General features: G+C 37.0%; 1 protein-coding gene across 1 annotated transcript; it reads left to right on the plus strand.

Moving 5' to 3' along the window:
- Positions 1-15,392: 15,392 nt before the first annotated feature.
- On the plus strand, positions 15,393-196,630 carry LOC150091873 (proline-, glutamic acid- and leucine-rich protein 1-like). Its single transcript, XM_090377263.1, has 17 exons — positions 15,393-15,577; positions 26,871-26,935; positions 33,603-33,708; positions 41,602-41,757; positions 51,146-51,226; positions 55,891-55,950; positions 61,793-61,940; positions 67,440-67,575; positions 83,734-83,827; positions 93,851-93,945; positions 117,384-117,494; positions 121,078-121,216; positions 124,261-124,408; positions 137,271-137,326; positions 150,011-150,217; positions 171,899-172,885; positions 196,509-196,630. Exons 1-17 carry the CDS (start codon positions 15,473-15,475, stop codon positions 196,584-196,586), a joined length of 2,772 nt encoding a protein of 923 aa, XP_090233389.1. The 5' UTR covers positions 15,393-15,472; the 3' UTR covers positions 196,587-196,630.
- The last annotated feature ends 91,728 nt before the right edge of the window (positions 196,631-288,358 follow it).

The raw sequence follows: 288,358 nt of genomic DNA on the forward strand, positions 1-288,358 counted from the left end.
ATTGAATAAAATAGTATCAAGATGAATTACCATATCTAGAAATACATTGGCCAAAATTAAGTCGATATTCAGAAACAACTGCTTAAATAGTATAGATAGTTTTCTAGTGATTATCAGTAGTAAATCATACTGAAGGGAGGGGGCGGGGATTGATAATGGAGATTTATCTGAATTTAAAAAAAATATACTTCCATGTTTTCTTAGAATCATCAACAGTTGCCTTAGATTGGGATTGGAGGAGGGGGGGGGGGGTTGGATTTTTTTTATACTGTCCTTCAGTGTTTAGTCTTTAATGTAAATGTTATTTAGTGATTTTTGGGTTTTCAGTTCTCTTCTGGGGCATCATCTAACATCTTGCATAGAATGTAAAAAAATCTAAGAGCAGGAGTATATTAATGTAAATTGTTATTTCTTAGCCTCTAATTGAAATGTTAACAGGGATCTGATAAAATTGTCTGTGAGAGTTGTTTCATTTTTAAAACTTTACCATTATTGTCAAATATGTGTTGCTGTCCAAGGATGTTGCACTTTAAAGAAATGTTTAATAGTACATACATTCATTTATTCTCAGTGAATTTCTCTTCAGAAAAAAAATTGATTAAGGGGATAAAAACAAAAAAGTTTTCATTTATTTAACCTTACAGTAGTAGAGAAATAACTTGTGCACTTATGACATCAATGATATTCAATCATGAGAAACTGCTTTAGGGAATTAAAGTCTATTACCTGTCAATTTTATATATATATATATATATACAGTGGATCCCGGTTAATCGGGGCCGCCGTTTATTTGGGGCAAATCTTAAAAAACAGAAACGAATCGAGAAAATAGCCAGGGTTTACTTCGCTTAATTGGGACAGCATGCCGTTTAATCGGGGCAGGAGACTGGAGATTACCCTATGATTGTCTCCGATGGTACATGGTTCAGTCGAAATTCTGGAAGTCACAACCATAAAACAATAAAAACAATTAGCAGTCACCTGTTTATTGGGCTTTTCTGTTAGTGAAATCTATCATAAACGGACAGTAAACTCGATCTTACTGAATTTGCGATAATACCGACAGCTGGAATTCTGTGGGTTATTATGGTGAGATGTGTTTACACTTCCATGAAATCTTCAATCATATAAAAAAATTAATTTTGGGATCTTCTCTTCATTCCTATTTTTAAAGCTTTGTAACTTGTTACTCTGTTCTCACTTGCATGTATCGTGTTACTTGCAATTTGTGTGTGCCATGTTCTTTGTTATTGATTGCTTATCTTTTTACTGTTTTAAATTTTAACCCCCACCCACAAATGTCAGTGAACAGAAATGTCAACTAGTTAGTATGTACGTATTAATTATTCCAATTATCACGTATATTCTTCCGATTTTCACGTATCATTTAATTTTTTAATTGGTAAGGTAATAAAGGGTAAATTTTTGCTAAATATATCTTTATAGATATATTATATCTAAACATATCTTTTATAGCCCGTGGATAATATTCCTCCTATTTTCTCTAATTAGAATCGCTGTTTAATAGAATTAAAATTCAATTCACAAACGTGATCACAATGACCGGCACTTACTACACATCGTATAGTGAACAGTACTTTACTATGGTGAGTTCGTCGTAACGTGATTTGATTGTACAGTGAACTAATTGTAAAGGGGTGGGTACATTGTATTTTTCACTGTTTACGTGAAACTTCAGATAATTGGGGCAGCCGCTTAATCGAGCCAAAATGCACTAGTCCCAATGTGTCCCAAATAACCGGAATGGACTGTATATATGTTTGAGCTTTAGAATATATATTTATTTATATATATACTCTGAAACCAAAACTGCTTCAATAGTTTGGTAATATAACACTAATGCATTTTGGAAATTTTTTTTTTTATTCTAACTAAAAAAAAAAAATACTGCTTTGCCAAATACTAGTTTGTTCTTTTATATCATATTTTTTTAAAAGAAATGTAGGGTAAGCTAGTTAGCTATTTATTGAAAAAAATAATGTAACATAAGAATTGCTTGATATAATGAATTTCATTTTTATATAACTCGATTTCTTTAAATAATAGAAACTAATGCTATTGTGATGTTGGGATCCAGAATCTTCGCAACCAAAAATTTGCTATTCGAAAAAAAAAATCATTGTTACTATGTTTATATTTTCAATAATTTAATTAATTTAAAAAATTATATATGGAATATGTAATAATATGCCTTCAAAGTCTTGTTGTATAGAATCGCTTTTCCTTTCACTATTTTTAGTGTGTCGTTAACCAACAGAGAATGCTATATTTCACTTTTCAAAATTTTGAAAAATTTGCACAAGTTAAAATCAGTTGGTAACATTTTATTTTTATCCATAAACAAAAAATCATTAGGTCTGTGCTGGAACTAAATGACTCATAGTTTCAAAAGATTTCAAAAATCTTTTGAAACAAATTTAAAAAACATTTACATATTAACTTAATTAAACAATTTTTGTTAATAAGAACCCCCTGACTAATCTAGCAACCATATTTATCAGCTGGTAAAAACCATTAAGCAAAATTGAAAAATTAATCTGGTTGGTGTCTTTATGATGGTATCTGGCACTTTACAATGTAAAGTGCCAGATACCATCATGCTCCAGTGATGCACATAATTTAGTTATTTATATCAGAGTTAAAGGTACATTATAATTTGTTCCAAATACTCAAAGTTCAACTTACAGGCCATTCAACTTACAAACTAATAAACTATAGCATATTTTATTAGTTTATGGGTTTTTTTTTTCTCTCACATCTAACGTGATCACGATTTTGATTGTTTACAAGTTATGAGTTAACTAACCTTCTCACACTAAAGCATTTCCCCATGCTTGTAAACCTATGTTCAGTGGTAGTTGTCTTCTGAAATGAGGTAGTAAATGGGACCACACTAAATTAAGTTTAAACAAAGACCAGAAGTAAGTCAGGAAGTCGACAAGCAAGAAAAGACCAGTATAAAAATTGTGAAAGAATCTTCCCCATGCGTGTACGCCTTTGTTCAGTGGTGGTTGTGTTCTGAAATGAGTTAGTAAATGGGACCACACTAAATTAAGTTTAAACAATGACCGGAAGTAAGTCAGGAAGTGGATAAGCAAGGAAAGACCAATATAGAAATTGTGAAAGAATCTCTGTTTGCTACATACTTAGTGCCAAACTGTACTAGCAAACAAGAAATATTCACATAAAAGACTGCCAACATGTATTTTTGACTTCATTCCCTTTATTATCATTGTACCCTGGGCAGTCAACTATAATCCTATTTAAACTAGTCACATTTTAATTTTGGTAGGAAAGCAAGATATATTTAAGATATGATTAAATTGGTCACATATTGAAAGTTTTTTTCCTTTAAAGAGTACAAATTAAGAAAGGTTAGTAAGAATGGTTTACCACTTCCATTTCGCAAAACAAAACCCTTTTTATTTTTCAAATGGTTAAACTATCCGTCTTCACATTGACTTAATTAAAATAAAAAATATTAATTTTAGTCAGAGGGATTTTCTTATTTATGTTGTAGTAATAGATGTAAAAAAAATTCTTTCCAAGTGAAATTAATAAAATTACTGTGTCAGCAGTATTTTACATGTGAATTTGTATATACTATTCCTAGGTGTGGAAGGAAACAATAGTTCAGACTTTTGTTTCTGTCATTATTTTTGGACCTCTGAATTTTTAATTGAGAGCTTCCTATGTACAGGGTTATTACAAGCTAGCTTTAAAAATTTGTATGCTGAAAGCAATTTGCATTAAAACTTAATCAAAATATATTATTGTGGAATGAGATCACAATTTTTTACACACAATTACAGAATTCACCAATGCAGAGAAAGCACAATGTGTTGTGGTTTTAGCAAACTAAGTCAGCAATGCAAATACAGACTATTTCACAATTGATGCAATGGATTCTGCAGATCTGTGTAGAAATGGCAGAAATTCTATTTACTTGATGTGTGACCTTCAAGGAAAGCAGGTAGGCATAGTGTTATGATGGCAACACTTGAAAATGAAAACTGTTTGCTGGAAAATAATTTCAGTTGCACTCCATGTCAAAATTAACAGAAATCCATGTGGGGAACAGAAAAGCCAAATGCACTATGCTTGAAGTCAATGCAATCTGAATTAAAAAAAAAAAAAAAAAAAGTGCTTTTTTGTGAAAGTAAGTTTATTGAAGTTTGTGGATTTCCTGCTACCACAAATGAATGAGATGACCTTAATGGACAATTGATTTTTCCAGTGTTAAGGTGCACCTCCCCATATTGAGCAGGGGAGGGGGAGGAGACGGCAACAGTGGATCAGCATTTCTGTTGCTACGTGAATTAGTTCTGGGTGTTTCATTTTTTGGCATCCATGGTCATTAGCCAACACTGCTTATTCATCTTTGGTTGTGAAAGATGTCTATCAGCTACCATTATCAAGGAGTGTAAAAGAATGGAAGGCCAGGATTGCTGCTTGTAAGCACAAGTTACCTGAAAACACCTATAGAAAGGTAAGGTGCTTGAATTTTGATGGGATACGGTTTGTTGAATAACCAGCTGTGCCCAAAATTGAAATTTTGTAATCCATTAAGAACATAAAAGTGTTCCTTTTTTAACTGAATGCTTTTTTTGTCCCTCCACTTTCATAAATGGAGCTTATAATCAGCACTGTAACTACTGTCTGCCCACCATGAAATGAGCCCTGTCAATCATTCTGCAGCCATTGAAACAAGAGTTCATTTCAGTTTCGGTAAGTGTACATTTGTAAATAAGAGCAGCTAGTACTACCGAATAGTTCTGTTTCTGCTACAAGTATGCATTTAAAGTAACTCTGCGTTGTGAGTACATTGTTGTAACACCCAAACAAAAATGAACTCCATTTTCACGGGAGCACAATGACTGACGGAGTTCTCATGGTGGTTGGAAAGTAGGTATTTTTGCATCTGGGATGAAATACTAATCCCCCTTCCTCAATTATAGAATGCTTATAGCTATAATTTTATATGGATTGTGCCTGGTGCAAATTTCCCATCTCTCCTGCCCTTGTTCTAGATCTGCTGACATTGGTCAAAGTTGCAAAACTACTTTAATTGTATCTAAAGTTTTAGAACAAATAGATAAAGCTCATATGAAGAATGAATGCTTTTTAATTCCGTTTATTACATGTAAAGTGTTTATAATGAGTTTTTTTAAATTTTTCCATAAGTTATGTATATGTAAGATGTTTTGCATTGGATAATATATATGTGTTGCGTTTTATGCAACAAAGCTGAATTCTCACATTTAAGCAATTTATGTGAGATGTGTCATATTTGACATTTCATTTAAAATTGCATACAAATGTTGGGACTGTGAACTTGTGAACTTTCATTAAAGGTTGGTGTTTGGAGAGCAGAAATTTTTCTTTGTAAGTGTGAAAAATCATGGACACTTTTTTTTTTAATAAACAATCTAAGAGTATCATGAAAAAAAATTGGTGTTTAGACAAAAATTTTGTTTCAGAAAAGTCCCAAGCCTTAAATCTACCTAAAGCTTGCATTCTATATAGTACCAGTGATAACACAATTGCAATTATCAATGCTTAAAATAAAACTATTTCCCTGCAGCTAATATTTCCTTATAAAAAAAAAAAAAATGACTGAAACTGGGTAGTGTAAGTAAGGTAGTTTTAACTATAACTTTTAGTTATTGTTTGGAGTGATAGGTGAAAGTCACAGTACATCTGCTAAATATCATATATTAATATAAAAATTTAAATATTAATATGGTAAGTATAGTAAACAGATTTTCTGTGAGACTTAATGTATATAGTTGCTATTATAGTTCATTTTGAAATTTCAGTGTAAGGAATAATGGAATACATCACATAGCTAGGGACAACACGTGTCAGTTATTTAAATTGTGTGCATCTAACGATGTCTTCACCCGTGACCAAACCATTCAATAATGTTACAAAAAAATAAATCCTTAAACAAAGGGCGATCTCAATTGTTATTTCTATTTGTGCCCATCCACAGTTCTAGGCATTACATGGCAGATAAATTTAAATTTAAATTGCTAGGTTGAATAAATATAAATTACTTTCATTAACATCAGCATGGTGTTTTGATATGTGTTTACGTATCATACATGTGATATGTGACACATCAAAACATGGTGTTTTGATATGTGTTTTAAACCATATAAATGTTGCTTTTGTGATGAATTATATTTGCTTTCAAGCACAAAGCAAGTGGCTATTTTAGTCGATTCATGTTTCCTTAATTTCCACGCATTTAGCTATTAGCTGAGAAATATTTAAATAAGATGCTTTAAATTTTGATTCTAAAATTGTGTAAGCAGTCATTCTTGGAAACTTCGAAGAAAAGTTGCCAAGAATGACTGCTTACATGAAAATAAGGATAGGAAATATTTTTATAAACAAGATGAGAATACAGTATATGTTTCGCTGTTCTTAACGGAATTTTTGTACAACTAGGCTTTTCAAAAGAAATTATTTTCTAGCCAATAATGTCTCTGTCCCTGTTTTTTAATAAATTATTTAAGTATGTTTTGCACATCTTTCTTACCGTTTACCTTATCCACGCGGTAGCACAGTATAATCACAGTCCTCCCCATCAGTGTGAAAAAGGTCCCCGTTTGAATCCTGTAGCTGGCACGAAGACCTTTTGTCGGTTTTTTTCCACTCTGCGGCTGAGTTAGGCGGTCTCAAGTGTGTATTGCATCAATTGAATAATTGTCCATTCTTATCGCCTGCATAAAAGAGTCAAGTTATACCCTAATTTAGCGATATCCATCATAGCGTTAAAATTAGCAATGGAAAAGTGCAAGCACTGAAAAAATTGAGTATTTTCAAATAGGCATAACAGTTACTACCTTGTACTTGCCAAATCAATGTGTGTTGCATTTATAAGGAGAAAAAATACACAAATTTAAAGTATGTGGGCTTACAGTAACCAAATTTCCACTCTGTGATCACTGTATTATGATCAACCCATCCATAATGGACTACCACAGCTCTCAGTATAAAAAGATGAACTGCTTCCTATGATAGTGGAAATTTGCATGTAGTTGTGCAAGTCAAACTGGTAAAAGTAGAAGTTATGGAAGAGCACGGTATTTGAAAAGAGCGTGACTATTGGAGCTCGTGCATCAAGTACATATTGGAAACTGCACGTTAATGTAAGATGCTCACATCCCGCTGTGGTTAAGGCATACAAAGAATAGTGTCAAACCACCTCACACCGACAGAACTGTAAAGGACTATGCATGGTGGATGTTCTTGGTGACCAAAGGGTGCACATGAGTTGCTGCCCTCATTATAAGAAGGATCTGAGTTGCTGTCATGCAGGTGCAATGCATTGTACTTGCTCGACAGCAACTCACTGTGCTACTGTTGACATCGCAATATAAGTAGCATTAGTAAAGGCACATGATGCAAGCTTATATAGCAAAAAAAAAAAAAAAAAATTTCACCCATCCACTCGTTCCAAATGCATGCCTAGTTCTGCCTTGAATCTAAATTATCAGCTTCTACTACGACAGATGGAACTTTGTTCCAGCAATCAACTACCTGCTGGTTAGGGCAAAATTCCGCACATCTATCCTCAATTTGAATTTATGCACTCTCAGGTGATTATTCTGAGCAAGAGGAAGAATCCCATCAGCATTGAACATGCTCAAACCAAGGCTTTATACGCCTCAGTCGGATCACCTCACTGATGCCTAGTCTCCAGACACGGTAATTTGCAAAACTTAAGCCTTTCTTCTTACGAAGAAAGGTTTAAGTTTTGTAACTCCACCCTACCATGGAATATTGTTCCCACAACCGAGGCGGTGCCCCCAAACCCTCTTTCAATCTTCTAGATTCCATTCAAAAGAAAGCAGTTAGGTTAATTCATGAATCCTCTCTAAAAGAGTCTCTACTCTGTCTTATAGATGTACTGTTTCTGCTGCATGCCTTTTCTACAGCTACATCCATGGACACCGTTCTTCTGAATTGACTTTATAATTCCTGCTCTCTGTCTCTTTCAAAACATTCCGACTACATGTCGCCAACATCCATTTTCATGTCCAACTTCAAACACAACTAATTTTTCATCTTCCTCTTTTATTCATTCAACTGCCGTTTTCTGGAACAACCTTTCTATGTATTTCCTGAAAATTACAATCTACAGAAGTTCGTCTAATGTCAACAAATATATTCTTTCGTCTTCTCGAGCTCCAACCCAAGCACAGTAGTAAGTGCTATAGATTCTAATACTTCTCGTGTTTGGGGTTTTCATAAAAAAAAAAAAAAAGAAGAAGAAGAAAACCTTAAGTAAGAACAACCCTTTTTCCATTCACTAGTCGTTGCTCTGCTCTGTACTTGTGCCAACAGTTCTACATCCTTAAAATGAGGCCCCAAGACCGGTATGCAGTAGTCAAGGTGTGGCTTGACCATTGCCTTATACAAGGGGATATTTACCACCTCCTTGCTAGAAACATTCCTGTGTATCATTGACAAGACACCATGAGCTGCTCTTACAGATACAAAGGTTGGCAGGGTTGTTAATGACAGTAATGGTAGTGTGCTACTGCAACAGGATCTAGATAATTTGGGCAGATAGGCTAAGAAGTGGCAACTGAAGTTTAACCTTCACAAATGCAAAGTACTACATATGGGTAGAAGTAACCCCACAGAAACGTACGAACTGTGTGGTACTACACTTAAGGTGGTAGAAAATGAAAAAGACGGGAGTAATTGTGCAGTCAGATATGAAGTTTTCTGAGCAATGCAGACAGGCTGCCAGAGCAGGTCATGGAGTTTTGTCAAATATGTATAGGAATATTGCTAGCAGGGAAAAGGAGGTGATGTCCCTCTGTATAAGGCAATGGTCAGGCCATGCCTTGAGTACTGCATACAGGTCTGGAGGCCTCATTTTAGGAAGGTTGTATATTTGCTTGAGCGTGTACAGAGGAGGGCAACAAGATTGGTGAGGGGAATGAAGAGATCCTCTTACCAAGAGAGACTTAAGTTCTGCAAATTGCAGTGGCTGGAGACTAGCCACCGGCATGGTGATCTGATTGAGGTGTATGGGTTGAGCACGCTGAATTCTGATAGGATCCTTCCACTTGTTCAGATTCCGAACCTAAGGGGGCATAAATTCAAATTAAAAAAAAGGCAGATGTAGAATAGATGTGCGGAAATTTACCTTTAGCCAGCGGGTGGTTAAACAAACTTCCATCTGTCGTTGTGGAAGTTGATAGGTTAAATAAATTTAAGGAGGAACTGGACAGGCTTTTGGAGGGAATGGTGTTTTTTTTTTTTTTTTTTTGTTGGCTGATGCCGCATAAGCTCATACACTTGCTTTCTTGCATTACATGCCACTACTACTACAACCGTCTGCACTGCTAAGAGAACTTCATATCTGCCTGCACAATTACCTGAAGGTTATTTTCACTCTCTACCGCTCAGTGTAGTAACACAGTTGCTACGTTACTCTGGAGTTACTGCTTCCCATATGCAGTACTTTACATTTGTCAATGTTAAACTTTAGTTGCCACCTCTCAACTTTTCTCCATCCTGTTGCTGAAGCGTACTCTCATTAGTGTCAATAACAAACCTGCCGACCTTCGTATTGTCTGCAAACATGGACTTTAAGCCTGATATACCATAATCATTAATAAATACTGAAAACAACAATAGACCAAACACTGAACCCTGGGGGAATCCACTAATAACATTAGTCCACGAAGAGCAGTGTCCATTGATTACCGCTCTCTGCCTTCTCCCACTCTACCGTCCCTTTATCCATAGCAGCAATTTGACTAAAACGCCATACGGCTCCATTTGTTCAGCAGACTTCCATATTCAACAGTATCAAAAGCCTTTCTAAGATCCAAATATATGAAATCAAAATTATTCTTTGCATCCAGTTCCTTTGTGACCACATCATAGTATTCAATCAAATTGGTAAGCTAAGACTTCCCCTTAACAAAACGATGCTGTGTCCGAGCTATAACTGAAGACTTGTCTAGATGATCCTGCAGGGTTTCTTTAACAAGTGCCTCCATTAATTTCCCTGTAACAGAAGTTAAACAGGTCTGTAGTTACTTGTGTCACCTTTTGATCCTCCTCTGTGAATTGGGGTTACCTTTGTACAACTCCAGTACATGGGTGTCTTCTTTGAGTCCAAGGAAATTCTCATAATTATGGCTATGGATAAGGGTTTGCTTACTTCCTTTGCTGCCTTCTTTAATATAACTGGTTAGATCCCATCCACCCATGGGTGCCTTGATCCTCCTCTGTGAATTGGGGTTACCTTTGTACAACTCCAGTACATGGGTGCCTTCTTTGAGTCCAAGGAAATTCTCATAATTATGGCTATGGATAAGGGTTTGCTTACTTCCTTTGCTGCCTTCTTTAATATAACTGGATAGATCCCATCCACCCATGGGTGCCTTTTTTATGTTTATATTCAACAATTTCTCCTCCACTTTCCACTCAGTTATTACAAAATCATCTAGCTCACTGCCAGAGTTTAATTTACCTCTGCCATTTTCCCCTCCCTGAATAACTCCTCGTGTGAATGTAGAGGAAAAATGCTCATTTAGTTTGTTAGCCAAATTAGCAGGATTGTCAACAGTGAACCGTCAATATCCAGTGGACCAGTCTGATTCATTCCTTTCCGTCTAGAGTTTACATAAGTAAAGAACTCTTTGCTGTTTTTCTTTGCATCATTTTCTAAAGATTTCTCATAATCTGCCTAATCTCCTCTGTGACTTGGTTACAGACCCGCTTATGTCTATAATAGGCTTCCGTGTCACCCATTAATTTATATGTACCCCATGCATTTTTCTTCTCTGTTCCATGTCTAATTAATTCATCTGACCACGATTTAAGCCAAATCTTGAACAATATTTCTTAGTTGGAATGAAAGGTCTAGTAGCTTACAAGATTAATTCTATGAAAGCTTCCCATTTTGAGTTTGCTGTAGGTAACATCATCAGTTGGTTCCACCGTATAGAATTTAAATACTGTCTCAGACCACCGTAGTCACCTTTACGAAAGCAAAAACTCTTCCCTTTACCCCCTGATGGTAGTTGCCTCTTTGATTAAACCTCACTTCAGCACACTGTGATCACTGCCACATAATGGTTCCTTTATCTGCAGATTCTTAATGTATGAAGAATCACTGCTCATTATCAGATCAACAGTATTACTCCCTCTAGTTGCCTCCTGAACATACTGCTGTAGAAAACAATTATCCCATAAATCCACAAAAGCCTTGCTATTGTGAAAGTGACCATCCCACATTTTCCAGTCAATATCTGGGAAATTAAAATCCCCTGTTATAAGACACTCTGATTTACTGCCCACTTTATTTCTCTGTACAGTAATTTATTATACTCTTCAGAGCCATTACGTAAAAACACACTCCTACTCTTAAATTTGCTTTCCCAGTTCTAATGTCACCAAACTGATTCGAGACCGCACTGTCCAGCCATTTCGACTGGCTGTACTTCCTTGGATTTTATGTGTTTCTTAACCAGTAACAATCCTTTCTATACACATTGTCTCCCTAAATGTCTGCGCGGTAGCACAGTGGTATCGTCACCGTCCTCCCCACACCGTATGGAAAAGGCTCGTGTTCGAATCCCGTCGATGAAGCGAGGAACTTTAGTGTGTTTCTTTTACTCCGTGGCTGAGTTAGTCGGTCTCAGGCGTAGACAGCAGGGTTTTTCTCCTATAAAACTGGGGTTTTTTTGTCCTTGAGGCCTGAGACCGACTAACTCAGCCACGGAGTGAAAAAAGCCCATTAAATTTCCTCTCGTCATCGAGGACCTTCGAACCCGGCCCTTTTAACTGTGCTACCCACGCAGACCCGCGGATTGGTACAAGATATTATCTTAATTGTCGCCATCTGAATCTTCTGTGGATTTCTCCTTCTCGAAATGCTCTTCCTTGAACTTTACACACTTTCGCGTCCGTCCTATCCACGCATTAAATGCTTCTTGCTAGCTATTTTTCGAAAGACTGCGAAGTGCTTCAGCTGTGGTTCTGCAACCATCGTTGTGTCAGACGCGAAACGCTTGTCTTTCAGAGCTTTCTTCAGACGTAGAAACAGGAAATCACAAGGGGCTAAGTCCAATAAAAAAGGGGGATATGGCAGAACCTTGGCACCTATGGCAGTGATCACGACCCGCACAATATTAGCCGTATGGAACCAGGCATTGTCTTGATGGAGAAACCACTTCACACCGGAAAGTTCGATCACTCTGGAATATGGCCGTCCTATAAGACACTTATTACGATTGCTTTATTTATCTCTTTAACTGTTTCCAATGCATTTAAGCCCCATCTGACACAAAAAAGAATCACATATCGCTGCTCAATCTATACGTCCGACATGATATTTGCTTAAAAACAATCGTCAGTGACAAGCGGCTAAAAAAACTATCTTCATGCAATACTAGCTCGAGAAGTACGTGCTAGTAAATGCTATTTTTCGAAAGACAGTCTGCTCGGTCACGATCAGAGGGAGCACATATAGCGGAAATTTTGGAAAGTTCGTGCGGTAAATAAAATATTATTATTATTATTATTATTATTACTAGCCATATAGTGCAAGGAAGCCTGAGGCTTATGCTGCACCAGCTAAAAAAAAAATTTCAAGTTACCCTGTGAGAGAGAGCACAAAAGTCAGAAGTAGAAGGGAATCACGAAGAAAGAGAAGAATGCTGATATCCAGCTCAGGACCCTGGGTATGCCAAGTCCATACTCACCAGATGTGAAACCCTGGGGTTGCACCAGTCCGCGAATTACATGACTACCCCTGGTATTTTGAGGCTGACCACAATGTGTCTTTCATCACTTATCGATATAGGGATCCAACGTACCAAGTTAGCAATGCATCACAGTTTTATCAACCTGCAGCTCTTCATAATGTTTAAATTAATATATCTCTCTCCGAAGTTTTTGACAGATCTCGTATTTGGGTGGTTCCAACGGGATCACCACCTGCTACAGTCATCAATGTCCTATGGTATGTATGTTTGTTTGGGTGTGTCTGTGTTTGTTAAGTACCGAAGCAACTAAGGTGAACTATTGTATTTGTACAGTATATTACTTGTATTCTGTGCTCGATTTACTGAATGAAAACCACTAGTTTCCAGGAGAAAAACCATGCGACCCCGCATGAGACTGACTAATTTACCACTGTGAAAAAATAGCAAAAAAGTTCTTCGTGTCATGAATTCTAACCCAGACCTTTTCCACCCTATAGCCTTTCCTCTAGATGATCTGTTCCCTTAGGTTATTTATTTTTTAGGGCCCCCCCCCCCTCCCGTAAATGATCACATATAGCCGTTTATGTATTGTGTCTGTAAATTGCTTGTGCTCTCTGGTCGATTTTCCTGCTTTGCTGGACGAAATAACTCCAGTTTCTCGGGAAAAAACCTTGCTGTCTACTCCTGAGATTGACTAACTCAGCTACGGAGTGAAAAAAGCCCATTAAAGTTCCTCTCATCATCGACGGAATTCAAACCCGAGCCTTTTCCACTCGGTGTGGGGAGGATGTTGATAATACCAGTGTACTACCCGAGCAGACAAAGTCCCTTTAGTTTAGGTCAGCTGTGTGTTAAGCATCAAAGCAACCAACCCATCTCTCTATATGTGAATGTGTGTATTCAATTAGCATTTGCATTAGTAGAGGCATATGATGCAAGAAAGCAAGCTTATTCAGCATCAGCCAAAAAAAAAAAAAAAAAAAAAACACAACCACTACTCCCATTTCACCCCTCCGTTCGTTCGAAATACCTGTCCAGCTGAGCCTTAAATTTGTTTACGCTATCAACTTCAACAAGTGATGGAAGTCTATTCCACAAACCAACTACCGGTTGCTAAAGACAAATTTCCGCACATCTATCCGACATCCGTCCTTCCTCAATTTGAATTTATGCCCTCTCAGGTGATTATTCTGAGCAAGAGGAAGAATACCATCGGCATTGAGCATGCTCAAGCCATTCAAAGCCTTATACACCTCTATCAGATCACCTCGCCGATGCCTAGTCTCCAGACTCTGTAATTTGCAAAACTTAAGCCTTTCTTCGTAAGAGCAACCCTTTGTTCCATTCATTAATCTTGTTGCCCTTCTCTGTACTCGTTCCAGCAGGCCTACATCCTTCTTGAAATGAGGCCTCCAGACCTGTATACTGTATACTCAAGGTGTGGCCTGACCAATGCCTTATACAAGGGAATAATCACATCCCTGTCCCTGCTAGAAAAATTCCTGTATATCATTGACAAGACACCATTAGCTACTCTTGCAGCTTGTCTGCACTGCTCAGAGAACTTCATATCTGCCTGCACAATTACCCCCAGGTCCTTTTCATTCTCTACCATTGTCAGCGTAGTACCACAGAGTTGATACGTTGATCTCGGGTTACTGTTTCCTTTAGTTTAGGTCAGCTGTGTGTTAAGCATCAAAGCAACCAACCCATCTCTCTATATGTGAATGTGTGTATTCTCCGGTTGGTTCGCTGCTTCCTGGATAAAAAAAAAAAAAAAAAATGAAAACAGGAAATTGAAGAATGGAGACTGGGAAGACAGAAAAGAGTGGAGGAACAAAATTAAAATATATTTAAAAAAAGTTAGATCGTGGATATCCGTTGATATAAAAAAAAAAAAAAAAAACATAACTCCACTTGAAATAACTGTGCAATCTTCTCCTGAGATTCATTAACTCAGTCACATTGCGAGAAATTCTCATAAAAATGCTTCACACCATTCGGCTGGTTCGAACTCACGCTTTTTCCATTCAGTGTGGGAAGAATGATAATTATAGCCACTACGCTACCTACAACAGCCGATATACCTGCATGGATAGTAAAGTGGTCAGTGGCACTACTCCCTCATACTCTGTGTAAACGCACTGGTATTAACCCGTAGTCTGGGCTTATTGAATGTATTTATTACTATCACAGCGAAATAAATATATTGTTTAGGGCCTGTGCACAAAAGGCATCAGCACTATAATAATTTTTTTCCCAAAGTATATAACATTTATTTCTGAAATTCTTAACACCTCTGCTTTATTACTTCCTCAGTTACTTTACCACATCTGTGTGTGTTCCTGAAAAGGTTAATTCGAGGTTAATTCGCATGGCTTTGGCTAGAAATCATTTACATTAACCTCGCATGGCTTTGGCTAGAAACCATTTACAATTATTTCAATTACTAATCTTGTCCAGGGCTCACTCTACTCATCGGCCCATTAATCCTACCAAACCATCTTTCCTATAATCATTTAAATTATTATTACTGATAATGATAGTTTATCAAAATAATATTTTAAGATTTTTGGACACACTTAAGTTCCTTAAGATGGCGGCAGTGCTGTTTACACTGATCGACGGGAATTTTGGCAGTTACAATTGAGTTCGGTTAAATAAAACTTAACTCGTGTTTTTGCGCAAGGATTAATGGAAGAATGATGTTGAATTTGTTTGATATAGCATTTGATAAAGGAAGATCATTAAAAGATAAATTGCAATATTTAGAATCATGTACTCATCATCAGAGCTTTGTTACTGAGGTACGATTTATTTATACTTTTATTAATCATTAATACCCAACTTGTAAAAAAAAAAAAAAAAAAAAAAAGATAAACGCTGTTCCAGACAAAAATATGTTTTGTTATAAATTCAGAAACATGTTTTACAAAATTATAAACTTACGAATTCTTATTTTTAAAAATGAAGAGAATCGCATAGATGCTTTCTAGAGAAGATGCCTCGATAAACCGCCATCGTGAAAATTAAGTGTGTATGTGTATAATGTGCTTTGCAGTAGGTTTTCTCAAGTACATCGTTGAAATTCTATATACCTGCTAGATTCATGTTAAATTAAGTAATTCAAGAATGGTATTGTGCTTGGGAAAAGAAAAAAAATAAATCATTACGACACCCATGAGCGGAAAAATTAATTGCATCTGCATCATTTACATGAACATGTTAAAATATAAACGGTAAAGCCACAGTTTGTGGGGAAGGGGTTATAAAACTCTCTTAACATTTTGAAATATAGTAATAAGCTACTGAATGTTTTAAGCAATAAAGAGTATTTAGATATTTATGAATTTTGAACACCTGTCTGGCGTAAATATTGGTAAATTACTTTTCAGAGTAGTTTATATCATTTTAAAGATTTTCAAATAAAAATTTATAAAACTCCATGGCTGAACTCCGGATTATGAGTACACCTTGTCACCGCGTTGTGGGCATGGCCAAATTCGGGACTTGTTCAATCAAAAGATGTATTAGTTTCTTAATAGACTTTCGTTTTTGCCTAGTGAAAAAAGGTTAGTTAGCTTATGGCAGTAATTTGGGACAGATTCAAGCAAAAGAAGCGACTTCCTCCAGAGTTGTACCCATAATCTGGATATAACCAAATGGATTTGGTTATATCCAGATTATGGGTACAATAATCGGACGTATATCTGGGGTATAACCAAATCCATTTGGTTATACCCCAGATATACATCCGGAGTATAACCAAATCCATTTGGTTATACTCCGGACATATATCCATTTGGTTATACTCCGGACATATTTGAATTTAAAAAGAGAGAGAGAAATTGATATTATTGTATACTAGAAGTTCAGACTCACAAAAGTTATTTGATGATTAACAATGTGTTATGTTTACTGGGTGGTGGTATGATACCTTTATGATATGAAAACCTTTTCCATGCAGAAAACAGTTTGAGGTCAAGCTGTAACCTCCAGTTCTTACTGCATTTCAGAAGCATAGTTGGGCAACAGCCAGTGGCAGAACTTACTGCCTGGTCTACCACCATGGTGGAGGGAGGGGAGGGGAGGGGAGGGCGTTATCCATTTGGTGGTTTGATATGGTTGTTAAGAGTATAAGATGGTAGAATTTATAGTTTTCCCTAATATTGGAATGGTTAGTTAAAAGTTGAAGCTCCTATTCCTAGTGACTATGTATAACTTTGCAAGTTAAATTTCAGCTGTTTTTGGTTTCAATGCTGTAATGTCAGAACCAGTAAAATGAAAAAAGCATTAAATTCCTGTAAATTGAGTGGTTAGGCATGCTTAGATTTGCTTTGTGGCTTTCAGAGAAAAAGTCCACTTAATTTTTTCACTAACTTGGATTCCCATTCTGATGAGGGCTAGCCAAAGATTCGTTTGTGGTCTTTCCTACTTCTCATGTTTTGATTCATGGTTTAACAAAAGTATTATTTTAAGCCATTGTATGTTGTCTGTTTATGCACAGTGTTTATAGACAGTGCATGCAGCTAGTGGTCATTTTATTTATTATGTTCAGGTAGTCCCTGCCAACCTTTATTAATCCTGTCATGCGATATATGAAGATATTGTACAGATAAATGGCAATCAGTGAAGTGGTACTTATATAACATGGTGTGGTGTTAGGTTGTGTTATTTGTGAGCGACTTGGCTCAGATTGTTGCAGAATGTGCAACCACCTGGTTTCCATTCTTGTCCCATGGAGGCAGGCCAGGGTCTCTATTCTAGGAAACCAAAACAAATGTATCAGTAGTGCTTTCTCTCCCCATGTTGAAAGTGAGGAATATATTACCAAATGATGACTAGGTTTTTCTAAAACTCCTAGAGAAGGTACTTCTCCCCATTCTAACTAAACAACTTCTTCCACATCAGCCTCATCAAATCCACTTCTCTCTTCCTCATAGATCCACTGTGACTAATCTCTTTCAGGTTGAAAAGTCCTTAAAAAATAGCTGTCCAAACTAAGTTCAGTATCAGCTTATAGTAAAAAGTCAGCCTCATCTCATATATTTATTTGTACCTAGCATATTTGTATATAGCTTGCTTATATTTGCCAATCTTAATTCTTAACATCATGTCCCCATTTGTTGAGTCTTAATTATTAACTGGTCAGCAGATATGTTCCGGATCAACGTAGCACTTGCAAATTAATGTGATCACACAGAGAGAGAGAGAGAGAGAGAATCTTTTTAAAAAAAAAATATTTATTTCATAATTATACAAATCAAAGAAATAAACTTTTTAATATAACATTCTTTGGCCATTTTGACCATCTTCACGATTTTTTGGATTTTCCATAGCACAAATCATCTTTTTCGTTGTACTGTCCATTTTTTTTAACCTGTTCTTACAGATAGCTGTAGATTTTCAATGGGATTGGGGTCAGGGGAAGTTTCCAAGCCATTTTGAGCACTATATTGTTTTCTCTAAAAAACTGCATGACTTTTTGAACAAATGGCAGGGCAAGGTCCTACTGAAAAATAGCATTCCCAGTTGCATCTAGCTTAATGCTTCTAGCTTAATTCTGACAACACCTTTTGTTGCTAAAATTGTATGTATTTGTCACTATTCATTGTGCCATCTGTAGGTACAGAGGATTCAGTACCTTGATTATTGCACTTACCAAAACAAGTTAAATAATTTAATCCCAAAACATTTTTTTAAATATGGTTTTTAGTAGCCTGGTTCATGTGCTTAGCAGACACACTTTCTCTATATGACCTCCTTACATAGTAGTAGTTTGTTTGTTTGTTATTTGATTTTTAGGAGCATTAGCAACTAAGGCCATATTGCTCCGGGAATAATACCTTTCCGCATCCTCCATATTTGGTGGGGCGAGCTCAAACCCCGGTCTAATTAAGAAGCGTGTGCTGCACACTGCTGCTCCTTCCCACCTGGCTACGGAGGCGCCTAGTAGTAGTAGTGGCATGTGATGCAAGAAAACAAGTGTATTTGCTTATGCAGCATCAGCCAAAAAATAAAAAATTTCACACAACCATTCCCTTTAAATGTTTGTCCAGTTCCTCCTTAAATTTATTTAACCTATCAACTTTCAAACGACAGATGGAAGTTTGTTCCAGCAATTAACCACCTGCTGGCTAAAGGCAAATTTCTGCACATCTATTCTACATCTGTCTTTCCTTAATTTGAATTTATGCCCCCTTAAGTTCGTAATCTGAAAAAGTGGAAGAATCCCATCAGAATTCAGTGTGCTCAACCCATTCAAGGCCTTATACACCTCAATCAGGTCACCACACAGGTGCCTAGACTCCAGCCATTGCAATTTGCAGAACTTAAGCCTCTCTTGGTAAGAGGATCCCTTCATTCTCCTCACCAATCTTGTTGCCTTTCTCTGTACACGCTCAAGCAAATCTACATCCTTCCTAAAATGAGGCCTCCAGACCTGTATACAGTAGTCAAGGCATGGCCTGACCATTGCCTTATACATAGGGACAATCACCTCCTTTTCCCTACTAGCAAAATTCCTATATATCATTGACAAAACCCCATAACCTGCCCTGGCAGCGTGTCTGCATTGCTCAGAAAACTTCATATCTGACTGCACAATTAATTACTCGCAGATCTTTTTGATTTTCTACCACCTTAAGTGTAGTACCACACGGATGGTACGTTTCTCTGGGGTTACTTCTACCCATATGCAGTACTCTGCATTTTTCAATGTTAAACTTCAGGTGCCACTTCTCAGCCCATCTGCCCAAATTTTCTAGATCCTGTTGCAGTAGCACACTGCCATTACTGTCATTAACAACCATATTTGTTTTACATACATATTTGTATGTAAAAAAGAAATTCATAAATTAAATGTAGTTTTAATGTAGTATTGTGTTAGCTTTAGACAGTCCATGCAGGCTTCACATTGTTATGTAAGACTTGTGATATAACTTTGAACTATACAATGGAAAATACTAAATGCCATTCTAAGAATTTTATAAATGTCTGTAATTCATTCCACTCTCTCTCTCTCCCTTTCGTTTTATATAAAAACTCCAAACATGAATGGCATTAGAACATGTACTGTTCAGAACATATACTTAGCATTCAACCCATGCTGTGCATGGGTTGAATGCTGAGAAGACAAAAGACTCGTTGACATTAGCTTGAATTTCTGTAGATTCAAAAATTTTTTGGGAAATACATGTGAAGAAAGGTTATTTCAAAAAATAGAAATAGAAAGGATACATGAGTAATAGGAAAAGTTAGTTTTGTGAGTTTGGAGTTGGATAGGTAAATGGATGTGTTCTTGACTGGTTTGGAAGAAAGTGAGGAAATTATAGATTCAGATGCATCCCTGGAAGTATTTATAGAAAAGCAGCAGAAACTGAGCATCAGTGAGAGAAAGAATGGAGAGACTTTGTAGGAGATAGGGCATTAATTACCCTCTTTTGAATGGAGTCTAGAAGCTTAAGAGAGGTTTTGTGGGTACTGCCTCAGACATGGAAAATACTCCATAGTAGGATTGATTTGGGATTTGTACACAGTTTAGAGAAAAAGTAACGACAAGAGTGAAAAAGAAAACCTAGTTTTTATAATGCAGAGAAGCAGCATTTTTGATGCTTATGCCAAAAGAGAGTAGAAGACTGGGTAATTCTTAATAGAGATTTGCGATTTTACCTAGAAATCTGAGTGTTCTCAAAGATTAGAATAGCAGCAATAGACTCTTTTTTTCAAAAAAATAAGACAGGACTAAATTTTAGAACAATTGTAGTTAACCAAATTTTCCTTGTCCCATTGGGGAATTATATGCAGATTGGCATTTAAGGAATTGGATATTCAAGAAGTTGAGGCTGTTTATGTGCAGAGAAAGTTTTCTCAAACTGGAAGGTGGAATGTAGTACACTATTATCAAAAAACAATGGATAGGATTTTCATTCAGGGGAAGAATCATTAACATACACGAGGAAAAGTGTGGGAGAAAGAACTGAACCTGAGTGCATCAACATTAATGGAGAAATTTAAAGATGGAGAGGAGATCATCTACCACTATCCACCACGGGCATCCAGAGAGACTGCAATTGAACCATTACTTAATGGTTCAATTACAAAAAACTGACTACAATCCACAAGATGGGAGCTATTTATATAGCCTTTATGCCAAACACAATCAAAAAGCCTTAGAAATGTCAAGAGAAACTGCTCAGATTTCACCAAACTTTTCCATTGAATTTGTCCAAAGATGAATAACATAAATCATTGTATCACCAGTAGATCAGTATTAGCCATGTGATGCAAGGAAGTATCTTTATCTATTGGCAGTGCATTATCACTTCTCCAGTCCAGTGACACCCTCATATTAACTTTAATGGTTCAATAGCTCTCTCTTGCTGCCTCCCTCAAAATTACTGGGTATATACCATCAATTCCAGGTTCCTTACTTGCCTTTAGGTTTGAAAGTTTTTCTAGTGAATAATGTTCCAAAATTTCAATATCACTAATTTCATGCTTTCCAGCTTTACTTACTTACTTGCACAGTTTTTCCTGATGAAGGTCTGTTTTCTGTAAATATCAGCACAAAGTACCTGTTCAATTCATCTGCAACATCAGTTGGGTTAACTTTCCTGTACCCATTACACAAGGATATATTCTGATTTGTTCTTCTCTTCTGTTTATTCACATAATGCAAAAAAACTTCTTGTTCCTGCTTTTTGCTCTTCTAGTGAGCCTAACCTTTTCTGTGGTATTATTACAGATCAGTGTAGTTGTTTATAAGCTGCAGTACTTTTTTATTTCTCTGTAATTTTTTCATGCCATTTTTTTGCTGCTCTATTAAACTGCTAGTTATTATTTATTGTTCTCAGAATCCTCCTTGTTCTATATTTTCTTAACAGTGTATACACATTCAAGGCTTCTGTAACTATTACTAAGTATACCATAATTATAATGTACTTGCACTCTGTGAGCCGGTGCATTATGGCCTTTGCTGCTCTTGTGCCGTAAAGCCTACAAACAAACTCTGTGAGCTATCTCCCCAGTTTATAAAGGCCATTTAGCACTTTAAGTTGTCATAATCTTATTTCCTGAAATTAAAACCCATTATTTTGTCTTAAACAACTGCTACCTCTCTCCCCATCATCCATATCTAGAATATTGTGATCACTCCATGCTAATGGTTCCAGTACTTTGATCACTATGATGTCATTTGGTTCATGGTTGATGATCAGATCTAGAATATTTTTTCCCTTAGTACTTTTACTAACATGCTGATACAAATAACATTCATTTAATTGATTTAAAACTTTTGTTCCCCATGGGGAGCCCCCTCCTTGCTCTAATCAGGGGCAAATTGAAATCACCCATAAGACACTCACACTTGCTAGCCCATTCTATTTGCATGTAGAGGTCCTCATCATAATCTTCACAGTCTTCTAGTATGTCGTCAAATTTCCAGCAAAAACTTATTATTTCAGTACTTACCTCTCAGAGCTAAGTAATGAAATAATAAGCTTTTGCTGGAAATTTGATGAATAAATCGACAGTACTTCAAGCCAGCAAAATTACTTTGAAATTTTAATTTTAAAATTTTAATCAAAATTACTGCAAAATTTTGCAGTGCTTCAAGTACTACAAAATTATACAACTGTCTTCTGGTATGTATATTACTTCCATTCTTGTTACTTCTTTGCTTCCAACTGTCTCATCCCACACAGATTCTATGTTAGCACAGGTAATTTTTGAAATTGGGAAAACTTTGTCATGCTCAGGCTGCTTTTGATAAGAAGCATGACCCCATCACCCCTTCTATTTTCCCTTTCCTTCCTAAATATGTTGTATGTCACAGTATGAAACTCATTATTCCCAGGTGTCACCACATTTCTGTTAGCCCTATTATGTCTATTTGTTGTCTTAACTAGGAGTTTGAATTTTCTTATTTTATTGATGACATTACTGTAAATACAGTTAAGACTAAGTGTTACTAACCATTCTGCCAACCTTTTTATCATCTGCAAACTTAGACATTAAACCTGGTATAAATGAAGGCATATCAGGTTTAATGAACAAAACAGCAATGGACTCACTGAACCCAGGAGTATTCCACTAATAACATGTCCAAGAAGAGCAGATAACCACTCATCTTCTCCCACTCAGCCATCCCTTTATCCATTGCATCAACTTGCACCTAATACCACACTACTCTGTTTTGTACATCAGGCTTTCGTGTGGAACAAGAATAAGAGCTTTTCTGAAATCTAAATATATGATGTTCAAATTTTTTGCATCTAGTTCCTTTGTTACTGTGTGATAGTAACAAATCCAATCAATTGGTCAGACAAGATTACTATTTAACAAATCCATGCAGTGATTGCCATATAACTGCATTTCTGTGTAGATGGTCTTGCATCTAGATAGTCATCTTTTAACTAGATCAGTCACTTTAATGCTTCCATTGTTTTCACTGGAATAGCTTGCAAGTCTGTAATTGTACATTTCACACATTGATTACCCTTTGTAAATTGGAGAGACATTTTGCAGATCTCCAATCCATGGGGTCCAGGGATGCTCTTATAATTATGACTGAAAGTTTGCTTACCTCTTTTGCTGCCACTTTTAAATCATCGACCCAGGTACCTTATTTACTTCTAGCTTCAACAGTACCTCTTTCATTTTCTTCTCAGTTATAACAAAATTATTTTGATAATTTTACCAGGGCTGAATTGATTGACAGGCTCTGTTTTTGTAATCCTTCCTGGGCAGAATTGCAGACATTCCCAAATTTAAACCTAACAACTTTTTCTCGGTATTAGGAGATCTGAGAACTAAAAAAATCCTCAGATCTCTTATTTTTAATATCATTACTACCAATGTTTATAACATTGGTAGTTTATGTTATAAAACATTGTTATAAACATTGTTATAAACCAATGTTTATAACATTGGTTTATAACAATTTTTATAACATTGGTAGTAAGAAGAACAAAAGAGAGAAAAAATTTGCACATTACCAGTCTGTGGTGACTTTCTCAAGATGCTCTCATTACAGTAGCTAAAGATTTGGTGATCTCTCTCTTTTACTGTTCATTTTAATGTAATTGAATAGATTCCATTAGCCCCAGGTGTCTTTATTTACTTTTAGCTGCATCAATTTTAGCATTCTTTGAATTATCATAAAATTATCTAACTCACAGTCACTAACACAATAAACATGGACTTTTCTTTCTTTTTTTTCCTATTAATTTGATTTTGTCTATTCTTGTGATTGATGCCTTTCTCTTTGACCTTGGGATAGAATAAATGTTTTAAAAAACCTGGACAACGTGTGACGCTTGGCTGTCAACACTACAGTCTGAAAAACCTCTGTTTCTCAGAAATAAACATGTAGTATTATGCAAAATATTACAAGAAAAAATACTCAAAATGCAAAATATTACTTCAAGAAGAAATACCCATGGAAAGCATCAATTCCATTGCTAATAAAATTAATAATATTTTTAAAAAGGGCAGCTAAATCATAAGGTACTTTTTTTTAAAAAAAATTTGTTCTGATCATAAATTACAAGTGATAATTTAACATTAATTTTTTTTTTAAAAATATATACCAATACATATTTTGCAATTTATATTTTGTTTACATTGGCAAAAAAAAGACCATGATATAATACAGATGGAAACAGGGCTTTTGTGAGGAAGCTCTGTACCTTTCTAAGTGGATACTAGGAGTTTACCTATACTCTTTCGATCTAAGTTGACAGGCTGAAATGTTATAGGTGGACTTCTAGTATCTGTAAAAAATGCATTCACGTGTGAATGTCGGTACAAAATATTTATACATTCAGTTTGTCAGTAGCCTGTACAGGATCATCAATAATTATGTCATAATTGTGTTGGTGGTTTTTGTAAACACAGCAGAATGAAATTAAAAATATAAAAATATTAGTATTAATGGACAGATTGCCCTCAAGCATGTGCTCATAACTGTAAGCATATGTCTGTAGAAATGCGTGTTCATGGGCTGATTTGCACATTGTGAAGGCTGAAAAATCTGGAAATAGATGATATATGCATATTACCTCATGGGGGGACCATATGTCCTCTGCAGTTGGCTGACTGCACCCTGGAATAAAGAGGATTTTAGCTTGATTCCCATTGACTAGCTGTTGATGGGAATCGAGCCCAGACTTTTCAAACAAGCAGTAGTGGCGATTTATTGTGCTGATAGGTTTGCCATGGAAGGCTAATGGTACAGAATGGTTCTTGACCTTAAGGTGGGTTGAGTTTCCTTTGAACACATCTTCTCTGGCATGTGTTTGTCTTTTGTTGTTTGCCTGGCAAAATAGTTCTTTGAAGGTGGTGAGATCAATGTAACTCTTTGTTTTCTAGCTAGGTTTTCCTTGGTCATCCTCTTCCTCTTTTCCTTAAGAGTAGTTTTAGCAGTCTGTCCTGAATCATGCATACATATCCAGACAACTGCAGTTATTTTTTATCCTTATAACTTCAGTAATGGACTTTTGCAATTTATATTTTGTGACTAGCTGAAATACATAGAACTGAAATTCTATGTATTTCAGTTCTCTTCTGATTGTGCCATTAGTTTTCCTCTCTGTCTGTCAGGTTTTCTTTATTGTTCTGAGATATTTCATCTTGAAGGTGGCAATTTTGTTTACTTATTTTTTTTTCATTATCCTGCATTCTTATTCCATAGAGTATAAACAGTAATGCAACTGAATCTGTAGAATGTATTATTATTATTTTTTTCTGTGGTTATTTTAATGAACCCTGTCCAGTTCTGTCTTTGGCAGACTTCACGTTGTCAGTATTTTCTTTTATTAGAATTCCTAGGTTAGTGAAGTTATGTTGGTTCAAGTGATCCTCTGTTCCTTGTTTTATAATATTTCCTAGAAAGATGTTGAAAAGGTAGGGGGGGGGGATAGAGGGCACCCCTGCATTACACCTTTCACAATTGGAATTTTATTGGATTCAATATTCCTGAGCTTTACTATTGTGTTAGTGTCCCTATAGAATTCATTTAGAAAGTTTGTTATTAGTGGTGTCAGTACCATTATCTGCTGAGTTATTTATTAAATGATGGCTTTTCATGGAGTCAAAGGCCCGTTTATAATGTATGAAGCTGTAATACAAGTCTTTGACTCTGTCCCATGCTTGGTCTGCCAAACTTAGGTGGATGAAGGTCACATGATTCACACTGTTTCTTGTTCTGAAGCCTGTCTGTTCTTCTTCATCCATGATCACCTTCATTAAAAATACTGCATATCAGTTTTTATTTATTTTAAGGATCCTCCATTGGAAACCACTTGTAGAAAGAATATATGTTACGCATATTATTAAATTTTTAAAATAATGTAAAGTAATATGAAAAGCGTATTTTGTCCAATATTTTAAATGATTTTTTAATTGGTTTATTGTATATGTGTATGAAACTTACTTATAGGGCTTATTGTTCTGTAATATAAGTTGCTATAAATATGTTATGAGTTCAGCTAACTCTTAACACTTTTGCCACTGGCTTTTCTGGTGACCCCTTTGACTGGGATGGAAAACCATGGGATTGAATTAATCTGGATTGGAAAGGGCAGAAACATATTTGGGCTTTCTTCTCACTACGATTGAATTGTATTGTATTGATCAGCCTCCAGTGAAGAGTACTTGACAAAAATATCTAGTTTTTCTTCTGTCAAATTGGAAGAAAAAGTTCTAAAAGTAGGGCAGTTCCCCTTCCAAGTGAATTAAATTTGGAGCTGCATATTAGTATTCAGAAAGCAGTGAATGTGTTAAACAAACTTCTTTTGGTAATTCAGAAATTTTTTCAGCATAAAGCATAAGGTCTTATGTGGAGTACTTAGAATTTTGTTGGAAGCTTTGTAAACATTGCATAATTATACTTCATTAAAAGTACCAAATATTAGACTTTTCTTTTTTATTTTAAGAATTCTCAATTGAAACAAATTTCCAAAAGAAAATGAATCTTTTTAATTTGTAATGAAAATGAATATGTGCATTTTGCTTAATTTTTGTAAAATGTTGTGCTTAAAAAAAGTAAATTTTTAAAAATTTATATATGCTCAATTTATATTTACATTTTCATTCTAGAATTCAAAAAATTTGGAAAATGTACTTGGGACACTTAACGTTCTTCTTGGTTCTCACCAAACAAGGTAACTTAATATATTATCTGCTAGATGTAAGTCTTCTGATTTAATTTTCCATTTAAAATAACTCACACACTATTGATAAGCATGTTTTGAGGATCCTGTGAGGCTTGTCACAGATGTTCTTCCAAGTATGATAATCTAGAGTTACTACCTGGGAGTATAAAATGCCAACAGAACCAATATTTCAGTTTCTGCTTGATAGTCAAGGGGATCAAATTTCAGTAGATTCCAATCATTCTCAATCAGGTTCTCTACTTATACCATTACAAAGTTGCAAGTAAAGGATTTGGTTGAGAATGATTGGAATTTGCTAAAGTTGGGACTATTAGTAACTCTGAGTATACCCCATATGCAAGATCAGAAACTACACCTAGTATACAGGAAGTGACTGCCCTTATAGTGAACCACTATAAGCAGGGATCGAGGTGTGACATCCACATCACACAGAGGAATGACCAAATCTTTATGTCATTAGGCAAATACCAGATAGGAGATAACTGTCATCACTCATTGCAACACTACCACTTTGTTTACTGGAGACTCAAGATGGTAAAGATATGTTTGGTCTCCAGAGCAAAGTTCTAGAATCTCTGCATCCTTTCTATCGTGCAGTGAGTGCTGTCTTTAGATGTTATGATGGACATGAGGCTGAAATCCAGTATTCCTTACATTTCGAGGATACAGCTTTAAAATGGTTTTCACAGGATGGCCATGAGATGATCCACTGGGCCAAACTTGTTGGTAATTCTCTAGGAGGCATCTGGATCAACTAATGTATAATGTACAGGTCTGGAGGCCTCATTTTAGGAAGGATGTAGGACTTCTGGAATGAGTACAGAAAAGGGCAACAAGATTAGTAAATCGAACAAAGGGCGGCTCTTACAAAGAAAGGCTAAAGTTCTCTAAATTGAGACTAGGCACATGTGAGGTGATGTGATTGAGGTGTATGAGCAATATATATTGGTTTAATGGTTTAATAAATAATGGTTTGAGCAAGCTCAATGCTGATGGGATTCTTCCTTTTGCCCAGATTAATTTCCTGAGGGGACATAAATTCAAATTGAGAAAAGACAGTTGTAGAATAGATGTGTGGAAATATGCCTTTAGCCAGCAGGTGATTGATTGCTGGAACAAACTTCCATCTGTTGTTGTAGAAGTGGCCAGCTTAAATAAATTCAAGGCAGGACTAGACAAACATTTGAAGCAAATGGATGGTTGAAATGGGAAGGATTATTATTATTTTTTTTTTTTGGCTGATGCTGTATAAGCTTTCTTGCTACTAATGCTGTAATCATACTGCTTTTACTCTGCCAGTTAGTGCCTGGAGGGAAACTGTGTAGCATGTGTGTGTGGGAGACACTATTGAATCCATTTTGTGTGCCAAGAACCTAGTTATATTCTTGCTGTGTATGTGTACACCATATCCAAAAATTTCATTAATTCATACATCTCCATCACTACTTTTATATCTGGTCAACATGCATCATGAATAGCCATACTATCGGTTGCCTCAACCACCACCCATTTCAGTTGCCCTAATTATTTACTCTGTGACTCCTTTCACTTCAATTAGACCATTTGCCTTGAGCCTAATATCTATTTTTATTTTTTTACAGGTTGAAGAAAGGATATTAGTCCAAAACATGACTTTCAGCAAAACTGAAAATAGAGGGGTTTAGGAAATACCCATTGCTACATGGGGAAATGCCAAAGGATCATGCCGATATGTTTACAGTGTCAGGAGAACAGTGTCTGCGCTGTTCAGCCATCAAAAGCTGGGTTTCAAAATTTAAAATAGATTTTTTGGCAGTGAGGATGTGGAGAGAACAGGGAGACCAATTTCTGAAACAGTGCCTGAAAAATGTTGATGCCATTATCACCATGATACTGTCTGATAGATGAATTTCTACTAAATGGATAACTGAGACTAGGTATGTCCAGGGAAGAATGTGTTGAATATGTTATTCATGACATTTTGGACATGTGGAAGCTTTCTGCAGTGTATCCTGTCTTACTCAAAAACCATTTTGAGCAAGGAGCCAATGATTTTTTGGCACATATTGTGACCATGGATGAAACATGGTTATTTTGTTATGATCCAGAGACCAAAGAACAGTCAAAAGAGTGTAGGCACAGTGTCATTGCACTCTCTTTCCCTGGAATATTGCTGTGCACTTCAAATGTTGTGGGCGTTACCCACTAGAAGGTGTGCTAGTGATTTGTGCCATCAAAAAATATTAATTTTAATTCAATTTTCTAGTCAACTGCAATTTGCATTGCTTACTTTCAAAGGAGTGGTCTTTGATTTAAGCTGACTTTTAACTGATAGCTGTAATTATTGAGAAAGTGGTTGAATTGCTGGCCAAACTGGCAATTTTGAAATCTCTGTTTATTGCCCCAAAAGTTATATTTTGCATTAGTAATTTACATGTGTCAGTTTCTGTTGCTTTTACTGGAATAAGTTTCCTGTCTCCATGTTTGTAAAACACTATGGTCATTCATTGTTTTAGGTTGAAAATATATCAAAGCAGTCACTGCACCATTTTTTGCATGTCACAAAAAAAAACAACACTTTATACATTCTCCTGCCTGGCAGTGTTATGGGAAAGGGACCATACAAGGGGTCTAATTAACCCTGTATTGGTAGTGCAAAAATGCAAAATTCCTCTGTGCCTGCAAAAATTTGAAAAATCAGCAAAAAAAAATTCAAAATTGTTAATCTTTTTTGATGGCATCTCTAATTTGAAGCTTTTATGAACACACCTGTGAAAACATAGTTTTAATTCATTTTAAAAAATTAAAACTCATTTTAGACCTATCAGAGAGTGAATGCAAATTTAAAAACAATGCACTTTAACTTATGCTTTGACTCAAAGAGCCCAGTCACTAACAGCAGCAGCATTTGCTACATGAAACAAATGCTGCTGCTGTTGTTAGTGTTACCAATTGGAGGAAAGCCCACAGCATGAATTTTTGCAGAAAAGGAAAATTAATATCAGTATCTCTTCCTACCACTTGTCAATCAACACATGCATATAATTATGTTTAACATAATCATGAATTTTTACTAATTTTGTGATGATTAACAGATATTTTTAGAATTTTTTTTGACCAATTCACAGAAACCATTTTCAACAACAGGTATTAAGAAGTTTCAGCTGTGTGGATGGAGCACAAATTGCTGTCAGTTGTATGGGTTTAATCGACTACATGTGACAAATACAGGGTTAACTGAAGTTTATTGAAGTGTTGTTTATAAAATTTCTCTTTGGGAACTGTCATTTTCTAACAGGGAATTCCATTTAGTTGCAAACTGTGCACTGGCACCACTTAGTAATGCTGTTTTCGATTTAGTTCTGGTTTTCAATCAGTTGTAGTTTTAAATATTTTACAAAATCATTAAAGACTAATGCAGAAGTGAGTCAGCAACTAGCTGACTCACTTGATCTCTTTGAGGCCATTGGTAATGATGCAAAGAAATTGAAAGCTACGATAATGTAATTGTAAACTAAATTGGATATTCTAAAAAGACTGGATTGGGAGAGTGCTAGGTTTACACCTCATTTCATGATTTTGAGTGATCTGAATATTAAACAGTATTCATATGAGGTTCATAATTTTAAGGTAAGTTTTCTTGAAGATACTCTGTATATGTTTTATTGCATAATTTATCTATTTGAAGTTTATATTTAAAGATTTAAGTGTTTTTGATATGTTTAATCCAAAAATACTAGTCACATCAGCCATTTAAAATTATTTACATTATATCCTATGGATAAATCTTTTCCACTTGATGTGAATTCACTTAATGCTCTGTTTTTACGACTCCAATTAAGTGAGAGAGGGAATGCTTGTGTGTATGTATATATATATATATATATATATATATGTGTGATAATTAAAATAAATATGATATTTCAATAAAATCATCAGCCAGTAGTACGGCAATAATGCAGAGCGAAACAAAACGCAAAATAATATAAAATAAACAAACAGGGAAGGGAAAGTAGAGATAATAGGACAAAAAGGTAGTCGATAATCCCCTGTATAATTTAGTCAACTAAGTCATTAAACCCAATTAATAAAAAATGATATAAATTTAAAATAATGCCAATTATAAATAATTTAGCGGTACCCCCCCTCGAAGTTACCAGTTCCAAAAGACGTGAAATATCACCAAAAAAGGGTTAAAGAAACTACCAAAAAACTAAAATATCAAAATGATAGACTGACCATCATGCCCCATATCGACAGAGGACCACGAGGCCAATAATGGTCATGGAATCGCTGCATTTCAATCGTCATACAAATCATCGCAAAGGCAGAAATATCGAAGAACCAAACCACCCCTCCATTCTCCGATAGATCAACCAATGCAGAGGATTTGCATGGTGGTGGTCCTTATGCAGCGAAAAATAATCTATAGAACAGACAGCACTCTTGATCAGAGCCACACCACTGACATAATGCAAGCTTAACCAGCATATATAATAGAAAGGAAAAGAATAGATGGCGGCACAGGCGCTGCTTATTTAGCATATCAACCCACTACTACCACTAATTTAAAATAATAATAAATAAATATGGCTATGTAGCTATCATTAGAGGCAGCATTAGATTTGCTGCCTCTAATGACTACATAGCCATATTTATTTATTATTATTTTTATTACTTTTGCCTAATTTTTACCTCACATAATATATATGTGTGTGTGTGTGTGTGTGTGTGTGTGTGTGTGTGCGCGCGCGCGCGCGCGTGCGTGTGCAATCCTTAATTAAAAATATTGAATCTTGTATGCAAATCATATCAGTCCAGGTTTTTTTTTTTTTTTTTTTTAACCATGCTTTGGGATTTGCTTTTTGAATATAGTTTCCCTGATAATTTAGATGTCATGAGTGGGATATCATGTGATAAATTTCAAGGGTATAAGAAGGCTGCACAAGAAACAAGAATTTTGGTTGACAAAAACAGTATATATATATATATATAAATAATAATAAAAACAACTATGAAAATCGTAAAGCTAACATAAATTTTATATATATATATATATATATATATATATATAAGTTAAGAGATATAAGTAAAAGAGTAAAGAGATAAAAATTAACTAAGGCAATATATGTAAAAGAGTAAAGGAACAAATGAAACCATGGTATACAAAAAAAATTTACATATAAAAGGTATATGAATAAAAAATAGAAATTTATTTTGTGTGATACACCCACCCACCCACCCACCCACCATTGGAAGAAAGCTACTTGTGCTTTAATTTTATTTTGTTGTATATTTTATCAGGCTGCTTTATTAATATATAAACCAATATTTCAATTTTTATTCAGTGTGTGGGTGTGTATGTATGTTTAACCTTTCTAGAATATTATAATTGAATATATTTTATTTGATATAATTTTATTTATTATTATTTTTGTGTGTGTGTGCATGTGCGCGCAGTTGGAAACATCAAGAATAACTGTGAATTACTTGCATGACATAATGGTGTTTTTCAAGAAATTATCTTCAATGTCTTGTGTTAAAGACTAATGCAGATTAATGAGCATAACAAAATCAGAATAAAGGTGCAAGGTGTCTAAAATCTGTTGTTTGTATTGTGAGAATAATGCACTCTAACAGAGTGGTGTTATAAAGTTCAAGGAAGCCATAGACTTTTGCTGTACCAGGAAAAAAAAAAAACTAGCTATGTATTTTCCTCCTCACATAGGTAACTACCACTTGAGGGAAATGCAATATGTAATATACAGTATATGAGGAGGGAAATAGGGTGTATAATATGTGATCTATTACTGGGTTGTGTTGGCCCAATGCTGCTTGATGTAAACAAGTAGTCAAATGTGAAGGTGCAGAAGCGTGTGTTTAAATGAGTTATGGTTTAAGCTATGTAATTGCTAAATACAGTTAATAGTTGAATTCATTGTTGAAATAATTAATTGTAAACTGTTTTGATATAATGGTTTTGCTAGAATATAAATTGAGCAAATTAGTAAAAAAAAAAAAAGACGTGGAATACTATTTCAACACAGGTATTGACACAGTTTGAGAAATGAACACTCTCTGCATTGTGTGCACTGTCTTTTCTGCCTGGAGACTGTTTTTCATCCAATGAGAGAGAAATTGATCTAAGTTGCTGATATTGTTTTTAATTAAATAACATTTCCAGGAAAGTGCATCTGTTATTCATTAAAACTCAAAGCCACTATTGCGACCAGTTTCAGAGTGATTTAAGGTAATCTCAGTTTTCAAATATGTTGAATGGTGAATAAATGTATAGAATCTAAGCAAGTATCCAAATGGTGTGTGGAAGAAAGACTTCCAATGGAAATATCTCAAGCTATTTCATTAAATCCACTGAACTAGTACCCTGCATCTGTACTAATTTTATGCATAAAAATATTTCTTCTGAATATTTATTGTTAGGTTTTAACTAGTCTAAATTTGATTTTCAAGTTGCTTGAATGCAAAGGTTATGAAACAATATTTATTGTAATTTTAATTTTCCTGTAGTTGACTTAATACTGATCACTGAATGTTTTCCTATATTCAGATTAATTGATCCCCCCCCTCCATCTTTACACTGACAAAACTGAGTGAGTTTTGCTATTAACAAGCTTTTATTTATTTGTATATTAATTTCTTGGTAATTTATTTGTAGGACGGAGGGCTTGTTGTTGTTGCATACCCTTCTGGGCCAGTGTTCGGTAGAAGTTTTTCTGGAAAATGCATTAATTTGGGCACCAGCAGTTTTGAAAACCCTTCAGGTAGTGGCATTAAAATTATTTCTTATTGGGAAAAAAAAAGTTAACTGGTCTTATTTCATTTACATAAATGTGTCTAGCAACAATATATATAAAAATTGATTGGATTATGGAGTTCCGTTTATTTAAATAAATTTTTCACCTTTTCGCATTTTTTTGCAAATGCCATTACATTATATCATTGAAAGGTGAGTATTTTAAAGAATTGAAGTTATTCCATTCTGTGGTAGTTACAGTTCAACCATTGAAGTAATCTCTGTAACATTACAATATATTAAATTTAAATAAATGATTTTGAATCTTATTGGTCTAATTTGTATTTGTGTGCTTGTGTTCTATAGAGGTAATTATTTGAAGGAGGTATTTGTAATTTTATGTTTAAAAACGATATATTTTTTATAATGTGTGCCTATGAGTACAGTGCAGCTCCCTCAGTGGTTTGAGGTTGGACAGCCCTAGTTTATATATATTGCAAAGATATATAAAATATTAATAAGCAGAATTTACAACTATTACAGACCATTGGATATGCTACACGACAAAATCAATAAATATGTGCTAAGTCAAAGTAAGCAAACAATAAAAAATCACCTTTATTTTATTTTTAAGATATTTTCATAAAGCATAACTTTTCTCTTAATTAATTGTTTGATAAATAATCAACAGGATATACTATCAACCTGTCAATCAAATTTGACAAGATTGGGGTTGTGTGCGCACACTTATTTTCAGCTCTGATAAGCTAGTGAGCTTTTGCTGAATTTGTATGTATTTGTGTGTATGTTCTACATTTTATTCATCTTATAGCTTTTATAGCACCGATAATGCAGTGGGTTTGCTGTTTAAATCAAGTCAAGCATTTCAAAAGTAATATATTTTTTTATATAAACAGCTGTTGCTAACAGTACCAAACAGTCTCTAGTACCAAAACCAAATATTATATTGTATTTCTTTATTGAATTATAAATAGTATATTTAGCTGAATATAAATAGTATTCAGGTATTCATTAGTATAAAAATATAAATAGTATTCAGGCCTGACGTAGCCCAGTGGTCAGGCGTGAGAGTGCATAGCACGCGTTCCTTGAGTGGACCAGGGTTCAAGCCCGTGACTACTAAATACGATAAATATTTGTATTGGCGATTTATTGTAAACTCTACTGACTTGGTTGTCGTGCGGGAGTATAAACAGGAAGTTTAATTAATTACAGATAATTTTGTATTTGTTTTATGTATTGGTACTGACTGTTGTTTAGTAGTTCTTAGAATCATTAAATCAGAGTAGTTTCTATTAATTGTGATAATCAGTAGAGAGAGAGAGAGAGAGAGAGTCGTTTTATTTTCATTTGATAGAAAATTGTAAAATAGGATATTTCTTATTAGTACAGTATATTCTTGTTAATTCGATATCAGGTTATTTGAAATGCAATCTATTTAAAACTCTCTCTCTTTCTCATTCTGTCACCAGCAGTATAGGGTTCTATGTGGATTTTAGTGCAGATTATTCAAAATATGTTGGCAGTGAAATTTGAAGTCTGAATTGGGTCTGGCAACTTGTGAATAGCTTGTATAATTCAAAAAGACTGCTGAAACCTTTCAAGCAATCATCGTTATGATGAAAATTTAGTACCATTATTCAGTATGTGGCTTATTTAAATTTTATATTTCTGTTCACTTCCCTAAGAATTGCATGCAAAATCATGACGAATCAGGGTAAATGTAACTTGTATTATGAGTGCACATGTAATCCAGTTTGTTTACACTGTGGAAAATAAAAATAAAAAAAAAAATGCACTGATTCTAATGATACAAAATGCATGATTTCCGAACACAGGTACTGTGCATTTCCAAGTGACCGAATGTATGCACTCAGTTTGAAGGGAATGATAATAAATGTACTTCAGAGGAAAAAAAATAACTTTTCCATTGGAGAATTTACAAAAAAAAAAACTTAAGGAATTCACAACAAGGTATATGAAGTCTTTTTCAATTTCTCGCAAGTAATAACCAAGATTGCTGAGTTTTATTTTTGCTGCCATGATAGTCGTGCAGCACAATGTATATAAGCTGTACTTTAAAACAAGCATTGTATTATTTATTATTCATAGTTGCACATACCTTCTAAAGAGAGAGAGAGAGTATCCATATTTTGGGATATTATTTGCTATTTAATACTTTTAATCTGAAAAAAAAAAAAAGGTCACACCTCTCTTCTGGCACTGCTGCTCATTCTGTAAACTTAATAATATACCACTCAGCTACTCTGTGATTACAACTATGTATGTTAGTCACAGAGTGCTTGCATGAACCATTAAACCATTGACTGGTTTGACATTACTTTAGCACAGCCGAGCAAGAGCCCAAGTGGAGCATTAAAAATATATTTTTGATTACAGTTGTAAAATTTTACCTTGTTTAGTTGAAATTAAATCTATTTTTTGTGTGCATAAATTGTAATCACTATTTACAGAAGTGATTAACCATGGAACTTCAGGGGCATCTCTCCTGTTTTTGATACTACTTTACTTATACAGTAATACCCCGACTTACGCGAACTCGGAGTTACGCGGCTCTTGATTTTTTCGATTGGTGTATATCTAAAATTAGCTTACCAGTGATTTGGAAGTCAAATCATAAAGCTTGGGTGACAGCTTCCGTTTTTGAGAACTGGTTTGGTCACCACTTCATACCCGAAGTCGAACGTTATTGCAAGTCTAAACATATTTCATTTAAAGTGATGCTTCTTATTGACAATGCACCCAGTCACCCTCCTACCACCCTAATTAATTTCGACCCACTTGTGAAAGTTGTGTTTTTGCCTCCAAACACAACCAGCTTGCTTCAACCGATGGACCAGGGAGTCATCAAAACATTCAAGGCTTACTACACGAGGCATTCGTTTGCACGTCTGAATGAAGCTATGAGACAAAATAGTGAGATATCTGTTAAAGACTTCTGGAAACAATTCAGTGTTTTAGATGCCGTAAGAATCATTGAAGAATCTTGGGATGAAATTTACAAAGAAACATTGAATGGTGTCTGGAAGTAACTTTGTCCATTTTTTTTTTTTTTCAAAACCGAGACGAAAACAACTCCAGAAACTGATCATGTCACTCATGTGATAGACGAAGTTGTTAATCTTGCCAGGCAATTAGATTTGGAAGTCAATGGTGATGATGTCAACGAGCTGTTGGATTCACATAGTCAGGAGCTGACAATGAATGAGCTCATAGAGATGCGTGAGCAAAACGTCACTGAAATATCCGACACTTCAGACCCAGTTCCACCAGAAAAGCACATGACAATTGCAAGCTTGACAGGTCTCAACTCAATTGAAAAGGGCTTAAAAATTTTAGAAAACATAGGCTCCAACGAAGAAGCGTTATAGCTAGCAAGGAATAAAAAATTATTAGCTTGCTACGAAGAAATTCTGCATGAAAAAAAAGAAGGCGCTGTGTCATCAGACGAATTTGTTAGATTTTATGAAGCCATCGACATCGAAATAACTTTTTTATGTAACTCATTTATTTTTTTAATACATATTTTGTATTAATATGTATAAAGAACTGCAATTTTATTAAATATTTTTCTTCTAAACTAGTGTTTTTGTTAGTCCTTGGTCCCAATTAAACAAAATATATATGTATTTATATGCAAAGTTGTACCCTGACTTACGCGAATTCAACTTAAGCGATTTTCGTCGGCCCCACCTATCGCGTAACTTCGGGGTATTACTGTACTATAAAATTTCCCTAAATAAGTATTTAGGGAAATGAATGTGTAAATAGAATTATTCAATTTTTTTATCTCGTGCGCAGGAAAAACGACAAAAGTGTACAAAATTACAACAATTTCAAAATTATAAAATTACAAAAAGAGAGAGGAGACAGGCATAACATTAGCAAGTTTTACCTTTCAGGCTTTGTTGCCAGAATTAACTCTCCAGCTGATGAGCATGCCACTGCGGAAGTTGAGGGCTGTTGGAGACTTAGAAGGGGTTTTTACCAACAGCTGCAGAGAAATTTTCTACAGCTGCAGAGAAATTTTACCAAATTTCTCTGCAGCTGTAGAATCGGCACTGGCGACTTCACTGCATACTTTAATGTTTTCGAAACCAGCTCGATTTAACCTATTAAACCACCTGTTGCTTGCTGCGAACTTGGCTTGGGGTTTGCCCTATTTATCGTTATCTTCATAAATACTTCTTGCTTGAATGGCTGTTAGATTCAGAGGCACTTGCTTCTGAATCTGATTTCCATCCATATTATTAATAGCTTTTCCATCTTCGATATAGCACCTGAACACTGTTTTGTGATCACTGTTGGGGCGGACTGGCCCCTGTGTGAAATATGTTGATCCTTGTACATATTCTTTTATATGTGCACTGTCCCTTAAAATAGTATTCACTGTTGAAGCAGCGAGACCTAATTCCATGCAATAGATGACAAACTTTGTCCTGCTTCATACTTCTTAATTAATCATCTTCATTTCTAAATTAATTTTGTTTCGTTTTGTTTCCTAGCACTGCCAGCACTTGCACTTTCCATTGGTTGCTTTCCCTTCATCATTGTAATAAGTAAATAGGAATGAAGAGAAGATTCTGAAAATTTATTTGTTTTTTATATGATTGAAGATTTCAGTGAAGGGGGAACAATTTCACCATAATAATGTAAAAACCCACACAATTCCAGTTAGAGATTATTGCAAATGCAATAAGATCGAGTTTACTACCTGTTTATAATAGATTGCACTAACAGAAAAGTCCAATAAACCGGAAAGTGCAAATTGATTTTATTGTTTTATGGTAGTGACCTCCAGAAACGTGTTTTAGAAAAATATCACAACAGTGTTCAAAATTGATTCTTATAATGGAACATATTAAAATATTCCATTATAAAAATGACCTTTTAGAGAGATAAATAGCTTAGTTATATATTCAAGAAAATTAATACTCAAACACCAGCCAAGGATTTAATAAAATAGAATAAAATAAGATGATACAGTAAACTGGACTATTATAATAAGTACTAAAAATATATACATAAAATTAGTATAATAAAACAGTTAAAAACAAAATACTAAAATCGTTAAAATAAGTTAAAATACTGGAAATCCGAAGCTTTCGGAGACAGCTGTCTCCTTTCTCAACAGTTGAGTATTAATTTTCTTGAATATGGAATTTCCCAGCCCCATAGGCCTGTTTGAGGATATAGCTTAGTTATATAGCGAAAATTTCAACTTCCAAAGTCTTGGAACAAATTACCAAAAAAAAAACTGTGTTGTTATTGGGTTCACATTATGATATTTTCATGATATCTCCATTTATTCCTACAAGATGCAAAATATGTTTCCATGATTTTTTTAAGTTTGGACTGGCTGGCAAAAACTTACATAAAGTCGAATTTGCATAACTCAAGTATATGTAAGTTGGGGAGTTCCTGTATATTGTAATTTTTTTTAATTAGAAATTTAGCCATGATTATTGGGAAAACTAGACCTAGCGACGACACTGTGACTTAGAATGGCAATCAGGGGATTCACTGAAGTGCCAACTCAGTGCTGGAGCATTCTGACATGCATCTGACTGCAGGGAGAGAACATCAGGAACAGGAGGCACTGATTTCACAGGAATTTGCAATTTTCTGATTCAATTGTTAGAGAAACTGGGAATATATTATATAATAAGGACAGGAGGAATAGTTCCAAGGTGTATATATCTGAGGGGGACCATGGTTAATGATATAAAACATTTATCTTTTAAGAGAACAATAGGTGATATTATAATACTTCTAGACAGTAGTGTTAAGCATAGGTAATCCAAGGTCTTAGTTCGAAGTTCTGAGTTTGAGCAAAAGCCACGAGTTAGGACTTGTGTGATGGTACTTGGAATTTTACTCAGGTATGATAGGAAGTTTATGACTGAGCCTGATCAATCAATTCTAGGTGTGTGACAACACTTAACTCTTCCTTCTTGTTTTGTTTTGTCTTGTCTTGTCTGTTTTACCCTACAATTAAAATTGTTGACTATACCACTTGTTTTATTGAGGAGAGGAGAGGACATGTAACTAAGTAAGTTAAGACCACACTTTTTAAAATATAAGTTAAAACTGTAAAAATGCAAGAACTGTCCTGAAAATATCTGCAACTGATACTCCTGAGAGAGAGAGAGAGAGAGAGAGAGAGAGAGAGAGAGAGAGAGAGAGAGAGAGAGAGAGAGAGAGAGAGAGAGAGAGAGAGAGAGAGAGAGAGAGAGAGAGAGAATTTTCTTCAAAGAATTTGTAGAACACAATACGTATGTATTTTTTCTTCTCGGAGTACAATTTAAAATGTTACTATCACATACTGGATTTAATAGTTTCTAAAGCAGAAATATACAATGTATTGGTGGCAATCTACCTTCTTCACCAGATACAAAAGGCACTGGGGGGAAACTTGAGCTAGGTATGCTGCCACCTATATCAGTATCCTTTGAGACTTATAAAACTTCAAAGAGAAATTAGCACTACTAATATCTGCTGACTTATTTTGTTTTTATAATAGTTTTACTAAACTTCTGCTGTTGTTTTTAATAATTATTTTTGCTACATATACGCACACTCAGTGATTATCGAATTGTGACCACCCCCATCCATAATGAAATATTTCACGTAGCTTGCAGTATAAAAAGCCAAACGGCTTCCTACGATAGAACGGTGGTAATTTGCATCTGTTTGTGCAAGTCAAAGTGATAAAGTAGCAGTTATGGGACGTAGTAAAGAAATAATGGAGTTTCAAAAGGGCATGTTTGTTGGAACTTGTGCATTAGGTACTTCCATGGCCGAAATGGCACGTCCTTGTTAGTTGCTCATGGCTCACTGTGGTTAAGGTGCACAAAGAATGGTCAAATGGGTCAAACCACCTCTTGCAGGCAGAAATGTGCATTGTGGATATTCACGGTGACCAAAGGATGCAGTGCATTGTGCCTGCTTGACGGCAAGTCAGTGTGACAGTTGATAATGCAAGAACAATATCCCAAATGACAATATGCAGCACATTTAAATGACTCAAGAGATACCCCTACTCGGTGCTGATCATCATCGATGGCGAATACCGTGGTGTCAACAACACTGATTGGACACTGGAGGACTAGAAATGAGTGTACTCATTTATTTATCACCAGCTATTTGGCAAAAACAAAAAAACACAAAAACACACAAAAGTGTCTGTCAGTGTGCTGGTGCAGCACACTGACAGACACTTTTGTGTGTGGCTCAAGTAACACAACTCCATGGACCCATTGAGTGCGTGGTGCCCACTATCCAGACAGCTGGCAGTGGTTGCTTAATATGGGGCATGTTGGTGAGGTCGGACCAATATTTCACTGGTGAGGTCAACTGGCAGCTCTTAGGAGACCACGTGCACCCTGCCATGTTACATTTTTTCCTGGACAGAAATGGTCTTCCAAGATGATAATGCACCATGTTTTAGTCAGGCCTGCACTGTGCGTAATGTTTCTAGGAATGCAGTGAAAATATTACCCATCTTGATTGGCCTCCAAATTCATCTGACCTCAATGCAGTCGAACATATCTGGGATGTTTTGAACAGGAAATGAGGCATATGGACACGCAACCGTCATCTATTTTGACACTGTGGATAGCCTTGTGGGCAGCGTAGATACAGATCCCTATGGACATCTTGAGACATCTCGTGGGGGCAAGGCTTAGGTGAATAGTGACTTGAATAGTGAATCTATGCAAATGACAACCATCACAGTATTAGGTAGGTGGTCATAACTCAGTGATCACAGAGTGTATATGTTTGATTTGATTAAAGGAAATCAGTTTTTTTAATCATTGTTTGTGCACTTTAAGTACCTGAATATTTTTGTGCTTAAATTTATTTTATATTTTAATAGGGAAGAGACAGCTGTGGTAATAAACAGCTATCTTACAATATTCTTATATCTATCATCAAACACATTCAGCCGACCTCAGATCTTTGGAGACAGGCAGCTATTTCTTTCATTCCATCTCTTTTAGATGTTATTTTGAAAACATCTCCAGAAGATGAGGTAATGTGTCATTTATTTTTAGTAAATCATAATCAATTTTCAGAAATTTTTGTGCACACTTATTAAAAAGTATTTTAAAATAATTTCCCAATAATCTACACTGATAAACAACTGGTCTGTCTTATATTTGAAAGTCAAAATTGCCCATGAAGAAGCAGCAGCAGCAGCTTTGAAAGTGATGAGAACATTCAGAATGGCTCTTTATTATTAGAGAATAAATTATTTAGAAAAAAATTAGCTGATTTTTAAAACTACCATCTGCATATAATACTTGGAAGAATTGGCATAATTCGAATAATGCATGGTTGTATCTTCTCCATTTTAGAAAATTAAGAATTCTTAGACAGCAACTTTATATTTACATAAGCAGGCTATGTGAGTAATAACTGATAAAAAAAAAAAAATCTGTGTGTAATGAATGGTAAACAATATGTGAGTAATATTCTGCAGTTGTCCAGTGTAGATGTGTAAAAATTTTTCATTATTGTTAAAATATATTTTTAATAAATCTAAAATAATATTGATTTCTCAGAAAATGAGCTACTGAAGAAGGTGGATGCATATTAGTTTATCCTAAGAATCACAGTCCAGTACAAATTCAGTTATATTCCTGCTAAACTTTCCATTTTAATTGAGATCATAATAGGTCTTATTTTCTCTATAATCTTCTTATTGGCCTCTTTAAATATGCCTTCCTAGTGTTAACTCCATTGACATTATAGTATAAACAGTTTAAATAAAGACATGCTCTTTATCAAGTAAAAGGTGATAGCACTGGTTTTGAAGTTTTGCACAAGTGTCAGATTAGTTATGAATTTAGTTTCATTTGTTTTCACTCAGTAACAGCCATTTTCTAATGCTAATTTCATTTGCTTAAACTGTCACTTTGCTAAAGATGACATCTATTTATTTATAAACAGGAACATCTGAAGGGCAAGTTTTGCACAGTACTTTACCACAAGTTCACTCAGATAGTCATGTGATGGTGAGTCTTTGTTATATTATGCTATCTCTTCTGTTGAACACGAGAAACAGTGTTTGGTATCCATACTGCTATCTGATTGCTTTTCAAATGTTAATTTCTCAGTAAAGCAGAATGCTGATATGGAAACTGGGAGGGATATATATTTCTAATATTCCATTGCCACGGGAATGAATTTTGTTAATTCACACAATATAATACTGATGATTATCACATCCACTGTCTCCAGAAATTAATTTGAAGTATCCAACTTCTTTGTAATAAATTTTTATTGCATTGCATTGTAATTTTATGCTGTTGATGGTTTTCAGATAATTGCAGATTTTAACAAATGGTTGATTAGATAAATTTATATTACTGTGTATAGATAAGTGTGTAGTAGCAAAATTGCAAAATGCTCACTTGTTTCTCTTTGTTAATATTGAATGGTTTAGTGATGCTTCTTTTTTTTTTTTTGTATGTGTTTTGATTTCAGTGTAGAAAAGTTTCATCTTGATCTTGGTAATAAGTTTGAGTCTTTCATGCCTCTTAATGGTCCAGAAATTTGAAAAGAGCATTCCTAATTATATCTTTTCTGTAACTTTTCTACTAATTGATTTACTAGGAAAGCATTTTTATAAGAAGTGATAAAACTAAATAACATAAATAACTAGTTTCCACTTTTAGATTTTGAAATCATTCATCAGCATGGAAATCTGAGTTATTTGGTAGGGAAAAAAAATCATACTTGAATTTGTTGCTCTACTTATGAGAAGAATGTCAGGTGATGTTTCTTTTAAATATACTGCGATTTATTTTTTAGCAATAAATCAGTTTTAATTTTGCAGACATGATTAATTTAATTTTAATATTCTTTGTTAATATTCTTTTGTTATAAAATGGCTTCAGACTATCAGGGAATATGATTGACACCATGATAGATTTTGAAGCAGCAGCAGCATCTACTAAAATTTATGAGATTTACTTTGGACTTGATCATAACTTATGAGGAAAGGAAGTATATAACTGTACAGGTATCCCTCATATAGAATGATAGACATGTTCCAGAAAATTGTTTTGCCAAATGAAAATTACTTTTCAATAAGAATACATGATCATAAAAAGTTGTCACTCTAACATTTTTCATCCTTAGCATTATTCTGTAATAAATGGATGTCTAGAACTTTATAGAAATCAGAAAATAATGAATTTTTTCTAAAACAATTTATTTCTATTCAGGGTGGGAAGATGTTTTGAATTCCTTTTGGCTGAGCATTTCTGGAATATGGGATACCCATTTGATCCTAATCAAGTTTTACATGGTTGTTTGTGTCAGTCAGCCATATCACTTCCATCATTTAACTGTAACTCATACCTTATTAGAAACTGCATTTTTGACCAAGTTATGTATAAGGAGTGATGATGTCATAAAATTTTGCGCAAGCAGTAAATGGTTTATGTGATCTTCCCATCTTGCACTGTTACCGTTTCATTCATTTATGGGGCGCCTCCGTAGCCAGGTGGGAAGGAGCAGCAGTGCGTAGCACATGCTTCTTGATTAGACCGGGGTTCGAGCCCGTCACCACCAAATACGGAGTATGCGGAAAGGTCAAGGAATGACCACCGCATATCCCGGAGCAATATGGCCTTAGTTGCTAATGCTCCTAAAAACCAAATAACAAACAAACATTCATTTATGTATTGTGGCATTGCCCTTGATTTTAAGGTTGACAAAGACATCCTGGGATGTGCTTCCTTTTGTTTTATTCTTTTTTTATCTGAAGAAGTTTTTATGTAAATATAAATATATATATTTTTTTTACTGTTATTTTTATACAGTGTTTCAAAAATGGTGGTCAATAATTTAAAGGTGAAAAGTACAAACTAAAATAAGCAAAAAAGTCCCAGTGAACATTGGGTCGCATATGAACCATTTTTGAGATAATGCACATTTTCTGTTAAGATCCGCCACTGACTATGGGAGCACTAGTTTAGCAAAAAGCTGTGAATTGTTTGCTAAGGGTGGGGCGCCTCCGTAGCCAGGTGGGAAGGAGCAGCAGTGCGTAGCACACGCTTCTTGATTAGACCGGGGTTCGAACCCGTCACCACCAAATACGGAAAGGTCAGGGAATGACCACCGCATATCCCGGAGCAATATGGCCTTAGTTGCTAATGCTCCTAAAAACTAAATAACAAATAACAAACAAGCTAAGGGTGGTTTTATTAAACAGAAGATAATACATTTTTAATTTTTGGTTTCAACACCACAGGATTTTACAGATGTTACATGTTACAGGATATTCTTTCTAACACCCTTTCCTCAACATCAGGTGTTATGCTTCTGGGCCTACCTGCTCATACTCCATGTGTGAAGTGCCCATGTTCTCTAAGGCATTGAGAAGGTGCACATTCATCTACCCTGATGAATGTGCACCTGTTCAGCTGCCTTCGGCGGGGAAATGCTTCTTGGGACAAACGTGCAGCCTTGAGTGCACTGTCGTTGGCTTTACCATACATAAGTGCATGTCCGCATGCTCTTCATTGTTGTAACATCTTTCCATGTTGACTATCTTTTGACAAGTACTAGTATGTCTGCTGCTTCTCAGAGCATTGATAGAGGGGAAATGGAGAGAATGAGCATAACCTAACCTAAACAAACAAGTCAGTGGTGGATCCCAACTCTGTACAGTTCACCTTTTTGGTGGTGGATTCCAACTAGAAATGTGCAATATCTCGAAAACGATTCACTTAAGGACCCATGTTGCATATTGTAGTCTGTACAGTTCACCTTTAAATTATTGACCATCACTTTTGAAACACCCTGTATTTTAGTTGGTTGGAAATAAAAAAAATTCCGTTGATGGATCACATTCATCAGAATATTAGTTCACATAAATGAGGAACCTTGTCGGATTATTTGATTTCATGAAATATTTTTGCATTTTATTGTGTTTTGGTTAAATTTACTTTTTAGTGTTATCTATATTACTTTTTATTGTTATCTATATTACTTTTTATTGTTATCTATATTACTTTTTATTGTTATCTATATTACTTTTAATTTATTTTACTTGGGTGAAGTAATTCTTACTACTATAGCTTTGTATCAGTGCTTTTTTTTTTTTTTTTTTTTATGTTATTTGCATTTTAGTTTGTCATTTATGCAGTAATTATTGTGCACACAACCAGTTCATCATACAGTCACTTTTAACCAAGTGTATTTGACTATTACAGAAATTTGAAGGTAGAAGTTATGAACGTGTTGTATTTTGTATGGATAATGATGGCAGAGCCCTCCCCCCCTTATCCTTGGCTGTTAAAGATAAAACGCTCTACACTTATAGCAAAAATTTGAATATGTACTTTGGGATCATACTGCTAATATAGAAGAAAATTAAATGAATTTCAAATATTAACAACTATTCTCTAACACAGATTTTTCAGACATCACAGAATTAGCATTAGCAAGGGCACATGATGCAAGAAAGCAAGCTTATTATAGCATCAGCCAAAAAAAAAAAAAAACACCCTTATTTCACCCATCCCCTTGCTCCAAATGTTTGTTAAGTTCTACCTTGAATCTATTTAAGCTATCAACTTCTACAATGACAGATGGAAGTTTGTTCCAGCAATCAACTACCCGCTGGCTAAAGGCAAACTTCCGCACATCTATCCTATAACCGTCTTTCCTAAATTTGAATTTATGCCCTCTCAGACGATTATTCTGAGCAACATTAAGTGTATTATGGTCATCTTAATATCAGGGTGCAATGAAGATTTGTGTTAACCCCCCCCATTTGCTGTGAAGTGTTGTGCTACAATCAGTTCATCTATCAAGCCATGTGACACTTGTGATGTACCTCTGTATTCTTCTCTCATTCATCAATAACAAGAGAAGGCAGCATTTACTAATTTGTTAACAGATGAGGTCAGTGTTTTGGCACATATTTGAACTTCTGACACTATCAGAAGTTCAGAAATGGGTAACCTCAACTTACCTCTTAATGAATGGAATACATAGACGAGAAATACACTACATGGTAATTATGTTTTGAACAAACTGGAAAATTGCTACTTATCCCTGCATGTACAAGAGAGCACAAGGGGTCTCTAATATCCTCGATTAGGTTCTTACTAAGGATCTTAACTGTATCAAAAACTTGACAGTGGGGGGGCCAACAGCAGGCAGTGACCACAATACCATAATATTTTTACCGATACTCAAGTTCCATTAGTGTAATATGCTAAAATGGATAACAAGTGAGGTTAAAGGTTCAGTTGATCAAAAGAAACAAGTATGGGACAGTTATAAGCAATCATGTGATTCCAGTTTATATGAGCATTCAAAGAGAATATGGAAGAAAACCACTGATGGGATACGAAGGCTGAAAGTAGATTACAAGAAAGCACTAAGAGCTAAGAAACAGGTACAGGGAGTTCTTCTCATATGTGAATAATGGAAAGAAGAGAGAAAATCAAATAGGTTTACTAATTAGTTGCGGTGTAAAATTCATAGAAAGCCCAGCAGAAGTGGCAGATGAGTTGATGCATATTTCTCAGTGATAGTTACAGTCAGAAGCAAGTATGAATCTGAAAGTCAGATTACTATAAAATAAGCAATTGTTAACAGAGGCATTTTTTTGGAAAAGCTACCTGAGGTTAAAGGAGTGCAAGGGGAAGATGGTATATATTCAGTTATAATTAAAAATGCTGCACGTGACTCTATCAACTATTAATGTGAGTACCATTAGGCTCTGAGAAGATCCTCTTGGACTGCAAAAATGCTACCCCCCCCCTCCAAAAGTCTGTTGCTAAAGATGAGTTGGGTAACTATAGGTCAGCAGGTTTAACTTCTTTGATAGGGAAAATATGGAGTCTGTGGTTAAGGATGCAATTCAGTACTATTTTGACATGACTGGGAGGCCACGGCTATGTCATTAGCATTAGTAGAAGCATACAATGCAAAAAAGCAAGCTTATGCAACATCAGTCAAAAAAAAAAAAAAAAAATCCCTCCCATTTCACCCCTCCATTCGATCCAAATGCCTGTCTAGCTCAGTCTTAAATTTATTTAGACTATTAACTTCCACAACAAAAGATGAAAGTCTATTCCACCAATCAACTAACCGCTGGCTAAAGGCAAATTTCCGCACATCTATTCTACAACTGTCTCTCCTCAGTTTGAATCTATACCCCCTCAAGTTCTTAATATGAGCAAGAGGAAGAATCCCATCAGCATTCAGCTTGCTCATCCCATTCATAGTAATTTGCAGACTGGTCAGACAATTGGATACAGGTAGCAATTTTAACATTACAGTATAGGCTATAGTAAAGTTTTTTTATATATCTATACTTTGTTAAAGCCTTTCATATATATAGACTTCAGTAAAGCTTTTGATGCTGTCCCCCATGGAAGGCTGCTATGGAAGCCTCCAACTAGAAGAAGTTGGAGTTACTGGTAAGCTTCTACACTGAATCGCAGGCTGGCTAAAAGTTAGGAGACAGAGGGTTGTTGTAAATGGCCAATCTTCAAGTATCATAGTGTTTTTTTTTTTATCTGTCTGTTTTTTTTTTTTTTTTTTTTTTCTTCTTCATTTTTGATTTCAAGGGAATTTGGTAATCTGAGAGTCATGGAATGCTTTCCTGCAGCTGCCAAAGTAGTGGGAAAGTGTTCCATGCCAGTCATAAGAAAGGGGATCCTTTTATTCCTAAAAAAAAAGTATAACAAATCATCCTATAAAAAATATCCTGATCATTATTTATTTATTTTTATTTTTTTTTTTGTTCTTGTTACTTTTTATTTTTTAAATGGAATATTACTTAAATGATATTGTAGGTGATTGCTTGAGAAAGAAAATATCAAAAAGTAGACAACTTTGCTGCTGATGCATTTGCCCTTTGGCTGTGCTTGAATTTCATGTTTGATTAGATTTATTTATTGTCCAAAAACTGGCAGTCCTCCCCAGCTCCTGAGGTTTCCAGATTTCAGACATTGTACCTGTATTATCAGTTATATTCCCGATGGATAGCATTATACATTTGTTCCATATACAGTATACATCACTTGGCTCATACCAGTGGTCCCTAGTGTCTGCTTTCTTGATGTGATATTTGATCAAAAACTCACCTTCCTGGAACATATAAAAACACTCAGGATTACATGTATTAAAAAGCTAAACATCTTAAGAGTTCTATCAGGCACAACATGGGGAGCTGACTATTACATGCTACTACAGTTGTACCATGCGTTAATGTCACATCTAGACTATGGTTCTGTAGTTTAGCTCTGCTAGACCAAGCACTTTACGTTAGCTTGATCCTGTGCACCACAGTGCTCTTCGTCTTGCACTGGCGGTGTACCATACATCACCGGTCCAGAGCCTATGTGCTGAAGCACATGAATCCTCCCTGCAGCTACACAGACAAAAGCTTTTATTACACTATGCAGCAGAATTCAAAGGGCATCCAAACCATCCCACTTGGAACGGACTTTTCTCTCCTAAATGGGAAAACCTATACCGAGCCCATCCATCAATAAATCCACCAACCAGGATATGTCTTTGCTCATTGCAGGCCGATTGGCAAATTGACCTTAGTAAGATACAGTCCAGTCTCTCATACAGTCCCACCTTGGACATACTACATACCACCATGAGACTTTTCATTGACAGCATGGGGAAAACATACTGCAAATATACGCCGCACTGAGAACCCAGCAGGCCATTACACACCAATTTACACAGATGAGTCTAAAACTGACAATTATGTTGGTGCAGCAGCAGTATTTCCCAACACAACTATATCCGAGACACTCCCTACTGAATGTAGCAGCTATACTGCAGATCTTTGTGCTATCCACATAGCCTTAATCTATGCACTCTCAAAAACCATATTGCACAGTGTTATATATATACAGACTCCATTAGTGCTATCCAAACTATACAACAGAACTCAAAGGATGATAATCCCCTACTTTGACAGATCTGGAATACTCTAAGTTAAATCAAAAACAACATTCTGTTATGTTGGATCCCTGGTCATGCTGGAATTTCTTGAAATGAACAGGCCGACCTATCTCCCAAAACTGCTACCGATCCTATAGCCCAAGCCTTTACTACTCCTGTATATGACTACAAGTACATTATAAAGAAACAATGTCTTGAACAATGGCAACACATCTGGCAGAGTCAGGCCAATAACAAATTATTCGGCATTAATAAAGATCTCAAACCATGGAAGTCCAGTATTCATGAGAACCAACATGAAGAAGTTGTATTAGCCCGATTACGAATAGACCACACACACTTTACACATCTCTATCTACTTACAGCCACTGACCCACCACATTGCACAAACTGTAACACCCAACTTACAGTCCAGCATATAATCATTGATTGCCCGATTTACAACAGTGAGCGACAAACTCTCTTTGCCTCATTTTCAGCAATGAATACTCTGAGTATTGCCCATCTTTTAGCAGATACACCACATGTGGGCAAAATCTTCACTTTCCTTAAAGAGATAAAACTGTATAACACACTGTAAACTTTAACTGCAATCCAAATTGGAAAAAAAAAAACAGCACTAAACTTTATGGCACTAAAGCATTATGGCGGTGTTGTTCTTGCGCTGTAAAGCACACACATGTATAAATAGCAGAATGCAGTACTGGGAGGCCATGCTTGATGATGCTCCACTTAGGATTTTTAAATATTTTGAAAAGAATTTAATATAAATATAGGTATTCTAGTTTAAAATACTAGATCATTTTTTTTTTCTTGTCCTCTACATTGGTTTCACATAAATTCCAAACATAGACAGACTTTCCTATGTCATAAATAAAAATTATAGTATAGCAACAGAAACTGCAAATATAACTTTCTGTGCAGTATTTCAGAAACAGTTTTGTGACATTGTCTTCAATGATAAGTGTGTTATGAAATAACACTTATCTTTGAAGACAGTACATATTGTCTTTGAACTAATACATATAGAGAGAATATACAAGGTGTATGTGGGTGGAGTCTCTTATTTCCTTAATTGATTTGGATAATCCATGTTTTGATAATTGAATTAATATTTTATATCATAGCATAATTAATAAATACAGGTTTCTTATTGTAGTCTCTGTTTTAACAATTACATTGAATCTGATTTTGATTATGACAACTGAATGGAATTAAGGTGAACATGTTGCAGCCCATCTTACCCTGAAAATCTACAGTGCATGTTAGATGGCATCCCTTTCTATAATTTTAGCCCCCCAGTAGCTATTTAGCAATTCCAGAAGAAATTGTATAATCATCTTAATACATTAATGAAGACTATTTTTATTCTCTAATGATTCATATCATATTGGTTGATTATTATTTCTTGTGCAATTCAGTTTGTTTTAAATACATAATATTAATGTATATTTTTTATATAGTGGATAACTGAAGCTTTGGAATGCCTAGCCCAGTGTATGAAAGTGTTTCCAGTATTACCTTCTGCTTCTGGTCATAACTCGGTAAATATTGTAACTTGTTTTTAAATATCTACTCTATATTCATGTAGAAGCTTTTATGTTATATAGTAAAAATAAAAGTGCTTATAATTTTAATCTTGAGGAGCCAACTAACTAGTTTTGAATTCATTCTGTACATTTGTGTTGGAGTAGAGCAAGTAGCTTTGGTAATCTCAGGATTATTGAGCCTGGTCACCACCAAGCTTAGTAATCCTGAGAGCTGCACAAAATTGTCTTTGAATGCTTCAGAGCCTCATAGGTTACTTTTATATGGCTCGAGAGATGCAAGCCTTAAAGTCCATATATGACTGATTAAATAGAATTCATGTACATGGCAATTTTACTTTTCAGATCGAGTCATTTGAAAATCATGATAAATAAGCTTTTTTAACTATATTTAACATGCTTGCTAATAAACAAAGTAGCATATTATGAAACTGCTATCATATAACTTTGGAAAATGACAGGGAAAATATTCCGATTAAAACAAACCAATTGAATTGAATTTTTATGGTAATTTTCATATACAAGTTTCATTAAGGACTATTTAAGCCATAAGATTTGTTTAAAAAGTAGTGCAATGGGTGTTGGGGGAGAACTATACCTTTTGCAACAGTGAAATATTTATTTAAAAACATATGTACATAGTAAAAGAGGGGTAGCTAGAGAAAAGAAAAAAATATATATAAAAAATTTTGGCAACTAAATCCTCTTTCTCACCTAAGTTAGCTCTCTCAAGTGTGAGAGGACTAAGATATGTGTGAAAGAGGCTAAAGAAATATCTCAGGAAGATTTCAGAAAAAAGATGTGGAAAACTAGTATTAGGAAGTTAGAAAAATGTTCTGGTATTAAGTTAAAAATCTTAGAACAGAAAAATAAAGTAATTAAAAAATGATGAGTAAAGTTAAAACAGAAGGGAAGAATATTGTAAAAGTGTAGAGTAAATAGTTTGTTGATTTGCTAAATGAAGGAGTTGAAGACTGAAGAAGTAGAAAAGATTGAAGTGGCAAAAATTTTAGAATATTTGTTTTATCAAGGTAGAGAAGCTCATGGAAAATATCAGGTATGGAAAAACAGCAAGTGCATACATGGAATTAGATTTGAAATGATGATAGCGGGAAGGAAAATAATGTCATATCACATAGAGTTTGTTTTTCAGAAGGTAGTAGTAGTAGTGGCATGTGATGCAAGAAAGCAAATGTATGAGCTTATGCAGCATCAGCCAAAAAAAAAAAAAATCACACCATTCCCTCCAAATGCCTGTCCAGTTCCTCCTTAAATTTATTCAACCTATCAACTTCCACAACGACAGATGGAAGTTTGTTCCAGCAATTAACCACCCGCTGGCTAAAGGCAAATTTCCGCACATCTATTCTACATCTGTCCTTTCTTAATTTGAATTTATGCCCCCTTAGGTTCGTAATCTGAACAAGTGGAAGGATCCCATCAGAATTCAGCGTGCTGAACCCATTCAAGGCTTTGATTGTTTCAATATACAAAAAGGGAAATACAGCTGAATGTGGTAATTAATTTGACTATCTCTCCTTATTGGTAAAATATATGCAAGTAAATTCCCCATAAAATTTATGTAAGTATCTTAGAAGAGGCAAGAAGTATTGTTGAATGTAGCTCTTGGTGAAAAAACAGTCAAGTGTTAGGTGAAATAAGGGATTCCAGGATCAAATATTCAAACTAAGGCAAGTTATAGAAAAGGCATGGGGATATAACAAGAACTTGTATTTTTGATTTGTTGATCTTGAATATGTGCATGATAAAGTAGTTAGAAATCTGCTCTTTCAATGGCAGCATAAAAGATTACGTTGCCATGTTTTTGCTAAAATTCATGAAAGATCATGAGGGAATAAAAAGTTTGTATGAAATAAATTTTGTAGTGAGTTTTGAAGAAAGAAATAAAAAAAAATAATAATTAAAAAACTGAATAACGATGGTAACTGAAGCTTATTTAAGATGGTATGATGTGTAAAAATGATGGCAGAAGGAAGATAAGAGAGTTGAATAAATATGTGAAGCAAAAATTGAATGGAATACAAATTTTTAGGCATACTTTCTTCCTGGCCTGTCCACTGGCAGACCAGGAGAAATTCAGATCGCTGGGGTCAAGCAAGCATTATAAAAAGAGGGCTTAACTCTGTCTAGAGCTGAAGATCCAATAGGAAATAGGATACATAAGGGGAGGCTGATAATCTAGGACTTATATTTGTACTATCATATCATAGTGATGTTCTCACCTATTCAGTGTAATGGTTTTGATGATGATGTTAATTTGAGCTATATTTGTTCCTTTTCTGAAGATCCTCTATAGGGACAAATGAAAGGGATTTTTAGCAAAGGTAGAAATACTGCTCACAGGAAGGAGAAATACTGCCCAAAGGAAGGATTAAGACATTTTAATATGTCCATTTGGAAAAAACAAGGTAAAAATAACTGATAAATACAGCACATTTTATTTATTATATTATATCAGTGGTTCCCAATTGGTGTGCCACGACCATTTTCAAATATAAATATGCCATGAGATTAGGAAAATTTCTGTTGAGTTCAATGACAATAACTATTTCGGTGTGTAGTTAATATTCACCTTTTTAACTGAAAGTGTGACTTGAGTGACAAAACATTGGGAACCATTGTTGTATAGCATTACTTTTACAGTCCAGAGAAGAAAGTGAGGTGCTATTATAGCGTGCAGTCTACTGCATCTACCGATGCTAGAGTGCCACAATACACTACCAGCATTATAGTGTGCAGTCTACCGGACGCTATAGTGGATGCTAAAAATATATATGAATAAATATGAAAAATACGAATGTGATAAAAATCCAAAATTATGTGCTAAATGATTTTCATTAGTTTAATCATTAGCTACTCTAATTTTATGTAGTGCAGTATTATGATAAAAACTCAAAGGTATGTGCTGAATGCATTTCTACACGAACACCATCTTCTGGACATACACCAATATGCAGGGCCTTGTCATCGATGTGGTAGCATCATGCAAGAAAAAAGAAAATGTGACAGAGGTGGAGAATATAGGCCTATACTTCGTTATATGCTTAAAGGGTGCCAAACTTCACGTTGTATCCAGAAAGGCAATGCATTCTTCTGTTATAGGGACACAAACAACAAATTAAACTGCAGTCTGAGTTTGTGCAAAATTTTAGAACTGGTGTTCTTTTTCGTACTGGAAATACCAATGGACATGGCAGTTACTCTAACAGAAAAGTCTTACAGTACTATAACTGACTGGTATAATATGTGCAAAGAAGTGTGTGGGGCCACTGTTTCTCTCATACACAAGGTAAGACCAGGTGGGCAGGAGCAGCAGTGCATAGCACATACTTCTTGAGTAGACCAGGGTTTGAGCCCATGGCCACCAAATACGGAAGGTGCAGAAAGGTCAGGGAATGACCACCGCATATCCCTGGAGCAATATGGCCTTAGTTGCTAATGCTCCTAAAAATCAAATAACAACACAAAGTAAGATGGTTGGTACAGAGCTTAAAACCATTCAAATTGAGGAAGCAAGATTTGCTGGTCAGTGGAAATATAATCGTGGAAGAATGCTAAATGGTGACTAAGCTCCTCTCTCCGAAGATAGTAATGCAGTTGTACAAAACAACAGGCACTATGGACCCAGAATTGATGGGCCTTGGGTTTTTGGTCTCAAACAAGGTCTTATTGTTGGTATTTTTATGTGCAATGGCCTGACAGAGGCACTTTGATCCCCATCATTGAACGGGAATGTGAATCTGGTTCAGTGATTCATTCCGATGAATGGCCTGTGTATAGCAGGCTAAATGTCATGGGTTACTGCAATTTTATAGTGAACCATCAAGAAAATTGTGGATCCAGTGACAGGAGAAAACATGCAAGCAATTGAATAGTCATGGTTGGATTCCAAAACACGTATTCTAAAGAAAATGAGTGGCATTAACAGTAAGTTTTTTTCAATCTTACTTTGATCACTTTTGCTGGAAAGTTCTAAGAAAAGATGCAGACGATTTATTTGTGACATTTTTAAATGATATTCAAAGTGTATATCATTAAAAAGTATAAGAAGTGTAAGTATTAATTTAAATGTACTATTGAACCTATTTGTGTATACATCATAAAGGATATCATTTAAGCTAATATTTAGTCTTTATTAAAAATCATTTAGCACATAATTCTGTATTTTTAACCCATTCATATTTATTCATATATCATATTTTTATCATCCACTATAGCATCCAGTAGATTGCATACTATACTGCTGGTAGTCTGCATGCTATTCTCATGCTGGCAGTCTGCATGCTACTCTCTGTATTCTCACATTATAGTGTCTGGTGGATATGGTAGACAGCACACTATAGCAGCACTGAAAGTGAACCGGTGTTCTGAGGCACACTGGGGTTCCCCCATTGTATTAAAATTAAAATTTAATGCATATACATATTATTGTTTTATTGGAAGTTATACAAAAACATTCTGATTTGCAAAAAGATTTTACAGCTTGTGAGTGGTTGAAAAGCATTAGATAGACATAATTTATGTCAGCTTTATGAGGAGACAAGGTCTAAAGCTGCTGATATGCCTTATAAACATGGAATTTGACTTTTCTATAATTAACAATCTGTTTACTAATTTGAAAATAATTTTTCTTCATGCAGGCTAGTATAGAGAAATTCCTGTTTGAACAGCTAGCAAGTTCCCATTTTCATTCTCTAGAGGTGAGTTTCTGCATCCACATTTCTAGTTAATTGTTTTACTAAGTCTGTGTGTTTGCTTAAATTTGTAAGGTCCACCAACTTATTTTTGATGTCCTCACCTAATATTGAAATAATAAAAAAAAATTGTAATGTGTCATTGCTTTTGAAAGTTAAATATACAGGCAGTTCTCGCTTTACGAGTTTCCGGGTTTAAGAGTTTTTTTCCCCACGTATAAAGTATCAACAAAATCGAAAATATGAACATTAATTGCAAAAAATGAATGTTAAACATTCATAAATACCACATTCCAAACCACGTTCGTAGCTATACAATACAGTGTATAGTACAGTTAATCATTTCCAGTGACACCATCGTATTGTTAAAATATCGTAATGTGAACCAAATAACATATTGTTTTTTGGTAATTTGTTTCAAGATCTCGGAAGTTTAAATTTTCGCTGTATAACTAAGCTATTTATCTCTCTAAAATGTCATTTTTAAGGTCATGAGCATGACCTTAAAGCCATATAAAAGGTCACAAGCGTGGTTTGTAAATTGTATTAGTTACCAATTCAAATCATTAAAATGCACTACACTTTGATCGTTATCATATGTTCCGTTATAAGAATCAATTTTAAACGCCTTTGTGATATTTTTCTAAAGCACATTTCTGGAGGTCACGACCATAAACATTAAAAACAATTTACACTTTCCGGTTACTGCAAGCAATTATAAACAGGTAGTAAACTTGATCTTCTTGCATTTGCGAAAATACTGATAGCTGGAATTGTGTGGTTTTTTACTTTATTATGGTGAAACGTGTTTCCCCTTTGCTGAAATCTTCAATCGTATAAAAATCATAAATAAATTTTCAGAATCTTCTCTTCATTCCTTTTTTTTTTTTTTTTTTAAGCTTCGTAAACTTGTTACTCCATGTGAATCATGTTAGTTGCAATTTGTGCGTTAAAAAAATGCTTATGCATGCAATCGTGAAATTTATAATTAAGAGAGAAGATTATCTTGGAAACAGACCCTCTTTTGAACATTTCTGAATAAGACGACTCCTTGTGCAACAAACCAACGAGTGCCGAGTCAATATGAGTGATCGACGAGTGTGCATTTAGGTGATGATGATGAATAAATATTCTTTAACATTTGTAAGTTGTAAATAATTTCTCTATTATTATAATTTGCTTGATTTTACAGGCTACGTTTTCATTTCTTTTGATAAATCAATCATTGTTTAAACATAAAGTAATTAGCTAACTAATTTCATTGTTGATAACATAACCCCCATTTTTAACTTTATGTCTATGGGAAATAAATTCTCACTTTACAAGTGCGCGCTAGGAATGAATTAACTCGTAAAGGCGAGAACTGCCTGTACAGGGAAAGCTTGGGCAAATTTTATTGTTAAAACAGGATGGTTCAAAAGTAAGTAAAGCTTTGAAAATTAAATAAAATCCTCATTGAACAATACACATTATTTATGTATGTTTCCAATTCCCTTAATTTAATGTTTGTATTCCATATTTACAGTAGAAAATATGTAATTTTTATTTCTCTTCATAAAAGCTGCATCTTTATTTCGTTAATTTTTGATTTGTGTGTCTTCACTGTATGAAAATAGGATGATTTTATGAGTGGTGTTTCTGACTCAGTTTTGAGTCAGAAACACCTAAGTATGCTATAAGTAGTGTACTTGGTGCTTTTTGGTATCAGTGAATTTGTAGTAAGAAGTTGGAGATCACCATTTAAAACCAAAGTTGTTTGTGGCAACCAAAGTAACATATGGCAGAGTTTTAAGTGACACATAAAGTACCTTGACTTTATTTTAAGTAATTCATTTCATTGTGCAAATAGCTATTTTTTTTAGATAACATGTTACTTTCTGTATGTACCATACATATCAAGTGTTTATTTTGTTTGCTTGTCTTTGTTGTGTAAATAAATATTTTTAATATTTGTATTTATATAAATATTGTTCTAATAAATAGCTTGAATATATTTTTTTAAATGTAAACTCCTTGAAGTTTTGTTTTATTGTTTTTATTCTTATCATATGTATCTGTTAAAATTCCTTTCATATTTCTTTTAAGTTTATTTTATAGTGACAATATTGCTCATTATATTGTATTGGCAATTTTTATGTAACTTTACTTTAGATTTAAATTTTTTTTTTTTTTTAACACTGCCAAAAAGTACCTGAATGTGTTTTGTGCTGGGCCAGCCATGGACCAGTGGTTAGTGTGCAGAGCCACAAGTAAGGAGGTTGTGGGTTCAAGCCTCTACTTGACTGTGAAAATGCACAGCCCTTCATGAACTGTGGCACCTGAAAATTCTGGCTGTTCATGCTTGAATATGTATGTGGCCATAGTAAATATCTAAATTCTTCTGGCTTTGTCTTGAGAATAAATAGAAATTTATTATTATTTACAATAAAGTTCAGTAATAATTTTTCTTTACAATAAAGTTCAGTAATGATTTTTTTTCCTCAGTAAAGTTTGATAATAATTTTTTTCCCCCAGATATGCCTGTACAAGATGAGTAATAAAACAATTGAAGAGAATCATATTATAATTGTATGTATGCACTTGTGAATTTCGTCAGGTTAACAGGGCAATGGTGATCAGTAAAAGGGTTTACAGTGTTTATCCTAATGCACTAGATCATTGGTGGCCAACCATTTCCTGCATGCCACATATATTGGAAATATGTCACGTGCCACCTAGGGATGGATCTGGATGCCACTTAAGCCATATCAAATTCATGTTTTAACCATCTGTCTGAGCCCTATACACTCAGGCAGATTTTATCCGACGATGACAATGTGTCAGATGTATTCAGGTTTTTAGAACTGATTAATCTACATAGTTTTATTTAGACTGCCCTCATGTTTAGCATATTGTAAATGGTCTATGCCATATTTTTGTGTATAATATATTAACTAGATATGCTATTTTATATTTTATTACCCTTGACTTGGCGCATGATAGCCTTAGTTGCTGATGCGCCATTAAACGTCCAATAACCAACCAACCAACCAGCCATATCAAATTTGGAAGGGGGGAAAAATAGTCACAACTACATTTCAAAATTCACTTACTACTTTTCCATAAATGCTAAATACAGAAGCTTTTAAGGTTGGTCTGTTGAAGGTATTCAGTCAACTTCCCCCCCCCCCCCCCCTATCATCTTGGCCCAATCAAATTTTCTTGTTAACTACATAAAAGAATTTTATGCCCAAGCACTTTAAATAATGGAAACAGTTTTATTTATATAAAATTAATTTATAGATTACTTAAATAATAAATATATAAATATTCATCGTTATAGTAGTGGAATTTAAAATGTATTTGCTTGTATTCACATCTTGTTTTTCAAATCAGTTATGTAATTTTTATGTAATTTTTTCTGAATTGGTAGGCATGCCACAGACAAGAGCTGCATGTGACATTTGTGGCACCTGGGTTGGCCACCCCTGCACTAGATATCTGCATATGCCAATGTTGGCCCACCAAATCCTATCAGATGATTTTATACATTCTGATGCTCATTGTTTGGGTGAGCTAATGGAGCTGGACAACAACCTTCTGCACACAGCTGTCAAGGCATGTCCTTGCAAACTTATTCTTCATAGTTTATTGTAGAAAAGCCTCTTCAGCAGAGTGAGAAGGTCAGCAAACAAGGAGTTTGGGTTCTATGTAAACTCAGCTTATAATAGTTAAATATTCAGCAGTCTGCACCATTTTTCTGGCCATACAGGAAAACAAACAATTTCTTCATCAAATTGCTACTGGAGATGAAAAATGGGTTCTGTATGTTAATAGAAAATACAAGAATCAATGGCTCTTTTCATGTCAGAAGCCAGTTCCTACACCAAAAATTGGTGTAGGAACTGGCTGTTCTTTTGCACTATCTGAAAGAGACCTTATCTGGATTCAAATTGAATTGTCAGGATTGAAGGAATTTTTCTGGGCCGTTTTGTTATGATAAATTTAATTGGTCTTATGCATTCCAGGATTGCTTCTTCCCATCAACTGAAGTTTTTCTTGCAGAAAACATGCAAATCAAATGCTAAATGGTTTTTGCATCATGACAGTGGTTGGCTGCATATGCAAGCACAGAATATGTGTGCAGTTTACAGACATAACACATGGATACCTCACAACTTTAATTGTCTTGGCACAAATACTCAGTTAGACAAACAAAATACTCTCCCCTGACCTTAAACTATATAATATCTTATTCCTAAGGTTGAGGAAAGCTAAAGGGCTGGAATTTTGGTTCAGACACGAAAGGACAAGTATTTAAAAATACTTGCAAAAGGCTTTGATATAAAAGGTGTGGCCGTAAAGTTCCTGGACAGGTGCAATAATAAGAATAAAAAATGAAAGAGCTCAAAAATGGTTTTATTTTTATTCACAGTAATTTATTACCTGATTGAATGCACTTATTATATCATCCCATTCTAAAAGTTTCTGAAAAGAGTCAGCAAAGGCATCCAAAGAGATGATGCTCAGTTTGGTGGTAATGTTTTTCTTTGTCTGTAATAACCCGAAATCTCTTTCCTTTGAGGACAGTTTTCACTTTGGAAAAGAGGAAGAATTTTGCCAGTGTAAGATTAGGAAAGTAGGGTAGATGGTTGATATGTACAGTGCCATATTTCTTCAGAAATGTCTTTACAAGTGTGGAATGTGTGGAGGCATTGTTGTGCAACATGAACCAGCTGCTTTTCTCTTAAAATTGTGGCCTAACCTGGAAAATGCACTTCAGTAGTAGCATCTTCAGTAGATGCAGCTTTGAAGCATCTGTGCATAGCATGCAGCATTAACTCTCCCCTTCAGGTACAAATTACTTGTGAATCATACTGGTTGTCAAAAAGCCTGATCAGCATCATCTTGATACTGGACTCTGTGAAAAAAAACCTTTTTGGGCCTTGGCGATGATTTAAGTCCACTGCATGCTCTGATGCTTCATCTCTGGGTCATACTGAAAGAACATTGCTCATCTCCATGAAAATACAGTCGAGGAAATTAGGATTGACTTAACAATTCATATGATGACACCCTTCATTGCTTCTTCTCATCTGAGGTTTTGCGGCACAAATTTTGCAGCACAGACCTTCCTTTTCCATAAATCTTCATGCAGAAATTCAAGCATTGTCTCCTTATTCATATCCAACTCATTAGCCATCATTCTGTGGGTCAAATGACAATCTCTTGCCACAAATTTTTGGACTTTTGTAACTCTGTCCTCATTTTGAGAGGTCATTTCTTGGGTCATCACGAACATTCTAAAAGTTTTAACCACTTATACCATTCAAACACACTGGTATGACTTAACATTTCATCACCATAAACAATTTTTACATTTCATATGGTTTTGTTGCAGATTTTCCCAATTTAAAGCAAATTGTGATATTGGTTCGTTGCTCCATTGCAAAATTGTGGTATGGAATGTTAATGTCACTAAGAAAACTGGTTGTTACTTGGAAACTGTCAGCCTACTGGATGATCTCTGTACCACCATCTGTTGGAGGAACTTTGAATTACAATATGCCACTTCCATTTATTTTCAAACTCATTGAACATGACTGCAACATAACCAGTCTGGGAACTTTATTGCCACACTTTGTATTAATGGTTCAAGTGTATCCAGTTTTATGGAGAGCATTTTGAGAAAGAAAAGGAAATGAACCACATTGACAGTTAAATGTTGTGGTAGTTCTGGTATACAAATTAAATGAGTAGCTGTTATAGAAATAAAATGTTTAGAAAAATGTATTAATACAAAGAGTTCTGTTTTGTTTGATTCATCCTTAAGGTGATTCATTTTTAAATATTTTTCTTTATTTTTCAGCCTGTTGCACTATGTTTTGCTTTGTTTCCGTCATGTAGTGAAGGAAATAAGTGTTTGAACCATGCAGGTGCCTGGCAGATTCAACTAGAGAAATTCCTTTCTACTCTTCACAAGGTTCTAGATGGATTATATGAAAATATTGAGTCAGGTATGTTCATAAAACACTGCCATGCATGGGCGCACACACACACACACACGCGCGCGCGCACGTTGACAAAGGGTGCTGACTCTCTTTAAAAATTACAGTTGTGAATTACAAGCTCCGAAAAAGCAATAAGTGTTTGCCATTTTATTTACCTAATTGTTATTTTATATTGAACTTTATAAGTAGCCATATAGTTCTAGATACGCTGATTATTTTTATTTTAGATAAGAGTTTTTGTAGATTACTACTTAATATACATAAAACCTCTGTTTTGTTTGAATCTTACAGCCATTGTTTTTGTATAGAGTGGTAGGGAATTCAAATTTTTAATTGTGGTAACTAGGTAGCTCTAACGTAAAATTATATAGCGTAATTCGCATCCCTGCATTTAGGTTTCTAATAGATAAGATCAATAAATTTAATTAATTAAATTTATACGGGTACAAAGTGACAGGAGTGCTGTGACTTGGGGGGAACTGAGGGGGGGGGAATTCTTCAACGCATCACAGCCTAAAAAAATGTGCAACTTGTGAAATGTTTGCGGAACTCTTTGGAATGAAACATGATCTAGCCAAGGAGGATGTCTTTTGTGTGTGTGCCAGGTGCAGAGAGTGTCTAGAAATTAGGTGTCAACACAGCGTTCTGATGGGCATCTATGAGAGCTTGAGGTGTAGGGTAGATGCCCTCAAAGAAATTAATATGAGGGGCCCGTCAAGCTCTCAGCTGCCCAACTCAATGCCAGAGCTCACTCCTGGGCATCAGGTAACACAGCGGCAATCTCCAAGGCAGAATGCGCTGGTCCCACAGGAGTTAGTTATTGTCCGTGACTCTATTGTCAGGGAGACGGGGAATATATTGTGTAAAAAGGATAGATGGAATAGGACCAGGGTATGTCTGCCAGGGGCAAAAGTTTATGACATTGTAAAGCATGTATCATCTTTTAAGGGCACAAAGGGTGATATTGTTGTACACGTTGGCACCAATGATATTAAGAGTAGGATATCTGCAGATTTACTTAACAAGTACAGGTCAATGTTGCAAAAAATTCGTGAGTTAGGGTTAAATTTGAAAGTGTCTGCAATTCTGCCCAGACACGATTTGAGGGAGTACATGATGAGAGTCTTGTCAATCAATTCGGCCCTGGAGGAAATGTGCAAAGCTCAACGGGTAGAGTTTTTTTCAGCCTTGTCTATGCTTGTTAACAGGAGAGACTGCTTCTACAGGGATGGAATACACTTAAATAGAAAGGGTGCAAGAATATTTGCTGATGCTATCGAGGCTGTGTTAGGTGGGTCGGAAAACTGCTAGCTTAGGGGGATTCACAGACTAAAAGGTTAAAAGTAGCTGCAGGCAGAGGTGTAGGTGATTCTTGCAAAACTTCTATTAGAATAAGCAGTGGCCTGGAGCAAGTGGCGTTGGGGGTTTCAGGGACTGATGGCAGTCATCGTGAAACAGGTAGGTATATGGGATGTGTTAGGGTAACTAATAATAAGAATAGGTACATGTATACTTGCTTGTATACCAATGCTAGAAGTATAGTAAATAAATTTGATGAATTTGAAGTGTTGGTCAAGACCTCAAAGGCAGATATTGTTGGGATAACAGAGACATGGCATCACACAGATATAAGGAATGCAGAACTGGAATTTGGGGAGTACAATGTGTACAGAAAGGATAGACAGGATAGGAAGGGAGGAGGTGTTATGCTGTTAATTAAGAAAAACATAAAATCAAAAGAAGTGCATCCAGTTGATATAGATGAACAGTGCACTGTTTGAGGCAGTTTGGTGTGACATAAACACTGCGAAAGCAAAAATAAGAGTAGGAGTGTGTTTATAGGCTTAATGACGTGAATGAGTACAAAGAAAAATTGTACAGAGAAATAGAGTGGGCTAGTAAATCAGAATGTCTTATAATGCGGGATTTTAATTTCCCAAATATAGACTGGAACTTATGGGTTGGTCACTCGCACACTAGTAAGACTTTTGTGAATTTATTGGATGATTGTTTTCTGCAGCAGCATCTTTGAGAGGCAACCAGAGAGGGTAATACTCTTGATCTGGTTATCAGCAGTGATAATTTGTGTATTAAGAATTTGCAGATAAAGGAACCATTAGGTGGCAGTGATCACAGTGTACTGATGTGGGATTTACTTAAAGATATAATTACCATCAGGGATAAAGGAAGGGGTTTTTGCTTCCGTAAAGATGACTACAGTGGTCTCAGACAGTTTTTAAATTCTGTACAGTGGGACCAACTGATGATGTTACCAACAGCAAATTCTAAGTGGGAAGCATTCAAGGAATTAATAGTGGAAGCTACTAAACGTTTCATACTTATTAAAAAATGTTGTTCAAGGTTTAAGTCTAAATGGTTGTCAAATGAACTAATGAGACTCGTGGCAGAGAAGAAAACTGCATGGGATGCATATAAATTATCAGGTGACACAGAAGCCTATGATATATATAAGCTAGTCTGTAATCAAGTCACAAAGGAGGTTAGGCAGGCGAAGGCAGATTACGAGAAATCTTTGGCAAAGGATGCTAAGAAAACCAGCAAGGATTTCTTTACTTATATAAACTCTAAAAGGAAGGGGATGAATCTGATTGGTCCACTTTGTATCGATGGTTTGACTGTTGATGATCCTGCTCAGATAGCAAACAAACTGAATGAGTATTTTGCATCTACATTCACTCACATGGAGTTATTAAGGTTTGAAAATGCCACAAAGTTATCATATTGTAACAGGGTGCTTAATGATTTTGTAATAACGGAGAACAAAGTGGAGGAGAAATTGTTGAAGTTAAACATTTGAAAGGCACCTGGGGTGGATGGGATCTATCCAGTTATATTAAAGGAGGTGGCAAAGGAAGTAAGCAAACCTTTAGCCATAATTATGAGAGCATCTTTGGACTCAGGGGAGGTCCCCACGGACTGGAGATGTGCCAATGTGTCCCTAATTCACAAAGGGTGATCGAAAGGTGACACGAGTAATTACAGACTAGTTAGTTTAACTTCTGTTCCGGGTAAAATAATGGAGTCACTGGTTAAAGATGCATTGCAGGATCATCTAGACAAGACTGCAGCAATAATTCAGACACAGCATGGGTTTGTTAAGGGTAAGTCTTGTCTGACAAATCTGATTGGTTATTATGATGTGGTTACAAAGAAACTGGATGCAAAAAATAATTTTGATATCATATACTTGGATTTCAGGAAAGCTTTTGACACTGTTGCGCATGGAAGACTGCTGTACAAATTAGAGCAGAATGGTATTAAGGTGTAAGTTGCTACAATGGATAAAAGGGTGGTTGAGTGGGAGAAGACAGTGGGTGGTAATCAATGGGTGCTGCTCTTCGTGGACTAATGTTATTAGTGGTGTCCCACAGGGTTCGGTGTTGGGTTCACTGCCAATGTTGTTTTGTATATTTATCAATTATATTGATGAACGTATATCAGGCTTAGTATCGAAGTTTGCAGATGATACAAAGGTTGGCAGGGTTGTTAATGACAGTAATGGCAATGTGTTACTGCAACAGGATCTAGAAAATTTGGGCAGATGGGCTGAGAAATGGCAACTGAAGTTTAACATTGCAAACTGCAAAGTACTGCATATGGGTAGAAGTAACCCAAGAGAAACGTACCAACTGTGTGGTACTACACTTAAGGTGGTAGAAAATGAAAAAGACCTGGGAGTAATTGTGCAGTCAGATATGAAGTTTTCTGAGCAATGGAGACAGGCTTCCAGGGCAGGTCATGGGGTGTTGTCAATGATATACAGGAAGTTTGCTAGGAGGGAAAAGGAGGTGATTGTACCTGTGTATAAAGCAATGGTCAGGCATGCCTTGAGTACTGCGTGCAGGTCTGGAGGCCTCATTTTAGGAAGGATGTAGATTTGCTTGAGTGTGTTCAGAGAAGGGCAACAAGATTGGTGAGGGGAATGAAGGGATCCTCATACCAGGAGAGGCTTAAGTTCTGCAAATTGCAGCAGTTGGAAACTAGGCACTTGCGAGGTGATCTGATTGAGGTGTATGAATGGGTTTAGCACGCTGAATTCTGATGAGATTCTTCCACTTGTTCAGATTACGAACCTATGGGGACATAAATTGAATTTGAGCAAGGACAGATGTAGAATAGATGTGCAGAAATTTGCCTTTAACCAGTGGGTGATTAAATGCTGGAACAAACTTCCAAATGTCGTTGTGGAAGTTGATAGGTTAAATAAAGTTAAGGAGGAACTGGACAAACATTTAGAGGGGATTGTTTTGTAATTTTTTTTTTTTTTTTTGGCTGATGCTGCAAATGCTCATACACTTGCTTTCTTGCATCACATGCCACCTACTATTACTACTACATAAGACTCCTCCACCTCTGTAATAATTACCCACCTAGCCATATTGATAGTTTATCTATATTCATTTTTTGCTGCATATCAGAAACAGATTTTTTTTTTTTTTTTTTTTGTTTTTTTTTTTGTTTTTTAATTTCTCCATCCTAGAGATATGCACTATTTTCTGTACAAGAAATGGTTCTCACCCTGTGATGTGTGTATCACTGATGGTACACTGCTGAGGCCTTTTGTTTGTGTATAAAATTCATCTAAGAAAGTAAGGTAGACTTAGCCAACTGAAAGGCTTGTTAAATCAATAATATTTTATATAATAATTTTTGAATTAAAACATTACCCTGCATACCATTAATATCAAAGTTAGATATTGGACAGTACGAAGAAAAGGTCTTTGAAGTTCTTTAAAGTACTGAGATTTTTGGGGGCCATAGTGGATAACATGGAGACAAACCATTTGGATATTGTCTCTTATGAATTTTGATGCCTAATTACAAACAGCAACAGGGACTCAATTGCCAAACTTATCAAGAATAAACTTGGACCCCTCATATATCCCAATAGAAAATAAAGTACTATTTGACTAACTTGACTCTAAAAAATGTCCTTTTTTGTTTCCTAAGTATATCAGTTATCTTCATTAACCAGAAGCAATTAATTGGAAATCTTGTGTCAACTTATAGATTATGTAGAAACTGATTACTAATATTGCATCCCCATACTTCTCTTGGTATGATCTTTGAAGAAATATGCAAAAAAGAAATGAAAATTTTAAAAAATATATATATTTTTTCTAATACAAAGAGAAAATAATTATATTATTTAAGATAAATTTTAATTTAATTCTGTTTCTTCTGCATATTTATAGATTTAAAATTAAAAGGGGGAGGGTAGAACCAAATTGAAGAAAACTGAGAAACATCTGAATTACAGAAGTAAATTTTGTTTATGAAAAATGGTTATCTTTTAGTAATGTTAGTAATACATTTTTGATGCAGAGCAACATTTAAATAAATTTAAATGGGTATAAGTTTGATAAGTATATGTCTCTATAAAATTAAAAGTGAAATTATCATTGATTTAGTTGCCAGAATATGTAGCAAGAAAGTGTGTAACTGAAAAAAAAATCTTTAAATGGTTCATTTCATTATTTGCAGAGGATTATGCATTTTCAGAATATAGTAATTCTGATGGTGTGGAGTTTCCACCACCACCAAATGATCCATTGGGTGCCATAATGAAGCTAAACCAAAGATTTCAGTCTGTTGGAATGTGCATTGTGAAAATGCTAACGTAAGTAATGAATGAATGCTTTCATACTTTAAATCAATCATATTTGTAATCATTTTTTTTTTTTTTTAACCCAAATAGAAATATACATCATGTTACAAATATTAAAAAATTAAATTTTAGTTATTACTATTAGTATAGACCAAAAGATTGGCTCCCCACAAACACACAAAATGTATTAGAACCTCTAGTACTTAGCAACATGCATGGGTTGAAAGCTGAGAAGACAGAAGATACTTGCCAACATTAGTTATGAATTTCTGCGGATTGTAATTTTTGGAAAATACATGTGAAGGATGGCCGTTTTAGAAAACAGAAGGCATAAATGAGGAAGCAGGAAAGTTAGTTCTGAGAGTTTGGAGTTGGATGTTGACTGGTAAATCATGGGTTTGGAATGTTTTGAAAAGGTTGGCAGAGCTACAGATGCCTGTTTAGAAGAACAGTGCCCATGGAAGTATCTGTAGAAAAGGCATGCAACAGAAACTGAATGTCTGTGGGACAGAGAGTGAATAGACTTTGTGAGAGAAAGGTCATTAATTAACCTTACTGCCCTCTTTTGAATAGAGTCTTAGAGCTTTAGAGAGTTTGGGGGCATCATCCCAGATTTGAGAACAATATTCCATAGTAGGATAGATATCACATCTGTACAGAGTCAGTAGCTGTTCAGAAGAAAAGCAACAATGACAATGGAAAAGAACACCCCGTTTTTTTGATGCAGAAGAAGAACTATTTGTGATCGACTTAAGTCAAGAGAAATTAGAAGTCAGGGTAATCACCAATAGATACTTAATCTTGTCTGGAAATATAAGTATCATTGAAGATGAACATAGGAGCAGTAGACTCTTTTTTTATGAGAAATAAGACAGAACAGAGCTTTAAAAGGATTGGAATTAACTAAGTTTTTTCTGCTCCCATTGAAGAATTACCTGGAAATCAGCATATATGGAATTGATAGGAGATATTTAGGAAGTTGCTGTTTGTGTAGTGTAAGGTTTCTTGAACTGGAAGGTGGAATGTAGTGTGCTGTCATCAGTAAAACTATGGGTAGGATTTCTAATTGAAACGAAGGGGATGGGAGAAAGAACTGAATGTTGGGGAATACTAGCATTAGTTGAGAAGTTAGAACACTGAGAGCCAGCTGTCATCACCTATAGTGAATGTCCACTGCAAAAACTTGCTACCAAGTTCGGAAAGTAGTGTAGTTCATAAGGCAGGAGCTTGTTTTACGGACCTTTATGCCACACATCATCATCAAAAGATTTGAAATGTCAAGAGCAACTGCTAGAGTTTCACCAAACTTTTCCATAGAATTTTTCCAAAGATGATTAACAAAAGTGAGTGTATCATTAGTGGGTAAAGTCTGATAGAATCTGTATTAGTATTAGCCATTATAGTTCAAAGAAACCACAAAATTTTGCTGCATTGGTCAAAAAATAATAAAATAAATAACTAAATAAAAATTTAAAAAATATAAAGATAAATAATAAAAATCAATAATTAATATATAAAAAAAATAAAAAGAAAATAGATAACCTGTGTGTTTCCTCCTCACAACTGTTTTTCCCAAGCTGTCAGCCTCAAAATATCCACAGAGGCAACTTATTTCAGTATATGACAATTTGCTGCATTGCATTGAAGGAAGTTTTCTTTTAGATTGCATTGTAGAAAGTTTTCTAAAAGAAAACTTCCTACAATGCAATCTAAATCTCTTTCTCTGAAATTTGAATTTATGGCCTCTAGTTCTGGGATTCATATAATAGTTTTTCATTCAATTTACTATCACCCTATCAGAGCCTTATAGATTTCAGTAAGGTTCCCCTCTTAAGGTGTTAGGTTGCCAAGCTCTGTAGTCCACATAATGGGAGGATATTGATAATCATTACTCAAACAGAAGGTTTTGTGATATTTTAAGGGCTGTACTAGAAGGGCACTTAAAGCGTGGCATTGGAAAAGTGCCCTTCGAACACCTGGTTTTACAGGAAGCAGAGGGGGGAAAGGCATGCAAACTAGATGGGCTCTTCCACCGCCACGTTGGACAATGTTAGCTGGCATTCAATGCCCACTGATGCCATCGGAGGCATTGAAAGTGCCAGCGACTTAGTGTTGATATTGCCCAAGGAGAAATTTTCCCCGTGCATGGGGTGGTTGGCCTTCATCCTTCATTCATTTGTCTGTTATTATTTGGAGAAGATCATTAGCATTAGTAGAGGCATATGATGCAAGAAAGCAAGCTTATTCAGCATCAGCCAAAAAAAAAAAAAAAAAAATACACAACCACTACTCCCATTTCACCCCTCCATTCGTTCGAAATACCTGTCCAGCTGAGCCTTAAATTTGTTTAGTCTATCAACTTCAACAAGTGATGGAAGTCTATTCCACAAACCAACTGCCCGCTGGCTAAAGGCAAATTTCCGCACATCCATCCGACATCCGTCCTTCCTCAGTTTGAATTTATGCCCTCTCAGGTGATTATTCTGAACAAGAGGAAGAATCCCATCGGCATTGAGCATGCTCAAGCCATTCAAAGCCTTATACACCTCTATCAGATCACCTCACCGATGCATAGTCTCCAGACACTGTAATTTGCAAAACTTAAGCCTTTCTTCGTAAGAGCAACCCTTTGTTCATTCACTAATCTTGTTGCCCTTCTCTGTACTCGTTCCGGCAGCTCTACATCCTTCTTGAAATGAGGCCTCCAGACCTGTATACAGTACTCAAGGTGTGGCCTGACCAATGCCTTATACAAGGGAATAATCACATCCCTATCCCTGCTAGAAAAATTCCTGTATATCATTGACAATACACCATGAGCTACTCTTGCAGCTTGTCTGCACTGCTCAGAGAACTTCATATCTGCCTGCACAATTACCCCCAGGTCCTTTTCATTCTCTACCACTGTCAGCATAGTACCACAGAGTTGATACATTGATCTGGGGTTACTGTTTCCCATATGTAGTACTTTACATTTCTCAATGTTAAACTTCATTTGCCACCTCTCAGCCCATCTGCTCAACCTTTCCAGATCCTGTTGCAGCAGCAGCATAGCATGAGTAGTGTCCTTAACAACCCTGCCAACCTTTGTATCGTCTGCAAACTTCAACATTAAGCTTGATATACCATCATCAATATCATTTATAAATACAGAAAACAACAATGGACCCAACACTGAAAGGCGTCTCCGTAGCCAGGGGGGAAGGAGCAGCAGTGCGTAGCACACGCTTCTTGATTAGACCGGGGTTCGGGCCCGTCACCATCAAATACGGAGGATGCGGGAAGGTCAGGGAATGACCACCGCATATCCCCGGAGCAATATGGCCTTAGTTGCTAATGCTCCTAAAAACCAAATAACAAACAACAACAACAACAGGAGAGATTGCTTCTACAGGGATGGGATACACTTAAATAGAAAGGGTGCAAGAATATTTGCTGATGCTATCGAGGCAGTGTTAGGTGGGTCGGGAAACTGCTAGCTTGGGGGGAGACAAAGACCAATAGATTGACAGTAGCCACTGGCAGAGGTGAAAGAGATTCTTGCACGGCTTCTATTAGAATGAGCAGAAGCCTGAAAAACAAGATGCATGGTATTTCAGAGACTGCTGGGAGCCATTGCGGTACAAGTAAACACATGGGTTGTGTTAGGGTAGCTAAGAATAGAAACAGGTGCAGGTATACTTGCGTGTACACCAATGCTAGGAGTTTAGTAAATAAATTTGATGAATTTGAGGTATTGCTCAAAACATCGAAGGCAGATATTGTTGGGATATCAGAGACGTGGTGTCACACAGATATAAGGGATGCAGAACTGCAATTTGGGGAGTACAACGTCTACAGAAAGGATAGACAGGATAGGAAGGGGGGAGGGGTTATGCTATTAGTTAGGAAACACATAAAAACCAAGGAAGTGAAGCCAGTCGACATCGCTGGACAGTGCAGTGTGGAGTCAGTTTGGTGTGACATAAACATTGGGAGATCAAAATTGAGAGTAGGAGTGTGCTATAGGCCTAATGACTCTGATGAGTATAATAAGGAACTGTACAGGGAAATAGAGTGGGCCAGTAAATCAGAGTGTCTTATAATGGGAGATTTTAATTTCCCAGATATTGACTGGAATTTGGGGGCTGGTTACTCACACACTAGCAGGGCTTTTGTGGATTTATTGGACGATTGTTTTCTACATCAGCATGTTCGGGAGGCAACTAGAGGGAGTAATACTCTTGATTTGATTATCAGCAGTGATTCTTCATGCATTAAGAATCTGCAGATAAATGAATCACTAGGTGGCAGTGATCACAGTGTGCTGAAGTGGGATTTACTCAAAGAGGTAACTACCATTAGGGGTAAAGGGAAGGGTTATTGCTTCCGTAAAGGCGACTACGATGGACTGAGACAGTATTTAAATTCTATACAGTGGGACCAACTGATGATGTTACCAACAGCAAATTCAAAATGGGAAGCATTCAAAGAACTTATCTTGGAAGCTACTAGGCTTTACATACCAACTAAGAAATATTGTTCAAGGTTTAGGCCAAAATGGATGTTAGATGAACTAATGAGGCATATGGCAGGGAAGAAAAATGCATGGGATACATACAAATTAACACATGACACAGAAGCCTATGATAGATACAAGTTGATATGCAACCAAGTTACAAAGGAGGTTAGGCAGGCGAAGGCAGATTACGAGAAATCCTTGGCAAGGGATGCAAAGAAAAACAGCAAAGAGTTCTTTACTTATGTAAACTCTAGAAGGAAGGGGATGAATCAGATTGGTCCACTTGATATTGATGGGTCAAGTGTTGATGATCCTGCTCAGGTAGCTAACAAACTAAATGAATATTTTGCATCGACATTCACACATGAGGAGTTATTCAGCGAGGGGAATGCCAGAGGTGTATTCAACTCTAGCAGTAAGCTACAGAATCTTGAAATAACTGGGAGTAAAGTGGAGGAGAAACTGTTGAAGATAAACACAAGAAAGGCACCCGGGGTGGATGGGATCTATCCAGTTATATTAAAGGAGGCAGCAAAGGAAGTAAGCAAACCCTTAGCCATAATTATGAGAGCTTCCTTGGACTCAGGGGGAGGTACCCATAGACTGGAAATGTGCAAATGTGACCCCAATTCACAAAGGAGGATCAAAGGCTGACACAAGTAATTATAGACCTGTGAGCTTAACTTCTGTTCCAGGAAAATTAATGGAGGCACTGGTTAAAGACGCACTGCAGGATCATTTAGACAAGACTTCAGTTATAGCTCAGACACAGCATGGTTTTGTTAAGGGGAAGTCTTGCCTGACCAACTTGATTGGATACTATGATGCAGTCACAAAAGAACTGGATGCAGGGAATAACTTTGATATTATATACTTGGATCTTAGAAAGGCTTTTGATACTGTTGCTCATGGAAGAATGCTACACAAATTGGAGCAGTGTGACATTGGAGGCAAATTGCTGCTATGGATAAAGGGGTGGTTGAGGGGGAGAAGACAGAGAGTGGTAATCAATGGACACTGCTCATCGTGGACTGATGTTATTAGTGGAGTCCCTCAGGGCTCAGTGTTGGGTCCATTATTGTTTTCTGTATTTATAAATGATATTGATGATGGTATATCGGGCTTAATGTCCAAGTTTGCAGACGATACAAAGGTTGGTAGGGTTGTCAAGGACACTACTGACACTATGCTGCTGCAACAGGATCTGGAAAGGTTGAGCAGATGGGCTGAGAGGTGGCAAATGAAGTTTAACATTGACAAATGTAAAGTACTACACATGGGAAACAGCAACCCCAGAGCAACGTATCAACTCTGTGGTACTACACTGACAGTGGTAGAGAATGAAAGGGACTTGGGGGTGGTTGTGCAGGCAGATATGAAGTTCTCTGAGCAGTGCAGACGGGCTGCAAGAGTAGCTCATGGAGTATTGTCAATGATATACAGGAATTTTTCCAGCAGGGATAAGGAGGTGATTATTCCATTGTATAAGGCGATGGTCAGGCCACACCTAGAGTACTGTGTACAGGTCTGGAGGCCTCATTTCAAGAAGGATGTAGAGCTGCTGGAACGAGTACAGAGAAGGGCAACAAGATTAGTGAATGGAACAAAGGGGTGCTCTTACGAAGAAAGGCTTAAGTTTTGCAAATTACAGTGTCTGGAGACTAGGCACCAGCGAGGTGATCTGATAGAGGTGTATAAAGCCTTGAATGGTTTAAGCATGCTCAATGCTGATGGGATTCTTCCTCTAGCTCAGAAAAATCACCTGAGAGGGCATAAGTTAAGTTCAAATTGAGGAAAGACAGATGTAGGATAGACGTGCGGAAATTTGCCTTTAGCCAGCGGGTGGTTGGTTGGTGGAACAGACTTCCATCCCTTGTGGTGGAGGTTGATAGCCTAAATAAGTTTAAGGCTCAGCTGGACAGGTATTTTGAACGAACAGAGGGGTGAAGTGGAAGTGGGTTTTTTTTTTTTGTTTTTTTTTTTTTTTTGGCTGATGCTGCATAAGCTTGCTTTCTTGCATCAAATGCCTCTACTAATGCTAATGCTAATGCTAACAATAACAAACCAACACTGAACCCTGAGGAACTCACTAATAATATTAGTCCACGTTGAGCAGTGTCCATTGATTACCACTCTCTGTCTTCTCCCCCTCAGCCACCCCTTTATCCACAGCAGCAATTTGCCTCCAATGCCACACTGCTCCAATTTTTGCAGCAGTCTTCCATGTGCAACAGTATCAAAAGCCTTTCTGTTTGATGTTTGACACCGAGAAATTTATTTTTGAGGTGGAAAGAATGCCTGTCTTCTACAACATGGCATTAAAGGATTAACCCAGAGGACAAACATTAAACAAAGGGTTTAATGAAATTTATTGTATGTGAGGGAAAGTATTAAATAATTTAAAAAGTCTTTTGATTGCCACATTTAATTCAAATTCGTTATACATAGTTTCTTATTTTTCAGAATTTTAATTTTCTACTAAATACTAATATTTATTTTAAAAAATAGGATAAATTCTGTTGTAATTATATTCTAATATTCTGCCATGAAAGGGCCCCAACATTGTTGAAATATGTAGAAAAAGAATCTATTATTGACACGCCCGAAGACCACCCTCCATCTGCTGTTGTTTCCATTTCCTTTTCCATCTCACAAGTTAATGTGTCTTCAATCCATCCCTTCTTCTCACAAAAGGCGCCTCCGTAGCCAGGTGGGAAGGAGCAGCAGTGCATAGCACACGCTTCTTGATTAGACCGGGGTTCGAGCCCGTCACCACCAAATACGGAGGATGCGGAAAGGTCAGGGAATGACCACCGCATATCCCGGAGCAATATGGCCTTAGTTGCTAATGCTCTTAAAAACCAAATAACAAACAAACAATCTTCTCACAAAATTATGCAATATGCAACAATTTTTTATTACATCACTAGCGGAATGGGGATTCAGTAATATGCTAGAGTAAAAAATGCACGACTTATTGCTCAGTATTCTAAACGTTCATTCTACAAGTCACCTTGCTCAAGTTAATCTACAATTGAAAATTCTTTGCTCACTTCTCAAATTTTTTGATGGGTATGGTCATATTAAATTTTCAGTCAGTCCAAATTCTTCATCCCTTACAAAATCAAATGGCATTGCTAGCTCATTTGTACCAGAAAGAGCTCTATTTAATGGCAAATGAAGTTGTTTCATTAGTAATCTTCTTCCAAAATTTGAATTTTTAAAAATGTTCAAATCACCATCGCATCCATAAGCATCAACATCTATTGCAGTGATTTCTTCATCACGGTATCAAATTTTGCAATTTTTTCACTAATTAGCATTAAAGTTCATCAAAACTCTGTATTGACATTCTGTAAAATAAAAAAAACTTCTCGGGAAACTTCTTATGTGGTTCAAACATAATATAAAACTGTCCTGTTTGAATTTGCTGGATGAATCCACCATCACTGTTTTCTCTTTCTACTCGCAATCAACTGTATACATAAAAGCACAGTTCATCCAATTTGAACAACATCCACCTTGCAACTGAGAATAGAAAAGGTGAGTTGCTGGTGGTATACAGTGAAATGTTAGAAACTCCCCTTCTAGTTTGAAACGATCTGACATTAGAAATGACATCTGTAGTTTGCTGTTTTGGAGGCATTTACAGTGCCAGCTGACGCCGGCATCTAGTATTGTTTCCAAAGTAACAGATTTTTCTGTTACTTTGGAAACAGATACTCCAAGAGAAATGCCATCAGAAACTGTACAATTTTTGGCACCAAGGTTGTTCAGGATTCTTCTAACATCCTTTTGTTACAAGACCATGGGAGGCATTGAGTGTAGTGTATTTGCCCACCTGCACAATATGAAAATTCCTAAGAATATGGTACGGGGTGATTTACCAAGATCATTGATACAAAGGTTCTGTGTTCCCAAGCAATACTAGGTGATAGATGACTCTGATCAACCAATGCAATACCACCACTTTACTTATTAGAGTGGGACGTTGTCAGCTTCACGGTTTTGGTACACAAATATTTGAGCTTTTATGGTATTATTTCTTTAAATTTATGGTTAAAACATTCATTGTTTTTTTGACTTAACACTGTTTCCATTTTTGCAGCCACTAGCCAAAATTTAGTTGTAATTGTGGAGACATTTGTTTTAGAATAAAAAGTTACTTTAAAGGAAATTCTACAGTTATATTTTTAAAACTTATTGGTTTTTTTGCAAAAAATGGAATATTGCAGACTTAGAAACAAAATTAGAAATGATAAATGTCTGAGAATAGCGCTGCAACAAATGCGACATTTGTAGAAGGTATAGGTTATCTTCATTGTCTATCTTTCCTGTTCTCTGTGAGAGGATACTGCTTTTCACTCATTTGGTTCAAAATGTGTCAGAAATGAGAAATTTTTGCCTGCCTGCACAAGTTTTCTTGGCACAGTAGAACCGTAGTCATTTTTGCAACAGTAAAATCTGCCTGCACAATATGAAAATTGGTCTGTGGATACAGATCAGTTTTGTATTAGACATAATACACAACAAAACTGTATGAGCAGATAACATAGTTGCCAACTCTCCAGATTTACGATAGAGAATCTATATTTTTGAATCAATTTGACCCTTTCTTAGTCTCACCATTGTACTACAGTTTGGTACCTTCGAGTTTCTTTTTATGAAAAATAATAAAAAAATATTAAAATTGAAATATTTTTTAAAAATTCTGTGATTTTCCTAATTTCATTAAAAAATATGGCTTTGTGAATAGTTTGAGAACATGACCTAAGAATATTGTGCCATAATTGTTAAGTTAAATGTAAAAAGAAAAAAGCAAATTTTATTCTGTAGGTTTAATTTCTAACTCACTGCATATGTTACGGCCCAGGGATGTTATCTGCTCTCAGTTTTAGATGCAATAAAGATTAATAAAATTGTAAAATTATATGATTATGTAAAATTAAGATTATTAATAAAAAAGAATAAAGATTAATAAAAGAACTTAAAGTTTATTAAAAACTAATATAATTAATGATTTCTTTTCAAAGAAAATAAATTATTCATTTTCAACTCCTAACTTACATTGCCAATAGAGCTGACAGATATGAGAGACACGCACAGAGACAATATCTCATACACATCAAAGCAATTTATGTGGTAAAACTTTAACCTAAGCTGTTTTATGCATATGGTAAAAGAACAAATCAAGGGCGGGGGAAAGCATTGGTGCATATTTGCACATTGTACCATTGTGGTGATTTGTATGCTGATATGATCCAATGAAATGTTACCACTTCAAATATTTAATATACTCATACCAGAAGCTATATGACTATGAATAAATTTGGTAAATTAAGGACTTTTAGCAGCCAGCTGACTTTCTGTCATGAATTCTGAAGACCAAAGCTTGTTTCTCTACAGCAGTCAAAACTCTGCCAGCTCCAAACAGAATTTAACAAAAAGTTAAATATTACTTACCTTTAACTTAACTATAATTATATTTAGAGAACCAATTCATCATCCAATAATGTTATTTGGAGAAAAAGTTTTTTGAATCAAATTGAAATGAATCAATTTCAAGAGGGGGGAAAAAAAAAAAAAAAGTTACCAGTGCTTCACAATATCATTGAAGGCAAAGAAATAGATATTTTGCAAATCATTGCTGTCAATTTCAATGTGAGAATCTACTGATGCTATTATGGGTTGGTGGGGGGAGTGGTTTGTGGTCAGGGAGCTGACAAGTACACAAAAAAGCTTAAAATAGAACAAGTTATGAAAAGTCTTTCTTGGCATTTTAACAATTCCTTATAGTAATGTATTAGATTTAGTATTAGATTAGTAATGTATTAGATTTAGTATTAGATTAGTAATGTATTAGATTTAGTATTAGATTAGTAATGTATTAATTACTAATTAGTAAAGATTAGTAATGTATTAAAGTATTACAAAATATTTAACTGGATGTGGGTGGAACTGAATTCAGATCTCTTTCTGGTGCAGTTTTGGAAATGATCTGAACAGCAATGCCATTATTATAAACAAAACTTAGACTCAGCATTTCTGAAAAGGTGCAGTGTCTGCTATAGTATCTTTCTTGAAGCAATCATCAGTTGATGTCTAAAAAAGATCCAAACAGAAATCTCCAGAGAAATGTTGACTGAGCTAATATTTAAAAGTGTACTATACTGGCAGAAAGTCCTGTGGCTGTATTTTAATGTAAAATGTGATGTGAATTTTGTTAGTGAAATTTAATTTCTACTGCTGGATACATCAGGTATTTCTAGAAATACCTGATGTATCCAGCTTTTCTAAAGTTAGCAACTATAAGAGTACCAAAAGAACTGAAGGATCCTCTTCACTATCCATAAGAGTATCAGAATAAAATTGAAGATCCCATTCTGTGTGGGAAAGGAAAATAGTAATAAATAAATTTAAGAAAGTGGTAGACAAATTGTAATTTGTCTTACACTGTTAAATTTATTAAAACCTTATTATTAAATTTTATTAAAATTATTTGCATTAATAATTTTTCATCATTACTAATAGTTATTAGTAGTGATGGGCATAATTGAGAGATCATAATCAAAAAGTCAATTATGGCACCACTATAATCAATTAAGACAGAGATTGGCCAAATGGCATGACACAGTTCATCCCTCCACTTTTTTTTTTTTTTTTTTTTTTTTTTTTTAAGTTATTGATTTTATAATCAAATGGTTTCCATAATAAATTATTAATCATTTGATTATGCCTATTACTAATTATTAGGGGGAGGATAGATGAGGTGGGCAATTTTTTTGGCTGACACACGTTACATGTCCAGGAAGGAAGAAATAAAGGACAATGTGAAATCATAGTGAAGTGCTAGTCAAGACATGAAAGGCAGATATTGTTGGGATATCAGAGACATGGTGTCACACATACATAAGCAGTGCAGAACTGGAATTTGGGGAGTACAGTGTGTACAGAAAGGATAGACAGGACAAGAAGGGAGGAGGGGTTAAGCTGTTAATTAAGAAACACAAAATCTAAGGAAGTGCATCCAATTGATGGTGGACAATGCAATGTTCAGTCTGTTGGGTGTGACATAAGCACTGGGAAAGGAAAAATGAGAGTAGGTGTGTGTTATAGGCCTAATGAATCTGATGAGTATAATGAGCAATTGTGCACAGAAATAGAGTGGGCTAGGAAATTAATGTCTTATAATGGGGGATTTTAATTTCCCGGATATTGACTGGAATTTGTGAGTTGGTCATTCACACACTAGCAAGGCTTTTGTGGATTTATTGGATGATTGTTTTCTACACCAGCATGTTCGGGAGGCAACTAGAGGGAGTAATACTCTTGATCTGATTATCAGTAATGATTCTTCCTGCATCAAGAATATCCAGATAAAGGAACCACTAGGTGGCAGTGAACACAGTCTGCTGAAGTGGGATTTACTCAAAGAGTTAACTATCATCAAGGGTAAAGGGAAGGGTTTTTGCTTTCGTAAAGGTGACTACGGTGGTCTGAGACAGTATTTAAATTCTATACGGTGGAACCAACTAATGATGTTACCAACAGCAAATTCAAAATGGGAAGCATTCAAAGAATTAATCTTGGAAGCTACTAGGCTTTTCATACCAACAAAGAAATATTGTTCAAGATTTAGGCCTAAATGGATGTCAGATGAACTAATTAGACCTGTGAAAGGGAAGAAAAATGCATGGGATACATATAAATTAACATGTGACACAGAAGCCTATGATAGATATAAGGTCTGTAACCAAGTTACAAAGGAGGTTAAGCAGGCAAAGGAAGATTACAAGAAATCTTTGGCAAAGGATGCAAAGAAAAACAGCAAAGAGTTCTTTACTTATGTAAACTCTAGAAGGAGGGGGGTTGAATCATATTGGTCCACTTGATATCGATGGTTCAACTGTTGATGATCCTGCTCAGGTAGCTAACAAACTAAATGAATATTTTGCATCGACATTCACACACGAGGAGTTATTCAGAGAGGGGAATGCCAGAGGTGTATTCAACTCTGGCAGTAAGCTAGATAATCTTGTAATAACTGAGAGTAAAGTGAGGGAGAAATTGTTGATAAACACAAGAAAGGCACCAGGGGTGGATGGAATCTATCCAGTTATATTAAAGTAGGCGGCAAAGGAAGTAAGCAAACCCTTAGCCATAATTATGTTAGCTTCCCTGGACTCGGGAGGTATCCATGGACTGGAGATGTGCAAATGTGACCCCCAAGCCACAAAGGAGGATCAAAGGGAGACACAGGTAATTACAGACCTGTTAGTTTAACTTCTGTTCCAGGAAATTTAATGGAGGCACTGTTTAAAGAAGCATTGCAGGATCACCTAGACCAGACTTCAGTTATAGCTCGGACACTGCATGGGTTTGTTAAGGGGGAAGTCTTATCTGACTAATTTGATTCAATACTATGATGTAGTCACAAAGGAACTGGATGCAAAGAATAACTTTGATATCATATATTTGGATCATGGAAGACTGCTGCACAAATTGTAGCAGTGTGGCATTGGCGGCAAATTGCTGCTATGGATAAAGGGATGGTTGAGTGGAGAAGACAGAGAATGGTAATAAATGGACGCTGCTCTTCGTGGACAAATTAATGTTATTAGTGGAGTTCCTCAGGGGTTCAGTGTTGGGTCCATTGTTGTTTTATGTATTTATAAATGATATTGATGATGGTATATCAGGCTTAATGTCCAAGTTTTCAGACGATACAAAGGTTGGCAGGGTTGTTAATGACACTAATGACAGTACACTGCTGCAACAGGATCTAGAAAAGTTGAGCAGATGGGCTGAGAGGTGGCAAATGAAGTTTAACATTGACAAATGTAAAGTACTACATATGGGAAGCAGTAATCCCAGAGTAATGTATCAACTCTGTGGTACCACACTGACAGCTGTAGAGAATGAAAAGGACCTGGGGGTATTTGTGCAGGCAGATATGATGTTTTCTGAGCAGTGCAGACGGTCTGCAAGAGTAGCTTATGGTGTCTTGTCAATGATATACAGGAATTTTTCTAGCAGGGATAAGGAGGTGATTATCCCCTTGTATAAGGCAATGGTCAGACCACACCTACTCTATACAGGTCTGGAGGCCTCGTTTTAAGAAGGATGTAGAGCTGTTGGAACAAGTACAGAGAAGGGCAACAAGATTAGTGAATGGAACAAAGGGTTACTCTTACGAAGAAAGGCTTAAGTTTTGCAAATTACAGTGTCTGGAGACTAGGCATCTGCGAGGTGATCTGATTGAGGTGTATAAATCCTTGAATGGTTTGGGCATGCTGAGTGCTGATGGGATTCTTCCTGTTGCTCAGAATAATCGCCTGAGAGGGCATAAATTCAAATTGAGGAAAGACGGTTGTAGGATAGATGTGCGGAAGTTTGCCTTTAGCCAGCGGGTGGTTGATTGCTAGAACAAACTTCCATCTGTTGTAGAAGTTGATAATAGCTTAAATAGATTCAAGGCAGAACTCGACAAACATTTGGAGTGAGTGGATGGGTGAAATAAGGGGTTTTTTTGGCTGATGCTATATAAGCATGCTTTCTTGCATCATGTGCCTATGCTAATAGTATCAGCATACTGTGATCTGAGATAGTGTTGCTATCTGTATAATTTATTAAATCACAGTGTGAAATGCACATTGCGTTTTACACATTGAATTAAAATACAGTCAGTTCTGCTGTAACGTGGTAATGTGTTTCTAAAAATCTGCTCATTAAGATATTTTGCACATTAAAAACAACAGGGCGTATTGGGGAAAATAGGGATGGGGCAGAGCACTCAAAAAAAAAAAAAAAAAATTCTTCAGTCTGGTAAGTTAAACACTAAAAAAAGTTAGAAACTCAATAAAATTGCTAACACAGGTTTAAACATCTTAAATTTCTAATAAATATATAAATAAATATTACAGTAAATATAGAACTTTACCTTGATAAGATATGAAGTTTGTTTGGTTGATATTTCTGTTCACTGACTTTTTTTTTTTTTTTTTTTTTAATTGTAAAATTTAAACAGTAAAAAAGATAAGCAGTCGATAACGACAAAAACAAGGTGTACAAGTGAGACAAGTTTACAAAGCTTAAATAATAAGAATGAATGAAGAGAAGATTTTTAAAATGATGTTTTAAAAATCAGTTGTTTTTTATATGATTGAAGATTTCATGGAAGAGGAAACACATTTCACCATAATAACGTAAAAACCCACAGAATTCCAGCTATCAGTATTATCGCAAATGCAGTAAGATCATGTATATACTCATTTATAATCAGATTGCACTAACAGAAAAGCCCAATAAACCGGAACTGCAAATTGTTTTTATTGTTTTATAGTAGTGACCTCCAGAAATTTGCTCCTCTGCTCATGGTATTCTGCCTTGTGATATTTCTGTTCGAACAGAAAAATGGGAGTTCCTGAAAACATGAGTCAGACTACAATATCACCCGTTATCTTGTGAATACAGCGAATGACAACAGTGTGTCTGCAACCAATACAACTATAGTAAATGGGAAATATTTGTCACCCATTTGACAATTGTTAAGCTTCGTAAACTTGTATGTATTGCTCCACAGGTCGCTATGTTCAGCTTGGTGTTACTCACAGATGAAATCGTGCATGAGCCAAATCACGTTATAACTCGCATTGTTCTCTAATATATCAGTCATGTTGGAGTAAATTTGTGTGGTTAAAATATGCATTTAGCAGAACTGACTGTATTACAAAATGCACACATATTAGGTTGGGAGGTATGTGCAGTGATGTGAAAACAGTTTTATATAATATTAGTTAATCAATTAGTAATTAATTGCTTCACGGTAACAAGATAATTAGTTATTAAATTTCACTTATTAACAACAGAAAAAAGAAAAAATCAATTAATTTAAGATAACAGATTTGCCTTAAATCACCATAAGAGTGGTTATTTTAAGGCACATTGGTCATATCTATCTTGTTCATATCAAAGCGAAAAACAAATATTCATTATTATATATTACATTTTAGTTTATTTTTAATGCAGACTTGTGCTTTATGAAACATTTCGCAACCCACAGGCTTAGACCAATGTGGTTCTCAATTTTTCAGCTGATGACACCCTAAGTTATGCACTATGATTTGCAGTACCCTTTTAAACAGGTCTATAACCTGGGCAGGCTGACATAAGTCCTCGGGTTTATGAATGCACCTAAAACTATTCTTTTAATTTCATTATAAAGTGAGGTAATTATGAGATCTCTATTGAATTGCTTTTAAACAGAAAAGCCGATTATTCAAACTGAAGAGCCTGGTGGGTGAATTCCCCAAGGTTTATATCTGAACTCAGGCAACTCTTTCCAGATGAAAATTCAGTTACACAGCCCTCTCTACTAATTGTTAATATAAGTTTATGCATTTACTGAATTTATTAAAAAAATAAAATAAAATTTTCAGAAAGTTTGTGGCACCCCTGTGAAATGTATATGGACCCAGTTTTGTAAACCACTGATTTAAACCATGGATTATAACAAGATATATTTACTGTGTCAAAAATTGTAAAATTTTAATAATTTTAAAGCAATTTTTACTTAAATTTGAATAACACATCTTATTTTCAAATAACTGTTATATGAAGATGCCATAGATACCAGTTATTTATATATGAAATATTGTTCTTTTATATAGTACACAGTTTCGTTTTCCTGTGCTGCTAGCAGTCTCACTCAAAATGCTTCTTTCTGTGATATTCAGGACCTTTGGAGTTACTAATGCAGACTTGGTATGTTTAGATTTATGGTTCCAGTGAGCTAATAAAATTATAAATAATTGTTATTGTTGACAGTGATCAGTCATGTTTGCAGAGCTATTAACTCTCCATTTTGGTGGGAGAGTATAATTTTTTGTTCATTTCTTTCATTTCCTGATGAAGGCCATTTCTTTCCGAAGAATCTTGAAATTGAAGGCATGGTGTTAAATTCTATTCTACTTGGAATGTTAGGGGAATAAATCACAAATTAGATGAATTGACCATAGAACTAGAAAATAGAAATATTGACATAGCAGTCATTACCGAAACAAAAAAGAACAACAAAGGAACTAAAGAAATAGGTAACTTCATAATGATATACTCCGGCGTACCAAGTGAAATGTGGGCATCATCTTGAGTTGCTGTTATAATAAAGGAAGAATGGGAAAACAAAATATTAGACTACTCTTGCATATAACCCAGAATATTGAAATTAAGACTAAAAATTCTATCTCATACAATAACAATCATTGGCATCTACGCACCAGTAGCAGGCAACATTGATGAAACCATAGAATTTTATGATGAATTACAACAGATCATAGACCAAACTAACAAAAATGAGTATCTCATACTAGCAGGAGATTTTAATGCATGGGTTGGTGCTCAATCAGTAGACAAATGTATAGGATCAGAAGGTGAACTCGTGGTCAACAATAATGGAAGATGCCTGATAGACTTCTGCATTTTTAATAAACTTAAAATTACAAATACTTTTTTTCAGACACAAGAATATCCATAAATTCACATGGAAAGCTAGTTTGGTTTTGGTTTTTTTTTTTTTTTTTTTTTTAGGAGCATTAGTAACTAAGGCCATATTGCTCCGGTGCGGTGGTCATTCCTGACCTTTCCGCATCCTCCGTATTTGGTGGTGACGGGCTCGAACCCCAGTCTAATCAAGAAGCGTGTACTACGCACTTCTTCTCCTTCCCACCTGGCTACGGAGGCGCACATGGGAAGCAAGAAACACAAAGTCTATAATAGATTATATTATCATTAATAAAAATTTAAATGACAAAATTAGAGACACTAGAGTATACAGAGGCAGTGAAATTGACGGTGATCACTACTTAGTAGAAAGCACTTTCAAAAAAAAAAAAGAAGAAAATACCAACAAAAACTACTAAGAAATTAAAAATACATTGGTTGGAAGATAAAAGCACTAAATTCCTGTATGAAAGTCGATTGAAAGATAAACTCAAATCAGATGAAAGTATGTTGAGTATGTTGAGGAAATCTGGTCAAACATGAAAAAATCAATTCTGGGAGCTGCTGAAGAAAGTCTTGGAAAACCTATAAAAAATAAAAAAACTGGCTAAGAACTTGGAATGAAGAATTGAAACAAACAATCAATGAGGAAAAAAAAGACCTATAAACTGTTCCTACAAACTAAAGACCTACATCTACACATAAAATATAAAAAGCTTAGAACAGAAGTCAGAAAACTAACCAGAAGAATCCGACGAGATGACTGGGATAAATTTGTTAAATCTTTAGAACGTGATATTACGGGCCCACAGAGAAGAGGTTTTAAAATTTTTAAGAAATTACAACTAGACACAAATGATCAAATAAAAACCAACTCCATCTCCCAAGCAGAATGGAAGCAACACTATACCAAACTATGGTATAACCCAGGCACTAGGGAATTGGAAGATGAATCTATGGTAACTGAACATGAAGAAAATATAACAATGTTAATATTACAAAAATCAAAAAACCGAGAAAGCCCAGGCATAGACAATTTGAATGTAGAACTATTTAAATATGGGGGCACCTTACTAAAAAATGCACTATAAAAATTATTTAACATCATATGGCATAAGCAACAGATACCCAAAGATTGGGAAACAGGAATAGTAATCAATTTACACAAAAAAGGCTCCAGAAATAACCCTAACAACTACAGAGGGATAACACTGCTGTCGACCGCTGCTGCTGCAAAGCTATACTCTAATATACTAAAGAATAAACTTAATAAATACAGTGAACAATTCTTAGAAGAAGAACAATGTGGGTTCAGAAAAGGGAGAAGCACAATACATGCCATTTTCTCACTACAACAAATTTTGGAGAAAAGAAGAGAATTCAATCTACCAACATTTCTGCTGTTTATTGATTATGAAAAAGCATATGACAATGTAAACCGGGAAAAACTTTGGCAGATTCTACGTGAAGAAAATATCCCAACCCACTCCAGAAAGCGATTCAAAGCCTATATAAAAACTCAGAAGTCTGTATAAAATATTCTAATGGCCAACTATCATACCCAATTAACACCAATAAAGGAGTCAAACAAGGATGTGGACTATCACCAAATTTATTCAATATCTACATCAATAAAACGGAATACAGTTGAACAACAGGAATAAAATTCAAACTATATTATATGCTGATGATCAAGTTATGATTGCAAAATCCGAAGATGAACTACAGATAACAGCAAATGAACTTAATAAAATAGGTAAAAAGTACGAGATGAAAACCTCCACCTCAAAAACAAAATCAATGGGATTATGTGGAAAAAACATACAAAGAATCAAAATTGTTATTGATGATAAAATAATAGAACAAATATCTGACTTCACCTATTTGGGAAATTTAATATCAAATGAAGGGAAAGACATCCACGCTAAACTACAAAAATATAATAAAATGAATGGAACGATTAAACGCCACTTCGGAAAAAAAATGACAACTGAAACAAATTTACGACTGCACAATATCATTTCAAAACCAGCCCTCTTCTACAGCTGTGAGACTTGGGTCATAAATAAGAAAGATGCACACAAACTAGAAGTAGCACAAACGAAATTTTTAAGACCATTATTAGGCTTTACAAGACTAGACCACCAAAGAAATTTAGATATCCGCGAGAAATTAAAAGTAGATAACATAGTAAATGACATAAAATGGTATCAGGAAAAATGGATCAGCCATATAGAATGAACCCAGACCGGATCCCAAAATTAGCCTTTAACTACAAACCTACAGGCAAGAGAGAGGTTGGTCGCCCAAGACAACGATGGCGAGATCAAGACCACCTCCAAGAGCTTTTTTTTTTTTTTTTTTTATGTAAACCCCAAACACGAGAGGTATCAGAACCTATGGTACTTAGTACCGTGCTTGGGTTGGAGGTTGAGAAGACGAAAGAAGATATTTGTTGACATTCGTCTTGAACTTCTGTAGACTGTAATTGTCTGGAAATACATATAAAGGAAGGTTGTTCCAGAAAACGGCAGTTGAACGAATAAATGAAGAGGATGAAAAGTTGGTTCTGTGAGTTTGAAGATGGACAGTAAATGGATGTTGGCTGGTGGCGGCACGTGTTTGAAAGAGAGAGTGGGAATTATAGAAGCCAATTCAGAAGAACAGTGCCCATGGAAGTATCTGTAGAAGAGGAATGCAGCAGAAACAGTATTTCTATGAGACAGCGAGTGGAGAGACTGTTAGAGATGAATCATTAATTAACCTAACTGCTCCCTTCTGAATGGAATCAAGAAGCCTGAGAGAGGTTTTGGGGGCACCACCCCAGATGTGGGAACAATATTCCATGGCAGGGCGGATATACGATTTATACAGAGTGAACAGCTGTTTGGAAGAAAAGTAATGCTGAGAGCGAAAGAGAAAACCAAGTTTTTTAGATGCAGAGGAAGCAATATTTGTAATGTACTTGTGCCAAGAGAGATTAGAAGTCAGCGTAATCCGCAAAAGAGATATATCATTTTGCCTAGAAATCAGAGTGTCACTAAAGATAAGCATTGGAGCAGAAGAATCCTTTTTGCAAGATATAAGACAAGACTGAGTTTTAGAAGGGTTGAAATCAACTAAGTTGTCTTTGCCTCACTGGAGAATTACCTGAAGATCGGCATTTAAGGAATTGGTAGCAGATTTTCAAGAAGTTGAAGCTGATTGAACAGGGCAAGGTTTCTCAAAATGGTAAGTGGAATGCAATGTGCCATCATCGGCAAAACTATGGATAGGAATTCCAGTCAATGGAAGAAGGTTATTAATATACAAGAGAAAAAGAGTGGTGGAAAGAACTGAACCTTGGGGAACAACGGCATTAGTTGAGAAGTTAGAAGACAGAGAGCCATCTACCACCACCACCCTCAGCGAGCGATCTGAGAGAAAACTGGATAACCAATTATTAAAAACAGTTGGCAAACCATAAGATGGAAGCTTGTTAAGAAGACCTTTATTCCAAACACGATTGAAAGCCTTTGAGATGTCAAGATCAACTACTCGTGTTTCACCGAACCTTTCCATTGAATTAGTCCATAAATGGGTAATATAAGCCAGAATATCACAAGTGGATCCACACTGATGGAATCCATACTGGCGATCGTTGATCAGACAGAAGATTTCTAGGTAGTTGAAGAGTTGGCGGTTAATTGATTTCTCCATTATTTTAGAAAGAGTAGAAGTAATTGCAATGGGACGATAATTGGATGGGAGGGATTTGTCACCCTTTTTGGGAACTGGCTGGATATGAGCAAATTTCCAAGCAGAAGGAAAAACAGCTTTGGAATAAGAAAATGAAAAAAGGCGACATAGAACAGGAGTAAGTTCAGCAGCACAGGTTTTTGAGAACAAGTGGAGAAATACCATCAGGATCTGGAGCTTTCTTAACATCAAGATTTGTCAAAATCCTTCTGACATACTTTTGATGGAAGACCACGGGAGGCATTGAATGAAGCGTGTTGGGAATGGTGGGAGATGTTTTACCAAGATTATTAATACATGAGTTGGAAGAAAAATGGGATGCTAGCAGGTCAGCTTTATCCTTGGATGAAGTGACAACAGAACCATCTGGTTTGGACAGAGTTGGGAGCAGAGATGGGCAAAAGTTGCGGCCAATAGCTTTGGCAAGAGACCAGAATGCTCGGCTACCATTAGGGCAAGTAGCAAGTTTTCTACTCTTAGCCTGTTCAAACTCTAGTTTGGACTGATTAATAACTGCTTTACACTTGGTGCGAGCTTTGGTGTAGGCAGAAAATGAAACTGAAGATTTTAAAACAAGCCAATTATGATATGCAACATTCTTCTCTTGAACAGCCTTAGCACATTTATTGGAAAACCAAGGTTTAGCTGAAGGACGAGATTTTAAAGTGGAGTGTGGGATAAAGGATTCCATTCCTGGAAGAATAATTTCAGTGACACGATCTGAGCAAACATTGACATCAGAAGTTTTGAAACAGTAATCCGACCAAGGAAAAGAAGAAAAGAAATCTCGCAGGTCATCCCATTTTGAATTCTTGTAATGCCAAACAACACGAGGTTCGGAATAGCCATGAGATAAAGGCTCCATTGGAGAAGAGACAATCACCAAGTTGTGATCTGAAGTGCCTAAAGGACCTGTCACTTCGACCGTGTACTTAGAAGGATTGTTTGTGAGAAAAAGATCAACCGTGTTGCCTATATGATTAGGATTGTCCGGTATTCTTATAGGTAAATGAACAATCTGTGCAAGGTCATTAGTAATTGCAGGAGCCTCAGCATCTCAACCAGCTGGGTCGGTGTGACTAGAAAACGTAAGCTAGCTGGAGTTGTGAACATTAAAATCACCAAGAAAAATTACCTCACTGTTAGGAAAGTTGGACTGGAGAAATTCAAGTTGCAAAGAGAGGAAGTCAAAGAGCTCCAAGTAATTAGTGGAGTTGGGAGAACGGTAGAGACAACAGATGAATTTGACACAATGAGGTAGAGAGATTTTAAGTCAGAGAAGATCAAAGAGAGGAGATTCCAAATTGCCAAGTCTCTGACAGGGAATATCAGAACGAACATAAGCGCAAGTACCACATTTGAGGCGAAAGGAATCATACAGTGAATGAGATGAGCAGTAGTTGAATCAACTGATAACTGAGATTCTGTTAGAAAAAGTACATGGGGTTTGGCAGACTGCAAGTTGAAATGGACATTGTTGAGATTAGAATTGAGACTACATATATTTGTGAAATGAATTAGGAAGTGCTTGGGAGGGTTAGATCGTTTCGCAGATAAGCTTGCTCTATTAGTTTGACAATTCATGGTGTATTCAATAGTAAGAAAAAGTGGGTGGGACATGCATGCTGTATGAAGTAATGAAATTTTTGGATGTGGCGTAAACATGGTAATAATATACCCAGATCCTTGACATAACGTGGCCTTGACAATGCTCTCCGCATACACACTACTCGGACTCCCTCCAGTCACTATCTGGCAGAGTAGAGGTAGCAAGATTATACACTAGCTGATCTGGAAGCCTCCTAGAGTTACCAATAGGTTCGGTCCAGTGTACTAACTAGTGGCCGGCCTGTGAACACTGTTTTAGAGCTGTACCCTCGAAATGTAAGGAATATTAGATCTCGCCACAATGTTCATCATTACCTCAAAAGTTATCAATCCTACTGCATGATGGAAGAGATAGGGAAGGGTTGACCGGAACTTAGCTCTAATGACTAAACATGGGTTCCACCACTTCAAGCCTCCAATAAGCAAAGTGGTGGTATTGCACCGGTTGATGAGAGTCATCTACCACCTAGTACTGCCTGGTAACATAGAGGGGTGGCATTCCTCCATGTGGTGTGGGCACCACACCTCGACCACTGCTTACATTGGTTCACACCTGGGTGGTCACCCACCATGTACTTGTGCATGGAAATTATACCCAGGATTACTAACAGTCCCACCATTGTGAAGGTGCAAGCAGAGGATTTGGCTGTCACAGACCGTCCGGACTTCGCTGAAATTGGGTGCACTTGACTTGAGTGTCACCTGAATATTAGTTCCATAAGCGTTTTAGACTCCCAGGTAGCAAGTGCAGCTTGTCTGGCATATCTGAGAGAATGTCTGTGACAACCTCAAGAACCTCAAGCTACAACGGAACAGGTCTTAAAAGACCTAAGCCGGACCAAGTTCAGGATGATGATGTTAAATTCTAAAGAAGGGTTTATTCTTAATAACCTACCATCTTTGCAAGTCACAAAATCAGTGGCTGCTCATTAGTAATTTTGATTTCAATCTACCACGAGTACTGTATTGTACACATGTATATTAACATGTCAAAATCACATTAGTAGTGTGCAATATTAACAAGTTCATGTAAACGTGTTCACAGTGACAGATGTCAATATGACTGATATACACAGTAATATAACAGAAATTTTGTGAATGATATGGATTACTAGTTTCACTACTCATAATAATCTTTTTAAGTTAGCTAAGCCTACATGTAAATTATTGCTAGTGAAACTATTAATTGCTGATAATTATTCTATTCTCCATGTTATGAAAACAGTACTTATTATTTTTTATTAAAACTCTCATTTCTGAATATGCTAATTTTGATCATTTCTTTCATAGCTCTCAGTAATTTTGTAATAAACCTTGCTAATTTTGTCTTTTGGCTTTATCTGGTTGAATCTTCATTAAAGACTGTTCGTAGACACAAAAGTTAACTTGTATCAGTTTTTTATTATTTAGTATACGCACTAAATTTCTCTTGTCTCTGTAAACTTTCATAGCTTCTGTTTTTGTGTAACTAATTTTCATGCCAGATTCTTTACTCTTTTATTCAGTGTTTCTTGAAGATCTTGCAGACTACTATTTTACAGCATAATATTATTTTTATATAATAGATAAAGAGGTGATTTATCTCACTGTATAAGGCAATGTTTAGGCTTCATCTTGAGTACATACAAGTTTGGAAGCTCCTCATTTTTGGAAAGATATTGATCCGTTGGAATAGGTGTAGAGAACAGCAGAAAGATTAGTCAGGGACATAAAATGGTATGCTTACTAAGGATTTGTTCTGTAAAGTTCAGTGTCTGAAAGCTAGGCATGTGTGAAGAGACCTGATTAAAGTGTTTGAGGCCTTAAGTGGGTTGAGTGAAGTAAACAGTGTTGGCATTGTATTCTTCCTGAGATGACACACAAAAGGGAACATAAATTTAAATTGGGAAAGGATGCTTAGAGCACATGTGGAAATTTGCTTTCATCCAAAGAGTATTGATTGGTTTTTTGACTGACCTTTTGTTCAATATCACCTTCACTGTCAGTCAAAGATAATAATGGAGATGATATTTAAATAAGGAAAAATTAAAACATGTGTAGAGAGTGCTGCAGAGAGCTTTTATTTTCAAAAAATAATTAACGATTTGTTTTTACTAAAAGAAAATGAGTTTTTCACAGTAGCGTCCAAAAAAGATTGAAAATAAAGTTCACATCAAAAAATTAACAACTTTGAATTATTTCTTGCCAGTTTTTAAATTATAAATAATAGCTTTTTACTCCATTGAGCAAGTGCACATGTTATGATTAAATGTTAATCTCCATATAATTCTCAAATGTGGCAATGAAAACTGAGTTAACTTTAATCCTTCTAAAAGTCACTCCTCACTTCTCTTTAAAAAGAGTTCACAGTTACTGTGCTTATCCTCAGTGGCACCCATATTTCTAGAGAAGGTTATGTATCTCAATTGGAGATTGCTCTGACTTCTAATCTCTCTCTCTCTTTCTCTCTTTTAGCATTTCTCAGGTCCCAGATTTTGCTTCCTCTGCATAAAAAAAAAAAAAAAAAAAAACTGGGTATTTTTCTTTTTTTGCCCTTAGTAACTTTTCTTGTAAACAGTTACTGGCTTTGTACAAATTTCAAATCTGCCCCACCATGGAATATTGCTCCCACATCTGATGTGGTACCCCCATCTGATGTGGTACCCCCATAACCTCTCACTAAAGTCTTTTGACTTTATTCAAAAGAGGGGAAATCAGATTAATTAATGACTCTCTTATGAAGTTTCTCCACTCTCTGTCTCATGCACTTTCGATTTCTGCTTACGTGCCTTTTCTGTCGACCGGGATAGCTGGGTGGGTAAAGTGCCTACCTGGCAACCCAAAGATCGCGGGTTCGAATCCCACCTCGGGCTTGGATCAAAGTACTGCAAAAACCTTGGGAGGTGCATTATGGCCACAGAAGCCGATGTGCCAAAAAAAACCTGCCTTTTCTATAGATACTTCCATTGACATTGTTCTTCTGAATTGGCATCTGTAATTCTACTGGTCTCTTCTAGACCAGTCCAAACATATCCCCCAACTTGTCAACATCTATTCACTGCCCAACTCCAAACTCACAAGACTTAACTTTTCCTCTCTTCTGTTTTGAGAAACAACCTTTCTTCACATGTATTTTCAAAAAATATAATCTACAAAAATTCAGGTCTAATGTCAACTAGTATTTTGTGTCATCTGAATATTTTAACTCATGGAGGGCACTAGTTTTAAAAAGTTATTAAAACAATTGTTGTTATTTAAAAAGAGCCTACCACCACCAATACTGTTTCATTTCTGATTATGGAGCTTTAAATTAAGCACACAAGTCACAGCTACAATATATCCCAAAATTGGACAAATCTGGTATAATTCTTCGGCTTCCTTTCATATACAAAATTAGGGTTTACAGGGCCTTCTAAGGGTTTTCAATTTCAAAACATTTATTACATGCCATATTACCAGTGGATGTTTCAAAAGGAAATTTAAAATGAGTGATTGCATTAATAATGTGAACATGTGATTTCCTATTTAGTTTTATGTGTTAGCATCAAGTCTCCTTCTCTCCTTTACATTGATGGAGGATGGCCACAGGCCAAAAACTCAAGTTTCAGTTCCCAGTTATTTTAATTATTTTTAAATTATATAAACAAACCAGAACATTGGTACAGTTCATCTTTTTCGGATTTTTTATTCTTAATCAATTTTAGTTTGGTATTCTCTCATCTTGATATTCATATTATGCATTGAAACAATCCCATGTGTTTTACTCAGATAATTGTTATAAAGAGAAGAGGTTAATTCAAGTCTTTAGTTATTGATTCATATTTTAATGAATCAAGCAAAGGGGAATATGTTCAATCTAGATTCTGTTACTTTTATAACAATTACTCTATTATAAAAATATATAATACATTTCAAATAACCTATACTTTATTTTTAAAAATTGTTATTCTTTGTTACTTGCAGGCCAAAAAGGTAGCCTCAGAATATCATGCAGTGACTTCAGTACTTCCTTCTATTCATTCCACAGCACTAAAAATTTTTGAAGCTTTAATTTTATGGTAAGCTTTTTGTCTTTGTTTTAGACTGTAAGCTTTTTTTTTTTTTTTTTTTCAATAAAATTTTGAGTTTTTATAAATTGCTGTTATTCATATTAATGAAAAGCAGTTGTCATTTGGGATCATATGTAGGGGGTGATCACCTGTATCATTCAGCATTTTATGTATTTGAACAGAAACTAATTACAAATTGAAACGTATAGTATAAACAAGTGTAGAATCTTTTTGATACATTACAGACAAAAATATTTCTTGTAAAAACTGTGTAATAGCTGTTTTTTAATAGTTAAAAAAACAGCTATTACACAGTCCCATGTTGTATGATGCACACTAATAATTAAATAAGCAACAATAAAGACTTTTGTAATATATATATATATAGTTATTATAGTAAAAGTATAATATGTACTAAAGAATAACAATAAGTATATATCCAGTAAAAATATTTTTACTGGATATATACTTATTGTTATTCTTTAACCATGGACACCAGTACTCCAGGCCCATTTGTCTTAATAATATGTACTATTATAGATGCTGAATATGTGTATAAACATAACGGTATACTGCAGGCCATTAGGCCAAGATAACTTATAAAGACTATGATAGCCTGTGTAGGTCTACAATGCCATACCCTGGACATAAACATATAATTAGTAATAATATATAAATATATAATATAATAATGATTATGTAGCTAATTACAGATATATAGATACATTAAAAGCGACTTTTTCAAGGGCTAACCCTTTCAATATATCCCACCAATAATTAACAGAGCTATCTGTTTCTGATTGCTATCTGCCTGTTTAACTAAGTCCAATTCTTAAACTTAAACCTAAGACTAATTTGGATATAGATTTAACAGCAAACAGGCAAGATAACATTTAGCCCGAAAGATAACTTCAAAATGAATATATAGAAAATAAAGGCCAACTATAATTTTCAATTTCTGATGTGGTAGTTTTATTTTATTTATATTTATGCAAAAGAAAGCTACTGCTGACATAAGAGAAAGGAAGTAGGGATAAGTATAGTAATAATACCTCAATTTCCCCTCGAATTGCTCTAATAGATCTTGAGGTATGAAAAATTAGTGTTAGATAGTAAAAGGTGAAAAGTAAAGAAAACAGCTTTATATAATTGTACTTAGGATATATACCAGGAGCGTAACTACCTGACCCTTTAGTAAGGGATCCTGGTATATCTATAAGAGGACACCAGTAGGTGTTTAATAGATAGAGATAATGATAAAATAAAGAATAATATGGAATAATAAGGAAATAAAGGAATGGCTAATTCCAAATACCTAAATACTAACTGATTTATCATAAATTATAGACAATCTTTACAGATCCCATCACAGAGTAGTAACATACAGAGTGGACACTCCCATAGACTACAATGGCAATTCCAGCTACATGTAAAAATCGCATAGACAGTGGAGGCCCCGCTTTTAGAACATAGAAACAGGCCGGAACATTGTGAAGAAGTTAGCAATGTTTCTGGAGTATTTTCTAGAGTTTTGTTATTGCGTTGGACATATCAATTCGCAGATTATTAGTATATAATTTTCATAATTTATTGTTATTCCAATCCAAAAATAAGAACACTAAGAACGGTGGACGATTAGCAAACCATAACATAAGTAAAGGTTTCGGCAATAATATGTAAACGGTTATAGTGGCCATGTGGTAACATGAAATGCTGCCGTTTTCTCTTTGCGCGGTTCGAATCCCACGTTTTCCCCCCCTGGTATTTTCTTTCAGTTAATTTCTCTGGTAAAATATGGAAATTTACTTGTTTTCACTTAAATAAAATTATTTAATTATTAATAAAGTTTAATATTTTTATAAATCATGGCCAAACATCCATAATGTAGCTTAGGACACTAAGAGGACACCTACTGGTGTCCTCTTAGTGAACTGTGGCTTAGGAGGTTAAGATGCCATTTGCAATAGACATTAATAAATACAGATTTTTTATTTTCACTACTGGGAAATTGTACTGAAATCTACTGAAACTTGCTACTAATTATAGCAAGTTTCAGTACAGTTCTGTGAGTACAATCACAGAGAGTACAACGAGACCAGTACACCTATCTCACTGCATTGAAATCTTTTATTTTCACCCACCTGAATCCAGTAGTGTTTACATACATTTCTGTATTTATTAATGTCTATTGCAAATGGCACACATCACTGTCATTCTTGTTGGCTGGCTGCATTTTAGGCAATGTCTGGCCTTTATATTTTAAAATATTACTTTTTTGACCTTAATTCCATAAATTTACATCTGTCATTTTGACTGATCTCAACTGTTGTTATTGGTTTGGATGTAATGAAGGAATTGAACTGCTTTTGACTTGGGTTATAATTTTTATTTATTTTTTTTTTGTTTGACTGTTTTTCTGTTGAGTTATTTATTTTCTCTAACACAAGTAATTTAGCATCCTTTCATTCAGCTCACTATTCATTTCAGTTAACATTACAACAACAAAAAAAGGGGGAGGAAATGACAAACATCACATTTTATAATAGAAATTCTTTTTATTTCTGAATTTCATCATTACATTTGAAAGATATTTTAATTTCATGTAGCCTTCTGCAAATTGAATTAGTAATATCTTCACGTGAACTGTCCTGTAAGATATTAAAAAAAAAGCATGTGCTTTGTGCTCATGGTTCCCAAACCACACCAAGTCAATAACACTTGTTTTTTCATACAGTTTTTGTAGAACCTTTTCCTTATGAAACACAAAATTGACTTCAGAAAAGAAGATATTTGATACACTTCTCATTGTATTCAACAATTCCTCTGATGGCCACTTTAATCCATACTCTCTCAAATTAACATCTTTAAAAAACAACAATTTGTCCATATCAAGATCTTTTGGGCTAATAATAAATCTTTACATGATTCACAATTATTAATCTTTAAAATAATTGTGGCTAGGTAATCTGAGATATGCGCCAACACATTTTCATCATAAATATCCATATCCTCACCGTATCTGGTTGAATCTGACTCTTTCAGTTTGTCAGTCAAGCTTTCTGGATCATTAGCATCTTCATGAACCAATTCAAACAAGGTATCAGGACTATGGTTTGGAGAGGTCAAGAAGAACAGCAGCAGCAGCATCATCATCATCATCATCTTCGCAATTAGATAATGCACTTCATTTAATCATTGTATGCACTATCTGTGAACGTAATGCACTCCGGAAATGGTATGGACTTGGATTATCCCAAAATCCACCTCTTCTTCGAAGGGTCGAAAATGTATTTTCTAAAGAGTCCTGGTTGTGTCTGTTTGTTAATAAAAAGGGAACAGTTGAAGATATGTTATCCCACATTTGCATGGCACTTAATTTTTAAAATCCATCCCTTCGGGCATGGAGGTATTACTACCTTCCCATTTTTCTCATTCACAATGTGCCGTGATTTGATAAAGTCAATCTTTTCTTTCCAAATGTTTATATGTGTAGATTGTGAAGTTACAGCACCACCATATTCTTTACTGCTGTATAAAGATTTACTGTTCAGCGAATCGAACAAAATGTTCATATTCTCCACAAAGTCTGCTGTAAATGCAGCAGCTGCAGGTAAGCCACCGGTGCAAGAATAAACACACAGGCCGGCAGCCATGGAGTGGCTAAGCACCTGAGATGCTAATTTAACGACATGTTTCCCAAGCCTCTTACCATGAAATGCCTTTGGATCAAATGCGGTGCTTGCCGATATTTCTTGGCTTGGTCCAACTGAAAAAATTATATATTTCATCCCATTTTGCCCTGCGGTCACCGTTAAACTGAATATCATGATTTTTTAAATTGTTTCTCACACTCTTCAACAAATGAGGTACATCGTACAAGGCAAAAATTTTTCTTTTTCATTAACGAAAAAGTATGGCTTGCTTTCTGTCACTTCAAGATCACTAAATAGTCCTTGGTTGGTAGGCGCCTGGTCACAAACGATTGACACAACATTCAGCCCCAGTTGTTGTTAAAGCTAACAATGCCTTCAAAACCAAGTTTTTTAAGGTCTGGATTGAGGTGGAGTTAGAAGAAAAAAATAACCAATAACTTGTTTCCAGTTCTGGCACAGGCCACGGGCCAAGAATACAAGTGCTTTAGGTGCCAGTTGCGGTTTATCATTACCATCTATGTTTAACATATTTTCAAACCCCAAAATTTCATTAGTTTCCCCGCAATAATCTAGAGCAGTTTTTATGGACATTTCATCAAAACATAATATGCACAGTTTGTCTTTTTCCTGCATAGCTGTTGTTTGCTTCCTTAAACAATTGAGCAGAACAGGGCAGAATCTGGGCTTATTAGCTATTTTCAACATGGAACATTTTAGGGTTTTTTTACAAGGAAAATTGAGCCTTCTTCTCAATATTGCATAAATACTTGGGCTCTGAAAGTAAATATTAAGAGCAAAAGCCTTGTCTATGGCTGTCCACCGTCTGCCTTTCAAACTGCATGCAGATGACCGAATTTGTGATAAAAGGAATGCGTATTGTGCTGCAGTAAGGCTATCCTTAACCCTGTTGAGGAATAAATTTCTATTCTGGTAAAATTTCAGAACTTTCTTTTTAAGCTTGGATGAAAGTGATCTCAGTGTTAAAATTTTTTGGGTTTTGGGTGTTCATTTTCTTGGTGTTGGTTCATTCTCTGCACTCAGAGTCTTCACTTAAACCAGGTACTGCAAAGTCTCACTCAGCACAGATGTTTCTATGTCAGACATGGTAGAATAACGTGGACTGAACACCTCACAATCCGTTGAAGGAGGAAATTTAGTATTTGGCCGAGCAAATCTGATAAGCTTTTTCCTTTCAATGCTTGAAACACCAATCAAAAAAAATGGGATCCACACAGTCTAGCATTATTATGTACAAACGATGCGTACTTATCTTGATGTTGAATAGCATTATCATACTTACCAAGTGCTTTCAGCCAGTCAGCAAGCCTGCAAAAATAAAAATAAGTCAAAACTAGGGATGATAAAAATAAAAATATAATGTGCAGGAATGGCATATTCAAAAAACTGCACATTTTGGAAGAGAAGAGTGAGCTCCCAACCCTACCATATCATTACATCCACAGAGATTACATCGATAAATTGAAAAAATTTAATTATTCCAGAAACTATCACTTCAATTAAAAGCATTACACTATTCATAAAAATAAATGTAATTACTTATGAATTAGATATTAATAAGCTATTCAGCATTTTTTTTATTTACTTTTTTAACATTTGAATAAACATTTCCTGGTTCTATCAGTTATGATTAATAACCTTAAATGTTGTTTCGAAAATCGGTACCAATCTCGACATTCGCACTCCGCATTAATTGCACATAACACAATTATTTCTGTGCATGATGTCAGCAGTTAATGATAATAATAGTAAAAAAACCTATGTAAAACTAAATTGCGGCGTTCAACAAACACTGGAACTCGAAAGACACATAGGTGCTGGTAGGAACCACGTGTTATTAATCAGTTATTCAGTTATTAATTAGCTGTTCAGTATTTTCATTTCCTTTATATTTCGATAAACATTTCATGATAAAGTATCTTAATTTATGTTCTTTTGGAAATTTGTACAGTGGCACTCCACATCTATTGCAGGCAAAACACTTATCTCTGCACATGATGGTAGCAGCTAACAATAAAAATAGAAAAAAAAAAGAAAACAAATAATAATAAGAAAAGAAAAAAAATACACAATTGATAATAATAACAGCACAAATATGCTATGAAAAATAAGATTTCTACAGTCACTAGAACTCGAAAGAGAGTAGAAATGCGCGTTATTACTCAATGAGTTTTGATGGCTACAGATTGCCGCGTTAGTCCATGTTCTGAAAGTGAGGGCACTGGGATGAATTGAGCAAGAGTCCACTCTGTATCTCACTTCTCTGTGGATCCAATTTTCTCATTACTTCTAAATAGCATATGTTCTATGCTGAACAGATAACTAAGACTAGTTAATTTAGAATAACCAAGTTTATCAATAAATAGGAAAAAAACTGCTTACCACATTGAACTGCTCTAAGTGAAAGAATGAAAATATTGAGCACATGTTAGTTTATACCAAACAATTAGCGACAACAGTGCCCTCTCAGTTCTGAAGACTAAAGGACAAACTAATTAAATTAAATAAATTTAAACCAAAAACATCAGCGCCCTCTGATTTTTTTGGTAAAGCTTTTTGAACTAACTAATAATTTGAAATTATAGTCTAATTGTATACTGCAGAATTTGAAATTTGTTCAGAGAAAATCCAATGAAAATGAATAGATGGCCATCAATTTTTTAGTATGCAAACTAACAAAAACAATTGGAATAAAAAACCTTTTTAAAATATTTTATATAATATATAAAATTATAAAGTATAAAGATCAAAAGTGTAGAAAAAGTCATTAAAAATACTGAACTTACTGAGTGTGTAAGGCCCAACCTTAAAAGGGTTCTGGTATAAGCAAGCATTAGTAAAAATGGCTTGTAGAAAAGAAGGGAAATCGAAACCAAAACTAAAAGTTACTGGAGTCATTAAGTAGAGCGGAGGAGCGACATACACAGCCAAGATGCTTGTTGTTTGTTTGGTTTTTAGGAGCATTAGCAACTAAGGCCATATTGCTCCGGGAATATGCGGTGGTCATTCCCTGACCTTTCTGCATCCTCCGTATTTGGTGGTGACTGGCTCGAACCCCGGTCTAATCAAGAAGCGTGTGCTACGCACTGCTGCTCCTTCCCACCTGGCCACGGAGGCTCCCTGCCAAGATGCAAAAGGGAGAAACAATGAGAAGTCACCGAGTATTTTAGATTTAGAGCAACAGATGGGGATGACCTCTATTTTTGAAAAATTTTGGAAAAGATGGCCTAAAACCATGAAACGTCAGACAGAAGGCCGTGCGAAACAGAAAATAGAACAAGAATAATTCCAAACTACAGGAGATAAAATTCAGATGATCAGATAACAGGGTTTATAGATTACGGCTCCAAATTTCCAAGATAATAAACCCCGGTAGAAAGAGAAAAGCATGGTTAGGCACATCTGCGGTTGATTGGAGGTTTAGTGAATCCATTGAAGAGTGTGACAAAAAATCAGCAGGTGAAAAACTTTTGATGGAAACAATTAAAAACCTTGAAGAAGAAGAATTTTCGTATCCATTGATAAAATTTATTCACCAAATAAATGTATATATATGTATATATATATTTGAATAATGAACAATAGTTGAAAATGGTTAGTGAAAGAAAATAAATAAAAATAAATGAAATAAAGCAAATATCAGAGGCAACAAATGCATATTCCTCTACATCAGGGGTCCCCAACCTACGGCCCGTGGGCCGGATCCGGCCTACCAGATGATTTCATCCAGCCCGAAAGACTTTTCATTCGCCTCGTGAAATTTATTCTGTAGAAATCTTTTTTGGTTGCTACATATCGTACATAAGGATATTTTTAATCAAAATATAATGTAAATGCGTCCAAATATAATTTTGTAACATTGTTGCAACTCGGTGTGCTTCCACTTGGCAGCAGTGTTTCTTGCGATGTTGGAAATCCCAACAGTGCAAGTGCCCAAGGCTATAAGTTTATAGCCTCGAGTATTTCCAGCAAACACGAGTTGTCAAAAAGTGAAATAGTAAAGTTAAAATAAACGACTGTTAAAACAATTGCTAAACACTAATCTAAATATTAATCAAGTAAGTATTAGTGAAAGAATTGTACGCAATGCGTTCTTTGCAGTTTGCAATGTAAAGACGAGTACACGTATTAATCTTTCTCCTGGTCAGCTATTCTCATTCAGACCGTAGTCGTCAGGCCGCTGCACCGATTATCAAGCGCAACAATTTATTAGTGCTATTTGTATAAATACATATTACAGTAAACCCCCACTATTCGCGGTTTCGCGTATTCGCGATCGCTGATTTAATATAAAATAAAACATTAAAAAAATGTGAATTTTAAAGCGCCGTGAATATTTTCTGCCATAAAAAAACATGGGTGTGGCTAAAATTATTTTTCCCGGTCAAAACAGCTTTCAGTGGGTGGGGGAGAGGGGGGGTGACAAAATCGCAAGCGTGGATGTTTCTGTCTAATCCTCGTTCAGTATGTGTTATGCGCTTGTCATGGAAGGTTTGGTCGTTTGCTTTTAATTTATATGCTTATAAATTGAATAAATTTATCAATTTATAAATTGATATGCTTACATAAGTGATAAATCTACCGTTTTGCAGTGTAAAACACTTTTTCGAGTGTGTTAACGATAGAAAGTGCCTTTATTGCGGACAAGTTCTTTTTTACCCGTACAAAAATATGCTACGAATAACAAGGGAAATGTGAAAATATCAAAGAAGGTGATGATTAGCGAGTTATTAGACAAAATTTCTAATGGTGAAAGTGCCTCTTCAGTGGCAAAACATTATAAAATCAATGAGTCAACGGTACGATCAATCAAAAAATCGGAAGAAAAAATCCGCCGTAGTGTCTGTGAAAACGCGCTAATTGTTTCAAAAATTTGCTCTGTAACTCGTGATGTTAAATTAGAAAAAAATGGAAAAAGCTTTAAATCTGTGGATAGAAGACCGAACTCAAAATAAAATTCCGTTAAGTTCACTCATCATTTGTGAAAAGGCAAAACTCCTTTATCAACACTTTAGCGAAACTGGTGATAGCACTGGCGGGATAAGTTTTTTTGCTAGCAAAGGCGCTGGTTTGAAAGATTTGTTTGAAATTTCTAATAAATATTACATTTAATATTAAATTGTTTCTTATTTTCATTTCGATGCCATATGCTTCCATTTCACTGTGTACTGTCTATGTACATATAATACATACATAGACAAAATTTTAAACTAGTTTTTCTTATCTATTTCATACTTTGGAACGGAACCCCTTTATTACTATGGGAGCCATAACTCAGTATTCGCGTTTTCGGTATTCGCGACATTTCTCAGGAACTTAACCCCCGCGAATAGCGGGGGTTTACTGTATTTTGAATTTTATTTAACTTTGAATTTTTAATTTTAATTTTAGCGAATCAAGATGTCAAGGAAAAGAAAAATTGATTCCGAATGTCATGTCTTCAATGAACTTTGGTCGATTAATTATTTTTTTATAAGGGACAATAACCGATGTACCTGCCTTATATGTAGGGAAGCAGTTTCTGTGTTGAAAGAATATAATTTGAAATGGCATTGTACGACAAAACATGCCTCAACTTACGATAAACTTCAAGGAGCGTTGCGAAACAAGAAATTACAAGAGCTGAGCTTTGATTTCAAGAGGCAACAACAACAGATGACATGTTTCACTAATCAGAATTTAAATTTAATTAGAGCTAGTTTGCGAGCATCTCAAATCATTGCTGAAGAAGGGAGGGCTTTTACTGATGGCGAGTTTGTGAAAAGAGTGTGCCTATCAATTGCAGAAGAAATATGCCCTGATCAAGTTAAGCACTTCGCTGCTATAAGTTTATCAGCGTCAACATTAGCAAGAAGAATCGAAGACTTGTCTGCTAATGTTAAAGATCAGTTGATCAGTTAAAGATCAGCAATTGATGAAAATGAAGATATTACCAACACAGCACAGTTACTCATTTACATACGCGGTATAAATCAAAATTTTGAAGTCACAGAAGAACTGGTTACACTTGAAAGCTTTTGGTGAAAACATATTTTATAGCGTATCAAAAGTGTTTGAAGACCTGCAGCTTGATTGGGAATTGTTGACAGCAATTACGACCGATGGTGCAAAGAATATGGTTGGAAAAAATATTGGTTTCATCAGCCATGTTAATAAATATTTTGATTCCAAAAACATCGAAAGACCTATGTAATTTCATTGTGTTATTCACCAGCAATCGTTGTGCGGTAAATTTTTGTCTTCGAACTCAATCATGTCGACTATAATTAGTGAATTTTATTTGCAAATAAAATTCACATTGTGAATTTTATATGCAAAAATGGCCTGAACCATCGTCAATTTAAAAGTTTCTTGGAGGAAATCGAAAGCAAATATGGTGATTTGTTGTATCATGCAGAGGTGCGATGGTTGAGTTGCGGTAATGTGTTAAAAAGATTTTTTCAACTCAGAACCGAAATAGACATATTCATGAATGAAAAATTAAAACCAGTCCCAGAATTAACAGACTCTAAATGGTTATGGGAACTTGCATTTTTAACAGATATTTGTGAACATTTGAATGCGTTGAATAAAAAACTTCAGTCGCGATCTACTTGTAAATGACTTGATCTAAAATATTAAAGCATTTCAGACAAAATTATAATTATTTAAAAATCAAATTGAACAAAATAATTTTTCCCATTTTTTGTGTTGTGAAAGTTTATATAATAATATGCCCATTTGTGATTTTTCTACTGACAATTTTGTCCGAAATCTTGTATATAGATGGAAGCATTTGTTGATTTTGAAAACAATAGAAAATTATTTACATTATTTCAGAATCCATTTGATGTAAATGTTTCACAAATAGATAAAGATCTACAATTAGAAATCATAGATCTTCAACGTAACGATAACCTGAAAACATTATTGAAAAATGAAACATTAATTAACTTTTATAAAACTTTGAAAAAAAAATGAATTTCCAGAATTAAAAAAATTAGCAAGAAGAATAATTTCTATTTTTGGTAGCACTTACCTATGTGAACAGACATATTCAAAAATGAAATATATAAAATCCAAACATCGATCAAGAATGACAGATGAACATTTGCAATACTTTTTAAGATTGGGAACTTCTACTATTAAACCTAACATTTCAATTATTGCTAAATCAAAACAATTACAAACATCTCATTGATTTGCTATTTCTGTAATATCATATGTGATTATAATAATAAAAATTGTGATTTTTAATATGACTATGTCTTTATTTACAATAAATATCCCTTGTTTATAATTTTTTATCGTTTTTCTATCTTGCACACCCCGTTTGACCTGGTGAATTCGCGTTTTTTGGTTTACAGTGTTTTTAGTTGTCAAAATTGCACCGACTCCGGCCCGCCATTTGTTATGAATTTTCTATGTGGCCCTCCGATGAAAAAGGTTGGGGACCCCTGCTCTACATGATGCTTGAAATATAACTAAAAAGAGTACTAAAAAAATAAATTAAAAGTAAAAACTTGTGCTAGCAGCATTGCAAAACCGTAGAGTGAAAATATTAAATTAAACATAATAAACAAACCAACAGGGAGGGATGAGCAAAAGGTAACAAGACTGAAAATATTGTAGCAGAAACTCCCCAAAATAATTTATAAAATCTAAATGTATAATAATAAATGAATAAAAGAAATCAATTAAATTAAGATGCCAATTACATAGAAATTTAACGACGCCCTCCTCGACGGTACCAGGTTAAAATAGTTAGTTTACGTCTCTGTTTGTGATGTTTCACACAATTTTGACCTGGTACATGTTGGTTTGTTTATTGCTTTTAATTTAATATTTTCGCTCTACAGTTTTGCCATGCTACTGGCATGAGTTTTTATTTTAAATTTATTTTTTAGTATTCTTTTGCATCCTTTGCTGCTGCTTTGCACCAAAATGGGCAAAGCAGCAGTAAAGGATGCAAAAGTATATAAGCATATAAGAATAGATAAGTCTGATAAAGTTTGCATAGATGGAGGTGAAAATTACACAAAGTACCAAGGACTAGAAGGGTAAGGATAGGATAGTAGAAAAAAGAAGTAATGTAGATTTGAAAAAGGCAAAAGAATGTTAATATCCTAAAAGTTATGATGAGTTAAGAAAATTATGGGCTGAATTGCAAAGCCAATTTGGAGGTTAAGGAACTGTAAAGTAAAATTATTAATACCAAATGATTAAACAAAAAAAGTAAAATAAAAGATGGTAGAGCTGTCATCAGATTCACTGTACAAATTTAGTTATAAGTCGAATACAGAGATGGCAAATATGCAAAGTCTGATGTCGGCAGAAGTAAATATTGATAGTTGGTCAGGTATTTCATCAGGGGACTACACTTGACCATGTATCAGGAACTGCATTTTTATACTTGTCCATAACAGTAGAAGAAATGTGAAATAAAGCTAAAAAGCAAAAAGAATAAAATTAGCACATTCTTTTACAGCGTGGACAAGATAGTCCGAATGCAGTGTCAATGATATGAAAATTATTAAGGTAAAATAAGGATAAGGCTAAAAAATATAATTGTGTTTTCAGAGTGGGAAAAAGGTTTTGAAATATATGTAGATTTTTGAGTAAATTTGGAAAAATATTTTAGTGTTGGAATTTTGTGGCGATTAGAATAATTAAAATAAATAGTAACAAGCACATGGTATAGGGAGAGGTATTAAATTGAGGATTGGGAAGTGATAAAGGCGTAATTGAATAAAGACGAAAATAGCGATAGAATGAGGATAGTTGGAACATTCATATCACCCTCGTATTGCACTAATAGCTCTATGAATGGGAAGAAAGGTAGAAAGGTAAAAAGTATAGAAAATGTTATTAAAACATACTGAGCTAGCTGGGGTTGTAAAGCCCAACCTTTTAGTAAGGGCCCTGGTTTTGTAAGAGTTAGTATAAGAAGGAGATGAATACGAAATGCTTGTACTGCAGGGAAAAAGCAGGCGAAAAAATATGTAAGTCAAAACAGGTCTAGAAACGAACTGAAAGTATGATAAAAAAGGGAACGATACCTGGAGTTTAAGTAATACATAGCAGAAGGAAAGATGGCAGGAAAATAAAGTGCACATATTTAGTAAAGTAGATGAATGTATTTAAAGCATAACTACATTAGTGACTTAGCTACAGGATAAAGTAATTTATAGCAGCATAATGGACTTGATAGAGAGCTGTGAAACAGTGGAAATAGATATGGAAATAGTGACCTCTATGGTCATATTTTGAACAAATAAGAGCGTAAAGATACATAACAGTAGCATTAGCAGAGGCATATGATGCAAGAAAGCAAGCTTATGCAGCATCAGCCAAAAAAAAAAAAAAAAAAAAAAACCTCCCATTTCACCCCTCCATTTGTTCCAAATGCCTGTCCAGCTTAGCCTTAAATTTATTTAGGCTATCAACTTCCACAACAAAAGATGGAAGTCTGTTCCACTAATCAACTACCGCTGGCTAAAGGCAAATTTCCACACATCTATTCTACAACTGTCCTTCAATTTGAATCTATGCCCCCTGAGGTTCTTAATCTGAGCAAGAGGAAGAATCCCATCAGCATTCAGCTTGCTCAACCCATTCAAGGCCTTATACACCTCACTCAGATCATCTTGCTTGTGCCTACTCTCTCCAGGTGCTGCAATTTGCAGAACTTAAGCCTTTCTTGGTAAGAGCACCCCCTTTGTTCCACTCACCAATCTTGTTGCCCTTCTTTGTACTCATTCTAAAATGAGGCCTCCAGACCTGTACATAGTACTCTAAGTGTAGCCTGACCATTGCCTTGTACAACGGGATAATCACCTCCATGTCCCTGCTAGCAAAATTCCTATATATCATTGACAAGACTCCATGATCTGCCGTGGCAGCCTGTTTGCACTGCTCAGCAAACTTTATATTTGACTGTACAATTACCCCCAGGTCTTTTTCACCTATATATATCATTGACAAGACTCCATGATCTGCCGTGGCCGCCTGTTTGCACTGCTCAGCAAACTTTATATTTGACTGTACAATTACCCCCCAGGTCTTTTTCACTTTCCACTTCCCAAAAGTATTAGAAAAGAGAGAGTATATTTATAACGTAGAAATGTGGTTGGAATAAAAGGACTTTACCGATATAGAGTCAAAAGATATACAAAAAAAAACAACAGTTCATAGATAAATAAAAAGTATAGAACATAGCCGCAATAAAATGAATATAAAGTAGACCAGGTGATATGACTATTATATACTTAGCAGAAAGGATGTTGTGTAATCCTAGTATATAAATCGAAATTATACCAATTAGGGGGGTATAAGCTTACACAAAAATTTTTTTAATATCCAGGAAATGAGTAATTACATATGTAAGCATAAATAGCAGGAAATATGCAAAAAACAACATAAAATCCTGAGATGTAGAGGCCAGATTAAACTTAAGAATTATAACCTGTAGTCCAAAATGGAGTGAAAGAAAACTGAAGTAATATCAGTAATTATTTCTGTAAAAATAAATAAATCTATTGTTGATAGAGGAGCATAAATCCAAAAGTAGTTTCAGATGTGAATCCAAATGTAAAAGGGTGTAATAAGAATCCATCTGAAGTTTTTGATGAAGAAATCTAGTTTAAATCCAGTGATGAAAGAATAGGAAATAAATCTGAGGATGCATATAACTAGATGACTGTAGACTCAGCGGTGGGGTAATTAGGCATCAAATCCTAAGGAGACTGCAGAAAATAAAAAATTATATCTAATGTTAATGCATTTTGCTAACAAACCTGCTTTTAAATACACCATTCCACACGAAGCATTCCAAAACTGAATCACCATCATCTATCATGACATTGTAAACGCTATCTCAAATGCCTACAAACTGTACAATAACTGCTACACACCATACTATAATCTTAAGAAACATATAACAGAATTACTGTTCTATTCTGAAAAGCATTGTTTTGTAATATTTTGTATTTGAACTATTTTTGTAATAATTCATTTCAAGCTCTGCATAGTTCTGTAACTGTTGAAAATCAGGCACATGTTTATATGACTTTTCTGTTTCTTATTTTGGACCCCAGGATTATCAGAATTTTTTATGCATGCTTTTGAAACCTTTATTGTATTTATGTATGCCGTCTTCTGTTAGCTTTTGAAATACTGTTAATGAAATCTTTCATTTTGTATTCGTATGCTACAGAGAAACTTTCATGTAGGAAAAATACAGAAATACATAATTTCTTCATTTTATGACAGTTTTCAATGTTTTTTTTTTTTAATAAATATAAAGCTGCACTGCAAACTGTATATGTAGTTTACAGTACCATATCATAAAGTGAAATGCATGAAATGTTTAGGGGGATTAAAATACTTTTCTTTGATGTCAGATTGCACAATTTACCTAAGTCATATGGAAAGCCTTGCTTTCCATGATAATTTATTTTACTGAATTGAATTAATTTTACTGAATGATTTAAAAAAGAATAATTTTATGAACTTTTTTTTTAGCCTTATTTCTTATGTCTTATCACTATCTTATCAGTGATTATGTCTTATCACTGATTGTACAGGAGAAGAGTTGATTTCTTTTGCCATTAAATTTAAAAAGTTGAAAAGATGGAATTTAAATATTTGTGATATGCATGCACAGGATTACTACAGTGCTGCAGATTTGTAGAGAAAGGTTTTGGACATTGATCTTATGACGGGGATTTTTTTTTTTTTTTTTTTTACATTCCATACTTTGTTCAAAACTAAAACCTAATAATGAATGATGCTTCAAAGGTCACTTTTGAAAATGTAGATTTCTTATCACAAAATACATCACACATGTTTGGACATTTGAAAAATGTGTGTTTCATACTTAACTCTGAAAATTATCTTCTGTTGCTATTCCCAAGTTTGTCTATTGGCAATCATAGTATTATTAACCCATCCACTTTCGTGGTTAGCATGGTGGTTACAATTACTGTTTTTCTACACCGAAGGGGAAAGCATGCTTTTTAATCTTGTCTTGACAGGAGAAACTTTTATTGGCTTCTTTCATACCATGGCTGTTAGCCAGTCTTGGGTGAGGGTTGTATGGCTTTATCTCCTCTGATTGTTATTTTTTTTTTTTGCAGGAAACATGCAAAAACCAAATGAAGAATACACGCTATTATGTACATAGTATATTGAGTGTTTATAGCCTTCATTTCTTTGGCACTTAACATACTATGCAAAGGCCTTGAATGGGTTGAGCACGCTGAATTCTGATGGGATCCTTCCACTTGTTCAGATTACGAACTTAAGGGGCCATAAATTCAAATTAAGAAAGGATAGATGTAGAATAGATGTGCGGAAATTTGCCTTTAGCCAGCGGGTGGTTAATTGGTGGAACAAACTTCCATCTGTCGTGGAAGTTGATAGGTTGAATAAATTTAAGGAGGAACTGGACAGGCATTTGGAGGGAATGGTGTGATATTTTTTTTTTTTTTTTTTTTTTGGCTGATGCTGCATAAGCTTATACACTTGCTTTCTTGCCTCACATGCCACTACTACTACTACAACAAACCAGCACTTTTGGTTAGTTGATTGTGTGAGTGGTGACATAAAGTGAACATTTTCAAGGCTTAGTGATTCTGAATATCACAACAAAGATTATCTAGTTTAGCTATAATATCATTAGAAAATGGAATTGTTGTGTAGAAATTTTAGCTATTTTTCATCATCAATGTGTTATTGTAAAATCAAAACTTTTATATTTCCTGTCTGGTTTATAAAAGTTGTTCTTTTCTCTGTTTTATTCTTTTCATGTTTTCAGTGAGATCCTTTTTGATTATAACACTATTAAAATACATTGTCCAAATTTTAATATGCAAATTAATCTTTATGTATAAACATTAATTTGCATATTAAAATTTGCCACTAGATCTGGTGTCCAAAATGGGACTCCATTTTAGGGTGTTCAGTTTTGTAAATGCAAAAAGCCTGTAAGGAAGATTTCTACTTTAACTGTATCTTCGTTAGGTCAAATTTTATTCACCATAAAAAAAAAAAAAAAAAAAAAAGTGTTCAACAGTATTTGCATTATAGTGTTTCAGGTTAAGTTTAAACCACTGAGAAAGGTTACAACAAATGGTATAATATATTAATATGCTTTGCTCCCATTCATAGTTCATGACAGTACTTTTTTGTCAATATATAAAAATAAGTATAATAAATGTATGGCATACATTGCATATAAATAGCAGTATACCTGTGGAGCAGTGCAGTTCATAGTGTAATACCAAGTCAGCTAATATTAATGTACCTCCACAATATGAGATTGATGCGTTTTTAGCAGAGTGCAAAAATATAGCCATCAATCTCATATCGTTTAATATGATTTTGTTTTTCCATTCTGACATTCACAATAAATATGTAAAAATAATTTAATAATAAAATTATAATATAAACGATAAACTGTTTATGAAACTTTTGTATGAATAGTGGTTGTTACAAACTATCCCTCTTAACCCGTGAGTGATAGTGTTGAAGAAATAGTACCATCACATTTATTTTAGAGGGATATTGATTACCTTCAAAAGAATAAATGTGTTATGAGTGAATACCGAATTTGAATAGTGAATCTGAAATACATCAAAGTGTGATATATTTCAAAGTCACTACTTCCCCAACCAATGATATACAGATTAGCAAGATCACATTCTTGGACATTTATACATGAAGGTTAGATTTTGTCCCCATTTGGCACTGATAATATACAAATATTACCAGTGCCAAATATCGATATACAGTTTCAGTAAAAGACCACTGTGATGCTATCGGGAATGCCAATTTCACCCACTCAGTGATAACCATGCATTATTGGCAGGAGGACCATAACCTCATGCCAAGTGATGCTCATATATTAGATTATTCCCACAGTTTAAAGATCGTCCACTGGTTGGAATCTTTGTACATCAGTACCATCTGGCTTTAATTAATGGCTACTGCAATGCACATATACACCCTGTTTTTGAGTCTTTCTATTAGATGAGCAAATGCCTCCATCATTCCACTTCATGGTTCCTCCTCTTTGTCACATTCTTTCCCCCTTCCTGATTTATGCTTGTACTCATGATCAACTATAGCCACTCTGTATTTAAGTTACTGCTAACTACTTTTACTTAAGTTGATAAAGGCTGCCTTCAGCAGCTGAAAAATACTGTGTATTTATTTATCGTGTTTTGGTTTTTTCATGTATATTTTTAGCACTTTTAACCAGTATATTTTAATTGTTTTTATCTAATATTCTATTTAATTTATAATGACTTTTAACTGTAGACATATCTTCTAATGTTTTATTTTGTGATAAACTTTCTTTGTAATTGGTTGGTGTTTACAAGAACTTATATGCACCCAATTCCCAAACTTAGAGGGTTCTTCAGTAACTGAGAAATTAGCATTAGCATTAGCATTAGTAGAGGCATATGATGCAAGAAAGCAAGCTTATTCAGCATCAGCCAAAAAAAAAAAAAAAAAACCCTCTCCCATTTCACCCCTCCGTTCGTTCGAAATACCTGTCCAGTTGAGCTTTAAATTTGTTTAGGCTATCAACTTCAACAACAAGTGATGGAAGTTGGTTCCACCAACCAACCACCCGCTGGCCAAAGGCAAATTTCCGCACATCTATCCGACATCCGTCCTTCCTCAATTTGAATTTATGCCCTCTGAGGTGATTATTCTGAGGAAGATGAAGAATCCCATTGGCATTGAGCATGCTCAAACCATTCAAAGCCTTATACACCTCTATCAGATCACCTCGCCGGTGCCTAGTCTCCAGACTCTGTAATTTGCAAAACTTAAGCCTTTCTTCGTAAGAGCAACCCTTTGTTCCATTTACTAATCTTGTTGCCCTTCTCTGTACCCGTTCCAGCAGCTCTACATCCTTCTTGAAATGAGGCCTCCAGACCTGTATACAGTACTCAAGATGTGGCCTAACCATTGCCTTATACAAGGGAATAATCACCTCCTTATCCCTGCTAGAAAAATTCCTGTATATCATTGACAAGACACCATGAGCTACTCTTGCAGCTCGTCTGCACTGCTCAGAGAACTTCATATCTGCCTGCACAATTACCCCCAGGTCCTTTTCATTCTCCACCACTGTCAGTGTAGTTCCGCAGAGTTGATACGTTGCTCTGGGGTTACTGTTTCCCATATGTAGTACTTTACATTTGTCAATGTTAAACTTCATTTGCCACCTCTCAGCCCATCTGTTCAACCTTTCCAGATCCTGTTGCAGCAGCATAGCGTCAGTAGTGTCCTTAACGACCCTGCCAACCTTTGTATCATCTGCAAACTTGGACATTAAACTTAATATCCCATCATCAATATCATTCATAAACACCGAAAACAACAACGGACCCAACACTGAACCTTGAGGAACTCCACTAATAACATTAGTCCACGTTGAGCAGTGTCCATTGATTACCACTCTCTGTCTTCTGCCACTCAACCAACCCCTTATCCATAGCAGCAATTTGCCTCCAATGCCACACTGCTCCAATTTGTGCAGCAGTCTTCCATGTGCAACAGTATCAAAAGCCTTTCTAAGATCCAAATATATAATATCAAAGTTATTCCCTGCATCCAGTTCTTTTGTGACTACATCATAGTATCCAATCAAATTGGTCAGGCAAGACCTGCCCTTAACAAAACCATGCTGCGTCTGAGCTATAACTGAATTCTTGTCTAGATGATCCTGCAGTGCTTCTTTAACCAGTGCCTCCATTAATTTACCTGGAACAGAAGTTAAACTAACAGGTCTATAATTACTTGTGTCAGCCTTTGATCCTCCTTTGTGAATTGGGGTTACATTTGCACATCTCCAGTCTATGGGTACCTCCCCTGAGTCCAAAGAAGCTCTCATAATTATGGCTAGGGGTTTGCATACTTCCTTTGCTGCCTCCTTTAATATAACTGGATAGATCCCATCCACCCCAGGTGCCTTTTTTATGTTTATCCTCAACAATCTCTCCTCCACTTTCCTCTCAGTTATTACAAAATCATCCAGCTCACTGCCAATGTTTACTTTACCTACATCATTCTCCTTCCTGAATAACTCCTCATGCGTGAATGTAGATGCAAAATACTCGTTTAGATTGTTAGCCACCTGAGCAGGATCCTCAACTGTTGAACCATCAATATCCAGTGGACCAATCTGATTCATCCCTTTCCTTCTCGAGTTCAAGTATGTAAAGAACTCCTTTCTGTTTTTCTTTGCATCCTTTGCCAAGGATTTTTCGTAGTCTGCCTTTGCCTGCCTAATCTCCTTTGTGACTTGGTTACAGACCAACTTATATCTATCATAGGCTTCCATGTCACCCATTAATTTGTATGTATCCCATGCATTTTTCTTCTCTGCCACATGTCTCATTAGTCCATCTGACAACCATTTAGGCCTAAACCTTGAACAATATTTCTTAGTTGGTATGTAAAGCCTGGTAGCCACCAATATTAGTTCCTTGAATGCTTCCCATTTTGAGTTTGCTGTTGGTAACATCATCAGTTGGTCCCACTGTATAGAATTTAAATACTGTCTCAGACCATCATAGTCGCCTTTACGAAAACAAAAACCCTTCCCTTTACCTCTGATGGTAGTTACCTCCTTGAGTAAATCCCACTTCAACACACTGTGATCACTGCCACCTAGTGGTTCATTTATCTGCAGGTTCTTAATGCATGAAGAATCACTACTGATAATCAGATCAAGAGTATTGCTCCCTCTTGTTGCCTCACGAACATGCTGATGTAGAAAACAATCATCCAATAAATCCACAAAAGCCTTGCTAGTGTGCGAGTGACCAACCCACAAATTCCAGTCAATATCTGGGAAATTAAAATCCCCCATTATAAGACTCTCTGATTTACTGGCCCACTCTATTTCCCTGTACAATATATTATTATACTCATCAGAGTCATTAGGCCTATAGCACACTCCTACTCTCAATTTTGATTTCCCTATGCTTATGTCACACCAAACTGACTCGACACTGCCCTGTCCATCGATGTCAACTGGCTTCACTTCCTTTGACTTTATGTGTTTCTTAATTAATAGCATAACCCCTCCTCCCCTCCTGTCCTGTCTATCCTTTCTATATACATTGTATTCCCCAAATTCCAGTTCCGCATTACTTATATCTGTGTGACACCACGTCTCTGATATCCCAACAATATCTGCCTTTGATGTTTTGAGCAATACCTCAAATTCATCAAATTTATTTACCAAACTCCTAGCATTGGTGTACACGCAGGTATACATGCACCTGTTTCTATTCTTAGCTACCCTAACACAACCCATGTGTTTACTTGTAACGCAATGACTACCAGCAGTCTCTGAAATATCCTGCATCTTGTTTTTCAGACTTCTGCTCATTTGAATAGAAGCAGTGCAAGAATCACTTCCACCTCTGCCAGTGGCTACTGTTAATCTATTAGTCCTTGTATCCCCCCCAACTAGCAGTTTTCCGACCCACCTAACACTGCCTCGACAGCATCGGCAAAAATTCTTGCACCCTTTCTATTTAAGTGTATCCCATCCCTGTAGAAGCAATCTCTCCTGTTAACAAGTACAGTCCAGGCTGAAAAAAATTCTACCCCTTGAGCCTTGCACAATCCCTCCAGGGCCGAATTGATCGACAAGGCTCTCATCATATACTCCCTCCTATCGTGTCTGGGCAGAATTGCAGACACTTTCAAGTTCAACCCTAATTCACGGCTTTTTTTCAACAGTGACCTGTACTTGCTAAGTAATTCCGCCGGTCTCCTACTCTTAATATCATTAGTGCCAACGTGTACAACTATATCACCCTTTGTGCCCTTAAAAGATGATATCCGCTCTACAACGTCATCAACCTTTGCCCCTAATTATTTAGGTTGTATGTAATTTCACACAATTATTCCCCAGATTTGGTCCCTTTGGATTACTATCTGTTTCCTGAACTTCAAACAAAAAATTTGAAATGGCAACACTTTGGAACAAATGTGGTTGATGAGTGGTTAGAGGTAGGTCAAATTTTATTTACCATAGGTTAAAAAAAAGTGTTCAACAGTATCTGCATTATAGTGTTTCAGATTAAGTTTAAACCACTGAGAAAGGTTATGAGTACAACTATTTGTTGTTACCTTTCTCAAGACAGTGGGTTTTTCAAAAGAGGTCCAGAAAGATGAGGGAATATTGCATCGTGTAGCCCTTAAAGAACTTTGTAGAATAAAAGTTTCTATCTCATCCTATCTTCTTTCACTGTAGTGAATTGAGGGATATGACAGAAACTACTTTTCTTAAGAATTCATTGGCCATGTTCCATTTGTATGGAATATGACCAATGAAAACATTTCTCCTCTACATCTTGGTAGATCATGGTGGGTTTTCTGAAGTCTTGCTTTCTAGGTTCTCAATTTCTGTTTTGATAAAATGACAATGAACAGTGGACCCATAGATTCAAGGGTTCAAAGGTCAGTCTTGCCAGTGTGTTTTGTGTGCAGTATCTGTTTCATTTGTAATTGTGAGAGCTGGTGGTGTTAGTAGTAGTAGCAGCATGTGATGCAAGAAAGCAGGTGTATGAGCTTATGCAGCATCAGCCAAAAAAAAAAAAAAAAAAAAAAAAAAATTACAAAACAATCCCCTCTAAATATTTGTCCAGTTCCTCCTTAAATTTATTTAACCTATCAACTTCCACAACGACAGATGGAAGTTTGTAGTAGTAGTAGTAGAATGTGATTCAGCCAAAAAAAAAAAAAAAAAAATCACACCATTCCCTCCAAATGCCTGTCCAGTTCCTCCTTAAATTTATTCAACTTATCAACTTCCACAACGACAGATGGAAGTTTGTTCCAGCAATTAACCACCCGCTGGCTAAAGGCAAATTTCCACACATCTATTCTACATCTGTCCTTTCTTAATTTGAATTTATGACCCCTTAGGTTCGTAATCTGAACAAGTGGAAGGATCCCATCAGAATTCAGTGTGCTCAACCCATTCAAGGCCTTGTACACCTCAATCAGATCACCACGCAGGTGCCTAGTCTTCAGCCACTGCAATTTGCAGAACTTAAGCCTCTCTTGGTAAGAGGATCCCTTCATTCCCCTCACCAATCTTTTTGCCCTTCTCTGTACACGCTCAAGCAAATCGACATCCTTCCTAAAATGAGGCCTCCAGACCTGTATGCAGTACTCAAGGCGTGTGTTGACATAAGTAACGAGATTGTGTTGAGAAAATGTTTTGTTGTCTGCAAAGTTCTGCTATTTGATTTCTTCTGAATTATTGATAACATTTCTTTTGACAACGTTTAAGATAACGTTTCCTTTGAGTGGTAGTAAAAGTTAGATATATATTATAGTTAGTTAGATATAAAAAATATATATTTTTTTTGAGAGTTCATAATATAGTGATTTTGTGTAGGGTGTAATATAATATTAGCCTCACTTGTGATTTTTAAGTTTTCAGTAGAGTTTTGTTAATGGACAGAGACAAATTTTCTTATAACATAAATTTTAAGAATGCATCTCAGTGAAACCTTCCAAAATTAAGAAATATTTAAGATTTATTAAAGATTTATTCTGTGTATAGAATTATTTAAGAATTATTAAAGATTTATTCTGTATATAGAATTATTTAAGAATTATTAAAGATTTATTCTATATATAGAATAAATCTTTAATAATCCAAGATATAAGTTAGATTCATATATATGTTTGTTTCTTTTTGCTATTTTATATGTATACAGGTATATATATTTAAATTTTTTTTTTTTTCAGTTGTCATAATTTGCTTACACCTCATGTGTATTTGATAAACAAACTCTTTATCCAAATTTTAAGATCAACAAGTGTGGAAAAGCCAGTATATGGCACTGAAAGGCCATTCAGGTAAATATTTGCAATTCTGTTTAATGAAATGAACATTGTGCTGCTCAGTTATACGTTATGTAAATTTTATTTGTGTGTGAGAGTGAGTGAGAGAAGTATTGGCTGATTTCCTACTTGCTCATTGTGGCCTTTTAAAAGGTATGTTTGAAGTTATGAATGTTGTGCAGATCTGCATGCCACAGAAAGATACTCTAGATGAGGACTTTTCTTAACTTAGAAAATTAGGTTATTAACTTTTTAAAGTACTAATCTTTAGAGTATACTAAAGATTGAGTACTCTAAGTTAATAAAATATGTAGACCACTCTGTTTAGCTAAAGTTATATCTATAATTAACTACTCATATAAGAGTTTGCAATTATAAATGCCATAATGCATGTTTTTTTATTTTATTTATTTATTTTTTTGTTGTTGTGGGAAGCTGAAAATGTAAATTTGAGATCTTCTCTTCTACATCATCAAAAAGACCATTGTTTCAATTTAACACTGCCAAGAATCATAGACATTGAGTACTGCAGCTGGAGGAGAGAATTTAGAGGCATGGGTTATTCAGCGTAGCCCAATAGAAACAAAAGAAGATTTGCCCAGCTCATTCTCTTCCATAATGTTAAGTATTTCCCCCACCCACTCAGTGAAATTCTAGCCACTAGCCAGCAACAGCAGTAATAGCTGCTGTTGCTGGCTAGTGGCATGCCAAACAAACCTTTATAGTTTTCAAAGGATTATAATCACAGTGATGGCAAGCAACAGTGGTTTACTCTACTAATCAGATCCTTTCTTCAGTCCACTGGTCAACTGGTACTCTGAGTGCCATTTGGCCCGTGGTTGCAGAACTGGGAAGCAGGATGGACACTATGCAAGTATTAAAATTTCTCACTTTTTATAGTTATTTGCCACTGATGAAGAATTAGAGGACCAGCTCATAATGTGGTCTTACTGCTTCACATTTTACTTCAGAATTATTTCTTTTTATTTAATAAAACAAAATTTCTGTTGATACTTCATTTCCAGGAGAGGAGTTCATTGTAACTTTTATTTGCACTAGTTAACAGTGGGCTGTGCAGTTTTTGTGATAGCATATAGGTTTAGTCTTGCAGAGTTCAAACCCATGTCTGCATATTACCCCAGAACCATATCCCACCCTGTGTTTTCCAAATTCAAAATTGTACCTGTGTTGTCACTTGTAACTGTAAGCTCTTTGCAGTTGCTTAGTTATAAATGTAACCTTTACTAAATGCAGTGAAATCCCTTTTTTTTTTTATTAGAATATAAGTAGTGAAGGGAATGTTATTATATTATTATTATTATGGTAAACTTAACAGTGCATCAAGGTTTTGCTTAGGAATCAGATTTACTATTGTCAACTTCAACAATCTGATATGTGTTGTGCTGCTGAAAAACCTTCATAGCCTGATCAGTTAATAAACTTATGTGTTTAGCCTCACTGATGATAATGATGACTTTGCAGGACAAGATCATAATATGTGGTTTTTTGTATAATTTATAAATTTTATTAAATTATTTTATGTGTGGTGAAGTATTTCTTTGTTATATACTCAGAGTCAGAATAATTGTCCCCCTCCCAAGAGAATTCATGAAATCGTGTGAAATTGCATATCAGTTCATCATGATAATACATATTTATTTAAAATATATTTTTGATGTTCAAACAAATTATAAGTCAGAAGTGAAAATAAGCAGTGTAAGAGCCATTGGAGTGGTCAGTGCGACTTGCTATTATTAGTTGATGAAAAAGAATGAATACTGGTGAGGCAGTTTGTTTGGTTGACTTTCAAGATATACACACCACATACAAGCAGCATATGTTCAATTTGAAGGAGCTTGAATGGGCTTGTGTAGTCAGGCTCCATGAGGCCGGGTAGTTTGCCAAAAGTTTGTTTATATCACACATGATTCAAGTACATTTGGTTGATACAGGCACCAGTGGATAGCAAAACACACTGGATGTGGGTGTGTTTTGGCAAATCGGGGTATGAGAACCAGTTAAATTTCCCACAGGCTTGGGGCCAACAGATTTGACTCTCTGAGAATGATTACAGATGATATTAATTAATCTTTGAGGCATCCAGTATCAAGAATCAGCATTAGTAGATGACTGGCAGAGGCAGATTGCGTTCGTATTTCTCATTTTGCCAACTTCCCTTCACCATATCTCAGTGTGTACAACTTTAGTGGTGCAAAGATGGAACCAGCTGGAATAAAAAAGTAGCAAATAGATATCTTGAATAATGAATTAGGGTTTTGCTTAGGAAGTAGTGATGTAGTGAGTAGTGTTTTGCTTAGTGAAGTAGCCCATGTGTGGTGACACCCTAGTGAAAGAAGTGTTATGGCTGCATTCAGTAAAAGCATAAAAATTGTACCAGGAATTATGATGTGGAATGCCGTCTCTTATAATAGTTGCCCATCACTGATTTTTGTTCGTGGTAATCTCATGAGTTGAGTTACATTAAAACTGTACTTAAAGTTGCTGTCCCTTTGCCAGTTTTCCAAGTTTCATTAACCCTTTATTCCAACAGCTTAGCCTCATGCTACTAATATCGTCAGACAGTTTCTCTGCAGTACTTGACATCTTTCCTTGGCCCCTGATAGAATATATCAGGGGGGCCCTGATATATCCCATTGAATTAGGAAATGATATAGCAACTTAGATCCATTCCTCCAGCCAGCTCAGTTCCTAGTAGTTTTAAGGGAAGAGTTAATCCCAAATATGGATGAATAGTTTTCAAGAGTATGTTGGGCACCATTTTGACTTATTGCCAAGTGAATAAAGTAATAGTAATAGCAATATAGCTCAAGGAAGCCACAGGCTTTTGCTGCATTGGTCAGAAAAAAAAAATATGTGTAGATAAAATACAAATTATTTGCTTCCCTCCTCACATAGGTAACCATCCAGTTGACCTTTGAATTTATTCAAACTGTCAGCCTCAACTATCTGCGAAGCCAGCCTGTTCCAGCAAGCAACCACTCACTGCTAAAAGAAAACTTCCTACAATATAGTCTAAACCTCTTTCCCTCTAATTTGAATTTATGCTCCCAAGTTCTGGTTTGCATTGTTGCCATTTGAAGTCATACTTTGTAATGTTGTATCCTGGTTTTCTGCATTAAATATAGATCCTTTGTTCTAATTGCTTCAATCATTTCCTGCCTTTACTCTTACTTATTTGTATACTGAAGCTGAAATAAATTGGTTTGCATTTTTAAAGTGGGGCAGTTTTAAAGTGTATTTATAGCCATCACTGCCATGACCTTTCTTGAATGGTATATTACAGAAATTTTTCTACTTTCCTTTGCCCTGCTCTCCTCTCCTCAAGCTACTACTTTTATAAATATTTAGGTACTGGTTTTTGTACTAATCTAAATAAATGATTTTTGATATAACGGGAGGCAGATTTCATTTATTAAAAAGCAATTCCATCCTATCTCAAGTTTTATAAATAGAATTTCATGCGTGTTTTTATTTAAAAATAATTAGTTTATCTTTTATTGGTCTTTTTTAAATTTCCATTGCAAGTTGAGAACCTTGATTTGTAATTAGGTTTAAATTGTATATTTTTTATTCCTAGTTTCCTCCGGAGTAGTATTTATCAAGTGCTGCAGGTGTGGTTTACAAAGATGGGACCAAACAGTGGTGTAGATGCTTGTACAACCCAGTTCGTCACACAGATGCTGACTGATATTAAACCTGAAACAGATCCAGTTAGGGTAATTTTTCTTTCTTTTGTAATTATTTTTTGTTAACTGCTTATCATACAAAATTTGTGTGGAGAACTTTTCTCACTCAACAAATAGATTTAATTTATTCTGAAAATCAAGATTTGGTTGATTGTATGTACATTTTTAGGAAAGGTACTTTTTTGGCTTTCAGCCCAGAAAACATACAGTGTGACTCCTTGAACTTGGCAAGAAAGTCAGAGTGCTTCTGCAAGATAAGTTTATGATGTCAACCTATCTTCAGGACAGTGATTCTCTCATGAAGTTAGTGCTGATGCTTTTGACAAGCTAATCTCTCTGAACATGTCATTACAAGATTATAATACAAATATATTGAATTAAGTAACTTTCTGTTTGGGGAAAGATAGAGTTAAAATGGAAATGTGGAGAACTGTGACTGGATTTACATTCCTTTTGTATTACACACAAAGGGTGTTAAACATCTTACTCTAGTGCAAAAATACGTTAGTCATCTCTTATAATCCTCACGGTGAAATGATCATTCAGTTCTAATGCTTTCATTGTGTGCAAAAAAAAAAAAAAAGTATCAGTTTTTGCTACTGAAGCACTAAAGGTGATTTTACTGTTTTTATAAATATAGCTTTGCTTCCAAAGTGACTTTCTGTTAATAAGACAGAGTTGAACACAGAACCAGTAGCTATATATATATATATATATGTGTGTGTGTGTGTGTGTTTTATCTGTAGAAGTATTAGTAGCGGCAAATGATGCAGAAAAGCAAGTTTATGCTCAAAAAAAAAAAAAAAAAAAAAACTAAAACTACACACTTCACCCATCCATACCCCTCTAAGGATTTGTTAGTTCCTTCTTGAATTTATTCAAACTGCCCATTTCCACAACAACAGATGAAAATTTGTTCCAATAATCAACAACCTGCTGACTGAAAGGCAAACTTCCACACATCGATTCTGCAACCATCCTTTCTCAACTTGAATATATCCCCCCCCCTTAATGTGTGTAGTTTCACAGAAAGAATGCCATCAACATTTAGCTTACTCAATCCATTCAAGGCCTTACACCCCTCAATCAGATCCCCCGTAGGTGTGTAGGCTCTAGATGCTGCAATTTGCAGAACTGAAATAATGGCACCCTTTTGTTCCCTTCATCAATCTGGTTTCTCTTCTCTGTACCCATTCCAGCATATCTACATCCTTGCTAAAATGATGCCGCCAGATCTGTATACAAAGTGTTTGTTCATGGGCCAGTTTACATTGTGCAAGCTCAGAATAATGCACAGGGGAAAAATTTCACGCTCTGTTTGCCTGAGATTGTTAATTATAGTCTTGATTCAAGAGCTTTTGAAATTCCTCTAGTTGGGGAGGGAGTTAAATCTAGATCTCTCAGAAATGAGTGGCAGATGGTAATGCATTATGTTGAAGCAGATGATGGGCACAGATGTATGTACCTAGATACCCTTATGTGTGTAAATGTTTCTGAATAATTATATATTCATCTAATTACTAGAAAACATGATAATTAAGATTTATTGTGAGACTTCAGTTTACTGGCAATAAATATTGTTCAAATTGTTGTCTTTTTGAATCAGCAAAGTCCCCAATTCGTGTAATGAAATTATGAGCAGCAGAGGAAAGCCAATTTTTTAACATATTCATTATACACAGTATCTATTTGGATTGCCCTCTTTAGTTGTGCAACATTGTGGGCCACATTCGTAGACCACACCTTTTAGATAAACCCCACAACCAATAATCAGCAGGGTTCAAATCTGGATTGCTTTGATTGAAAAGCTCTACCAAAATATATTTTTCATAATGCAGTAAGTAAGTATCTTGTAAATATGCAGGTGGCATGCCTCGTCCTGTTGAAAGATCACCTGCCCAACATTTCTTTCTTTCTAATGTCTAGAATTACAACATTTAATGTATCCCTATACCTGGCCCATTTAGATACAGTATGAAGTGTCCATTAACAATTTATTAAAACAAATATGGTCTAGTTATGAAAATGGATGTGAAACTTCTCCAAACTGTTACCTTCTCACCATATAATAGTTTACCAGTTGTGTGTGGGTTTTCTTCAGCCCACAAACAAGTTATTCATATTAACAACATTGTTAGCCATGTTCAAGTTGTGAGATCAGGCCTACCAAATTCAGGTGAATTTCTAGATTGGTGAGCAATACCTGTCGAACATTTTTGAATTTATAAGGAGACATTTCAGGATCTTTGTTATATTTTTACATACAGATGTCTTGTTTGTTGATGTCTGAACACCTCTCTTACACTGCATTCTTCTAAGAATGAAATTGAAGTTAGTTCATTTACAATTCAGCTAATCCTGGCAATGAATGGTTTCTGCTTGCATCAAGTAACTGGCCTTTTTGTTTTCTGTTGGTAATGTATCTATTTCAAAATTTAATATCAGTTGTAATAAAACCCTTCAAGGGTTGACTCGAGCAAGCACCTTTACTTTTTTTCATTGTTTTTCTCTTAGACAGCCATGGTATTATTACTGTTCTGTTAATAATGATGGACAAGAGAAATGTATGGTTTTCAAGAGAGCATTACTTGGCTAGATGCAAATTCAGTTGTTTGCTCCCATTCCTTATGTACAAATCATAGCTGTGATGTTTACTTTGACAAAGTGTTTTTAGTAATATACATTCAAATTAATTTACATAACATTGACAAATATATTCCTTATTTGCATATTTTCCTTTGAAACCACAATAAAATTTGGTTATTATGCTCTTTTGAATGTGTGTCAAAACATTTGCATATTTTTATGTTAAATTACTTTATGATCACTCTGTATATTAAAATATAATGTGTATTATGGTCATTGTTTATTCTTGCACCCAGCATAGTGATTAGAGTATGATGTAATCTTAATGTTAGCAGTGATTCTACTTTGCTACATAAAAATCATTAGCTTCTCTGACTTATTGTTTTTATTATAACCTAATTTTTCTTATTATGGTCTATTTTTATCCCAGTATATTTTAAAAAAAAAAAAGTATGAAATATGTTGTTGATGATACATATTGCTTGCAGCTTAAGCTTTCAAATTGTACATATGAAGAATACTCTGGTTCCCAAAAGAAACAAAGGAGAGGACATCATATTTCAGATCAAGGTGGATTAGTTCAAAAAAAAATCAAACCATTGGCCAACCACACTGTATGTAAAGAAGCTCTGAAAGGTGAGCTGCACTGATAAATAAATGCTAAATCTAACTACAGCAGACTCTCGATTTACCAGGATCAGATTAACTGGGACACGGACACTTCAAGACTCCAAATTAAAAAAATCAACCAGAAATCATAAAACTCAAGTAATAAATAGAAAAGGTATAAACAGATGTTTTGCAAGTCATAAATAAGCAACAAGAAGCAGTGTTATAAGTTGTGATTGGGAGATTAATGTACCTATAATCCCACAACCCTTGCTGTCTTCGCACCTGCTGCTCAAAAAAAGATAACACATGTTTAGCATGTCGCATGGATTGTTGTGTTCCGTAGACAAAAAGACAAATTTTGTTTCGTTATTTTTGTCAGGGATGTCGAAATTTTTTTATAATAAATATTTTTATTTTATTTATTTATTTTTTTTTTTTTGTTTAGTGATCACGAAAATGATGGATAAACACAAATGAGTGTGATTTCAATTGAACAAAAACTTGAAATTATTCAAAAGTTTGAAAATGATGCATCCGTTAAATCTTTAATGAATCATTATAACGTTGGTGACCAAACCATACGTGACATTGTAAAAAATGAAGGGAAGCTATTAGATTTAAAATTGACATCATGTGTCCAATAAACGTATTGGACACATGAGTAGTGAAGTAGTGTATGGTAAGTTGTTTTGTTTTTTATCTGTCACCATATTTTTTACGTAGGCTACTGAACATTTTTTGATATTTTTGGATATCATATCATATTTTGGATATCATTTGATTATCCTGGATATTTTTTACCATCTCTCCTGGAAAATCAAGAGTCTAATGTATAATGAATATTTCAAACACAGGTATTTCTTGAATAGCCTGTGAGAGGGCTCTTTCATGCCACTTTTGTTTAATATGGCAGTACTTTTTTTATGAATGTATTATTTTTATTTATTTTTATATTTTTTTAATAACTAATAAGCTTCCTGACATTTTCATTAATTTTATATTACTTAGATTTTTAGGGATTCAATGCAAGAGGAATGTTTTAGCCCTATAAATGTTAAAATACATTTGTGTTTTTTGTAAGCAAAATTTTACTATTGTTGTCTGTTAATTCTACGTGAAAGAGAACTTAAATTTTCTGAATGTGAGTGGGATTTTTAAAAAAATTACTGTTGGACAAAGAAAATATTTATAAAAATTAGAAACAATCAGAAAGTTATTGTCTAGTTTATTATGTCAACACTGAAATTATAATAGAGAAGTCTACCGTCATCATCAACCATCACTTGCACGAGCAGTCAGAGAGAGAACTGAGTATCTAATTGCAAAAAACAGATGGCACTCCATAAGATTGGAGCTTGTTTAGAAGACCTTTATGTCAAATACAATCAGAAGCCTTAGAAATGTTAAGAACAACTTTTTGAATTTCACCAAACTTTTCCATCAAATTTGTCCATAGATGAGTAACATTAGCCTTTATATCACCAGTGCATTGATGCTGACAGAAGCCATATTGGTGATTATTGATCAGGTGGTAAACCAAACTAAAAAGTAAACTTCATTGTTTTCCCCCCCTCAATGTGGGTACCTGTACGTGGTGAGGGGACCTCCCAGTGATTCTACTGGGCTTTCAGATTAGCTTCACTGGGATTTAACGCCCATACCTTGGTTCCAGGGTTACATCTTTGGAATCCAATGTGTGCAGCAGTGCGCCGCGACCTGTGGAAACTCGGAAAGGGGGATCCTGGTGGTTGAGGGCCCCAGTCTTCCTGCTTCGACAAGACGGATGGTCCCAGACCAGCCCGACTGGGATCAATCGGCGGGTGGTTCTTACTGCTTGGGTCAACTGCGTTCCAATAAGTCTCCCTCCCTTTGGTCCTGGGATGGGATCAAGGCTTATTGGATATGTGGATATGGTGCTCCTAAGCAAACTTGGCATCCCATTCGTGTATGCAGTACCTGCTAGTTCACGAGTTGGCGTCCCCTCGTAGGGCTCTGTGGTGGGTAAGGTACTTAGGGCATCTGAAATTTTTATCTTACTCATATGAGTAATTTAAATTCTATTTCTTCTGGACCCCTACCTAACCGATTGGAAGATACCGATAATTGCAGCTCAAAAAGGCCCAGAACTGAGGAGAGACTACCATCTGTGACACCGCTTTTCCTCATTCTCCATTCCACCTGAGAGCAGGCACTCAGGAAAATGTCACTTTTTTCATCCAGAAAGGATTAGAAGGGTTGACAGGATCTCCAAAATCTGTCAAAAGGCTACGTTCTGGAGACATTTTAGTTGAGGCTGCAAGCCAAAAACATGCACAGTGCCTACTGAAAGCCACATCATTAGGGGAATTACCCATCATCGTTACTCCCCATAAAACCTTGAATTTCTCATGCGGTGTCATATCAGAGTGGGATCTTCTTCATGTTTCTGAAGAAGAGATCTGGTCTGAACTTAAAGACCAAGGAGTGATGGCTGTCAAAAGAATATCAATGCAGAAGGATGGGAATCTCGTCCCTACCTGAATTCTCGTCGTAACGTTCAACACCCCACAGCCTCCAAGTTCCATAAAAGCAGGCTAGTTAAACTGCCCAGTGAGGATTTATATCCTGAACCCACTAAGGTGTTTCAAATGCCAAAAGTATGGCCACTCTCAGCTTGTCGTGGCACTCCTGTCTGTGCTCGCTGTGGTGCTAAAGACCACGGGAGCAAGGAAAGTTTAGCTTCTAAGCCAAGTTGTACTCACTGCCAAGGAGAACACCCTACATACTCAAACTAAAAACAGAGCTAAACATCTCCTATCAGGAGGCCAGAAGACGCATCCAACCTATAAACAGCGCCAAGCCCTCATACGCCCAGAAAGCTTCTGGGAAAAGTAACATTGGTACCCAGACTGATATGAGTATTCCACCAAGGGGGTCATTTACCCCCATTGCGTACTATTTATTAAGTTCCCAAAAGCCCACCCAAAAATCACAGTCAGCCGCCACTGCTATATCCGTACCTCCTAGTGCTCCACCACTTCCAAAACAGAGTGCTAAAGAAACTCCGAAGAAAGGGGAACAGGCATCTACAATCCAAGAGACAATGGATGTCGAAGATAAGGAGGTACAGGACGAGTCTGTCCTGGAACTTTTTGCGAAAGAAGAAGAAATGGATACAGGCCAATGCCCAGTCTTTCCAAAGAGAGATAAATCCAGGACTGAGAAAATGAAGCCCTCAGCCCTTCGGAAGCCACCAGACGGACCCAATAAATCAAAATAATGGTTGCATTTAAATTTTTCCAACGGAATTGCTGTGGATTTCGTAGAAATAGAGATGACATCAAGGCTCTCCTGAGTAAGCATGAACCAACTTGCTTTTGCTTACAGGAGATGTATTTAAAGGCAAATGAGGACCCTTACTTACGTAACTGCCAGGGGCAAAGGTTGATGACGTTGTAGAGCGAATATCATCTTTTAAGGGCACAAAAGGTGTTATAGTTGTACACATTGGCACTAATGATATTAAGAGTAGGAGACCGGCAGAATTATTTAACAAGTACAGGTCACTGTTGAACAAAAGCCAAGAATTAGGGTTGAATTTGAAAGTGTCTGCAATTCTGCCCAGACACAATAGGAGGGAGTATATGATGAGAGCCTTGTCGATCAATTCGGCCCTGGAAAGATTGTGCAAGGCTCAAGGGGTAGAATTTTTTTCAGCCTGGACTGTACTTGTTAACAGGAGAGATAGCTTCTACAGGGATGGGATACACTTAAATAGAAAGGGTGCAAGAATGTTTGCTGATGCTATCGAGGCAGTGTTAGGTGGGTCGGAAAACTGCTAGCTTGGGGGGAGACAAAGACCAATAGATTGATAGTAGCCACTGGCAGAGGTGAAAGAGATTCTTGCACTGCTTCTATTAGAATGAGCAGAAGCCTGAAAAACAAGATGCATGATATTTCAGAGACTGCTGGGAGCCATTGCGGTACAAGTAAACACATGGGTTGTGTTAGGGTAGCTAAGAATAGAAACAGGTGCAGGTATACTTGCGTGTACACCAATGCTAGGGGTTTAGTAAATAAATTTGAGGTATTGCTCAAAACATCAAAGGCAGATATTGTTGGGATATCAGAGACGTGGTGTCACACAGATATGAGGGATGCAGAACTGCAATTTGGGGAGTACAACGTCTACAGAAAGGATAGACAGGATAGGAAGGGGGGAGGGGTTATGCTATTAGTTAAGAAACACATAAAAACCAAGGAAGTGAAGCCAGTCGACATCGCTGGACAGTGCAGTGTTGAGTCAGTTTGGTGTGACATAAGCATTGGGAGATCAAAATTGAGAGTAGGAGTGTGCTATAGGCCTAATGACTCTGATGAGTATAATAAGAAACTGTACAGGGAAATAGAGTGGGCCAGTAAATCAGAGAGTCTTATAATGAGAGATTTTAATTTCCCAGATATTGACTGGAATTTGGGGGCTGGTCACTCACACACTAGCAGGGCTTTTGTGGATTTATTGGATGATTGTTTTCTACATCAGCATGTTCGGGAGGCAACTAGAGGGAGTAATACTCTTGATTTGATTATCAGCAGTGATTCTTCATGCATTAAGAATCTGCAGATAAATGAACCACTAGGTGGCAGCGATCACAGTGTGCTGAAGTGGGATTTACTCAAAGAGGTAACTACCATTAGGGGTAAAGGGAAGGGTTATTGCTTCCGTAAAGGTGACTACGATGGACTGAGACAGTATTTAAATTCTATACCTTGGGACCAACTGATGATGTTACCAACAGCAAATTCAAAATGGGAAGCATTCAAAGAATTAATCTTGGAAGCTACTAGGCTTTACATACCAACTAAGAAATATTGTTCAAAGTTTAGGCCAAAATGGATGTCAGATGAACTAATGAGACATATGGCAGAGAAGAAAAATGCATGGGATACTTACAAATTAACACATGACACAGAAGCCTATGATAGATACAAGTTGATATGCAACCAAGTTACAAAGGAGGTTAGGCAGGCGAAGGCAGATTACGAGAAATCCTTGGCAAGGGATGCAAAGAAAAACAGCAAAGAGTTCTTTACTTATGTAAACTCTAGAAGGAAGGGGATGAATCAGATTGGTCCACTTGATATTGATGGGTCAACTGTTGATGATCCTGCTCAGGTAGCTAACAAACTAAATGAATATTTTGCATCGACATTCACACATGAGGAGTTATTCAGCGAGCAGAATGCCAGAGGTGTATTCAACTCTAGCAGTAAGCTACAGAATCTTGAAATAACTGGGAGTAAAGTGGAGGAGAAACTGTTGAAGATAAACACAAGAAAGGCACCTGGGGTGGATGGGATCTATCCAGTTATATTGAAGGAGGCAGCAAAGGAAGTAAGCAAACCCTTAGCCATAATTATGAGGGCTTCCTTGGACTCAGGGGAGGTACCCATAGACTGGAAATGTGCAAATGTGACCCCAATTCACAAAGGAGGATCAAAAACTGACACAAGTAATTATAGACCTGTGAGCTTAACTTCTGTTCCAGGAAAATTAATGGAGGCACTGGTTAAAGAAGCACTGCAGGATCATTTAGACAAGACTTCAGTTATAGCTCGGACACAGCATGGTTTTGTTAAGGGGAAGTCTTGCCTGACCAATTTGATTGGATATTATGATGCTGTCACAAAAGAACTGGATGCAGGGAATAGCTTTGATATTATATACTTGGATCGTAGAAAGGCTTTTGATACTGTTGCACATGGAAGACTGCTACACAAATTGGAGCAGTGTGACATTGGAGGCAAATTGCTGCTATGGATAAAGGGGTGGTTGAGGGGGAGAAGACAGAGAGTGGTAATCAATGGACACTGCTCATCGTGGACTAATGTTATTAGTGGAGTCCCTCAGGGCTCAGTGTTGGGTCCATTATTGTTTTCTGTATTTATAAATGATATTGATGATGGTATATCAAGCTTAATGTCCAAGTTTGCAGATGATACAAAGGTTGGCAGGGTTGTCAAGGACACTACTGACACTATGCTGCTGCAACAGGATCTGGAAAGGTTGAGCAGATGGGCTGAGAGGTGGCAAATGAAGTTTAACATTGACAAATGTAAAGTACTACACATGGGAAACAGCAACCCCAGAGCAACGTATCAACTCTGTGGTACTACACTGACAGTGGTAGAGAGTGAAAGGGACTTGGGGGTGGTTGTGCAGGCAGATATGAAGTTCTCTGAGCAGTGCAGACAGGCTGCAAGAGTAGCTCATGGAATATTGTCAATGATATACAGGAATTTTTCCAGCAGGGATAAGGAGGTGATTATTCCCTTGTATAAGGCAGTGGTCAGGCCACACCTAGAGTACTGTATACAGGTCTAGAGGCCTCATTTCAAGAAGGATGTAGAGCTGCTGGAACGAGTACAGAGAAGGGCAACAAGATTAGTGAATGGAACAAAGGGGTGCTCTTACGAAGAAAGGCTTAAGTTTTGAAAATTAGTGTCTGGAGACTAGGCACCAGCGAGGTGATCTGATAGTGGTGTATAAAGCCTTGAATGGTTTGAGCATGCTCAATGCTGATGGGATTCTTCCTCTAGCTCAGAATAATCACCTGAGAGGGCATAAATTCAAATTGAGGAAAGACAGATGTAGGATAGACGTGCGGAAATTTGCCTTTAGCCAGTGGGTGGTTGGTTGGTGGAACAGACTTCCATCCCTTGTAGTGGAGGTTGATAGCCTAAATAAGTTTAAGGCTCAGCTGGACAGGTATTTTGAACGAACAGAGGGGTGAAGTGGAAGTGGGTTTTTTTTTTTTTTTTTTTGGCTGATGCTGCATAAGCTTGCTTTCTTGCATCAAATGCCTCTGCTAATGCTAATGCTAACTGCTCAGTTATTCGCAGAGACAGAGCTGGGGATGGACCTGCCCACGGAGGAGTCACTATCCTTGTGGGTAACCACAACCCCTTTCAAGCTGTGCTTCTTCCACTAATCTTGAGGCTGTAGCAGTTTGTCTTACAGTAGAGTTTCTTTTAACTGGTTGCTCCATTTATTTGCCACCTGGGAACGACACCGCCCATGCAGACCTTGATGAGCTCATTAAGCAACTGGCACCCCCTTTTCTATTATTAGGGGATTTCAATGGACATAATCCACTGTGGAGTAGTTCTGACATCAATAGAAGAGGTCGGATTATCGAGTGATTGCTTGAAAACAATGATCTGGCCCTTCTAAATTTGGGATCTAACAACTATTTCCACACGGCTACCCGTACATTTACTGCCATTGATCTTTCCATCTGCTCCCCTTCTCTCCTGCCTCTGAGTATGGGAGGTTGAAGAAAACCTTTATGGTAGTGATCACTTCCCCATGTTATCCACCATATCAAATGGGAGACAATGTCACCAGTCGACGATTCCACGTTGGAAGATCGATCACACCAACTGGAATGCCTTTCGTCATCTGGCAACGTTCAATACCACTATAGTTGGCCAGGAGCCAATTAATGAGTCACTAAAACACATCACAGAAAGTATAGTCCAGGCAGCAGCAGTTGCAATTTCAAGGATATCGCCCCGCTTTCCACATTTTCCAAAACCATGGTGGAATGGAGAATGCGCAGCAGCTAGGAAGGCTAAAAACAAAGCATGGGGAATATTTCGTCGTTACCCCACCACAGATAATTTAATAGCCTTCAAACATGCGCGTGCCAAAGCACGGTACATTAGACGTCAGAGCCAAAAGGAATCTTGGATCAAATTTTCATCTTCCCTTACACGGGCTACCAATCCCAAAGTCATCTGGGACAAAGTTTGGAAAATGAAGGGAAAATACACCTCACACCCTTCATCGATCCTGGAACATAATGGATGTACAATTGCAGATCTAACTGCAATTGCAAATACTCTCGGGGAGACATTCGCTAAAGTGTCTTCAGAAACATCAAACCCCACCCCCTCCAAAGTTCCTTGCGATCAAACAAAGGTCAGAAAAACATCACCTGAAGCTGTCCTCTAACAATTGCGAGGAATACAATCAGCCTTTTACACAGTGAGAGCTGAAAACAGCACTCTCACTATCCAAGACGAGTGCGGTTGGGCCAGACGACATCCATTATGAGATGATTAAACACCTTTCATCGGAATCCATGGATCGTTTGCTCTTGCTCTATAATAGAATCTATATTGAAGAGACATTTCCGGACTCATGGCAATGGCAACCATCCTTCCCTTTCCGAAACCAGGAAAGGATTCAAAAAATTACCGTCCTATCGCTCTGACAAGCTGTTGTGCAAGATCCTGGAAAGAATGGTCGATGCTCTTCTTTTGTGTTATTTAGAAGCTAATGACCTCCTTTCCAGGATAGTGTGGCTTCCGAAGGAACAAGTCAACACTTGACCATTTAATCCGCTTGGAAACATCTATACGTGATGCTTTCCTGAAACGTGAGCACCAGATGTTGGTTTTCTTTGATATGGAAAAAGCGTACGACACGGCTTGGAGATATGGAATTTTAAAAGACATATATAACTTTGGTCTTAGGGGACACATTGTCCTCTTTATTAAAAACTTCCTTACAGACCGGTCTTTCCAAGTTCGTGTAGGATCCACCCTCTCCCGGCCATTCTGCCAAGAAGATGGAGTTCCACAAGGATCAGTTTTAAGCGTTACGCTTTTTGCTATCAAAGTTAACTCTATAACTGAACAACTTCCTCCAATTGTAAACAGTGCCCTCTTTGTAGATGACTTTAGCATCTTTTTGCAGTCATGCAATATGAGGGTCATTGAAAGACAATTGCAGCATGCCATAGACCACGTCAACTCTTGGGCAGTGACTAATGGTTTTAGGTTCTTGCCACAGAAGACTGTCTGCATACACTTTTGTAGCAAACGGAACCTTCACCCTGAATCAGAACTTAAACTCAGACAAGATATCATTCCAGTAGCACCAGAGACAAAATTCTTGGGGTTCATTTTTTGACAAGAAGTTGACATTTTTACCTTATATTTATCAACTGCGGACAAAGTGCACTAGAGGGTTGAATCTCCTAGGCTCTATTTCCTCCAATAAATTGGGAGCAGACCGCTCCACTTTACTCAGCCTCTATCGTGCACTTGTCCGATCTAAACTAGACTATGGTCCCAAGTGTACGCATCGGCTAGAAACAGCATACTTAGATGGCTGGATGCAGTTCACCACCAAGCCATCCGCTTTGCTACTGGAGCATTTAGAACATCCCCCTATCCAGAGTTTATATGTTGAAGCAACTGAACCACCACTGTCATTTCGACGAAAGCAATTGTCTTTAAAATATACCTTTAAATTAAAATCCCTGCCAGACAACCCTACTTGGACATCCGTTTTCAAGCCACGGTGGGAAAACCTATATAACACTCTTCAGACTGCCAACTGGCCTTTTGGTATCCGTGTCCAAGAGCTGTTGTTTGGTTTTTAGGAGCATTAGCAACTAAGGCCATATTGCTCCGGGGATATGCGGTGGTCATTCCCTGACCTTTCCACATCCTCCGTATTTGGTGGTCACGGGTTCAAACCCCAGTCTAATCAAGAAGCGTGTGCTATGCACTGCTGCTCCTGCCCACCTGGCTATGGAGGTGCCATCCAAGAGCTGCTCAGAGAGCTCAACATTATGGTAGACGATCCCAATCACCAAGGCAACCACTTCCACCCTGGCATGCTCACTTACCATCATGCGACTTCTCCCTTAAAAACTGGGTTAAGTCCACAACTCCATCTTCGGTCTACCACCAACTCTACGCTGCCCACCGGGCCGAATATTCCGACTTCTTGCCTGTCTTCACTGATGGCTCGAAGTCAGAGTTGTCTGTTGGATCTGCTGCTGTCTTTCCAGGTCGTTCTATATCTGGAAAGATTCCCCAAGAATGCAGCATATATACAGCTGAGTTGTATGCTATAGAGTTAGCCTTGGACCACATTAAAACCCATAGGTATCAAAGGTGTATGGTGTACACTGACTCTCTAAGTACACTGCAGGCTTTATCGGGTATGAGGTATAATCCTCATCCATTTGTGACCTGGATTCAGCAGAAACTACACTCTCTGTTTGAGTTCTTTCGACATTCGTTTCTGCTGTATTCCAAACCACATTGGGATCGTGGGAAATGAACTGGCAGATGCTGCGGCCAGGTCGCCAGAACCCCACAACACTTAGTTAGTCCCCTATACAGACTACAGGCAGCTAATACACACTAAATTACTGTCCCAGTGGCAACAATCTTGGCATGAGCAAGTCACAAACAAGCTCTATCAGATAAAGCCTGTAATCTGACATTGGCAGTCTAGTCTGCATAGGAATCGTAGAGAGGAAGTTGTTTTAGCTCGCTTCCGCATAGGACACAGTTATCTTACACATGCATTTCTGCTGAGGACAGATGACTCTCCTATGTGTGAGAACTGTGACACCTATTTAAGTATACGTCACATTTTAACTGAGCGTCCACGTTTTAGACACGAACGTGATTTTTATTTTACCGCTTTTAGTCATCTGACTGAGCCTTATACACTCAGTCAGATTTTATTCGACAATGACAATGTGTCTGCTGTTTTTAGCAATTTAAAATGTATTTAAAATTTAAATTGTATTGTTATTTCTTTGTTGATATATTTTTTACTTTTATACCTTTTATATCTATTTTATATCTCGACGTGGTGGCCTAATTAATTAAGTCACTGAATGTTTAACTTTTTATATATGACCTGGATTTGGCGCATTATAGCCTTAGTTGCTAATGCGCCAATAAATTCAAATCAAATCATTGTTTTTCTTTTCGAAAAAATAATATGTCCATATTAAATCAAATATTTTCAGTGTAGTATACTTTTATAAATATGAATATAGTACATATGTAAATAAATTTGGATGTTTTTGCCATATTTATGAGTTTTTCTTTCATTTTGTGGATTTATCGAGGTTTTGTTATCTAAGAAAAAAAATTATTTCTCAACCACTCCAGATAGTGGGAATTTATCTGTATTCTAGTAAAAGAACATTACTGGACATTCAGCCACTTGAATCTGCTGGTGTCAGAAGCACGTTTTCTTGGATTTTTGGAAGTACTGGCATCATTTCCACTTGTATTTTTGCTTACTTCTGATGTATCAATGTTCCAATCAGTATTACTCTTCATATTTTTCTGTCAGACTCATAAGTTTCAGTAATTCCTCTATTTGTGTATCCATTAGAGATTTTGATCTTCACCTGGAAGCTGCCATGATTTATTACTCCGAGCCAGCCTTCTTGATTTGTTATGTTCCTTTCTGCTATCACATAGCTGAAAACAAAACAAAACAAGAAAAGTAGTTTTTGTTGTTGCCAACAGATAGCAGTAATTACTCAATAATGTCTATGGCTGGCGTATATGCTCTTAGGTTCATAAAGTTTTAAAATGTATATACATATTCCCCTTCCTGGGGGGGAAAGGGCTCACATCCAGTGGATACAGGCTTAGTTCAAGCCCATTGAAAAGCCTAAAAGTAACATTTTAATTTGACTTCTCTGTACACACTCAGAATCAGACACATTCTTTGGATCAGAGAACAAGGTTTGCAAGATTTCTGCCAAGTCATTGGCAGAAAGATCTCCTTAGCGGTTGAAAATCGAGTCAATTGAAACATTCACTTATAGTTTTTGTATTTTGATTAATTTGCGGTGGCAACATGATTTGTTCAAAATTGTGTTCCACTCCATTTGTTGCTACCTGTCTGAAAAGTTTACCAATTTCACAGTTTTGTTCTTTATGCTTCTATAATGACCAACCACAGTTACATTTTTAAATTAAAAACTTTAAATTTTAAAAAAAAATTAAAGAAAGGTAATGATATATGTAAAAAAAAAAAAAACTGTCATCTTTACTACTGTAATGACAGAAGTGTGTAATTGCCAAATCCTAACATTTTAGGTACTTTTATTTTGAAAGAAATATTGGAATCTATTGGTAAGAGTAACCAATAATGTAAATATTTTTGAAGAATATTGACATTGATATATATGATATTCTTGCAGCCACCAACCAAACAGGAAATAAAATCTGAAAAAGTTTAACATCAGTAATTCCAAATTTTAAGGATGTTACAAAATTAAAAATTTTTAGTTTCTAATTTTGTATCATCGTTTATTTTAAAAAGCTTTTTGAAGTCAGAAGAAGCAATATTTCCTTATCATGTCTGATCCTGATGCCCGAGGACTCTTTCTAATGAATATTATGAATTTTCTCATGTGTGGGGTAGAAAGTTTCAAACCATTCCTTTCTCTCCTCCCTGACTTATTTCCTTTGTCATTATCATCTATTTGGAACCCATCAACCTCAAGGAACAGTTCCATTATGCAAATTTTATTGCATTTTCTTATTTGGAACCAGTGTCTTTTTGAACTTGAGAATTTTCATGCCTGACCATCAGCTACAGCAGCAAAGATGTACTGACTCTGACCCCTGTGGAACAACTGCAGAGTAGTAGACTGTGAGTTGTATTATGTATCAAGACATGAATGCAGTGTCTGAATTTCTTTAGAAACAAATGTGCACAATGATATTGAATGACTTGTATTATTGACAGAAAAAAATTTAACTATTCATTAATGACCATGCTATAAGCATTTAAAGGATGTATTAGAAGCCCAAATGCTCTTATGTTAGGAAAAGTAACACACTCCTGCTGAAATTGCAAAATTGACATTGGTATTGACATTCAAAATTCTGTGTTAGATTGTTTATTTATTTCATTGTATATGAAAAGAAAATATATAAATTTCAACTTTATCAGTGTGGATAGACTAAACTTTCATATAATGTTTATTTGTTAATATGTTATTTTTTGATGAGCATAATTTTAAATATTAATTTTTTTTCTTTCTCTCTCTCTCTCTCTTAGCTTTAAAGTCCATGCTATATGCATCAGGTTGTTTAATAAAGTCAGACCTTCATAAAGTAAGCAATTATTTAATCTTGATATAATGATGTATATTTGGTAATTTTGATGAGTAAGTATTCTGATGAAAATTTTTTCCAAATGGAAAATTGCCATAAAGTGTTTAATTGAAAATGAAATTATTAAAAAAAAAAGATTATCTACCATAGTGACCTGCTGAATTGGTCATAATATGCTTATACATACAGTCTTGACAGTTTGAGGTTTGGTTTAATCTAAGGCAATAGCTACAGTCAGGATCACTTTCTTTGGTCAGTTGACTCCCCTCTAAAAATAGAATATTCAGTTGAGGTGCATAAGTCATTGTGTAATTATTATATATAATACATATGTATAATACATAATAATAATACATATACATTTCTATTACATGATTGTTTGTTTTTTGCATACCACATATGTGGTGATAAAAGCAAAATAGAATATGTTTCAGTGGAAGTCAAACTTCCATTGAAACAAGCTTTAAGCATTAAAAAAAATTAAACAAAGGAGCAACCACAAAAAAGTTGGCGCCTCCGTAGAGAGATGGGAAAGAGCGGCAGTGCGTAGCACACGCTTCTTGATTAGACCGGGATTCGAGCCGGTCACCACCAAATACAGAGGATGCGGAAAGGTCAGGGAATGACCACCACATATCCCGGAGCAATATGGCCTTAGTTGCTAATGCTCCTAAAAAAACCAAATAACAAACAAACAAAAAAGTTATTGGAATTGAAACAGAGCCAAAATTGAAAGATGTGCTCAGAAAATGTTCTAAAGATGCCTTGATTACCCAAAAAAAAACCAACAATAAAGCTGAATACCAAAAGAGAGAGAGAGAGAGAGAGAGAGAGAGATGTTATGGCTCAGATTAAGTCATAACATTTCTCTCTCTCTCTGTTATGACTCAATCTGAGTCGTAACATTCTCTCTTTTTATATTTTGAACTGCTTTTAGCTCCTCTCCCCTAGCTTATATTTTTTTTTATAGCTTATATTTCTGTTCTCCCAATGTGTATACTTACATTTAGTTGTCATTTTTCAACCATTTATGAAACAACCATCTTTCTGAAGCAAATTGTCCATTTTGATTTGTTAGCCACCCTTCCCACCTTCAAATCATTGGAAAACTTTGATTGTTGAGTCAGTTAAGTGTGACATACAAAAACTAAAATGAGAGTAGAAATATGTTATAGCCCAAGTGACTCTGAGTATATGAATAACTATACAGACATAGAATAAGTCAGTAAATCAGAATTATTTATAATGAGGCCTTTTAACTTTCTGGATATTGACTAGAACTTGTGGGTTGGTCACTGATACAGTAGCAGATGTTTTCTGCATTTTGCTGCATTAAAACATAGCTGCCATTTTTCTGGCCATTCTTAAAGCCTATTCAAGTCATCCTGAGGGAGTGCTTTTTTTTTTTTTTTTTTTTTTATGTAAAACCCAAACACGAGAGGTACTTAGTACCATGCTTGGGTTGGAGGTTGAGAAGACAAAAGATAATTGTTGACATTGGACTTAAACTTCTGTAGACTGTAATTTTCAGGAAATATGTATGAAGGAAGGTTGTTCCAGAAAACGGCAGTTGAATGAATAAACGAGGAAGATGAAAAGTGGGTTCTGTGAGTCTGAAGTGGGACAGTAATTGGATGCTGGCAAGTGGCTGCACGTGTTCGAAATATTTTGAAAGAGAGAGTGAGAATTATAGAAGCCAATTCAGAAGAACAGTGCCCATGGAAGTATCTGTAGAAGAGCCATGCAGCAGAAACAGTACGTCTATGAGACAGCGAGTGGAGAGATTCTGTTAGAGATGAATCGTTAATTAACCTAACTGCCCTCTTCTGAATGTTATCAAGAAGCCTGAGAGAGGTTTTGGGGCCACCACCCCAGATGTGGGAACAATATTCCATGGTAGGGCAGATTTGCAATTTATACAGAGTGAGCAGCTGTTTGGAAGAAAAGTAACGTCAAGAGTGAAAGAGAAAACCAAGTTTTTTAGATGCAGAGGAAACAATATTTGTAATGTGCTTGTGCCAAGAGAGAGAGAGAGATTAGAAGTCAGGGTAACCCCCAAAAGAGATATATAATTTTTCCTAGAAATCGGCGTGTCACCAAAGATAAGCATAGGAGCAGAAGAATCCTTTTTGCGAGATATAAGATAAGACTGAGTTTTAGAAGGGTTGAAATCAACTAAGTTGTCTTTGCCCCACTGGAGAATTACCTGAAGACCGGTAATTAATAAATTGGTAGCAGATTTTCGAGAAGTTGAAACTGATTGAGCAGGGCAAGGTTTCTCAAAATGGAAAGTGGAATGCAATGTGATATCATCGGCAAAACTTTGGATAGGATTTCCAGTCAATGGAAGAAGGTCATTAATATACAAGAGGAAAAGAGTGGGGGAAAGAACTGAACCTTGGGGGACACCAGCATTAGTGGAGAAGTTAAAAGACAGAGAGCCATCTACCATCACCCTCAGTGAGCGATCAGAAAGAAAACTGGATAACCAATTACAAAAAACAGTTGGCAAACCATAAGATGGAAGCTTGTTTAGAAGATCTTTATGCCAGACATGATCGAAAGCCTTTGAGATGTCAAGAGCAACTACTTGAGTTTCACCAAACCTTTCCATTGAATTAGTCCATAATGGGTAACATAAGCCAGAATATCACCAGTGGATCGACACTGATGGAATCCATACTGACGATCGTTGATCAGATGGAAGGTTTCTAGGTAGTTTAAGAGTTGGCAGTTAATTGATTTCTCCATTACTTTAGAAAGAGTAGAAGTAATTGCAATGGGACGATAATTGGATGGGAGGGATTCGTCACCTTTTTTGGGAACTGGCTGGATATGAGCAAATTTCCAAGCAGAAGGAAAAACAGCTTTGGAATAAGAAAATGAAAAAAGGCGACATAGAACAGGAGTAAGTTCAGCAGCACAGGTTTTTGAGAACAAGTGGAGAAATACCATCAGGACCTGGAGCTTTCTTAGCATCAAGATTCGTCAAAATCCTTCTGAAATTCTTTTGACGGAAGACCACAGGAGGCATTGAATGGAGCGTGTTGGGAATGGTGGGAGGGGTTTTACCAAGATCATTAATACATGAGTTGGAAGAAAAATGGGATGCTATCAGGTCAACTTTATCCTTGGCTGAAGTGACAACAGAACCATCTGGTTTGGACAGAGTTGGGAGCAGAGATGGGCAAAAGTTGCAGCCAATAGCTTTGGCAAGAGACCAGAGTGCTCGGCTACCATTATGGAAAGAAGCAAGTTTTCTACTCTTAGCCTATTCAAACTCTAGTTTGGACTGATTAATAACTGCTTTACAATTGTTGCGAGCTTTAGTGTAGGCAGAAAATGAAACTGAACAATTAGAAACAAGCCAATTACGATATGCAACGTTCTTCTCTTGAACAGCCTTAGAACATTTATTGGAAAACCAAGATTTAGATAAAGGACGAGAGTTTAAAGTGGAGTGTGGGATAAAGGATTCCATTCCTGCAAGAATAATTTCACTGTCACAATCTGAGCAAACATTGACATCTGAAGTTTTGAAATGGTAATCCGACCAAGGAAAAGAAGAAAAGAAATATCACAGGTCATTCCATTTTGAATTCTTGTAGTGCCAAACAACAACACAAGGTTGGGAATAGCCATTAGATAAAGGCTCGATTGGAGAAGAGACAATCACCAAGTTGTGATCTGAAGTGCCTAAAGGACCTGTCACTTCAACCATGTACTTAGAAGGGTTGTTTGTGAGAAAAAGAACAAGCATGTTGGCTGTATGATTAGGATTGTCCGGTATTCTTGTAGGTAAATGAACAATCTGTGCAAGGTCATTAGTAATTGCAAAACCTCAGCATCTCGACCAGCTGGGTCGGTGTGACTAGAAAACGGAAGCCAGCTGGAGTTGTGAACATTAAAATCACCAAGGAAAATTACCTCACTCTTAGGAAAGTTGGACTGGAGAAAGTCAACTTGCAAAGAGAGGAAGTCAGAGAGCTCTAAGTGATTAGTGGAGTTGGGAGAACGGTAGAGAAAACAGATGAATTTGACACAATGAGGTAGAGAGATTTTAAGCCAGAGAAGATCAAAGAGAGGAGATTCCAAATTGCCAAGTCTCTTACAGGGAATATCAGAATGGACATATGCACAAGTACCACCTTTGAGGTAAAAGGAATCATACAGCAAATAATTTGGGCATCTGAGATGAGCAGTAGTTGAATCAACCAATAACTGAGATTCTATCAGAAAAAGTACATGGGATTTGGCAGACTGTAAGTGGAAATGGACATCGCTGAGATTAGAATTGAGACCACATATATTTGTGAAATGAATTAGGAAGTGTTTGGGAGGTTTAGATCTTTTCTTAGTGCTGCTTAACACTAATCATTAACGACTCTTCCAATCTTTACATTATCTGCAAGTTATGACCCACACCCTCTATGCCTTCGTCAATTTTATTTATCAAAATCAGTAACACAGCAGTCCAAGACCTGATCCTTGGGGAGGGGGGGGGTGACTCCACTTCTGACATTACACCAGTCTCAAGAAAATCCAGTAATCACAACCATCTGCCTCCTGTGCGGCAGCCACCCTGTGATCCATCATAGAATCTTTCCAGTAATCCCAAAATGTTCCAGCTTATACAGCAATCTCCCATGAGGGACTGAGTCAAATGCCTTGCTAAAATTCAAAATGAACTATGTCAAAATTGTTCTCTACATCCAGCTCATGAATAACTATCAAAATAGCTTACCAGTTAGGGCGCCTCCGTAGCCAGGTGGGAAGGAGCAGCAGTGCGTAGCACATGCTTCTTGATTAGACCGGGGTTCGAGCCCGTCACCACCAAATACGGAGGATGCGGAAAGGTCAGGGAATGACCACCGCATATCCCGGAGCAATATGGCCTTAGTTGCTAATGCTCCTAAAATCCAAATAACAAACAAACTTACCAGTTAGTTAAACATGATTTTCCCTTAACAGAACCACGTTGTGTGTCCTTCAGAATGCCACTTCTGTCTAAATGTTCCTCGATTGCACTCTTAATCATTGTCTCCAAGATGTTCCCTTCCACTGAGGTCAGACTAAACTGGTCTGTAGTTCCGACTTCATTTTTAGAACTGCCTTTGTATTTGCAGTTCTAAGAGTGAAGAACTGCCAATACAAACAAACATTGGCATTTCTCCAATACAGAGGACTCTCTCCTAAGCCCAATGATGCCCTCATAATTAACTGCATTGATTCAGTATGCTCTCTGGCCACTTCTCTCAAAATTACTGGGTATATGCCATCAATTCTATGAGCCTTATTTGCCCTTAGGCTCAAAAGTTTTTCTGATAAACAGTCATCTGTAATTTCAAAATAACTAATTTCATATGTCTCACATATCTCGCATAGCTTCTCCTCAGTATGTAGGGTCTTTTATTAGCTGGATTATCTAAGACGTTCCTGCACCCAGTATAGTATGGTCCAATCTAATTTGTTTTCTTCTTCTTTAGTATTAGTAGTGGCAAATGATGCAAAAAGGCAAGCTAGAAAATCAGCCGAAATCAGCAAAAAAAAAAAAAAAAACTACCTGCCTTGCCTATTCCCTTCAAGAATTTGTCTATTTCTTCCTTGAGTTTATTCAAACTACTCACTTCTACAACAACAGATGAAAGTTTGTTACAACAGTCAACCAATAAAGTCAAACTTCTGCATTTTTATCCTGCAACCTTCCTTCCTCGAATTGAATTTATGTCACCTCATATGTCTAATCTCAGCAAGAAGAAGAATGTAATCAACACTGAACTTTTTCAATCCATTCAAGGCCTTAAACACTTGAATCAGATCTCCCCAGAGGTACCAGGTCTCCAGATGCTGCAATTTGCAGAACTTAAGCCTTTCTTGGTAAGAACACCCTTTTATTCCCTTCACCAATCTCATTGCCCTTTTCTGCACCCATTCCAGCAGACCTACATTCTTCCTAAAATGAGGCCTCCAGACCTGTACTCAAGGTGCAGCCTAACCATTGCCATGTATAAAGGAATAATCACCTCCTTATCCTTGACAGCAAAGTACCTGTATATCATTGGCAAAACCCCATGAGCTACCCTGGCAGCCTGTTTGCACTGCTCAGAGAACTTTCTATCTGACTGCACAGTTTTCCTAAGGTCTTCTTTTATTTTCTACTGTGCCGAATGTAGTACCACATAGTTGGTATGTTAATATGGATTTACTGCTCCCATATGCAGTACCTTGCATTTGTCAACGTTAAACTTGAGTTGCCATTTCTCGGCCCATCGGCCTAATTTTTCTAATCTTGTTGCAGTAGCTTTCCTTACTTATTGTCATCAATAACTCTGCCAATCTTTATATTATCTGCAAACTTAATGTCTAAATTTGCAGATGATATTAAGATTTTCATCAATATCATTAATAAATATTGAAAACAACAATGGCCCATCACTGAACCCTAGGGGCTCCACTAATAACATTAGTCCAAAAAGAGCAGTGCCCATTGATAACCACTCTGTCTTCTCCCACTCAACCATCCCTTTATCCATAGCAGTAACTTGCCCTTAATGCTACATTGCTCCAGTTTGTAAAGAAGTTTTATGTGCAGTAGTATATGCAACAGTATTTATATTCACATACTTGAAAAAAATCATTATCCCCATTCTTTGCTCTTAGCCAGTGCTTTCTAATACTGAGCCTTGTTTTACTCCTCACAGTCTACTAGTCTGTAGATTACCCACACTCTAACTCACCACACAGATTCTATACTGGCAGATCTAAATTCTGACAGCAAAAACTCTTTTTGTGTTGAGACTGCTTTTTATAAGAAGCATGACTTCTTATAAAAAGCAGTCAACCCCTTCTACTTTCCTATCTTTCTTAAATACATTATAATCATACCATAGTGAAACTTGTCATCCCCAATTTCTGGGTGGCATCATGTTTCTGTTAGTCCTATTATGTCAGCATTAGTTATCCTACCAGGAGTTTGAATTCACCCATTTTCTTGACAATACCCCTGACATTTCTGCAGACTCAGTTACATCTATGTATTCTTCTATAGTTTATTACCCTGATACACCCCTGAAGTTATTTAAGCATGTTTCTCTTACTTTATCTTTCCGCTCAATTCGAAACATTGCCACCATCAGAACGTCAACATTAGCTGTTGTGGCAACAAACAAGAATTGTTGAGATGACATTACTTTGACATTACTATCATCAGATAAACGTGTGTGTGTATATTATCCTTCTCCTCTCTTATTAGCAGTTTCCCTGAACCCTTATGGTAACCTTAGTGATACTGGAAAAGAACTTTTGCACTACCTTTGTTCAAATTAATACCATCTCGCTGACCGGGCTAGCTGAGGGTGGGGGGGTAAAAGTGCCTACCTGGCAACCCAAAGGTCGCGGGTTCGAATCCCGCCTTGGGCTTGGATCAGAGTAGAAAATACAAAAACTTTGGGAGGTGCATTATGGCCACAGAAGCTGATGCGTCAATAACTAACAAAAAAAGAAGAAAAAAAAACATCTCTATAATTCCCCTCTACCTACAATTGTGAGAAACACTGAAAATTTCCCTTCTAGAATCTTGCAGTGTCCCTCAAGTTAATCCACATTGCATTCAGAATATAATCCCTCCTGCTGTGTCTCGAGAACTACTTTGACTCCATTATGTACATATTTCCAATTCAGAAATAAACATTATAGTACCAACATAAGTTTTGAGTACTTTATTATCTTCAAACAGCACAGTTTACCTGCACATCATGTCATTCAAGGAATACCTTTCAGCATGGTTCTGTATTTATCCAACAAATCGTCAGGTTGTAATCATTTAATATACATGGGGTCCCCGGTATCCGAATTCCCACAGTTACGAGGTTGCAAATAATACATAAAAAAATACAAAAAGATAAAAAATATAATGGTATATACTGTAACATGGATGATGTTTGGAAAAGTTTTAATGTTCTGCACAGTATAAAAATGATTGGAGAAGCTTGGAAGGAAATTCCATGTAGATCAGTGAATAGCTCACGAAAAAAGTTATGCCCTGATGCTGTTCGTAAATATGAAGAATGCAGTGTGACCCGGTTACAAAATGAAATTATAAGTCTTGCAGAAAAAGCGGGATTCACGATGTTAATGATGGGGATATTACACAATTGCTTGAATCAAGTGCAAAGCCACTTACAAATTAGGAGCTAGCAGATTTAGACCAACTACCCACAAAATAAGAGGAAGCAGAAAATGATGACGTGATGGAATCACCAAAGGATAAAGATTTGAAAATTAAAGAATTAAAGGAGCTCTTGAGAAAATTGACTAAGCACTTGAATATTTTCGTGAGAACAACCCTCTTCATGATCGTGTAGCAAAAGTTAAGCATTACTAAATGTTATGACAATTTTATCTGAAAAAATGGGGGGGAAAAACAATTTTGGATTTATTCTTTATTTGTAAAACTGAAAAATGGTGTAACTTCAATAAACTTTACTTAACCTTACATTGTTCAACATATTATAATAAAAAATGTCTAATGAAATAATTCTTATTTTTCAGTCCTTCAATCCATTTATTACTACACATTGCGAAATTATGTACAAGTACATAATACACATTATAAAAATTTAGTCCACATTTTAAGTGGAATTTTCTGAACTAATTATCCTCTGATAATGACGACCCCCTGTAGTTCCTACATGAATACTAATGCTCTCTTCATCCCCCTTAAAATCTGATAATCTGTTTGAAACATCATCAATTGTAGCTCCTGGCAAACCCACCCTGGTTCTGGTCCACCTGTGTTTATTGTAAAAAAGGTTACCCATTTCCCTGACAATATTCTCCCAATAAAACTAAATCTTCAACCAGAGTAGTATGCACTTGATGTTTTGTTCTGGGACCTAGATCAGAGGTGCATCACTTGGCAGGTCATAAGATATATGAATCCCTGATGAGCTCCCAGTTACATTTGTCTCTAGGGCAAGTACCTGTTTCTTTAGCGACTCTAATGCTTTTAGTAATGCACCAAGTTTAATTTGAGATTGATACACTCCTTACATTGGATGCAAAGAAAAGAATTATCAGTTGAGCTTGCTTTGTCTACTAGACTTACCTTAGAATACTTGCCACAGATTAAAACAGTGATGAACCCATTGCTCACCCTGGAAATGCTTGCAGGTATTTTCATCTGAGTCATGATATTCTTACACAATGTATTGAAAGTGGATCTTGTAACAACCATTATTTAGGTAAAATTTGAACTTAAAAAGATTACAAAATTTATATTTACAATATATATATTAGAATTTAAATTAACAAAGTATTACAGAAATTTAACTGTTACCAAAACTATCCACTAGCAAAGTTAAAATTAAGCCACTGAAGTTACTGGAAAGGATTTAACTTAGCAGAAATACTTTAGCAAATTTAAGAATTAAATTTACAAAGTTTTGAAGAAATTAATTTCAAAATTACTGAAATAAGATTTAAAAATTACAGAAATTAGATTTAAACAAATTTTAAACAAAAATTTTCTGATATTAATCCTCTTCAGTTAAACTGCCAGAACCAACTTAAAACACATATGCTCTCTTCAACTACCTACAGAAGAACCAATCTGTAGGCTAACTTTGTTGTGGAAGTGGTTAATTTGAATAAATGAGGAAATATTGTACAAAACAAATTATTAAAGGAGATATACAAATGAGGTGTGTAGTATTTTTTTTTTTTTTTTTTTTTTTTTTTTTCTTGCTAAAGCTGTATAAATTTGCTTTCTTACATCATTTGCCAATACTAATACCAATTTCGAGATTGTAATGCAGCTAATGGCCTGAGAGAAATTATAAAAAGTTTGGAGGACTATCTTAATGCCCAAAGCAGAAAAAACTTGAGTTATCCTAATATTGCACTATTTCAAAACAAATGGCCATGCCAGAGGGCTAATTAGCTATTTGTTTTGTTTAAAAGATGAGCTACTGTTATGATCGCGTGTTTCAGGGTTTATTGGTTCTCTCATCGGATAGATAGGTGGTCTCTTTTGACAGTACTTAGAGAGAACAGTTGTAAAGAAGTTGTTTGACATGTGCTGCCATATGGTCGAAACTTTTGTATTAATCATGCTGGCTTCAAAAACATATGAATGAACAGGATAGCTCCACACTTCTTATAATTAGAATAAAAATTGATATTACAAACATTCGTTTCAAGCACCAGGCAGTTTATTACTTTGTAAATTTAGTTGCTTAAGTGAACCTTACATTATCATAATGTAAAGGCTTGAATCCAACTAACTAAACAACAGATTATTATTATTTTTCAAAGCTAATTACAGTCAGTCCTTGTATAACACGTGTTTACATTACACAAATTCGATCATACACGATTACTTATCTTACACAACGATATCTTACATAACACGAACCGAATTCGCTTATGCACGATTCGCCTTTGTGTTTACAAGAAATGGCAGTCGAACGCGGAATCACCCCCAAATGAATACAGCACGATGGGAATGAAGAGAAGATTCTGAAAATGTATTTGTGTTTTATATCAGTGAAGGGGAAACACATTTCACCATAATAACGTAAAAACCAACACAATTCCAGCTATCGGTATAATCGCAAATGCAATTAGATCGAGTTTACTACCAGTTTATAACAGATTCCACTAGCAGAAACACAACTGGAAATTGTTTTTATTGTTTTATGGTAGTAACCCCTAGAAATGTGCTTTAGTAAAATGTGAGGTGTTAATAGTGTATCTCTGCCTTTAGGGTGTTGTTTATTCAGTTGTTACACGGGCGCAGCTTTGTTTATGTGTATCAAGCGTGCCTCCTCGTTTTGTAATTGTGCTTTATTCCCTAAAAATGAGTAAAATACTTAAAAGGTGTGAAAAGGAAGCGTCCTGGTGAAGACACTGCAGATTCAGAGAGAAAAAGAAAAGCAATATCGATAAACAGAGGCAGACTGGGTCAAAAATTCTTACCCGGGAAAATTTGTAGTGGCCTCATAGTAGCGTTTATAGCCAAAATCACACCGGCCTCCAGCCCACCAGGGTTTCCCCGGTAAAGCTTATGGCCAGTCCGCCACTGTCGATAGCGAAAAAATATGAAACTGTGAAACGCTTTGAGCGAAATGAAAGACCATGTGATATTGCACGTGCTACAGACCTAAATGAGGCAACACCAAGAATTACAAAGAATGCAGAGAAAATAAACACAACTTTCATAGCAGGAACAACTCAAAGTGAACAAATCCATTAGATTAAGACACAAAGAATTGGAAGAGATGAAACAGCTGTCAACTGTTTGGATAGAAAATCAAACAAAAAACAAGTTTGCTTACGATAGAAGCAAAAGCATTAACAATATTTTTATTACGTAATAGTCGTAATAAAATACGTATTTTATTACGATTATTTTTTGTGTTTGGTAATGTTTTGGTTACAAATGTGTGTTCAATCTTGGGTGGTCGGCACCTAACCCTATTTTTCCCATAGGGCTGTTGTTTATATTGCACGATTTTGCATTGCACGAGGGTTTCTAGGAACACAACTATCATGCTATACGAGGACTGACTGTATGCCTATTCTTTCTAAATCAAGAAAACAATAATTTGAAATTTTTGTAATATAAATACTACTGACATTGCTCTTAATTAAAAAAGATAATAAAAAATCAATTTCTGGCTGATACTGATAATGTGAATTTACAGTATATTTATTTTAGTGCATCTTATTGTTTCAAGCATTTATTAATGCTTCTACCAAAAGTTAAATTTGTGTTCCTCCTCTGACCCAAACTAATTTGTATATTTCGGGAACCTATTATCATGTATAAGTGTCAACTGTTTGCAATGGATTTAATTGGTGAAGTAAGGTAAGGTGCAGTCACTACTATCTGTATGAAAAAAATCATTCACTTTTACAAGAGACAACTACAAATTCTCTACCCTCTGCAAGATTTTCAACAAACTTGCTCTTTAACAAGCATATATGCCCTGCTGTGTTAGTAGGGTATAGTATGATTATAATCAGTAACTTACTTCCTTGAGCAAGTTACTGGTTATAAGTTAGTGATTATTTAGAAGGGAAAAAAAAGTGCTAACTTTCTTGAATACTAAGCAAGTTACAGTTGTGAACTTGTGGAGAAAGGGGTCAGTAAGGTAGGGCAGATGACTTATAATAAATTTATTTTCAATGGTGAATTCACTATTTTATGCTAATGCTTCAGAAATTCTGTTATGTACTAAATAATATTTATTTAATTAAAAAAAAAAATGAAAGCAAGTTACACAACAATAAGAATATTTATTAAGAATTTGTCATTTGTGTGATATAAAACTCATATATCATATTATGTGATATGAAGGCTAACGGTCATGTGGTGTAATCTGGTGGACTTTGAAAGGAAATGAGTTTGAGCAGTACTCCACAGCAATTGCAGACATCTACAAGGACTGGCACTGATAGTGAAACATGTTGAGTTTAACTATTTATAATTACCTCTAGTATATTCAAGCAAAGTCTGCCTCCATAGACTTTTCTCTTCCTTTTATCCATTGCATGCTTTAACGGTGTGCATATTGGTTTAAATTAAAATGGTTTAAACAATATATATGATTAAAATGGTTTAAACAATATATGTAGCTGTCCAAAGAGATTTATTCTAAAGAGGTATTTCTTTTATTAAAGGAAATTCATGAATCTGTAGTAAGGATTGCATTGCAAATCCAACAGTTCCCCCGTGATCCTCCCATTCCATATGCCAGTGCTCCCTGTAGGCAGGAGATATATTCTGTGCTGTTAGCAACTCTTCTGAATCCTCACCGAAATCATCCCCCACCAGTTCAAGTTTCCATGTTTATCTTTAGTACTGGGCAAAGAGACCAAAATATAGCAGTAAGTTCCGAAATGTTCAGAACTTTGCTTTAATTTATTTTGATCATAGTTTTATTGTAGTCATATATCGAAACAAGCTTTGTAACTTGTATTCCTTTTGGATCTTTTTTTTTTTTAATTGAATGTATGAATACTTTAAATTAGTACTTCATTTATTTTTATAATGTACCTGCTGATGAAAGCATTGACTTTATACAGAAACACCTAAATTTTACTTGTGATGTCGAAGAAATTCTACCTTATCTTGCGTACAGTGAACTCCCAATTTACAAACATCCAATTTGTGAACTTTTGGTCTTATGAACAAAAGTTTTTAATGCTGATCATTCAATTTACAAACTTGTATCTGTCTCAATGAACTTTTCCCAAAAACTTCATAAAGAATCACCATTTTGAGAGTAAAATGGGTAAGAATGAAATATTTTCAATTTTATGTAATGTATTAACATATTCACTTCTTTCAAGCACAAGTGATGAAAATTTAAATTACCAACAGTATTTCCTTTTAGATAAAAATGATTTCTGTTTAGAAAAGTTTAATTTTCATTCATCCATTAATAAATAAGCAACCTTTTAATAATTTTATTGCAACTCTACTTAAAGAGGTTCCACTAGGTTAGTTACTGCAATGTGACTTGTAGAAGGACAGCTGGGGGTTAATAATTGTAAGCATGACCTAGAAAAATGTGATTGTTTATTTCAATTCAATTTGTACAGTAATGCCCATTCTCTGTCCATTTCCAAAGTTGTTTTCTAAGCTGCAGTGCTATGATGGTCTTTTCTAAGCAGAAACATTCTTGTGTACTTGTATACCCCATTAACTCATTATAAGTATGGCTGATGAAATGTGATACCTCTACTGTATCTTGCAATAATGGTGGTATTATTTTAAGTTCTTATTGTTAAAAAAAAAATTATTAAATTTTGTTGTTAGAACATATATCATAGATAAATATTATGGATAACCTAGGTTATCCCAGTGTTCTAAAAAATAAACATTTTATTTTTTAGAACATAGTCTCTCATTGTACCATTATATTGGAAAATTGCTTCCAGTTTGTTAACTTTCATTTTACGAACTGCTTTTCAGGAACTCACAGTGTTCGTAAATTGGGAGATTACTATTTTCATTTATAATTCACTCCTGCCAACTTTTGTGGTATCTCTAATAATATTTATAGAAAAAAAAAAAAAACTTACATTTTATAGTTTTGCGGAATGCATTTTTTTTTTTAATCTTTTGGTTTTTAAGTAGATTTTAGTCATCTTTGTGTTATGTTTTTGAAATACCAACCTACCAAGCGTGTCTACTACAGTGTTTCTCAACCTGTGCGCTACAGAAAATGCAAATAAAAAAAATTAATAAATCCAAGTTTTATAATAAAAATTAATTCAAGTAAAAAAAAAAAAAAAAAATCGTTTATTTACGCTGCACCGATCCCAGCCTCTTCCAGCAGTCAGTGTGATGTCACATTTTGATTCCTAGTACTAGATCTACCTACCTTTAATCCTTTATTCATCTTTTGATTCCTAGTAGTAGATCTGTTCACCTTTATTTGGCCATTCTTATCATTTCAGAGACTTTCCCAGACATCCTACAGTTGTATAAGTGCAACTTGTAAACAGCATAGTAAGAAATTTCCTTTGTGTTTTTATATCTCTAAAACGTCATATTCACTTAATTCATATAGAACAGGTATTTTCAATTAGCATTAGCATTAGTAGAGGCATACGATGCAAGAAAGCAAGCTTATGCAGCATTAGCCAAAAAAACCCCTCCCATTTTACCCCTCCATTCATTCCAAATGAATGTCAAGCTCAGACTTAAATTTATTTAGACTATTAGCTTCTACAACAAAAGATGGAAGCCTGTTCCACTAATCAACTACCCACTGGCTAAAGGCAAATTTCTGCACCTCTATTCTACAACTATCTTTCCTCAATTTGAAACTGTACCCCCTCAGGTTCTTAGTCTGAACAAGAAGAAGAAGAATCCCATCAGCATTCAGCTTGCTCAACCCATTCAAGGCCTTATACACCTCAATCAGATCACCTCGCAGGTGCCTACTCTCCAGACGCTGCAATTTGCAGAACTTAAGCCTTTCTTGGTAAGAGCACCCCTTTGTTCCCCCTCACCAATCTTGTTGCCCTTCTTTGTACTCATTCTAGCAACTCTATATCCTTCCTAAAATGAGGCCTCCAGACCTGTACACAGTACTCTAGGTGTGGCCTGACCATTGCCTTGTATAACGGGATAATCACCTCCCTGTCTCTGCTAGCAAAATTCTTATATATCATTGACAAGCCTCCATGATCTGCCCTGGCAGGACGTTTGCAATGTCCAGTGAACTTCATATTTGACTGCACAATTACCCCCAGATCTTTTTTACTCTACACTTCTCTGAGTGTAGTACCACACAGTTGATACGCTTCTCTTCGATTATTGCTACCCATATGCAGTTCTTTGCATTTGTCAATTTTAAACTTCAGTTGCCACTTCTCAGCCCATTTTCCCAACTTGTCTAGATCCAGTTGGAGCATACTGTCTTTATTGTCGTTAAAAACCATGCAACCTTTATATCATCTGCAAACTTGGACATTAAACCTGATATTCCTTCATCAATATCATTGATAAATTACAAAACAACAATGGGCCCAACACTGAACCCTGGGGAACTCCACTAATAACATTTGTCCACGAAGAGCAGTGTCCATTGATTACCACTCTCTATCGTCTCCCACTCAACCATCTCTTTATCCATTGTAACAACTTATGCTTAATGCCATACCTCTCCAATTTATACAGCAGTCTTCCATGTGCAAGTGTATCAAAAGTTTCCTGAAATCCAAGTATATGATATCAAAATTATTTTTGGCATTCAGTTCCTTTGTGACCACATCATACTATCCAATCAAATTGGTCGGACACGACCTCCCTTTAACAAACCCATGCTGCGTCTTAACTATTACTGCAGTCTTGCCTAGATGATCCTGCAATGCTTCTTTAACCAGTGATTCCATTATTTTCCCCGGAACACAAGTTAAACTAACAGGTCTGTAATTACTTGTCACCTTTTGAACTCTTTGTGAATTGGTGATACATTTGCACATCTCCAGTCCACAAAGGGGGGGGGGTTCAAAAGATGACACAAGTAACTACAGACCTTTTATTTTAACTTGTGTTCCGGGGAAAATAATGGAATCACTGGTTAAAGAAGCATTGCAGGATCATCTAGGCAAGACTGCAGTAATAGTTAAGACGCAGCATGGGTTTGTTAAAGGGAGGTCTTGTCCGACCAATTTGATTGGATACTATGATGTGTGACAAAGGAACTGAATGCCAAAAATAATTTTGATATCATATACTGTATTAATTATACATATACAATTAACTGTATTAGTTAATTGTAAACTGAACTGAATTGGAACTGTAAACATTCTAGAAGTAACTTTAATTTTTTTAGAAATTATTAGCGATGGATAAATTTTTAGTGGAAGGAAATCAGAAGAGGCAAATTGATAACAATGAGCTTGGATCAAATGACAAACAAAAATGAGCAACCATCAACATCAAAAAAAAAGAAGAAAACATGTAAATATGATGATTATTTGGCGATGGGATTTTTGTATACTGGTACCCAAGATTGTCCTGTACGTTTATGTGTGGTATGTGGTTTAAAATTGTTGAATGACTCAATGTGTTGCTGAGTAAATTGCAACTTCATTTTTCTACATAACACAAGAATTTGTCATCCAAAACTGTGGAGTATTTTAAAAGACTGCTGGCCTCTACTAGAAAACAAGGTACAGAATTTTATAATATGGCTAAAACATATGTTAAAGCGCAAGAAGCCAGCTATTTAGTAGCCGAACAGGTGGCAAAAAAAAAAAAAAAGAAAGAAATCTCATCTGATTGCAGAAAGTCTGATTTTACCAGCATGTCGGGTAATTGTGAAAAGTATTTTGGGAGAGGAAGCTGGAAAAAAAATGACTGTACCACTCTTGAACAGCACAATTAGCAGGCGTATAAAAGAATTGTCTGATGATATTGAAAAATAAGTTATTCGAAATATTAATAATTTTGGGCGACTGTGTGCATTGCAAGTAGATAATTCTACAGATATTAGCGGGAAAACCCAATTAATAGCATTTGTCAGATTTATCGAAAATGACACAATTATTCTTTTTTTTTTTTTTTTTTGTTGTTGTTGCAAAGAACTCGCTGAAAGAACAACCAGCCAAGATATTTTCAAAGTAATGAATAATTATTTAACAAAATGTGGTATATTATGGAAGATGTGTGTCGGCATTTGTACCAACGGTGCTCCTGTGATGACAGTAGCACTAAAAAATTTCTAAGCTTAGTAAAATGACACAATTCAAATATTATTACAACACACTGTTTTTACCAGCAATTCTAGCAGTTCTAGTGGTGAAGACAGTCGTACCCGATTTAAAACTTGTACTTGATGAAGCAGTTAAAATGGTCAATTATATCAAAACTAGACCACAAAAAATACATATTTTTGGAAAATTATGCAAGGAACTGTAATCTGATCATTTCTCTCTAATAATGCAATCAGGTTCGGTGGCTATCAAAAGGAAATGTACTCGTGCGTATGTACGAATTGCTTGGAGAAATGCTCATTTTTTCACTTGAGCAGTCAGAATTTTGTGATTATTTAAGTGATGAAATTTGATGCTGTATATTAGCTTTTCTAGCAGATTTATTAGTGCAGCTTAATAAATTAAATATCAGTATGCAAGGCTCATAGGAAAATTTACTCACTTCTACTGACAAGTTGTTCGGCTTTAAAGAAAAGTTGAGTACTGTTATGCCCCCGTATCAGCTGATTCAGTTACCTGCGGTTAACCATGGAAAAAAAATGAAAAAACTTAACATGCACTACTCGTGTTCAATACGATGCTTCCCTTTATTTTTTACGGTGTTGATTTTAAATCGAATAGCTTCCTTTTATTTTTTACAGTGTCACATTTGGTTTGGTCACCAACATTATAATGGTTCTTTAGAGATTTAACAGATGCACCGTTTTCAAACTTTTGAATAATTTTTAATGAATTTTGAATTTCGCGATTTCTAAACAAACAAACAAAAAAAAAAAAAATTCCGACATCCCTGACAAAATTTGTCCTTTTGTGGTGCAACGGAACACAACTGTTGACGCGACACACTAAATCAAACTAAACATTTGGTCTTTTTTTTTTTTTTTTTTTTTTTTTTTTGAGCTGTAGAAGTGAAGACAGCGGGGGTTGCAAGTTAATAGATACATTAATCTCCCAATGAAGACTTACAGCACTGGTTCTTGTCACTTATTTACGACTTGCAAAATATCTGTTTCTACCTATAGTTATTACTTGAATTTTATGATTTCTGGTTTATTTATTATTATTTTTTTAATTTGTAGTCTTGAAGTGTCCCGGTTAATCCAATTCCGGTAACTCGAGAGTCTGCTGCACTTTATTATTACCGTATTTAATATTGGTAATCTCTTACTGTGTGTTTAATTTATCAATTAAACTTTATTATATGTATGTAAAAAAAAAAAGTAAAGTGCAGCCATTATCAACCCACTGCAGGATGGAAGCCTCCTCAACAATTCATGCTGAGGGAAATGGACCATAATCTGCCACGCTGATCCAGTGCGAGTTGGCAGATCGACCGTATTCAGCAGTCAGGGGCTTGAACCCCGGTCTACTCAAAGAGCATGTGCTACTGCACTCGCGCTCCTGCCCACTCGGCTACGGAGGCCGTCTATATGTATGTATGTATGTACAAGAAAATCACGTTATATATGGGGCGTGCAGTTCACTTATATCTGCGGTTTCAGCCATACGTGGTAGGTCTTGGAACATATAAAATAAATTTTCTGTTTATACTCCGGGTCGACCAAACGGTCAGAGGAGTTCACAAGATAGACAGATTACAAGAAACAGCACCATATTCAGTAGTCACGGGCTTGAACCACAGCCACTCAAGGCACGTGTACTTATGCACCCGCGTGCCTGACCACTAGGCTACGGCGGCCTGTATCCCCCGTGGATACAGGGGTCTTACTGTATATGGAAAAAAATATAGAAATGTTTTCCTTGACTGCCAAAACGAATTTTGCTAAAATAATTAATTTGATAGTATGAACCAGAGCTATAATACTCAATACATTCCACATTGATATCAATATTTGTAAAATAAGAGAAGTTTACCTCAATATGATACGCAGAATGATACTCAATATGATACATACGTTGTTTTTAATTAAAAAAAAAAAAACAATTAAAAAATCCGAAAATCTTACATTACCATAAGAAATAATTAATAATAATTAAATATCAATGAACACAAAAATCAATTTAATGCAATTAAAAATTAAGTAAAAAATTAATTTAACAAAAAAATTTTTTTTGTTAAATTAATTTTTAATTGCATTAAATTGATTTTTGTGTTCATTTCATTTTTAATTATTGTTAATTATTTATTCCGGTAATGTAAGATTTTCGGATTTTTTAAGTTGTTTTAATTTTAATTTCTGGAGAGTATCATACAGAAGTGTTCTACATATCATATTGAGGTAAACTTCTCTTATTCTTTTACAAATAAAATAATTAATGTAATAAGCAAAACATTGGAGCTGTTAAAGACAAAAATTGAGCATTACTTTCCATCCCTTGATACCAAAAAATATTTGTGGATAGAGAACTATGTGCAACAAGAAACCTTTCGACATTAGAACTTAATCTGCAAGAGGAAGAAGAATTGGCTGAGATCCGTAGTGACCAATCGCTGGAAATTCATTGTAATAACACTAATATTAGCAAATTTAGAATCAAAATGAATATCCATGAATTTCCAAAAAGGCAATTAGAATTTTATTGCCATTTCCCACTTCCTACATGTGCGAAACAGGGTTTTCCGCTTTAAACGAGATTAAACAAAAAAAGAGGGAGACTAAAGTCGGTAGCAGAGGAGCTGAGAGTAAGCCTATGCACAATAAATCCTCGTATTAAAACACTGTGCCTCCTATCAAACCCAACCGTCTCACCGATTAAAATGTTAAATTGTATATATATATTTTATATTTATATAATTATATTAATTTTTTACATATTTTCTTTAAAATTTCATGCAATTCATGTATGTTCAAAAAAGAACATTAAAGCATTTAAAACAAATAATAAATGTATTATTAAATAAATCCAACAGAAATAACTTCCAGTTCGTGAATATATATATATAATTTTTATTTATAGATATTTATAATATATATTTCAAATATATATTATATATATGTATAATATATATAATATATATTACAAATATATATTATATATATGTATAATATATATGAGTATAATAGTGATTGTAGTATGCCACAAAATTTTAGCATCTTTCAAAGTGCTCCAAAATTGTAGCGTCTTTTAAAAGTGTGCCACAACAACGAAAATGTTGAGAAACACTGGTCTACTAGGTCAATACAGGCTTCAAAAGATGCCTTTTGGTGGCTATAACTCCTCATTTTTTGTGCAAAGAATATACTGTATTATGTGTTAGTTTCTTTTTGTACTATGTGTGTTTATGATTGCTGTTGCATTTTACTTATTTCAATTACAAAACACTATTGAGAGATTCAGATAACATTATGTTGCTCTGTATTTTAAAGTGCCAGAAAAAGGAATTAAGTTTCACTTTGTAGTTTATTCTGATGTCATATTAGCATTGCATACGGAAAAGGAAAATTATATTACTAATCATATGAAGTATGCAAAATATGTTTACAATGTAAAGTGGCAAAAAGAATCAGAAATATGTTTTAAATCTAAAGTAATATGGCATGGAAAAATATTTATTTGTATGCAATGCAAGTAGAATGTCTTTTTACTTCATTTTGGATAGAATGCTATATATATTGTTTGATTTCTGGTTACCATTAATATCAGTGTTTGTTTTTGTTGCAAACAAAAACAAACACTTATGTTAATGCTATTCATTTTCACATTTGTTATTTGTTGACATTTGACTTGAACTTCTGTAGACTCATTTTCAGGAAATATGTATGAAAAAAGGTTGTTCAGAAAACGGCAGATGAATAAATAAACAAAGAAGATGAAAAGCTGGTTCTGTGAGTTTGAAGTGGGACAGTAAATAGATGTTGGCTGGTGGTGGCATGTGTTCGGACTGTTTTGAAAGACAGAGAGAGAGAGAGAGAGAGAGAAAGAGAGAGTGGGACTTATAGAAGCCAATTTAGAAGAACAGTGCCCTTGGAAGTATCTGTAGAAAAGGCATGCAGCAGAAACAGTACGTCTATAAGACAGAAGGGAGACACTCTGTTAGAGATGAGTCATTAATTAACCTAACTGCCCTCTTCTGAATGGAATCTAGAAACCTGAGAAAGGTTTTGGGGGGGGGGGGGCACCGTCCCAGATGTGGGAACAATATTCCATGATAGGGCAGATTTGCGATTTGTACAGAGTGAACACGTTTGGAAGAAAGTTTTTTTCTATGCAGAGGAAGCAATATTTGTGATGTGCTTGTGTCAATGGAAATTAGAAGTCAGAGTAATACCCAAAAGAGATATATAATTTTGCCTAGAAATCGGAGTGTCACAAAAGATAAACATAGGAGCAGAAGAATCCTTTTTGCGAGATATAAGACAAGACTGAGTTCTAGAAGGATTGAAATCAACTAAGTTGCCTTTGCCCCACTGGAGAATTACCTGGAGATCGGCATTTAAGGAATTGGTAGTGGATATTCGAGAAGTTGAAGCTGATTGAGCAGACAAGCTTTCTCAAAATGGAAAGTGGAATGCAATGTGCTATCATCGGCAAAACTATGGATAGGATTTCCAGTCAATGGAAGAAGGTCATTAATATACAAGAGGAAAAGAGTGCGGGAAAGAACTGAACCTTGGGGGGACAACAGCATTAGTGGAGAAGTTAGAAGACAGAGAGCCAGCTACCATCACCCTTAGGGGGCAATCAGATAGAAAGCTGGATAACTAATTACAAAAAACAGTTGGCAAACCATAAGATGGAAGCTTGTTTAGAAGACCTTTATACCAAACACAATTGAAAGCCTTTGAGATGTCAAGAGCAACTGCTTGTGTTTCACCAAACTTTTCCATTGAATTTGTCCATAAATGGGTAACATAAGCCAGAATATCCCCAGCGGATCGACACTGACGGAATCTGTAATGCCGATAGTTGATCAGACGGAACATTTCTTGGTAGTTTTAAGAGTTGGCGGTTAATTGATTTCTCCATTACTTTAGAAAGAGTATAAGTAATTGCATGGGAGGGATTTGTCACCCTTTTTAGGAACTGGCTGGATATGAGCAAATTTCCAAGCAGAAGAAAAACACCTTTGGAATACAAAATTCAAAAAAGGAGGCAAAGAACAGGAGTAAGTTCAGGTGCACAGGTTTTGAGAACAAGGGGAGAAATATCATCAGGACCTGGAGCTTTCTTAGCATCAAGATTCGTCAAAATCCTTCTGATATCCTTTTGACGGAAGACCACAGGAGGCATTGAATGGAGCGTGTTGGGAATGGTGGGAGGTGTTTTACCAAGATCATTAATACACGAGTTGGAAGAAAAATGGGATGCTAGCGGGTCAGCTTTATCCTTGGCTGAAGTGACAACAGAACCATCTGGTTCTGTTGTCACTGAACCTTGGGGGACACCAGCATTAGTGGAGAAGTTAAAAGACAGAGAGCCATCTACCATCACCCTCAGTGAGCGATCAGAAAGAAAACTGGATAACCAATTACAAAAAACAGTTGACAAACCATAAGATGGAAGCTTATTTAGAAGATCTTTATGCCAAACACGATCGAAAGCCTTTGAGATGTCAAGAGCAACTACTTGAGTTTCACCAAACCTTTCCATTGAATTAGTCCATAAATGGGTAACATAAGCCAGATTATCACCAGTGGATCGATACTGATGGAATCCATACTGGCGATCGTTGATTAGATGGAAGGTTTCTAGGTAGTTTAAGAGTTGGCGGTTAATTGATTTCTCCATTACTTTAGAAAGAGTAGAAGTAATTGCAATGGGACGATAATTGGATGGGAGGGATTCGTCACCTTTTTTGGGAACTGGCTGGATATGAGCAAATTTCCAAGCAGAAGGAAAAACACCTTTGGAATAAGAAAATGAAAAAAGGCGACATAGAACAGGAGTAAGTTCAGCAGCACAGGTTTTTGAGAACAAGTGGAGAAATACCATCAGGACCTGGAGCTTTCTTAGCATCAAGATTCGTCAAAATCCTTCTGACATTCTTTTGACGGAAGACCACAGGAGGCATTGAATGGAGCGTGTTGGGAATGGTGGGAGGGGTTTTACCAAGATCATTAATACATGAGTTGGAAGAAAAATGGGATGTATCAGGTCAACTTTATCCTTGGCTGAAGTGACAACAGAACCATCTGGTTTGGACAGAGTTGGGAGCAGAGATGGGCAAAAGTTGCAGCCAATAGCTTTGGCAAGAGACCAGAGTGCTCGGCTACCATTATGGAAAGAAGCAAATTTTCTACTCTTAGCCTGTTCAAACTCTAGTTTGGACTGATTAATAACTGCTTTACAATTGTTGCGAGCTTTGGTGTAGGCAGAAAATGAAACTGAAGAATTAGAAACAAGCCAATTACGATATGCAATGTTCTTCTCTTGAACAGCCTTAGCACATTTATTGGAAAACCAAGATTTAGATAAAGGACGAGATTTTAAAATGGAGTGTGGGATAAAGGATTGCATTCCTACAAGAATAATTTCACTGACACGATCTGAGCAAACGTTGACATCAGAAGTTTTGAAACAGTAGCCCTATCAAGGAAAAGAAGAAAAGAAATCTCGCAGGTCATCCCATTTTGCATTCTTGTAATCCAAAAAAAAAAAAAAAAAAAAGGGTTCGAAATGGCCATGAGATAAAGGCTCCGTTGGAGGAGAGACAATCACCGAATTGTGATCTGAAGTGCCTAAAGGACCACTCACTTCGACGTTGTTTGTGAGAAAAATATCAAGTGTGTTGGCTGTATAGTTAGAATTTTCCAGTATTCTTATAGGTAAATGAACAATCTGTGCAAGGCCATTAGTAATTGCAAAAGCCTCAGCATCCCCGACCAACTGGGTCAGTGAGACTAGAAAACAGAAGCCAGTTGGAGTTGTGAACATTAAAATAACCAAGTAAAATTACCTCACTGTTAGGAAAGTTTGACTGGAGAAAGTCAACTTGCAAAGAGAGGAAATCAAAGAGCTCCAATTGATTAGTGGAGATGGGAGAACGGTAGAGACAACAGATGAATTTGACCCAGTGAGGTAGAGAGATTTTTAAGCCAGAGAGGATCGAAGAGAGGAGATTCCAAATTACCAATTCCCTGACGGGGAATATTGGAAAGGACATATGCACAAGTAACACCTTTGAGGCGAAAGGAATCATACAGTGAATAATTTGGACAACTGAGATGAGCAGTAGTTGAATCAACCAATAACAGATTCTGTCAGAAAAAGTAAATGGAGTTTGGGACGCTGCAAGTGGAAATGGACATCGTTGGGAGATTAGAATTGAGACCACGTATATTTTTGAAATGAACTAGGAAGTGTTTCGGAGGTTTAGATCTTTTCGCAGATAAGCTTACTCTATTAGTTTCACAATTCATGGTCTATTCAGTAGTAAGAAAATGTGGGGAGACATGCTGTATGTAGTAATGAAATTTTGGGATATGGTGTACACATGGAAAGAATATATCTAGATCCATGACATAACGTGGCCTCGACAATGCCCCCACTACTCGGACTCCCTCCGAGTAGTGGGGGCATAGTGTAAAATACACTATCTAGCAGAGTAGAGGTAGCAAGATTCCTAAATTCTGGAAGCAGCCTAAAGAGTTACTAATAAGTTCAGTCCAGTGTACTAATTACAGCCGACCTGCGAACACCTTTTTAGAGCTGTACCCTCGAAATGTAAGGAAGATTGCATCTCGCCATGATGATCATAATAACCCTAAAAGTCATCAGTCATACTGCATGATGGAAGAGATGGGGAAGGGTTGACCAGAACTTGGCTCTCGAGAATAAACATGGGTTCCACCACTTCAAGTCTTCAGTAAGCAAAGTGGTGGTATTGCACCGGTTGATGAGTCATCTACCACCTAGTATTGCCTGGTAACACAAGGGTGGCATTCCTCCATGTGGTGTGGGCGCCACACCTCGACCCCTGCTTATGTTGGTTCACACTTGGGTGGTCACCAACAGTGTGCTTGTTGCATGGAGGTTATACCCAGGATTACTAACAGTCCCACCATTGTGAAGGTGCAAGCAGAGGATTTGGCTGTCACAGGCCGTCGAGACTTCGCTGAAATTGGGTCCACTTGACTTGAATGTCACCCGAATATCAGTTCCATCAGCGTTTAGGCTCCCAGGTAGCAAGTACAGCTTGTCTGGCATATTAGCATTAATAGAGGCATTTGATGCAAGAAAGCAAGCTTATGCAGCATCAGCCAAAAATAAATAAAAAATAACCACTTCCACTTCACCCCTCATTCGAAATACCTGTCCAGCTGAGCCTTAAACTTATTTAGGCTCTCAACTTCCACGACATGGGATGGATGTCTGTTCCACCAACCAACCACCTGCTGGCTAAAGGCAAATTTCCGCACGTCTATCCTACATCTGTCTTTCCTCGATTTGAATTTATGCCCTCTCGGGTGATTATTCTGAGCAAGAGGAAGAATCCCATCAGCATTGAGCATGCTCAAACCATTCAAGGCCTTATACACCTCTATCAGATCACCTCGCTGGTGCCTAGTCTCCAGACACTGTAATTTGCAAAACTTAAGCCTTTCTTCGTAAGAGCACCCCTTTGTTCCGTTCACTAATCTTATTGCCCTTCTCTGTACTCGTTCCTGCAGCTCTACATCCTTCTTGAAATGAGGCCTTCAGGCCTGTATACTCTTGCAGCCCATCTGCACTGCTCAGAGAACTTCATATCTGCCTGCACAACCACCCCCAGGTCCCTTGCATTCTCTATCACTGTCAGTGTAGTACCACAGAGTTGATACATTGCTCTGGGGTTGCTGTTTCCCATATGTAGTACTTTACATTTGTCAATGTTAAACTTCATTTGCCACCTCTCAGCCCATCTACTCAACCTTTCCAGATCCTGTTGCAGCAGCATAGTGTCAGTAGTGTCCTTGACAACCCTGCCAACCTTCGTATCGTCTGCAAAGTTGGACATTAAGCTTAATATACCATCATCAATATCATTTATAAATACAGGAAACAAAAATGGACCCAATACTGAACCCTGAGGGACTCCACTTATAACATTAGTTCACAATGAGCAGTGTCCATTGATTACCACTCTCTGTCTTCTCCCCCTCAACCACCCCTTTATTCATAGCAGCAATTTGCCTCCAATGCCACACTGCTCCAATTTGTGCAGCAGTCTTCCATGTGCAACAGAATCAAAAGCCCTTCTAAGGTCCAAGTATATAATATCAAAGTTATTCCCTGAATCCAGTTCTTTTGTGACTGCATCATAGTATCCAATCAAATTGGTCAAGCAAGACTTCCCCTTAACAAAACCATGCTGTGTCCGAACTGTAACTGAAGTCTTGTCTAGATGATCCTGCAGTGCTTCTTTAACCAGTGCCTCCATTAATTTTCCGGGAACAGAAGTTAAACTCACAGGTCTATAATTACTTGTGTCAGCCTTTGATCCTCCTTTGTGAATTTGGCTCACATTTGCACATCTCCAGTCCATGGGTACCTCCCCTGAGTCCAAGGAAGCTCTCATAATTATGGCTAAGGGTTTGCTTACTTCCTTTGCTGCCTCCTTTAATATAACTGGATAGATCCCATCCACCCCAGGTGCCTTTCTTGTGTTTATCTTCAACAATTTCTCCTCCACATTACTCTCATTTATTACAAGATTGTCTAGCTTACTGCAAGAGTTGAATACACTGGCATTCCCCTTTGGCGCATTGTAGTAGCTAATAGTAGCACCTTAGTAGCTAATGCGCCAATAAAATCAAAACCAACCAACCAAGCATTCCCCTCGCTGAATAACTCCTCGTGTGAATGTCGATGCAAAATATTCATTTAGTTTGTTAGCTACCTGAGCAGGTTCATCAACAGTTTACCCATCGATATCACTCTGTACTAGAAGGAAGGGGATGAATCAGATTGGTCCCAGTGGACCAATCTGATTCATCCCCTTCCTTCTAGAGTTTGCATAAGTAAAGAACTCTTTGCTGTTTTTCTTTGCATCCCTTGCCAAAGATTTCTCGTAATCTGCCTTCGCCTGCCTAGCCTCCTTTGTAACTTGGTTACTGATCAACTTGTATCTATCATAGGCTTCTGTGTCACGTGTTAATTTGTATGTATCCCATGCATTTTTCTTCTCTGCCATATGTCTCATTAGTTCATCTGACATCCATTTAGGCCTAAACCTTGAACAATATTTCTTAGTTGGTATGTAAAGCCTAGTAGCTTCCAAGATATCTGAGAGAATGTCTGTGACAACCTCAAGGACCAAAAACTTGCTTCTTCTGGACATCCCTGATATTTTTGTCATGGAGAATTAGCAGTCATCAGTTATCAGAAAGGTGTTCACTCACCATTGGAACAAAAAAAGGCATACTTTTAATTTTCCCAGTTAGCCACATTCTTAGATTTCTACTGCAACTAATACAGCACATATGTGGAGTCTAAGTTTTGTCCTGAACACTGTTTTGCAACAACTACAGAGAATTTGCATGTTTAGTAATACTGTACATTTTCTTCCTCTGTGTTTTTGTTGTAAACAGTCCATGCATGCAGGAAACTTGTCAGGGTGATTGAGACATTCTCTTTGCTTCTGCTTAAACATTAATGATACAGTGCTAAACACAAAGCAAAACACAAAAGAAACAATATGCAGTAGATACGCAGATAAACTATGCGTATTTGCATTACAACTGTCTTTCCGTTACAGACAGAGTGGTGGGAGGCAGACAGACAAGGTTGAACATGTTAGCCCTCACCAACATTACTACCATCTGTGAGCACATTCAAACATTATTATTTACAGATCATTGTTCTTTTTATTTCCCAAAATTGTAGTAAGATATACATATATACAAAAACGTGTGTGTGTGTGTGTGTGTGTGTGTGTGTGTGTGTGTGTGTGTGTGTGTGTGTGTGTGTGTGTGTGTGTGTGTGTGTGTGTGTGTGTATGTGTGTGTGTGTGTGTAAACTAAATTAAAATAGAATTGCCAGTAGCATAGCAAACCAGTAGAGTGAACTGAACCAAATAAAATAACAATAACATAAGGTATAATTTAGAAAATTAAGCCAATTAAAAGAAATTTGGCGGCGCCCACTAGTAGGCACCCATTTCCGAATTATGTGAAATCTCACTAAGGTGGAAATGTGGACTAACATTATTACATGACCATTATTTGGTCATATAACAACATTACATTACCAAATAATTGATAAAATGAAATAAAATAAACTGACCATTATGCCCCATATCGACAGAGGACCACGAGGCCAAAAATAGTCAGGGAATCACTGCATTTCGAATGCTAAACAAATCCATGCAACGACAGAATGATACTAAGATCAAACCGCCGATGCAATAGATTTGCATAACGGTGGTCATTTATGCAGCGAAAAATAATAAAACAGAAATCCTAGTACTCGCATGGCCAAACCACACCACTGACAACACATATATAGTTGAACTGAAAATATACTATTTTTTCTTATTTATTTTTAATATATATTTTTATTAATTTTTATCTCTATTTAATTTTTGGATTAATTGGATTATATATATATATATATATATATATATATATATATACAGTCGAACTTCCCTATAACGAATTCGATAAATCCGGCGAAAAAATTCGTTATAGAGAAATTTCGTTATACTGAGAATATCTTTTTTATTAGAAATTGTTATCTAATTAGAGAATGAAAACGAATCTGCATTTATTTTTAATGTATTTTATTTCAAAAACATACTTATTTAAATTACGTTTACCGTTTTTGCTGGTAAGTATCACAAATTTAAAAAAATCTGTAATTTTCGTTTGCACAGTACAATTAAAAAATTGTCTTATTCTCAAAGAAAACCTCACATTTCTTCAGAGCATTAAAAACATTACCAGGAACATTTTCACAAAACTGTAGACCCATACGAACCGTTTTAAAAGTGTTAATCATTTCTTCGCGAGTTAGCTTTTCTATGGGTTGTTCTGATGCGTCTCTTCAGCGTCATCGTTAATTTCCTCATGATCATGGTCGCGTCTAACACTGTTCAGCAGTATTTCATCTTCATTTGGATGTTCTGCTGTGATCTACATAAAGATAACTATCCAGTGTTATTTCATTTTCAATGTTTCCAGACGATTCTAATAATGTCCAAAAGTTTTTCAGTTGTGAAAGGGGCAGTTCATCTTGTTCGTCCAGTCGTTGTTCGACTTCTGTATTCAATGCAAATCCCGCTTTCGAAAAACAATTTTGAATAGTGTATTTAGTGACATCGTTTGTCCAAACTTTTGCCATTTCAGAGATGCAATCTCTAAGGTTAATTGTAACCTCCAAGTTTCTATTTTCTGATAACGCATTGACAATCTTCATTATTATTCTCTTTTGATAATGAAATTTTAAATTTTTAATGATGCCTTGGTCCATTGGCTGGAGTTTTGACGTTACGTTTGGTGGTAAAAACAAATTTGCACTTTTAAGTTTGGCAGGATGTGCCAGACAGTTACCAACACGATTTTCCTTTTTTATTTTGTTATACGCTTGTCTAGTTTTAATATCCATTCTTCAAAAATATCACTTGTCATCCATGCTTTTTTATTAAAAGGTGTAGTCAACTTCCAAAGATTTTGTGCCTCTAAAACATCTTGGGTTTTTTGATATTCCGATGACTAAAAGTCAATTTTTCACTTCCTGTCATATTTGCTCCAACTAGCACAGTGATTCTTTCTTTGCTTTGTTTTCCGCCAAAACATTTATCATCCTTAAAAGCAAGTGTTCTATTCGGTAAACATTTAAAGAATAAACCCATTTCGTTAGCATTAAAAACATTCTTATTGCTCATATTCTTCTCAAATCTTCTTTAAGGTATTGTTCCTCCAACTGTTGCAATCTTCTTCACTTACATTAACACTTTCTCCACAAATAACCTTTTCCACAATTCTGTGGCACTTCTTAAATTTATCTAGCCACCCAGTGCTCGCATTAAATTCTGTATGTCCAAGGGACTGTGCAAATTTCAGAGCTTGTTGCTTATTTATTAGGCCCCGATATTTGGATATTCTTTTCATGTATCATTTGCAACCATTTTACAACATCTTCGTATATACACAACTTAATTCGCTTCTTGTCTGCTCCTCCTTCAGTTGCATTTAAAATTGATTCTCGATTTTTTTAAAATCGTAGATAAACTGCTTGCAGATTGCCATATTTCTTCGCAACATATTTTTTCTTAAAACCCTGGTCAATAACATAACAATCTTTGCTTTATCATTAATACTTAAACACTTTCTCTTCGACATTGTTTTCGCAATTGTAAAAATTACTGGACTGCAGCTCTTGCTGACGTACACCAGAAACTTCACTGCACTGGCCATATAGTGAATTGTTAGTACTGTACTGCCTACTCAATGACGTTCGCTTGCCAAGTCAACAGTATCACTCACTTTGAAGAAATATACGACTTTGTGAATTTCTTTTCTGCTTTCATTCATATATACACGAAAGAAAATTTATGATTAACGTATGTTACTTTTCAGGAAAAAAAATAAATATAAGAGCATATATTGATTTGAATACCAGCCGGTATTCAAATAAACAAATTCCAATCCTGCAACTTTATTTACAATAAAATAAAATAAAATATATAGTAGTCTAAAACTGATGTGATTTTATTTACCATAAAATACAAAAATATAAAATATGATGATAAAAGCGATAAAAACAATTAATAAAATACTGTAACGACTGTAGCTTTCGGAGATAGCGATCCCCTTTCTCAACAGCATATTTCTGCTGTGTGGCACATCCTTAAATAGCAGATCCACGGCACTCGTCACATGGTTCCTCGGGAGTAAGGCCGGAATTTCCCATTTATGCACCGGAAATGGCTCGGGAGCGCACTAGCTGAAACCGTTCATCTCGCCCAAGAACCACAGTTTCCAAGAGGGGAAACTGTGGAAACGTACACCCTTGTCTCTGTTAATGGAATTGCTAGCTGCCCCAATACGTAAACTCTCAAGCCATTTACGGTCCCAGAACCTCTGTGCATGATCCGTGATGACAGCATCCTCCGGGGAGATTTGATGTTGCTTCTCCCAAAAATGTTCTGCCACGGCATATTTTCCATAATTTGCGGACTTTATTGCACTCATATTCCTACAGACGGTCTTTCAGTCATCGCCCCGTCTCACCTACGTAACACACCCCACAATCCGAGCATTTAATCTCGTAAACCACCCCACTGTTGGCTTCTTTCGTTATGGGCTCTTTGACACAAGATATCACTGTGTACAACCTCCGTCCCGGGAATTGCACACAGCATATCTGGCACCCCCGAATTACTCATGCAATGTGGTCTGAAAGGCCCGGATAGTAGGGAATGTATGCAGTGCTCACAGGGGCGAACGGCTCAGTACAGGTGGACTCCGCTCCTCTAATAATTCTGTCCAACACCCTCTGGGGGTAGTCACATTTCTTGAGGTCTGCCGTGACACGAATAATTTTGTTATCTCTGTCCTCGGAGGTGCTACAGTGGGACCACACCCTATCTACTAAAGCCTTGACAACACTACCCTTGTGTTGGCTGGCTTGTGCCGAGGTATAATGAGTATATTGACCTCGGCACATGGGCTTTCTAAACACCTTGGTCTTGATCCTACAACCATCGCTAATAACCAACACGTCAAGGAATGGTAGGGTTCCCTCTGCTTCCACCTCCGAAGTAAATTTAATAAAAGGGGAGAAGCTATTAAGTACATCAAGTATCTGAACCTCCCTCCCCTTTTGTATAATGATGAATGTGTCATCAACAAATCTTTTCCATTTAAGCATGGGAAATTCCAAACCCTCAAAAATTCGAACTTCCAACTCTTCCATAGCTAAGTTAGCCACTATGGCACTAATGGGGGAACACATGGCTGTGTCATGGATCTGCTTATACATGACATCTTGGAAAACCATGGTGGTACTGGATAAACAGAACTCCACACCCTCACAAAAATATGATTTCACCAGACGATGAAATCATAGTCTTACCCGCGGACAAGGGTAGAGCCACAGTTATTTTAGACAAGGAGCAATGTTTTAATAAAGCTTTGGAATTATTGCAAGATACCACTACGTACAAAATTGTCCCTAGAAATCCATTGGTTAGTGTGGAACGACAAGTGAATAACCTTATACAGCATTGGCACAAGTCAGGAAGGGTATCCAAGGAGGTATATTGGTTATTACATGCTGCTGGATGCCGCTTACCCAGATTCTACGGGCTCAACAAGATACATAAAGCGGGTGTACTACTCAGGCCAATTGTATCATTTGTAAGTAGTCCCACATAAGCTCTATCAAGGTACCTAGCCAAGTTGATCGCACCCATAGTAGGACTTTCCAACTTGGTTATCAAGAATAGCAAAGAGTTTGTGGATTTTATAAAAGGGCAGACTATACGAGAAGACGAGATTGTGATTTCTTTTGATGTTACATCATTGTTCACTTGTATCCCTATTAAATTCGGAGTCCAGTGTGTCAGAATGGCATTAGAAAAGGAAGTTTTGTTAAGTACTAGGTCTCTCTTAGTGTTAATGATATTTGTGAGGCTGTGGAAAACCATAGTGGTAATATCCAATACCACAATGGTTTTCCAAGATGTCATGTATAAGCAGATCCATGACACAGCCATGTGTTCCCCCATTAGTGCCATAGTGGCTAACTTAGCTATGGAAGAGTTGGAAGTTCGAATTTTTGAGGGTTTGGAATTTCCCATGCTTAAATGGAAAAGATTTGTTGATGACACATTCACCATTATACAAAAGGGGAGGGAGGATCAGATACTTGATGTACTTAATAGCTTCTCCCCTTTTATTAAATTTACTTCGGAGGTGGAAGCAGAGGGAACCCTACCATTCCTTGACGTGTTGGTTATTAGCGATGGTTGTAGGCTCAAGACCAAGGTGTTTAGAAAGCCCATGTGCCGAGGTCAATATACTCATTATACCTCGGCACAAGCTAGCCAACACAAGGTTAGTGTTGTCAAGGCTTTAGTAGATAGGGTGTGGTCCCACTGTAGCACCTCCGAAGACAGAGATAACAAAATTATTCATGTCACGGCAGACCTCAAGAAATGCGGCTACTCCCAGAGGGTGTTGGACAGAATTATTAGAGGAGCGGAGTCCACCCGTACTGAGCCTTTCATACCACATTGCACGAGTAATTCGGGGGTGCCAGATATGCTGTGTGCAATTCCCGGGACGGAGGTTGTACACAGTGATATCTTGTGTCACAGACCCCTTAACGAAAGAAGCCAACAGTGGGGTAGTATACGAGATTAAATGCCCGGATTGTGGGGTGTGTTATGTAGGTGAGACAGGGCGACGACTGAAAGACCGTCTGGGGGAATATGAGTGCAATAAAGTCCGCAAATTATGGAAAATATGCCGTGGCAGAACATTTTTGGGAGAAGCAACATGAAATCTCCCCGGAGGATGCTGTCATCAAGGATCATGCACAGGGGTTCTGGGACCGTAAATGACTTGAGAGTTTACATATTGGGGCAGCTAGCAATTCCATTAATAGAGACAAGGGTGTACGTTTCCACAGTTTCCCCTCTTGGAAACTGTGGTTCTTGGGCAAGATGAATGGTTTCAGCAGCGCGCTCCCAAGCCATTTCCGGTGCATAAATGGGAAATTCCGGCCTTACTCCCGAGGAACCATGTGACGAGTGCCGTGGATCTGCTATTTAAGGATGTGCCACACAGCAGAAATATGCTGTTGAGATAGGGGATCTCTATCTCCGAAAGCTACAGTTGTTACGGTATTTTATTAATTGTTTTTATCGCTTTTATCATCATATTTTATATTTTTGTATTTTATTGTAAATAAAATCACATCAGTTTTAGACTACTATATATTTTATTTTATTTTATTGTAAATAAAGTTGCAGGATTGGAATTTGTTTATTTGAATACCGGCTGGTATTCAAATCAATTAATAATAATAATAGCCCATGGAATATCTCCCTCTGGAATAATTACTTACCATTTTACTACACTGGAGCCTAAACATATCTTCAAGGTTAAGAATGCCCATTACTGGGTGACCTAACGATGTCATATGCCAGTTGACAAGAACATAGAAAATAGAGGTTTCATTTTATTTTATTACTTAGCCAACATACTATGGCTATGTGATCATCAAAATAGGAGAACTTAAAACTTGAAATTCTCATAGCCATGTAATGATTGGGGACATACATGTTCATAAAACAACTGATTCATAATCAGCTAATTAACTTCCTGAAGTTTGTCTATAATTTTTCAGAACATTCTTCATATTGGTTGTTGTTTACTGACTAGTGTTGTTAAATGAATACTGGATAAGCTATCTTATATATATATATATATATATAACTTTCAGGTATCAGAAACGTGCATACAAGCACTGGCTACATGTAGCACAATCATTCATCCTAGAGTGTCTGTTATTTATCCTATACCAAAATCACAGTACATGACTGGAAAACTTTATAATGCACCCGTTGAGCAACAGGTAAATGGTGAGGTTATAAATGAAGATACACATAAAGCAGAATGGTCTTGGAATGTCAGTGGTGTAAACAATATTCATCCTTCCAGTAGAAATGTGTGTACAGTTTTCCAACCTGCTTCAAATAATGAGCCAACATCGACTCCAGAACCAAGAGAACATATTTGTGAAATTAGTGCAGTTACTACTTCTGAAGAGAAAGAACCAGGTGAAGAAGTCGAAGAGGAAGAAGATGCAGTGGAAGAAGAAGAGGAAGCAGTAGTAGAAGAAGTTGAAACAGAACCAGTAGAAGAAGAAGAAGAAGAAGAAATGGCAATTGCTCCACAAGGAGAAATGATTGTAAGAATGCTTTCTGAGAATGATGAAGAGATAGTACCCGATGAAGAAGCAGAGGATGAGGAAATAGAAGGTGAGGAAGAGGAAATGGAAGATGAAGAAGAGGAAGAGGAGGAGGAAGCAAGCGAAATAGAGGAGGAGGAAGAAACTCATAAAGTAGTTGAAACAAATGGTCCAACTTTAGTGAATGATGACTCACACACATCCTCTGCTAATCCACCTCTCATACTGCCCCATTGTCCTGTTTACTCCGATGCCATAATCGTTTCCACACCAGATACTATCATTGCAGACTCATCTCCACATGTTGTTAATGATGTAAATCAAGGTGAACCAAAGGAAAATGGACTAGAAAGACATCCTGAAGCCAGATTTGTGGAAACATCTGAATCGGAAGAGAAAACAGATAAAGTGTGCTCTAGTTTTGCAGGAAAAAGTGAGAAAAGGCTATTAACATCAGATGGCACCGATGAAGGAGAAATAGCAAAGAAAAGGAAAATAGAAGTAAATGCAGCAACACAGGTATGTTTATTTATAGTATATAATATAATATTGTCAATTAATCAGTAAAATCTATTAATTTTGTTAAACTTCATTGTCAATTAAATTGTACTTTTAACTAAATACATATAACGACTTAGATTACAAACGTAGCATAATTAATTAATTCATAACTTCATATGGAAGTTATATAAACGGAACTCGTAGATAATACTTTATACTGTAAAATATATATAGCGTTATAACTGTGTTGGGATACAAGTTTAGGATTATAATTTTGTACTGAAATTGAAATTTTATTGAAATTAAATCAAAATCATGACTCAGACCAGAGCAGCAAAGCAAAAGGCTCAAGTTAATGTGAGTTCTGTGGCTCAAAGGAGAACTGAGGGGGGAAGTTGCCCTCTGAATCACAGCCTTTTAAAATGCATTGCTTGCATGATGTTTGTGGAGCGATCGGGTATGGGACATGATATTGCCATGGGGAATATCTTTGTGTGTGTGCAATGCAAGGAGTGTAACAAAATCAGGCGAAAACTGAGCGTTATTATGAGCCTATATGAGAGCTTGAAAGACAGGGTGGATGCCCTCGAAAGATCTAAATTGAGGGGCCCATCAAGTTCTCAGCTGCCCACATCAACGCCAGAGCTTGCACTTGGTCAACACGCAACACAGCCCCAACCCCCAAGGCAGAATGCGCTGGTCCCACAGGAACTAGTAGTTGTTGGTGACTCTATTTTCAGGGAAACAGGGAACATGCTTTGTAAAAAGGATAGGTGGAACAGGACCAGGGTATGTCTGCCAGGGGCAATGGTTGATGACGTAGAGCGGATATCATCTTTTAAGGGCACAAAAGGTGATGTACACGTTGGCACTAATGATATTAAGAGTAGGAGACCGGCAGAATTACTTAACAAGTACAGGTCACTGTTGAAAAAAAAGCCGTAATTACGGTTGAATTTGAAAGCGTCTGCAATTCTGCCCAGACACGATAGGAGGGAGAATATGATGAGAGCCTTGTCGATCAATTCGCTCCTGGAAAGGTTGTGCAAGGCTCAAGGGGTAGAATTTTTTTCAGCCTGGTCTGTACTTGTTCACAGGAGAGACTGCTTCTACAGGGATGGGATATACTTAAATAGAAAGGGTGTAAGAATATTTGCTGATGCTATCGAGGCAGTGTTAGGTGGGTCGGAAAACTGCTAGCTTGGGGGGGGATACAAGGACTAATAGATTAACAGTAGCCACCAGCAGGTGAAAGTGATTCTTGCACTGCTTCTATTAAAATGAGCAGAAACCTGGAAAACAAGATGCATGGATATTTCAGAGACTGCTGGGAGTCATTGCGGTACAAGTAAACACATGGGTTTTGTTAGGGTAGCTAAGAATAGGGACAGGTGCATGTATACTTGCTTGTACACCAATGCTAAGAGTTTGGTTAATAAATTTGATGAATTTGAGGTATTGCTCAAAGCATCAAAGGCGGATATTGTTGGGATATCAGAGACGTGGTGTCACACAGATATAAGGAATGCAGAACTGGAATTTGGGGAGTACAAGGTCAACAGAAAGGATAGGAAGGGAGAAGGGGTTATGCTATTAGTTAAGAAACACATAAAATCCAAGGAAGTGAAGCCAGTCGACATCGCTGAACAGTGCAGTGTCGAATCAGTTTGGTGTGACATAAGCATTGAGAGATCAAAATTGAGAGTAGGAGTGTGCTATAGGCCTAATGACTCTGATGAGTATAATAAGAAACTTTAGGGGAAATAGAGTGAGCCAGTAAATCTGAGAGTCGTCTTATAATCGGGGATTTTAATTTCCCAGATATTGACTGGAATTTGTGGGTTGGTCACTCACACACTAGCAAGACTTTTGTGGATTTATTGGATGATTGTTTTCTACATCAGCATGTTCGGGAGGCAACTAGTAATACTCTTGATTTGATTATCAGTAGTGATTCTTCTTGAATTAAGAATCTGCAGATAAAGGAACCACTAGGTGGCAGTGATCACAGTGTGCTGAAGTGGGATTTACTCAAAGAACTAACTACCATCAGGGGTAAAGGGAAGGGTTATTGTTTTCGTAAAGACGACTACGATGGTCTGAGACAGTATTTAAATTCTATACAGTGGGACCAACTGATGATGTTACCAACAGCAAATTCAAAATGGGAAGCATTCAAAGAACTTATCTGGGAAGCTACTAGGCTTTACACACCAACTAAGAAATATTGTTCAAGGTTTAGGCCTAAATGGATGTCAGATGAACTAATGAGACATATGGCAGAGAAGAAAAATGCATGGGATACATATAAATTAACACGTGACAGAGAAGCCTATGATAGATATAAGTTGATCTGTAACCAAGTAATAAAGGAGGTTAGACAGGAGAAGGCAGATTACGAGAAATATTTGTTAAGGGATGCAAAATAAAACAGCAAAGAATTCTTTACTTACATAAGCTCTAGAAGGAAGGGGATGAATCAGATTGGTCCACTTGATATCGATGGTTCAACTGTTGATGATCCTGCTCAAGTAGCTAACAAGCTAAATGAATATTTTGCATCGACATTCACACATGAGGAGTTATTCGGCGAGGGGAATTCCAGAGGTGTATTCAACTCTGGCACTTAACTAGAGAATCTTGTAATAACTGAGAGTAAAGTGGAGGACAAATTGTCGAAGATAAACACAAGAAAGGCACCTGGGGTGGATGGGATCTATCCAGTTATATTAAAGGAGGCAGCAAAGGAAGTAAGCAAACCCTTAGCCATAATTATGAGAGCTTCCTTGGACTCAGAGGAGAGGTACCCATAGACTTTAGATGTGCAAATGTGACCCCAATTCACAAAGGAGGATCAAAGGCTAACATAAGTAATTATAGACCTGTGAGTTTAACTTTTGTTCCAAGAAAATTAATGGAGGCACTGGTTAAAGAAGCACTGCAGGATCATCTAGACAAGACTTCAGTTATAGCTCAGATACAGCATGGTTTTGTTAAGGGGAAGTCTTGCCTGACCAATTTGATTGGATACTATGATGCAGTCACAAAAGAACTGGATGCAGGAATAACTTTGATATATACTTGGATCTTAGAAAGGCTTTTGATACTGTTGCACATGGAAGACTGCTGCAAAAATTGGAGCAGTGTGGCATTGGAGGCAAATTGCTGCTATGGATAAAGGGGTGGTTGAGGGGGAGAAGACAGAGAGTGGTAATCAATGAATACTGCTCATCATGGACTAATATTATTAGTGGAGTCCCTCAGGGTTCAGTGTTGGGTCCATTATTGTTTTCTGTATTTATAAATAATATTGATGATGGTATATCAAGCTTAATGTCCAAGTTTGCAGACGAGACAAAGGTTGGCAGGGTTGTTAAGGACACTACTGATGCTATGCTGCTGCAACAGGATCTGGAAAGGTTGATCAGATGGGCTGAGAGGTGGCAAATGAAGTTTAATATTAACAAATGTAAAGTACTACATATGGGAAACAGCAACCCCAGAGCAGTGTATCAACTCTGTGGTACTACACTGACAGTGGTAGAGAATGAAAAGGACCTGGGGGTAATTGTGCAGCAGATATGAAGTTCTCTGAGCAGTGCAGACAGGCTGCAAGAGTAGCTCATGGTGTCTTGTCAATGATATACATGAATTTTTCTAGCAGGGATAAGGATGTGATTATTCCCTTGTATAAGGCAATGGTCAGGTCACACCTTGAGTACTGTATACAGGTCTGGAGGCCTCATTTCAAGAAGGATGTAGAGCTGCTGGAACGAGTACAGAGAATAGCAATAAGATTAGTGAATGGAACAAAGGGGTGCTCTTACGAAGAAAGGCTTAAGTTTTGCAAATTACAGTGTCAGGAGACTAGGCACCAGCGAGGTGATCTGATAGAGGTGTATAAAGCCTTGAATGGTTTGAGCATGCATGCTCAGTGCTGATGGGATTCTTTCTCTTGCTCAGAATAATAACCCGAGAGGGCATAAATTCAAATTGAGGATAGACAGATGTAGGATAGATGTGTGGTGGAAATTTGTCTTCAGCCAGCGGGTAGTTGGTTGGTGGAACAGATTTTCATCCCTTGTTGTGGAAGTTGATAGCCTATATAAATTTAAGGCTCAGCTGGACAGGTATTTCGAACGAATAGCGGGGTGAAGTGGGAGGTTTTTTTTTGGCTGATGTTGCATAAGCTTGCTTTCTTGCATCATATGCCTCTACTAATGCTAATGCATCTGGTATTAGACAGATTAAATATTGCATCCTTTGTTGAATTATATGTTTGACTAAGTCTTATTTTATAGTTAATTTAATTCTTATTGTTTGTTCTTATTAGAAAAGAGAGTAACAAGAGTAAAGTAATAAGAATTTCATTGCAAAGTATAGTTTAATTAGAAATTTTCTATTACTGCTCTTACATTTTGTGTAAATTGACATATTTAGTCTAGAGAGTAAAGTAAGGTGCTTAAACTTATCCAACAAATGAAGTTACATTGCTTTAAGGCCCACTATCAGAAGTTTGAATTTATATCAACATTATCTCTTGGGACAGCTTTCTGCTTGATTTATTTGTTTTACATCTGACCCAAATATTGTTGTTTTCTTAATGGTTGAAATTTCACTATGAAAGCAGTCATGGATGGTTCCATTTCTTTGAATTAATTAATTAAACTTGATAAGTGTATAATTGAAAACCCATCTGTTTGCTTTTTATTAAATTCAGTAGTAATTAACCTTTCTTTCAGAAGTGAACATGTTGATTTACATTTTACATGTTGGACTCTGAGGAGTATGTACATATATCTATGATTTTGAGTAAGAAATTGCACTATCAGCCATTTTCATCCAGCTGTGATCTTTTCTAAATTTGAGCTACAGAAGTTGAAATTGAATTAATACTTCTGCTGCTGGCTTTTCCAACGACTGTTTCGACCACACAGGATTCAGTCAATCTGGATTAGAAAGGGCAGGAACATTTTTGGGCTTTCTTCTTTCTACGACTGGATTAACTAGTTCCTGGTGAAGGTTGCTTGACAGAAATATCCAGTTTAACTTTTGTCAAACTAGAAGAAAAAGTTGCAAAAGTAGGGTGGCTTTCACTCCAAGTCGATAAAATCCAAAGCTGCATATTTGCATAATGACTTAGTGAAAGTTAGCATTATTAGTGAAATATAATGCAGGCTTATACAACATCAGTCAAAAAAAAAAAAAACAAACACCACTTCCCATTTCATCTATCCATTCATTCAAAACGTTTGTCCAGTTCCTTGAATTTATTTAATCTATCAACTTCCACAATGACAAATAGAAGTTTGTTCCAGCAAGCAACACCCCCCCACCGGCTAAAGGCAGATTTCTACACATCTATTCTACAACTGTTTTTTTTCTCAATTTGAATTTATGCCACCTCAAGTGGGTAATCTAAGCAGGAGGAAGAATCCCATCAGCATTGAGCTTGCTTAAGCCATTCAAAGCCTTATACACCTCAATCAGATCACCTCGCAGGTGCCTAATCTCCAGATTCTGCAATTTGCAGAACTTGCTTCTTTGGTAAGAGCATCCCTTTGTTTCTCTCACTAATGTCTTTCATCTGTCTGCCTACATCTGTCTTTCCTCAATTTGAATTTATGCCCTCTCAGGTGATTATTCTGAGCAAGAGGAAGAATCCCATCAGCATTGTGCATGCTCAAACCATTCAAGGCTTTATACACCTCTATCAGATCACCTCGCTGGTGCCTAGTCTCCAGACACTGTAATTTGCAAAACTTAAGCCTTTCTTCGTAAGAGTACCCCTTTGTTCCATTCACTAATCTTGTTGCTCTTCTCTGTACTCGTTCCAGCAGCTCTACATCTTTCTTAAAATGAGACCTCCAGACCTGTATGCAGTACTCAAGATGTGGTCTGACCAATGCCTTATACACGGGGATAATCACCTCCTTATCCCTACTAGCAAAATTCCTGTATATCATTGACAAGACACCATGAGCTGCTCTGACAGCCTGTCTCCACTACCAGAAAACTTCATATTTATTTGCACAATTACCCCAGGATTTTTTCATTCTTCACTACTCTGAATACAGTACTGCATAGTTGGTGTGTTACTCTGGGGTTACTTTGCATTTGTCAATGTTAAACTTCAGTTGCCACTTCTCATCCCATCTGCCTAACATTTCTAGATCCTGTTGCAGAGCGTACTGTCATTACTTTCATTAACAATCCTGCCAACCTTTGTACCATCTGCAAACTTGGACATTAAGACTAATATACCTTCATCAACAATATCATTGATAAATATAGAAAACAACAATGGGCTCAATACCGAACCCTGGGGGACTCATTAGTCCACGAAGAGCAGTGTCCATTGATTACCGCTATCTGTCTTCTCCCACACAAATGTCCTTTCATTCATAGCATCTTGCACTTAATGCCATATTGCTCTAATGTGTACAGTAGTCTTTCATGTAGAACAGTATCAAAAGCTTTCCTGAAATCCAAGTACAGGTAGCTCTCTTTTTGCACTGGTCCGATTTGTGCCAATTCGCAGTAGTGCCAATCACTAACGACAACGCTATTTTTATTATTTTATTTATTTATTTATTTTTTTTTTTTTTGCAATTTTTTTATAAATTGAAAGTTTAAAGTCATCAGACAAAATTTATCGGCATCATACTGTTCTATGTATCATGCACTGTTCATGTGATTTAGGACAATCTGAGCCAATCAACAATTAGTGCATTCGTATCAGAGACAAGGAAGATTCCCGCCCTCAAAAGTAACCACATCCATGAGTGGTTACTTTTGAGGGCTTACTTATGTAATTTAATAAAGTTATTGCATTGTTTTGTAACAAATTATCCAAAACAATGCAATAACTTTATTAAATTACATAAGTTACTTTATTAAGTAATCTAAAAGTTATGATTCATCGTTTTTGGCTAAAAATATGACTTTAAATCTTTAACATGCATTATATAATTATTTGTATTTAATTAAGCAAGTTTTTGAACTTTTTGGTAACTTATAATTTTGGAGAACAAGTTTTTGCAAGGTACTGATGTAGCTAAAACATTGAATTCCTTTACAGATTGAGCGGTGTTTGGATAAAAATGTCCCACCTCCTGTTTATATTTCTTAAATGCAATATCACCTTATAAATATTAATAGAAAATTGTTACCAAATGTAGTGTCATGGGTTGGGGGGAATGTTTTTGATTCAAAAGTCAGTCTTCAGTTGATTAACCACTCTCTTTAGCTGTGAATACAGCTAAATACAGTTTATTTTTGTTCAAGTGGTGCAAAATGCAATCTAATCATGCATTTTCAAAAAATAAGGATGAGTATAATGTGTATTCCCCTGACCATATCTGGTCATCCTGGAGCATAAACAGAAAATTAAGTTTTTTATTGAAGGGGAGGGAATGCAGGAAGTAGATGTAGTATTTCACAGTAATGAAGTTTTCATATGCACTGAATGCTGTGTTTAATAATTCACATTGTTTATCATAAAACAATCTTTCTCTGAGTTGTGCTGATCATGCAGGAGTGTTGTTCAGAAATGTTTCCCAATAGTGAATAGCAAAAAAAAATACTTTTGTGCAAGAACAAAAAGAGTAGACATTGTTAATGAAATTGCACAGAAAGAAAAAGAAGAGGTAGAAATGACTCTGAAAAATGTGCCATTTTCAATTGCTACAAGTGGCAGTAAACGAAGCCATTCTAAACTATATCCACATGTGGTGTCACTGCCATAACTTCTGCCAACCACTGGATGCTAAAGCTAAAAGAGATCCACCTCCATAGCTGGATGAAGATGATAAGTAGAAACATTGAACGTACTGCATTAAGTGTGGCACAGGATAAAGTCACTTGTGTGCAGGCCTTAGGCAGAGGGATCAGTTCAAAAAGTCAGAGACAGTCTCCCATGGACAGTAATGGAGTAAATAGCAATGTCTCTTGTATGACTGTAGCAACTGAAGGGCAAGATCACCCAGTCCAACTATCTGGAAGTACTTCCTGCACAACTGCAATAGTGATCACCCAGAAAGGAAGAAGCCAATGCATGAAGTTGAGCATCAAAATGAATACATTCATCATGCGAGCATACTGTGAAGTAACAAAGCTAGAGATAGACGTGACAGTGTTCAGGATAAGACTACACTCCAAGTGGTTGAACGGTTCCCAAGTGTTTGGGTCACTGAACAGCAAATAGCAGACCAGAGACAGACCATCGTAAAGAAGAACCTGATAGTTCCTGATCTTGCAGGATTTGCGCAGCGAACTACAAACAACAACGAATACAAACTCAACGGAACCAACAAGAACCACAATGTTGAAGATCCTGCTCAGAAAGCTGATAATCTGAATGAGTATTTTGCATCTACATTCACACATGAGGAGTTATTAAGGGAGGGAAATGCCAGAAGTTTATCAACTGTAACAGGGTGCTTAATGATTTTGTAATAACTAAGAGCAAAGTGGAGGAGAAATTGTTGAAGTTAAACATAAGAAAGGCACCTGGAGTGGATGGAATCTATTCAGTTATATTAAAGGAGGTGGCAAACCCTTAGCCATAATTATGAGAGCTTCCTTGGACTTAGGAAAGGAACCCATGGACAGGAGATGTGCAAATGTGACCCTAATTCACAAAGGAGGATCAAAGTGCGACACAAGTAATTACAGACCTGTTAGTTTAACTTCTGTTACAGGGAAAATAATAGAATCACTGGTTAAAGAAGCATTGCAGGATCATCTAGGCAAGACTGCAGTAATAGTTAAGACACAGCATGGGTTTGTTAAAGGGAGGTCTTGTGTCACCAATTTGATTGGATGCTATGATGTGGTCACAAAGGAACTGAATATCCAAAAATAAATTGATATCATATACTTGGATTTCATGAAAGCTTTTGACACTGTTACGTATGGAAGACTACTGTACAAATTGGAGAAGTATAGTATTGAGGGTAAGTTGCTACAATGTATAAAAGAATGGTTGAATGGTAATCAATGGATGCTGCTCTTTGTGGAATAATGTTATATATTTATCAATGATATTGATGAAAGTATATCAGGCTTAATGTTGAAGTTTGCAGATGATACAAAGGTTGGCAGGATTGTTAATGACAATGGCAGTACACTACTGCAACAGGATCTGGAACATTCGAGCAGATGGGCTGAGAAGTGGCAGCTGAAGTTTAACATTGACAAATGCAAAGTACTGCATATGGGTAGAAGTAAACCCAGAGAAACATACTAACTGTGTGGTACTACACTTAGGTTGGTAGAAAATGAAAAAGACCTGGGAGTAATTGTGCAGTCAGATATGAAATTTTCCGAGCAGTGCAGACAGGCTGCCAGAGCAGGTAATGGGTATTGTCAATGATATACAGCAATTTTGCTAGTAGGAAAAATGAGGTGATTATTTCTTTGTATAAGGCAATGGTCAGGCCTCACCTTGAGTACTGTGTGCAGGTCTAGAAAGGATGTAGAGTTGCTAGAATGAGTACAAAGAAGGGCAACAAGATTGGTGAGGTGGACGAAAGGGTGGTCTTACAAAGAAAGCCTTAAGTTCTTCAAATTGCAGCATCTGGAGACTAGGCACCTGCAAGGTGATCTGATTGAGGTGTATAAGAATCCCATCAGAATTGAGCCTGCTCAATTCTGATGGGATTCTTCCTCTTGCTCAGACGAACCTGAGGGGTCATAAATTCAAATTGAAGAAAGACAATTATGTAATAAATGTGCGGAAATTTGCCTTTAGCCAGTGGGTAGTTGATTGCCGGAACAAACTTCCATCCGTTGTTCTGAAAGTTTGTAGCTTAAATAAATTCAAGGAGGAACTGGACAAATGTTTAGAGGGACTGGATGTGTGAAATTGTTTTTTTTTTTTTTTTTTTTTTGAGCTGATGCTACATAAGCTTGCTTTCTTGCCTCACATGCCTCGATTACTACTACTACAATCCAGAGCAGCCGAAGTAGAAACAGACATGATCCCAACCAAATTCAATGATATAGACCAACAAAGACCCACACTATACTGAAGCAGAGACCGAACAGAATCCTCTAGCAAGTCACAGACTACCTTAATAAGCAAATAATCCTGGATTATCCCAACAACAATGAGGTAATACTAGATACCATCTGTACAGCCATTTACTGTGCTGCTGTTATCAGCCAGCAAAATGAATGGAAGGAAACCAAAGAACAACATAACACAAAACGCAAAGACAAGAAACCACCAGCCTGGGAAAGAAGGCTACAGTAGAAGATAGAAGAGATAAGAGTAAAATTAGGCCAACTGACCTAGCACCAGCAGGGTAACAGAAGTAAGAGGCTGATCAGAAAAGTGAAGGCCACCTTCAAGAAATACAGCATCCACAGCAAACATGGGACTTATAATCAGAAGATGAAGAATATCTTGACACCTTCAAGCAGAAACTCCGGGCACTCAGCAAGAGACTGCCAATATAGGGAGAGTGCCCAGAAGAGAATAGACAATAATATATTTGATGAAAACCACAGAACCTTCTACAGGAAAATCAGAAAAGTGGAGAACTAAGGCAATAGACCCTGCAACCAGAAGACACTTGAGGAGTTCTGGGATAACTTGTGGAGCAGCAAAGTTAGCCATAACGGCCATGCCCTCTGGATAGATCTAGAAAGGAAGAAAACCAAGAATGTACAAGAGATGACAGAATGGGAGATTCGGGAAGAAGTGCAACAGTTGATCAGGAAGTCCCACAACTGGCAAACCCACAGGAATAGATAACATCCACAACTGCTGGTACAAGAAGTTCACCTACACAAACAGGCACATAGCAGAGCAGTTCACCTAGGTATTAAGGCACCCTGACACAATCCCAAAGTCTCTGGCTCAAGGAATCACCCACATGAAGGCTAAGGACGAAGACACCACAAAACCCAGCAAAGTACAGACCAATCACCTATCTCCCAACAATGTATAAGACATGACCAGCTGCATAACTAAGAAGATATCTGAGCACTTAGAGAGCCAAAACATCACGGCCAAGCTGCTGCCAAAGAGATGTAAACAGATGGGCAAAGAATGCATCTCTGATGCTGCAGTTATGGAGCAAGTCTACAAGAAGCACCACAAACTGTACACTGCCTACATTGGCTGCTGCAAGGCCTTCAGCTGCGTTCCCCATAGCTTGCTGATAGAGACACTGGAGATCTACAGAGTCAAACGAACACTGACGCATTTCCTAGACGCAACCATGGCAAAATGGAGGACCACCATCAGGGTTGAGAACATCACAACCAGATCGATATCCATCAGACAAGGAACCTTCCAGGGAGATGCTCTGAGTCCACTATGGTTCTGTCCAGCAGTCAAACCACTCTCCACCATGCTCAATAATGGCAAGTATGGATATACAATAAAAGAAGGGAGGAAGAACCTGTACATCCTCCTCACCTGATGTATGTGGATAACATCAAAATCTATAATGCAACTCCATCAGCTACGTCGGATCACCAAAGAGTTCAGCACTGACATGATGCAATTTGGCCTAGACAAATGCAAGACCCATGGATTGCATCAAGGACATCTAGTCGGACAAAAATACCAGCTGAAAACCAGTGAAGAGATAATATCCATGACAAAGGGCGAGCCAGAAATATCTGGGGATGAGGCAGGCCCACTAGTTAGAATACAAGGAGATCAAGGCTGCCTGACTGAGAAATACCATCAGAGACTTAGAAGCTAAAATCAAAGCTGAATAATAAGAACATGGTCACAGCCATAACGTACTCCTTCAGTATTGTAGATTGGATCAACACCGAGCTGGAAGACAATATGAGATCAATCAGGATAATGATTGATTATCCTGATTCAAAAGCTGCCAACATCGCCCACAGTATTAGCATTAGCATTAGTAGAGGCATTTGATGCAAGAAAGCAAGCTTATGCAGCATCAGCCAAAAAAAAAAAAAAAAAAAGAAAGTAACATAAATAAATAACCACTTCCACTTCACCCCTCTGTTCGTTCGAAATACCTGTCCAGCTGAGCCTTAAACTTATTTAGGCTATCAACTTCCACGACAAGGTATGGAAGTCTGTTCCACCTACCAACCACCCGCTGGCTAAAGGCAAATTTCCGCACATCTATCCTACATCTGTCTTTCCTCAATTTGAATTTATGCCCTCTCAGGTGATTATTCTGAGCAAGAGGAAGAATCCCATCAGCATTGAGCATGCTCAAACCATTCAAGGCTTTGTACACCTCGATCAGATCACCTCGCTGGTGCCTAGTTTCCAGACACTGTAATTCGCAAAACTTAAGCCTTTCTTCGTAAGAGCACCCCTTTGTCCCATTCACCAATCTAGTTGCCCTTCTCTGTACTCGTTCCAGCAGCTCTACATCCTTCTTGAAATGAGGCCTCCAGGCCTGTATACAGTACTCTAGGTGTGGCCTGACCATTGCCTTATACAAGGGAATAATCACCTCCTTATCCCTGCTAGAAAAATTCCTATATATCATTGACAATACACCATGAGCTACTCTTGCAGCCCGTCTGCACTGCTCAGAGAACTTCATATCTGCCTGCACAACCACCCCCAGGTCCCTTTCACTCTCTACCACTGTCAGTGTAGTACCACACAGTTGATACGTTGTTCTGGGGTTGCTGTTTCCCATATGTAGTACTTTACATTTGTCAAGGTTAAACTTCATTTGCCACCTCGAAGCCCATCTGCTCAACCTTTCCAAATCCTGTTGCAGCAGCATAGTGTCAGTAGTGTCCTTGACAACCCTGCCAACCTTCGTATCGTCTGCAAACTTGGACATTAAGCCTGATATACCATCATCAATATCATTTATAAATACAGAAAACAATAAAGGACCCAACACTGAACCCTGAGGGACTCCACTAATAACATTAGTCCACGATGAGCAGTGTCCATTGATTACCACTCTCTGTCTTCTCCCCCTCAACCACCCCTTTATCCATAGCAGCAATTTGCCTCCAATGCCGCACTGCTCCAATTTGTGCAGCAGTCTTCCATGTGCAACAGTATCAAAAGCCTTTCTAAGATCCAAGTATATAATATCAAAGTTATTCCCTGCATCCAGTTCTTTTGTGACTGCATCATAGTATCCAATCAAATTGGTCAGGCAAGACTTACCCTTAACAAAACCATGCTGTGTCTGAGCTATAACTGAAGTCTTGTCTAAATGATCCTGCAGTGCTTCTTTAACCAGTGCCTCCATTAATTTTCCGGGAACAGAAGTTAAACTCACAGGTCTATAATTACTTATGTCAGCCTTTGATCCCCCTTTGTGAATTGGTGTCACATTTGCACATCTCCAGTCCATGGGTACCTCCCCTGAGTCCAAGGAAGCCCTCATAATTATGGCTAAGGGTTTGCTTACTTCCTTAGCTGCCTCCTTTAATATAACTGGATAGATCCCATCCTCCCCAGGTGCCTTTCTTGTGTTTATCTTCAACAATTTCTCCTCCACTTTGCTCTCAGTTATTACAAGATTCTCTACCTTACTGCTAGAGTTGAATACACCTCTGGCTTTCCCCTCGCTGAATAACTCCTCATGTGTGAATGTCGATGCAAAATATTCATTTAGTTTGTTAGCTACCTGAGCAGGATCATCAACAGTTGACCCATCGATCTCAAGTGGACCAATCTGATTCATCCCCTTCCTTCTAGAGTTTACATAAGTAAAGAACTCTTTGCTGTTTTTCTTCGCATCCCTTGCCAAGGATCTCTCGTAATCTGCCTTCGCCTGCCTAACCTCCTTTGTAACTTGGTTACAGATCAACTTGTATCTATCATAGGCATCTGTGTCACGTGTTAATTTGTATGTATCCCATGCATTTTTCTTCTCTGCCATATGCCTCATTAGTTCATCTGACATCCATTTAGGCCTAAACCTTGAACAATATTTCTTAGTTGGTATGTAAAGCCTAGTAGCTTCCAAGATAAGTTCTTTGAATGCTTCCCATTTTGAGTTTGCTGTTGGCAATATCATCAGTTGATCCCACTGTATAGAATTTAAATACTGTCTCAGTCCATTGTAGTCGCCTTTACGAAAGCAATACCCCTTCCCTTTACCCCTAATGGTAGTTACCTCTTTGAGTAACTCCCACTTCAGCACACTGTGATCACTGCCACCTAGTGGTTCATTTATCTGCAGATTCTTAATGCATGAAGAATCACTACTGATAATCAAATCAAGAGTATTACTCCCTCTAGTTGCCTCCCGAACATGCTGATGTAGAAAACAATCATCCAATAAATCCACAAAAGCCTGGCTACTGTGTGAGTGACCAGCCCCCAAATTCAAGTCAATATCTGGGAAATTAAAATCCCCCATTATAAGACTCTCTGATTTACTGGCTCACTCTATTTCTCCGAACAGTTTCTTATTATACTCATCAGAGTCATTAGGCCTATAGCACACTCCTACTCTCAATTTTGATCTCCCAATGCTTATGTCACACCAAACTGACTCGACACTGCACTGTCCAGCGATGTCGACTGGCTTCACTTCCTTGGATTTTATGTGTTTCTTAACTAATAGCATAACCCGTCCTCCCTTCCTATCCTGTATATCCTTTCTGTAGACATTGTACTCCCCAAATTCCAGTTCTGCATTCCTTATATCTGTGTGACACCACGTCTCTGAAATCCCCACAATATCTGCCTTTGATGTTTTGAGCAATACCTCAAATTCATCAAATTTATTTACTAAACTCCTAGCATTGGTGTACACACAAGTATACATGCACCTGTTCTTTTTCTTAGCTACCCTAACACAACCCATGTGTTTACTTGTACCCCAATGATTCCCAGCAGTCTCTGAAATATCCTGCATCTTATTTTCCAGGCTGCGGCTCATTCCAATAGAAGCAGTGCAAGAATCACTTTCACCTCTGCCAGTGGCTACTGTTAATCTATTAGTCCTTGTATCCCCCCAATCTAGCAGTTTTCCGACCCACCTAACACTGCCTCGATAGCATCAGCAAACATTCTTGCACAAGGTGGTAGATGACTTTCATCAACCGGTGAAATACCACCACTTTGCTTAGTGGAGGCTTGAAGTGGTGAAACCCATGTTTAGTCTCTAGAGCAAAGTTTCCGGCTTCCCCCTCCCCCCCATACTTCTCCTTCACCCCATGCACGGTACTAAGTACTATAGGTTTTGATACCTTTCGTGTTTGGGGGTTTCATAAAAAAAAAAAAAAAAAAAAAAAAAAAGTGTATCCCATCCCTGTAGAAGCAGTCTCTCCTGTTAACAAGTACAGACCAGGCTGAAAAAAATTCTACCCCTTGAGCCCTGCACAATCTTTCCAGGGCCGAATTGATTGACAGGGCTCTCATCATATACTCCCTCCTATCGTGTCTGGGCAGAATTGCAGACACTTTCAATTTCAACCCTACCATAAAGGTAGGGTTGAAATTGGTAGGGTTGTAGGCCATAAAGAGACTCACCATAGCTCGTAAAGAAGGAGAGAAAGAGTTGATTGAACGTGTGCTACGCACTGCTGCTCCCGCCCACCTGGCTATGGAGGCACCATCATTACTTATAGGCTTGTTGAAGAATGTGACGTGTAAATTTGTTATACCAACAGTTTTTTTAATTTTTTGTTTCATTTTTTTTAATTTTTTTTTATTATTATTGATTTCCAAAAACAGCAAAAGTTTTCATATGGAAATAAAAATAAGCATATGAATATTAATAAATAATAAAAGATAACTTAAATAAAATGAAATGAAGAAATACAGATTATATATTGGATCTAATACATCTAAGAGATAAAAAAGGATACAAAAAAAAATAAGGAAATTAGAAAAGAAAAGAAATCACAAATCCATTGATAGGTATAATTTTCAGTAACCAAAGTTTCTTCCTCCTTTCTCCCATTTAAAAATAAACATCACTAGTAACCTCTTATGCTCTCCACAGTTGTTAACAATTAATGGCATTTTTTTTAATAATTGGTCCTTTTAATAAAAAGCATCAAGAATTAATTAAAGGTGTAAAAAATTTTAAATTATCTGAGTGGTCTTCATGAATACCCTATATAGGCCACAGATAACAGGTTATAAACAGCAATCTTTACATATGGAATTAAATTCAACATATGAATGTTAATAAGGTAATAAAAAATAAGTGGAATAGTGATACAATGTGTAAAATGAAGTCAGTTACATGAAAAGGTAAAAGAAGAAGGGAAAGAAAAGGAGAAAATAAATTGTGGGGAGCTTCTGGATCAGCTAGTGTATATAATCTTGCTACCTCTACTCTGCTAGATAGTAATTGGATGGAGTCCGAGTAGTGTGTATGTGGTGGGCATTGTCGAGGCCACGTTATGTCAAGGATCTGGGTATATTCTTACCATGAGTATGCCATATCCAAAAATTTCATTACTTCATACAGCATGTCTCCCCCCCCCCCCAACACACACTTTTTCTTACTATTGAATACACCATGAATTGTCAAACTAATAGAACAAGCTTATCTGCGAAAAGATCTAAACTTCCCAAACACTTCCTAATTCATTTCACAAATATATGTAGTCTCAGTTCTAATCTCAACAATGTCCATTTCCACTTGCAGTCTGCCAAACCCCATGTACTTTTTCTGACAGAATCTCAGTTATTGGTTGATTCAGCTGATCTCAGTTGCCCAAATTATTTGCTGTATCATTCCTTTCACCTCTGGTACTTGTACATATGTCTGTTCCAATATTCCCTGTCAAAGAATTGGTAATTTAGAATCTCTTCTTTTCAATCTTCTCTGGCTTAAAATCTCTGCCTCATTCTGTCTAATTCATCTGTTGTTTTTACTGTTCTCCCAACTCTACTAATCACTTGGAAATCTTTGACTTCCTCTCTTTTCAACTTGAGTTTTTCCAGGCCAACTTTCCTAACAATAAGGTTATTTTCCTTGGTGATTTTAATGTTCACAACTCCAGCTGAGTTGCACTTTCTAGTAACACAGACTCAGCTGGTCGAGATGCTGAGGCTTTTGCAATTACTGATGATCTTACACAGATTGTTTATTTACTTACCAGAATACTGAACAATCCTAACCAACACGCTTGACCTTTTTCTCACAAACAACCCCTCTAAGTACACGGTCGAAGTGAGTGGTTCATAAGGCACCTCAGATAACTTGGTGATTGGCTCTTCTCCAATGGAGCCTTTATATCATGGCTGTTCTCAACTTCGTGTTGTTTGGCATTACAAGAATGCAAAATGGGATGACCTGCGAGATTTCTTTTCTTCTTTTCCTTGGTCGGATTACTGTTTCAAAACTTCTGATGTCAGCATTTGCTCAGATTGTCAGTGAAATTATTCTTGTAGGAATGGAATCCTTTATTCCACACTCCACTTTAAAATCTCGTCATTTATCTAAACCTTGATTTTCGCATAAATGTGCTAAGACTGTTCAAGAGAAGAATGTTGCATATCGTAATTGGCTTGTTTCCAATTCTCCAGTTTTCTGCCTACACCAAAGGTCGCAATAATTGTAAAGCAGTTATTAATCAGTCCAAATTAGATTTCGAACATAAGAGTAGAAAACTTGCTTCTTGTCCTAATGGTAGTTGAGCATTCTGGTCTATTTGGCTGCAACTTTTGCTCATCTCTGCTCTCACCTCTGTCTAAACCAGATGGTTCTATTGTAACTTCAGCCAAGGATAAAGCTGACCTGCTAGCATCCCATTTTTTTTCCAACCCGTGTATTTAGTAAAACACCTCCCACCATTCCCAACATGCTCCATTCAATGCCTCCTGTGTTCTTCCGTCAAAAGGATGTCAGAAGGATTTTGGCGAATCTTGATGCGAAGATAGCTCCAGGTCCTGATGGTATTTCTCCACTTGTTATCAAAACCTGTGCTCCTGAACTTACTCCTGTTCTTTGCCTCCTTTTTTCAATTTCTTATTTCAAAGGTGCTTTTCCTTCTGCTTGGAAATTTGCTCATATCCAGCCAGTTCCTAAAAAGGGTGACAAATCTCTCCCACACAATTATTGTCCCATTGCAATTACTTCTACTCTTTCTGAAGTAATGGAGAAATTAATTAACTGCCAACTCTTAAAACTACCTAGAAATGTTCCGTCTGATCAAACCATCGCCAGTATGGATTCCGTCATTGTCGATCCACTGGTGATATTCTGGCTTATGTTACCCATTTATGGACTAATTCAATGGAAAAGTTTGGTGAAACACAAGCAGTTGCTCTTGACATCTCAAAGGCTTTCAATTGTTTGGCATAAAGGTCTTCTAAACAAGCTTCCATCTTATGTTTTATGTAATTGGTTATCCAGCTTTCTCTCTGATTGTCCTCTAAGGGTGATGGTAGATGGCTCGCTGTCTTCTAACTTCTCCACTAATGCTGGTGTCCCCCAATGTTCAGTTCTTTCCCCCACTCTTTTCCTCTTGTGTATTAATGACCTTCTATTGACTAGATATCCTATCCATAGTTTTGCCGATGATAGCACATTGCATTCTACTTTTCATTTTGAGAAACCTTGCTCTGTTCAATCAGCTTCAACTTCTCGAATATCCGCTACCAATTCCTTAAATGCTGATCTCCAGGTAATTCTCCAGCTGGGTAAAGACAACTTAGTTGATTTCAATCCTTAGAGAACTCAGTCTTGTCTTATATCTCGCAAAAAGGATTCTTCTGCTCCTCTGCTTATCTTTTGTGACACTCCTTCTAGGCAAAATGATATATCTCTTTTGGGTTTTACCCTTACTTTTAATTTCCCTTGACACAAGCTCATTACAAATATTGCTTCCTCTGCATATAAAAAACTTGGTTTTCTCTTTTGCTCTCGGCATTACCTTTCTTCGAAACAGCTGTTTACTCTGTACAAATCGCAAATCCGCCCTATCATGGAATATTGTTCTCACATCTCGGGCGGTGCCCCCAAAACCTCTCTCAGCCTTCAAGATTCCATTCAGAAGTGGACAGTTAGGTTAATTAATGATTCATCTCTAACAGAGTGTCTCCACTCTCTGTCTTATAGACATACTCTTTCTGCTGCATGCCTTTTCTACAGATACTTCCCTGGGCAATGTTCTTCTGAATTGGATTTTATAATTCCCGCTCTCTCTTTCAAAACAGTCGAAACATGTGCCGCCAATAGACAACATCCATTTACTTTCCAACTTTAAACTTACAGAATCAACTTTTCATCTTCCTTGTTTATTCATTCAACTGCCATTTTCTGGAACAACCTTCCTTCATACGTATTTCCTGAAAATTACAGTCTACAGAAGTTCAAGTCTAATGTCAACAAATATCTTCTTTCGTCTACTCAACCTCCAACCCATGCATGGTTCTAAGTACTGTAGGTTCTGATACCTCTTGTGTTTTTGGGGGTTTTCATAAAAAAAAAGCAGCAGAGCAACAATGACACAGTAAGTCCATGCAACTCTCAGCAAACTTCATATTTGACAGCACAATTGCCTCCAGGTCTTTTTCAATTTCCACTTCTCTGAGTGTAGTACCACACAGTTGGTACATTCTCTTGGGTTATTGCTATCCATATAGAGTACTTTGCATTTGTCAATGTTAAACTTTAGTTGCCACTTCTCAGCCCATTTGCCCAACTTATCTAGATCCAGTTGGAGTAGCATATTGTATTTGCTGTCGTTAACAACCCTGCCAACCTTTGCAACCTTGTCATCTGCAATCTTGGCCATTAATCCTGATATACCTTCATCAATATCATTGATTAATACACAAAACAACAATGGGACCAGCACCTAACCCCGGGAAACTCCACTAATAACATTTGTCCACAAAGAGCAGTGTCCATTGATTACCACTCTCTGTTGTCTCCCACTCAACCATCCCTTTATCCATTCTAGCAACTTACCCTTAATTCCATACCCCTCCAAATTGTACAGCAGTCTTCCATGTCCAACAGTATCAAAAGTTTTCCTGAAATCCAATTATATGATATCAAAATTATTTTTGACATTCAGTTCCTTTGTGACCACATCAAAGTATCCAATCAAATTGGTCAGACAAGACCTCCCTTTAACAAACGTATGCTGTGTCTGAACTGTTACTGCTGTCTTGTCTAGGTGATCTTGTATCACCTCCTTATTCAGTGACTCCATTATTTTCCCCAGAACACAAGTTAAACTAACAGGGCATATAGTGACTTGTGTCACCTTTTGAGAACCCCCTTTGTGAATTGGTGATACATTTGCACACCACTAGTCCATGGGGACATCCCCTCAGTCCAAGGAAGCTCTCATAATTATGGCTAAGGGTTTGCTTACCTCCTTTGCTGCCTCCTTTAATATAACTGGATAGATCCCATCCACTCCAGGTGCCTTTCTTATGTTTAGCTTCAACAATTTTTCCTCATCGTTGCTCTGTTATTACAGAATCACTTAGCACCCTGTTAGAGTTTGATAAACTTCTGGCACTCCCCTCATTGAATAACTCCTCATGTGGGAATGTAGATCAAAATACTTATTCAGTTTATCAGCTACCTGAGCATGATCATCAATAGTCAACCCATCTAAGTTAAAGGGTTCAATCCGATTCATCCCTTTCCTTCTAGAGTTTACATAAGTAAAGAACTGTTTGCTGTTTTTTTTTTTTTTTTCATCCTTTGCCAAAGATTTGTCGTAATCTGCCTTCACCTGCCTAACCTGCTTTATAACTTGATTACAGAATAGTTTATACCCGCCATAGGCCTCTGTGTCACCTTGATACTTTATATACATCACATACATTCTTCTCTGCAATAAGCCTCATTAATTTATCTGCCATCCATTTTGGACCGAACCCTGAACAGTATTTCTTAGTTGGAATGAAAAGCCTAGTAGCCTCCTAGATTAAGTCCCTGAAGACTTCCCATTTAGAATTCAATGTTGGTAAATCATCATCAAAGCAAAAGCCCTTCCCTTTAGCCTTGGTGATAGTTACGTCTTTAAGTAATTCCCATATCAGTACATTGTGATCACTGTCACCCAGTGGTTCCTTTATCTGCAAATTCTTAATGCATGAATAATCACTGCTGATAATCAGATCAAGAGTATTACTCCCTCTGGTTGCCTCTAGAACATGCTGCTGTAGAAAACAGTCATCCAATAAATCCAAAAAAGTCTTGCTAGTATGCGAGTGACCAACCCACAAGTTCCAGTCAATATCTGGAAAGTTAAAATCCCCTATTATAAGACATTCTGATTTACTGGCCCACTCTATTTCTCTGCGCAATTCCTCATTATACTTATCAGATTCATTAGGCCTATAAACACACCTACTCTCATTTTCCTTTCCCAGTGTTTATGTCACGCCAAACAGACTGAACGATGCGTTGTTCACCAACACCAACTGGATGCACTTCCTTAGATTTTGTGTTCTTAACTAACAGCATAACCCCTTCTCCCTTTCTGTCCTGTCTATCCTTTCTGTACACATTGTACTCCCCAAATTCCAATTCTGCACTGCTTATGTCTGTGTGGCACCATGTCTCTGATATCCCAACAATATCTGCCTTTGATGTCTTGACTAGCACTTCAAGCTCATCAAATTTATTAACTATACTCCTAGCATTGGTGTACATGCAAGTATACCTGCACCTGTTTCTACTCTTAGTTACCCTAACACAGCCCATGTATTTATTTCTATGACTCCCAAGAGTCCTGATAATATCCATTGTCTTGCTTTCCATGCTGCTGCTCATTCTAATAGAAGCAGTGCAAGAATCACTTTTGCTTCTTCCTGCAGCCACTGTTAACCTTTTAGTCTGTGTATCCCCGAAGCTAGCAGTTTTCCAACTCACCTAACACCGCCTCGATAGCATCAGCAAATATTCTTGCACCCTTTCTATTTAAGTGTACCCCCCATCCCTGTAGAAGCAGTCTCTCCTGTCAACAAGCACAGACCAGGCTGAAAAAAATTCTACCCCTTGAGCCTTGCACAATCTCTCCAGGGCCGAATTGTTCGACAAGGCTCTCATCATATACTCCCTTCTATAGTGTCTGGGCAGAATTGCAGACACTTTCACATTCAATCCCTAACTCGCAACCAGCGCTTTCTGCCTTTGAGATTGCCTCTGTGTTGCCTGATGCACAGGAGTCAGCTCTGCCATTGAGCTGAGAGTTTGATGGGCCCTCATATTAATTTCTTCGAGGGCATGGACCCTACACCTCAAGCTCTCATCAGAATGCTGAGTTGGCGCCTAATTTCTTGACACTAGGCATCTAGCACACACACACACACACACAAAGACATCCTCCTTGGCTAGATCATGTCCTGTTTTAGAAAGTTCAGCAAACATTTCACATTTCACACATTTTTTGAGACTGTGATGCTTCGGAGAATCACTCCCTTCGTTTCTTCCCCAAGTCGCAGCACTCTCGCTAGTCTGCACTCTTTGCTTCGCAGCTCTAGTCTGCAAATCATGATTTCCGTTTAAATACAGTTTAATTAACAATGGAATTTAATAAGATTAATAAATATTTTTGATTAATTGATAATACTATACTAAGCTAACAGATTCCTAATACACTTTTCGTATTATGTTATCTAGTTTTACGTTAGTCCTGCTGACCTTTGAATTTCCCCAAGCTATCTGCCTCAACTGCCTCATGGAGGTAACTTTTTTTAGTAATTAAGAACTCGTGGGTTAAAAGGAAATTTTGTACAATTCAGTCTAAATATCTTTCCCCATAATTTTAATTTATATCCCCTCCTACTGGAATCATTTGTAACAGTGAACAGTGCCCCTCTTTCAGAGCTTTATAGACTACATTTAGGTCTTTTCCTTAAGGTTGCTGGTTGCCAAGCTCTTTAAGTCCAATTACATAATTGAAGTCTTTCCTCATACTGGGTGCCCTTTTACAGATCTCACTAAGTGGATTGACTGTCTTTGGATTCTTTCAAGAAGCCCTGTGTCTTTTTTTTTCTCTCCGATGTGGTCTCCATTCTTGGTCATAATATTCCATTTTTACAATTTCCTTATACAATGGGATCACTACACTCTAAGAGAAATGAAGAATGGCATTATGAAATGGCAATGCAACATGTCCTTTACTTATCAGAATGTTTCAGATTTCTTTGAAAAAGACAGTACAACTGGAGATGGTCTATCTGTTTGCCAAAATTTACAGCTATTACCATTTATCAATGCAATTAAAGTTTATAGTTAGTTTAAATATATTAGTTTAATTATATATTATATATTAGTTGTTAATTTAAATATATTTTTTGTGGTCTGTTTGATTTGAACTCCATTTTATTTTAAACTTAAGCATGTTCACTAAACTTTTTTTCTCTTAATTATATTTCTATCCTAATACAATATAAATGAATAAATATATATATATATATTTTTTATAAACTACAGCTAGAAAAGTTTATGTATTATAACTCTTTTACGCTTCAAACTTTCCATTAATACAGAATACCTGTTAGTCTGAATTTTCTAAAGTTTTCCTCTTAGTCTGAATTAGGGAACCTCTACTATATAGAACAATAACAAAATATCAGAATGTATGATTTCATTCTAAATATCATAACTCTTCAGCAAAATCAACATAAAAGAACTTTTGTTACATAGTGTTAATCACTGTTATTCTTCTTCCTGCAAAACTTTTAAATTTACAATTTTTTAAACATTTCCTTCCCTAGGAATCTGAAGAATTGGGAGTAGACGCAATGCTTCAAGATTTTGTTCCTTGTTCACCAGACCAGGTTACAAATTCCTGATTGCCGAAATATGTCTGGGTATAGATGTTTGTGTTGCCATAGTTTGCAGTCTTAATAAAAAAATATTCCTGAAAATTACTTGTATTGTATTGAAACATAGAACCTGATAATGAGGTCTTAAAGATTGTATTGTGCAGTTTGTTATATTCTGGATTCAGAATCTAGTGCAGGGGGAGTAAGTTATAGCATTAACCACTAGTATCGGCATTCCACCACTGGAATACTGGCAGTAGTGGTGGTACTAATGTTGGATGTGATAGCTGATGATTGAGACTTGGCCTATTTGAAGAATGAATGTGTAAAGAAATTGGTGATGATGGAAGGTAATACTATGTATTAGAAGAATTTAGATGTACCATTTCATATTTAAGTTTAATGGTATTTAAATGTGACACTGTTCTGTATGAACTAAAATTTTATATGATGAAAATGAGGAATATAGAGACCCTTTCTCATTGTCATCTACAGCATGTACCTTGGAAAATAGATTAGGTAATCTAGGGTTATTGTAACCAGTTGAAATACTAATAATAAATGAATAAGTAGGTGACCAAAGATATTAAATGAAATGACGATTTGGGGAAACTGGGGGAAAATCATGGCTCTAAATGAGCTGGAAAAGTCCTAGTAATTTATCCACCTAAGAACACCATGAGTTGTGACCTCTTCCTAGGGGATCACTTAGTTCTCGCTCAGAAAGACAAACTGAACTGCTTAAAAACCGTTAGAAGCTAAGATATGAACTAAGCTAAGACTTAAACCCATTTATAATAATATTACTTAACTATGAATCCATAAATTGATTAATCATAAACAGAACACCACAATCATTATTATGATTTGTAGTATTCTTCTCCTCTGTTCATTCTCTCTATATAGGCAGATTTTATTCTACCACTCTAAAATTTTACAAGCTGCATTTCCTGTTTGGTTTGTGTCAACAAGATTATTGTATGTAAATCGTTATTACATTCTGGGGATCTACAACTTGGAATGTGCTCAGGAATAAACCAAAAATATTTCAGATCAATTAAAAAAAAAAAAAAAAAAAAAACTGATGGACTGAAACATGATGGAAAAGTCCTGAATGAAGACTCTCCAAGAAGATACTGGTCGTGAAATAAATAAAATCACAGAGAATGAAAAGAAATGGAAGAAAATTAAGAAAAGATGGCAAGATGTGTCATCTCAGGAAAAAAGACACAAGACCATGGTGATTTTCAGGACATGGTATTTCAATGACTTTCAAGCACAGTACACTGTTCAAATAACCATGGCCCCTATGCTATATACATACCTGGAACAGAAAGAATAAATATTTAAATGATTCATCTGAACAGATGAATGGAGAAGAATGGAGTTAGTTATAATTTTATGGGGAGAAGTGTTTGTATATACATGTGCACATGCACATACCCTCCTTTCCGCCATGTTCTGTGTATACATCGTAAACCCCCAGTATTCATAGATTTCATATTCGCAGGCTGTGTTTTTGTATTGCTTACCTATTTAACATTTGCAGTTTTGATTATTTGCAGGTAGTTCCTTAGTTTCTTGGTAATACATTTCTATCATGTATACGTACTCATCTCTGTATAGTTACGCTGCAGAAGTAACTATACAGAGATGAGTACATATATATATAGTTACGTTGCAGAAGTGTAAATGAGATCCTGATCCAATCGATGATTTCAGTATGGTCAGTGTATTACACTGACCACATATTGGTGTGAATCCTCTACCAGATGGTGAGCAGTTCTTCTGCATCAGTCATTGATTGCTGGAAAGAGTAGAACATTGCTGACTCTGTAACAGCTATAAAGGAATCTCTAGATAAAATCAAACCATCGACTAGCTAGAGTAAGCTGTTGCTTTGTTGATAGATGTGCTGCAAGGATTGTGAGTTTGGTGCACGACATAGGAAGGATTTTGGCAATCTCGAGGGAAGCAAAGTTGAAAGCTGTGAGGCAAAAGAGAGTGATATATTCAAATGCTCCAGTTATCACTTAGGTCACCAATGGAGATTCTGGCTGACAAGATGTTTGAAATGGAATCCCACTACACAGGTTTTTAGTCTTTAAAAAAAGAAAAACCCTTAAGACCTCTCACACACACAATAAATTTGCAACAAAAAACTTTTTCAAAGTGTTTTTAAGAACTTTGCAATTGCACCTTCTTCCTCTGCTGACTTTTATATATCACCTTCACTCTCATTATCTTTTAAATGTGATCATGGTCATTTCATAATTTATTTATTTTTTTTTTTTATATATTCCTAGAACATAAAGGGAAACATGAGCACTGCAAATATAAAACACTTTTGGAGTGTTTATATGTACACTCCAAATGTACTTTTGTACTTTTTTTATAGTTAGTATAGTTATTACATACATATTCATTCTTATTCTTATTGATCATGATTTGATTTCTATAAGCAAGGACCACCTAATCCCCTCCCTTTCCCCCCCATAAGGCTTTGGTCTTAATATTTGTTGTTTCAGTATTTCTAGAAATTTCCAGGAACCCATATCCCTCATGAATATCTAAGGTTTATTGTATGTGTTTGTCTTCAGTTAATGCCCACAGCTGAAAATCAAGGAAATAAGGAAATCTAACCATTCAAACTGCAGAACAAATGTTAGATGAGTGGCTGGAATATAAACAGAGGAGAATGGCATGATATATGCTAATGAATAAATATCTAACACTTCTAAGCAGAACAGCAGGAACAGCTTAGGGTGGGAGAGACAAAGGATAAACAGAGTTATTTAAAGCAGGACAGGGCTTTCATTATCTTCTTCATAATATCTTGTAACTTCTAATAGTTTTACAGTGAGGCCAGTTTTTTTTTTTTAGTGCAACCATTAAGCAGGTCCTCTCAGATAGAATCGTCTCGGAGAATTCTTAGGTTAACAAATTACTCTGAACCAAATGAAATTACCAACTTTTCTGGGTTCTTTATACAACCATGAGTTCTTCCCACTTCCACTCCCCCAGCCGCAATCCTTTCAGTTAACATCACTTTTGTTTTTTTTATTGATTATAGTAAGCCTATCTTATGTACTCTACTTTCCAAGTTATATGCCATCAAGTAAACACCGAGGAAGGTCACCACATGCAGGAACCTTGTTTTCTATGCAGCACGGCTGCATCATATTTAAATACAAGTCTTCCTGATTTATTTCTCTGTCTTTAATTGATGGAAAGTTAAGTTCAGTTGAATTAGTTCATGTGGTTTTAAACTACACCAATGAGCCAAAACATTATGACTACCTACCTAATATGATGTTGGTCCTCCACGTGCAGCCAAAACAACTCGTAGTAGACGCCCAGCATATGGATGACTGCACCCAGGGTATCCCAGCAGAACATTGCCCAAAGCATGAAACCGCTGCCACTGGCTTGTTTTCATTCCACGGTACATCCAGGCATCATCACTTCCCGAGGTAAACGACACACATGTACTACCTGGCCATCCACATGGTGCAACTGGAAATGTGATTCATCGGACCAGACGACCTTCTTCCAATCACTCAAGGTCCAGTTTCGATGCTTGCGTGCCCATTGTAGGGGCTGTCACCGGTGAACCATGGTTAGCATGGGCACTCAGAGCAACCTACGGTATGCAGCCCCATTTTCAGCAGGGTTCGATGTAATGTGTGTTTTGACACATTACTCCCATCACCGCCATTCCAGTTATCGGTGAGTTGCACCACAGCCGCCCTTCTGTTGCCACTTACCATCCGGGAGAGCCTTTGCTCACCTCGAGCATCGATGAGCCGTGGTCATCCAACACCTCGCCAGCGATTTGTGGGTTTTCCCTCCTCAGACCACTTTTGGTGGGTACTAACCACGTTTCTGCCACATGCTACTGTATGATAGAAAGAGATGACTGCGATGGCAAAGGATGCCCTTCAGTCTCTACCACTTGACTGTGAACACCCCACCAGTCGTGTCGTTTTGGATATGCTCTGACCTGGTCATCTGGCCAATACAATTTGGCCTTTGTCAAACTCGCTAAAGTCTGCTACCTTTCCCATCTGAAGAACAAGAGTAACAGTGATTAATGGAGATCAGTATCAGGTGTTTTTTATACAGTGTCCTGACCTGTGCACATACCGTAAGTCACCTGCAGTTGCTTCAATTTGTATAACGACGGCTCGCTGATCATAATGTTTTGGCTCATTGGTGTATATCCAGTGGATGATTTATTAACACTAAACTCCTGCAAAGGAATCAGATGTATTATTGTGTGCCAGCGTCATTTGTCTACATTTGTTATATAGTTTGATGGAGTAGTGATTTATGGTTCATCTGCAGTAATAAAATGAACGGATGATATGGTTTAACTAGATTTAACATGGAATGTTATCTGGGGCACAAGAACACATGCAGTTATCACAATAATAGTAGTCATAATGGTGTATTCATGCAGAGCAGTGTCAAGAAGGTATCAGGAATGAATAAGGTGAGAAAAACATATAGAAAGTACAAAATATACAGCCAGGATTAGCATTTGGTTGCACACAGATGGGTACAGATAATATCTAAATACACATGTGGGTTATGGCAACAGATGTTCCTGCCACATACTACTGTATGATAGAAAGAAATGACTGCAGTGGCAAAGGATGCCACCACAGTCTCTACCACACATAATGGATCCATACTGTTTTCTCTTTATCTTATTCTTGGTATCAGATCCCCGTTCCAGTCACTTCATGCAAATAGCAAATATAAGATGAAGGGAAAACAGTATGGATCCATTATGTGTGGGAGAGACATTTCAGCCTAGTTCTGGTAGGGTTTTTGTGTTGAGTATTCTAGCCTTGTATGAATTAATTTTACACAGACGAATGAAGATACACTAGTAAAGAAATTCCTGAAGCACAAATTTACAAGCAGTACTTACCAGAGCAGATAAATTTTCAACAAGTTTGCTCTCCCTTGTTCGGTATTAACAATTAATTAACATAAATAACCAGTTCATTAGAACAATCGCAAGAGCATGCTATGAGAATCCATTCAATTCCAGGAACTATAATTGAGTCAACTGTTTCTGTATATCTTTGCTCATTTTTTGATTATTGATTTAAATTTTTTCCTATCCATGGATCAACATGAGTGGTAGATCCTATTAACCCTCTATCAGACATGTTAGAAATTAAAATCCAAGAGCAGGCAGCTGTGTTACTTTATATGCCCTGTTTATTTTATTCAATTTTTTTGGGATAAAGGGCAAAAAATAGTTGCAAATGACACAACAGTGGATAATGAGAACAAGTAATATCTTAGTAACAGCAGTTCTGTTATCTAGAAAAAATTATTTCCCAACTACTTTGCTTCTTATTGCACAGTGACACAGAGTGCACAGAAATCAAGCTGAAACAAAAGCTCTGTGGAAAAATGAAAACAGAAACACACATGCAGTGTGCTTGTATGCAAAAAAAAAGGGAAAAAAAAAATTACAGCTGTATTTTTAATGTTTTAGATAGAAAGTGAATACCATACTGGAAGAGCACTACAATTCATGCTGACATAATTGTAATGGATATCTAAATTTTTTAAGTTTTTCTGTTTCTAGATGAGATGCACAAAGTGCACCTGCTACAGAGTTTTAAGCATTGTTGCTAGCCAGTTGCCTCACATTATGGTGACTCCTTCCCCTAAGGGGATGAGAGATAATACAACATGCCATCAGTCCTGTTTCATGCAAGGTAATCTTCCAGGAGCTCAACAGTGAACTCCTTAATTCTCTGGTTTGCACAGTAACTTGACCTAAATCCATTGGAGAATTTGTGATGGGGTTGAGAGAACCATCAGATGTGTGGACATCATTCCATCCACCATTATGGAATTAAACACTATACAGTCTGAAAGGCTGAATATATTGGAGAATGTTACAGTTACTTTTAGAATTCATGTCAGGATGAATCTGTACTATCCTGGTGATGAATGGAAGGCTACACAATACCAGGGTGTTGTTCCTAATATGCATTTATTGGTTGTCCATTTAGAACACAGTAAAATGCCCATTACAGCAACTCAGAAACTGTGAATCATTTGGTTGTACTGAAATTCCATTCTAATGATTACTGTTCAAAGTTATTTTAAAAGATCCATTATTCTGCTACATTTTAATTTGCATATAGAAGTATTAGCTGATTTATTTGGCATAAATTGCAACTGTAAAATTAACAGATCAATAGAATTACAAAATTAAGTAAAATGTAGCCTTGTTAGTATTACCATTCATAATGGGGGGACAGTAATTGACAGTAAATTTTGTATTTGGCAGGGCTAATTGAATAATAAAAGATAAATTTAAAAAGCAACAATCTACAGGATGAGCCATATGTTAGTAGAAGTAAATTACCAAAAACACTTTGAATAATTCACTTAAATACACAAACAGCATACGTAAATAGAATATTTTATATTAATAATGTAACATGAGCTTGAAATAAACTTTTAGGTTTAAATTGTACAAATTATTTCTTGGTAAACTGACATATGGCCCATCCTTATATTAATATATTTCTTACCCTGTAATTACTGAAAGCCTCCCTGTACACAGTTTTGTGAATTGTATTGGGCTCTGCATGATTTTTGACACCTGTAATTTGAAGTTTAATGCTTGTTGTAGTCCTGCATTAAGACAAAGCACATACAAATGATCGTGGCGAATGATTGGCTTATTCTGATCTTTGTGAAGGCCAGTGCACTGATTGTTTGTCCCTGACAGTTGTTGATTGTAGTAGTGCAAGTTACCTATATAAAAACTGTTTTTTATTGAGAACAAAAAGTAAAGTATGACTATCTTTTGTATTTAGTATTATACAGAAAAGAATGAAAATGTTACCATGTTTCTTTACCAGTTAAGATCAAACAGTAAGTGATCAGTTTGTTGATTTTCTGAACAGTCCAAATGGCTTCCATTATATGAATATATAAAATGTGTTAACGATTATTAAAACACATTTTATGTCAACATCACAATAACTCGTTCTCTTCAGTTTCAGTCTTTGTTGGTTGATAGCCAGGAAGTGAGAAGTGAGTTGGTAATGCAACATCCTTGCATGTCCTGTCCCTTATTGACTCTTGATTTTTTGTCAGCAACCATTAATCTTCCAGCTCTTGTTAGCTCACTGAAAACATGTCCATGCCTTAGTGTTGGTTACTTACATGCTAAAAGAATTATAATATAGTGAGAAAGTGCACCACAGGTGCTCATTTGTTGTGGCCCCATACTTTTTTTTTTTTTTTTTTGACTTCACTTAGTGTAATTCTTTTTCCACATATACCAAAATCTCTGATCTTCAGGACTTTGTATTCAAGTGAAAGCTGTCAGAATTTCTTTATTCCTTTTTCATATTTAAAATATGCATTTTACTTGACAGCATATTGTAGGTGGTGAGTTTTGGACACAGTCACTGAAACCAAACTAGTGTTTACATGTTTCTTATATTTCTTCTCTAACAAATCATCTGTTTGTTATTTTTTTATTTTTTTGTATAGACAAATATGTTTTATAAAGAAGTGAACTTGAAAAGTAATTCATTGTAGTAAATGAAATCTTGATAACCTAATTTCATTCAAATGAGACTTACATATAAATAAATAAATAATCTTTGTTGTATAGAAAATAAATACTGTGTGACTGAAAATAATCAGACACTCCTCCATGAATATCGTGTACTTTGCCAAAAGTCATGCACTCATGCATATTGGCTTGGACATTCCCTTTTAATTCTTGTGGCCCTGCCTATTCAGAAGCAGTACATTAGAAGTCAGCATGCATCATGAATCAGACCACAAACATGAGACTTTGGTTGGATGCTACATCATTCAGTGTGTGTGTGAGTGACTGATTTGTCTAGACTTCCCAGAATCCATGTAATAGATTTTATTCAAAGATGGAAGATTGTAGGCAATTGTACCAACTTTCCGGATTTAGGACAGAGAATTTGTATTTTTCGCACAATTTGATCTCTTCTCCATCTCACTGCCATAATATAGTTGGTTGCAAAGAGCTTCTCTTTTCACAAAAAAGTAGTAGAACTACAGTAAAATCAAAATTTAAAAAAAATTCCAATTTCTTATTTTTGTTAACAAACAGAGCCATAATAATAATAATAAACACCTGAGAATAGGTTGCTGTAATTCTGTTCATATTCTGATATGACCACCAGGTCAGGAGAGTTTACAAATAATCATTCTGGCAATGAATACAATTGTTAACCTTATTTAGCAGTCATGCTGGCTTGAATCATGATCCATTCAAACATGTGCTACTGCACTCTTGTCCTTAATCACTCGATTATGTTGTGCCCATACAAAAAACAAAATTTGTTCTGCAGGTTTTTCATTTCCAAGACAAAACACTTGATGTGGTCCAGAGATGGTACCCTCTCAATTTAGAAAGCAGTTAAATTTAATAATGTGTATAAAGGTGAATAATGTGCATATTTAATACGTATGTATTCTTAAAATTCATAAAACTAATATCATTAATGATTTATTTTCAAAGAAATGAAATTATGCAATGGCAACTCTAACTTGCATTGACAGTAGAATTTAGAAATAAAAGCCAAAACACTGCAGTTTTACCAGTAAATTAGTAATGGCTGCCTTCCTTGCCAATCAAAATTATAAATGACCAAAAAGAGATGCGTACAGGTGAAAAAAAAAGCATGAACGTTAAAACAAGTTGATGGGTTATGAACTGATCAGTTCATAACCCATCGTTTCACATTTGTGATAAACTTTACCATTAGTGCAGTTTTACCAGTGGTGTGCCACTGAGGTGATTTTTGTGCTGATATGATCCAACGAAGTATGAGAAATTCAGATATTTAATACACTTACAATGGAAATAGTATGACTTCGCGAATAAAATGAATGAAGGAATCACTTTCTGTTGTAAATTCTTAAGACCAAAGTATGTTTCCTATGGTAGACAAAAGTCTGCTGGTTTCAAATGGAATTCATAGAAAGCAAGTTTCCAACTGAGTTTTCACAAGCATTAAGTTAAATATTATTTAACTTTAAATAACTTAAATATAATTGTATTTTGAGCACCAATACATCATCCAGGTTTGCTATTGGCTGAGCAAGTTTTTGAGACAAATTGAAATTAATCAATTTCACAGAAAGGAAAAAATGACGTAGTTCTCAACATTTTTGAAGATGAAGCAGATATTTTACATTATCAGTTCTTTAAGTTTCAGTGTAAGTGACATATCAATCTCCTATGGAAGAATTGATCTATGGTGGTCCTTTGTTTTTGGGAATTGGCAAGTACATAAGGAAGTTTCGGTTATAACAAATTATTGCAGATCATGCTTGGCATTTTAACAATCACACATTAATGATGCAAGAGAATATTCAGCCGGTTGGGGGTGGGGAAACACTCAGTTTAGATCTCTTTCTGATGAAATTTTGGAAATGGTCTTGAAAGTGAAGTCTAAACAGCAATGCCATTGTTATAAACAAAACTTTTCAACCTTGATCCACCCTGTTTGAAGTGGGAAAAGTCTGCAATAGTATCTTTCTTGAAACAATTATAATCAGTTTATAATAAAGAGACAATTCAAAGACAAAAATTTTAGTTAAATCAATCTTTTAGTATTAGTAATGGCCATATGGTGCAAGGAAGCCTAAGGCTTATGCTGCACCAGCCAAAAAAAAAAAATAATAATAATAAAATTAAATAAAAGAAAAGAAAATAGACAACCTATTTTCTTTCCTTTTCCTTCTTCCTGTAAGTTGTAAATTCATCTATCCAGCTGACCTTTGAATTTCCCCAAACTGTCAGCCTGGACCACCCATGTAGGTAACTTATTCCAGTAATTTTTAACTCCCTGGCTAAAATAAAACTTCATGCAACCCAGTTTAAACATCACCCCCATAACTTGAATTTATAGCTCCTAGTTCTAGAATCATTTATAACCTTGAAAATTTTGCCCTCATTCATTTTACTTTTGCCTCTCAGAGCCTTAACCACCTTAATCAAGTCTCCTCTGAGGTGTCTAGTTTCCAAGCTGTGCAACCCACATATTTGAAGTCTTTCCTCATATGGACACCCTTTTGCTGATCTCTCCAGGTGAGTTACCCGTCTTTGGACTCCTTCAAGAAGCTCGATTTCTTTTTTTAAAAAACATACTGTACTGAAAACAATGTGGTCTTTAAAAATGTTTTTTTTTTTTTTTTTTTTTTTTTTTTCAAAAAAAATATTTTGTTTTCCTCCTCATTTTTGTAAAAAAAACTCATGCTGATTTCCAAAAAAAAGTTGGTGGTTTTTGACTGTTTTGCCAAAAAATCTATTTCTCTCCTGCTTACCTTACCTTCAGCTTTTTGAAAGTGGTCAAAAGTTGGAAAATATGATATTAAAAACATTAAGAGATCCCTAGAGCAGTGCTACTCAAAGTGTGGTCCATGGACCGGTGCCAGCCCGTGAACTGCTTATTACCAGTCCATGACGAATTGGAAATTCGTTGTGGACGTTACTGGTCTGCAACAATTCTTCCGTTACCAGTCCGTGAAGACCGTATTTTACAAAAGTACTGGTCCGCAGCGGATTGGAAATAAAACGAACTGGTCCTTCACCACAGATAGTTTGAGCAGCACTGCCCTAGAGCATCCCATTCATAATATTAGTCTGTGAAGAGCAGTGTCCATTAATAATAATCTTCTGTCTCCTGCTGCTCAGCCATCTCTTTGTTTACTATTGGCATTCGAAACATTTTTGGCCTGAGTGCAAAGTGTTTATTTGAAGAGTCTAGTAACATGTTATTTTTCAACATAATTTTCAATATGTTGATTCCAGTTGTGAAGAAATTTTACTCTTGTGCCTGCAGCATTAACATCACTATCAGTGGGAAAATGAATGCCAGCCAGGTATTTTTTTCAAATTAGGAAATAAGTGAAAGTTTAAAAAATATTGGGGATGGTCCAAGATTTCAAAGCTATACTCATGCAGTGCAGCCATGGCGGTAACAGACTTGTGAGCAGGCATATTGTCCTTGTAGAACAAGACTCCTTTGTTGAGTTTTCCTTAGCATTTGTCTTTGATGTTTTTACAAGGCCTGCATGATGCTCTCTGACTGTCTGGCCTTTCTGAAGAAGGCACCTCCGTAGCCAGGTGGGAAGGAGCAGCAGTGCATAGCATACGCTTCTTGATTAGACCGGGGTTCGAACCCGTCACCACCAAATACGGAGAATGCGGAAAGGTCAGGGAATGACCACAGCATATTCCCGGAGCAATATGGCCTTAGTTGCTAATGCTCCTAAAAACCAAATAACAATAACAACCTTTCTGAAGGAATCCACTAGCAGTATCCCATCAATTTCTCAAAAAAAAAAAAAAAAAAAAAAACAATGCCAGAGCAGAATGAATTGACTTGACTTTCTTCTTTCTTTGGAGGGGGAGAAGAAGAGCTGCACTTCCACTGTTTGAACTGCTCCTTTGTCTCTGATGTGTCTGAAAGTGATCAACTTGCATCTCATCCATGGTCAAAAACCTTGCAAAGAAATTTTCCGGATCTGTTTGAAAACGATACAAATGTTCATTTGACTTGTCATGCATTTTTAGTCTGCTGTCAACAGATTTGGGACCCATCATGCTGACACCATTTTCATAGCAAGAACTTGTGATGTTATGTTGTGCATGAGTTCATATGAGGTGCCCAAAACACTGGGAATGTACTGAATTGTCACTCATCACCAAATCATGCACACTGTCAGCAACTACTAGACAAACATTTGGAGTGACTGGGTGGGTGAAATGGGAAGTTTTTTATTTTTTTGGCTAATGCTCTATAAGCTTGCTTTCTTGCATCATATGCCTCAACTAATGCTAACTTCTGGAGTGATGGACATTGTTGGTTTTCCATAGCTTTAGACATCTTCCAGGCTCTCCCTCCCTCATTTAAATTCTACTGCCCGCTTCTTAACCATAGAATACGAAGAGGCGTCCTCCACCAATGTTGTAACCATATCCTTGTGAAATGCATTTGTTGTTAGTACCTTTTTTCCCAAATATTGGATGATTGCACAGTGACTAATTTTGTCCATCTTTCATCATTCACCCAACTTGTTGACTTCAGGACTTTTAATAAAAAAAAAAAAAAGACATTGTTGAAACTGCATGAAACCTGGTGGGTTACTATTTGGAGTGTTGTATGTTATGTAGAGAAATTTTTAACACTACCACTACATGTCCATATTCAAGCCACAAACTTTTCAACCCCTCCGTCTCCCTCGTTTAGCAGGAATTTGATCCAATACCAAACTGTACTGTATTTCATATAGAACAGCATCTAAAGCTCTATGGAAATCTGAGTATATGATGTCAAAATTATTTCATTGTATTTAGTTCCTTTATGACTATGTCATTTGCCTTTAACGACTCTGACCTCTCTTTTGTGTATCTTTTAATATAATTTATATTAGTAGTCGCAAATCATGCATGTTTATGCAGCGTGAGCCAGAAAACTGATACATTATCTCTCAGTCCCCTGTAATAATCGGTCTGATCCTTCCCAAAATTTATTCTTAATTAATTAATCACTCTCTGCCCAGAAGCAAATTTTTGCACATTGATTCCTGTAAACTGACCTCTTTCAGTATTTAATTCATGTCCACTTATGTGTGCTATCTGAGAAAGGTTGAAGGATGCTATCAGCACTTAGATTCATTCCTTTTAAAGCCTTAAACAATTCAGTGAAGTTTTCCCAAAGGGGCCTAGTTTTCAGATGCTGCCATTTGCAGAAATAGTCTTTCTTGTTAAATGTACCCTTTTGTGCCCTGACTAATCTTGTTACTCTTCTCAGTACCTATTCCAACAGATCTACATCCTGCCTAAAATGAGGCTTCCATGCCTATTTCCAGTACTCAAGGTGCAGCGTAACCGTAACTGTGCAAAATGGCTTAATCACCTGTCCCTGTTGGCAAAATTCATGTATATTACTGTCGGAACCAAATGAGCTTATTTAGAAAGCTGTCTGCACTGCTCAGAGAATCATGTCGGACCATACAGTTACCCCTAGATCTATTTTGTTCTTTACTATCCTTAATTTACCACCCAAGTTCTGTTTTATTCTGTAATTACTGCTTCCCTATGCAGTATTTTTCATTTATCTATGTTAAACCTCAAATTGCTACTTCTCAGTCCAGCTGCCTAATTTCTTCAGATCCTGTTGTTGTTGTATACACCTGGTTTCTCTCATTAACCATCCTGTCAATGTTTGTATCATCTGCAAACTTAGACATTAAACTTGACATGCCTTCACTGATACCCTAATAAATATTGAAAATAATGAGCTCAGCACTAAACATTAATGACATTAGTCTAAGAAGAGTAGTACCCATTAATGATCCCCTCTCTCTCTCTCTCTCTCTCTCTCTCTCTCTCTCTCTCTCTCTCTCTCGCCCCCCTTCTGTATTTAGATCATCCCTTTACCACAGCAGTAACTTGTACACTAATGCCACACTGCTCCAAATTTTACAACAGTTTTTCATTTGGAACTCAAAATCTTTATTGAATTATAAGTATATGAAGTCAAAATTATTTTTTGCATCCAGTTACTTTGTTTTTGTGTTATGGCAGTAGCTAATCATATTGGTTATACAAGGTCTTCCCTTAACAGATACATGTTGTAATTGCTGTGAATGTATAACTACATTCCTGTCAAGATGATCTTACTTCTTTAACCTTGACTCCATTCTTTTCCCTGGAATGGAAGTCAGGCTTACAAGGCAGTAATTACACCACCCTTTTTACCCTTTCTATGAATAAGAGAAGTGATTTTCACATCTCCAATTTGTAGGGACCTCTCAAAGGGTGCACTCATAATGGCTGAAAGTTTAGCTCTTTTACTTGCATTATTTAATATAGTTAAGTAGATTTGGTTAGCCCCATGTGCCTTATTTAGCATTAGTAGAGGCATACGATGCAAGAAAGTAAGCTTATGCAGCATCAGCCAAAAAAATAAAAACCCTCCCATTTCATCCCTCCATTCGTTCCGAATGCCTGTCCAGCTCAGCCTTAAATTTATTTAGGCTATTAGCTTCCACAACAAAAGATGGAAGCCTGTTCCACTAATCAACTACCTGCTGGCTAAAGGCAAATTTCCACACATCTATTCTACAACTATCTTTCCTCAGTTTGAAACTGTGCCCCCTCAGGTTCTTAGTCTGAAGAATCCCATCAGCATTCAGCTTGCTCAACCCATTCAAGGCCTTATACACCTCAATCAGATCACCTCACAGGTGCCTACTCTCCAGGCACTGCAATTTGCAGAACTTAAGCCTTTCTTGGTAAGAGCACCCCTTTGTTCCCCACGCCAATTTTGTTGCTCTTCTTTGTACTCGTTCTAGCAACTCTACATCCTTCATAACACAGTACTCTAGGTGTGGCCTGACCATTGCCTTGTATAACGGGATAATCACCTCCCTGTCCCTGCTAGCAAAATTCCTATATATCATTGACAAGACTCCGTGACCTGCCCTGCCAGCCCGTCTGCACTGCCCAGCAAACTTCATATTTGGCTGCACAATTACCCCCAGGTCTTTTTCGCTTTCTACTTCCCTGAGTGTAGTACCACCCAGCTGGTATGTTTCTCTTCAGTTATTACTACCCATATGCAGTACTTTGCATTTGTCAATGGTAAACTCCAGTTGCCACTTCTCAGCCCATTTTCCCAACTTACTTAGATCCATTTTGAGTAGCATACTGTCATTACTGTCGTTAACAACCCTGCCAGCCTTTGTATCATCTGCAAACTTGGACATTAAACCTGATATACCTTCATCAATATCATTGATAAATATACAAAACAACAATGGGCCCAACACCGAACCCTGGATAACTCCACTAATAACATTTATCTATGAAGAGCAGTGTCCATTGATTACCACTGTCTGTTGTCTCCCACTCAGTTATCCCTTTATCCATTGTAACAGCTTACCCTTGATGCCATACTTCTCCAATTTGTACAGCAGTCTTCCATGTGCAACAGTATCAAAAGCTTTCCTGAAATCCAAGTATATGATATCAAAATTATTTTTGGCATTCAGATCCTTTGTGACCACATCATAGTAAGCAATCAAATTGGTCAGACAAGACCTCCCTTTGACAAACCTATGCTGTATCTTAACTATTACTGCAGTCTTGTGTGGATGATCCTGCAAAGCTTCTTTAACCAGTGATTCCTTTATTTTCCCAGGAACACAAGTTAAACTATCAGATCTGTAGTTACTTGTGTCACCTTTTGAACCTGCTTTGTGAATTGGTGATACATTTGCACACCTCCAGTCCATTGGGACCTCCCCTGAGTCCAAGGAAGCTCTCATAATTATGGCTAAGGGTTTGCTTACTTCTTTTGCTGCCTCTAATATAACTGGATAGATCCTGTCCACCCCAGGTGCCTTCCTTCTGTTTAACTTCAACAATTTCTCCTCCACTTTGCTCTCAGTTATTACAAAATCACTTAGCTCCCTGTTAGCGTTTGATAAACTTCTGGCACTCCCCTCATTGAATAACTCCTCATGTGTGAATGTAGCTGCAAAATACTCATTCAGTTTATCAGCTACCTGAGCATGATCATCAATAGTCAACCCATCTATGTTAATTGGTCCAATCTGATTCATCCCTTTTCTTCTAGAGTTTACATAAGGTAAAACTCCTTGCTGTTTTTTTTTTTGCATCCTTTGCCAAAGATTTCTCATAATCTGCCCTTGCCTGCCTAACCTCCTTTGTGACTTGATTACAGACTATTTTATACCTGCCATAGGCTTCTATATCGCCTGATACTTTATATGCATACCATACATTCTTCTTCTCTGCCACTAGCCTCATTAATTCATCTGACATCCATTTAGGCCTAAACCTTGAACAGTATTTCTTAGTTGGAATGAAAAGCCTAGTAGCCTCCAAAATTAAGTCCCTGAAGGCTTCCCATTTAAAATTCACTGTTGGTAACATCATCAGTTGATCCCACTGTACAGAATTTAAAAACTGTCTGAGACCTCTGTAGTCACCTTTACGAAAGCAAAAGCCCTTCCCTTTAGCCTTTATGCTAGTTACATCTTTAAATAATTCCCACATCAATACATTGTGATCACTGTCGCCCAGTGGTTCCTTTATCTACAGATTATTAATGCATGAAGAATCACTACTGATAATCAGATCAAGAGTATTACTCCCTCTGGTTGCCTCTCGAACATGTTGCTGTAGAAAACATTCATCCAATAAATCCACAAAAGTCTTGCTGGTGTGCAAGTGACCAGTCCACAAGTTCCAGTTAATATCTGAAAAGTTAAAATCTCCCATTATAAGACATTCTGATTTACTGGCCCACTCTATTTCTCTGCACAATTGCTCATTATACTCATAAGATTCATTAGGCCTATAACACACACCTACTCTCATTTTTCCTTTCCCAGTGCTTATTTCACATCAAACAGACTCAACACTGCATTGTCCACCAACATCAATTGGATGCACTTCCTTAGATTTTATGTGTTTCTTAACTAAACCCCTTCTCCCTTCGTATCCTGTCTATCCTTCCTATATACTTTGAACTCCCCAAATTCCAACTCTGCACTGCCTATATCTCTGTGACACCACATCTCTGGTATCCCAACAATATCTGCCTTTGATGTCTTCATTAGCACTTCAAGCTCATCAAATTTATTGCATATACTCCTAGCAATGGTGTACATGCAAGTATACACACACCTGATCCTGCTCCTAGCCATCCTAACACAGCCCATGTATTTACTTGTTCCACTATAACTCCCAGCAGTCCTGAAAATTTCCATTACGTTGCTTTCCTGTGTGCTGCCCATTCTGATAGAAGCAGTGCAAGAATCACTTTTGCCTCTGCCTGCGGCCACGATTAACTTTTTAGTCTGTGTATCCCCCTTCCCCAAACTAGCAGTTTTCCAACCCACCTAACACTGCCTCGATAGCATCAGCAAATATTCTTGCACCCTTTCTATTTAAGCGTATGCCATCCCTGTAGAAGCAGTCTCTCCTGTTAACAAGTACAGACCAGGCTGAAAAAAATTCTACCCCTTGAGCCTTGCACAATCTTTCCAGGGTCGAATTGATCGACAAGGCTCTCATCATATACTCCTTCCTATCGTGTCTGGGCAGAATTGCAGACACTTTCAAATTCAACCCTAATTCTCGGATTTTGTTCAACAGTGACCTGTACTTGTTAAGTAATTCAGCCGGTCTCCTAATTAAGTAATTCTGCCTAGTCTTAATATCATTAGTGCCAACGTGTACAACTATATCGCCTTTTGTGCCCTTAAAAGATGATATCTGCTCTACAACGTCGTCAACCTTTGCCTCTGGCAGACATACCCTGGTCCTGTTCCACCTATCCTTCTTACAAAGTATATTCCCCGTCTTCCTGACAATAGAGTCACCAACAATAACTAGTTCCTTTGGGACCAGCAGGTTTTAGGTTTAGGTGCAGCTTCAAAAATTTCTCTGCCACTTTCTTCTCAGTTATCACAAAATTATTTAAATCCCAGTTATAACTGGGTGTATTTCTGGTATCTCTATCTAGAAAAACTTCTTTCTCATTAGTGCAAATTAAAAATATTTTTTCAATCTGTCAGCATCCCAAGCAGGATCGTCAATAGCTTTTCTATTCATATCTAGTGAGCCAATGTGGTTCATCCCTTTCCTTCTGGTGTTAATATAAGTGAAGAATTATTTGGTACTTTTCCTTGCACTTTTAGCTGTAGATTGTAATCTACCCAAGTTTTCCTTATCAACTTAGCCACATGATTGTAAACTTGTTTATACTTACTATAGGCTTCTGTGTACTCTGATAATTTATAATTATCCCATGCATTTTTTCCTATCCTAGTAGTCATCATTTCATCTGACTAGTTCAGCTGACTACATTTCATCTGACTACTGTTCATCTCTAAATCTTGAACAGTATTTGTTTAGCATAAAAAGTTTCATAGCTTCTATGATTACTACCCTGAACACTTCTCATTTAGTAACTGAAGTTATTAACATCATTTAGTTCCACTGAAAATAATTTAAGAAATGTCTAAGATCATTGTAGTCATCTTTTTAAACTTTTCCAGGTGCAAGTACTTGATTATTTGAACGGACAACAGATAAGTATTAAATGAATTTCTGCATGTTCATTCTGCTACTCCATACAAGCGCTTTCAGCCATTATCTTGTAGTTCAACTTATACATGTGTCCAACAGACACTTGACCTTGACCAGGCATTAGAGTTTTGCCTAGCCGCTCTGTTCTTCCCTCCCTACTTAGACCCCTGCTACCTGTGGATTTCACTGCTGAACAACCAAGGCGACTGGCTGGTCACAGTGCCAATTGCCTGCTAAACCACAACTGTGGTGATATTAAATTATCTAGTAACACTACAGTAACTGAATTCAATATGACAAATACTACCTTCTGTCAAAATTCTAGCGTCTGCACCATCTGTGGGACCAACTCTGACCCCATTGTCCAATGTATTGAGTGCAAACAATTAATATGCAGTGACTGTACCCATTCTGACCTGAAAAAATTAAATAAAAGTCGGCGGAAATCATTCTGTTGTGATAGATGTCGACTCAGTAATTCTCAGAAAAGCCCTATAACTGTTGCAATGCCAAACAGCACGGAACCTGAGCCACTTTTCTCCTCTTCCGCTAACAAAGTTGAAATGCCGTACTCTAGTTCATTTGAGACAAATATCATGCCAATAACTAGAAATACCGACTCTGAATCGTACGTGGATGAAGCCTCTAATCCTTCTTTGTTGTCTTTGGGGTCGCATCAACTCAAACACATATATCTGTGCTGTCAGAAGATCTTAGCGCTAACTCCTTCCCTACTGAAACTCTGAATCCAACCTTTTGTATTCTGTAATCAACTGAATTCCAGGAACTACTCTTTAATACTGTGCAGAAAATCGTCATTCAAACTCAGCTAATCAGCATACCTCATACTGCAAAATCTGATATTCTCCTGGATTCTAATACACTCAATGAAGGAAACTGCCAGCTATCCATGGAGATTTGTGGTATAAAAACAATATTAACTAATCAACAGGCTGAAATTTCCGACATTAACGCCCAAATTAAAAATCTCACATCAGTTATGTCTTGCCACTTAAGAGAAGCTAGGAAGAATTCTGAACCTACTCTTGAAACTAATGGGCTCAAAGTGAATAGGAATTCTTCATTACCTGACAATGCCCTCAGTACTGAGACCAGATCTTCACCTTCCACCGGCCTCAATACTTCTACTGCTGCAAATATTAATTTGTCCAAGCCTGCTAACATTCATGATTCAAGTCATTCAACAGAGCAATTTATTGCCAAACAGACTCTGTTAGATGATTCTTCTGATGTAAATAGAACCACTCCTACCACCTGCTCTCCTCTGCGGAACAGTTCTGTCTGTACCTCTATTTTACAAGCTCAGAGTCACCAAGCGGAATCCTCTTCAACATCAGTTAAGGCAACATATGCAAAAATAACTGCTGCCACATCTAATGAGGTCTGCAAACCTGTCTGTAGATCTGCCACCACAGTGAGTAAACCTGTTTCTGATTGCCAGCCTCAAATATCACACCAAAGATCAAAACAGAACAAACCTTTAGAAAATGTTAAAGCCTCTATATCTCAAGATACTTCCTCCAAGCTTCCAGCCAAAACACATCAAACACAGAATGTAACTACTGCAGAAAAATCTCAGTTACTCAAACATAAGTATAATATCACAATTATTCCCACAAAAGACCGAATTTTTCTTTCTAGACTTGGACCCGCCACTAAATCTGAAGATCTTATCAACTTAATTAAAGAAGAATATGGTTTCGGAGTAGATGTCCGTTCTCTGAAGATACAGTGTCCCGCCTACTCATCTTTTATAATAACATGCCTTCCATCACAAACAGAAAAAGTTCTGAATCTAAGATCCCTTTTATCAGGGGCTCTAGTAAAACGCTTCACGGACAGACCATCAAGGGAGTCCAAAATCTCTTCTACACAGGCATAGCAACCAGATACCCTGCTATCTACACATACTACGTTCTCCTCTCATCATAAAATCCCCAGATCCCAACTGTTCAGTGTTTACCTTCAGAATTGCAGGAGTATAATTAGCAACCTAAACCACTTCAAAGCAATCCAAGGCTCACATATTTACGACATTTACCTGCTCACTGAAACCTGGCTCTCCATAAATATTGATGATCAGGAGATTATAGATGGACAATATACAATCCATAGAAAGGACAGAGGATCTCGTGGAGGCGGAGTAGCTATTATACATTCTAACCATATACTCTGTGAAATTGCATCAAATTTCACAAATATTGAATCAGTATACTGCCTTCTTCATCTTGGCAAGTTAAAATTTTTAATAGTATTGCTTTATTTTCCATCTCCCTTAACTAATATCGACCTCCAGTACTTAGAAAGCTCGCTGGAATCTATCTTCCCACTAATTCAATCTGCTGACATAGCAATGGTTTTGGGTGACTTTAACTGTCAACTGGACAATTTAGGATCTTCTTCTCCATCACTGCAGACTAGGGCTCTCTTTAATATGCTTCACAGCTATGGTCTTGAACAAATTTGCAATTTTCCAACCAGAGAAAATGCCTACCTCGACCTAATATTTTCCTCTACTCATATAGATGTTCACAATGACAACCCTATATTTCACTCGGATCATTCGCCAATTACTTTTGACATCACAGTGACCTCTCATAACTTCAAATGCAGCTCCCATTCTCCACGATTCAATTTCAGAATGGCTGACTGGCCTCTGCTCAACCTAGCTCTAAGAAACGTAGACAAGCAGCGCGCTGACGCTATGGATGACATCGATGTGCTCACCAGCAACCTGATTAACTGTGTCCATTCAGTTATATCTGATATTGTTCCTTAATCCCATCTTACTACACGCTCTACCTACCGCACTGGTATAACAGCGAATTAATACATAAAATTAAATCCAAAGAATTTTATAGAAACAAATATAAGCAATCAGGTGACAGCCAATATTATGAAATATTCAGCCAACTCTGCAAAGAAGTGAAAACGCTCATATTAAACTCTTACAATATGTATACAGAGTCAGTCAGGATAGTTTGCTTACTCGCAGAGATATCAAACCATTCTGGAATTTCATGAAGCATAAGAATATAACCAGTAGAAAGTTACAACTCCATAATGCAGATGGAATTCTCTTATCTGACGAATTCAGTATTGCTCAAGAGTTTGCCAAACACTTTTCTAGAATTCAAACAAATGATACATTGAGACCTGCCTCATTTCCTGACTTCACACCTGTTAAAGATGATATCATCATTAACCTCTTTATTACTGATGAAGATTTAAATTCGGCATTAAAAAGCATGAGAAATAACTATACTAGAGGCCCAGATGACATTCCAGGCTTATTTTGGAAAATGACTGTCACTACATTAAAACCCCTCATACTGCGGATCTTCAACTTGTCTCTCAGGCTGGAGAAGTATCCTAAGCACTTTAAGCAGGCCAATATAGTTCCTATTTTCAAAAAAGGTGATAAAAATGACGTATCTGATTACAGACCTTGCAAAACAGCCTGGCTAAACTCTTCAACACAGCAGTACACAAACATCCCTTCGAATTCTTCAGGCCTTTCATCGATCAGAATCAACATGGTTTCTGCAGTGGCAAGTCAGTAGTCACAAATTTACTTCCTTTCTGGCAATACACCTTGGAAGCTCTTGATAACCACCTACAAGTTGATGCAGTCTACACAGACATATCTAAGGCATTTGATAAAGTCCCGCACGAACAACTTCTGGAAAAACCTAAGCTATATGGTATCCGTGACCCTTTGCTCTCATGGCTACGCAGCTATATTATGCATCATTCCTTGAGAGTTATCATCGATCAAGTGAACTCAGACTGTTTTATACCACTAAGCGGAGTACCACAAGGCTCTCCCTTAGGTCCTCTTCTCTTCATTGTTTTCGTAAATGATCTTCCTTCTTTCATCTACACCTCCAATGTTCGAGTTGCTCTCTATGCAGATGATCTTAAGATCTACTCAGCAGTGAAGGAGATTACCGATTCTCAACAGCTTCAATGTGCTCTCAATAAATTCTCTCTGTGGCTATCTCTGAATGGCTTGTCTGCTAACCCCTCGAAGTGCAAAGTAATCTCTTTCTCATCTTGCAGATCTCCACAACTAATGAATACGGAGTACACTGTTAACTCTGTGATCATCGAAAGGTGTGTGACCAAGTTAACGACTTGGGGATTCTCTTTTCCAGCAGTGCTAAATTCGATGTCCATGTCCTTAAAATCACCAGCAAAGCATTCAAAACACTGGGATTCATCAAACGGAACACATACAAGTTCAAAAACTACAGATATGCGGTTGTTCTTTATAAAACTATTGTTCTGCCAATCCTTGAATTCAGTTCACCCATCTGGAATCCTCACACAAAGACTTTAACTAACAAAATTGAAGCAGTCCAAAAAAAATTTTTGTCCGTTACCTTACGTACTGCAATCCTCTATTCTATCACTCAGTGTATTATGAATCGCTGTGTGATTACTTTCATCTGAGGCCTCTGTGCACTAGAAGAGTTACTGCTGACATCGCCCTTCTAGCCAAAGTAATCACTGGAATTTATGAAGCATCTGATATCCTGAGTAAAATAAACTTCAATGCTCCCTGTAGACAAGTCAGGAACCTTACACCGTTTCGCCTTGACTCTGCCAACACGGGCTTTATGAAGTTCAGTCCACTGAACAGAATCAGCAAATCAGCAAATGACTCTCTCATTGACTTCTTTGACAACTCCCAATCACTGATGAACTCCATCCACAAGTTTGCCTCTTCTCTTAAACTGCAAAGTGACTAGATCACATCTAATTATTGTAGCTTATTATTTGTTATATTATTTTTCTATTCTCTAACGGATTAATTATTACTTGTTTTACCGGTAACTTAACTTAATACAGTCCTCTTTTGTACATATGCTTTTATTGTTTGAATCTATATCAATGTTTATCGTCCTGTTGGATTTCATATTATTGATAATCCTGTTGGATTTCATATTATTGATTTTAATTTTATTAATAGCAAGATACCTGTTGTGTATCTTGCTATTAATAAAATTAAAAAAAAATAATAAAAAATCTGAATCTGTCACCATTGAATTGAAAATTATAAACAGTGTTATGGGTTAAATCATTGTAATTAGCCAATGAGAGATGCTTTGAACATCCAATGAAATGTCAGTTTACCAAGGGGAAACAGATTAAGACAACCTCTGACATTTCCTAACTTCTATGCTGAAATGTGGATATTGGAAAACAGTTGCCGGTTTATTCCAGTATCATCAGGAAAGAGTGTTTTTTGTAAGAACAGCAAGTTCTGTTAGTTTTGTAAGTTCTGTTATTGCTTTGCATTGGAGAGGGGTGGGGATGCTGTAATAGTTTTTGATTCTAAAGTTAATTGCAATTGAACTGCTACATGTATTATAAAGAACCATCACAAGGTATAGAGTGACAAAATCTATTTACACATTTGCCTTGTACAGGTAGACCACAACATTCAACAAGATAATACTGGTGTTCAAAGAAAGTGTATCACCAAGTAATTTCGCATTTCTAACCCTTTTTTGCAATTTTCTAACCCTCTGTACATTAATGACTAGCATCACAAATCGAAATATAAACAAAAGATATTTATTAATAGTTAAGACAAAGCTAAGTAATATTTCACAGATGCTCTCAAAATATTCCAAAATGAGCATTTGCAACCTTTATACAACAGTTTTGGTAAACAAGGCAATTATGGCTGAAATGTTATCAGAAGCCCTCAATTTGCTTCAGTGTATCATTTTCAATGGAAAACAATCAAAAGTTCACCAGGTGCGAACCAATATTTAGTTGAACTGCCTCTGGCCCTGATGACAGCAGCACACCGTCAAGGCATTGATGAGATCAATTTCTGAAGTAGTTCTAAACACAAATTATGGCTTCCTGAAGTTCATGAAGGGTCTTTGGTTTCTTTCCGGCAACTGCAGTTTCTACACGATGCCAATAGTTCTCTATAAGATTCAGGTCCTGGCTGTTTCCTGGCCAGCTAACAGCTGCAGTGGACCGTTCTTCCAACCATTTTTTCACCTGTAACAAATGTAAACATATTACTGTCTAACCGCTAATGCAGAAATGAAGCTAAAGTTACTATAGAAGTGCCCACTTACACTTTTCGCCCGATGACAAGAAGCAGAGTCGTCATGAAAGATGCAGTTACTTGGCAGGTTGAAACTGTCTCTAATGGTTGGCAGCAATTTGCCTTCCAATATAGCCAGGTATCCATTGGCTTTTACGAAACCTTTTATAAATTGCAGGTGACCTACTCCACGATATGAAATGCACCCCCATATCATTTGGCTGGTAGTGAATTTCACTGTAGACACCATACAGTCTAGATGGTATTCTTCACCACATTTACAGTGAATCGTTTTTGTCTCCCATCAGAGCCATGCAGGTTGAATTTCTTCTCATCCGAGAAAATAACTGACTTCCACTGCTCGGGGGTCCATTTGACATGCTCCTTACACCAAATTAATCATGCCTTTTTCATTTTTTGTGTGAGGAGGGGGTTCTTCTTAGGACGACAAGCTACATGTCCATTTTTAAAGAGGCATCTTCTGACTGTTAGTGCACTTGCTACCACTCCTGTATGTTCTTCCCATTCTCATTTCAGCTCAGACAAAGAAGCTTTACAGTTTTTAAGGAATAAGCACTTCAAAACGCAGTCCTGTTTTGGTGTAGAGACTCGTTTGCATCCAGTTTCTTTTTTTTTCCTATCAGCAGAACCAATATTCTTGAGTTTGGAAAGAAATCTACTTACTGTTGACTGATTACAAGACACTCTATAAGCAATACGACAGGAAGAACATCCTTCCTCATGTAAAGCAACAATAGCACTTCCTTCGTGGTGTCAACTGCACATAACTCGTCATCCTGACACAAGCAAGGAATGACTGCAACTGTTGCAGAGCGTGCTTATAGAGCTGAAAGTAACAGCTGATGCAATATTACATCACCTACACGTGTCAGTCTTATCTGATGCAATCTGTAAGAAATATTGCCAAATACTTATGTTACTTGGACGACAATTACAATTTTAAGGGGTGATGCACTTTCTTTGAATACCAGTGTATACCACAAAGGATTTTACACCAGGACAGAAAGAAAACATCCCCTCAGCTGATTCTAGGCAGGAAGTTTAAATATTACGTACTTTACTACTATTACCAGAAGTTATAGCAGCTATAAACAGAGAAAGAGGTCAAGTAACTTCTTCTTATCCTTTGGAGAAAACTGACTTCAGTGGCAGATGGGGGACTACCATACTGGCAATGTTAGAAGGGGCCTTAAGGCTATGGGTTGGTATAATTGTTAAAGATCATTTCGGGCCATTTGGCAATCAGGAAGTGGGAGAGGGGCTTAATTTATAGTTTTCCCTCTGTTCAGTGGGCAGAAACATGTCAGCTCCCAACTAGGAAAGAAAAAAATTGATAAACCTTTGTGCTTTTCAGGATGTGTACATGTGTTCACACATGTGCATTGTTATTATGTTGGAAAGCTGAAATCACAGTGTAGTGTGAACTCTGAAAGTGTCAGGCATTGTTAATGAGTCCTGTACATCTACATTCCATGTCTGATGACTGCACATTGTTGAAGGATATTTATTTATTATATTTATTCTCATTATATATTGTATAATTATATATATTTAATTATATGTTGTGGTAAAAGTGTGAAATATCAAAAAATGTTCCATGTGATTGTTTCATTCACTTTTCCCAGATTTAATATGAGAGGTATATCTCCTGTCCCCCATAGTCTGGGTAGCATAGTCACTATATTCAAAATATAGACAACCTTGCAGGGATAGAGATATATTCCCTCATGACCTTGGTTACAAATTAGAAAGTGATAACTGGACAGCCATAAAAGGAAGCAATGGTAATTAGCATTAGCATTAGTAGAGGCATTTGATGCAAGAAAGCAAGCTTATGCAGCATCAGCCAAAAAAAAAAAAAAAACCCACTTCCACTTCACCCCTCTGTTCGTTCAAAATACCTCTCCAGCTGAGCCTTAAACTTATTTAGGCTATCAACCTCCACCACAAGGGATGGCAGTCTGTTCCACCAACCAACCACCCGCTGGCTAAAGGCAAATTTCCGCACGTCTATCCTACATCTGTCTTTCCTCAATTTGAATTTATGCCCTCTCAGGTGATTTTTCTGAGCTAGAGGAAGAATCCCATCAGCATTGAGCATGCTTAAACCATTCAAGGCTTTATACACCTCTATCAGATCACCTCGCTGGTGCCTAGTCTCCAGACACTGTAATTTGCAAAACTTAAGCCTTTCTTCGTAAGAGCACCCCTTTGTTCCATTCACTAATCTTGTTGCCCTTCTCTGTACTCGTTCCAGCAGCTCTACATCCTTCTTGAAATGAGGCCTCCAGACCTGTATACAGTACTCTAGGTGTGGCCTGACCATTGCCTTATACAATGGAATAATCACCTCCTTATACAATGGAATAATCACCTCCTTATCCCTGCTGGAAAAATTCCTGTATATCATTGACAATACTCCATGAGCTACTCTTGCAGCCCATCTGCACTGCTCAGAGAACTTCATATCTGCCTGCACAATCACCCCCAAGTCCCTTTCATTCTCTACCACTGTCAGTGTAGTACCACAGAGTTGATACGTTGCTCTGGGGTTGCTTTTTCCCATGTGTAGTACTTTACATTTGTCAATGTTAAACTTCATTTGCCACCTCTCAGCCCATCTGCTCAACCTTTCCAGATCCTGTTGCAGCAGCATAGTGTCAGTAGTGTCCTTGACAACCCTGCCAACCTTTGTATCATCTGCAAACTTGGACATTAAGCTTGATATACCATCATCAATATCATTTATAAATACAGAAAACAATAATGGACCCAACACTGAGCCCTGAGGGACTCCACTAATAACATTAGTCCACGATGAGCAGTGTCCATTGATTACCACTCTCTGTCTTCTCCCCCTCAACCACCCCTTTATCCATAGCAGCAATTTGCCTCCAATGTCACACTGCTCCAATTTGTGTAGCAGTCTTCCATGTGCAACAGTATCAAAAGCCTTTCTAAGATCCAAGTATATAATATCAAAGTTATTCCCTGCATCCAGTTCTTTTGTGACTGCATCATAGTATCCAATCAAGTTGGTCAGGCAAGACTTCCCCTTAACAAAACCATGCTGTGTCTGAGCTATAACTGAAGTCTTGTCTAAATGATCCTGCAGTGCTTCTTTGACCAGTGCCTCCATTAATTTTCCTGGAACAGAAGTTAAGCTCACAGGTCTATAATTACTTGTGTCAGCCTTTGATCCTCCTTTGTGAATTGGGGTCACATTTGCACATTTCCAGTCTATGGGTACCTCCCCTGAGTCCAAGGAAGCTCTCATAATTATGGCTAAGGGTTTGCTTACTTCCTTTGCTGCCTCCTTTAATATAACTGGATAGATCCCATCCACCCCGGGTGCCTTTCTTGTGTTTATCTTCAACAGTTTCTCCTCCACTTTACTCCCAGTTATTTCAAGATTCTGTAGCTTACTGCTAGAGTTGAATACACCTCTGGCATTCCCCTTGCTGAATAACTCCTCATGTGTGAATGTCGATGCAAAATATTCATTTAGTTTGTTAGCTACCTGAGCAGGATCATCAACAGTTGACCCATCAATATCAAGTGGACCAATCTGATTCATCCCCTTCCTTCTAGAGTTTACATAAGTAAAGAACTCTTTGCTGTTTTTCTTTGCATCCCTTGCCAAGGATTTCTCGTAATCTGCCTTCGCCTGCCTAACCTCCTTTGTAACTTGGTTGCATATCAACTTGTATCTATCATAGGCTTCTGTGTCATGTGTTAATTTGTAAGTATCCCATGCATTTTTCTTCTCTGCCATATGCCTCATTAGTTCATCTGACATCCATTTTGGCCTAAACCTTGAACAATATTTCTTAGTTGGTATGTAAAGCCTAGTAGCTTCCAAGATAAGTTCTTTGAATGCTTCCCATTTTGAATTTGCTGTTGGTAACATCATCAGTTGGTCCCACTGTATAGAATTTAAATACTGTCTCAGTCCATCGTAGTCGCCTTTACGGAAGCAATAACCCTTCCCTTTACCCCTAATGGTAGTTACCTCTTTCAGTAAATCCCACTTCAGCACTGTGATCACTGCCACCTAGTGGTTTCATTTATCTGCAGATTCTTAATGCATGAAGAATCACTGCTGATAATCAAATCAAGAGTATTACTCCCTCTAGTTGCCTCCCGAACATGCTGATGTAGAAAACAATCATCCAATAAATCCACAAAAGCCCTGCTAGTGTGTGAGTAACCAGCCCCCAAATTCCAGTCAATATCTGGGAAATTAAAATCTCCCATTATAAGACTCTCTGATTTACTGGCCCACTCTATTTCCCTGTACAGTTCCTTATTATACTCATCAGAGTCATTAGGCCTATAGCACACTCCTACTCTCAATTTTGATCTCCCAATGCTTATGTCACACCAAACTGACTCAACACTGCACTGTCCAGCGATGTCGACTGGCTTCACTTCCTTGGTTTTTATGTGTTTCTTAACTAATAGCATAACCCCTCCCCCCTTCCTATCCTGTCTATCCTTTCTGTAGACGTTGTACTCCCCAAATTGCATTTCTGCATCCCTTATATCTGTGTGACACCACGTCTCTGATATCCCAACAATATCTGCCTTTGATGTTTTGAGCAATACCTCAAAACATCAAAGGCAGATATTGTTGGGATATCAGAGACGTAATGAGCTAGTTCATTTGCATTTTTGATTTTTAAACAATGGTGGTGGGGGAAAGATCTCCTATCCCTACAAAGTTCTCCAGGTAACATATTCAGCATATATCATCCGCTGATACCTCTGAAGGGCACCCTGAACGCAAATGGTTAACTATCAATTGTTGCCGATCAGATACACCCATACATGTTGACTGTGTTCCCTGGGGGCGATAGTATCTATCAACAAGACATTATGGCATGCCATGTTGCCAGAATTGTCCGTGAGTGGTGTGAGGAGCACAAAGAAGACTTCAAGCTTACTCCCTTGGCCACTGAATTATCGGATCTTAATCCAATTGAAAATCTATGGGACCACCTCGATCTAACACCAGGGGCTCACATCTGGTTGAGTATGGGCTTGGGAAACCCAGGGTCCTGAGCTGGATATCATCATTCTTCTCTTTTTTTTTTGGTGATTCCGTTCTGTTTCTCTCTCTCACTCAGGATAACTCGGGATTTTTTTTTTTTTTTTTTTTTTGACAGTTGCAGCATAAGCCCCAGGCTTCCTTGCACCATATGGCTCATAATAATAAAAATGATAATACTCCTGATGTAGTATAGTTTGGTCAGATAATTTAAATTTCAGGCTTTAACCAAAGCAAACTAGTAAAGTCCAAAATCACCATTTGGATATTTTGAGTTTTTACAGTAATATATATATATATATATATAATATATCGTATGTGAAACGTACCAACTCTGGTACTACACTCAGGGAAGTGGAAAGTGAAAAAGACCTGGGGGTAATTGTGCAGTCAAATATGAAGTTCGCTGAGCAGTGCAGACAGGCTGGCAGGGCGGATCATGGAGTCTTGATGTTGTCTATATATCTTGTCAATGATATATAGGAATTTTGCTAGCAGGGACAGAGAGGTGATTATCCCATTATACAAGGCAATGGACAGGCCACACCTAGAGTACTGTGTACAGGTCTGGAGGCCTCATTTTAGGAAGGATGTAGAGTTGCTAGAACGAGTACAAAGAAGGGCAACAAGATTGGTGAGGGAAACAGAGGGGTGCTCTTACCAAGAAAGGCTTAAGTTCTGCAAATTGCAGCACTTGGAGAGTAGGCACCTGCGAAGTGATCTGATTGAGGTGTATAAGGCCTTGAATGGGTTGAGCAAGCTGAATGCTGATGGGATTCTTCCCCTTGCTCAGATTAAGAACCTGAGGAGGCACAGTTTCAAATTGAGGAAAGATAGTTGTAGCATAGATGTGCGGAAATTTGCCTTTAGCCATCGGGTAGCTGATTGGTGGAACAGGCTTCCATCTTTTGTTGTGGAAGCTAATAGCCCAAATAAATTTAAGGCTGAGCTGGACAGGCATTTGGAACGAATGGAGGGGTGAAATGGGAGTTTTTTTGTTTTTTTTTTGACTGATGCTGCATAAGCTTGCTTTCTTGCATTGTATGCCTGCTAATGTTTATTATTATTAATTATATTTATTATTAAATGATTTTGTGATAAATAAGAAAAAAACTGCAAGGGAAATTGTTGAAGTTAAAGTAAATAAGACAGCAAAAGAGGCAAACAAATCTTTAGCCATAATTATGAGAGCATTCTTAAGGTCAGGGGAGTCCCTACAGGTTGGAAAAATATAAAAATCTGTATTCACAAAGGGGTTCAAAGGGCAAAGAGCAGTTATGGCCCTGTAAGCCTGTTCCAGAGAAAATAATGGAAAATAAAGAAGTAATGAAGGATCTTCTTGGCCAGAATGTAGTTATATGGCAATTGCAACACATGAAATATGGTGTGACCATTACAATTAGTCTTGATATAGTCACCAAGGATATAGATCCAAAAATAATTTTAACATCATATACTTAGATTTCAGTAAAGTTTCTGGTACTGTTCCACATGGAAGAGGACTAATAAATACCCCTCCTCAACATCCCTTTATCCATAGCATTATCTTTCCTTTAATGCCACACTGCTGTGGTTTGTACAGCATCATTTTATGTGCAACAGTATCAAAAGATTTTGTGAAATCCAAGTATATATTAAAATTAATTTTTGCATCCAGTTCTTTTGTTATTGCATCATAGTACCCAATTAAATTGGGCAGACAAGATTTCCTCATAATGAACCCATGCTGCAGTATAACTGTATTACTGCCTAGATCAGTGATGTCCAACCTTTTCCCGTATATTTACTAGATCTTGTTTTTTCTAGATCTTTGCATAGTACAGGGGCTATATTCAAAGTTAGATTTGTTTCGCAGGCCGCACTGAGTGATCCGAGAAAAAATTTGTGTGTTACATTTTCCATATCTTGTTACATGTAAAAGAAAATATTCTATTTTCATGTTACCGTTTTTTATTTTCAGGCTATATATAAAAATGCGACTTACTTTTGTTTCCTAAAAAAATGCTTTACTTTTGCTTTTAAATGCTCACTTCAAAAAATTTACAACCATAGGTTAGTCGTGGCCGTAGGTTGGACACGACTGGTCTAGATGGTCCAGCATTACTTCTTTAACCAATGTATCCATTATTTTCCTTGGAAGAGACATTAAGCTAACAGGTTTGTAATTATTCGTATCGCCTATTGATCCCCCGTTAAGAAATTCTGGATACATTTGCACATCTCCAGTCTATAGGTACCTCCCACGAATTCAAAGATGCTCTCATAATTATGGCTAAGGGTTTGCGTACCTTCTTTGCTGCCTACCTTAATCTAATTGCATAGAACCGATCCACCCAGTTGCCTTTTTTTTATGTTTAACTTCAACAGTTTCTCTTCTACTTTTCTCTCTGTTATTATAAAATCATTTAGCTCCCTGTTAGAATTTGATAAACATCTGACATCCACTTCACTAAAAAATTCCTCATATGTGAATGCAGATGCAAAATATCTATACATTTTGTCAGCAATATTTGTCAGCGAAGTCTATTATGGTTTGCTGCCGATCAGCTAAATGTTTCTGGTATTTAATAACAGTACTGTACTGGCAAAGGGAAGGACTTTTACTTTTGTAAAGGTGACTACAGTGGCCTGAGACAGTTTTTAAAATCTATGCATTAATACTAACAGATAATATTACCAACAGAAAATTATAAATGGGAAGCAATCAAGGAAGTAAATTTAGATGCTACTAGTTATTTTATACCAACTAAGAGATACTGTTTAAGACTTAGGCTTAAATGGATGTCAGATGAACTGATGAAACTCATGGTGGAGAAGAAGAATGTGTGGGATGCATATAAATTATCAGGTGATACAGAAGGCTACAGTAGATATAAACTAGACTGCAATCAAATCACAAAGGAAGTTAGGCAAGCTAACACAGATTGCAAGAAGTCTTTTGAAGAGAAAAGCATCAAGGACTTCTTTAATTTTGTAAACACTAGAAAGAAGGGGATGAATCATATCAGTCCACTAGATACAAATGGTTTAACTGTTGATGATCCTACTTAAATTGCTGACAAACTGAATAGGTATTTTGCATCTAAATTCACACATGAGTAATTTTTTAGGGGTGGTGATATCAGAAGATTATCAAACTTTAACAGAAAGCTAAATGATTTTGTGAAAACTGAAAAGAAAATGTTGAAGCTAACATAAAAAGTCAGCTGGGGTGGATGGGATCTATGCAGTTATATTTAGAGAAGCAGCAAAGGAGGTAAGCAAACATTTGGCATTATCATTAGTAGAGGCATATGATGCAAGAAAGCAAGCTTATTTAGCATCAGCCAAAAAAAAAAAAAAAAAACCTTCTCATTTCATCCATCCACTCGCTCCAGATGTTTGTGTAGTTCTGCCTTGAATCTATTTAAGCTATCAACTTCTACAATTACAGATGAAAGTTTGTTCCAGCAATCAACCACTGGTTGGCTAATGGCAAACTTCCACACATGTCTATCCTACAACTGTCTTTCCTCAATTTGAATTTATTCCCTCTCAGGCGATAATTCTGAGCAAGAGGAAGAATCCCATCAGCATTGAGCATGCTCAAACCATTCAAGACTTTTTCACCTCAATCAGATCACCTCGCAGGTGCCTAGCCTCCAGACACTGTAATTTGCAAAGCTTAAGCCTTTCTTCGTAAGAGCAACCCTTTGTTCCATTCACTAACCTTGTTGTCCTTCTCTGTACTCGTTACAGCAGTTCTACATTATTCTTAAAATGAGACCTGTATACAGTACTCAAGGTTGCCTGACCGTTGCCTATACAAGGGAATAATCACCTTATTCCTGCTAGAAAATATTTCTTAGTTGGTATGTAACGCCTAGTAGCTTCCAAGATAAGTTCTTTGAATGCTTCCCATTTTGAATTTGCTGTTGGTAACATCATCAGTTGGTCTCACTGTATAGAATTTAAATACTGTCTCAGACCATCGTAGTTGCCTTTACCAAAGCAAAAACCCTTCCCTTTACCCGTGATGGTAGTTACCTCTTTGAGTAAATCCCACTTCAGCACACTGATCACTGCCACCTAGTGGTTCCTCTATCTGCTGATTCTTAATGCACGAAGAATCACTACTGATAATCAAATCAAGAGTATTACTCCCTCTAGTTGCCTCCCGAACATGCTGATGTAGAAAACAATCATCCAATAAATCCACAAAAGCCTTGCTAGTGTGTGAGTGACCAACCTACAAATTCCACTCAATATCTGGGAAATTGAAATCCCCCATTATAAGACACTGGTTTACTGGCACACTGTATTTCTCTGTACATTGTTTATTATACTCATTAGGCCTCTAACACATTCCTACTCTCAATTTTGCTTTCCCAGTGATATTGTGTCACACAAAACTCACTTGACACTGCACTGTCCAGCCATGTTGACTAGCTGTACTTCCTTGGATTTTATGCATTTCTTAACTAATAGCATAACCCCTCCTCCCTTCCTGTACACATTGCATTCCCCAAATTCCACTTCATTCCTTATATCTGTGTGACACCACGTCTCTTATATCCCAATGATTTCTGCCTTTGATGATTTGATGAATTTGTCCTCAAATTCATCAAATTTATTTACCAAACTCGTAGCATTGGTGTACATGCAAGTATACATGCACCTGTCCCTCTTTTTAGCTATCCTAACACAGCTCATGTATTTACTTGTTCTGCAATGACTCCCAGCAGTCTCTGGAATCCCCTGCACCTTGTTTTCTAGGCTGCTGCTCATTCCAATTTAGCCATAATTATGGAAGCATATTGGATTGAGGGAGATCCGTGTGTACGGTAGATGTGTGAATGTATTCCTAATTCACAAATGGGGTATCAAAGGGTGATATGAGTGATTACAGACCTGTTAGCTTAATTTCTGTTTCAGGGAAATTAATGGAATCACTGGTTAAAGAAGTAATGCAGGACCATCTAGATAGGCATACAGGTACACTGCAGTCATAGCATGGATTGCTTAAGGGGCAATGTTGTCTAACCAGTGTGATTGCATACTGTGAAGCAGTAATAAAGCATCTGGATGCAACAAATAATTTTGACATCACATATTCAGATTTCAGTAAAGCTTTTGATACTCTTGCAATTAAAAGGCTGTTTTAAAAATTCTGAAAGAGCTGCCAACTCTTCCAGGTTTACGTTGAAGTATCTGTCTGTGTTTTTCACTTGATTTGGCTTTTCTCCATTTTGCTGTTATGATGTAGTTGGTGACAAAGGGTTACTTTATCTTTTTTCCAAAAACTCCTCTTTTATTTGTTTTTTTTTTTTTTCACAAAAAAATAAACTACATTAACATTGGATTTTTAAAATTTTTTTATGAATTTCTCATTATTGAACTTCCATTAGGTGTGTGTTTGGAGCTATGTTGCAAAACAGAAATGAGTGATAATAGCATTGTTCACTATGATTTGCAGTTATTTATTTCTTAGCACTTGCCTAAAGTAAAGCTAATTAATGATGCCTTTCAGTAAGATGCCAAGGAAATAACATAAAATTTCAGAATATATAAAGATTTTTCATATATTGTACAATCTGAAAAAGGTAACACGTTTGCCTTTATGCACTCTATATAGATATGATTTTTCAGTTTTAACTGGTGGGAAATCCTATGTAATTAACCATTTTCAAACAAATAAGCATTAATGACAGGGTGCAGTGCATTAGATAGAAATGGTAAAAACAGATGTTGCATTTTGCTGTGACGATGTCATAAGTAGTGGTGGCATAACTAGGATTAGGCACATGGGGCCTGTACCCTGAGTGCCAAATTTCGGGATACCTTTTTAGGGTTAAAAAATGCAAAAATTCCAAAAAAGAACAGTTTTCAAGGGGCACCATTTTTTTTTATTTGCCCTGGGTGCCACAACCCTAGTTATGCCACTAGTCATAGTGCCCGATTGTTGACTTGCATCTTCCTCTGACCCTGCAAGCACACCGTTCAGAAATATGTTGTAGCAAAATATGATAAATATGAAGAACAAAAACACAGGCATTGTTAGTGAAATTGCATCATAGGGAATGCAGTTGCAGTGATTGCTCTGAAATATGAGAAATTTTCATTTGCTACAGATGGCAGTAATCAAACAGATACCAAGCAATGTTCAAACCTTCATATAATTGCCAACTTTTAGTATTGGCAAATGATTCAAGGAGACAGTCTTATACAGCATCAGCCAAAAAAATTAAAAAATAATAGTAAGAATAATAAAAACAAAAACACATCACCTACCCATCCCATCTTATAATTTCTCCTTAAATTATTCAAACTATCCACTTCCACAACTCCAGATGGAAGTTTATTTCAACAGTCTACCACCATTTGTCTGAAAGCAGATTTGTGCATATTTAATCTCACTATTCTTCCTTAATTAAAATTTATGCTCCCATATGTGTGGGCATGAGAAAGTATGGCATCAATATTTAACTTACTCAGTCCATTCATTAAACACCTCAGTTATATTCCCACACAGGTGTCTAGATTCCAAATGCTGTAGTTTGTAGAATTGAAGTCTTGTTAAAAATATCCTTTCATTCCTCTCACAATAGATCCACATCCTTCTTAAAAGGCTTCCAGATCTGTATGCAGTACTCTAGGCTACACCTTGAGTACTGCATACAGTACTCAAAAGTGTAGCCTAACTATCATCTTATACAAAAGAATCCTCACCTGCTTATCCCTGCTGGCAAAATTCCTGAATATTGCTGACAAAATCACTATTAGCTGCCCTAGCAAGTCTATCTGTGCTGCTCAGAGAACTTCATGTCTGACTGCACAATTATCTCAACATTTTTTTTTTGTTCTATTAGCATTTGTATTAGCATTACGAGAGGCATACGATGCAAGAAAGCAAGTTTATACAGCATCAGCCAAAAAAAAAAAAAAAAAACTTCCTATTTCACCCATCCATTCACTCCAAAAACTAGTCCACTTGCAGAATCATCTAGACTAGACTTCAGTTATAGCTCGAACACAGCATGGTTTTATTAAGGGGGGGTTTTCTCTGACCAATTTGATTGGATACTATGATGTGGTCACAAAGGAACTGGATGTAAAGAATAATTTTGATATTATATACTTGGATCTTAGAAAGGCTTTTGATACTGTTGCACATGGAAGACTGCGGCACAAATTGGAGCAGTGTGGCATTGGAGGCAAATTGCTGCTATGGATAAAAGGGGTGGTTTAGGGGGAGAAGACAGAGAGTGGTATTCAATGGAAACTGCTCATGGTGGACTAATGTTATTACTGGAGTCCCTCAGGGTTCAGTGTTGGGTCCATTATTGTTTTCTGTATTTATAAATGATGTTGATGATGGTATATCAAGCTTAATGTCCAAGTTTGCAGACGATACAAAGGTTGGCAGGGTTGTCAAGGACACTACTGACACTATGCTGCTGCAACAGGATCTGGAAAGGTTGAGCAGATGGGCTTGAGAGGTGGCAAATGAAGTTTAACATTGACAAATGTAAAGTACTACATATGGGAAACAGCAACCCCCAGAGCAACGTATCAACTCTGTGGTACTACACTGACAGTGGTAGAGAATGAAAAGGACCTGGGGATAATTGTTCAGGCAGATATGAAGTTCTCTGAGCAGTGCAGATGGGCTACAAGAGTAGCTCATGGTGTCTTGTCAATGATATACAGGAATTTTTCTAACAGGGATAAGGAGGTGATTATTCCTTTGTATAAGGAAATGTTCAGGCTACACCTTGATTACTGTATACAGGTCTGGAGGCCTCATTTCAAGAAGGATGTAGAGCTGCTGGAACGAGTGGAGAGAAGGCAACAAGATTAGTGAATGGAACAAAGGGTTGCTCTTACGAAGAAAGGCTTAAGTTTTGCAAATTACAGTGTCTGAAGACTAGCCACCAGCGAGGTGATCTGATACAGGTGTATAAAGCCTTGAATGGTTTGAGCATGCTCAATGACGATGGGATTCTTACTCTTGCTCAGAATAATCACCTAGGAGGGCATAAATTCAAATTGAGGAAAGATAGATGTAGGATAGACGTGCGGAAATTTGCCTTTAGTCAGCGAGTAGTTAGTTGGTGGAACAGACTTCCATCCCTTGTCGTGGAAGTTGATAGCCTAAAAAAATTTAAGGCTCAGGTGGATGGGTATTTCAAACGAACGGAGGGGTGAAGTGGAAGTGGGTTTTTTTTTTTTTTTTTGGGCTGATGCTACATAAGCTGGCTTTCTTGCATCATATGCCTCTACTAATGCTAATGCTAAAAAATGCTAACTTCCTCCTTGAATTTATTTAAGCTATCAACTTCCATAACAACAGATAGAAATTTGTTCCAACAATCAACTACCTGCTGGGTAAAGGCAAATATCTGCACAACTATTCTACAACTGTCTTTCCTCAGTCTAAATTTGTCCCCTCAGGTTTGTAATCTGAGCAAGAAGAATTGCATCAGCATTAAGCCTGCTCAAACCATTCAAGGCCTTATACACCTCAATCAGATCACCTTGCAGGTGCCTAGTCTTCAAATGATGCAATTTGCAGAAATTAAACCTTTCTTGGTAAAAGCAACTCTTTTTTTTTCCACTCATCAATCTTGCCCTTCTCTTCACACGTTCCAGCAGCTCTACATCCTTCCTAAAATGAGGCCTCCAGACCTGTATGCAGTACTCAAGATGTGGCCAGACCATTGCCTTGTAAAAGGGATAATCACCTCCTGACCTCTGCTAGCAAAATTCCTGTATATCATTTACATGATATACAGAGAAGGTCATGGGGTAATTTACACGACCCCATGACCTGCTCTGGCAACCTGTCTGCACTGCTCAGAAAACTTAATATCTGATTGCACAATAACCCCCAGGTCTTTTTCATTCTCCACTAATCTGAGTGTAGTACCACACAGTTGGTATGTTACTCTGGGGTTATTGCTATCCATATGCAATGCTTTGCACTTGTTAACGTTGAACTTTAGTTGCCCCTATTCATACTATCTGCCCAACTATTCTAGATACTGATGCAGTAGCATACTGTCATTAACAACCCTGCCAACCTTTGTATCATCTGCAAACTTTTAAGTCTGATATACCTTCATCAATATCATTGATAAATATACAAAAATGGGACCAACACCGAACCCTAGGGAACTCCACTAATAACCTTACTCCACGGAGAGCAGTGTCCATTGATTACCACTCTGTGCTCTCTCGCTCTACCATCATTTTATCCATTGTAGCAATTTTCCCTTAATGCCGTACTGCTCCAATTTGTGCAGTAGTCTTCCATGTGCAACAGTATCAAAAGCTTTTCTGAAATCCAAGTCTATGATATCAAAATTATTTCTTGCATCCATTTCCTTTGTGACCACTTCATAGTATCCAATCAAATTGGTCATACAAGACTTTTCATTGACAAACCCATTCTATGTCTGAAATATTACTGCAGTCTTGTCTAGATGATCTTGTAATGCTTCTCTAATTATGAGAATTTTTTTTTTTTTTTTTTTTGGTAGTTGTTGGCACACAGGCTTCTGTGGCCATAATGCACCTCCCAATGTTTTTGCAGTACTTTGATCCAAGCCCGAGGCGGGAATCGAATCCGCGACCTTGGGGTTGCCAGGCAAGCACTTTACCCACCCGGCTAGCCTGGTCGGCTTAATTATGAGAAATCCTTGGCAAAGGATGCAAAGAAAAACAAGACGGGCTTCTTTACTTGTGTAAACACTAGAAGGAAGGGGATGAATCAGATTGGTCCACTTGATGTTGGTGGTTCGACTGTTTATGATCCTGCTCAGATAACTGACAAATTGAATGAGTACTTTGCATCTACATTCACACATGAGGAATTCTGTAAGGAAGGGGAGGAGAGAAGTTTACTAAACTCTAACAGGGAGCTAAATGATTTTGCAATAACAGAGAGCAAAGTGGAGGGGACATAGATTCAAATTGAGGAAAGGCAGTTGTAGAATAGATGTGCGGAAGTTTACCTTTAGCCAGCGGGTAGTTGATTGCTGGAACAGACTTCCATCTGTTGTGGAAGTTGATAGCTTAAATAAATTTAAGACTGAACTAGACAAACATTTGAGTGACCGGATACGTGAAATGGGAAAGTTTTTTTTTTTTTTTTTGGCTGATGTTGTATAAGCTTGATTTTTTGCATCATATGCCTTAACTAATGCTAACCAGTGACTCCAATTTTTACATGGAACAAGTTAAACTAATAGGTCTGTAATTACTCATGTCAGCCTTTATCCACCTTTGTGAATTGGGGATACATTTGCAAATCTCCAGTCTGTAGCAACCTACTCCTGAGTCCAAGGATGGTCTTATAATTATGGCAAAGGGTTTGCTTACTTCCTTTGCTGCCTCTCTTAATATAACTGGATAGATCCCATTTACCCCAGGTGCCTTTCTTATGGTTAAATTCTACAGTTTCTCCTGCACTTTGCTCTCAGTTATTACGAAGTAATTTAACTCTCTGTTAGAGTTTAATAAGATTCTCGCCTCCTCTTCCCTGCAGAATTCCTCATGTGTGAATGTAGATGGAAAATACTCATTCTGTTTGTCAGATACCTCAGCAGAATCATCAACAGTTGAACCATCAATATCAAGTGCACTAATCTGAATCATCTCCTTCCTTCTAGAGTTTATATAAATAAAGAAGTCTTTGCATCCTTTGCCAAAGATTTCTCATATCTGACTTTGCTTGCCAAATCTCTGTGACTTGATTACAGACCAGTTTATATCTACCATAGGCTTCTGTGTCGCTTGATAATTTATATGCATCCCATGCATTTTTCTTCTCTGCCACGTCTCATTAGTTCATATGACATCCATTTAGGACTAAACCTTAAACAGTTTTTCTTAGTTGGTATGAAAAACCTAGTAGCTTACTTGCAAGATTAATTCTTTGAATGCTTCCCATTTAGAATTTGCTGGTGGTAACATCATCTGTTGGTCCCACTGTATAGAATTTAAAAACTGTCTGAGACCACTGTAGTCACCTTTATGAAAGCAAAAACTCTTCCCTTTACCTCTGATGGTAGTTAAATCTTTAAGTAAATCCCACATCAGTACACTGTAATCACTGCCATTTAATGGTTCCTTTATCGCAAGTTCTTAATGCATGCATAATCATTGCTGATAATGAGATCAAGAGTATTACTCCTTCTGGTTGCCTTTCGAACATGCTGCTGTGGAAAACAGTCATCCAATAAATCCACATTAGTCTTGCTCATGTACAAGTGACCAACTCCCCTCATTCCAGTCAATGTCTGGGAAGTTAAAATCCCCCATTATAAGACATTCTGATGTACATGCCCACTTGAGTGTTGTTGAGTGTGGTACTACGCAGTTATTAACTTATTCAGGATTACTGCAACCTATATGCATCACTTTACATTTGTCAACTTCATTTGCTACCCTGATTCGATCCGCCTAATTTTTCTAAAGCTTGTTTTATCTATTAACTTAGACAATAATCGTGCTATGCTTTCATCAATAAATACTGAAATAGGTAAGGCACCCAATGCTGAACCCCAGTGGACTCCCTAAGAACCTTATTCCAAGAAGATTATTATTCCAGTGCCCGTATATAAAACCACCATCTATTTCTGCCACACAACTAATTCCTTTATCTGTACCAGTAGCGTTTCCTTAATGCCACACTGCTCCAATATGTACAACAGTCTTTCCTGTGGAACTAGGTCAAAAACTTTTCCAAAATTTAAGTTTAGGATATCAAAATTATTTATTGCATCCGTTTCTTTTGTTACTACTTTTTTATATTTTCAAAAAAAAAACTGCTGACAAGATCAAACCCTTAAATCCATGCTGTAATTGACATATAACTTCATTCCTCTGTGGGTGGTCTTACATTTCTTCTTTACTCAGTGACTATTATTTTTCCTTCAACAAAAGTTAAGCTAACAGGTTCGTAATTTCTCACTTCATCCTTTGATCTCCCTTTGAAAATTGGAGAGATATTTGTAGATCCCCGGTTTCTAGGGGCCTCCCCTGAATTCAAGGATGCACTCATAATTATGGCTTTGGGTTTGCTTACCGCTTTTGCTGCTTCTTTTAATATAATGGAAAGATCCTATCAGCTCCAGGTGCCTTATATTTTTAGCATGAACAGTTTCTTTTCCATTATCACCAAATTATTTAGTGCCCATTTATAACTTGGTTTTCCTTCTGGTATTCCCGTCCCTAAGCCTTCTTTGCAGATGAATATAAATGACAAATATTTATTTAGCTTTTTAGCATCCTGTTCAGCATCATTAGCAGTTATGCCATTCATATCAAGTGTGCCAATGTAAACACATTTTGACTAACATTATGTAAAGTCATATAAGAGAATGGAAATGGAATTGCTGCAAATAAAGAAGCAGAAAAACAGGTAAGAAAACCTTAAGCCCATAATTATGAGAGTCCTTGGATTCAGGGGAGGCCTGAGAATTTGCAAAAGTAGATTTTCAAGAATCTTGAGTAAAGTGGATGCCTTCACAACAGGATTATAGTGACTGACAAAAGTAGTGTTGAGGGATGGGATTTGCAGTGTATGTACTTTGTTCATTAGGGGAAATAAATTTTCCCATTGCATTAAAAATTTTGTTTACTTAAGTAAAGAATTCTTCCAATTTTCTCTGCATTCTTAGCCAAAGACTTCTCATAAGCTGCCTTAGCCTGCTTAATGACTGTGGTAACTTGATTGCAGACTAGCTATAGGTTTCTGTGACTGCTGCTAATTTATAATTATCCTCTGAATTTTTCTTCTCTAACACTGGTCTCATCAGTTCATCTGACAACCATTTAAGTCTAAACCTTGAACAGTACCTCTTAGTTTGTATAAAAAGTTTAGTAGTTTTATGATTGCTTTCCTGAATACTTCACATTTAGAATTTGCAGTTGGTAATATCAGATGGTCCCACTGAAGGGAATTTAAAATTGTCTAAAACCATTTTATTATTATTTTTTTATGGAAGCAAAATCTTGAGTATTGCTTTCTCTTATTGCGTCTATAACATGCTGGTTTAGAAAACATCTAATAAATCCAGAAAATTTCTGCTATTGTGTGAATGTCCAACCTCAAGTTCTAGTCAATATCAGGAAAGTTAATACCCCCCCCAACCATTATAAAACCATCTGATTTACTGGTCTATTATTTGTCTGAATGGTCACTCATTATGCTCATCACATTATGCATATAACACACTGTTTTTGATTTTCCGGTACTTATGTCACGCCATACTCAACATTAAACTTGGTAACCTATTTCAGCTTGGTGCACTACCTTATATTCTAAATTTATTTGCAGTATCCGATTTGCATCCTCTTATGTGACTTTACATAATGTTAGTTAATGTGTTCAATCTCCTCACTGCACATATGAATGAAAGTTTCTTTCCTGATCATGATAATGAAATATAATGAATTTATTTGTATGTTTTTAATAACTTTAAAATACTAAAAAGGGTTTAGAGCTGGAAGCCTCAGACTATGAGAAATTTTCTAGACAAGTTAGTGCAAAGCATTATTTTAGATCGGAGTAAATCACTGAAGTAGGTGATTTATTACAAACTGAAATGATGCTTTGCATTAGCATTAGTAGAGGCATATGATGCAAGAAAGCAAGCTTATGCAGCATCTGCCAAAAAAAAAAAAAAAACCTTCAACTTCACCCCTCCATTCGTTCGAAATACCTGTCCAGCTGAGCCTTAAATTTCATTAGGCTATCAACTTCCACAACAAGGGATGGAAGTCTGTCCCACCAACCAACTACCCGCTGGCTAAAGGCAAATTTCCGCACACCTATCCTACATCTGTCTTTCCTCAATTTGAATTTATGCCCTCTCAGGTGATTATTCTGAGCAAGAGGCAGTATGCCATCAGCATTGAGCATGCTCAAACCATTCAAGGCTTTATACACCTCTATCAGATCACCTCTCTGGTGCCTAGTCTCCAGACACTGTAATTTGCAAAACTTAAGCCTTTCTTCGTAAGAGCAACCCTTCGTTCCGTTCCTTAACCTTGTTGCCCTTCTCTGTACTCGTTCCAGCAGCTCTACATCCTTCTTGAAATGAGGCCTCCAGACCTGTATACAGTACTCAAGGTGTAGCCTGACCATTGCCTTATACAAGGGAATAATCACCTCCTTAACCCTGTTAGAAAAATTCTTGTATATCATTGACAAGACACCATGAGTTACTCTTGCAGCCCGTCTGCTCTGCTCAGATTACCCACAATTACCCACAGGTCCTTTTCATTCTCTACCACTGTCAGTGTAGTACTACAGAGTTGATACGTTGCTCTGGGGTTATTGTTTCCCTTATGTAGTACTTTACATTTGTCAATGTTAAACTTCATTTGCCACCTCTCAGCCCATCTGCTCAACCTTTCCAGATCCTGTTGCAGCAGCATAGCATCAGTAGCATTCTTAACAACCCTGCCAACCTTTGTATCGTCTGCAAACTTGGACATTAAGCTTGATATACCATCATCAATATTATTTATAAATACAGAAAACAACAATGGACACACCACTGAACCCTGAGGGACTCCAGTAATAACATTAGTCCACAATGAGCAGTGTCCATTAATTACCACTCTGTCTTCTGCCACTCAACCATCCCTTTATCCATAGCAACAATTTGCCACCAATGCCACACTGCTCCAATTTGTGCAGCAGTCTTCCATGTGCAACAGTATCAAAAGCCTTTCTAACATCCAAATATATAATATCAAAGTTATTCCCTGCATCCAATTCTTTTGTGACTACATCATAGTATTCAATCAAATTGGTCAGGCAAGACCTTCCCTTAAAACCATGCTGTGTCTGAGCTATAACCGAATTCTTGTCAAGATGATCCTGCAGTGCTTCTTTAACCAGTGCTTCCATTAATTTTCCTGGAACTCACAGGTCTATAATTACTTGTCAGCCTTTGATCCTCCTTTGTGAATTGGAGTTACATTTGCACATCTCCAGTCTGTGGGTACCTCCCCTGAGTCCAAGGAAGCTCTCATATTTATGGTTAACGGATTGCTTACTTCCTTTGCTGCCTCCTTTATTATAACTGGATAGATCCCATCCACCCCAGGTGCCTTTCTTGTATTTATATTCAACAATTTAACAATTTATCCTCCTCTTTACTCTCAATTATTACAAGATCATCTAGCTCACTGCCAGTGTTTACTTCATCTATGGCATTCCCCTTCCTGAATAACTCCTCATGTGTGAATGTAGATGCATAATATTGATTTAGTTTGTTAGCTACATGAACAGTTGAACCATCGATATCAAGTGGACCAATCTGATTCATCACCTTCCTTCTAGAGTTTACATAAGTAAAGAACTCCTTGCTGTTTTTCTTTGCATCCCTTGCCAAAGATTTCTCGTAATCTGCCTTCGCCTGCCTAACCTGCTTTGTAACTTGGTTACAGATCAACTTATGTCTATCATAGGCTTCTGTGTCACATGTTAATTTATATGTATCCCATGCATTTTTCTTCTCTGCCATATGTCTCATTAGTTCATCTGACATCCATTTAGGCCTAAACCTTGAACAATATTTCTTAGTTGGTATGTAAAGCCTAGTAGCTTCCAAGATAAGTTCTTTGAATGCTTCCCATTTTGAGTTTGCTGTTGGTAACATTATCAGTTGGTCCCACTGTATAGAATTTAAATACTGTCTCAGACCATCACAGTCGTCTTTACGAAAGCAGTAACCCTTCCCTTTATCCCTGATGGTAGTTACCCCCTTGAGTAAATCCCACTTCAGCTAACTGTGATCACTGCCACCTAGCGGTTCCTTTATCTGCAGATTCTTAATGCATGAAGAATCACTACTGATAATCAAATCAAGAGTATTGCTCCCTCTAGTTGCCTCCCTAACATGCTGATTTAGAAAACAATCATCCAATAAATGCAGAAAAGCCTTGCTAGTGTGTGAGTGACTAACCCACAAATTCCAGTCAATATCTGGGAAATTAAAATCCCCCATTATAAGACTCTTTGATTTACTGGCCCACTCTATTTCCCTGTACAGTTTCTTATTATACTCATCAGAGTCATTAGGCCTATAGCACACTCCTACTCTCAATTTTGATCTCCCAATGCTTATGTCACACCAAACTGACTCAACACTGCACTGTCCAGCGATGTCGACTGGCTTCACTTCCTTGGATTTTATGTGTTTCTTAACTAATAACATAACCCTTCCTCCCTTTCTATCCTTTCTGTAGACATTGTACTCCCCAAATTCCAGTTCTGCATTCCTTATATCTGTGTGACAGACACTACGTCTCTGATATCCCAACAATATCTGCCTTTGATGCTTTGAGCAATACCTCAAATTCATCAAATTTATTTACCAAACTCCTAGCATCGGTGTACACGCAAGTATACATGCACCTGTTCTTTTTCTTAGCTACCCTAACACAACCCATGTGTTTACTTGTACCCCAATGCCTCCTAACAGTCTCTGAAATATCCTGCATCTTATTTTCCAGGTTGCTGCTTATTCCAATAGAAGCAGTGCAAGAATCACTTTCACCTCTGCCAGTGGCTACTGTTAATCTATTAGTCCTTGTATCCCCTCCCAATCTAGCAGTTTTCCGACCCACCCAACACTGCCTCGATAGCATCAGCAAACATTCTTGCACCCTTTCTATTTAAGTATATCCCATCCCTGTAGAAGCAGTCTCTCCTGTTAACAAGCACAGACAAGGCTGAAAAAAATTCTACCCCTTGAGCCTTGCACAGTCTTTCCAGGGCTGAATTGATCGACAGGGCTCTCATCATATACTCCCTCCTATCATGTCTGGGCAGAATTGCAGACACTTTCAAATACAACTTGTCCATCAGAATGGACAATTAACTTGTCCATCAGAATGGACAATTAACTTGTCCATCAGAATTTAAAATATTAACTAGAGATTTTAACAAATTTTGCCTGAGGTAGTAGTTTCAGCTAACACTGGGTCTAATAATTTTGGTCTTGGCTTGGACTTTGTATTCTTCAATTTGTGTGATGGAGTTTTTGATGAGTCACAGATCAGATAGCTAATGTAAGGTAACAGATTTGTTGAATACATGTCTTAAAAAAAAAAATGACAGCTTGATTCAACAATGTTGTGGAAAAACCTTTGAAAAATTATAAAAATGGTGCACTATGACCAAAAATTAGCGCCACTTTTAACATGAATAGACATGCTGGCTACGAGTGTAAACCAGGTATGTTCAAACACGTCCTACGGTTTAGATAACAGTTGAAGTGTGTAATTTAACCTTTTCGCCACTATGTGTGTGTACACCGGTCCAACGGTGGAGGCCGCGGAGGTGTTGTGTTGTTATTTTTTAGCCCTGCACAAGTCTATTTCTAACCAACAATCGCTGTTGGCTGAATATTATTTGGTTATTGGACCAATCTCAATACACCCAAGACAGTCATATGTGAAAACCCCAGAAGGGTTGCAGTTTCTGCGATATGCATACTGGTGCATCTTGAGCCATGCCATATTCAAAATCACTTAAGTTTTTCATCTTGCCATCTTGTCCTTACATATCTACCTACCTGTTTTATACTGCTTAGTGTGAATGTTTGATGCTGTTATTGGAGAGCATTCCAGTTCATAAAAAGGTAGATGTATCTAATAAATTGGGCTCTCAGTATATACTTATTATTTATAAATCCTTTCTACCTTATTGTAGCATTCAAATTTACAAATCATATTTGAATGCTTCAAGTAAAGCTATATGATAGAGTTGTCTTCTGAGCAAAAGGAATATTCAAAATTTGTGAATATTTGTGCATATTTGTCAATATTGCACAAAATGTTACTGGGGTATATATAATGGTGGCTGACTTCTGTTGGTGTTTAAAATGCAGTTTGTTCGGCCAAAAAAAAAAAAATTCCCAAATTACCCTGAGAGAGAGAGAGAGAAGTAGAAAGGAATCACCAAGGAAGAGAAGAATGATGATATATCCAGCTCAGGACCCTGGGTTTGTGCCACTAAATCAGTATTCGAGATTCATTACCATGTGCTCTGACATGTATGCTCATATTAGCATCAGCTGATCACATCCTGTATGGGGGGGGGAACTGCCCATTGCCTTTGTGATTAGTATTATTAGGATTCTTTATTGCTGATTATATGCAAAACTATGACAGAATACAATCAAATGAATTTTGTAATTTTTGCTAAATAAGCAAGACTTCTTTAAAAAAAAAAAAAAAAAAGAAAAGGGCTGTACAATGGAGGTAGAGAGAAGAAAGAAAGCAGCAGAAAAGAGAAAAGCAACAAAGAGAAGAATTAAATAGGCAGCAGACATTAAAGGATTGGCTGGCTAGACGGCACACATTAAAGAAAAAGATGTTCAAAACGAAAAAGGAAAGTGGCAATGTAAATGTTCAAACTTTTATTCTAGATTAAACTTAAAATTATTTGATAATTTTCATTATTTAGCAAATTCTAAAATGTTTGAAAAAATTAATTTAAAAATATAATTCTTTTATAAGTGTTATTATGGGAGGGGGTGAAGAGGCCCACACCTAAAAAAAGACAGTACTTTTAAGTGGGTGCAAAGAAGAGTTGTAAAATCAGTGGGGAGCACTAATCATTGCTTCTCAAAGGAAAAGCTTAGAAGATATAGCTATAAAACTAGGCACCATGAAGGGTGACCTAACTCAAAATTATAAAATAATCTGTTCTACCCTACTCTCTTGGTGCACAGCATTTTAAATAACTTAGACAAAAAATTTGTTGTTCTTTTGTAATTGCCATCAAATGCAAGGGGAATTTATAACTTCATTGTTATAGCAGCCCATATAATTTTGTGGCAGTGCATAGACTCAAACATGCAACATTCCTAACTTTGACCCCCACTCTACAGCCGGTATTTTACAGTATATATTCTGTAATGCATCATATTTTCATGTTATTGGTGTAGAAACTGGTACAGATCATATCTACTGAGTGATAATTGAATTAGAAAAGGAGCAATATGAATTTCTAACCACCTGACCCCCCCTTTGTATCATGCATTTTATCAGTAAAGTGCTAGTAAAAGCTTTATAACCAGAACTGAACAAATATCGTTGTCAAGACAACTAAAAATCCAGTTTGGTGACTAATGTTTTATAGGTCAGTCTAGCAAACTGCCAGTTTGTCATTTATAGTTGCCATGGCTTGTACATTGCAATGATTAGCACAACTTTCAACAAAATGGACTCTTATTAGTATGGATGCTAAAAAAAAAAAAAAAAAAAAATTGTTATTTATTGGCTGCTTTGGGAAGTTGGCATTATATAAATTTAATACAAACAATCAAGGTAGATACTGATAGTTTCACCTCATCATGTGATTCAAGTTTACCAGGTAATAGCTGTTCCAGAAGACAGCTTCCTCTAACCATAAACAGTGCATTTTATGATGATCAGCATATTTTTGGAGTCATGCAACATGAAGTTTATCAAGAGACAACTGCAGCAAGCCATTGATTGCCTTAACTCCCGTGTGCAGTGTGGCCAGTGCTTTTAAGTTTCCACCACTAAAGACAGTTTGCATTCATTTTTGTTACAAACTTAGCCTTTACCCCCCCCCCACACACTTTTTTTTTTTTTTTTTTTTTGCATTACTTCCCATGAAGGGCAATTTCTGGACACCTACCACAAGGCAAATATTCTTGCTTTTGCTAAGCTAGTAAAGGAGGAGCCTAATTTCTAGGAAAATTACCATCCTATTCTGACTAGCCGTTTGTGCAAAATATTGGAGAGGATGGTCAAAGCTCATTTTTTTGTGGTACTTGGAGTATGGAAACATCTATTTGAGATGCTTTCCTAAAAGGAGAGCACCTGGTGTCCATCTTCTTTGATATGGAAAAAGCATATGCAACAACTTGTAGATTTAGCATTTTAAAAGATCTTTATAACTTCAGCCTAAGCAGTCACTTTCCTATTTTTATTAAAAACTCTTTATGCCATTGTTTTTTCCAAGTTCGAGGAGGAAGCACTGCAAGGATCTGTTTTAAATGTTATGCTTTTTGCCATTAAAGTAAACTCCATTACGGAACTGCTTCCTCCAACCATAATGATTGCACTCTATGACGATGAGTTCAGCATATTTTCTCAGTCGTGCAACATGAGGGTTATCGAGAGACAACTGCAACAGGCCACTGATCAACTTAACTACTGAGCAGTGGCCAATGCTTTCAGGTTTCCACCACAGAAGAAATTTGCATTCATTTTTGTCACAAGCTTAACCTTTACCCCAAACCTCAATTGATACATGGACAAAGCACTATTTCAGTAGTAAATATGAAATGCTGGGGACTTGTATTTGACAAAAAAGTTGAAATTTTTTTTTTTTTTTTTTTTTATGTAACCCCAAACACGAGAGGTATTATAACCTATAGTACTTAGTACCGTGCTTGGGTTGGAGGTTGAGAAGACGAAAGAAGATATTTGTTGACATTGGACTTGAACTTCTGTAGACTGTAATTTTCAGGAAATACATATGAAGGAAGGTTGTTCCAGAAAATGGCAGTTGAATGAATAAATGAGGAAGATGAAAAGTTGGTTCTGTGAGTTTGAAGTTGGACAGTAAATGGATGTTGGCTGGTGGCGGCATGTGTTCGGACTGTTTTGAAAGAGAGAGCGGGAATTATAGAAGCCAATTCAGAAGAACAGTGCCCATGGAAGTATCTGTAGAAGAGGCATGAAGCAGAAACAGTATGTCTATGAGACGAGTAGAGAGACTCTGTTAGAGATGAATCATTAATTAACCTAACTGCCCTCTTCTGAATGGAATCAAGAAGCCTGAGAGAGATTTTGGGGACACCACCCCAGATGTGGGAACAATATTCCATGGCAGGGCGGATTTGCGATTTATACAGAGTGAGCAGCTGTTTGGAAGAAAAGTAATGCCGAGAGCAAAAGAGAAAACCAAGTTTTTTAGATGCAGAGGAAGCAATATTTGTAATGTGCTTGTGCCAAGAGAGATTAGAAGTCAGGGTAATCCCCAAAAGATTACTCTGAAACATTCATCATCTATGCACAAAGTGCACGAATGAAGGGGTTGAACCTCTGTCTTGTCATCTCTTCTGTTATTTGGCCAGTGTACTCTGCTTTGTCTCTGTTGTGCACTTTTGCAATCAAAATTAGATAATATATCTCATTAGATAATAGGTCTCAGGTATATGCTCCTACCAGAAATAAGATCCTTCAGTAGTTGACCCCATTCACTATCAGGCTATTTGTATTGATACTGATGCATTGAGAATATCTCCTGCCCAAAGTCTGTATGTGGAAACATGAACCATTCTTGTTGCTTCAATTTTTCAGCTAGTTTTAAGCTGAACTTCCTGCTAGACTACTCAACGTGGAGATCTGTTTTGAGCTGTAATGGGAAAATCTTTCTAACGCTATTCAGACTTCCAACCACCCATTCAGTATTCATATTCAATAGCTACCCAGAAAGCTTAAAAACATAGTAGACAAGGCTGCCTGATCACCAAAGCACCCTTTCATCCTTGCATGCCCAAATACCAGCATATGACTTCTCCCTTAAGAACTGGCGTCTGATACATCATCTTCCAACAGCTCTATTCAGCACTCTGACTTCTTGCCAGTTTATACAGCTTGAAGTCTGAATTGTGTGTTGGTATCTCCTATGTTTTCAGACAATGCTATTTCTGAGAATATTCCCCCTGAATGCAGCATATACACTGGTGTTCAAAGAAAGTGCATCACCCCTTAAAATTGTAATTGTCGTCCAAATAACGTAAGTATATGGCAGTATTTCTTACAGATTGTATCAGATAAGATTGAAACACATAGCTGATGATGTAATATTGCATCAGCTGTTACTTTCAGCTATATAAGCACGCTGTGCAAGAGTTGCAGTCATTCATTGCTTGTGTCAGGATGGCAAGTTATGTGCAATTGACACCACGAAGAAAGAGTGCTAATGTTGCTGTAAGTGAGAAAGGATGTTCTTCCTGTCATATTGCTTATAGAGTGCCTTGTAATCAGTCAACAGTGAGTAGATTTCTTTCCAAACTGAAGAAACTGGTTCTGCTGATGGGAAAAAAGGAACCGGATGCAAACGAGCTCTACAGCAAAACACGACCGCATTTTGAAGCGCTTATGCCTCAAAAACCATAAAACTTCTTCATCTGAGCTGAAAAAAGAATGGGAAGAACATACAGGAGTGGTAGCAAGTGCAGTAACAGTCAGAAGATGCCTCTTCAAAAATGGACTTGTAGCCTGTCATCCTAAGAAGTCCCTCCTCAAAAACGAAAAGGGCCCGATTAATTTGGTGTAAGGAGCATGTCAAATGGACCCCCGAGCAGTGGAAGTCAGTTATTTTCTCGGATGAGAAGAAATTCAACCTGCATGTCTCTGATGGGAGACAAACGATTCGCCGTAGAAGTTGTGAAGAATACCATCCAGACTATGGGAAACAGTAATCCCAAAAAAACTTATTCACTTGGTGGAGTTCAACTGAACCCAGTACTGGAGGAAAGGGACTTGGGTGTTACGATACGGTCAGACATGAAATTCTCTGAGCATTGTAAACAGGTTGCAAGGAAGGCCCATGGTGTCCTATCGATGATCTATCGAACTTTTGCAAGTAGAGATAGGGACGTGATAATCCCATTACATAAGGCTTATGTTAGACCACAATTGGAATACTGTGTTGAAGTATGGAGACCGCACCTAAAGAAAGACATCGAGCTTCTTGAAAGGGTGCAAAGAAGGGTAACTCGCCTGGTGAGATCGGCAAAAGGGCGTCCTTATGAAAAAAGACTTCGAATATGTGGGTTGCAGAGTTTGGAAACTAGACACCTTAGAGGAGATTTGATTGAGGTGTTTAAGGCTCTGAGAGGCATCAGTAAAATGAATGAGGACAAAATTTTCAAGATTATAAATGATGCTAGAACTAGGGGACATAAATTCAAGTTACGGGGGGGAAATGTTTAGATTGGACTGCAGGAAGTTTTATGTTAGCCAGCGAGTTATAAATTACTGGAATGAGTTTCCTTCATTGGTGGTAGAGGCCGACAGTTTGGGGAAATTCAAAGGTCATCTGGATAGTACTTTCAGGTAAGGGAAACGCATAGGATGATAGGTTTAATTTCCTTTTTTTTTATTTTTTTATTAATTATTATTATTTAGTTATTTATTTATTATTTATTATTTTTTTTTTTATTATTGTTTTGTTCGGTTTTTTTTTTTTCTTTTGGCTGGTACAGAATAAGCCATAGGCTTTCTTGCACCATGTGGCCGTTACTAATAATAATACTAATACTAATTTATATGAGACATTTAATTTATTAGTAATTTATTTAAATGTCTAAACAAGATGTGCAAATGCTTATATCGTTTGTTGAGTGAATATTGTTTAAATGTTGGAACTTATAACTAGTCATCAAACAAGAAACATACTTGTTTCAAAATCTTTAGTCAGCTAAAATGTAAAACACATAAGCAAAATAAAAATCTATATTTAAGTAAATCATTATTCAGTGTACCATAGCCAATAAATAACAAAGTAAAAGTTACATTATGTCCATGGCAGGAAGCGAGGGACTAACAAGAAGTATAACTTATATCAGATTTAATAAGATACATGAAATAACATTGCAAGATGACTAAAAGTGTACAAACTATACATATATGCATGCATACATATATCTAAGTATGAATGTATGTATGTATGTTTAATTTGTATACATGAACGGAGAAACTGTTCACCAACAAACAGCCAAAGACAAGCTAATAGGTATGCAAAAAGGCACATCTACTGGAACCAGCAGGAAAAGCAAGCCCCATGGTCTTCATATGTACTACAGGACAGCCAGAATGGCAGAGATATTTACTGCATCAAGCAGGGGAAGCACTTTGAATGTTATTGTGTGTGTGACAAACTTCCTCAGGTCACAGTCAAGTTTTAGATGAGAAATAATTGAGCTGGTAGGAATCTTTCAGGGAGGGTAAACCTATTAGTGTTTGGTAACAAAGAAGAAAGCAATCAGAAGAATGGCGGGGGGGGGGGGAGATCCTCTATGAGCACATCCCATATGCAATGGCTTCAGATTAGGCCAGTTAGCACCTTAGCTGAGAAAACGTTTCTCCCAGATGAGTTCCAGAAGTTGGGTAATACCCATAGTATTTTCCATCTCAGTCATGGTTGTCAGTTGTGTGAGGTGAAATTTCCATTCCACTTCCAGAGCGATTACATTCATGAGTGAAGACCCCTTACACTGTGGTGAGGGCAGTAGAACCCCAAATCTCTGAGCCATACAGAACTGATGGAAAGATGGTATCTGTGACCAAGAGAGGAGCATGTTACATGGAAAAGTTGATTTTTTGCTATCCAGTGGAGACGAGCACAGTATGCGAGAAGTTCATTGTGTTAATTGAACAGGGGTTTGGAGTTGAAAATGACTCCAAGGTCACAGTGATGTGAAACATTGTTTATGGGGTTCCACATATTGAAGGATGATATAGGATGTGGTATGTTTCCATGAGAATATTATTTGTGCAGATTTTGTTGGATTTATCAAGAGTTGAAGGGATGCAGGTATTCTATAAGATCAGCTAACTTCTAGTTAATAAACAATTCTTGTGAGTAACTTCACATCATCTGCATAAGTTATTATGTCACATCTGTTGATTACAAAAGGAAGAAGCAGTTCCACAAAGAGAACTGGGATGAGAATGCCACCTCGGGAAACTGGCAGTTATTGTTTTTGATCTTCTCAAGGATCATGCATGAGAATTATGGTTCTTTCATATAAGATGGCCTGTAGTAGCCAGAGAAGGTCACCATAAATTTTGAAATGAGCTTAATGAGGGACACCAGAGCAGGTATCCAAACGGTATCAAAAGCAGCCTGCAGGTTGAGGTAGGTGACAACAACCTCTGCATGGTCTTTAAAAGCTCATATAATCTATGATGTGGCAGAAGAAAGATTCATGACAGCCAACCTACCAGGAATAGCATAGTGGATTTGAGGTGGCTGATTCCCAAGGATTTGATTGACCATCAGAGAAAGGATGGCTTGCTGTAGTTACTTGAGTTGACAGTGTACAGAGGAAATTGGTCCAAATATGCTAATTTTTGAAGAAAAGTGGTTTTAGGAAGTATAAAAATATACTTCCTAAATAGTATAAAAATTCCAAGTTGGAGGGAAATAAAGATTCCTCTTGAACTGGTTTTAGATATTAAGGTGGGGTTCAAGAATGAATGATTGTACTTATGCTTTTAAGGAGGAAATGAGGTATTCCATCATTATCCATGGTGATAGAAGGTGGAAAGGCATCCGTTACTTTGATGAGTTGATGTTTAGAGATGTAAATAGCATCAATAAAATGAAGAGGAGTGAAATGTTGGGTATATCTGGAAACTTTCCAAAATGGCCATCTAAAAACCTAGCTATGTAAGTAAGCCATAAGTCAAAGTAATTAACAAGGTCTGCTATCTTTGAATTTTAAAAGTCCATCTTTCTCAAGAGTAATTTCTATGGCCCCAGATTTCAATTAGTTGAAGGGTGCTCTTGCAGTAGAAAATGCAGCCCTGTCAACCAGATCTCTAGAGAGTTTCCACTTTTTATGATGCTTCTATTTCTCCGAGAAAGAAACATTAAGACAGGAGACCACCAGCTCTTGGACTTGGAAGTGCACCTGATGGTTTTAGGATCTGCATTGTCTTCAATTTAGACTTTCCATTTGGTGAAAAGGTCCACAGCCAAATAATGAGAGTCAATTACTGAGATCAACCACAGTCAATTAATGAGAACAATCCATGGAATAATAGACAGCTTAGATGCAATGATGTAGACAAAAGAACTTCAGAGCCGTGATCCTGCTTGCAGTTAGATACACTGGAGCATTAAAATATCTTTTCAAGATGCTTAAAGTGAAAACAATTGGATTGTGATCAGATTGAAAAATCTGAGATGAACTGTCTTGGAGCTCACAGGGAATCAAAGCAAAGATTACATCAAAATGACTGGTTCCCCTGGGATGCTGGTGATTTATGAGGTGCATGGAAATCAAGGTGAAAACTCCTGTGAGAATGTGCATGATGCTGAACTGAAGGGGATTGAAGTCCCCTGCAATAATGTAGGTTGGTGTTAATAGCGCACTAGTATCTAATAAATTAACTTATAACTTTACAAGGTAACAGTATAGCTGTAATACATATAGCATCCCATGCATGAATGTAATATATTGTATATATTTAATTATATAAACTTGATAGTGTCATACATATTATTATTGCATTTAATTATGTTAGTGCAGTAATCTGAATTAAATTTAATTCGAAAGGAAATCATGCCTCAGAGCGGCAAAGCAAAGGGCTCAAAGTGGTGGGAGTGCTATGGCTTGGTGGAGAACTGAGGGAGGGCGCGCGCGCGCTGTCCTCTGAATCACAGCCTTAAGAGATGCACTACTTTTTGATGTTTATGTATCTATCTGGAATGGGACACGATATAGCCAAGCAGGATATCTTTGTGTGTGTTTAATGTAAAGAGTATGAGGATATTAGGTATCAATTCAGCATTCTGATGTGTAATTATGAGAGCTTTAAGAACAGAGTAGATTCCCTCGAAGGAATTAAATCTAAGTCCATCAAGCTGTCACTGCCCACCTCAACACCAATGCATGCACTTGCACATCAGGCTGTTGTTATTGTTATTTGGTTTTTAGGAGCATTAGCAACTAAGGCCATATTGCTCCGGGGATATGCGGTGGTCATTCCCTGACCTTTCCGCATCCTCCGTATTTGGTGGTCACGGGCTCGAACCTCGGTCTAATCAAGAAGCGTGTGCTACGCACTGCTGCACCTGCCCACCTGGCTATGGAGGTGCCAACACACATCAGACAACCCCTAGGCAGAATGCACTGGTCCCATAGGAGGCAGCTATTGTCAGTGACTCTGTTGTCAGGGAAATGGGAAATATATTGTGCAGAATGGATAGGATAGCTGGAATAGGACCAGGGTATGTCAGATAGGGGGAAAAAGTTGATGTTGTAGAGCAGATATCTTAAGGGCACAAAAAGTGATATTGTTGTGTATGTTGTCACTAATAACCTCAAGAGTAGGATATCTGAGAACATACTTAACAAATACAGGTCAATGTTGAGAAAAAGTTGAGTTAGGGTTAAATTTGAAAGTGTCTGCAATTCTGTTCAGACATGATATGAGGGGTACAGAATGGGAGCCTTGTCAATCAGTTTTGTTGGAGGGATTGTGCAAAGCTCATGGAATAGAATTTTTCTCAGCATGGTCTATGCTTGTTAACAGGAGTGACTGCTTCTACAGGGATGGGATACACTTAAATAGAAAGGGTGGAAGAATATTTGCTGATACTATCAAGGCAGTGATAGATGGGTCAGAAAACTGCTAGCTTGGCAGGTGGGGTGATACACAAGCTAATAGATTAATAATAGTCACAGGCAGAGGTGAAAGTGATTCTTGCACTTCTTCTATTAGAATAATGATTTTCAGTCCTTGAAATCCTCAAAATTCTGGGGATTTCAAAACTGGGAATCATTGTGAAACATATAAATACATGGATATGTTTGGGTAACTAAGAGTAAGAACAGATGCGTGTATGCTTGCATGTACACCAATGCTAGGAGTATAGTTAATAAATTTTATGAATTTGAGGTCCTGGCCAAGATGTTAAACATAGACATTGTTGAGATATCAGAGACTTGGTGTCACACAGATATAAGGGATGCAGAATTTGAATATGGGGAGAATAATATATACAGAAAGGATAGACAGAATAGGAGCGTGGGTTATGCTCTTAGTTAAGAAGCACATAAAAATCGCAGGCAGTGCATCCAGTTGACGTGGGTAGCCAGTGCAATGTCGAATCAGTTTGGTGAGACATAAAGCACTGCGAAAACAAAAATTACAATAGGAGTGTGTTATAGACCTAATGACTACAGTGATTACAACGAACAGCTATACAAAAAAATAGAGTGGGCCAGTAATTGAGAATGTCTTATAATGGGGGATTTTACCTTTCCAGATATTGACAGGAACTTGTGTGTTGGTCACTCATACACTAGAGCAAGACTTTTGTGGATTAATTGTATGACTGTTTTCTACAGCAGCATGTTAGAGAGGTAATAAGAGAGCAGTATTCTTGACCTGATTATCAACAGTGATTCTTTATGCATTAAGAATCTGCAGATAAAAGAACCACTATGGAAGTGACCACGGTGTGCTGATGTGAGATTTACTTAAAAGATGCAACTACCATCAAGGGCAAAGAGAGAGAGAGAGAGAGAGAGAGAGAGAGAGAGAGAGAGAGAGAGAGAGACTACATAAAGGAAACTAAAGTGGTCTCAGACAGTTATTAAATTCTATTCAGTTGAGACCAACTAATGATGTTACCAACAATAAATTCTAAATGTAAAGCATTCAGGGAAATTATCATAGAAGCTACTAGGCTTTTCATGCCAACTAAGAAATACTGTTCGAGGCTTAGACCTAAATGGATGTCAGGTGATCTATGATACATGTTGAAGAGAAAAAAAAAAAATGAATGGGATGCATATAAATTATCAGGTGATAGAGAAGCCATGGTTGATATGAACTAGTCTACAATCGAGTCACAAAGGAGGTTAGGCAAGCCAAGGAAGATTATGAGAAATCTTTGGTAAAGGATGCAAAGAAAAAGCTGCTTTACTTATTTAAACATTAGAAGAAAGGGGATGAAACATATTGGTTCACTTTATTGATGGTTTAACTGTTGCTGACAACCTGAATAGATATTTTGCATCTGCATTCACATGAGGAATTCTTTAGGGTAGTGGGAGCCAGAAGTTTATCAACCTCTAAGAGGGAGCTGAATGATATTGTAGTAACTGAGAAGAAAGTGGAAGAGAAAAGTGTTGAAGTTAAACATAAAAAAGGCACCTAGGTTGGAATGTATTTATTCACTTATATAAAGAAGATAAGCAAAACCTTAGCCATAATTATCAGAGCATCTTTGGATTCATGGGAGGTCCCTATGGTACTGGAAATGTGCAAATGTATCCCCAGTTCAGTTCACAAAGGGGGATCAAAAGGTGACATGAGTAATTATAAACCTCTTAGCTTAATGTCTCTTTCAGGAAAAATAATGGATTCACTGGTTAAAGAAGTAATGCTGGACCATCTAGACAGTAATACAGTTATACTGCAGTTACAGCATGAATTCATTAAGGGAAAATCTTGTCTGACCAATTTGATTAGGTACTATGATGCAGTAACAAAGGAACTGGATGAAAAAGTAATAATGATATTATATACTTGGATTTCACAAAACATTTGATACTGTTCCACATAAATGACTGCTGTATAAACTGGAGCAGTGTGGCATTAAGGTATTGTTGAGTGGGAGAAGACAGATAGTGGTTATCAATGGACACTGCTCTTTGTGGACTAATGTTATTAGTGGAGTTGAGGTGCTAGGCTCATTGTTGTTTTCTGTATTTCTTGATGATATTGATGAAGGTATATCAGGATTAATGTCTGATTTTGCAGATGAGACAAAGATTGGCAGGGTGACAGTAATGAAACTAAAAAAATTATTAGATGGGGTGAGAAATGCAATTGAAGTTTAATATTCACAAATGCAAGGTACTGAATATGGGTAGCAGTAATCCCAGCATAATGGAGCATAATCATAATCACAGTATAAGTGCAGTTGCACTCAGGAGTAGTGGAAAATGATAAAGACCTGGAGGTAATTGTGCAATCAAATATTAAGTTCTCTGAGCAGTGCAGACAGACTACCGGGATGGCTCATAGGGTTTCATTCCTGTATATCATTAAGGCAAGGATGGCTCAAAAATATGAACGAATTTTGCTTATAGGGATAAGCAAATAGGACCAGGGTATGTCTGCCAGGGGCAAAGGTTGATGACGTTGTAGAGTGGATATCATCTTTTAAGGGCACAAAAGGTGATATAGTTGTACATATTGGCACTAATGATATTAAGAGTAGGAGACCGGCAGAATTAACAAGTACAGGTCACTGTTGAAGAAAAGCCGTGAATTAGGGTTGAATTTGAAAGTGTCTGCAATTCTGCCCAGACACAATAAGAGGGAGTATATGATGAGAGCCTTCTCATTCAATTCGGCCCTGGAAAGATTGTGCAAGGCTCAAGGGGTAGAACTTTTTTCAGCCTGGTCTGTATTTGTTAACAGGAGAGACTGCTTATCCCATCCCTAGATGGGATAAATAGAAAAGGTGCTTTTCTATTTATCCCATATAGATGGGATAAATAGAAAAGGTGCAAGAATATTTGCTGATGCTATCGAGGCAGTGTTAGGTGGGTCAGAAAACTGCTAGCTTGGGGGGATACAAGGACTAATAGATTAACAGTAGCCACTGGCAGAGGTGAAAGTGATTCTTGCACTGCTTCTATTGGAATGAGCAGCAGCCTGGAAAACAAGATGCAGGATATTTCAGAGACTGCTGGGAGTCATTGCAGTACAAGTAAACACATGGGTTGTGTTAGGGTAGCTAAGAATAGGAACAGGTGCATATATACTTGCATGTACACCAATGCTAGAAGTTTGGTAAATAAATTTGATGAATTTGAGATATTGCTCAAAACATCAAAGGCAGATATTGTTGGGATATCAGAGAAGTGGTGACACACAGATATAAGGAATGCAGAACTGGAATTTAGAGAGTACAATGTGTACAGAAAGGATAGACAGGATAGGAAGGGAGGAGGGGTTATGCTATTAGTTAAGAAACACATAAAATCCAAGGAAGTGAAGGCAGTTGACATCGCTAGACAGTGCAGTGTCGAGTCAGTTTGGTATGATATATGCATTGGAAGATCAAAATTGACAGTAGAAGTGTGCTATAGGCCTAATGACTCTGATGAGTATAATAAGAAACTGTACAGGGAAATAGTGGGCCAGTAAATCAGAGAGTCTTATAATGGTGGATTTTAATTTCCCATATATTGACTGGAATTTGTGGGTTGGTCACTCACAACTAGCAAGGCTTTTGTGGATTTATTAGATGATTGTTTTCTACATCAGCATGTTCGGTAGGCAACAAGAGGGAGTAATACTCTTGATCTGATTATCAGTAGTGATTCTTCATGCATTAAGAATCTGCAGATAAATGAACCACTAGGTGGCAGCAGTGATCACAGTGTGCTGCAGTGGGATTTACTCAAAGAGGTAACTACCATCAGGGGTAAAGGAAAGGGTTTTTGCTTTCGTAAAGGCAACTAAGATGGTCGGAGACAGTATTTAAATTCTATACAGTGGGACCAACTGATGATGTTACCAACAGCAAATTCAAAATGGGAAGCATTCAAAGAACTTATCTTGGAAGCTACTAGGTGTTACATACCAACTAAGAAATATTGTTCAAGGTTTAGGCCTAAATGGATGTCAGATGAAATAATGAGACATGTGGCAGAGAAGAAAAATGCATGGGATACATATAAATTAACATGTGACACAGAAGCCTATGATAGATATAAGCTGATCTGTAACCAAGTTACAAAGGAGGTTAGCATTAGCATTAGTAGAGGCATATGATGCAAGAAAGCAAGCTTATTCAGCATCAGCCAAAAAAAAAAAAAAAAACAACCACTACTCCCATTTCACCCCTCAATTCGTTCGAAATACCTGTCCAGCTGAGCCTTAAATTTGTTTAGGCTATCAACTTCAACAACAAGCGATGGAAGTCTATTCCACAAACCAACTGCCCGCTGGCTAAAGGCGAATTTCCGCACATCTATCCGACATCCGTCCTTCCTCAATTTGAATTTATGCCCTCTCAGGTGATTATTCTGAGCAAGAGGAAGAATCCCATCGGCATTGAGCATGCTCAAGCCATTCAAAGCCTTGTACACCTCTATCAGATCACCTCGGCGATGCCTAGTCTCCAGGCTCTGTAATTTGCAAAACTTAAGCCTTTCTTCGTAAGAGCAACCCTTTGTTCCATTCACTAATCTTGTTGCCCTTCTCTGTACTCGTTCCATCAGCTCTACATCCTTCTTGAAATGAGGCCTCCAGACCTGTATACAGTACTCAAGGTGTGGCCTGACCAATGCCTTATACAAGGGAATAATCACATCCCTGGCCCTGCTAGAAAAATTCCTGTATATCATTGACAAGACACCATGAGCTACCCTTGCAGCTCGTCTGCACTGCTCAGAGAACTTCATATCTGCCTGCACAATTACCCCCAGGTCCTTTTCATTCTCTACCACTGTCAGCGTAGTACCACAGAGTTGATACGTTGATCTGGGGTTACTGTTTCCCATATGTAGTACTTTACATTTGTCAATGTTAAACTTCATTTGCCACCTCTCAGCCCATCTGCTCAACCTTTCCAGATCCTGTTGCAGCAGCATAGTATCAGTAGTGTCCTTAACAACCCTCCCAACCTTTGTATAGTCTGCAAACTTGGACATTAAGCCTGATACACCATCATCAATATCATTTATAAATACAGAAAACAACAATGGACCCAACACTGAACCCTGAGGAACTCCACTAATAACATTAGTCCACGTTGAGCAGTGTCCATTGATTACCACTCTCTGTCTTCTGCCACTCAACCATCCCTTTATCCATAGCAGCAATTTGCCTCGAATGCCACACTTCTCCAATTTGTGCAGCAGTCTTCCATGCGCAACAGTATCAAAAGCCTTTCTAAGATCCAAATATATAATATCAAAGTTATTCCCTGCATCCAGTTCTTTTGTGACTACATCATAGTATCCAATCAAATTGGTCAGACAAGACCTGCCCTTAACAAACCCATGCTGTGTCTGAGCTATAACTGAATTCTTGTCCAGATGATCCTGCAGTGCTTCTTTAACCAGTGCCTCCATTAATTTTCCTGGAACCGAAGTTAAACTAACAGGTCTATAATTACTTGTGTCAGCCTTTGATCCTCCTTTGTGAATTGGGGTTACATTTGCACATCTCCAGTCCATGGGTACCTCCCCTGAGTCCAAAGAAGCTCTCATAATTATGGCTAGGGGTTTGCTTACTTCCTTTGCTGCCTCCTTTAATATAACTGGATAGATCCCATCCACCCCGGGTGCCTTTTTTATGTTTATCCTCAACAATTTCTCCTCCACTTTCCTCTCAGTTATTAGAAAATCATCTAGCTCACTGCCAATGTTTACTTCACCTACGACATTCCCCTTCCTGAATAACTCCTCATGTGTGAATGTAGATGCAAAATACTCGTTTAGATTGTTAGCCACCTGAGCTGGATCCTCAACTGTTGAACCATCAACATCCAGTGGACCAATCTGATTCATCCCTTTCCTTCTTGAGTTTAAATAGGTAAAGAACTCTTTTCTGTTTTTCTTTGCATCCTTTGCCAAGGATTTCTCATAATCTGCCTTTGCCTGCCTAATCTCCTTTGTGACTTGGTTACAGACCAACTTATATCTATCATAGGCTTCCACGTCACCCATTAATTTGTATGTATCCCATGCATTTTTCTTCTCTGCCATATGTCTCATTAGTTCATCTGACAACCATTTAGGCCTGAACCTTGAACAATATTTCTTGGTTGGTATGTAAAGCCTGGTAGCTTCCAAGATTAGTTCCTTGAATGCTTCCCATTTTGAATTTGCTGTTGGTAACATCATCAGTTGGTCCCACTGTATAGAATTTAAATACTGTCTCAGACCATCATAGTCGCCTTTACGAAAGCAAAAACCCTTCCCTTTACCTCTGATGGTAGTTACCTCCTTGAGTAAATCCCACTTCAGCACACTGTGATCACTGCCACCCAGTGGTTCATTTATCTGCAGATTCCTAATGCATGAAGAATCACTACTGATAATCAGATCAAGAGTATTGCTCCCTCTTGTTGCCTCACGAACATGCTGGTGTAGAAAACAATCATCCAATAAATCCACAAAAGCCTTGCTAGTGTGTGAGTGACCAACCCACAAATTCCAGTCAATATCTGGGAAATTAAAATCCCCCATTATAAGACTCTCTGATTTACTGGCCCATTCTATTTCCCTGTACAGTGTCTTATTATACTCATCAGAGTCATTAGGCCTATAGCACACTCCTACTCTCAATTTTGATTTACCTATGCTTATGTCACACCAAACTGACTCAACACTGCACTGTCCAGCGATGTCAACTGGCTTCACTTCCTTGGATTTTATGTGTTTTTTAACTAATAGCATAACCCCTCCTCCCTTCCTATCCTGTCTATCCTTTCTGTAGATGTTGTACTCCCCAAATTCCAGTTCTGCATTCCTTATATCTGTGTGACACCACGTCTCTGATATCCCAACAATATCTGCCTTTGATGTTTTGAGTAATACCTCAAATTCATCAAATTTATTTACTAAACTCCTAGCATTAGTGTACACGCAAGTATACATGCACCTGTTTCTATTCTTAGCTGCCCTAACACAACCCATGTGTTTACTTGTACCGCAATGACTTCCAGCAGTCTCTGAAATATCCTGCATCTTGTTTTTCAGGCTTTTGCTCATTCCAATAGAAGCAGTGCAAGAATCTCTTTCACCTCTGCCAGTGGCTACTGTTAATCCATTAGTCTTTGTCTCCCCCCAAGCTAGCAGTTTTCCGACCCACCTAACACTGCCTCGATAGCATCAGCAAATATTCTTGCACCCTTTCTATTTAAGTGTATCCCATCCCTGTAGAAGCAATCTCTCCTGTTAACAAGTACAGTCCAGGCTGAAAAAAATTCTACCCCTTCAGCCTTGCACAATCTTTCCAGGGCCGAATTGATCGACAAGGCTCTCATCATATACTCCCTCCTATCGTGTCTGGGCAGAATTGCAGACACTTTCAAATTCAACCCTACTTCACGGCTTTTTTTCAACAGTGACCTGTACTTGTTAAGTAATTCCGCTGGTCTCCTACTCTTAATATCATTAGTGCCAACGTGTACAACTATATCACCTTTTGTGCCCTTAAAAGATGATATCTGCTCTACAACGTCATCAACCTTTGCCCCTGGCAGACATACCCTGGTCCTGTTCCACCTATCCTTTTTACAAAGCATGTTCCCCGTTTCCCTGACAATTGAGTCACCAACAACTACTAGTTCCTGTTGGACCAGCGCATTCTGCCTTGGGGGCTGCCTCTGTGTTGCAAGATGACCAAGTCCAAGCTCTGGTGTTGATGTGGGCAGCTGAGAGCTTGATGGGCCCCTCAATTTATTTCCTTCGAGGGCATCCACCCTGTCCTTCAAGGTCTCATATAGGCCCATAACAACGCCGAGTTGTCGCCTAATTTCCTTGCACTCCTTGCATCGTGCACACACAAAGACATCCCCCATGGCAGTATCATGTCCCATACCCGATTGCTCCGCAAACATCAAGCAAACAGTGCATCTTAAAAGGCCGTGATTCAGGGGGCAACCGCCCCCCTCAGTTCTCCCCTGAGTCACAGCACTCCCATTAGCTTGAGCCTTTTGCTTTGCTGCTCTGGTCAGAGTCATGATTTCGATTTAAATGTCAATAAAATTACAATTTCAGAACAAAATTAAAACCTTAAACTTGTATCTTAACACAGTTATAACGCTATATTTATTTTTCGGTATCGAGTGTTATCTACGAGTTCCCTTTATATAACTTCCGTATCAACTATGTATTAATTATTTGTGACGTTTGTACTCTAAGTCGTTATATATATATATAGTTAAAAGTACAATTTAATTGACAATGAAGTTTAACAAGATTAATAGATGTACTGATTAATTGACAATATTATATTATGCACTATACTATACAAAGCTAATGCTATCGAATTCCGGATATGCTGTATCGCGCTTCAGTAACGAGTGTTATCTACGAAATCCCTTTATATAACTTCTGTATCAAGTTATGTATTAATTATTTATTTTTACTAATTATTTATGTTCCGTAACCTAAGTGGTTATATGTATAGTTAAAATTACAATTTAATTGCCAATGAAGTTCGACAAGATTAATAGATTTTACTGATTAATTTTCACGTAACAATGGCGGCCGTTTATGAACGGTAAACACGTGGATTTGATACCCTTTCCGATACTAAGTAATACCTACAAAATCTCTATCTAAGTTATTTTAACTTTAAGTACCGTAAATAGGAATATAAAGCTACTCTAGAAATAAGTTAATATGTCAATTTAAACTAATAAAGCACAAAATAAATCAGAAAAAACTTCTCTATTCCAAGAGCGGCAGAAGGGCACGTCCGCACAGGAAACCCTCGACCTCAGACTCCATCATTAGAACTTTTTTAGACGAAGAAATAGAAAAATTAGAAAAATTAGACGAAGTTAGGTAGACGAAGGCAAATTACGAGAAATCTTTGTAGTTCTTTACTTATGTAGAGTTTACACAAGTAAAGAACTAGAAGGAAGGGGATGAATCAGATTGGTCCACTTGATATTGATCGTTCAACTGTTGATGATCCTACTCAGGTAGCTAACAAACTAAATGAATATTTTGCATCGAAATTCACACATGAGAAGTTATTCAGCAAGGGGGATGCCAGAGGTGTATTCAACTCTGGCAGTAAGCTAGATAATCTTGTAATAACTGAGAGTAAAGTGGAGGAGAAATTGTTGAAGATAAACACAAGAAAGCACCTGGGGTCGATGGGATCTATCCAGTTATATTAAAGGAGAAAACAAAGGAAGTAAGCAAACCCTTAGCCATAATTATGACAGCTTCCTTGGACTCAGGGGAGGTACCCATAAACTGGAGATGTGCAAATGTGACCCCAATTCACAAAGGTGGATCAAAGGCTGACAAAAGTAATTATAGACCTGTGAGTTTAACTTCTGTTCCAGGAAAATTAAGTTAAGTTTTGTTAAGGGATAGTATCCAATCAAATTGGTCTTGCCTGACCAATTTGATTGGATACTATGATGCAGTCACAAAAGAACTGGATGCAGGGAATAACTTTGATATTATATATTTGGATCTTAGAAAGGCTTTTGATACTGTTGCACAAGGGAGACTGCTGCACAAATTGGAGCAGTGTGGCATTGGAGGCAAATTGCTGCTGTGAATAAAGGGATGGTTGAGTGGGAGAAGGCAGAGAGTGGTAATCAATGGACACTGCTCATCGTGTACTAATGTTATTAGTGGAGTCCCTCAGGGTTCAGTGTTGGGTCCATTATTGTTTTCTGTATGATGGGCTGAGAGGTGGCAAATGAAGTTTAACATTGACAAATGTAAAGTACTACATATGGGAAACAGCAACCCCAGAGCAATGTATCAACTCTGTGGTACTACACTGACAGTGGTAGAGAATGAAAAGGACCTGGGGGTAATTATGCAGGCAGATATGAAGTTCTCTGAGAGTGCAGACGGGCTGCAAGAGTAGCTCATGTTGTCTTGTCAATGATATACAGGAATTTTTCTAGCAGGGATAAGGAGGTGATTATTCCCTTGTATAAGGCAATGGTTAGGCCACACCTTGAGTACTGTATACAGGTCTGGAGGCCTCATTTCAAGAAAGATGTAGAGCTGCTAAAATGAGTACAGAGAAGGGCAACAAGATTAGGGAACGGAACGAAGGGTTGCTCTTACGAAGAAAGGCTTCAGTATTGAAAATTACAGTGTCTGTAGACTAGGCACCGGCAAGGTGATCTGATAGAGGTGTATAAAGCCTTGAATGGTTTGAGCATGCTCAGTGCCGATGGGATTCTTCGTCTTGCTCAGAATAATCACCTGAGAAGGCATAAATTCAGATTGAGGAAAGACAGATGTAGGATAGATGTGCGTTAATTTGCATTTAGCCAGCGGGTAGTTGGTTGATGGAACAGACTTCCATCCCTTGTTGTGGAAGTTGATAGCCTAAATAAATTTAAGGCTCAGCTGGACAGGTATTTGGAACAAACGGAGGGGTGAAATGGAAGTGGGTTTTTTTTTTTTTGGCTGATGCTGCATAAGCTCGCTTTCTTGCATCATATGCGTCTACTAATGCTAAATAAGGAGGTGATTTCCCTTTGTATAAGACAATGGTCTGGCCACATCTTGAGTTCTGGATACAAGCCTGGAGGCCTCATTTTAGGAAGGACATAGAGCTGTTGAAATGGGTGCAGAGAAGAGCAGTGAGACTGATGAAGGAAACAAAGGGGTGCTCCTACCAGAAAGGCTCTAGTCTGCAAATTGCAGCTTAAGTTGTCCATCTTGAGACCAAGCACCTGTGAGGTGATCTGATTGATGTGTTTAAGGCTTTGAATTGCTGAAGGAAAAATGTTGATAGCATTCTTCTCATTGCTCAGACTATCCACATGAGGTGATATGAATTCAAATCAGGGTAGGATGGTTGCAGAAGTTTGCTTTTAGCCAATGGGTGGTTGATTGCTGGAACAAGTTTCCATCCATTTTTTTGGAAGTAGATAGTTTGAATAAATTCAAGGAAGAAGTAGACAAACTGTTGGAGGGTATCGGTAGCTGAAATTGAAAATTTCTTTTTTGGCTGATGCTGTATGAGCTTGCTTTCATGCATCATTTGCCAATATTAATACTAACAATTCCAGTAGCAGACAGGTGCAAATTGTTAAGCAACCAATTGCTTACAGCACCAATATTCTCAATGTTGGAATTAGGGGGATATTAATGGCTGCAACATTAATAAGTTGTCCATCTTCACAGTGACAACAGTAGCTTGAAAAAGACAGGCGACAACTGAAGTTGAGTGGTTAACCTAGAATATGGAGTAGTTGACACATAAAAACTGAATTTGTCATTTGTTAATTGCATTTGTCCATTAGCATTGACAAATGCAAGGTACTGTATATAGGTAGCGTTAATTCCAGATTAACATATCAACTGTGTGATACAACAATCAGGGTAGTGGAAAATGAAATAGACATAAGGAGTAATTATGCAGTCAGACATTAAGTTCTCTGAGCAGTGCAGGCACGCTGCCAGGAGAGCTCATGGGGCTTTGTCAATGAATGGTTTGAGCCTTGAATGGTTTGAGCATGCTCAATGCTGATGGGATTCTTCCCCTCTCAGGTGATTATTCTTCCTCAGAATAATCACCTGAGAGGGGATAAATTCAAATTGAGGAAAGACAGATGTAGGATAGATGTGCAGAAATTTGCCTTTAGCCAGCGGGTGGTTGGTAGGTGGAAAGACTTCCATCCCATGTCGTGGAAGTTGATAGCCTAAATAAGTTTAAGGCCCAGCTGGACAGGTATTTCGAACGAACAGAGGGGTGAAGTGGAAGTGGTTATTTATTTATTTTACTTGATTTTTTTTTTTTTTTGGCTGATGCTGCATAAGCTTGCTTTCTTGCATCAAATGCCTTTGCTAATGCTAATGATATACAGGAATTTTGCCAGCAGGGATAAGAAAGTGATTATCCCATTGTATAAAGTACTGGTCAAGCCACATCTTGAGTATTGCATACAGTGGATCTGCTATGACTTCTAAAATGAGGCCTCTAGACCTCATTTTAGGAAGGGTATAGAGTTGCTAGAATGAGTACAGAGAAGGGCAACAAGACTGGTGAGGGGAACAAAGAGGTGCTCTTACCAAGAAAGGCTTTAAGTTATGCAAATTGCTGTGTTTGGATACTGGACACCTGCTAAGTGATCTGATCTGATTGAGGTGTATAAGGCTTTGAATGACTTGAGCTAACTCGTGGGATTCTTCCTCTTGCTCAGAGGAAAAATCCCATCAGCATATGAGGCACCATAAATTCAAATTGAGGTATTTGAATGGCATAACTTGTAGGTTTATGCCACACATGAGTGGCATAAACCTACAAGTTTCAATTGATCCCTGCAAGGTTAGGGTTACCCATAGTAAGGCATTCCGATTTTCTGGCCCATTGTTTATCTGTGAAGATAAACAATGTACTAATTACAGTCATATGGTGTATAACAGGCTCATACTCTCATTTTTGTTTTCCCAATGGAACTGGTCACACCAGATTTACTTAATATACAAGTTATGATCAAAACATTCAGCAAACGATCTTATAATTCTTGAATGCACAGCAGTACCTATAAGATTATGAGAAGGGCTTGAAACATCTTCTAGGCATGCACACACATACACCAAATTTTAACTTTTTATGCACCAGTCAAGCGGAAAGCTGCTTTGAGTGAACACTTGTTTTGCTTATCTGTTATATGAAATTTGGATAATGTGAGAATATTAAATTTTGTTAAAACTTGGAAAGTGAGCTGCAGAAACACATGAAATACTTGACAGTTTAGAGAGAGATGATGCTATGTTATAAAAAAAAAAAAACAGGTTTTAAGAAGTTTCATGAGGGAAATATTCCACTTAAAGATGAAGTAAGAAGCAATTGCCTGTCATCATCTATTGCAGTGGTTTCAACTGGGTGTGCCGCAACAACAATTCAGGAATGCCACGTAATTTGGGTTTAAGTTACTTAAACTTATTATTATTATTTTTTTAAAAATTTATATGTTTATTTCATTATAAAAAGGTGTACAGTACCTTTTTAATTTTGTGGCGATGTATAATTGATGTTTACTTAGTACCTCTATATAAAGAATAAAATTATTATATACTGTATATATAATAAACTGTATTATTATATACTGATCTGATAGAGGTTTTTTTTTTTTTTTATGTGAACCCCAAACACGAGAAGTATTAGAACCTATAGTACTTAGTACCGTGCTTGGGTTGGAGGTTGAGAAGACGAAAGAAGATATTTGTTGACATTGGACTTGAACTTCTGTAGATTGTAATTTTCAGGAAATACGTATGAAGGAAGGTTGTTCCAGAAAACGGCAGTTGAATGAATAAATGAATAAGATGAAAAGTTGGTTCTGTGGGTTTGAAGTTGGACAGTAAATGGATGTTGGCTGGTGGCGGCACGTGTTCGGACTGTTTTGAAAGAGAGAGCGGGAATTATAGAAGCCAATTCAGAAGAACAGTGCCCATGGAAGTATCTGTAGAAGAGGCATGCAGCAGAAACAGTGCGTCTATGAGAAAGCGAGTGGAGAGACTCTGTTAGAGATGAATCATTAATTAACCTAACTGCCCTCTTCTGAATGGAATCAAGAAGCCTGAGAGAGGTTTTGGGGGCACCACCCCAGATGTGGGAACAATATTCCATGGCAGGGCGAATTTGTGATTTATACAGAGTGAGCAGCTGTTCGGAAGAAAAGTAACGCCGAGAGCAAAAGAGAAAACCAAGTTTTTTAGATGCAGAGGAAGCAATATTTGTAATGTGCTTGTGCCAAGAGAGATTAGAAGTCAGGGTAATCCCCAAAAGAGATATATCATTTTGCCTAGAAATCAGAGTGTCACTAAAGATAAGCTTAGGAGCAGAAGAATCCTTTTTGCGAGATATAAGACAAAACTGAGTTTTAGAAGGGTTGAAATCAACTAAGTTGTCTTTGCCCCACTGGATAATTATCTGAAGATCGGCATTTAAGGAACTGGCAGCAGATTTTCGAGAACTTGAAGCTGATTGAGCAGGACAAGGTTTCTCAAAATGGAAAGTTGAATGCAATGTGCTATCATCGGCAAAACTATGGATAGGATTTCCAGTCAATGGAAGAAGGTCATTGATATACAAGAGGAAAAGAGTGGGGGAAAGCACTGAACCTTGGGGGACAACGGCATTAGTGGAGAAGTTAGAAGACAGAGAGCCATCTACCATCACCCTCAGTGAGCGATCAGAGAGAAAACTGGATAACCAATTACTAAAAACAGTTGGCAAACCATAAGATGGAAACTTGTTTAGAAGACCTTTATGCTTGTTATTGTTATTTTTTTTGGTTTTTAGGAGCATTAGCAACTAAGGCCATATTGCTCCCGGATATGCGGTAGTCATTCCCTGACCTTTCCGCATCCTCCGTATTTGGTGGTGATGGGCTCGAACCCTGGTCTAATCAAGAAGCGTGTGCTACGCACTGCTGCTCCTTCCCACCTGGCTATGGAGGCACCGACCTTTATGCCAAACACGATCAAAAGCCTTTGCGATGTCAAGAGCAACTACTTGTGTTTCACTGAACCTTTCCATTGAATTAGTCCATAAATGGGTAACATAAGCCAGAATATCACCAGTGGATCGACACTGACGGAATCCATACTGGCGATCGTTGATCAGATGGAAGGTTTCTAGGTAGTTTAAGAGTTGGCGGTTAATTGATTTCTCCATTACTTTAGAAAGAGTAGAAGTAATTGCAATGGGACGATAATTGGATGGGAGGGATTTGTCACCCTTTTTAGGAACTGGCTGGATATGAGCAAATTTCCAAGCAGAAGGAAAAACACCTTTGGAATAAGAAAGTGAAAAAAGGCGGCAAAGAATAGGAGTAAGTTCAGGAGCACAGGTTTTGAGAACAAGTGGAGAAATACCATCAGGACCTGCAGCTTTCTTTGCATCAAGATTCATCAAAATCCTTCTGATATCCTTTTGACGGAAGACCACAGGAGGCATTGAATGGAGTGTGTTAGGAATGGTGGGAGGTGTTTTACCAAGATCATTAATACATGAGCTGGAAGAAAAATGGGATGCTAGCAGGTCAGCTTTATCCTTGGCTGAAGTGACAACAGAACCATCTGGTTTGGACAGAGGTGGGAGCAGAGATGGGCAAAAGTTGCGGCCAATAGCTTTGGCAAGAGACCAGAATGCTCGGCTACCATTAGGGCAAGAAGCAAGTTTTCTACTCTTAGCCTGTTCAAACTCTAGTTTGGACTGATCAATAACTGCTTTACAATTGTTGCGAGCTTTGGTGTAGGCAGAAAATGAAACTGAACAATTAGAAACAAGCCAATTACGATATGCAACATTCTTCTCTTGGACAGCCTTAGCACATTTATTGGAAAACCAAGGTTTATTTAAAGGACGAGATTTTAAAGTGGAGTGTGGGATAAAGGATTCCATTCCTGCAAGAATAATTTCACTGACACGATCTGAGCAAACATTGACATCTGAAGTTTTGAAACAGTAATCAGACCAAAGAAAAGAAGTCTCGCAGGTCATCCCATTTTGCATTCTTGTAATGCCAAACAATACGAGGTTGGGAATAGCCATGAGATAAAGGTTCCATTGGAGAAGAGGCAATCACCAAGTTGTGATCTGAAGTGCCTAAAGGACCTCCCACTTCGACCTTGTACTTAGAAGGGTTGTTTGTGAGAAAAAGATCAAGCGTATTGGCTGTATGATTAGGATTGTCCGGTATTCTTGTAGGTAAATGAACAATCTGTGCAAGGTCATTAGTAATTGCAAAAGCCTCAGCATCTCGACCTGCTGGGTCGGTGTGACTAGAAAACGGAAGCCAGCTGGAGTTGTGAACATTAAAATCACCAAGGAAAATTGCCTCACTGTTAGGAAAGTTGGACTGGAGAAAGTCAAGTTGCAAAGAGAGGAAGTCAAAGAGCTCCAAGTGATTAGTGGAGTTGGGAGAACGGTAGAGACAACAGATGAATTTGACACAATGAGGTAGAGAGATTTTAAGCCAGAGAAGATCAAAGAGAGGAGATTCCAAATTGCCAAGTCTCTGACAGGGAATATCAGAACGGACATATGCACAAGAACCACCTTTGAGGCGAAAGGAATCATAAAGCAAATAATTTGGACATCTGAGATGAGCAGTAGTTGAATCAATCGATAACAGATTCAGTCAGAAAAAGTACATGGGGTTTGGAAGACTGCAAGTGGAAATGGACATCGTTGAGATTAGAATTGAGACCACGTATATTTATGAAATGAATTAGGAAGTCCTTGGGAGGTTTAGATCTTTTCGCAAATAAGCTTGCTCTATTATTTTGACAATTCATGGTGTATTCAATAGTAAGAAAAAGTGGGTGGGACATGCTGTATGAAGTAATGAAATTTTTGGATATGGCGTACATGTGGTAAGAATATACCCAGATCCTTGACATAACATGGCCTCGACAATGCTCCCCGCATACACACTACTCGGACTCCCTCCAGTCACTATCTGGCAGAGTAGAGGTAGCAAGATTATACACTAGCTGATCCAGAAGCCTCCTAGAGAGTTACCAATAGGTTCGGTCCGGTGTACTAACTAGCGGCCGGCCTGCGAACACCGTTTTAGAGCTGTACTCTCGAAATGTAAGGAATATTGGATCTCGCCACGACGTTCATCATGACCTCAAAAGTCATCAATCATACTGCATGATGGAAGAGATAGGGAAGGGTTGACCGGAACTTAGGTCTAGAGACTAAACATGGGTTCCACCACTTCAAGCCTCCAATAAGCAGAGTGGCGGTATTTCACCAGTTGATGAGAGTCATCTACCACCTAGTACTGCCTGGTAATGTAGAGGGGCGGCGTTCCTCTATGTGGTGTGGGCGCCACACCTTGACCCCTGCTTACATTGGTTCACACCTGGGTGGTCACCCACCATTTACTTATGCATGGAGGTTATACCCAGGATTACTAACAGTCCCACCATCGTGAAGGTGCAAACAGAGGATTTGGCTGTCACAGACCGTCCGGACTTCGCCGAAATTGGGTCCACTTGACTTGAGTGTCACCCGAATATCAGTTCCATCAGCGTTTTAGAGGTGTATAAAGCCTTGAATGGTTTGAGCATGCTCAATGCTGATGGGATTCTTCCTCTTGCTCAGAATAATCACCTGAGAGGGCATAAATTCAAATTGGGAAAAGACAGATGTAGGATAGACGTGAGGAAATTTGCCTTTAGCCAGCGGGTGGTTGGTTGGTGGAATAGACTTCCATCCCTTGTCGTGGAAGTTGATAGCCTAAATAAGTTTAAGGCTCAGCTGGACAGGTATTTCGAATGAACAGAGGGGTGAAGTGGAAGTGGTTATTTTTTATTTATTTATTTTATTTTATTTTTTTATTTTTTTTTGGCTGATGCTGCATAAGCTTGCTTTCTTGCATCAAATGCCTCTACTAATGCCAATGCTACTGTATATACTTAATAAATCAAATTAAGCTACGCTATTATATTGTGTCAGTTATAAATGGTACTTTAAGAGATCTACAATTTTCGAATTATACTGTATATATTTAATTTGTATTATGAAATGTAATTTTTATAATTATATTATTGTAATAACTATCATATAACATATATATATTTTTTTTTTTTTTTTTTAATATTACACACACACACACAGAATCAGATCTAACAGGCAGAAAATTGAGTAGGGGTGCCGAAAAATAAAATAAATGACTTATGGGTACCATTATTAAAAAAAGGTTGAAAACCACTAATCTATTGCAACAAGCTCTGGAAATATTAGCTAGACGGGCTGAGAAATATTGGAGTTTAACATTGACAAATGCAAAGTACTGCATATGGGTAACAGTAATTCCAGATTAACACACCAATTGTGCTGTGCTACACTAGGTTAGTTGAGTATGAAAATGATCTGGGGAATTAGCTGTGCAATCAAATATGAAGTTCTCTAAGCAGTGCAAACAGGCTGCCAGGACAGCTCATTGGGTTTTGTCAATTATATACAGGAATTTTACTAGCAGGGATAAGGAGGAGATTGTCTTATTGTATAAGTCAATGGTTAGGCTACATCTTGAATACTGCATGCAGGTCTGGAGAACATCATTTTAAGAAGGATGTGCTTTAACTGCAGAGAAGGGTAAATGAGATTGGTGAGGGAAACAAAGGGTAGTCTTACCAAGAAATGCTTCAGTTCTGAAAGTTGCAACTTCTGGAGACTAGGTACCTGCAAAGTGATCTGATTGAGACAAAACATGAAGGAGCATAAATTAAAATTGAGGAAAGATGGTTGCAAAATAGATGCACAGAGTTTGCCTTCAGCCAGCGTGTAGTTGATTGCTGGAAAAAACTTTCATTTGTTGTTGTTGGAAGTGGGTGAATTGAATAAATTCAGGGAATAATTGGACATGCTATTGGACGGGATGGACAGATGATGTGGGAAGTTTTTTTTTTTTTTTTTTCAGTGATGCTGTATAAGCTTGCTTGCTTTCTTGAATAAACCACTGCTAATACTAATAAAATGAAATCGAGAAATGGTGGTTTCAGGATACATCTGTACAAGTTTGCTTTCAGCCAGTGGGTGGTTAACTATCGGAACAAACTTCCATGGAGAGGTGAAATGGGAGGGGTTTTTTTGGCTGATGCTGCATAAGCTTGCTTTCTTGTATCGTATACCTCTACTAATGCTAATTTCATCTTGGGCCCCCATACAAAAATTAAAGGTGGAATTCATAAAATTGAAAAAACAAAAAAAAAAAAAAGAAAGAAAGAAACACCCAAAAATTATTCAAATCATAATTATATATTTAAATTTTAACGACTAGTACATTATTTATATTAATTTTTCAGACCTTACAATATTTACTTCATATGAATTTGTCTACAATGTCTGATGTTTTTATATCTTTTAGTACATCTTGTTCTATTGACATAATGAGCTAATCCATTAATTCTTTCTTTGCCAATTATTGCTCATGAATATATTTTAATCATTTTGAGTCTTGAAAACTTCTCTCTGCAGACTCAGCCATAATTGGCAATGTTAATAATATCCGAAGAGAAATAGTGATGTTGGGATAAATCAACTAAGTTTTTTTCTTGAATAAATGTCAATAATTCTTTGCAACCAAAATTTTTTCCTTTAAAAACATTTTACAAAGATTGGATTTCTTGTACAGAGAATGAGTACAGATAAGGAAGGGGATGAATCAGATTGGTCTACTTGATGTTGGTGGTTGGACTGTTGATGATCCTGCTCAGATAGCTGACAAACTGAATGAGTATTTTGCATCTACATTTAGACATGTGGAATTCTGTAAGGAAGGGTAAATGATTTTGTAATAATGGAGAGCAAAGTGGAGGAGAAATTGTTGAAGTTAAATACAAAAAAGGCACCTGGGGCAGATGGAATCTATCCACTTAAATTGAAGGAGGCAGTGAAGGAAGTAAGCAAACCCTTAGTCATAATTATTAGAGCATCCTTAGATTCAGGGGAAGTCCCCATGGACTGGAGATGTGCAAATGTATCCCTAGTTCACAAAGGGGGTTCAACGGATGACGCAAATAATTATAGACCTGTTAGTTTAATTTCTGTTCCGGCAAAAATAATAGAGTCACTGGTTAAAGAAGTGATGCAGGATCACCTAGACAAGACTGCTGTAATAGTTCAGACACAGCATGGGTTTGTTAAGAGGAAGTCTTGTTTGGCCAATCTGATTGGATAATACGATGTGGTCACAAAGGTACTGGATACAAAAAATAATTTTGATATCATATACTTGGATTTCAGGAAAGCTTTTGATACTGCTGTACAAATTGGAGCGGTGTGGCATTAAGGGCAAGTTGCTGCAATTGATAAAGGGATGGTCGAGTTAGAGATGGCAGAGAGTGTAACAAATGGACACTGGTCTACATGGACTAATGTTATTAGTGGAGTCTCCCAGGGTTTGGTGCTGGGCCCCTTGTTGTTTTGTGTAGGCTTGATGTCCAGGTTTGCAGATGATACAAAGATTGGTAGGGTTGTTAATGATAGTAAAGACAGTATGCTACTGCAACAGGATCTAGAAAAGTTAAGTAGATGGGTTGAGAAGTGGAAACTGAAGTTTAATATCGACAAATGCAAAGTACTACATATGGGTAGCAGTAACCCAATAGAAACGTACCAACTGTGTGGTACTACACTCAGGAAGGTGGAGAGTGAAAATGACTGGCGGGGGGGGGGGATAATTGTTCAGTCAGATATGAAGTTCTCTGAGTACTGCAGACGGTCTGCCAGAGCAGGTCATGGAGTTTTGTCAATGATATATAGGAATTTTGCTAGCCGAGACAAGGAAGTGATTATACATCTGTATAAGGCAATGGTCAGGCCATATCTTGAGTACTGCCTACAGGTCTGAAGGCCTCATTTTAGGAAGGATGTAGAGTTGCTAGAACGAGTACAGAGAAGGGCAACAAGATTGGTGAGAAGAACAAAGGGTTGCTTTTAAAAAGTGAGGCTTAAGTTCTGTCAGTTGCAGCATCTGGAGACTAGGCACCTGCGAGGTGATCTGATTGAGGTGTACAAGGCCTTGAATGGTTTGAGCAGGCTCAATGCTGATGGGATACTTCCACTTGCTGAGATTAAGAACCTGAGGGGGCATAGATTCAAATTGAGGAAAGACAGTTGTAGAACAGATGTGCAGAAGTTTGCCTTTAGCTAGCATGTAGTTGATTGCTGGAACAGACAATTCCATCTGTTGTTGTGGAAGTTTATAGCTTAAATAAATTTAAGGCTGAACTAGACAAACATTTGGAGTGACCAGATGGGTGAAATAGGAAGGGTGTGTTTTTTTTTTTTTTGGCTGATGCTGTATATTTGCTTGCTTCTTGCATCATATGCCTCTGCAATTGCTAATGTCGCTGCTCCCATCTTCACCATTGAGAATTATGGGCTTGGCACACCCAGGGTCCTGAGCTGGATATTATTATTCTTCTCTTTGTTGGTGATTCCTTTCTTCTTCTTCTCTCTCTCTCTCTCTCTCTCTCTCTCCAGGGTAACTTGGGAATTTTGTTTACCTTGTGCAGCATAAGCCTCACTCTTCCTTGTGCCATAAGGCTAATAATAATTCCTTCAAGGTATCAATTGCACCTTTCAAATAAATTCATGAAGTTTTCTAATTTTAGAATAAGATGAAAAGCCGAAGATATTTTATTCATCTGATCAAATCTTTCTTGTAAGCTAACAATAGCTATATCAATCATTATATTAAAAAATTTGGTTTCAAACCTTTTGGTTGGATCAATAGAGGGTTCATCTGATGAAGTTTCATAAGTAAACTTGCGCTTTATTCTAGAAACTCACACTTCTGGTAATACTGATGGTACTTCAAACTCATTTGCAATGTCTATAGCTTTATCCATACTCAATTTAAATCCTGATGTTTTAAATTCATTTAGTTGACTAAGAGCACCTTCTATCAATATAACTGTAGTGTTCAAATCAATTTTATACTATTTTGCATGGTTTTACAATATTTCATACCAAGCATCTACACTTATATTTAAAGGAAGTAATTTCTGTTAACAAACCTTTTATTTCAGACTGCAATTTTGCTTATTTTCCTCTGGCCTGTTGCTTGATTTCATTTAATGCAGTTGTAATATCTCATAACTGATATTGTTACATACAGAGCAAAGAAAACAGTTTTAAATGTGAATTTGCATTATTGTGGGTTTTTGTTGCATTAAAACTAGGTTTAAATAATAAAAATAGGTAAAAATTAATTTCTTTTAACATCTGATTATAAAATAAATAAATTTACTGAAATATTGATCTGTTATCTGGTTTTTAGGAGCATTAGCAACTAAGGCCATATTGCTCCGGGGATATGCGGTGGTCATTCTCTGACCTTTCCGCATCCTCCGTATTTGGTGGGCACGGGTTCGAACCCCGGTCTAATCAAGAAGCGTGTGCTATGCACTGCTGCTCCTGGCTACGGAGGCGCCTTTCAAATATTGAATATTTTTTTGTATAATAAAAGTATTATATTAAGAAAACCATTTTTTTTATATTTAAAAAAAAATTAAAATGTCATCGGAATTCGGGTCTCCTACATTCCCGGGCCCCGTGCAGCCGCCCTGTCCATCCATACCTAGGTAGGTAGAGCACTGGGTATTATGCTCAGCATAGTTGAAAATGAAAAAGACCAGGGGGTAATTGTGCAGTCAGATATGAAGCTCTCTGTGCAGTACAGACAGGCTGCCAGGACAGTTCATTGGGTTATGTAAATGATATACAGGAACTTTGCTAGCAGGGATAAAGGAGGTGCTTATCCCTTTGTACAAGGCTATGGTTCAGCCACATCTTGAGTGCTGTATACAGGTCCGGAGGCCTCATTTTAGGAAGGATAGGTCTGCTGGAATGCATGCAGAGAATGGCAATGAGATAAGTGAAGGGAACAAAGTCTGCTCTTACCAATAAAGGCTACAGTTCTGCAAATTGCATCAATTGATAACCAGACACTGCAAGAGGATCTAATTGCAATTTTTATGTTTTGAATGGATTGAATAAGCTAAATGTTAGTGGCATTCTTTCTCATGCTGAGACTACACACTTGAGGAGACATAAATTCAAATTGAGAAAGGATTGCTGCAGGATAGATGTGTAGAAATTTGTCTTCAGCCAGAGTGGGTGGTGAATTGTTGGAACAAGCTTCCATCTGTTGTTATGGAAGTGAGTAGTGTAAATACATTCAAGGAACAACTAGACAAATTCTTTGAGGGATGGTCATGTAAGGTAGAGTTTTTTTTTTTTTTTTTTGTTGATGCTCAGTAAACTTGCTAATACTGATGCTAACTTGATGTGTACGAGGAGATGTGATTGAAGTGTGTAAGGCTCAGAATGGTTTGAGTAAATTAGCATTAGCATTAGTAGAGGCATTTGATGCAAGAAAGCAAGCTTATGCAGCATCAGCCAAAAAAAAAAAAAAAACCCACTTCCACTTCACCCCTCTGTTCGTTCAAAATACCTGTCCAGCTGAGCCTTAAACTTATTTAGGCTGTCAACCTCCACCACAAGGGATGGAAGTCTGTTCCACCAACCAACCACCCGCTGGCTAAAGGCAAATTTCTGCACGTCTATCCTACATCTGTCTTTCCTCAATTTGAATTTATGCCCTCTCAGGTGATTTTTCTGAGCTAGAGGAAGAATCCCATCAGCATTGAGCATGCTTAAACCATTCAAGGCTTTATACACCTCTATCAAATCACCTCGCTGGTGCCTAGTCTCCAGACACTGTAATTTGCAAAACTTAAGCCTTTCTTCGTAAGAGCACCCCTTTGTTCCATTCACTAATCTTGTTGCCCTTCTCTGTACTCGTTCCAGCAGCTCTACATCCTTCTTGAAATGAGGCCTCCAGACCTGTATACAGTACTCTAGGTGTGGCCTGACCATCGCCTTATACAATGGAATAATCACCTCCTTATCCCTGCTGGAAAAATTCCTGTATATCATTGACAATACTCCATGAGCTACTCTTGCAGCCCGTCTGCACTGCTCAGAGAACTTCATATCTGCCTGCACAACCACCCCCAAGTCCCTTTCATTCTCTACCACTGTCAGTGTAGTACCACAGAGTTGATACGTTGCTCTGGGGTTGCTGTTTCCCATGTGTAGTACTTTACATTTGTCAATGTTAAACTTCATTTGCCACCTCTCAGCCCATCTGCTCAACCTTTCCAGATCCTGTTGCAGCAGCATAGTGTCAGTAGTGTCCTTGACAACCCTGCCAACCTTTGTATCGTCTGCAAACTTGGACATTAAGCCCGATATACCATCATCAATATCATTTATAAATACAGAAAACAATAATGGACCCAACACTGAGCCCTGAGGGACTCCACTAATAACATCAGTCCACGATGAGCAGTGTCCATTGATTACCACTCTCTGTCTTCTCCCCCTCAACCACCCCTTTATCCATAGCAGGAATTTGCCTCCAATGTCACACTGCTCCAATTTGTGTAGCAGTCTTCCATGTGCAACAGTATCAAAAGCCTTTCTAAGATCCAAGTATATAATATCAAAGTTATTCCCTGCATCCAGTTCTTTTGTGACTGCATCATAGTATCCAATCAAGTTGGTCAGGCAAGACATCCCCTTAACAAAACCATGCTGTGTCTGAGCTATAACTGAAGTCTTGTCTAAATGATCCTGCAGTGTTTCTTTAACCAGTGCCTCCATTAATTTTCCTGGAACAGAAGTTAAGCTCACAGCTCTATAATTACTTGTGTCAGCCTTTGATCCTCCTTTGTGAATTGGGGTCACATTTGCACATTTCCAGTCTATGGGTACCTCCCCTGAGTCCAAGGAAGCTCTCATAATTATGGCTAAGGGTTTGCTTACTTCCTTTGCTGCCTCCTTTAATATAACTGGATAGATCCCATCCACCCCGGGTGCCTTTCTTGTGTTTATCTTTAACAGTTTCTCCTCCACTTTACTCCCAGTTATTTCAAGATTCTGTAGCTTACTGCTAGAGTTGAATACACCTCTGGCATTCCCCTTGCTGAATAACTCCTCATGTGTGAATGTCAATGCAAAATATTCATTTAGTTTGTTAGCTACCTGAGCAGGATCATCAACACTTGACCCATCAATATCAAGTGGACCAATCTGATTCATCCCCTTCCTTCTAGAGTTTACATAAGTAAAGAACTCTTTGCTGTTTTTCTTTGCATCCCTTGCCAAGGATTTCTCGTAATCTGCCTTCGCCTGCCTAACCTCCTTTGTAACTTGGTTGCATATCAACTTGTATCTATCATAGGCTTCTGTGTCATGTGTTAATTTGTATGTATCCCATGCATTTTTCTTCTCTGCCATATGCCTCATTAGTTCATCTGACATCCATTTTGGCCTAAACCTTGAACAATATTTCTTAGTTAGTATGTAAAACCTAGTAGCTTCCAAGATAAGTTCTTTGAATTCTTCCCATTTTGAATTTGCTGTTGGTAACATCATCAGTTGGTCCCACTGTATAGAATTTAAATACTGTCTCAGTCCATCGTAGTCGCCTTTACGGAAGCAATAACCCTTCCCTTTACCCCTAATGGTAGTTACCTCTTTGAGTAAATCCCACTTCAGCACACTGTGATCACGGCCACCTAGTGGTTCATTTATCTGCAGATTCTTAATGCATGAAGAATCACTGCTGATAATCAAATCAAGAGTATTACTCCCTCTAGTTGCCTCCCGAACATGTTGATGTAGAAAACAATCATCCAATAAATCCACAAAAGCCCTGCTAGTGTGTGAGTAACCAGCCCCCAAATTCCCGTCAATATCTGGGAAATTAAAATCTCCCATTATAAGACACTCTGATTTACTGGCCCACTCTATTTCCCTGTACAGTTCCTTATTATACTCATCAGAGTCATTAGGCCTATAGCACACTCCTACTCTCAATTTTGATCTCCCAATGTTTATGTCACACCAAACTGACTCCACACTGCACTGTCCAGCGATGTCGACTGGCTTCACTTCCTTGGTTTTTATGTGTTTCTTAACTAATAGCATAACCCCTCCCCCCTTCCTATCCTGTCTATCCTTTCTGTAGACGTTGTACTCCCCAAATTGCAGTTCTGCATCCCTTATATCTGTGTGACACCACGTCTCTGATATCCCAACAATATCTGCCTTCGATGTTTTGAGCAATACCTCAAATTCATCAAATTTATTTACTAAACTCCTAGCATTGGTGTACACGCAAGTATACCTGCACCTGTTTCTATTCTTAGCTACCCTAACACAACCCATGTGTTTACTTGTACTGCAATGGCTCCCAGCAGTCTCTGAAATACAATGCATCTTGTTTTTCAGGCTTCTGCTCATTCTAATAGAAGCAGTGCAAGAATCTCTTTCACCTCTGCCAGTGGCTACTGTCAATCTATTGGTCTTTGTCTTCCCCCAAGCTAGCAGTTTTCCGACCCACCTAACACTGCCTCGATAGCATCAGTAAATATTCTTGCACCCTTTCTATTTAAGTGTATCCCATCCCTGTAGAAGCAATCTCTCCTGTTAACAAGTACAGTCCAGGCTGAAAAAAATTCTACCCCTTGAGCCTTGCACAATCTTTCCAGGGCCGAATTGATCGACAAGGCTCTCATCATATACTCCCTCCTATCGTGTCTGGGCAGAATTGCAGACACTTTCAAATTCAACCCTAATTCTCGGCTTTTGTTCAACAGTGACCTGTACTTGTTAAGTAATTCTGCCGGTCTCCTACTCTTAATATTATTAGTGCCAACGTGTACAACTATATCACCTTCTGTGCCCTTAAAAGATGATATTCGCTCTACAACGTCATCAACCTTTGCCCCTGGCAGACATACCCTGGTCCTGTTCCACCTATCTTTTTTACAAAGCATGTTCCCCGTTTCCCTGACAATAGAGTCACCAACAACTACTAGTTCCTTCGGGACCAGCGCATTCTGCCTTAGGGGTTGTCTCTGTGTCACTCGATGCCCAAGTGCAAGCTCTGGCATTGATGTGGGCAGCTGAGAGCTTGATGGTCCCCTCAATTTAGTTTCTTCGAGGGCATCCACCGTGTCCTTCAAGCTCTCATATAGGCCCACAAGAACGCCGAGTTGTTGTTAAATGTTAAATGTTGTTGTTAAATTAAATGTTAATGGCATCCTTGTGCTTTCTTAGATGACACACATAAGAGGACATAATTTTTTATTAATAAAGGATGGTTGCAAGATAGATGTGCAGAAGTTTCATTCAGCCAGATTGATTTTCGAAATAAATGTCTACCTGGTTTTCTGGAAGTAGATAGTTGGGTGATATTAGAAGGGATTGGCAGGTGTAGTAGATAATTTTATTATTATTATATTTATTTTTTTTTGTCATGTCTATTGCTGTATAAGCCTGCTTTTTTACATCATTTTGCTACTACTAATATTAATACTATAAATTCTGTTAATGCTGGTTTTATGAATTAATCTGTGTGTCTTATACAGTGTTCCATTCACAGTCCTTTTGTATTCACAGTCCCTTTCCCATGTATTTTTTTTTTTTTTTTTTTTTGAAAATTGCAAAAACTCATGTCTGACGTCAGCAAGTATCATCAACTTTCTTTGCCTTCAACCCATGCACAGTATTAAATGTACTATCACCATTTAAAAAATAAAATAAGATTCTGTGTTGAATCCTATCATTAGATTGAATCAATAAAGAATGAAATCTGAAACAATCTCTCTCTCCCCTCCCCTGTGCATATTCCTCATGGAATATGCAGTTGCACCTAAACCTTGGTAGCTTGCATATGAACCAACTTGTTATAGCTTGCCTAAATTTATTTAACTGGAAATCAAATAAATAAGTTTTACTCTAGTATTATACTTTGATTTGAAAAAAATAAGACCCAGTCTTATTTGTTGATGGACATATCGTTGCTTTGGTGCTACTGATACAGATATGTAATATAATACTGAAATTTTACTCATTTTATCAATGAGTTTTGTATCAATGCAGTAGAGAGAGTAAATTTGTATTCAAAGAAAATTTTATTAAAGAAAATATTTATACTACCAAGAAAACAAATTTAAGGAAGGAGAATGGAAGTAAATAACAGGCTCTGCAAACTACAATCCAAGAAAGAAAATATAGACAGTGCAAATGAAATTCAAATTAAACATCATTTGTGTATGCATATATCATGTGCCTGAACAACATTTGTTTGCTTATTATATTGTCTTTCAGCTGATAATGTTACCCTTGGAAACCTTAATATCACATCCAGCTTAGTAATTATGTAGTTAATTAACTAGTCCTTAAGCCATTAGCATTTGTTGCTATAGCTGAGTTATTCTCTCAAGTGGTAATACTTTGGAAGCAAGAATGGTTGGTGGGGGGGGGCGAGTTTGGAGGCAACCTACCTCAAGATAAATAAGTAACTTGAGCAGGATACGGACACTGATATGAAGGTCATGTCCTAAGTGGCAATGTGCCAACATGTATAATGCATAAGTATTGAGAGTGACAGTAATCCAAATCTGATTTTTTTTTTTTTTTTTGCCATGTCTATGGAGGTCAGTCAACTTTTTATGCCCTTCAAGTTTTTTTTTTGTTTCTGATGAGAAATCAAAACATTCAGTAAGGGCTTTGAACATTAGTTTGGAGAGGACTGTTTTGAAGCATATTGCATCTGCAGCTGGAACTTATAAAAATAATGACTTCAAACAGCTAAAAATATTTTTAAATTTAATTAAAAAATACTTTTACTTAATAATTATTAAATAAGTTTTATTTTTCATTTCTTTCACTCTTGTTTTTTTTTTTTTTTTTTTTTTGCTTAAAGCCATAATATAATGTTAGGTGTAGTTTACTGCAATAAAAAAATTATTATCAAAATGAAAGTATGCAGTATTAGTATTAGTAACGGCCGCATGGTGCAAAAAAGCCTATGGCTTATGCTGCACCAGCCAAAAAAAAAAAAAAAAATCCAAACAAAACAATGATAAAAACAAAAAAATAAATAAAATAAATAACTAAATAATAATAATTAATAAATAAAAAAAATAAAATAAAAAATAAATAAAAAAAGAAATTAAACCTATCATCCCTTACCCGAAAGTACTATCCAGATGACCTTTGAATTTCCCCAAAGTGTCGGCATCTACCACCCACGAAGGCAACTTATTCCAGTAATTTATAACTCGCTGGCTAAAATAAAACTTCCTGCAGTCCAATCTAAACATTTCCCCCCGTAACTTGAATTTATGTCCCCTAGTTCTAGCATCATTTATAATCTTGAAAATTTTGTCCTCATTCATTTTACTGATGCCTCTCAGAGCCTTAAACACCTCAATCAAATCTCCTCTAAGGTGTCTAGTTTCCAAACTCTGCAACCCACATATTCGAAGTCTTTTTTTAAGGACGCCCTTTTGCCGATCTCACCAGGCGAGTTACCCTTCTTTGCACCCTTTCAAGAAGCTCGATGTCTTTCTTTAGGTGCGGTCTCCATACTTCAACACAGTATTCCAATTGTGGTCTAACATAAGCCTTATGTAATGGGATTATCACGTCCCTATCTCTACTTGCAAAAGTTCGATAGATCATCGATAGGACACCATGGGCCTTCCTTGCAACCTGTTTACAATGCTCAGAGAATTTCATGTCTGACCGTATCGTAACACCCAAGTCCCTTTCCTCCAGTACTGGGTTTAGTTGAACTCCACCAAGTGAATAAGTTTTTTTGGGATTACTGTTTCTCAGGTGTAATACCTTACACTTTGTTGGATTAAAGCACAGCTGCCATTTTTCTGACCATTCTTGAAGTCTATCTAGGTCTCTCTGAAGAAGCTCAGCTTGACAGTGATCATTAACTACTCTACCAATTTTAACATCATCCGCAAATTTAGACATCACGCCCTCTATCCCTTCATCAATGTCGTTTATGAAAATTAAAAACAACAGTGGTCCTAATACTGATCCTTGGGGAACCCCACTTCTTACATCAACCCAATCTGAGGAATAGCCATTTATCACAACTCTCTGCCTTCTGCCCTGAAGCCATCCTTCTATCCATCTAAGGATTTTCCCAGTGATTCCAACCTGTTCCAGCTTATAAAGCAACTGCTCATGTGGGACTGAGTCAAAAGCTTTGCTGAAATCTAAATAAACAATGTCGAAATTATTCCCTAAATCCAGCTCGTGAGTGACCCTTTCGAAATAGCAAACCAGATTTGTTAAACATGATTTTCCCTTTACAAAACCATGCTGAGTATCCTTGAGAATTTCAATTCGATCCAAATGATCCTGAATTCCACCCTTGATCATTGCCTCCATGATTTTCCCTACTACTGAAGTCAGACTGACAGGTCGATAATTTCCAACTTCACTTTTAGAGCCACCCTTATGTATGGGAGATACATTTGCACTTTTCCAATCCAAGGTAATCTTCCCATGGGAGATTCCCTTGGATTGGAAAAGTGCAAATGAAAAGTGAAAAGTACTTCAGCCTTTTCAAAATTAAGTTTACTGATAAGTAATTGTTTTATATTTACAATCTAATCTATTATACCAATTGTGAGAATCACTGACAAATATCTCTTCTAAATATACAATTACAATTCTTGGTTCTATAACGTGTTTATTTTATTACAAAGATTATAAGAAAGGGAAATGGACAAGACTGCAGTTATAGTCCAAACACAACAAGGGTTTGTTAAAGGGAAGTCTTGTCTGAACAATTTGATTGGATACTGATGTGGTCACAAAGGAACTGGATGTAAAAAATAACTTTGATATCATATGCTTGGATTTTAGGAAAGCTTTTGCTACTGTTGCACATGGAAGACTACTGTACAAATTGGAGCAGTATGGCATTAAGGGGAAATTGCTGCTATGAATAAAGCAGTGGTTGAGTGCTAATCAGTGGACACTGCTCTTTGTGCACTAATATTATTAGTAGAGGCCGCAGGGTTCGGTGTTGGGCCCTTGTTGCTTTTTGTATTTATTAATGATATTGATGAAAGCAGGCTTAATGTCCAAGTTTGCAGATGATACGAGGGCTGGTAAAGACACTAATGACAGTGCGCTATTGCAACAGGATCTAGAAAAATTGAGCAAATGGGCTCAGAGGTGGCAACTGAAGTTTAACGTTAACAAATGCAAAATACTGCATATGGGTAGCAGTAACCCCAGACTAACATGTCAGCTATATGGTACTATGCTCAGTGTAGTGGGGGAAATGAAAAAGACCTGGGGATAATTGTGCAGTCAGATATGAAGTTTACTGAGCAGTGCAGACAAACTGCAAGAGACTCATCATGTCTTGTCGATGATATACAGGGATAAGGACGTGATTATCCCTTTGTATAAGGCTATGGTTAGGCTTAATAATTGAACATAAGAAAGGCACCTGGGGTGCCTTTCTTATATTCGATTTCAACAATTTCTCCTCCACGTTGCTCTTCATCATCATCATCAGCCATTTTCAATCCACTGCAGGATGAAGGCCTCTCCAGAAACTTCCAGTTCCTTCTGTTTTGTGCAATGGCCATCCATTTACTACCTACAAACTCATGAATTTTATCTATCCTTCTCCACCTTTGTATTCAGGTTTTCTTCTAGCTCCTCTTGGATACCATTCTGTTATTTTCTTAGTCCATCTGTCATCATGTCTTCAAGCTATTTGTCCTGCCCAAGACCATTTTAGTTCTTTAGTTTTGATAAGAATGCCCTTTACTTGAGTTTGCTGCTTAATCCATGTGTTTCTCTTCTTATCTAACAGTCTTATTCCCAATATAATTCGTTCCATTCTTCGCTGTGTAGTTCTCAGCTTCTCTTCCATTCTTTTGGTGAGTGCCCAAGTTTGACTTCCATAAGTCATGGTGGGGAGTATACATTGGTTCATTATTTTACGTTTCAGACAAACTGGGATATTGCTCCTCAGTATGTGACTATATTTCCTGAATGCTATCCATCCAAAATTTATTCTTCTCTTGACTTCCAGCCATTTATCATTATTACAGCTAATAACTTGTCCCAGATAAGTATATGACTCTACCTTTTCAATTACTGCTCCATCAATCATTATGCCCATTTCTGTGGGATACTTGTTCATCATTACTTTTGTTTTAGCCATATTCATCTTTAGTCCAAAATCCTTACTAACTCTGCATAACTGATTAAGATTTTCCTCTAATTCTTTGGGATCGTGACTTATGACCACAATGTTATCTACAAATCGTAAATGGTTTAGATACTCTCCGTTCACATTGACTCCTTTCTGTGACCAGTCTAATCTTCTGAAAGCTTCCTCAAGGGCAGCAGTAAACAACTTTGGAGATATTGTGTCTCCTTGTCAAACTCCTTTCTCAATTTTAAATTTCCTACTGTCTTTGTCTAGTCTAATAAAGGAGGTACCATTCTCATATATTTTCTTCAAAATCAGAATATATGGAGTATCTATGCCTTTTCTTTCCAGTGCCCGAAACATTGCCTTATGCTATATGGAGTCAAATTCCTTTTCATAATCCACAAGTGCCAGGCATAATGGTGTTTTATATTCATTTGCTTTCTCCATTAGCTGTGATATTACATGAAGGTGATCCATAGTTGAGAATCCTGTCCTAAAGCCAGCTTGCTCTTTCGGTTGATTCTCATCAAGTATTCTTTCTAATCTGTTAGTAATGACCCTTGTGAACAACTTGTAGATGTGGGATAATTAGCTAATTGGTCTATAATTTCCAATTTCTGATTTATCTCCTTTCTTATGCAGCAAAACTATGATTTCATTATCCCACTCCTTAGGCATCACACCTTTTCTAATGCATATTGCGAAGAGTCTTGCCAGTTTTTGTGTCATGTGTCTTCACAATATATCTTCTGTTAGTGAGGATGAAGTCGATTTCATTAGTGACAAATGGGCCTGGAGTACTGGGGTCCATAGTTTAACAGATATTTATTTAAAGTATACCCAGTAAAATAAAATAAAATAAAATATTTCCAGAAGCTTTCGGAACTCGTGTCCCTTTCTCAACTGACAGAATTTTTGAATACATTACAAGCAAAGTGTGGCACGTTACTCATTCGTCATTGTTGTAGCACGGACGTGTGCTGCCTTGCGCCAGTGATCATCCATCAATAAAACGGTTGTCTCCAGGATTGGATGTATACGCATGCCTTTCTGGCGATTTAATGCCTTAGGGTTGTTCATTATGTTTAGTGACTCTAGCCATAGGCGGTGGCGAAAGTGTCGCGCGTGGTCCACTATCTCAAAGTCGCGCTTGGGGTCAAGATCGTGGTTGGTAGCCCAAAAATGTTCTGCAAGCGCGGACTGGTCAGTTTCGGCAAGCTGGATTGCTCTGTCGTGTTCCGTGAGGCGATCCTGGAGACGTCTCGATGTCTCACCTACGTAGCAACTGTTACAGGCCCTACAGGTGATACGGTACACTACATTGCTGCGTAAGACAGGTGTGACAGGGGTCTTCACACTGGAGACAAGTGAACGTAGGTTCCTACCTGGTAATTGTACACATTTTATGTTGTAACTTCTCAGGATCTTCGAGATACGTCCTGACACTCCTGGATAGTACGGAATGTAGGCGGATGATATGCCGACTTGCTTCGGAGGTCTTGGGTTGGAAGTAAGTTCTTGTGCCTGTAACAAGCATCTGTTTAGTACATGGGATGGATAACCGCATCTGGTTAAGTCCGCCTTCACACGGGAGATCTCGTTACGTCTAATTGTGTCGGTGCTGGAATGGCTCCAGGCCCTGGAGAACAGGGTGCGGGCAGTGCTATTGAGATGGCTTGGAGCGTGGCCGGACCCGTAGTTGGTGAATTGACCGCACCACATGGGTTTGCGGTATACTGAGGTCTCTAGATGTGGGCCTACGCGATGCACTAGCACGTCCAGAAACGGGAGCGAACCGTCCACCTCTGATTCTACGGTAAACTTGATGAAATTGGATAGAGAGTTGAGGTATTCTAGTAGTACCGTTTCAGAACCACGTGGTATTATGGTAAAAATATCGTCGACATATCTACACCACATTGTAATAGGTGTAGGTGGGTTCTGGTGTATCTGCTTCTCCAGATCTTCCATGGCGATGTTAGCTACTACGGAACTGACAGGGGCACCCATAGCAGTGCCATGTACTTGTTTGTAGAGTGAGTCTTCAAAGGTGAAGATGCTGCTAGAGAGGCATAGGTTGAGGGCGGTACAGATGTCATCAGTGGATAGTGACGTCCTGGATTGGAGGCTTAAGTCGCTCTCGAGGAGCCTTCTGGCGCAGTGCACGGCCTGTTGGACGGGAATCGAGGTGAATAAAGAAACCACGTCAAATGATGCCATGACAGAGTTATCAGGGATTGAAATGTCCTTAATGGTGTTAATGAATTCACTGCTGTTTTTAACGGTGTGAGATGTATTACCTATAAGAGGCGAGAGGAGGCTCGCGATGTGTTTGGACAGTTCATACGTTGGGGCACTGCAGCAAGACACTATAGGTCTGAGTCCTATAGTCCTATAGTCTCAGACCTATAGTGTCTTGCTGCAGTGCCTGAACTGTCCAAACACATTGCGAGCCTCCTCTCGCCTCTTATAGGTAATACATCTCACACCGTTAAAAACAGCAGTGAATTCATTAACACCATTAAGGACATTTCAATCCCTGATAACTCTGTCATGGCATCATTTGACGTGGTTTCTTTATTCACCTCGATTCCCGTCCAACAGGCCGTGCACTGCGCCAGAAGGCTCCTCGAGAGCGACTTAAGCCTCCAATCCAGGACGTCACTATCCACTGATGACATCTGTACCGCCCTCAACCTATGCCTCTCTAGCAGCATCTTCACCTTTGAAGACTCACTCTACAAACAAGTACATGGCACTGCTATGGGTGCCCCTGTCAGTTCCGTAGTAGCTAACATCGCCATGGAAGATCTGGAGAAGCAGATACACCAGAACCCACCTACACCTATTACAACGTGGTGTAGATATGTCGACGATATTTTTACCATAATACCACGTGGTTCTGAAACGGTACTACTAGAATACCTCAACTCTCTATCCAATTTCATCAAGTTTACCGTAGAATCAGAGGTGGACGGTTCGCTCCCGTTTCTGGACGTGCTAGTGCATCGCGTAGGCCCACATCTAGAGACCTCAGTATACCGCAAACCCATGTGGTGCGGTCAATTCACCAACTACGGGTCCGGCCACGCTCCAAGCCATCTCAATAGCACTGCCCGCACCCTGTTCTCCAGGGCCTGGAGCCATTCCAGCACCGACACAATTAGACGTAACGAGATCTCCCGTGTGAAGGCGGACTTAACCAAATGCGGTTATCCATCCCATGTACTAAACAGATGCTTGTTACAGGCACAAGAACTTACTTCCAACCCAAGACCTCCGAAGCAAGTCGGCATATCATCCGCCTACATTCCGTACTATCCAGGAGTGTCAGGACGTATCTCGAAGATCCTGAGAAGTTACAACATAAAAT

The sequence above is a fragment of the Mastigoproctus giganteus genome, chromosome 1 (genome assembly GCF_048544385.1).
Source record: "Mastigoproctus giganteus isolate SK-2022 chromosome 1, ASM4854438v1, whole genome shotgun sequence".
In the NCBI taxonomy this organism is placed as follows: Eukaryota; Metazoa; Arthropoda; class Arachnida; order Uropygi; family Thelyphonidae; genus Mastigoproctus; species Mastigoproctus giganteus.

Coding starts and splice junctions, on each gene's coding strand:
- LOC150091873 (XM_090377263.1), top strand. CDS start 15,473: ATGATGTTGAATTTGTTTGATATAGCATTTGATAAAGGAAGATCATTA. Junction 41,758..51,145: donor AAACATCTCCAGAAGATGAG/GTAATGTGTCAT, acceptor TTTTTTATATAG/TGGATAACTGAAGCTTTGGA. Junction 55,951..61,792: donor CCCATTTTCATTCTCTAGAG/GTGAGTTTCTGC, acceptor TTTATTTTTCAG/CCTGTTGCACTATGTTTTGC.